At 41.3% G+C, this 262276-nt stretch overlaps 5 protein-coding genes, 3 long non-coding RNA genes and 1 other non-coding gene across 17 annotated transcripts; 5 read left to right on the forward strand and 4 right to left on the reverse strand.

Moving 5' to 3' along the window:
* Positions 1-24400: 24400 nt before the first annotated feature.
* Positions 24401-39843, reverse strand: LOC124135767 (leucine-rich repeat-containing protein 28-like). Of its 4 annotated transcripts, none has more exons than XM_046501314.2 (9): positions 39688-39843; positions 38367-38555; positions 37810-37847; positions 36821-36858; positions 35185-35322; positions 34266-34472; positions 32377-32479; positions 30404-30534; positions 24401-25663 (listed from the first exon to the last, which is right to left on the reverse strand). In XM_046501314.2, the coding sequence occupies exons 1-9, from the start codon at positions 39823-39825 to the stop codon at positions 25404-25406; spliced, it is 1242 nt and encodes a 413-aa protein (XP_046357270.2). In that variant the 5' UTR covers positions 39826-39843; the 3' UTR covers positions 24401-25403. The 4 variants fall into 4 exon arrangements, with proteins under 4 accessions (XP_046357270.2, XP_046357268.2, XP_046357272.2 ...); XM_046501312.2 differs by having other exon boundaries at positions 30404-30609; XM_046501316.2 differs by lacking the exon at positions 39688-39843 and adding an exon at positions 39540-39678 and having other exon boundaries at positions 30404-30609.
* Positions 39829-111465, forward strand: LOC124135764 (elongator complex protein 1-like). 5 transcript variants are annotated; one of them, XM_048396416.1, is made up of 34 exons: positions 39829-39948; positions 44540-44708; positions 46770-46922; positions 48210-48291; positions 48643-48723; positions 56053-56138; positions 56755-56854; positions 58153-58243; positions 58756-58879; positions 59023-59134; positions 64545-64769; positions 68437-68613; positions 70491-70587; positions 73657-73812; positions 73910-74016; positions 77111-77208; positions 80141-80194; positions 81242-81344; positions 83823-84012; positions 88260-88418; positions 89854-89988; positions 94622-94707; positions 95614-95759; positions 96522-96645; positions 98461-98558; positions 98944-99145; positions 100606-100667; positions 102059-102121; positions 102508-102682; positions 107517-107649; positions 108818-108945; positions 109218-109369; positions 110369-110450; positions 110590-111465. In XM_048396416.1, the coding sequence occupies exons 2-34, from the start codon at positions 44559-44561 to the stop codon at positions 110667-110669; spliced, it is 4011 nt and encodes a 1336-aa protein (XP_048252373.1). In that variant the 5' UTR covers positions 39829-39948; positions 44540-44558; the 3' UTR covers positions 110670-111465. The 5 variants fall into 5 exon arrangements, with proteins under 5 accessions (XP_048252373.1, XP_048252369.1, XP_048252370.1 ...); XM_048396412.1 differs by lacking the exon at positions 39829-39948 and adding an exon at positions 39980-40150; XM_048396413.1 differs by lacking the exon at positions 39829-39948 and adding an exon at positions 39980-40150 and having other exon boundaries at positions 44543-44708.
* LOC124135769 lies at positions 101738-121677 on the reverse strand. The gene is made up of 2 exons (XR_006861262.2): positions 121506-121677; positions 101738-101905 (listed from the first exon to the last, which is right to left on the reverse strand). It is a non-coding gene; the product is annotated as an uncharacterized LOC124135769 (long non-coding RNA).
* Positions 121678-123048: 1371 nt separating this feature from the next.
* On the forward strand, positions 123049-123121 carry Trnar-ucu. The gene has a single exon. It is a non-coding gene; the product is annotated as a tRNA-Arg (tRNA).
* A 2154-nt stretch (positions 123122-125275) lies between these two features.
* On the reverse strand, positions 125276-131106 carry LOC125380116. Its single transcript, XR_007221068.1, has 2 exons — positions 130982-131106; positions 125276-125780 (listed from the first exon to the last, which is right to left on the reverse strand). It is a non-coding gene; the product is annotated as an uncharacterized LOC125380116 (long non-coding RNA).
* LOC124135766 lies at positions 131084-149038 on the forward strand. 2 transcript variants are annotated; one of them, XM_046501311.2, is made up of 5 exons: positions 131084-131306; positions 142095-144849; positions 147560-147682; positions 147912-148068; positions 148287-149038. In XM_046501311.2, exons 2-5 carry the CDS (start codon positions 142132-142134, stop codon positions 148478-148480), a joined length of 3192 nt encoding a protein of 1063 aa, XP_046357267.2. In that variant the 5' UTR covers positions 131084-131306; positions 142095-142131; the 3' UTR covers positions 148481-149038. The 2 variants fall into 2 exon arrangements, with proteins under 2 accessions (XP_046357267.2, XP_048252393.1); XM_048396436.1 differs by having other exon boundaries at positions 142095-143775.
* Positions 149039-161892: 12854 nt separating this feature from the next.
* LOC124135768 (sacsin-like) lies at positions 161893-224536 on the forward strand. Its single transcript, XM_046501317.2, has 9 exons — positions 161893-162027; positions 171636-171685; positions 182444-182550; positions 183239-183352; positions 185562-185709; positions 202054-203574; positions 206796-217756; positions 219496-219784; positions 223996-224536. Exons 2-8 carry the CDS (start codon positions 171676-171678, stop codon positions 219781-219783), a joined length of 13149 nt encoding a protein of 4382 aa, XP_046357273.1. The 5' UTR covers positions 161893-162027; positions 171636-171675; the 3' UTR covers position 219784; positions 223996-224536.
* Positions 224537-247687: 23151 nt separating this feature from the next.
* Positions 247688-248038, reverse strand: LOC124135789. Its single transcript, XM_046501338.1, has one exon. It carries the CDS (start codon positions 248036-248038, stop codon positions 247688-247690), a length of 351 nt encoding a protein of 116 aa, XP_046357294.1.
* A 6668-nt stretch (positions 248039-254706) lies between these two features.
* Positions 254707-255307, forward strand: LOC125380120. Its single transcript, XR_007221070.1, has 2 exons — positions 254707-255174; positions 255222-255307. It is a non-coding gene; the product is annotated as an uncharacterized LOC125380120 (long non-coding RNA).
* The last annotated feature ends 6969 nt before the right edge of the window (positions 255308-262276 follow it).

A 262276-nucleotide genomic window follows, 5' to 3' on the forward strand; every position in this document is an offset into this window, starting at 1 on the left:
AATAAAAGGCAAAGGTACAAAATCATCTGTTCACCATCTTAAGGAAGGTGACACGTAATTAACGGATAAAAGTGATATTGCAAATAAGCTGGGAGAAACGTTAGCAAAACATTCTTCAACATCTAATTATGTCCCGGAGTTTCAAAAAATTAAGAAACAACAGGAAAAGATAAAAGTCAATTTCACTTCTGATAATGGTGAAGACTATAATGAAGTCTTCTCATTACATGAGCTACACACCGCCCTTGGGCAAGCTCATGACACAGCAACGGGAGCTGATAACATTCACTACCAGCTTTTAAAACATTTCCCTGAATCATGCCTCTAGACACTTTTAGATATATTTGATCAAATATGGATATCTGGGAATTTTCCTCCTTCATGGCATAATGCCATTGTAGTCCCAATACCAAAGCCTGGCCGGGATCATACAGATCCCTCTAACTATAGACCTATATCCTTAACAAGTTGCGTGTGTAAAACCATGGAACGAATGGTGAATAATAGATTAATTTGGTTTCTGGAAACCAACAATCTAATTACCAATATCCAATGTGGTTTCCGAAAAAATCGAAGAGCTATCGACCATTTAGTACGATTAGAATCCTTTGTGAAAAATGCTATTGTAAACAAACAACATGTAGTGTCAGTCTTTTTCGATCTTGAGAAGGCCTATGATACTACTTGGAAGCACGGCATTCTAAAGGATTTACATGATTTTGGTTTGAGAGGCCGTTTGCCTCATTTTATATCACAATTTTTAACAGACAGACAATTTCAAGTCCGAGTTGGTTCAACCTTGTCTGATCATTATAATAAGGATCAGGGTGTCCCTCAATGCAGTATTTTGTCTGTAACATTATTTAGTATCAAGATAAACAGTCTGTCAAAAGTTTTGAATGATTCCGTTGATGGGTCGCTATTTGTGGAAGATTTTAACATTTCTTGTCGCGGGAAAAACATGAACACTATTGAGAGACAACTGCAGTTGTGTCTCAATAAAATCCAGAAATGGTCGCTTGCTAACGGCTTTTAATTTTCTAAAACAAAAACTAATTGTATACACTTCTGCAGGAAATATAGACAGCACAAAGACCCCAAACTATTTCTATCTGATACACCCAAAAAGGTAGTTGAGGAGACCAAGTTCTTGGGGCTTATTTTTGACCGCCACCTGACATTCTTGCCACATATAAAATATCTCAAAACAAAATGCCTAAAAGCATTAGACTTATTGAAAGTCGTCTCAAACTCTAAGTGGGGCGGGGATCAGACAACCCTTCTCCATTTATACAGATCTTTGATCCGCTCAAAATTAGACTACGGTTCCATCATTTATGGTGGAGCCTGTAAAAGTAACTTACAAAAGCTGGACTCAATTCATCACCAGGGCTGGAGGCTCTGTCTTGGAGCTTTCAGGACCTCTCCTGTTGACAGTCTCTATGTGGAGGCTGATGAGCCTTCATTAAAACAACGCCGTTTAAAACTTGCTTTACAATATATCACAAAATTAAAATCAAATCCGTCTAATCCAGCCTATGATTGCATATTTAATCCTCCCTATGAGGACTTATTCCATACAAAACCGAAGCTTGTTCCTCCACTAGGGATTAGAATAAAATATTGACCTTGATTTTGTTGCACCGTACCGTTTACTGTCTACACCTCCTTGGCAACTAGTCCACCCCGTTGTAGACCTCACACTTACTATTTTTTAAAAATCAGACACAAATCTGTTAGTCTTTCAGCAAGAATATATCCAGTTGAGATCAAAGTACGAATCTCACTGCTCCATTTTCACTGATGGATCCAAGGATGGTGGCAAAGTTGCCAGTGCTACCATCGTTGGATCAAAAACTTTTTCTTCCAGATTACCAAACAATTGTTCTATCTTTACTGCTGAGGCCAACAGCTTTGGAATATATTCAGACACAAAATATCTGCAACTTCATCATCCTCTCTGATTCTTTGTCTTGCCTACAGGCATTAAAAAATGTCCGCTCAAATCATCCACTCACTCTTGATATTTTAGAATTACACAATACTCTTGCCACTGGCCAATACGACATCGTCTATTGCTGGTTACCCAGTCATGTTGGAATCACGGGTAACACTATGGCTGATGCTGCAGCAAAAGCAGCTCTCAACAAATCTGTGACCCCACTTCTTATACCATACAGCGACTACAAACCTTTAATTAGATGCTATATCAAAGTCCTTATGCAAAAGAAGTGGGACACCCAAGTAGGTACAAATAAATTACATGCAATAAAACCAACTATCTGTTACACCTACTTGGGTTGACAGTCCAGATTTGAGGAGGTCATTTTACGACGATGTCGTATTGGCCATAGCAGATACACTAACGAATATTTGTTGAAAGGTGAAGATCCTCCATTTTGTATCCCTTGTGATGAGAGAATCACGGTCAAGCATGTCCTGCTTGACTGCATTGATTTTTCCATCACAAGGGATAAATATTTCAAAATTACATCCATAAAGGATCTTTTTAATCAAATCAGTGCTCCTTTAATCATCGTTTTTTTTAAAGAAATAGAATTAATAGATAAATTTTGATTATAATATGTACAGTATAAAGTAAATGATTTTTAATTTGGTGGAATGAAATCATAACTGAGATTGTTAGTGGCTGTATCTTCACAGGGGGTTGAAGTATCGTAAAACAATTGTCCCCCTGGGAAGGTACGTGAGTCCGGTATCCTTCAAAGTATAATTTCATTTCTCTGTGATTTTAATCGTAGTATTTTTGTTGATTTTACCTCTTTGGCTAATCTTTCTGATCATCGCCAGTGGCCAGAGGGATGGTGTAAATCCTGCTGGGGTACCATGTAGGTAGCAGAAGTCCCGTAAGTCCCCATGGTCCCTAGTATGGTGGCCTAATTTTGGTTGCTGGCGATCTATAGCCCCTTTTTTCTATTGTGTCGTCTGTTATAATCTGATTATTTTATTATTCTATAACTAGTTTTACAATTATGATCTGTGATATTTTGCTAGTTGTTGTACTGTCCTTCGACGACAGGTCTTAATATATTATATAAAAACATGACTCGCTCAAGTCACGATATGGCTGAAATAATGCCGCTGTGACTTTAAATTTTAACTCACTTACTCACTCACTCTTGCCACATATAAAATATCTCAAGGCAAAGTGTCTGAAAGCACTAGACCTGCTGAAAGTCGTATCACACTCTAAATGGGGTGGGGATCAGACAACCCTCCTCCATTTGTACCGATCTTTGATCCGCTCAAAATTAGACTACGGTTCCATCATTTATGGCGGAGCCTGTAAAAGTAATTTACAGAAACTAGATACAATTCGTCACCAGGGCTTGAGACTCTGTCTTGGAGCTTTCAGGACTTCTCCTGTCGATAGTCTGTATGTAGAGGTTGATGAGCCTCTGTTGAAACAACGTCGTTTAAAACTTGCATAACAGTATATCACAAAACTAAAATCGAACCTGTCCAATCCAGCTTATGATTGTGTTTTTAATCCTCTCTACGAGGAGTTATTCCAAACTAAACAAAAACTGGTTCCACCTCTGGGGATCAGATTACGACCCCATGTAACAGCAGCTCATATAGACCTTGATATTATTGCACCCTACCGCTTAGTGTCCACGCCTTCTTGGCAATTAGTCAAACCAGAAGTAGATCTTACACTACCAATTTTAAGAAATCTGATACAAACCAGTTAATCTTTCAGCAAGAATATGTCCAGTTACGCTCTAAATATAATTCTCACCGCTCCATCTACACAGATGGATCCAAGGATGACGGCAAAGTTGCCAGTGCCACCATCATTGGTTCAAAAACTGTTTCCTCCCGATTACCGGATAACAGCTCAATATTTACTGCTGAAGCTAAGGCTATTCACAGCCTTGAGTGAGTGAGTGAGTGAGTGAGTTATGATTTTACATCGCATCGGCAATATTGCAGCCATATCGCGATGAGAACAAGTTTATTATTATAAAAATACCTGTCGACAAAGGACAGTAAAACAGTAAGGTAATTATCACAGTGTAGACATAAAACTTACCTGAGCAATATTAAAACAAAGAAGTTTTCAGTGTATTAGTTATTAGAAAGTAAAACCACACAGCCTTGACATATATTCAAAAACAAACTGTACACTTCATCATTTTCTCCAATTCTTTATCATGCCTACAGGCACTTAAGACTGTCAACTCGAACCACCCGTTAATTCTTGATATTTTAGAACTTTATAATAACCTTGCTACTGGCCAATACGACATCGTCCTTTGTTGGTTGCCTAGTCATGTTGGTATTGCTGGTAACACAAGAGCTGATGCTGCAGCTAAAGCAGCTCTTGATAAACCAATGTCCAATCTTACCATTCCCTACAGTGATTTTAAACAAGGCATCAAGGAATATATTCGTAGTTTGATGCAGAAAAGATGGGACACCCAAGTAGGTACAAATAAACTTCATGAATTTAAACCCAAATTAGGCTATACCTACTTGGGTTGCCAGTCCAGACACGACGAAGTTGTCCTGAGACGATGTCCCATTGGTCACAGTCGCTACACCCACGAATATTTATTGAAAGGTGAGGATCCTCCGTTTTGTGTCCCTTGTGATGACAGAATTACAGGCAAGCATATTTTGCTTGACTGTATAGACTTTTCTCTCATAAGGGATACCTATTATCATTCAACTTCTTTAAAGGATCTTTTTACAAATATAAATGCTCGTTTAATTCTCAATTTTTTAAAGAAATAGAATTATTTGATAAATTTTGAATTTTGAATTGTTTTAAATTAGTGTGATATTATTTACAACTGAGATTATTGAAGGCTGTGCCACTCAGGGGGTTAAAGTAGTGTAAAATTATTGTCCCCCTGACAGTGGCACGTAAGTCTATCTTTGTTGAAGTGTTTAATATCAACTAGTGTTTTAATTTTTTGATTGTGCATATATTTTTTAATATTGGTTAGCAATTCCTTCAACCACTTGTGACCAAAGTGATGGCATAAATTCTGCCGGGAATCATGCAGGAAGCAAAAGCACTGTAAGTCCCCATGATTCCCAGTTAGGTGGTCTAGCTTTGGTTGCTAGTGGTCTATAGCCTGGTTTTAATTTATAGGAATAATCTGCTAAAAAATTCTTTGTTTTATTATTGCTTAGGTTTGTTTTATGTCTAAACTGTGATATTTACCTTACTGTTTTACTGTCCTTTGTCGACAGGTCTATAATTGTAGAAACTACCTTGTTCTCATCGCGATATGGCTGCAATACTGCCGATGCGATGTAAAATTTTAACTCACTCACTCACTCATTAAAGGAAACTTGTTCACCGTAAGTCATAATTTTCATTCATTGTCGCTGATGAGCGAATATCGCCTAAACAGTCTCATGAAGTTAATATAAAAACATTCTGGAACAGAGTGCGATCATCAACGAGTACATCAAAATCAAAACTCAGCCCCATTATATCAAACGGATATGTACAATGTGAACCTGAATCAATACTAGACCCTTGGGCAAATCACTTTAGACACGTATACTCTTCTGTTGGCAATGAAAACTACAATGCATCATTCTGTGAGAAAATAGAGTCTATTGTGAATGAGGTCAGGAATCAGTGAAAAACAGAATTCGAGATATCGCCACCGACGATAACCTTATCAGAAGTTACAACGTGCTGTGCGAAGTTGAAAAACAATCAAGCTGGTAGAGCCAACTCTATTGTGTAAGAACATATCAAATATGGTGGGAAGACCCTGATGTTTCATTTATCATCCTTGTTCAACATCATCCTAGAAACTGGATATATCCTGCAGCCTGGTGGAAAGCATATATAATCGTCCCTCTGTTCAAGGGTGGGAATAAATCAAGGAAGGATCGGAACTCCTATCGGGGTATATCCCTGAAAGGTTTAGATCAGTCAGACAAATTTCCCAACCCTCAACAAATGGCATACCAGATCGGATTGTCTGCCCTTCACACATCATTCAACTTACAAGAGACCATCCACCACTATCATGAGCAGAATGAAGATGTCCATGTTGCCTTCTTAGATACGTGTAAGGCATTTGACACGGTGTGGCATGGTGGTCTTAAGTACAAGCTATTTGAGTTCAGAATCAAGGGGTCTCTAAGGCTAGTGCTTGACAACATGTACACAGAGATGGTTAGCCATGTGTGTTTGGACTCAATGTGCTCCAGACCCGTATCCATGAAACAGGGAATAAGACAAGGTGGTGTGTTGCCGGGGAAGTTGTACCTCTTGTACATTGACGCCCTCCTCCAGAAACTATCGAAGTCGAGACTTGGTGCTGTGGTTATGGATTTGAATACCTGTTCTCCGACGCAAGCCGATGATGTATCCCTTGTTTCATCAAGAGTGTCAGCATTGAAATTAATGTTGATAACAGCTGAGGACTACAGCTGTGACTGGCGATACATATTGTCATCTGCCAAAAGTGAGATTGTATCATTCCCTTGTTGCAAGGGGACTCAACAGATCTGAACTGAAGCTGTACAGTGAACCCATTCCATGGACGAACACCATCAGACATGTTGGTTTGGTACTCTCTGGCAACATGTCATCCCTTGAACATGTTACTCAAGCTTCAGTCAACCTGAGGTCAGGGGTAAGAACGCTGATTTCATGAGGTTTTCATCCTAGGTTCCTGAATCCTATAACCAGCTTGATTGTGGTAAATAATATGTACCTCCCAAGGACTATGTATGGATCAGAACTGTGGTCTAATTTATCAAAGGTAGAGTTGCTGATGCTGGAGAGGTCGTTCAGATATGTCATAAAATCTATCCAAGACATGCCGCGACTGACCCGTACTGATGTCTGCTTGAGTCTTCTTGGTATTCTACCCATTGAATACCATATAGATCAAAGAAAGTTGTATTTCCTGGAGCACATCATCAACATGAACCCGAAGTTCCTGCCTCACCCGCTGTTCATGACCAGACTGATGTGTTACATTCACCAACTGACAACCACATCATCAGGATTTGTTCCAGACGTCATCAGACTGTTATCCAAATACAATCTCATGGATCCTCTGCTGTCGTTCCTGCGGAATGGTATCTTCATATGGAAACAGAGATGGAAACAATTAGTGAGTAAAGCTCTAAAATCTTACCATGTCTCTGCCTGGAGTCAGAGACTCTCTGCTGATCCAGAACTCCGGATGTTTAGTCGAATCCATCGACTATATGATGTCCATCCAGCCTGGCACATCTCCTTAGACGACCCAACTCTGAGACTGAACTCTAACTTTGTGATAAGGACGTGTGCCACCACAAAGGACATGTGTGATACAGGACTGTGCCACAAATGTGGTCTTGTGTATCGTGATCCAGTGACACATGCAGTTGTTGAGTGTGAATGTACGTGTGACATTCGGGATCAGCTCTGGATGGAGTTGATCAATATCGGTGATGTTGACTTTAGCTGCTATCTGCATGGTATGGACTCAGCAAAGCTCACTGAATGCCTGTTGTCTCACAGAACAGATTACAGACTATGTGATAAAGATGTTAATGACTTTGCAAGAGTGTGTGTTAAATATGTCAAGCCCATGTTTAAAATGGTGTTCAACTAACTCTCAATATATCAGCATTACCATTCTGCATATTTAATGCAAAATAATATGTTGTTCTGATAAATATTCATCTATTATTTTCTGCTTTTTTTGTACTCTTCTTTATGGAGGAATAAAATGTTATATATCTACACCTGACAAACACTTGGTTCGAGTCGTAGGTAGAGAACTGTCTACTGTGTCATCAACACACGCCAAGGTTAGTATGCCACCGGGTATTCACCATCCGCTACTATATCAACTGGGATGGATAATCAACGAGGCGAAGTCGGAGTTAACTCCTTCCTATCGGCTTAAGTTTATAAGAGGCCTGTTCCAGACAGGCCAGGATCTCCTATCAGTACCGAGGGACAGATAGCACAAGAGTCTACACCTCTTGTCACCCACCGAGGGGAAACTTCACACAAAAGCATTACAGTTACTACTTCAGAAGTTTGGGCAACCAATTATTGACTTGTCTGCTACTTGCCTGAATCACCGGCCAACTCATGATGTATGTCTCCCCGTTATCGAATCCGCAGGTTTGGGCGGTGGACACGTTCAGCATCCCTTTGGAAGGGCTAAAGGCGTACGCTTTTCTGCCACCAATCTTACTTCCCAAGGTGATACTTTGGAGAGGGTGGTTTGTTGAGCTAAGAAAAATATAGCAGAAGACAATCCACTACCCCTCCCACAATGGTCCAACCTACTCATCCACCCTCACAGCAATTTGTCTCACCCAACGTCAGACAGGTTGCACGCTTGGTTCGTCTTTAAAAGGCGTTAAGTGCGAAGGGATATTCAACGCGGGCAGTAAAAGATATAGCTTTAGCTCATCATTCCTCTACCAGAGGACTATACGATGACAAGTGCAAGGCAAAAGAATCAAGACCCTAGATTGAGTCACAACAATTCCTAGCGGAATACCTCATACATATGCGTACCCAAAGACTTTTGAAAGGTGGCACCATTACTACATATTTGGTTGCACTTAACGCAGTGTTTGCCGTTCCGGAAAATCGCAAGATGACTAAGATCACGGAACTACAAGCCCTACTACACTCATTCAGATTTTAGGATGAGTAGGCCAAGTTTCGCCCACCTGCTTGGGACTTGAACGTAGTACTTCACGGTTTGCGAGCCCCCCCCCCCATTTGATTATCACGTCATGGTAACCAATGACGTCACAATGGTCTGCAAAGCATTGTGATGCAATTTTATTGCAGCGATAACTACAGTGTAGATATCGCTTGATCTCACCCAAGCGATATCTCCTGTGGGAGCCAGTTTTGGATGATAAATAATGCTTCATAATATTGATACAATGTCTTGATGCATTGATACAAAGCCGTGTCCTTCCTCTTGCAACTATAAATGTATGTTATTTTACTGTACAGGGTAATGCAAATACCAAGAACAACAAATTTCTCAACTGTGTTATCCCGAGAAATGTTTTAGCTTGTTCAGATGTCATATTTCTGCTGTGGAAATTCAAGCTATATCATGTTCATGAATGGTGTAATAACAAAAGTAGTGTTATATCTCTTAGTTTTGTGATTGGGCCAGACCAGTTATAAGGCACTTGTATAACAGATTATCAAGCTAAACGAATATGCATGTAGGAAGGAAAATAGTAAATAATAAGTGGCTGTATGTGTTACTGTATTGTGCCTTGTACCATATTTGTGTGTATATTATACACAGCCACCTTTTGAGAGGGTTTTGGTTGTTAAAAATGCTGTTTTCACATGTGAAGTCTTGCTGGAATAAGGAGAGATTAAACCTTGTCAAAATGTTAATGTAACTGTAAATTTAACTTGAATGCCTAACAAATGACATAGGCATTTAAAAATATGTTATTTCATTGGTTTTACCTTTCCATAAGTGCCAAAGGTAAACTAAGCGGCAAAAGAAAGTATAGGTTGGCAATTTGTAATTTTCCTAAAAACAGCGATTACTGGTGGAAGGTGGGTATTGGGAATATGGCTGCCCAGGAACAGGTACCAAAAAACAGGTTTCCCGCCTATGGCATAAACTGCACGTGCATGTTAGCTGTATAAATGCGTTCGTCTGCAGGGGATAACCACACGTGATGAAAGCACACAAAAGAAATGCTACGACTGTCACAGGAGCAGAGAGAGAGAGAGCCATCGTTATGGCCGAAATGGTGGCAACACAGGTCCAAATTGCCAGAAGGTTTGGTTGTACACCATTGACATTAGCCAGGCTGATTCAACGGTACAGGCAGACAGGGAGGACACAGGACAGGCCAAGAACCGGACGATCCCGAGTGACAACACCACTGGAAGACGGTCAGATACGGCTCATTCACATGCGAAACTGATTCGTGACGGCGACGGCGACGGCAGCAACAGCGTTGGACCATCCCATTAGCCAACATACAGTACTACGACGACTTCGTGCTGCTGTAAACCGAGCGTATCGTCCTTTCCGAGGAATGGTACTGACTGCTCAAGATCGACGCCTGAGACTGCGATGGGCGAGGCAGGTTCGACGCTGGCAAGTGAGAAATTGGCATTGAGTGCTGTTTACTGATGAAAGTCGGTTTAACTTGTTTCGAAATGACGGCAGAGATCGGGTTTATCGACGCAGAGGGGAACGTTTGGCTCTGGCGTGTATTCGAGAGGTCTATCCATTCGGCGGGGGAGGTGTCATGGTGTGGGGCGGTATTTGTGGAGATCAGAAGACTGATTTGGTGATTATACAGGGAAACCTGAACGCTGTGCAGTACAGAGACCAACTGTTGCAGCCAGGTGTGCTTCAATTCTTACAAAACCAACAGCAGTGCCAGGCCCCATACTGCAAGACTGACTCGGAACTTTCTAAACCCGCAGAACATTGACGTTTTGCCCTGGCCTGCCCACTCACCCGATATGAATCCTATTTAACATCTGGGGGACCATCTTGACAGACAGATTAGAGCACGCCATCAGCCTCCCGTCAACAGACAAGAATCACAGAAGGCCCTGAGAGACGAGTGGCAACGGATTCCAGTCCACGTCATCAGAAGACTGACGTCGTTGATGAGGCGGCGTCTCACAGCATGCATTGAGGCAGCTGGAGGTCATACACGCTGTTGAAGGCAACTGTGTCGACAATTTTTTGGTGACATTTCAGACAACTTTTGAAAATGAAATTTCTTACCCCACCATTGTTTACCTTGAGCTTACATTACCTGTGATTGCACAATTTCATTCAAACTGTGGTTAATCAATCATTTGTTACCCCTCCCTAGATTATATTATAATTCACAACAAAAGCTCTTCTTGTTTTTTTTGTATCGATCATGGAACTCGACCTATACTTTCTTTTGCCGCCCAGTTTATTTACAATACACACATGATAAAGAGATTATATTGTTTTGCTATTGATAAGATGTAAGGGCATGTCCACTGTTGGGAGCCAATTTAGAACACAACCCTGATGACATAAATCTATCGGTCCCAAGCACTGGAAGGTGAGGATTCACAGTCATATTGGGAACTCGTGAAGAGCAACCTCCTCGTGGTGAGTGCTGAGTAGCGCTAATAGCTCTTCCCCCCGTGTGGAACCGGGGTAGAATATTTCCACAGCACCCCATTGCTGGTCGTAAGAGGTGGCCAAAGTGGGCAGCCCGTTTGCCGTGGGTTTGCGTCCCTGTGTCGGCGGAGGACGGGAGTCTTGTAGTTGAGGGCACTGATTCCTGGAACTGTGTTCCTTTGCCCAACACACTACTTCGACCCTTACTTCGCCTAGACGGGTGGTAAGATGGGCCCGGTCTTATCAATCGGCTGGTCATGCCAGGCCCTGTGCGTATTATTGTATCTGCACAACTGTGTTGTATTTTAATGTTTATTTTGGTCTTGGTCATGTTAATCTTGTATGTACTCACAATTTGTGATGGAATAAACTGCCTAGAGTCTTACGCCAGAAGGCGGTGGCTCATGGGCCAATCTGGTGATGTTGACCTCTGTATTCTGTATGTCTCCAGTTTCTTGTCATGGACTGAACCTGCCTGGCACTACATCTGGTAGATAAATATAGCTATTCAAGTCATATTTGCTGGAGTATAACATCCCTGTATCCCTGGTGTTTGCATCCTGGATATCTGGTGTAATATAACACTGTCCTTGTTGACACTCGATGGTGGGTGGGGAACAGGGGTGCTGAATTATATTCTTTTCATCATGGCTCAACAACAATCTGGTTCTACTCGAAATGAAAAAAAGAGACGTCTAGAGGAAATTGAAATTACAACTGGAATTGTTTCTCAAAATATTGATTCCTGGGCTCGATTCCTGGTTATTGAGGCTGCTGACAAACTACCCATCAAATTGAATCCTTTTGCCATATCTAAGGCTGTGTCTGGCATTTGCGGTGAGGTCAAGAACGCCACCCGTCTCCGTAGTGGTTCGCTTCTGGTGGAGTGTGCTCGGAGACAGCAATCTCTCAATCTTTTATCTATCTCTACATTTGCAAATATTGAGGTTGCTGTGTCTGAGCACAGAACATTAAATTCTTGTCGAGGCATTGTTCGTGACAGGGCTCGTTGTCTGTCCGACATGTCTGAGGAAGAAATCACTGCGGAGTTGGGAGACAAGGCTGTAACTGCAGTTAAGACGTTTCACTTTCAAGAAGGACGGTGTCATCACGAACACAAATACGTATCTTCTGACGTTTGCCCGTACAACCCTCCCGCAGTCAATAAAAGCAGGGTATTTCAGTATCGGAGTGGATGTGTATGTCCCCAATCCGCTCCGATGCTACAAGTGTCAACGTTTTGGTCATGGATCAAAGTCCTGTCATACCTCTGTGGCATGTCATCGGTGTGGTGACAGCCATGATAGCACTGACTGTGAGAAGGATTTGAAGTGCGCTAACTGTTCTGGGCCACATGCTGCTTCCTCCAAATCATGCCCTGTGTGGCAAATGGAATCTAAAATAATGAAACTCAAATGTGAAAGAAACATATCCTACCTGGATGCCAAAAAACAATTTAAAGATCAGACCACGACTCCATCTACCATTTCTTACTCTGCTGCAGTCTCCCGCTCTGTAGCAACATCCTCTATTTCGTGCCAGACTGACTTGACATGGGTCAAGTCAGAAGACCCTGTTATTACTGTTCAAATCCATCGACCTCTTCCTGCCACTCAATCTAGTTCAGGATCTCAGACTGAGATTCAGCTTGAGAACCATTCTCAAACGTCTAAGACAGAACCAGTAAATCAGTCAAAAAAAGGAAAAAAGAAATTGAATAGAAAACAAGCACCGATTGTCCCTTCACCTTCAGAGGTTCCTTTACAGAACCCATTTGGGCCTCTGGATATGGAGGTTACTCTGTCCTCACCGGACAGGCGGAGGAGTAGTTCCTCCTCACATTCACGCGAGCGATCTCCAATTGAGACACCATGACTCAATTCTCCAACATAATACAGTGGAATTGCAGAGGACTTAGGCATAATTTTAATGAGATACAATTATTAATACAGGATTTTCAACCGTCAGCATTGTGTCTTCAAGAAACATACCTGAAAACTACAGATCAGTTCAACTTACGACAGTACAATGATTATCATTCATTTTTTCCTCCAGGAGATAAAGCAACGGGAGGCTCTACTATCTTGGTGCGACAGGGGATAATACATAGTCCTGTCCCTCTTAATACCAATCTTCAAACTGTTGCTGTTCGTCTGACTCTACACATTGCTTTTACGCTGTGCTCTTTGTATATCCCTCCTTCTTCTGATCTTCGACAGTCTGATCTTCAAAATCTATATGAACAGCTCCCAAAGCCCTGTATCATCATGGGTGATCTGAACAGACACAACCCGCTTTGGGGAAGTGCAAATACAAGTCCTAAAGGAAAAATCATTGAGGAATTTATTTCTGACAACAACCTGTGTATATTTAATGATGATTCTGCCACATATTTACATCCAGCCACTGGCTCATATTCTGTCCTCGATCTGTCACTCATAGACTCAAACTTGTATAATGAATTTGCATGGTCAGTCCATGATGACCTCTGCGGGAGTGATCATTTTCCCACTATACTTAAAACTGTTAATCCTACTGATGAGCCACCATCATGTAGGTGGAACTTTACCAAGGCTAATTGGTCCTTATATGAGGAACTGTGTACTGACAAAATAAAACATGATATTTTCCAGAATATTCCAGATCCGATACAGTTGTTTTCGGATTTACTGAATGACATTGCTGACCAAACTATTCCTAAGTCCTCTGCGAATCCCCATATTCGTAAACCATGGTTTCCTAATGACTGCAAACAGGCCAGAAAGTGTAGGACGAAAGCAGAAAAATATTTTCGCCGACATCCTACAGTCCATAATTTGGATAGGGTTAAAATTACAAATGCCAAGGCACGACGTTCTTTTAAACAAAATAAGCGACAATCTTGGAGGAACTATGTCTCCAAGATAAATTCCCGTACTCCCATGTCCAAGGTGTGGAACATGGTTCAGAAAATAAAAGGCAAAGGTTCAAAATCTTCTGTTCATCATCTTAAGGATGTTGACACGTTATTAACAGATAAAACTGACATTGCAAATAAGCTTGGAGAAACGTTAGCAAAACATTCTTCAACATCTAATTATGTCCCGGAGTTTCAAAAAATTAAGAAACAACAGGAAAAGATAAAAGTCAATTTCACTTCTGATAATGGTGAAGACTATAATGAAGTCTTCTCATTACATGAGCTACACACCGCCCTTGGGCAAGCTCATGACACAGCAACGGGAGCTGACAACATACATTATCAGCTTTTAAAACATTTACCTGATTCCTGTCTGGAGACACTTTTAGATATATTTGATCAAATATGGATATCTGGGGATTTTCCTCCTTCATGGCATAATGCCATTGTCGTTCCAATACCAAAGCCTGGCCAGGATCATACAGATCCCTCTAACTATAGACCTATATCCTTAACAAGTTGCGTGTGTAAAACCATGGAACGAATGGTGAATAATAGATTAATTTGGTATCTGGAAACCAATAATCTAATTACCAATATCCAATGTGGTTTCAGAAAAAATCGCAGTACTATCGACCATTTAGTACGTTTAGATTCCTTTGTGAAAAATGCTATTGTAAACAAACAACATGTAGTGTCAGTCTTTTTCGATCTTGAAAAGGCCTATGATACTACTTGGAAGCACGGCATTCTGAAGGATTTACATGATTTTGGTTTGAGAGGCCGTTTGCCTCATTTTATATCACAGTTTTTAACAGACAGACAATTTCAAGTCCGAGTGGGTTCAACCCTGTCTGACCATTATACTCAGGATCAGGGTGTCCCACAAGGCAGCATTTTGTCTGTAACATTATTTAGTATCAAGATAAACAGTCTGTCAAAAGTTTTGAAAGATTCCGTTGATGGGTCGCTATTTGTTACACGACTTTAACATTTCTTGTCGCGGGAAAAACATGAACACTATTGAGAGACAACTGCAGTTGTGTCTGAATAAAATCCAGAAATGGTCGCTTGCTAACAGCTTTAAATTTTCTAAAACAAAAACTAATTGTATACACTTCTGCAGGAAATATAGACAGCACAAGGACACAGAACTATTTCTATCTGATACACCAATAAAGGGAGTTGAGGAGACCAAGTTCTTGGGGCTTAATTTTGACCGCCACCTAACATTCTTGCCACATATAAAATATCTCAAGGCTAAGTGTCTGAAAGCACTCGACCTGCTGAAAGTCGTATCACACTCTAAATGGGGTGGGGATCAGACAACCCTCCTCCATTTGTACCGATCTTTGATCCGCTCAAAATTAGACTACGGTTCCATCATTTATGGCGGAGCCTGTAAAAGTAATTTACAGAAACTAGATACAATTCATCACCAGGGCTTGAGACTCTGTCTTGGAGCTTTCAGGACCTCTCCTGTCGATAGTCTGTATGTAGAGGCTGATGAGCCTCTGTTGAAACAGCGTCGGTTAAAACTTGCATTACAGTATTTAACAAAACTAAAATCAAACCCGTCCAATCCAGCATATGATTGTGTTTTTAATCCTCTCTACAAGGAGTTATTCCAAACTAAACCAAAACTGGTTCCACCTCTGGGGATCAGATTACAACCCCATGTAACAGCAGCTCATATAGACCTTGATATTATTGCACCCTACCGTTTACTGTCCACGCCTTCTTGGCAATTGGTCAAACCAGAAGTAGATCTTACACTTACCAATTTTAAGAAATCTGATACAAACCAGTTAATCTTTCAGCAAGAATATGTCCAGTTATGCTCTAAATATAATTCTCACCGCTCCATCTTCACAGATGGATCCAAGGATGATGGCAAAGTTGCCAGTGCCACCATCAGACCTTGATATTATTGCACCCTACCGTTTACTGTCCACGCCTTCTTGGCAATTGGTCAAACCAGAAGTAGATCTTACACTACCAATTTTAAGAAATCTGATACAAACCAGTTAATCTTTCAGCAAGAATATGTCCAGTTATGCTCTAAATATAATTCTCACCGCTCCGACTTCACAGATGGATCCAAGGATGACGGCAAAGTTGCCAGTGCCACCATCATTGGTTCAAAAACCGTTTCCTCCAGATTACCGGATAACAGCTCAATCTTTACTGCTGAAGATAAGGCTATTCACACAGCCTTGACATATATTCAAAAACAAACTGTATGTAAACACTTCATCATTTTCTCCGATTCTTTATCATGCATACAAGCACTTAAGACTGTCAACTCGAACCACCCGTTAATTCTTGATATTTTAGAACTTTATAATCACCTTGCTACTGGTCAATACGACATCGTACTTTGTTGGTTGCCTAGTCATGTTGGTATTGCTGGTAACACACGAGCTGATGCTGCAGCTAAAGCAGCTCTTGATAAACCAATGTCCCATCTCACCATTCCCTACAGTGATTTTAAACAAGGCATCAAGGAATATATTCGTAGTTTGATGCAGAAAAGATGGGACACCCAAGTAGGTATAAATAAACTTCATGAATTTAAATCTAAATTAGGCTATACCTACTTGGGTTGCCAGTCCAGACACGACGAAGTTGTCCTGAGACGATGTCGCATTGGTCACAGTCGCTACACCCACGAGTATTTATTGAAAGGTGAGGATCCTCCGTTTTGTGTCCCTTGTGATCAGAGAATCACGGTCAAGCATGTCCTGCTTGACTGTGTTGATTTTTCCATCACAAGGGATCAATATTTCAAAACATCATCTATTAAGGATCTTTTTACTAGTATCAACTCTCGTTTAATTATAGATTTTTTAAAACATATTGAATTGTTTTCAAAATTTTGATTTATAATATTGTATAAACACTATGTTTTAAACTTGGTAGAATAAATTAAAAAATGTGATTGTAATTGGCTGTATGCTCGAAGGGGGTTGAAGTATCGTAAAACTATTGTCCCCTGGAGAGGATACATAACTTCCATTTCTTTCAAAGTAAATTTATAGCTATCACATTTTTAATCGTAGTATATTTGTTCGTTTTAATTGGTGGTTACTATTGCCTACAGTCGCCAGCGACTGAAGGGATGGTGTAAATCCTGCTGGGGAGCCGTGCAGGTAGCAAAAGCATCGTAAGTCCCCTCGGTCCCTAGTGTGGTGACCTAACTTTGGTTGCTGGCGATCTATAACCCGTTTTTATATTGTGTTGTTGAATTGTACCATTGTTCTTTTATATACTCTCAAACTAGTTTGAACTAAAATCTGTGATACTCTAGTTATTGTACTGTCCTTTGTCGACAGGTTTTATAGTTCAGTTTTGTGTTTCATGACTATATAACTTGATTTAGTCAGGATATGGCTGAAATATTGCCGATGTGACTATAAACCATAACTCACTCACTCACTCACAGTCATATTGGTCCTGTACAATTAGGTTGGAATATGACATGAATTCCATGTCATGTTGGTTTGTACCAGATTTTTGGACTTTAAATTCCATCTATACACAAACAGATTTTGGCATAGCTTTTTCATTTGTCGTTAAAAATTCTAACAACTTATTAAGAAACTGTATACAAGTAGTTTGTAACATTCAATGAATTCACAATTGGCTAATCTGCTTAATTTCAATGGTGATCAAATTGAAAGATGTCAAGATAATGTATACTCATTTCAATTTTATGAACTGGGTCTCTGAATGGTGTCCAACCGAGTTAAAACAATTCATAATTGTTTTAAAAAACTCTTCTTGCAGCGAAAATATAAGGAATTGACCAATGATGTTATTGCTCTTTAATGCAGTGACCTTGAATTGAGCAAGATGTCCTAATAATGGTGAGGGAGGAAGTTTCACTCTATTTATTTTGTTTTATTCATGGATGTACAGTCATCATGCCAATAATTCCAGTTGAGGTAATGAATGTGTCACCGTCAGTGTTCCTCAACAGTCCAACATCTCACTGAGGAAGAGTTCACTGATGGAAGTACCATGCCCCACCTTGGACTGATAATACAACATTGGATTGATCTAAGAGAGATCCGTGTTTCACCAAGACACCACAGACATATTTGTGTGCATTGTTGTGTGTCAACACTTATTGTGTATATCGTTTGGAGACACTCCCCATCATGCTAAGGTGAAGCGAGGTGAAATGGGGTTTAACGTCGCGTCGAACCCGGACCTTCCGCTCTCCGAGCGGACGCTCTACCACTAGACCACGGAGGCGGCCCATCATGCTAAGATTGACTGACTGAGTATGGTTTACGCCGCTTTTAGCAATATTCCAGCAATATCACGGCGGGGGACACTAGAAATGGGCTTCACACATTGTACCCATGTCGGGAATCGAACCCGGGTCTTCGGCGTGACGAGCGAACGCTTTAACCACTAGGCTACCCGACCGCCCCATCATGCTAAGAAGTCTAGCTAGACTATTGTAGATATTGTGAGACTTGTACCCTTGAATAAATCAGTTGTGAAGTAATAATTATTATCATGTTGTTAGTAAGTTTTGGTTCCATATTTTACTTTCATTTTTCTTTTTAATTCATTAAACATGCGAAACTATGGCCATGCAGATAACACCACCAACTGTAATCATCAAAGTAACTTTTTAAACGCTATTCAAAGCATACAAGACATTCATTCTAAATTAACAGATGGTTCATTTATTGCATTGATTTTATTTGTGTAATAGAGACGATGCAACATGATTTTGAAAAATATCAAGTACTGGTATATTTTCAATGATTTTGTCTGTTTCACATTATCATGAAGACGTATGGAGAACTTTGAAAGATATTTTATATACAGGTGTTTGTATCTTAAGGTTGTGTTATTAAGATTTACCTATGCAAACAGAATCTGATCATCCAGCTTCCTGCTGTGAGAGAAACAGCTATAACTGAGAATATGATTCATGTACAGTGTATAGCCAATAGCATTTCAATGTGTAAATAGAGTTCTTTGATATAGGTGGAAAGATGAGGAGAAGAGATCTGATAAATCTTTTATTCTGTGAATGTAGTAAATATTATAATAGTCATTTAACTATTCTGTGCATACTGGTGTCAGTAGTGCTGTAGATAATCTGTGTGACGTCTTGTAGTATTGTTTTTTGTTTAAACATATTTTATTCAGATTGAAATGTATTGGGAACAAGTTATCCAACTTAGGACTCCCTCTCCATGGTATTAACAAAAGCTTGTACAGTAAATCATATACAGGGAAAACAGAAAAGAAGAGGAGTGTATAGCTAACAAAAGAAATGTACAAGAGAGAGACTAGTATATGTACATTAAAGTGTTACCCAAATCTCTTTTTATGACTTATAAACATTTGCACTGCCTTAAAGATATTTTGATTTTCGATAATGGACAAACATTCATTTCCGTTTAACATCAAACTTAAATCTAATTTAACATTCACGGCGTTCTGTAAAATGTCCCGAATTATTATTAACATAGATTTTCTTTGGTGAACATACAATGTACACTCTAATAAATAATGAAATGCGTTTTCACATGGATTACCACATTGACATATTGGATGACATTTTAACTCTATTCTGTACAAATCATAATTTAACTGGCTTTTCATGTATCTTAATCGAGTATGATAAATATTCAACTTTCTAACACCATAGGAAAAATATGGAGGTGCATTAACTTGCTCTTTTTGTATGTATGTCTTGAAATGGGATGTAGATGTACAATTTCTACCTGCTGCAGGAATAGTGTTCCATAACCTTACAGCTGATGGAATAAAAGAACACGTTGAGTGTTTTAATCTAGTATATGGAATCACAATATTGTCTGAATTTCTGAAATTATGATACATTTGAACCTACAGTGGTTGGTACAATGTCTTTAAGATAGGTTGGGGCAATATCACTATGTATTTTGTAGAACAAACATAGCTTACGTTTCCTCCTTTGTTCTATTAACGTTTCCCATCATGTTTCATAATACAGATGTCTGTGCGAAGTATACTTTGGGAGCCCAGTAACTATTCTGGCAGCTTTTAGTTGGAGATTTTCTAAGTGAGTTTATAATTCTACATTACACCTATCCCACACTTCACACGCATATTCAAAATGGGGTCTTATGAAAATTGTAAACGTACTTTATTTAATGTATTTCTGTTCAATGTGAATTTTAATTTTCTCATTGAATTTATCATTTTTGATGCTGATTTAATTATGTTATCTACGTGAGATGACCACTTTCCGTTTGATGCAAACGTTATACCCAAATGTATGACTTTGAACATTCTTAACTTTACATTCATCAAAGTACAAGGTAATAAGGTCTGATTCATCTTTTTATGAAAATATAACCGCTTCTGTTTTATATGGGTTGTATTTAATTAACCAGCGTTTTGCCCACTTACACAGCTTGCTTAGGTTTAAATTTAGGGTTGATTCAACTAGTTGATTGCCTGGTGAAGAAAAGCTGAGTGCTGTATCGTCAGCAAAGAGTCTTGTTATGCAATCTAATTCATCAGCAATGTCGTTAACAAATACAATGAATAAAAAGGGACCTAACACCAACCCCTGTGGAACGCCAGCCCGCTTACAAACACTTATTGAGTATGATTGCTTATGTAACTAGACAGCCATTCAAGTAAAATTCCCTTTTATACCATACATTTCTAATTTGTACATAAGCCCTTTATGCCAGACACGATCAAATGCTTCTGACACATCTAAAAAAATGCAAGATTTTTCTCTATTATCTAACAATATACAAATTTGATTATACAATTCAATTAATTGATGGACAGTGGAATGGCCTTTTTGAAAGCCCGACTGGTATTTATATAACAATTTATTTTCATGAAAATAGTTATAAAGATGCTTAAATACAACTTTCTCAAACACTTTACCAATACAACTAATGAGTGATATTGGTCTGTAATTTGTCACAACTGAATGTCGCCTTTCTTATATAATTGCATAACATGCGCTCTTTTACATTCTGTTGGATATGCATTTAAAGCCAATGAATGATTGAACAACATACATAGAACAATGCTAATGCTGTTTACTGTTTTCTTTAATAGGTTATGACTTATTCTGTCTGGACCAGATGCCTTATTAATTTGAAGACATTTTATAATGTCAGACATTTCATTTTCCGAGACAGTTAATTTGTCAAAAATACTCTTAGTGCGTTAGTGGATTGGAAATATTCATTTAATCTCTCTGATTTTTCTAAATCTGAAAATATTGTGGGACAGTCATCCGTATCTTGTTTCCTTAACGAGGGAATGCTCGAAGATGTCAAAAGACGACATATCTTAGTAACTTCCAATATGATTGTTTATTTACTATATATAGTTCCGAAAGAAATTCATATCGATGTTAGAATAGAACATTTCTTTCGCATAACATTTCATGTTGTTGACTTGATTGCGTTGTTTTTTGTATGCAATGATATCTGTCTCCTTATTACTCCTTTTTTATTTCTTTCGTAACCTATTACGTTTCCTACGCTCCTTTCTTAAATTGAATCAAACCATGGTTTGTCATTAGGTCGAATAGTGACAATTTTAGATGGAATACATTGTGTTATACATTACATTGTATACAAAATCAATCAATCTTTCATACAACACTTCACACATATCAACAACATTTGTACATTCATTAAATAATACAGACCAATTAATAATGTATATTAGATCATTCAATTTAACAAAGTCTCCTTTGTTATAACATAAAACCTTGCATTTATAAGCTATCTTGGTGCATATGTGTGTGTCCATTTCCATATAGGTACCTCTGTGATCAGATATTGTACTATCGAAGTCGATCACACCACTGACCTTTACATCAACATCTTCACTAACAATGACTGGATCTAAAAGTGTGCTAGATTTAGAAGTGACTCTGGTGGGCTCAACAATTACATTCCTTAATTTTTTCTGTGTAAAATTTTGTTTATATGATTTTTTCTGTTAGACAGTAAGTTTTCATTTAAATCACCGACAATCACCATTTTGCTAGAAATATCCAATGCAACTTCGATAGAATTATCTAAACGACTCCAAAACTGTATAGAATTGTGTTCTGGTCTGTAAATAACACAGAGTAAGAAAATCCCTTGAGGAAGAAATGTTTTTATCCATATACTTTCATCAGTAATATTTTCTAGTTCGTTTATTCTCTTGTATGTTAAACACTTAGTGATATATATCATAACCCCTCCCCCAAAAGCATTTCTATCTTTCCGTACTGGATCATTAAATGATTGCCACAGTAAAGTTTCATTATCTACAGATTCATCCAGATGTGTTTCAGTGAAACAAATTACATCATATTCAGACAAATATTCTGTAAGATACGTTTGCTTATTACGGACACTCCTGGTATTTAAATGGAAGATCGACAATGAGTGGTCACGATTAGTATATATCACCGGTCTGTGGGCCAGGATTAAGTTCAACGTCTCCTGCAAGCTGTATTAACAATAGGAGTACGAGAATTACATTTACATTGCCGAGATAAGCCTGCAGAACACAAAGGCACAGTTGAGTGTTACAAGATTTCACTTCCAGTGATAAAATATAATGCATTATGTCCTGCTCGTTCAAAAGAAACTTTGTGATAGAAGATTGGTAGATAAACAATGGACACAACCTGTTAGAAGACTTTACAACACAGTTGAACACCCCGATCGCAACGCGATACTGAGATATATCATTACCCATATGTCAGTTTTAGTCTGGGAACAGTCATACTTTTTTTGCGGGTTAACGATCGGGGAATATCAGGACGCTGTGACAATATGCTGAGTGAGGAATCAGTATGTACATAGCATGGCAATACAAGAATGGATTGTATATTTATTGGAGTTTTTGTTTTCTGGGAGATGGATGTAGTATGCAGGTCGTAATTTTATTGTTATGTCAAATTATGGTACATCTTATGAGAAGCAGCCTTGGTGGTTTGATAATGATTGTCTGCTAGCTAAGAAGAGAAAATATCACATGGTGAATTTATTGAAGAGATGTCGATCCACTGATACTATTATAAAATTTCTAACTGGACTTGGAAGATGTCCCAACAGTTGTTACGTCACTTTGAGCACAAGCGTCATAGAGAAGATATCAGAACAGCTGTTCAGAAGGCAATTGAAGATAAACATGGGAAGACATTTTGGAGGAAACTCAAATCATGATTATATTGTGGAGGTTCTTAGTCTAGTACTTTTATTGGCACATCCTTGTTTACTGAGTGGAAGTTGGAAGAGATTGTGTAATGTATGTGTACATTATTTCACATGTTGTTTCAAGTATTGGTGCAGGCTGTTGTCACTGGATCATAATAGGTACCCAAGGGCAAGTTATGACATGTTAAAGGTGTATGATGATAGCGGTAAAGTTAATTGGCTATCTCAGATTAGAATATTACCTTTTGAAACATGTTTCTCCTGTGTTTGGATTTCCAAAAGCTGTGGAAATGTAGATATGTTTATTAAAAATTTCTACAGTGTTGTTATGATAGGCAATTACAGAAATGGCATGCACAAATGACAAGTTCTTCATTTTAAATTAATTATGCATGTTTTTAAACAATTTTAGAACACACAAAATGTTATATGGAGTTCAGACATGAAAGATACCATGTCCAAATTATTTACAAATTTCGGTGCTTAGGTCCTTAGCTGAACATGCAATGAAATTATGACAATCCAACAGTTGAAGAACTTGTCATTTTTTATAATAAATGTAATCAACATCACATTGAGAAAAAGTATCACTTCCGCCAGGCTTGTCAGAATTATATTAATAATCGTAAGAAGTTTATTGACCATATTATTACCTTTATCTTACCAGAGATAATTTTTATCGATCATTTTCTTCACAGTATATCAGACATATTGAAGGTCTTGGTGTGTATTGGAAAAGAAAATTACCAATGTATACATCATGTTGGACATCTTACCAAATTTGCCATTCTGCTGCAATTCGGTACACACTTTATAATATCTTTGTATTTAGTACTATTGGTCATGAGGCCAGAAATACTGTATAATATTTGTCATTTGTCAACTGTATGAAATGTTATGGAAATTAATTATCTGTTCTTTAGATCTCATCTTATGTTGCTTATTGACATGCCCTCTTCTTAGAAACTGCACAATGGGTACTAAGTCAGGATTTGGGAAAGTCAGATGCACGGATACCAACAAGACTGGAAGATGCTCAACACACAAGAGGCTGGAGAAGGAGGACTATGTTACTGGGGTTTCAACACTGCCTTGTGTAGCCGGGGTCTCGAGCTGACCACACACGTTGGAGACATCAAAAGTTGAGCAGATGCTGCCCTGTGTAGCTGTGGTCTCGGGGTGACCACACACTTTGGAGACATCAACAGCTGAGCAGATGCTGCCTTGTGTAGCTGGGGTCTCAAGGTGACCACACACGTTGGAGACATCAACAGTTGAGCAGATGCTGCCTTGTGTAGCTGGGGTCTCAAGGTGACCACACACTTTGGAGACATCAACAGTTGAGCAGATGCTGCCGTGTGTAGCTGGGGTCTCGAGGTGACCACACACGTTGGAGAGATCAACAGCTGAGCAGATGCTGCCTTGTGTAGCCGGGGTCTCGAGGTGACCACACACGTTGGAGACATCAACAGTTGAGCAGATGCTGCCTTGTGTAGCTGGTGTCTCAAGGTGACCACACACTTTGGAGACATCAACAGTTGAGCAGATGCTGCCGTGTGTAGCTGGGGTCTCGAGGTGACCACACACTTTGGAGACTTCAACAGTTGAGCAGATGCTGCCGTGTGTAGCTGGGGTCTCGAGGTGACCACACACTTTGGAGACTTCAACAGTTGAGCAGATGCTGCCTTGTGTAGCTGGGGTCTCGAGGTGACCACACACGTTGGAGGCATCAACAGTTGAGCAGATGCTGCCCTGTGTAGCTGGGGTCTCGAGGTGACCACACATGTTGGAGACATCAACAGCTGAGCAGATGCTGCCTTGTGTAGCTGGGGTCTCGAGGTGACCCCACACGTTGGAGACATCAACAGTTGAGCAGATGCTGCCTTGTGTAGCTGGGGTCTCGAGGTGACCACACACGTTGGAGGCATCAACAGTTGAGCAGATGCTGCCTTGTGTAGCTGGGGTCTCGAGGTGACCACACATGTTGGAGACATCAACAGCTGAGCAGATGCTGCCCTGTGTAGCTGGGGTCTCGAGGTGACCACACACGTTGGAGAGATCAACAGCTGAGCAGATGCTGCCTTGTGTAGCTGGGGTCTAGAGGTGACCACACACTTTGGAGACTTCAACAGTTGAGCAGATGCTGCCTTGTGTAGCTGGGGTCTCAAATCAGATAATGGCAACAGCTAGACATAGATTCTCCAATGTTGGGTAGACAAGAGGGAGGTTGATGATGAACATACACTGACGAAGGCACTTAACAGAACAACACAGTCCAAGGAGGTAGACACTGTTTCCCTGCAGCTGAGACTGAAACACCATGGGAAACGCCATAGTGAACACTGAGCACTGACACTTGTAGCACTTGGCAGTCGGTGTTGACAGCAGCGGAACCAACATCTGGGGCAGTTCCTCCAGGTAATGGACATCTGCAGAAAGACATCACATGTTCACCGAGTGTCTGTGTTACACTCTTCTTAATTATTACATCAAGGACACAGAATTGTTAATCTTTTGACTCCAGTTTTGTAAAACAATGTATTACAAAGTATATGTCCAAAGTCCTGCGATATCCACGCATAACCAAAACCAGATTCAAACAAAAGCATTCTCACATGAGATGCCCAATTAACACTACCATTATCATCTTGTACTTTCAGCATTTTATAACAAGCATGTGGAAGTCTATTTGAATTCACGCGTATCAATCTACACCAATATCTTATTCATCGGCTGATTACATAACACTTAGATGATAACGGCCAACTTCAAGAACCGCATTAGATTATGCTTTATTACTGTTTGACAAAATTGACAAAGAACTTTGGACTTTTTCTATGCTCTCTCTAAATGTAAATCCCCAAATTTCACTTCCATAACAAGCAATCAGAGCTATTTTGCTATCAAATATAGAAACAATTACCTTAAATGTCAAGTAAGGATTGAGCTTAATCAACTTAAAAATAGGAAAACATGCTTTCCTGGCCTGTGTGGCTAGGGTTGCACAGGCCTCAGACCACAGAAGACGTGATGAGAACACAATGCCAAAGTATTTATAATATGTTACTATTTTCATTTCTGTATTTTTATAGTAGCATTTTTCAACTCGTTTAATAATACCACCATTTCTGAATACTATTAAACCCGTGAAGATTCCCGGGTAGAATAGGTCTTCAGCAACCCATGCTTGCCGTAAAAGGCGCCTATGCTTGTCGTAAAAGGCGACTAATGGGATCGGGTGGTCAGGCTCGCTGACTTGGTTGATGCATGTCATCGATCCCAATTGCGTGGATCGATGCTCATGATATTAATCACTGGATTGTCTGGTCCAGACTCGATTATTTACAGACTATATAGCTAGAATATTGCTGAGTGCGGCGCTAAACAACAAACCAGCCAACAACCAACTGAATACAATTATATTTGATTTATCCATATTGACTTCAAGACCCCAAGTATCACCAAAAAATTCCAATTTATCTAATTTTCTCTGTAACTCAATAATAGGGTCTCCTACTAAGACAATGTCATCCGCAAACAGACACCTGTAGTGTGTCAGTACTGTTGTGCAGCACTCACCTGTAGTGTGTCAGTACTGTTGTGCAGCACTCATCTGTAGTGTGTCAGTACTGTTGTGCAGCACTCACCTACAGTGTGTGTCAGAACTGTTGTGCAGCACTCACCTGTAGTGTGTGTCAGTACTGTTGTGCAGCACTGACTTGTAGTGTGTTTCCGTACTGTTGTGTAACACTCACCTGTAGTGTGTCAGTACTGTTGTGCAGCACTCACCTGTAGTGTGTGTCAGTACTATTGTGCAGGACTCACCTGTAGTGTGTCAGTACTGTACAATCATACTGTTGTGCAGCACTCACTTGTAGTGTGTTTCAGTATTGTTGTGCAGCACTCACCTGTAGTGTGTCAGTACTGTACAATCATACTGTTGTGCAGCACTCACCTGAAGTATGTCAGTACTGTACAATCATACTGTTGTGCAGCACTCAACTATAGTGTGTGTCAGTTTTGTTGTGAAGCACTCACATGAAGTGTATCAGTACTGTACAATCATACTGTTGTGCAGCACTCACTTGTAGTGTGTTTCAGTACTGTTGTGCAGCACTCACCTGTAGTGTGTCAGTACTGTACAATCATACTGTTGTGCAGCACTCACCTGTAGTGTGTGTCAGTATTGTTGTGCAGCACTCACCTGTAGTGTGTTTCAGTACTGTTGTGCAGCACTCACTTGTAGTGTGTTTCAGTACTGTTGTGCAGCCCTCGTCTGTGGTGTGTGTCAGTATTGTTGTGCAGCCGTCACCTGAAGTATGTCAGTACTGTACAATCATACTGTTGTGCAGCCCTCACCTGTAGTGTGTGTCAGTACTGTTGTGTAACACTCATCTGTAGTGTGTCAGTGTCGTACAATCATACTATTGTGCAGCCCTCACCTGTGGTGTGTGTCAGTACTGTTGTGCAGCACTCACCTGTAGTGTGTCAGTACTGTACAATCATACTGTTGTGCAGCACTCACCAGTAGGGTTTCAGTACTGTTGTGCAGCACTCACCTGTAGTGTGTCAGTACTGTACAATCATACTGCTGTGCAGCACTCAACTGTAGTGTGTGTCAGTATTGTTGTGCAGCACTCACCTGTAGTCTGTGTCAGTACAGCTGTGCAGCCCTCACCTGTAGTGTTTGTCAGTACTGTTGTGCAGCACTCACCTGTAGTGTGTGTCAATACTGTTGTGTAACACTCATCTGTAGTGTGTCAGTACCGTAAAATCATACTGTTGTGCAACACTCACTTGTAGTGTGTGTCAGTACTGTTGTGGAGCAATCACCTGTAGTGTGTGTCAGTATTGTTGTGCAGCACTCATGTGAAGTGTGTCAGTACTGTACAATCATACTGATGTGCAGCAATCACCTGTAGTGTGTGTCAGTATTGTTGTGCAGCACTCACATGAAGTGTGTCAGTACTGTACAATCATACTGTTGTGCAGCACTCAACTGTAGTGTGTGTCAGTATTGTTGTGCAGCCGTCACCTGAAGTATGTCAGTACTGTACAATCATACTGTTGTGCAGCCCTCACCTGTAGTGTGTGTCAGTACTGTTGTGTAACACTCATCTGTAGTGTGTCAGTGCCGTACAATCATACTATTGTGCAGCCCTCACCTGTGGTGTGTGTCAGTACTGTTGTGCAGCACTCACCTGTAGTGTGTCAGTACTGTACAATCATACTGTTGTGCAGCACTCACCAGTAGGGTTTCAGTACTGTTGTGCAGCACTCACCTGTAGTGTGTCAGTACTGTACAATCATACTGCTGTGCAGCACTCAACTGTAGTGTGTGTCAGTATTGTTGTGCAGCACTCACCTGTAGTCTGTGTCAGTACAGCTGTGCAGCCCTCACCTGTAGTGTTTGTCAGTACTGTTGTGCAGCACTCACCTGTAGTGTGTGTCAATACTGTTGTGTAACACTCATCTGTAGTGTGTCAGTACCGTAAAATCATACTGTTGTGCAACACTCACCTGTAGTGTGTGTCAGTACTGTTGTGGAGCAATCACCTGTAGTGTGTGTCAGTATTGTTGTGCAGCACTCATGTGAAGTGTGTCAGTACTGTACAATCATACTGATGTGCAGCAATCACCTGTAGTGTGTGTCAGTATTGTTGTGCAGCACTCACATGAAGTGTGTCAGTACTGTACAATCATACTGTTGTGCAGCACTCAACTGTAGTGTGTGTCGGTATTGTTGTGCAGCACTCACCTGAAGTATGTCAGTACTGTACAATCATACTGTTGTGCAGCACTCAACTGTAGTGTGTGTCAGTTTTGTTGTGAAGCACTCACATGAAGTGTATCAGTACTGTACAATCATACTGTTGTGCAGCACTCACTTGTAGTGTGTTTCAGTACTGTTGTGCAGGACTCACCTGAAGTATGTCAGGACTGTACAATCATACTGTTGTGCAGCACTCACCTGTAGTGTGTGTCAGTATTGTTGTGCAGCACTCACCTGTAGTGTGTTTCAGTACTGTTGTGCAGCCCTCGTCTGTGGTGTGTGTCAGTACTGTTGTGCAGCCGTCACCTGAAGTATGTCAGTACTGTACAATCATACTGTTGTGCAGCCCTCACCTGTAGTGTGTGTCAGTACTGTTGTGTAACACTCATCTGTAGTGTGTCAGTACTGTACAATCATACTTATGTGCAGCCCTCACCTGTGGTGTGTGTCAGTACTGTTGTGCAGCACTCACCTGTAGTGTGTCAGTACTGTCCAATCATACTGTTGTGCAGCACTCACCAGTAGGGTTTCAGTACTGTTGTGCAGCACTCACCTGTAGTGTGTCAGTACTGTACAATCATACTGCTGTGCAGCACTCAACTGTAGTGTGTGTCAGTATTGTTGTGCAGCACTCACCTGTAGTCTGTGTCAGTACAGCTGTGCAGCCCTCACCTGTAGTGTTTGTCAGTACTGTTGTGCAGCACTCACCTTGTAGTGTGTGTCAATACTGTTGTGTAACACTCATCTGTAGTGTGTCAGTACCGTACAATCATACTGTTGTGCAACACTCACCTGTAGTGTGTGTCAGTACTGTTGTGGAGCAATCACCTGTAGTGTGTGTCAGTATTGTTGTGCAGCACTCATGTGAAGTGTGTCAGTACTGTACAATCATACTGATGTGCAGCAATCACCTGTAGTGTGTGTCAGTATTGTTGTGCAGCACTCACATGAAGTGTGTCAGTACTGTACAATCATACTGTTGTGCAGCACTCAACTGTAGTGTGTGTCAGTATTGTTGTGCAGCACTCACCTGAAGTATGTCAGTACTGTACAATCATACTGTTGTGCAGCACTCAACTGTAGTGTGTGTCAGTTTTGATGTGAAGCACTCACATGAAGTGTATCAGTACTGTACAATCATACTGTTGTGCAGCACTCACTTGTAGTGTGTTTCAGTACTGTTGTGTAACACTCACCTGTAGTGTGTCAGTACTGTTGTGCAGCACTCACCTGTAGTGTGTGTCAGTACTGTTGTGCAGGACTCACCTGAAGTATGTCAGGACTGTACAATCATACTGTTGTGCAGCACTCACCTGTAGTGTGTTTCAGTATTGTTGTGCAACACTCACCTGAAGTATGTCAGTACTGTACAATCATACTGTTGTGCAGCACTCACCTGCAGTTTGTGTCAGTACTCTGTGTGTACACCTCATAGCCAGCTCCAGCAGTGTCGGGACACAGGCATCTGTGAGGTTGCCCACCAGTCGGATCTCCCATGGCAACGGCAGGGACTTGTTGCTTGTCTCACTATGTTTCACGGTTACATAGCAGATGTTAGACTGAATGTCATCAGACAGCTTGGAGAGTGGTAGTGAGCCACACCTACAGAGACATACCCGGACACACTGAATGTCTGGATAGTATGTGAAACCAATACTTCTGCTGTTATCATGTTTTGACATGAGTTTGACTTTAAGAATAAATGTTGAATATACATAATAATAAGCATACTATTATACCAGAATTATACAGTTGATAAGCCTACTTTATACAAATCCTGATTCATTTCTAGGTCTATCAGCACAATACCCGTGCTCATGGGTTTCACTGAAGTGGTAAATGTTTGAGACCTGCATCACTTTGGGCTTTCCTCCCACATTAAGCAGACACGCCGTAATATAACTGGAATACTGTTAAAAGCGGTGTTAAACCCAACTCACTCACTCACTTTATGCAAAGTCCCTCATTAGATGATAAATTGTGGCCGTCATGAAGTGAGTAACTTCATTAACCTACAGAGGCATTGTGTAAACAAACAGTTTAAGTGTGACCAATAGCATAACCTCTGCCCCTTGACATAATAAACATATCCACTAATACACAAGGGCCTGTTTAGTTACTATCAAGTGCATCATAAACATATCCACTAATACACAAGGGCTTGTTAAGTTACTATAAAGTGCAGTATAAACATATCCACTAATACACGAGGGCCTGTTTAGTTACTATAAAGTGCAGTATAAACACATCCACTAATACACATGGGGCTGTTTAGTTACTATAAAGTGCATCATAAACATACCACTAATACACAAGGGCTTGTTTAGTTACTATAAAGTGCTGTATAAACACATCCACTAATAGACAAGGGGCTGTTTAGTTACTATAAAGTGCATCATAAACATATCCACTAATACACAAGGGCCTTTTTAGTTACTATAAAGTGCAGTATAAACACATCCATTAATACACAAGGGCCTGTTTAGTTACTATAAAGTGCAGTATAAACACATCCACTAATACACAAGGTGCTGTTTAGTTACTATAAAGTGCAGTATAAACACATCCACTAATACACAAGGGGCTGTTTAGTTACTATAAAGTGCAGTATAAACATATCCACTAATACACAAGGGCCTGTTTAGTTACTATAAAGTGCAGTATAAACACATCCACTAATACACAAGGGGCTGTTTAGTTACTATAAAGTGCAGTATAAACATATCCACTAATACACAAGGGCCTGTTTAGTTACTATTAAGTGCAGTATAAACACATCCACTAATACACAAGGGGCTGTTTAGTTACTATTAAGTGCAGTATAAACATATCCACTAATACACAAGGGGCTGTTTAGTTACTATAAAGTGCAGTATAAACACATCCACTAATACACAAGGGGCTGTTTAGTTACTATAAAGTGCAGTATAAACACACCCACTAATACACAAGGGGCTGTTTAGTTACTATAAAGTGCAGTATAAACACATTCACTAATACACAAAGGGCTGTTTAGTTGCTATAAAGTGCAGTATAAACACATCCACTAATACACAAGGGGCTGTTTAGTTACTATAAAGTGCAGTATAAACACATTCACTAATACACAAAGGGCTGTTTAGTTGCTATAAAGTGCAGTATAAACACATCCACTAATACACAAGGGGCTGTTTAGTTACTATAAAGTGCAGTATAAACACATCCACTAATACACAAGGGGCTGTTTAGTTACTATAAAGTGCAGTATAAACACATCCACTAATACACAAGGGGCTGTTTAGTTACTATAAAGTGCAGTATAAACACATCCACTTATACACAAGGGCCTGTTTAGTTACTATAAAGTGCAGTATAAACATATTCCCATACCTGTAGAATCCAATGTGTCGTTTTAGAAGATCTATGGGCAAGACCGACAAATAACAGTTACAATCCACAAAGATGGATTTCAGATTCTCACTTGCACCCATACCTGTAACACATGACATCAATTTAGAGGTGGGAGACTTTTCCTCACACCCTATTCCCTCCATTAGGGAATGGAATAACGACTAGACATTGTACTGAAAACCTTCTGGTGTTTAATAGGCAGCTTTGGTTCTATAAAGGACACACATTTTATATTCTTTGTCTCCTGCCACCTCTACTGAAAAGAAGCCAGTCTACGAAATAAATTAAACATAAAATTATTTATTTTTATTATGTCTCCCAATAGTAAATAACAAGTATTTGTCACATAGTGACGAAATATCCCCCGCCATATACACCATAGTACCAAATATGAAGACAATCCAGCGATTAGTTCTTGAGATATTGTGGCAACACCGTTTTCCAACTCCAAAAACAGATTTGCCTGCTGTGACCTTGAAAATGGGGTCAAGGTCACCAAAACCGACTGGTGTCTGTGGTGTCTGTATATACACCATAGTTCCAAATATGAAGACAATCGAGAGGTTTAGTTCTTGAGATATCGCGGCAACACCGTTTTCCAACTCTAAAAGCAGATTTGTCTGCTGTGACCTTGAAAATGGGATCAAGGTCACCAAAACCGACTGGTGTCTGCGGAGTCTGTATATACACTATAGTTCCAAATATGAAGACAATCCAGTGTTTAGTTCTTGAGATATCGCGGCAACACCGTTTTCCAACTCTAAAAGCAGATTTGTCTGCTGTGACCTTGAAAATGGGATCAAGGTCACCAAAACCGACTGGTGTCTGCGGAGTCTGTATATACACCATAGTTCCAAATATGAAGACAATCCAGTGTTTAGTTCTTGAGATATCGCGGCAACACCGTTTTCCAACTCTAAAAGCAGATTTGCCTGCTGTGACCTTGAAAATGGGATCAAGGTCACCAAAACCGACTGGTGTCTGCGGAGTCTGTATATACACTATAGTTCCAAATATGAAGACTATCCAGTGTTTAGTTCTTGAGATATCGCGGCAACACCGTTTTCCAACTCCAAAAGCAGATTTGCCTGCTGTGACCTTGAAAATGGGGTCAAGGTCACCAAAACCGACTGGTGTCTGCGGTGTCTGTATATACACCATAGTTCCAAATATGAAGACAATCCAGTGTTTAGTTCTTGAGATATCGCGGCAACACCGTTTTCCAACTCTAAAAGCAGATTTGTCTGCTGTGACCTTGAAAATGGGATCAAGGTCACCAAAACCGACTGGTGTCTGCGGAGTCTGTATATACACCATAGTTCCAAATATGAAGACAATCCAGTGTTTAGTTCTTGAGATATCGCGGCAACAAACAGGTGGGATGTACGGACGGACGGACGGACGTACGGACGGTCGTGAATACTATATCCCCCGCTTCGCGCTTTCGCGCGGCGGGGGATAATAATAGACCCTTATACAATAAAAAATGTTATATATCATAAATATTCCATGTCTTCATCACTATCGGTGTTTCAAGAAACCAGCTGCAGTTTTAGCTCCATGGGAGAATGACTCCATATAAATAAATAAATAATTGACATAGCTATTTATTTTTATTTTGACCGATCTTGTGGAAATAGCTAGAATAAATCTGCAGATCAAATAATTGAAAAAGTGTGGCCTGAGGGGAACTATAAGGCTGCAATTCAAATGCACATACTGTGTTAATAGTATGTCATGCACTGTGAATGTAAACCTCTGCAATGCGGTTGTCACTCATTGTTATTATCATTATCACCATTGCTTTTATCAACAATAACAAAACAAGCAGGTAAACTGTAACTGTCTACATCTAAAAACCCACAGACCTTGAGGGAGCATAACAATGTTATTTCCTGTGGCACTAATCTCCTTGAGACGGGAGAGTTTGCAGATCTGGCGTGGAATGGCGTGGAGTTGATTGGAGTCTACAGACAGCATCTCCAAGTTCATGCAGTCAAACAGTTCAAGTGGAAGTGATCTCAGTCGGTTGTTCATTGCCTCCAGATTCACAAGCTGGTGTAGATTGCCTATAGCTGAGTGTCAATCAAACATCACTGGTGTAATAGATATTTGAGAGCAATTACACTCAGCTAAAGACAAAGTGCTGTAGCACTGTTGTTCTCCTGCTTAATATGAAGACAGACACTTTTTTGAAGTGTTGAAGACTGTGTCACAAATATATGAAACAAGGGCTAACACGTACTGAACTATGTTTTCGTTATGCCTCTAGCTCAGTGCAACATCCCACCATATGCCTCTAGCTCAGTGTAACATCCAACCATATGCCTCTAGCTCAGTGTAACATCCCACCATATGCCTCTAGCTCAGTGCAACATCCCACCATATGCCTCTAGCTCAGTGTAACATCCCACCATATGCCTCTAGCTCAGTGTAACATCCAACCATATGCCTCTAGCTCAGTGCAACATCCCACCATATGCCTCTAGCTCAGTGTAACATCCCACCATATGCCTCTAGCTCTGTGCAACATCCCACCATATGCCTCTAGCTCAGTGTAACATCCCAACATATGCCTCTAGCTCAGTGTAACATCCCACCATATGCCTCTAGCTCAGTGTAACATCCCACCATATGCCTCTAGCTCAGTGTAACATCCCACCATATGCCTCCACAAAGCTATCTTAGAGAGTTATGAACGTCACAACTCCAATATATTAACATAGGCTTATGACTGTCATAGGGCTAAGAAAAGTAGAAAATGTGAATGTAAATTCATCTACCAACATTTGGGCAAGTGTGTGACCATGTTATACGCCAGCTTTAAGGATGTGAGTTTGGCCAGTCTGCCAATGGATGCTGGGAGACATGTAAGACAGTTGGCTCCAACATCCAGACACTCAAGGTTTGAAAGATCTCCGATAGCTGGAAACAAACAGATGAAATTACCATCCTCACAGAATAGTAAAAGTCAGTTACACATTTACCAACCTATCTATTATCGATGTGTGAAATGATTCCCATATCATTGGTCATTAGCAATCAACAAGTATTGATCCTGCATCCTAAATCCAAAAGTTAATGAGAGCGCCAACTCCACGCCTAAACTGCATCAAGAAATCAATGCGAGCAGCCGTAGATTTTCAGTTATAAAACACTATCTCATTATTCTGCAAACAGCAACACAAAGAAAGTAAACTGAGAATACAATGATATAGTACAGGGTTGTAGCAGATTGACTCAGTAGTATCATCTACTCTTCTTACAAAGTTCTGCTTGACAAGTGACCTAACTTACTGAAAATCATTAGCAGAATTGCCAACTTAGGTATATCCACATGATATAGGTCAGGTCAACCAACAAAGATTGTAAAGGTTCCATGTTTTGTTACATGATTTTTTGAACATACATAAGCAGTTCTGTGTATGAATGATTTGTTTCTTTGTAGATTAACACTGCACTCAGGAATATTTCAGCTATATGACAGCGGTCAGTAAATAACTGTGTCTGGACCAGACAATCAAGTGATTGATTTCACGAGCATCAATCCACGCAATTGGGATACAACGACATGCATCAACCAATTCAGCGAGCCTGACCACCTGATCTTGTTAATCGTCTCTTATGACAAGCATGGGTTGCTGAAGACCTATTCTAACCCAGATCTTCACAGGTCATGTATCAATGAAGCATTACGTGACATACAGGATGATGCATAACAACTCCACACTTGTCATATCTGGGAGTTGCAGTCATCACCACTGGGTATGACTGGAACCCAAACAAAACAGAAACTTTGTAAATAGAAGTCCATTCAGCTAGTCCAGAGGAAGAGGTCCTTTATACTCAATAATATTTCTTTTGCAAATTTACTCTATACAACAATAATTATTTTGTGTGGGTACATTGTAATTCCTTCAGTCAGATTGCTGAAGTGATCAATTAAATAATTTTGCACTGATTTCTCAATAAACATTACAAAATATGCCATTCCCACCGAGCTGGACTAGTTCTAACTCAATGGAAAGTAGGGGAATCACAAAGATTGTAATACCATTGAAAAATAGCATTTTACAATACAACATTCTCTCCTTGTATATGCAGGTGCAAACACATGGAATTTTCTAGACCTTCTCCGTCTACAGCAAATGAGAGTAAAAGTTCCCAAATTGAGTTACAAGTTTCCCAATTCCTCAGATTTTATATTTTGAGAATATATTAAAAAATCGATTTTTGAAAAATATCATGATATTTTCCGAATTTGCCTGGCAAGGGCACTTAGTTTGGAATCATAGATAACTCCCTGATACATCAGTTGCACTGATACCTGACCTAGCAGTACAATACTCCTAAAGTCATGATGAATCTATGTTTGTGTGACACAATACATACACTGCCGTATTATTAATTTAAGTTTACTTACTATTGGGTAAAGCTGCCAGTTTGTTACTATGCAAATATCTGTTGGAAAAAAAAATACCTTATTTGTCAAATTTGATCCAAATTTATATGCAGTATAATCAATCTTTTTTGCCATCTGTTATACAAGCTTGGAATGCACTTGATATTAATATTAGAAATGTAGATTCCTTATCTCGGTTTAAGCAATTAATTTCTAGAGAAACTAAGCTTACTTCAAATTTTACATCTTTTGCTAGTTATGGCAAGCGGCAATATCAGGTGATTTTATCTAGACTTAGGCTAAGTTGTAGTGATTTAAAATCACATTTATTTGACAGATTTCTGATTGATAATCCCATCTGTCCATGTGGCCTAAATAGAGAAGATGCTTTCCACTTTTTTCTATCTTGTCCACGCTATGCCAAGTTTAGAATTGATAAATACTTTTTTGTTAACCAGCTCAGCATACATACTATACTCCACGGCAATGAAGATTCATCTTCCTCAGACAATGAATACATTATAAAATCAGTTGAAACAAACCGCTTTACGTAAGTTATGTGTCAACTTAAGAATATAAAATGCATTTGGTATCTTGCTTTCCATTTTATTTCATTTTCTGTTACTCATTATATAATGTCTGCTCTATAGACTTCATTACAATATACATGTATAATGTACAATATTAGGAGAAGCATTAATATAGGCCTTTTTGGCCTGTTTGCTAATCCTTTTTTTCATTTTGTAATGCTATGTAATGTAAAATCTGAACATTAATGGAAATAAAATTCTGTTTAAATCATATGCAATTACAATGCTAAATAACCCTAAAAGGATAATGATAGCCAAAACACCTGAAAATGATTGCTTTGATTAATGATTGAGGATTTGTTACTTATTCAGTGAATAAGAATAGCAATGATTTAATTCAAGTGAAATATGGGCTGTATTCCACTACTTTACTTGTACTGGAAACAAATTGAACATATTGCCATACAAATAAATACTTACAGCACAACCAAATTCTGCAATAAGCTGATCCCTTGAGGCTACAACGGGAGAAATTAATTTATCACATTTCTAAGCACAAAAAGAAACTTCTTGAAACAATATTCCACCACAGTTTTATGATATTCAAAACTTATAGCTAAATATAGGTGAGGTAAAATGGGGTTGAATGTCGCGTTCAAGATTATTGCATTTTCATAGCGATGTGTATGTCTGTGTGTGTGCATGTGCACTTGTACTACTCCAGAATAATGCCAATTTTATAGAGATAACATGCTGCAGTTTTAACATGAATACCCCACTCAGACACAGTATACTCACTCCAAGCTGACCAGTCCTTGTTTTAGCCCCTAATGCCGAGCGCAAGGCATGCAGGTACCACAAGTACCACCTTTTTACGTCTTTTGTTCTGATGCGGCCAGGGATCAAACCCATGACCTACACTCCAGAGAGACACTCTATCCACTAGTCCACGGATGCAGCCTGTAGCTAGATGTAACCTTATTTAAAGCCAATAGCGTCTTTATGACTGTCTGCGACTGGGTTCATGTTGTACGTACCAGAGTAGTCAGGCAGTTCCTCTTGAGGTAGAGGTTAGTAATGTGTGTGAAGTCTTCAGTCTCTGTGAGTACTGTGGGCAGGTTTTTCAGCCCCTTGTAGTTGAGCTGCAGGACTTTGTCCCCTTTGTAGGGGCTGAGGTCAATGGTGTCATCTGGATTGCCATCGACGGCGGCCGTGTCTGAAATCATCTGGTAACAAATCAAATTTACATAAACAAAAACATTTTGTGAAACAAATTGAAGAAAATATTTCTGAAAAGATTGCAACTTTCCAACATCTTGATACACATGTAGCTATTCTGAGGTACATGAAGTTTAGCGTTTGCAAATGGTATGGTAACAAATGATGGAATAGTAACTGAAAGTCTGAGGTTGTAGAGAGAATTTACCAAATTGACCACAGTACAATCAGTAACCAGAGGGACTATCAGTTATTCATTAGTGGGTACTAGTATTCAGAACAGAACAGAATTTATTTCGTGTAATCTGGCCTTGAGGCCAATATTATTTTATTATTTATTCAGTATAAATATCAGTATATGTGAGGAATGTCTTGCTGTCTGAATGAAATGAATGGTCATGTGTAGTCCTTTCAAGTACTCCATAAAACGTGCCCCGATAAGATGCAAGGAAAGACTTCTTTCCAAGTCCAAATTGATGACCTTGCAAACAACAAATGCATATTGCAGCTATCATATTTTCTAAATCTATTGCCACTTCACTGGTCTATTACTTCACTGATAGTGATGCTTGATAGCAACATCAGTAGACTGCTGGTTACTGGCGAGTTGCCTCTTCATCATTCACACACTCCCATCCACCTCAACTTGTTCATTTGTCGTTTAACATGACATTAAGAAATATTCTAACTATATGACCAATATCAACTGTGGACCAGACAATCCGGTGATTGATATCATAAGCATTTATGTACGCAATAGGGATACGATGGCATGCATCAATCAAGCTGACGATCACGAAAATCAGTTAGCTGATAGTAATTTAGATTAATCTGTTTTAAAAATGAAAAACTTTACTAACTTTAACACAAATGAATGAATACAACTTATGCAGTCATTAAGAAGAAGCAACTCCACTTAAGATAAGCTGCATTATTACAAAAAAAAGCACATATATCTACATACATGTGGCTCTGAAAGTAAAACTTCCTACACTAGATTGAGGCTGAGGATACTCAGCTGACTTTAGGGTCAGCACCGGTTAGCGAAACTTCGACTTCTGCAAATAGGTCAAATGCACTTGTATCATTTATATCAAAACAGTGGGATGGAGACCGCTTAATATTTGTGAAACTAGTTACATGAGTTCGTAACGAAAAGAGTCTGTCGCTGCTCCCTACAGCGACACCAGGTTCCGTGAGCAGTTCATGGTATATCCACAAGGAGGGTAGCATGCAATGCAATAAACTTTCATTTTCGGTAGCAAGGATCCCAGTCATGGGCTATGCACTACTATTGGTGTCTTGGAAGTAATTATTACAGAGACAGTGCGATATTCACCGTTTTCTAACATTGTCCTATAAGCACAAGCTTCTGAGCTCAAGATATCAACATTATCATATGTTAGTATTGTAAGCACAAAAAAATGAAGAAACATATTTAGTGCGGCATTGCAATATGGCCGCGCCCATGGAGCATGCAACCAGATGTAAATCTTGAACACGTTGACTAGCTATTACAAATTAGAAATAGGCTTTCCATCATCGTTGAATTTGCTTCCCCACCTACTGACAACACTTTTTGTCACCGTTAATCGTGTTGAAGGTAAATTAGCTTAGAAATATATCACAACGTGTATGTAAACATAGGCTATCCTCTATCGAGTCCAATGATTAATATACTCCAGTCGTTTGCCAGTTTGTTGTAGGATTCATTCTTTCTGACAACTATTTCCGCCGTTTCTGTCGTATCATCTGGTTATTAAAAGATGTATCCTCGTTTGTATATTGTGCAACCCAAACCATTTTGTTATTTTTTATTTTACCAATCTCGTTAAAATAATATTTTTATATTTTATTTCTAAACTGTATCTTTCTGCATGAAGTTCTAAGCGGATTTCACCACCCTTAGACACATAGATTTCTATATTGAGAATGTCACCTGAGTGTCTTTGAATATCAAATATGTCAACGAGATTTATTTATCACCCAAAATCATTCTTCCATCTTTTTCAGTTTGTAGAAAGTAATATAAGCAGTGTCTAAGTGTAAAAAGTACTACCTTATTAGCTTCAGTTACAGAGCCATTGGTAATGTCATTTGATTTTAACGTCATGGTAACTGCAGTGATGTCACAATGGTCTGCAAAGAATTGTGATGCAATTTTTATTGTAGCAATATCTACAATATACATGATATAGATATCGCTTGATCTCACCCAAGCCATTTCTCCTGTGGGAGCCAGTTTTGGATGATAAAGATCTTTATAGCTAAAATGGATAGAATTATCATTAAACCGCCCGCATATTATCAAAAATGAGCGGGCCACAGTAACTTGATAATGCCCTCATATTGCTTGACCATAGGTCATTATCACGCCAGTCATTAGGTGACGTCATAGGAAAGTGATGTCACGTTCAATAGTGTCGTCATCTGGTTTGTTCTATGTGGTTTCCATATTTGTAAAGGTGGGTCAGTGACATTCGTGTTGATTGCTGTAAATGTTTCAAAACCCATATTGGTGTTTCTTTTTATTTGATAACAAATTCCATTTAGCTATAATAACGGTAACGCTATTTTTCAGTGCATTATCATTTGCAGAAGCCCTCGATCTTTTCAACTGCCCTCCTTTGTCGGGCAGTTAATGGAACACCTCAGGCTTCTGCAAATGATAATGCCCTGAAAAATAGCGTTACCCTTATAATATATGTCTTTGGACCACCTAATCTAAATAAAGATCACTGCATGGGCTCCAGTGGTTCTTTCTTGAACAATTCAGCTTCATTTCGATTGTAGTCCAATTTGGGTGGCCTTAATTATTTAATGCAGCATTGATTTCTGACATTTCACCAGGACAGGTTGTTGCCTTTGTTATTGTATTTTCCCATGAATACCTGAATGATATCTTTCAGTCACTGAAGATGATAGGATTAAATGAAAATGAAAGTCAACGTACATTTCTGTAATTTTTGGGCTTTAAATCCAAGCATAAAGTTAGTCTATTGTGATGTTTGTCTTTTGAACTTCTACGGTGACAACTATTTTCATGATCTCCATGTTTCTTTAAAAAATTTCATCGAGTCAATGAGGCAACAATCAACATATTATCATGATTATCGGCTAATCTTTTGATGAAAGTATGTTGTATATATATTTTGGTAATCCTATGATCATATTAATGGATGGGTATTTTTGTAACTCAACTGATCATCCTTTGCTGCTCTGTCATGTGCATAACCAAAAGAAATGCCAACTGGGAACCTTTGTCAGGTAATCTGAGTGGTGCTTCCACTAATTGTACCTGTAATAAATTCATTAACTGAGTATCAAGGGAATGATTGGTTGGTTGGTTTGTTGTTTAACGCCGCACTCAGCAATATTCCAGCTATGAGACTGCGGTCTGTAAATAATCGAGTCTGGACCAGACAATCCAGTGATTAATATCATGAGCATCGATCCACGCAATTGGGATTGATGACATGCATCAACCAAGTCAGCCAGCCTGACCACCCAATCCCGTTAGTCGCCTTTTACGACAAGCATAGTCACCTTTTACGGCAAGCATAGGTTGCTGAAGACCTATTCTACCCTGGAATCTTCACGGGTCTCAAGGGAATGATGACAAATACACAGGTATAGGGTTATACCATGAAACATGGATGACGAGAAGAGAGAAATAAAATTGTAGTGTTATATGCAGTGTAGTTGCCTGAAAAATAAGGGTGGTTGCTGTTTTGAGTATATAAACTGTGGCAAAAATAGTGTCTACATGTCGAAGGGGGATTATGTCGTGGCGCAGTCCGTCCGTCCGTCTGTCCGTCCCACAGAGGGTACTAAGCTTGTGAAATCAACTCCTCCTACAGTTTCCAGAGAATATCCCTGACACTCTATACACAAGATGTCGACATGTTGATGATACGCATATTGCAGTCCCGTTTCATTTCGACTAATTGTGACAGAGTTACTGCCCCTGTTTTAAGGAGATTCATGAAATCTACTCCTCCTCCAGTTTCCAGAGTATATCACAATATCTAACTATAACTATAACTATAGTTAGTTTCCTTGTTTAAGGCTTTTGTGGGTGAGCTACATCCAAATGGGTTTAGCATTCAGACTGGATTACTCCCAACAAAATGTTCTGCACAATTTGTTTCAAATGCAGTGCCATCTACTGTTGTTATTTCATAAAATACAAAGAAAATATAAACTCGTTAAAAAAATTCATGCGGGGGATGTTGTGCTCTCAGAGCGCTCTTGTTGCTTTATACTAAAGTACATGCACATTTACTTTATTGGTTTGTGTTATTATGCCTCGCCCAAATGAACATGGCCCGTCCGTCACATTTTGTTTCCGGAACATAATTCATACATCATTCAATATTTGTTCATGCTACTTTGTATACCCATCAGGCATACACTGAACTGGAATTGTTTTGTGCATTTCTAAGGCAATAAGTTAGACTTAAATCGAGGGTATGGTTTGTTTCCAGAGAAAAACTCATAATACGTTTCTCATTTCTTTGTATAATGCAAGTCCTGAACTAATGGGTTTTGCTATTGAGGTGTTTGTTTTAGATTTTGCATTAACAAATGGAACTTGTACATTGTTTGCTTTATGCCATATATTTAAAAGGGCAGGGGATATTGATGACTTTATCTTCTTGTTCAGTTTACATCTGATAGTATACAATAACAATATGCAATGGCATTATGGGGTTTTATTTACGGCCTCAAATAAATCAAATGTGTATCTTAATATCATAGTTGTATTTCATGGCATGATTAAATATCAAGCTATGGAACACAGAAATAGGATGCAAATCAACCTCTGTCATGGTATTATCCAAATCCAAAAATGCTTTCACTGCTGGTATACTTTTCTTTATTAAACTATAACCATTAGGGGTATTTCCAAATAATATCTGATGAGCATCAACTGTTCTTTTTGTCTGTTTGTTTAGGTTGAAGTCATTAATAAACATGCGCCCTTTGTAATATCGATATCTTTATAGATCACCGGTAACTGATCAGTGTTCACAAATGCGTATAGATATTGCCTCAAAGTTTGTTTATGCTGTCCCTACAGACGGTAGCCCAGTCTCTTGTCATGCTCAGCATTAGCCAGGCAAATGACTCACAGCAGCTAGTGAGCTGTAGTGGGCAGTGTTAGACAGCGGGGTAGAAGCAAGAAATTAGTGCCCCTTATAATTAGGAAATGGTCATTATAAGTTTTGGGATATTTTCTCGATGGAAGTTAAACACTGGACGCTATGTTTATCTAAATGTATAGACTCCTCCAAAATGAAAAGGCTGAAAAATACATGAATGGAGTGTGTAAGATTTGTGGATGTGACAGAGGTACTAGGCAACCAAAAGGTGTAGTTTATAAACTTAACTGTAACTGTGGACAATCCTACGTAGGTGAAACATCCCACCCCATCAACACCACAGTCAAAGAGCACAAAACTTCAACCATCAAATCAGACAGTAAATCAGCCATCTCTGACCATATCAGCAACTTCCCCAATGACAAAATCAAGAATTGGATTTGGCCTGGATTGTGGACTTTGCTGTGCGGAACTCTATTGTTTGGGTTAGAGAATTGGATAGGGACTGAACTGAAGGTGTGACGTCACACTCGGAACGTATTTCATGCATGATTTATAACAACCTTGATGCTGATTGGTTCTAACAATCATATTCTCAAACCACTAAAATCAACCTTGTAAGATATGAACCCAGACTTACAGCATTTCCAGTACTGTGCAGACAATAGAGACTTTAATAGTGCCTCATTAGCATAGCATATCAGAACATCACATCTTGGTAAAATATAGTAAATTTAAAATGCATGATATAGCATGCACAGGACTAATTCCTTGGTGGGCTGTTGGGGAAAAAAATAATTTTGGTTTGTGTGTTTCTCATTTGGATATCTAATCATTTTTATGTTTATATATGTTCGCAATATATGCTGCATGTTTATTTGTTGCAGTAGAACCAGCTAAAGCAAAATGAGAAACCTACAGTTACTGGAGGTGAAGAGAGTGGTTGACAACACAAGTATGAATAGATGTCAGCACATCACAATGGACACAGACACAGACACACTGTATGCTGCAGGGCCAGCCTGTCTGTGTGCTATAGATGTCCAGTCAGGACAGGTAGGTGCACCAGTGAGTGGACACAGACACACTGTATGCTGCAGGGCCAGCCTGTCTGTGTGCTATAGATGTCCAGTCAGGACAGGTAGGTTTACCAGTGAGTGGACACAGACACACTGTGTGCTGCAGGGCCAGCCTGTCTGTGTGCTATAGATGTCCAGTCAGGACAGGTAGGTTCACCAGTGAGTGGACACAGACACACTGTGTGCTGCAGGGCCAGCCTGTCTGTGTGCTATAGATGTCCAGTCAGGACAGGTAGGTTCACCAGTGAGTGGACACAGACACACTGTGTGCTGCAGGGCCAGCCTGTCTGTGTGCTATAGATGTCCAGTCAGAACAGGTAGGTGCACCAGTGAGTGGACACAGACACACTGTATGCTGCAGGGCCAGCCTGTCTGTGTGCTATAGATGTCCAGTCAGGACAGGTAGGTTCACCAGTGAGTGGACACAGACACACTGTGTGCTGCAGGGCCAGCCTGTCTGTGTGCTATAGATGTCCAGTCAGGACAGGTAGGTTCACCAGTGAGTGGACACAGACACACTGTGTGCTGCAGGGCCAGCCTGTCTGTGTGCTATAGATGTCCAGTCAGGACAGGTAGGTGCACCAGTGAGTGGACACAGACACACTGTGTGCTGCAGGGCCAGCCTGTCTGTGTGCTATAGATGTCCAGTCAGGACAGGTAAGTGCACCAGTGAGTGGACACAGACACACTGTGTGCTGCAGGGCCAGCCTGTCTGTGTGCTATAGATGTCCAGTCAGGACAGGTAGGTGCACCAGTGAGTGGACACAGACACACTGTATGCTGCAGGGCCAGCCTGTCTGTGTGCTATAGGTGTCCAGTCAGGACAGGTAAGTGCACCAGTGAGTGGACACAGACACACTGTATGCTGCAGGGCCAGCCTGTCTGTGTGCTATAGATGTCCAGTCAGGACAGGTAAGTGCACCAGTGAGTGGACACAGACACACTGTGTGCTGCAGGGCCAGCCTGTCTGTGTGCTATAGATGTCCAGTCAGAACAGGTAGGTTCACCAGTGAGTGGACACAGACACACTGTGTGCTGCAGGGCCAGCCTGTCTGTGTGCTATAGATGTCCAGTCAGGACAGGTAGGTGCACCAGTGAGTGGACACAGACACACTGTATGCTGCAGGGCCAGCCTGTCTGTGTGCTATAGGTGTCCAGTCAGGACAGGTAAGTGCACCAGTGAGTGGACACAGACACACTGTGTGCTGCAGGGCCAGCCTGTCTGTGTGCTATAGATGTCCAGTCAGGACAGGTAGGTGCACCAGTGAGTGGACACAGACACACTGTATGCTGCAGGGCCAGCCTGTCTGTGTGCTATAGATGTCCAGTCAGGACAGGTAGGTGCACCAGTGAGTGGACACAGACACACTGTATGCTGCAGGGCCAGCCTGTCTGTGTGCTATAGATGTCCAGTCAGGACAGGTAGGTTTACCAGTGAGTGGACACAGACACACTGTGTGCTGCAGGGACAGCCTGTCTGTGTGCTATAGATGTCCAGTCAGGACAGGTAAGTGCACCAGTGAGTGGACACAGACACACTGTATGCTGCAGGAGCAGCCTGTCTGTGTGCTATAGATGTCCAGTCAGGACAGGTAGGTTAACCTGTGAGTGGACACAGGTCAGTCTGTCAGTGTGGTGCGTGGGTGCCCTGTTGTCTAGGGCACTGCAATATACTGTGCAGTTGCCTCCCTGAGACTCTCAGAATCATCATCATGGCTTCGCTTCCCGGATTTGCCCTGGTTATGTTTCTAGCTTTGTCATCACCAAACAAGTGCTTGTGGGTTTCACCAAAGCGGTAAGGGTCTAAGGCCTGTATCACTTCAGGCTCTCCACCCTCATCTAGCTGACACATCATGATATAACTGGAATACTGTTCAAAGTGGTATAATCTGTATGCTGTCTCCAGTTGCATTCTATTATTGATGTCTACCAACAAATGAAAACCTGAAATATCTTCAAACAAATATTTTGTACTTTTTGTTGTGAAGTTTATACAAGCATGATTGATTGCTGTAAACACTGTAACTGTTGTTTACAGGTGGGCAGTTCAGTCAGTCTGACCAAGGAAGACTTCCTCCCCTCAGATGGGACAGGGTGCATTGTGGGTATGCAGTATCTGGCAGACCAACAGGGCGTATGTGTTGCCGTTGGCAACGGCAACCTGCTTGTCTGGAGTGTTTGTACAGGGCAGGTGAGAAAACTGCCTTCATCTAAATCTTGTCTCAGTATCACAGATATCTGCCCTTGTTTTGTTTACATCCACAAACTATCGTACTCAGGTTTGTGTTTGATTTGGCATGTTTCGAAAATTAAAGATTGATCCTGTTGGCAGTTGGCACAGAAATTTTTTACAAATCATTGGTAACTATTATTTTGTTTGTTGACATATTCATTTGATAAGATGTTAATTTAATCACTTTTGTCCAAAGTTTTGACCAAAATAACCAGATGATGGACTTCATCCTTTTTTCTTGTTACTTTTTAGCAGGGTAAAAAGACATGTACAAAGTGACCCGTGAAGATCAGGGGTAGAATAGCTCTTCAGCAACCCATGCTTGCTGTAACAGGCGACTAACGGGATCGGGTAGCCAGACTCACTGACTTGGTTGATGCATGTCATCAATCCTAATTGCGTGGATCGATGCTCATCACATCAATCACTGGATTGTCTGGCCCCGACTCGATTATTTACAGACCGCCATTATATACATGTAGCTGGAATATTGCTGAGTATGGCATTAAACAACAAAACAACCAACAACATGTACACAGTAATAACTGAAACAGTTGAACTCTAGATTTTTTGCTTGGCGTCAAGACTTAACTTTTAGATCTTGGCTTTTGACACTCCTCGGTGTGGCCATTAAAACTTGAAATGGTGACAGTCAGTGTAGGAATTAGTTCTCCTGGTTCACAGACCAGGATTGCTTGTCAACTAAAATTGCTGCTGGCCCTCATCATAGTTTACAGCTTACATATGTTGTCTGAACCTAAATGTATTTTGTGTGATTTGAGACCTTCATGCTAAACAACGCGAAGCTGAATGGCTGCTTGGTACAATACGTTTGCCTGACATTTTCGGTGGTTCTTACACTTTCACTTGCATCACTAATACCGCATGTACATGTTTATCAGTCATAACCAGTGTACAGCCCAAACCCAGTTTACTACTTCGCTTAGGTTTCTGATAAACTAGGAAATGAAAACAAAATTGCTACAGATTTTGACATTAAATTACAACTTAACTGAAGTCTCAACTGACTTGATTATTCATACCCCAAATTCAAAGTCACTGGCATTTAGCTAGCAGGCAGGCAGTTATTTCGAACACTGGTGTCAATCATTGATAGTTTGATACTGCATTAATGAACCATAACGAAACTATGTACACAACACTTTGCAGTTAACATTTTGCTTCTTACATGATACTGTGAAACATGTCATGATAATTGTTGAACACTGATATAATTTGGTTCAGATTGAGTGTGTCGGCTGTGTGGAGAGTGGGTTCACAGCCATGGCCTGGAGTCCAGACCTGGAGGTCCTTGTCCTTGCGACAGGTAGGTCACACGATGACAGCAACTGTCAAGTGTTTGGCCTCGCAACAGTAAGGTCCTGGAAAACCATTCATGGAGAGCTATCTATTCCCTCTTAACACTAAAAATGTTCAAAGAAGGATCAAAAATTAATATTTAATTTGCAACGTCCCTCCACCCTCCAAATTGTATTTGTGATAATGTTGATATCCAGCAAAGATATACTTTTGAAATGCTCCAAAGAGTACCACAATCAATAAAGTTAGTGGTTAAACTTTATTTTAGAGGAAACGAAATGTATGCAATAAGCAGAGGTCACATTAACTTTTCCTGTTAGTATCTTGAACTATGTTGAAGGATAAGTTCCTATTTCAGGCGATGAGACCCTGATCATGATGACAAGAGAGTTTGACCCCATCACAGAGATCTCCCAGCACCCTCAAGACACAGGGGATGGTGAGTTGCTGATACAGGGATGGTTGGTGTCCATGTTGGTAGTTATCCCCCGCCCCAACGAAGTTGGTGGAAATGGGTTCTGTCTGTGTGTGTCTGTGTCTGCGTGTGTGCGTGTGCGTGTGCGTGTGCGTGTGCGCGTGTGCGTGTGCGTGTGTGCGTGTGTGCGTGCGTGCGTGTGTGTGTGCGTGCGTGTGTGCGTCCCGAAATCGTTTCCGGAGCATAACTCAGAAGCTGTTAAATATTTCTCTACGAAACTTTATCAGACTCATGCTGAACTGGTGCCTTTTGCTATGTAGGACTTTTTTATTAATTTTTATTTTTTACGTTTCCATGGCAACAAGTTGGACTTAGGTTCTATAAGGGTGCTGTTCGTTTCCGGAGCGTAACTCAAAAACCGTTAAAAAATTTCTCACAAAACTTTGCATGTTTACCAGACACATACTGAACAGGTGCCTTTTGCTATTTAGGAGTTTTATAAATTTTTATTTTTTACGTTTCCGTTGCAACAAGTTGGACTTAGGTTCTATAAGGGTGGTGTTCGTTTCCGGAGCGTAACTCAAAAACCATTAAATACTTTCTTACAAAACTTTGCATGTCTACCACATGTTGTACTAGGCACATACTGAACTGGTGCCTTTTGCTATTTAGAATTTTATACATTTTTATTTTTTACGTTTCCATTGCAACAAGTTGGACTTAGGCTCTATAAGGGTGCTGTTCGTTTCCGGAGCGTAACTCAAAAAACGTTAAATAATTTCTTACAAAACTTTTCATGTTTACCAGACACATACTGAACTGATGCCTTTTGCTATTTAGGAGTTTTATCAATTTTTATGTTTTATGTTTCCATGGCAACAAGTTGGACTTAGGTTCTATAAGGGTGGTGTTCGTTTCGGAGCATAACTCAAAAACTGTTAAATCCTTTCTTACAAAACTTTGCATGTCTACTAGGCACATACTGAACTGGTGCCTTTTGCTATTTAGGAATTTTATAAATTTTTATTTTTTTACGTTTCTATTGCAACAAGTTGGACTTAGGTTCTATAGGGTAGAGTTTGTTTCCGGAGCATAACTCCAAACCCATTCAATACTTTCCAACAAAAACTGTGCATGTTTACCAGACACATACTGGACTGGTGCCTCCTGCTATTTAGGAATTTTAGACATTTTTATTTTTCACGTTTCCATGGCAATAAGTTGGACTTAGGTTCTACAGGGGTGGTGTTCGTTTCCAGAGTGTAACTCAAAAAACGTTCAATACTTTCTTACAAAACTTTGCATGTCTACCAGGCACAAACTGAACTGGTGCCTTTTGATATATAGCACTTTGAGAAATTTTTATTGTTTATGTTTCCATGACAACAAGTTGGATTTAAGTTTTAATATAGGATTGGTTTACTTAAGTAGTATAACAAATAAACTGTTAAATATTTACTTGCCAAACATTGCATGTCTATATATAAAGCGCATACTGAACTAGTGCCATTTGATATTAAGGAGTTTTAGAAATGTTTATTTTAGAATTTCCATTGCAGCTATTTTGACATGGGCTAAGAGAAATGTTGGGTCAGTTACCTGGTTTGGGACCATAACGTGTTAAAATGGGCAGGGGATATAGATGACTTTGTCAACTATACGCTTGTTGTCATTACAAGGATGGTGGGTGTCCATGTTGGTAGTTGATACAGGGATGGTGGGTGTCCATGTTGGTAGTTGACGGGGATGGTGGGTGTCCATGTTGGTAGTTGTTGATACAGGGATGGTGGGTGATCATGTTGGTAGTTGTTGATACAGGGGTGGTGGGTGTCCATGTTGGTAGTTGTTGACACAGGGATGGTGGGTGTCCATGTTGGTAGTTGATACAGGGATGGTGGGTGTCCATGTTGGTAGTTGTCAATACAGGGATGGTGGGTGTCCATGTTGGTAGTTGTTGATACAGGGATGGTGGGTGTCCATGTTGGTAGTTGTTGATACAGGGATGGTGGGTGTCCATGTTGGTAGTTGTTGATACAGGGATGGTGGGCGTCCATGTTGGTAGTTGTCAATACAGGGATGGTGGGTGTCCATGTTGGTAGTTGTCAATACAGGGATGGTGGGTGTCCATATTGGTAGTTGTTGATACAGGGATGGTGGGTGTCCATGTTGGTAGTTGTTGATACCAGGATGGTGGGTGTCCATGTTGGTAGTTGTTGATACAGGAATGGTTGGTGTCCATGTTGGAAGTTGTTGATCCAAGGATGGTGGATATCCATGTTGCTAGTTGTTGATACAAGGTTGGTGGGTGTCCATGTTGGTAGTTGTCAATACAGGGATGGTGGGTGTCCATGTTGGTAGTGGATACAGGGATGGTGGGTGTCCATGTTGGTTGTTGTTGATACAGGGATGGTGGGTGTCCATGTTGGTAGTTGTTGATACAGGGGTGGTGGGTGTCCATATTGGTAGTTGATACAGGGATGGTGGGTGTCCATGTTGGTAGTTGTTGATACAGTGATGGTGGGTGTCCATGTTGGTAGTTGATACAGGGATCGTGAGTGTCCATATTGGTAGTTGATACAGGGATGGTTGGTGTCCATGTTGGTAGTTGTTGATACAGGGATGGTGGGTGTCCATATTGGTACTTGATACAGGAATGGTTGATGTCCATATTGGTAGTTGATACAGGGATGGTTGATGTCCATGTTGGTAGTTGTTGATACAGGGATGGTGGGTGTCCATGTTACCAGTTGTCATTACAAGGATTGTGGGTGTCCATGTTGGTAGTTGTTGATACAGGGATGGTGGGTGTCCATGTTGGAAGTTGTTGATACAGGGATGGTGGGTGTCCATGTTGGTAGTAGTTGATACAGGGATGGTGGGTGTCCATGTTAGTAGTTGTTGATACAGGGATGGTGGGTGTCCATGTTGGTAGTTGTTGACACAGGGATGGTGGGTGTCCATGTTGGTAGTTGATACAGGTATGGTGGGTGTCCATGTTTTAGTTGTCAATACAGGGATGGTTGGTGTCCATGTTGGTAGTTGTTGATACAGGGATGGTGGGCGTCCATGTTGGTAGTTGTCAATACAGGGATGGTGGGTGTCCATGTTGGTAGTTGTCAATACAGGGATGGTGGGTGTCCATGTTGGTAGTTGATACAGGGATCGTGGGTGTCCATATTGGTAGTTGTTGATACAGGGATGGTGGGTGTCCATGTTGGTTGTTGTTGATACCAGGATGGTGGGTGTCCATGTTGGTAGTTGTTGATACAGTGATGGTTGGTGTCCATGTTGGAAGTTGTTGATACAAGGATGGTGGATGTCCATGTTGCTAGTTGTTGATACAAGGTTGGTGGGTGTCCATGTTGGTAGTTATCAATACAGGGATGGTGAGTGTCAATGTTGGTAGTTGATACAGCGATGGTTGTTGTCCATGTTGGTAGTTGTTGATACAGGGATGGTGGGTGTCCATGTTGGTAGTTGATGATACAGTGATGGTGGGTGTCCATGTTGGTAGTTGTTGATACAAGGATGGTGGGTGTCCATGTTGGTAGTTGATACAGGGATGATGGGTGTCCATGTTGGTAGTTGATACAGGGATGGTTGGTGTCCATGTTGGTAGTTGTTGATACAGGGATGGTGGGTGTCCATGTTGGTAGTTGATGATACAGGGATGGTGGGTGTCCATGTTGGTAGTTGATACAGGGATGGTGGGTGTCCATGTTGGGAGTTGTTGATACAGGGATGGTGGGTGTCCATGTTGGTAGTTGTTGATACAGGGATGGTGGGTGTCCATGTTGGTAGTTGATACAGGGATGGTGGGTGTCCATGTTGGTAGTTGTTGATACAGTGATGGTGGGTGTCCATGTTGGTAGAAGTTGATACAGGTGTGGTGGGTGTCCATGTTGGTAGTTGTCAATACAGTGATGGTTTGTGTCTATGTTGGTAGTAGTTGATACAGGGATGGTCGGTGTCCATGTTGGTAGTTGTTGATACAGGGATGGTGGGTGTCCATATTGGTAGTTGTTGATACAGGGATGGTGGGTGTCCATGTTGGTAGTTTTGATACAGGGATGGTGGGTGTCCATGTTGGTAGTTGTTGATACCAGGATGATGGGTGTCCATGTTGGTAGTTGTTGATACAGTGATGGTGGGTGTCCATGTTGGTAGTTGTTGATACAGTGATGGTGGGTGTCCATGTTGGTAGTTGTTGATACCAGGATGGTTGGTGTCCATGTTGGTAGTTGTCAATACAGGGATGGTGGGTGTCCATGTTGGTAGTTGTCAATACAGGGATGCTAGGTGTCCATGTTGGTAGTTGTTGATACAGGGGTGGTTGGTGTCCATGTTGGTAGTTGATGATACAGGGATGGTGGGTGTTCATGTTGGTAGTTGATACAGGGATGGTGGGTGTCCATGTTGGGAGTTGTTGATACAGGGATGGTGGGTGTCCATGTTGGTAGTTGTTGATACAGGGATGGTGGGTGTCCATGTTGGTAGTTGATACAGGGATGGTGGGTGTCCATGTTGGTAGTTGTTGATACAGGGATGGTGGGTGTCCATGTTGGTAGAAGTTGATACAGGTGTGGTGGGTGTCCATGTTGGTAGTTGTCAATACAGTGATGGTTTGTGTCTATGTTGGTAGTAGTTGATACAGGGATGGTCGGTGTCCATGTTGGTAGTTGTTGATACAGGGATGGTGGGTGTCCATATTGGTAGTTGTTGATACAGGGATGGTGGGTGTCCATGTTGGTAGTTTTGATACAGGGATGGTGGGTGTCCATGTTGGTAGTTGACAGGGATGGTGGGTGTCCATGTTGGTAGTTGTCAATACAGGGATGGTTGGTTTCCATGTTGGTAGTTGTTGATACAGGGATTGTGGGTGTCCATGTTGGTAGTAGTTGATACAGGGATGGTGGGTGTCCATGTTGTTGTTTGTTGATACAGGGATGGTGGGTGTCCATGTTGGTAGTTGTTGATACAGTGATGGTTGGTGTCCATGTTGGAAGTTGTTGATACAAGGATGGTGGATGTCCATGTTGCTAGTTGTTGATACAAGGTTGGTGGGTGTCCATGTTGGTAGTTATCAATACAGGGATGGTGAGTGTCAATGTTGGTAGTTGATACAGCGATGGTTGTTGTCCATGTTGGTAGTTGTTGATACAGGGATGGTGGGTGTCCATGTTGGTAGTTGATGATACAGTGATGGTGGGTGTCCATGTTGGTAGTTGTTGATACAAGGATGGTGGGTGTCCATGTTGGTAGTTGATACAGGGATGATGGGTGTCCATGTTGGTAGTTGATACAGGGATGGTTGGTGTCCATGTCGGTAGTTGTTGATACAGGGATGGTGGGTGTCCATGTTGGTAGTTGATGATACAGGGATGGTGGGTGTCCATGTTGGTAGTTGATACAGGGATGGTGGGTGTCCATGTTGGGAGTTGTTGATACAGGGATGGTGGGTGTCCATGTTGGGAGTTGTTGATACAGGGATGGTGGGTGTCCATGTTGGTAGTTGATACAGGGATGGTGGGTGTCCATGTTGGTAGTTGTTGATACAGTGATGGTGGGTGTCCATGTTGGTAGAAGTTGATACAGGTGTGGTGGGTGTCCATGTTGGTAGTTGTCAATACAGTGATGGTTTGTGTCTATGTTGGTAGTAGTTGATACAGGGATGGTCGGTGTCCATGTTGGTAGTTGTTGATACAGGGATGGTGGGTGTCCATATTGGTAGTTGTTGATACAGGGATGGTGGGTGTCCATGTTGGTAGTTTTGATACAGGGATGGTGGGTGTCCATGTTGGTAGTTGTTGATACCAGGATGATGGGTGTCCATGTTGGTAGTTGTTGATACAGTGATGGTTGGTGTCCATGTTGGTAGTTGTTGATACAGTGATGGTGGGTGTCCATGTTGGTAGTTGTTGATACCAGGATGGTTGGTGTCCATGTTGGTAGTTGTCAATACAGGGATGGTGGGTGTCCATGTTGGTAGTTGTCAATACAGGGATGCTAGGTGTCCATGTTGGTAGTTGTTGATACAGGGGTGGTTGGTGTCCATGTTGGTAGTTGATGATACAGGGATGGTGGGTGTTCATGTTGGTAGTTGATACAGGGATGGTGGGTGTCCATGTTGGGAGTTGTTGATACAGGGATGGTGGGTGTCCATGTTGGTAGTTGTTGATACAGGGATGGTGGGTGTCCATGTTGGTAGTTGATACAGGGATGGTGGGTGTCCATGTTGGTAGTTGTTGATACAGGGATGGTGGGTGTCCATGTTGGTAGAAGTTGATACAGGTGTGGTGGGTGTCCATGTTGGTAGTTGTCAATACAGTGATGGTTTGTGTCTATGTTGGTAGTAGCTGATACAGGGATGGTCGGTGTCCATGTTGGTAGTTGTTGATACAGGGATGGTGGGTGTCCATATTGGTAGTTGTTGATACAGGGATGGTGGGTGTCCATGTTGGTAGTTTTGATACAGGGATGGTGGGTGTCCATGTTGGTAGTTGACAGGGATGGTGGGTGTCCATGTTGGTAGTTGTCAATACAGGGATGGTTGGTTTCCATGTTGGTAGTTGTTGATACAGGGATGGTGGGTGTCCATGTTGGTAGTAGTTGATACAGGGATGGTGGGTGTCCATGTTGTTGTTTGTTGATACAGGGATGGTGGGTGTCCATATTGGTAGTTGTTGATACAGGGATGGTGGGTGTCCATTTTGGTAGTTGATACAGGGATGGCGGGTGTCCATGTTGGTAGTTGTTGATACTGGGATGGTTGGTGTCCATATTGGTAGTTGTTGATACAGGGATGGTGGGTGTCCATGTTGGTAGTTTTTGATACAGGGATGGTGGGTGTCCATGTTGGTAGTTGACGGGGATGGTGGGTGTCCATATTGGTAGTTGTTGATACAGGGATTTTTTATGTCCATGTTGGTAGTTGTTGATACAGGGATGGTGGGTGTCCATGTTGGTGTTTGTTGATACAGGGATGGTGGGTGTCCAAATTGGTAGTTGTTGATACAGTGATGGTGGGTGTCCATGTTGGTAGTAGTTGGTACAGGGATGGTGGGTGTCCATGTTGGTAGTAGTTGATACAGGGATGGTGGGTGTCCATGTTGGTAGTTGTCAATACAGGGATGGTTGGTGTCCATGTTGGTAGTTGTTGATACAGTGATGGTGGGTGTCCATGTTGGTAGTAGTTGATACAGGGATGGTGGGTGTCCATGTTGGTAGTAGTTGATACAGGGATGGTGGGTGTCCATGTTGGTAGTTGTTGATACAGGGATGGTGGGTGTCCATGTTGACATATTGTTGTGATAAAGGTATGTATATCCGAACTTCTTTTGCATTGTTTTTCAGCTGCCTTTGTGACTGTTGGATGGGGTAAGAAAGAGACCCAGTTCCATGGGTCTGAGGGCAAGGCTGCTGCACAGAAGAAAGACAAGGTAGGGTAGAGACAGATGCTGTAGAACATACATATTTCCCCCATAACATGATCAAGAAGACCTTGAGTTGTACATGAATAAGGGACACTTTGAATCCCAGGTAAGGTGGGTGGGTCTCTCAAGAAACTTTCTTGCATTCCAGGAATAAATGACTCATTGAAACTATTTATAACTGTCCTTGAAGAATGTTTAATGTTGGTGAGATAAAGTTGTGTTCTTACTATACTCAGCATTTCTTCAATGATCTTGTTTCGTCACATGATTTCATGCAGAGCGTAGTACCAGCATGCTCTGCTAACAGGGTTAAACATGGCAGGTGGGAGACACCATGTCACATGGTCTAGTGGTAGAGCGCCCGTCCGGAGATCGCCGGCTTGTCACACCAAAAGATGTTAAAGACGGTACTTGTTGTTACCCTCCCTCGCATTAAGGGGAGTCAGTATATTGTTTCTGAGTGGGTTATTCATTTTCAACTGCGGCATGGTATCTTAGTGGGCAAGCGCTATAAAATCGGCTTCCACTATAAACAACGCGCACACACACACGCGCACGCACGCGCACCTGTAATGAAGAGTGTCTCACATGTCTCTCGTACATGTACCTCTCTCTACTACAGTCTTGCCGCTCTGCCACGCCTTGGGATGACTGCCGTCCAAGGATCAGCTGGCGAGGGGATGGTCAGTTCTTTGTTGTGAGCAGCATCAGCCCAGACACAGGTACATCATTCTCAGTAGTCTGTTTCACTGTACTCTTATAAAAACTTTCATGACAGGACATCAGTCATAACCACAAATATTTTCATTGATTCTTTACATGTATAGGCTAGTGTTTAATGAAATCATTATTGTCCATCATCAATATTGCTTTATGTGAGAAAGGATGTATCTTTCAACTTGTGTAAATAATTAGTCCTCCCCACCAAGTATTGCTGACAATGTCAGTTGTGTTTACAGGAAGATGATACATGTATTTAGCTCATCTGACAGAAAGTCAAGTAAGCTTGTGTCATGGCCAGTTTGTCCATGGTCTGTCAGTCGTCCAAGTTAAACATCTTCTCCGCAGAAACTACTTGCCCATTGTCACCAATGAAGCTGAAACTTCACATGCTTGTTCCCACGAGTTCAAGATGTTTGAATCCAATTTTCAAGATGTTTACACAGCCTTTGCCTTTTCAGCATGCTGAAAACTGAAACTTCTGTTGGACGTTACTCAGCCATTTTTGTTCCTAAAGTAACCAGATTTGGTGAAGTGAGTAGTGAGGCCCATCGCATAAATTGTGATTTTCTTGATATTTTCATCTCCTACCTCGCAAAGATTATTGCTAATACAGATATTTATCAAGACATGCTGCTATGTTCTCTCAACAAGTGAAGCTGAAACTTCACATGCTTGTTCCCTCCAATGATGACATCCAAATTTGATGAATCGGTTTGAATCCAGTTTTCAATATGGTCACCACGGCAACCATATTGCACATGTTTGTTCTGTTAGTTGTGGGACTCATGTTCCACACAATATTTAAACCTTTGACCTTTTGACCCTGCTTTTGGATTCATATGCATATTTGGCTGTGTAAACTTCCCCCTCAACATGCTGACAGTGCCAGACTGGGGGAGCTGAACTTTGTCATGTATGTGTTTCATATCATTAGAGTTTAGTATTTATGCAGAAAATATTTGAATATCATTGCTGACAGAAACTTTTATTATGTGTCTATCTTCATTGACATTTCAAACTGTTGAGTACATATCCAAGTGAACTACATTGCAGTGGTACTATTTGTGTTGTTTTTCTGTATTTTTCCCCCCAAATACTGAAATTTGAGTTTTATCCAGTTTAATAAGAGTTTTGTTTTTCAGTTTATTTGTAAATCTACCCAGGTATATGCCTGTGGAATGTTGGTTACAGGTGCAGACAAAGATGTACCTGCAAAGACCCACCTCCCCAGCCCCTTTCTAACACTGCTTGGACTTCAACATTATTAACCCAATAATATACAGCATGTTAATTAAAGGTGGCCGGCAGCTCCATGTGTGGACAAGGGATTGCTCACACCACTCCAGTAGTGAGCCTGTGGATGGCCTGGAGCAGCCCCTTGCATGGAGGTAAGTCATCCTATTTTAATGATATAATGTCTGTAACACAATTTGAATCAGTCTAATCTTGTATGTTAAAGTCCAAATGATCACCTGACATGCATGTGACTTATGTGGTGGCTTATTTGTTCAAGAATAGAAGACTGAATGTGTTGAACTTTTTATCTACCCCGTTTGAAAAATGAGGGAACTCCAAAGTCGTTGCATATTTCTAGATGAAACCTACTATACGGATAAGTCTAGTGGTGAACTGGTGCCTCTTGATGATTTGGAATTTTGAAGAATAATGAACAACATTATTGTTTTCTTCACTTAACTGACGGTATCCAATGGCAGTGAACCAAAAGTGGGGTATAAGTAACCAAACTCCATTTCTGATTTGCACCAGACTGAGGGGATATGTGATCAGCTAATGACTCTTGTTTCTGAGAGCTTTGCATAACTGTCCGACTGTCTGGTGTGAGGAACCCATCAGCAGTATTAGTGTGATGGTAAAGGACATGTACATTGCTGTGTTTCAGACCGTCTGGAGGTCTTGTTGCCTGCTCCCACATGCGACCAAACAAACATGATGTGGTGTTCTTTGAAAAGAATGGTCTTCGGCATGGGGAGTTCACTCTGCCATTTCCTGTAAATACGGTGAAGGTATGTAACAAAACCCATAGTATTGTTTGAATGCTTGTAAGAGGAAACCACCACTACTGCACAAGTAACTACTCTGGATACAAACAGCATGTTTCTTGAACTTTCATGACCATGATTTCATCTGTGTATCGGTGTTACTGCAGGTTCGGGAGGTGTTGTGGAACATGGAGTCAACTGTCCTGGCTGTGTGGTGTGAAGAGATGGGTCCAGATCATACCAACCAGCATCCTGAACAACATATCCCAGTGTCATATGGTTAGTTGCTAGACTGATCATGTCAGGCTGTAAGTTGTGGCAAGTGGCTGGGTCAAACTGTATGCTCTGGCCATTAGCCATATTCCTGAGGCAAGGGAGTTAACTGACTTTAATAGTCCAGTTTCCACCCTTGGTGAACTAGGTTGGTATTATGGAGTTACATTTTGGCTGGACTAACTAGTCTATGCATAGTCCAATCAAATTCGAGAAACGAAATCGGAATCCTGTTAGTAAACTGTAGTGCAGATTTCAGTCGGTTGCATGATTTGCAGAGCATGTGCACCGCCAACTCATTGTCAACAGATATTTTCCAAGTCTTTTTATGTTTTTGATTAAGGTGCTCATGTGATTCGATGCACTTCGCAATGTAATTTGATTATCGATCATCTTGACAGGGCACCGCCATTTTCTTTGGTCAAATGCAAGTGATACGAGAGGTGGAATCTGATTGGTCCATAGGAGAGGCTTAGAAGGGACATAACTTGTAATATCCACTTGTGGCGCTACGATCGAGCCCAGGAATTCCAGCCTAGTTCGGCAAGGGTGGAAACTGGTCTTTAAAAGTCAGTTAACTCTCTTACATCGGGAAGATGGCCATTAGCTGGGTCAGATTGTAAGATGTGGCTAGTAGCTGTGTCAGGCTGGAAGCTGTGGTGAGTAGCTGGATCAGACTGTAAGATGCGGCAAGTAGCTAGGTCAGACTATAAGCTGTGGCAAGTAGCTGTTTCAGACTGGAAGATGTGGCAAGTATCTAGGTAGGACTGTAAGCTGTGGCAAGTAGCTGGGTCAGACTATAAGCTGTGGCAAGTAGCTGGGTCAGACTGTAAGCTGTGGCAAGTAGCTGTGTCAGACTGGAAGATGTGGCAAGTAGCTGGGTCAGACTGTAAGATGTGGCAAGTAGTTGGGTCAGACTATAAGCTGTGGCAAGTAGCTGGGTCAGACTATAAGCTGTGGCAAGAAGCTGGGTCAGACTGTAAGCTGTGGCAATTAGCTGGGTCAGACTGGAAGCTGTGGCAAGTAGCTGGGTCAGACTGGAAGATGTGGCAAATATCTAGGTAGGACTGTAAGCTGTGGCAAGCAGCTGGGTCAGACTATAAGCTGTGGCAAGTAGCTTGGTCAGACTGTAAGCTGTGGCAAGTAGCTGTGTCAGAATGGAAGATGTGGCAAGTAGCTGGGTCAGACTGTAAGATGTGGCAAGTAGCTGGGTCAGACTGTAAGATGTGGCAAGTAGCTGGGTCAGACTATAAGCTGTGGCAAGTAGCTGTTTCAGACTATAAGCTGTGGCAAGTAGCTGGGTCAGACTATAAGCTGTGGCAAGTAGCTGGGTCAGACTGGAAGCTGTGGCAAGTAGCTGGGTCAGACTATAAGCTGTGGCAAGTAGCTGGGTCAGACTGTAAGATGTGGCAAGTAGCTAGGTCAGACTATAAGCTGTGGCAAGTAGCTGTTTCAGACTATAAGCTGTGGCAAGTATCTAGGTAGGACTGTAAGCTGTGGCAAGTAGCTGGGTCAGACTGTAATATGTTGCAAGTAGCTGGGTCAGACTATATGCTGTGGCAAGTAGCTGTTTCAGACTGGAAGCTGTGGCAAGTAGCTGGGTCAGACTGTAATATGTTGCAAGTAGCTGGGTCAGACTATATGCTGTGGCCATTAAGTAGCTGTTTCAGACTATAAGCTGTGGCAAGTAGCTGTTTCAGACTGGATGATGTGGCAAGTATCTAGGTAGGACTGTAAGCTGTGGCAAGTAGCTGGGTCAGACTATAAGCTGTGGCAAGTAGCTGGGTCAGACTGTAAGCTGTGGCAAGTAGCTGTGTCAGACTGGAAGATGTGGCAAGTAGCTGGGTCAGACTGTAAGATGTGGCAAGTAGTTGGGTCAGACTATAAGCTGTGGCAAGTAGCTGGGTCAGACTGTAAAATGTGGCAAGTAGTTGGGTCAGACTATAAGCTGTGGCAAGTAGCTGGGTCAGACTATAAGCTGTGGCAAGTAGCTGTGTCAGACTGTAAGATGTGGCAATTTGCTGGGTCAGACTGGAAGCTGTGGCAAGTAGCTGGGTCAGACTGGAAGATGTGGCAAGTATCTAGGTGGATGTAAGCTGTGGCAAGCAGCTGGGTCAGACTATAAGCTGTGGCAAGTAGCTGGGTCAGACTGTAAGCTGTGGCAAGTAGCTGTGTCAGACTGGAAGATGTGGCAAGTAGCTGGGTCAGACTGTAAGATGTGGCAAGTAGCTGGGTCAGACTGTAAGATGTGGCAAGTAGCTGGGTCAGACTGGAAGCTGTGGCAAGTAGCTTGGTCAGACTGGAAGATGTGGCAAGTAGCTGGGTCAGACTATAAGCTGTGGCAAGTAGCTGTTTCAGACTGGAAGGTGTGGTAAGTATCTAGGTAGGACTTAAGCTGTGGCATGTAGCTGGGTCAGACTATAAGATGTGGCAAGAAGCTGTTTCAGACTAGAAGCTGTCGCAAGTAGCTGGGTCAGACTGTAAGATGTGGCAAGTAGCTGGGTCAGACTGGAAGCTGTGGCAAGTAGTTGGGTCAGACTATAAGCTGTGGCAAGTAGCTGTGTCAGACTATAAGCTGTGGCAAGTAGCTGTTTCAGACTGGAAGCTGTGGCAAGTAGCTGTTTCAGACTGGAAGCTGTGGCAAGTAGCTGGGTCAGACTGTAATATGTGGCAAGTAGCTAGGTCAGACTGTAAGCTGTGACAAGTAGCTGGGTCAGACTATAAGCTGTGGCAAGTAGCTGTTTCAGACTGGAAGCTGTGGCAAGAAGCTGTTTCAGACTGGAAGCTGTGGCAAGTAGCTGGGTCAGACTGTAATATGTGGCCAGTAGCTGGGTCAGACTGTAAGATGTGGCAAGTAGCTGGGTCAGACTGTAAGCTGTGACAAGTAGCTTGGTCAGACTATAAGCTGTGGCAATAGCTGGGTCAGACTGGAAGCTGTGACAAGTAGCTGGGTTAGACTGTAAGATGTGGCAAGTAGCTGGGTTAGACTGTAAGGTGTGGCAAGTAGCTTGGTCAGACTGTAAGATGTGGCAAGTTGCTGGGTCAGACTATAAGCTGTGGCAAGTAGCTGGGTCAGACTGGAAGCTGTGACAAGTAGCTGGGTCAGACTGTAAGATGTGGCAAGTAGCTAGTTCAGACTGGAAGATGTGGCAAGTAGCTGGGTCAGACTGGAAGCTGTGGCAAGTAGCTAGGTCAGATTGGAAGATGTGGCAAGTAGCTGGGTCAGATTGGAAGATGTGGCAAGTAGCTGGGTCAGATTGGAAGCTGTGGCAAGTGGCTGGGTCAGACTATAAGCTGTGGCAAGCAGCTGTTTCAGACTATAAGCTGTGGCAAGTAGCTGTTTCAGACTGGAAGCTGTGGCAAGTAGCTGGGTTAGACTGTAATATGTGGCCAGTAGCTGGGTCAGACTGTAAGATGTGGCAAGTAGCTGGGTCAGACTGGAAGCTGTGACAAGTAGCTGGGTCAGACTGGAAGCTGTGGCAAGTAGCTGTGTCAGACTGGAAGATGTGGTAAGTAGCTGTTTCAGATTGTAAACTGTGGCAAGTAGCTGGGTCAGACTGGAAGCTGTGGCAAGTATCTAGGTCAGACTGTAAGTTCTGACAAGTAGCTGTTTCAGATTGTAAACTGTGGCAAGTAGCTGGGTCAGACTGGAAGCTGTGGCAAGTATCTAGGTCAGACTGTAAGCTGTGGCAAGTAGCTGGGTCTGATTGTAAGCTGTGGCAAGTAGCTGGGTCAGACTGTAAGATGTGGCAAGTAGCTGGGTCAGACTGGAAGCTGTAGCAAGTAGCTGTTTCAGACTGGAAGCTGTGGCAAGTAGCTGTGTCAGACTGGAAGATGTGGTAAGTAGCTGTTTCAGATTGTAAACTGTGGCAAGTAGCTGGGTCAGACTGGAAGCTGTGGCAAGTATCTAGGTCAGACTGTAAGCTGTGACAAGTAGCTGTTTCAGATTGTAAACTGTGGCAAGTAGCTGGGTCAGACTGGAAGCTGTGGCAAGTATCTAGGTCAGACTGTAAGCTGTGGCAAGTAGCTGGGTCTGATTGTAAGCTGTGGCAAGTAGCTGGGTCAGACTGTAAGATGTGGCAAGTAGCTGTGTCAGACTGGAAGCTGTAGCAAGTAGCTGTTTCAGACTGGAAGATGTGGCAAGTAGCTGGGTCAAACTGGAAGATGTGGCAAGTAGCTGGGTCAGACTGGAAGCTGTGGCAAGTATCTAGGTCAGACTTTAAGATGTGGCAAGTAGCTGGGTCTGATTGTAAGCTGTGGCAAGTAGCTGGGTCAGACTGGAAGCTGTGGCAAGTATCTAGGTCAGACTTTAAGATGTGGCAAGTAGCTGGGTCTGATTGTAAGATGTGGCAAGTAGCTGGGTCTGATTGTAAGCTGTGGCAAGTAGCTGGGTCAGACTGTAAGATGTGGCAAGTAGCTGGGTCAGACTATAAGCTGTGGCAAGTAGCTGGGTCAGACTGTAAGATGTGGCAAGTAGCTGGGTCAGACTGTAAGATGTGGCAAGTATCTAGGTAGGACTCTAAGCTGCTGCAAGTAGCTGGGTCAGACTGTAAGATGTGGCAAGTAGCTAGGTCAGACTGGAAGATGTGGCAAGTAGCTGGGTCAGACTGAAAGCTGTGGCAAGTAGCTGGGTCAGACTGTAAACTGTGGCAAGTAGCTTGGTCAGACTGGAAGATGTGGAAATTTCTTAACATTTCCGCCAGACTCAGTTTCAGCTTGACATTGAATTAATTTGAGTAAAGGTAATTAAAACTCCAAAGCATGTGATGTTTTCACAATAAGTTTATTTGCACCTCCCAATCAGAGTCGGCAAGAATATTGGAATAGAGGCTAATTTCTGATGTAAACTTGTTGTAAGGCGATTAACATTTCTCAATTAATTGTGTTTGCAAGTGACCATGTGATCTTAATTTCATTTATTTTCAATATTTACTAAACAAATTTGATGAGACAGTGAACATTGAAATATTCCACTTTCTAGTTTATGATGAAACATATCACTGAACAATTTTCAAGAAATTCACATATGATGCACTTCATAATGTCACACATCACTAAATATGAATACTCTGTTTTTTACTAAACAAATTTGATTAGACAATGAGTGACAGAGTATTCATATTAACTGATGTGTGACATAATGTGAATGTTTTAAAATAGTTCTGTGGTATGTTTCATCATAAGCTAGTAAGTGGAATATTTCAATGTTTAATCAAATGTTTTATGACCTTTTTGTTATTGTTCATGATTCATTGGTAATCATACTGCGAGGTAATTATTGAACATTGAGATAGTGTGAATGTTGTCCAAACTGCACAAAATTGCTTAAAATCCTCTCCCTAGATTTTTCCTCTCTTATTTGGAAAACCTGCTCACATCCCGGAAATTGTCAAAATTGCATTTCACATTTTCCCAGTTCAACTTTGGACTGTGAACAACTATCACTGGTACTTGAAGCAAAGTCTACAATTCTCACCTGAAGAAAGGGTGATGGATGTGCAGTGGAACCCTGAACATGGATACAGAATGCACATTATGTGTTCTGGGGCCCAGTATCTGCAGTATACATGGTCCTGGTCAACATGCCACAGCTTGGGGAAGTCAGCAGATGATATGGCTACAGTGACAGTGATTGATGGAGGTGAGAGTAGAAATCAGTTTGCAGAATGTCATTTATTACTCGCCCGGGATGAGATCACCTGTTTTATAAACATCCAGCTGTATAAACATACACATCTTGTAGTGACAAAGCGCTTGCTTCTGAGACGAGCTTATGAGCACTCGATGACGTCACATGGCATTGTGTTGCCAGTGGATCTTGCAACAAAATTCCAAAAATTATGTCATAGCATATTGTTACTTGATTGTAAACTTTGTATTTTGTAACCTATCTCTCCATAACAGTATGCAATATTCCTTCTTGCTTCGATCATATAATCAGTGTAGAACATTGTGAAAACTATCCTCGTTGGAACACACCCTCCGACAACCTTGCTCCCACCATGCTCCAGCACTACTTATCACTTTTTCCTTCATCGTCCGTAGTGTACGGCTGCGTTTTGTCTAATGTTCGTGCTGTTGTCCATGTTATATTCTCTTTTTCTGTTGAAGATTTTGAGATATTATGGATGATGTGATTATTTCAGAGACGGTGTCGGATCGGAACCTGTGGATCATTGATTTCTATAAAATAGAGGGACTTATCCCACTGCCCTCTGTGAAATGCTCCTTCAACCCCAAAAATACTACACCATCTTACACGGTCCCTGTTCATCATTTGGATAAGGTAGCCCTTAAGGGTTAGCTTCCCAAACCTGCCATTACGTTGTCTCACTTTCAACTGCATGGGTAATCCTTTGGCGCCTCCCTTGAATGCAGACGTTACTTAAACTTTGGGTGGTTCCATGTCTTCACGGCTCAAGATCAATGATAGATCTCTTATGTCTGTTGATTCTGACATTCGCCTGTCACTCCTACTGTTGTCACTTATTACTACCTTCGTCCAGGCTTTGGTTACGAGGAATGGGCTGCCAAACACAGATTTTTTTTAGAGAATTGCTTTTAGCTCTGAATGAAATCATTCGTCTCTTAGAGTACTTAGCTCAGCTCCTTATGCATGCCACGGGCTCCCTCCTCCTTATGCATCGCCAGGCCTATATTGAGGAAGTCTCTTCTGTTCTTGAGGATGTCAAGGGAGTCCACCAGCTTGGTCCTCTCGTCTTTGTGCAGCAACTTGTCGCCCCTTCCCATGGACATTGTCCATTGGACCGGAGCACATGCCATTTTGAACGCACAAACTGGTTACCCTGCATGTTTATTTTTTCTTCTACGGAATGATTGCATTAAACTCTGTACCGAGAGTACTACATAACGTGAGGGTAACTACAGTTCCCGATCTTTCAGGTACCTCCAGACCCAGCCTTATCTGTAATCAGGCATGGTGGTGATGTATTAAACAACACATCCATGGCTTGAAGACAAAGTGGCAGTCTAGTCTTGTCTGTGCTCTCAATCACAAATGGGGATATGCAGTTGGTTCAACCCGTTGTCCTCCCGTGGTATAATTGCAAACTGTTGTGGAGGGATAAATTAAAAAATATAGGGAATCAGAGTATTCCCCTTATTTATATACTTATCCTGACACAACAGGTCATGACTACCAGCCCATCCACCCCCTCAATGTTGGATGCACTTGTCACCTGTCTACAGGCGATTGTGGGAAAAGTGATGAGTGGTATAGGAGCATGCCAGGAGCGAGGTGGTCAGAGGGTTTGTTCCGGTGAGGATTGTTTTCACAATGTTCTACACTGTAATATAATCACAGCAAAAAGGAATATTGCATACTATTGTCAGGATATGTGTATAAATAAGGGGAATACTCTTAATTCCATATGTTGTGGGGCTCAGTTCCACAAGGCAATTGTACTGCATGACAGTCATACGTCTATGTAAAAGAATGGAAGTTACGATTACCTTACTGCTACGATAGCTTTGTTGAACAGACCCCTGAATTCTAAAGGTGGGCTGTTGTATGCTATTAAATTAATTCATGTTAACTTTTGAAGTGTTTGAAGTATTATTCTGTTAAACTCAATTAGCTTATGCTGTTTATCACGTAAATGTCTGCCTATTCACACACGACACTGATCTCTTTTTTAAATTTATAAACGGCAAGTAATAAATAGAATACTAAACTGGCTCTCATGTAATACCAATCCTATGAAACTCTTGTTGAATAGTTCTGACTCGCTTTCGTAATTGGTATTACATGGGAGCTTGTTTAGTATTCTATATGTAGTGCTCATGTAATGTACACGTAATGCTCATATTTGCTTACTTTATGTTAATACATATGACAGCTTTGCGATAAATCACAAAGAGCAATGAAGAATGAAGCATGGCTTATTTCACAATGAAACATTGTTCTATCATGTTGTCATTTCTGAAGATTCAAATATGCCCTCGCAACTTGATGACATATATTGGACGACGTTATTTTTTAGAGGTCAGTGTCAAGTGAGTTGTTCCCCTTAGATGTAGTTGGGGTATGCAAATAGACACAGTGGCTGGACGCATGCGTCCAAATGTGGGAGAGATAGGACAGTCTGTATTTGGAGAAAATCTACAGATAATCCATGTGAGGATTGTGAGAATATGAGGGAAATACCAAACTTAACCCTCCTGTTCATAAAATGGACTTTGCTGAGGTCGAATTCTATTCAGGGAGTCATCATTATTAAAATGAAGGAAACTATTTTTGAAGCTTGTACATTTTGTCAACATCCTTAAAGAGGCTGTACATAATGTTGATATATATAAGAAATAAACGACTCATGGATGTTTGTTTATCGAACAATAAAACACTGCAGGGAGATTAAACCACTTGGAGCTGTGCCCATCATGGCTTATTCTCCCTGCAGTATTTCATTGTATGATAAGCAACACCCACCATCGTTTATTACTTAAATGTTATTAGAAAACTTGTGTGATGGTCATACAATGCTCATGTTATGCACAAGTCACATAAAAATAAAAAATGTCTAGATTCCACCCTTTCCAAACAAGACTGGAATTCCAGTGTTGCATTTTGGCTGGACTAACAAGACTATACATAGTCCAGTCACAGTCACGCAACCAACTAGACATCCAGTTTTTGTTTACAACATGGTTTCAACGTGCAGATTTCGGTTGCCTGCAGGATTTGCAAAACATGTGTACAGTCAACCAGACGTTGACAGATATTTTGCATATTTTGAATCAAGATGTTTAAGTGATTTGATGCACTTCACAGGGTAAGACACGTTTTATTACAATATTTATCTTGATTATCGACCAGATCGTCTTGACTTTGCGCCATCATTTGGTTGAAGCAATTGCAAGTGATATGAGAGATGGAGTCTGATCCGTCAATAGGAGGGACATAGAAGGGACATAACTGATAGTAACCCCCTGGTGGCACTACGATTGAGCCTGGAAATACTTTATAGTCTGTTAACGCCTTTGCCTCAGGAAGATGATCAAAAGACCAAACCAAAACAATGAAGAAAACTTTAAAAAGAAGAATAATCTGAAAACACTTTTAGAACAAAAAAAATCTGAAATGTCATTTCATTTTTTATTCCTTCCACCCACTTACCAGAAGATTTCACAAAAATATCTTTAAGCAATGACTTGAAGGAAAGGTTGGCCTTGAGACTTCCATGCCGGGCTTAGTGTATTCAGTCTAATACCATTGAAGATGGTTTTGTAATGGTCTAAATCATCTTCACTGGCTGGTGAATAAATGTTGAATTCTCTTGTGTTTGTAGAAAAAGTTCTTGTGACACCAATGAGACAGATGGTTGTACCGCCTCCATTGTCTGCCTTCCAGCTGGAGTTGCCTGCCCCTGTCAGTCAGGTGACATTTGGTCCAGCAGGCTTGAGTAATGACATTGCAGTGATGTTGTCTGATCAGAGGCTGGCTGTGTATCATCTCGCAGCAGAAGGTGCCTTTGTTTTAAAAAATCTGTCTGATTAGTAGATAAACACTATATTTTTTCAGATTTTGTCTATGATTGAACACTTGAAATGTTAAGTTTCATGCATTGAATACTGCAAGGTTTTTGTAACTGCAATTTGGACCTGAGAAAGGTTGACTGAAGAAAGGTCATGGTATGTGTCAATGACCTTGGGGTAATACACTGTGACATAACTGGAATACTGTTCAGAGTCAACTCACTCACTCACTCTTCACTCTGCCTTGTTTCTTCTTTTGATGGGGGCAGTGAGGTAGCCTAGTGGTTTAAGCATTCGCTCTCCACACCGAAAGGACCTGGGTTCGATTCCTCAAATGGAACAGATATTTTGCATATTTTGAATCAAGATGTTTAAGTGATTTGATGCACTTCACAGGGTAAGACACGTTTTATTACAATATTTATCTTGATTATCGACCAGATCGTCTTGACTTTGCGCCATCATTTGGTTGAAGCAATTGCAAGTGATATGAGAGATGGAGTCTGATCCGTCAATAGGAGGGACATAGAAGGGACATAACTGATAGTAACCCCCTGGTGGCACTACGATTGAGCCTGGAAATACTTTATAGTCTGTTAACGCCTTTGCCTCAGGAAGGTTGACTGAAGAAAGGTCATGGTATGTGTCAATGACCTTGGGGTAATACACTGTGACATAACTGGAATACTGTTCAGAGTCAACTCACTCACTCACTCTTCACACTGCCTTGTTTCTTCTTTTGATGGGGGCAGTGAGGTAGCCTAGTGGTTTAAGCATTCGCTCTCCACACCGAAAGGACCTGGGTTCGATTCCTCACATGGGTACAATGAGTGAAGTTTTTTTCTGGGGTCCCCCACCATGATGTTGCTTGAATATTGTTAAAAGTAGTGTAAAACCATACTCATTCACCCACTCACTCTTTATGTGATAAAATACCACGATATATAGGCTAGTTTTTGCAATGTTTCACAAGTAAGAACGGGTCATTTATTACCTTTGGCGAGAGGGAATAAGGGCATCTCACCATAAAACATTGGTAATGAAAATAGGCAGTTCCAGGAAAGGTCAGATTTTAACCTTATTATACATTACATATTGCATTCCCGTCTGTTTCCTGCGAAAACATGACTGGAAACTTGTTCCTGTCAAGCCTGTCAGGCGTAGCACTAGGCAATTCCTCCGAGCACCTCTCATCAGGTGCCATACACCTCTAAAGTGGGTGTTGCTCTGGCACAGAGTAGCTGTTTTGTGCCAAGCACCTATCTGGCGCCAAGTGCCTGTCCTGCAGGCAACAGAAGGGAATGCAATGGGTAATGCAGGATAAGTATTAGATAAAACATATATTAGATATTAATAATAGTGTTTGTTAATGGCGCACTCAGCAATATGATGGTTGTTGGTAAATAATTGAGTCTGGACCAGACAATCCAGTGATTGACATCATGAGCATGGATCCACGCAATTGGGATCGATGACATGCATCAACCAAGTCAGCGACCTGACCACGCGATCACATTGGTCGCCTCTTACGACAAGTGTAGTCGCCTTTTATGGCAAGCATGGGTTGCTGAAGACCTATTCTACCCCAGATCAGCACGGGTCCATAATAATAATTGGATACCTGTAGTTATTTTGTGGCTAAAGATCGGTAATGGAATTATGGTTATTTGATTTTCATGATAACAGGCTTGGAAATCTTCTTGGAGGGACATGGTAATAATATATGATCAATTGGGGAGGGTTGTGAAATACATGACATTTATTGACGAGGGTTATCTTTCTCTGAAAACTATATAGATGAATAGCTCCAGCCCATGGCCCTTATGTCAGTTGTGTAACATTCTCTCTGACACATTGCTTCCTGCAGCCAAGAATGGATCTGATGAAAGTGTAAAGCTTGGAGCAGCAGGAGGAACAGGCTTCAGTGTGCAGTGCAGGAGACATTCACTGAAGTGTGTGTACAGGTGAGGGACAGATCCAGTGTGTGTACAGGTGAGTGTGTACAGGTGAGGGACAGATCCAGAATGTGTACAGGTCAAGGACAGATTCAGTGTGTGTACAGGTGAAGGACAGATCCAGTGTCTGTACAGCTGAGTGTGTACATATGAGTGTGTACAGGTGAGGGACAGATCCAGTGTGTGTACAGGTGAAGGACAGATTCAGTGTGTGTACAGGTGAGTGTGTACAGGTGAGGGACAGATCCAGTGTGTGTACAGGTGAAGGACAGATTCAGTGTGTGTACAGGTGAGGGACAGATCCAGTGTGTGTACAGGTGAAGGACAGATTCAGTGTGTGTACAGGTGAAGGACAGATTCAGTGTGTGTACAGGTGAGGGACAGATCCAGTGTGTGTACAGGTGAGGGGCAGATCCAGTGTGTGTACAGGTGAAGGACAGATTCAGTGTGTGTACACATGAGGGACAGATCCAGTGTGTGTACAGGTGAAGGACAGATTCAGTGTGTGTACAGGTGAGGGGCAGATCCAGTGTGTGTACAGGTGAGGGGCAGATCCAGTGTGTGTACAGGTGAAGGACAGATTCAGTGTGTGTAGAGGTGAGGGACAGATCCAGTGTGTGTACAGGTGAAGGACAGATTCAGTGTGTGTACAGGTGAGTGTGTACAGGTGAGGGACAGATCCAGTGTGTGTACAGGTGAAGGACAGATTCAGTGTGTGTACAGGTGAGGGACAGATCCAGTGTGTGTACAGGTCAAGGACAGATTCAGTGTGTGTACAGGTGAAGGACAGATTCAGTGTGTGTACAGGTGAGGGACAGATCCAGTGTGTGTACAGGTGAGGGGCAGATCCAGTGTGTGTACAGGTGAAGGACAGATTCAGTGTGTGTACACATGAGGGACAGATTCAGTGTGTGTACAGGTGAAGGACAGATTCAGTGTGTGTACAGGTGAGGGGCAGATCCAGTGTGTGTACAGGTGAGGGGCAGATCCAGTATGTGTACAGGTGAAGGACACATTCAGTGTGTGTACAGGTGAAGGACAGAACCAGTGTGTGTACAGGTGAAGGACAGATTCAGTGTGTGTACAGGTGAGGGACAGATCCAGTGTGTGTACAGGTGAGGGGCAGATCCAGTGTGTGTACAGGTGAGGGGCAGATCCAGTGTGTGTACAGGTGAAGGACAGATTCAGTGTGTGTATAGGTGAGGGGCAGATCCAGTGTGTGTACAGATGAAGGACAGATCCAGTGTGTGTACAGGTGAGGGGCAGATCCAGTGTGTGTACAGGTGAAGGACAGATCCAGTGTGTGTACAGGTGAGGGACAGATCCAGTGTGTGTACAGGTGAAGGACAGATCCAGTGTGTGTACAGGTGAAGGACAGATCCAGTGTGTGTACAGGTGAGGGGCAGCTTCAGTGTGTGTACAGGTGAGGGACAGATCCAGTGTGTGTACAGGTGAAGGACAGATTCAGTGTGTGTACAGGTGAGGGACAGATCCAGTGTGTGTACAGGTGAAGGACAGATCCAGTGTGTGTACAGGTGAAGGACAGATCCAGTGTGTGTACAGGTGAGGGGCAGCTTCAGTGTGTGTACAGGTGAGTGTGTTCAGGTGAGGGACAGATTCAGTGTGTGTACAGGTGAAGGACAGATCCAGTGTGTGTACAGGTGAAGGACAGATTCAGTGTGTGTACAGGTGAGGGACAGATCCAGTGTGTGTACAGGTGAAGGACAGATCCAGTGTGTGTACAGGTGAAGGACAGATCCAGTGTGTGTACAGGTGAGGGGCAGCTTCAGTGTGTGTACAGGTGAGTGTGTTCAGGTGAGGGACAGATTCAGTGTGTGTACAGGTGAAGGACAGATTCAGTGTGTATACAGGTGAAGGACAGATTCAGTGTGTGGACAGGTGAGGGACACATCCAGTGTGTGTACAGGTGAAGGACAGATTCAGTGTGTATACAGGTGAAGGACAGATTCAGTGTGTGTACAGATGAGGGACAGATCCAGTGTGTATACAGGTGAAGGATAGATTCAGTGTGTGTACAGATGAGGGACAGATTCAGTGTGTGTACAGGTGAAGGACAGATTCAGTGTGTATACAGGTGAAGGACAGATTCAGTGTGTGTACAGGTGAGGGGCAGATCCAGTGTGTGTACAGGTGAAGGACAGATTCAGTGTGTGTACAGGTGAGTGTGTACATATGAGTGTGTACAGGTGAGGGACTGATTCAGTGTGTGTACAGCTGAGGGACAGATCCAGTGTGTGTACAGGTGAGGGACAGATTCAGTGTGTGTACAGGTGAGGGACAGATCCAGTGTGTGTACAGGTGAAGGACAGATCCAGTGTGTGTACAGGTGAGGGACAGATTCAGTGTGTGTACAGGTGAGGGACAGATCCAGTGTGTGTACAGGTGAGGGACAGATCCAGTGTGTGTACAGGTGAGGGGCAGCTTCAGTGTGTGTACAGGTGAGTGTGTACATATGAGTGTGTACAGGTGAGGGACAGATTCAGTGTGTGTACATGTGGAGGACAGATTCAGTGTGTGGACAGGTGAGGGACACATCCAGTGTGTATACAGGTGAGGGACAGATCCAGTGTGTATACAGGTGAGGGACAGATTCAGTGTGTGTACAGGTGAGGGACAGATCCAGTGTGTACAGGTGAAGGACAGATTCAGTGTGTGTACAGATGAGGGACAGATCCAGTGTGTATACAGGTGAGGGACAGATTCAGTGTGTGTACAGGTGAGGGACAGATCCAGTGTGTACAGGTGAAGGACAGATCCAGTGTGTACAGGTGAGGGACAGATCCAGTGTGTGTACAGGTGAGGGACAGATCCAGTGTGTACAGGTGAAGGACAGATCCAGTGTGTACAGGTGAGGGACAGATCCAGTGAGTGTACAGGTGAAGGATAGATTGAGTGTGTGTACAGGTGAGGGACAGATTCAGTGTGTGTACAGGTGAGGGACAGATTCAGTGTGTGTACAGGTGAGGGACAGATTCAGTGTGTGTACAGGTGAGGGACAGATTCAGTGTGTACAGGTGTAAAGAGAGGAACAAATTGTCATATAATGTTTTCTTGCAGTGTCAAGTTTACGTCTGTGATTGTGAATTTTCCCCTTCACATCCAACACCTTACCTGGTTAACTCCGGATTGCTTCATCTTCTGTGGACTGGATGCTGGTAACACCCACTCTGTACTGTACAAAGCTGAGCTGGCTGGGGACACACTAGCTGTCAGGTAATACAGACTTTAGTTGACATACTAACTTGTTCTCATATGATTTTACCTGTGAAATAATGGTGCATGTTGTCATGCCTTGGAGTGTATCTTTCAGATCAAGTCTGGATGTAGAGAACCTCGTGCACTGCATAGCTGTCAGTGTGGACACTCCGTCAGTGGCAATCCAGTTGTGTGATGGAACTGTACTCCGATACCTGTCAGGTAAGGTGAACACCACTTACTTACATCACTGTGACCCGAAACGTGTCAGGTAAGGTGAACACCACTTACTTACATCACTGTGTCCTGAAACGTGTCAGGTAAGGTGAACACCACTTACTTACATCACTGTGACCCCAAAAAGTGTCAGGTAAGGTGAACACCACTTACTTACATCACTGTGACCCGAAACGTGTCAGGTAAGGTGAACACCACTTACTTACATCACTGTGACCCCGAAACGTGTCAGGTAAGGTGAACACCACTTACTTACATCACTGTGACCCAAAACGTGTCAGGTAAGGTGAACACCTCTTACTTACATCACTGTGACCCAAAACGTGTCAGGTAAGGTGAACACCCCTTACTTACATCACTGTGACCCAAAACGTGTCAGGTAAGGTGAACACCACTTACTTACATCACTGTGACCCAAAACGTGTCAGGTAAGGTGAACACCACTTACTTACATCACTGTGACCCAAAACGTGTCAGGTAAGGTGAACACCACTTGTAAACCTATTCATTGGGATCTCTATTAAGTAAGAGAGTTCTTTCTATAGGCATTAAAACCTATTGTGAGGTTTTATTTTCGTTCTGGAGGTTTTACTTTTAATGTAAAACCTCAAATCCCAGGTTTAACCAAGTAACTGAAAAAATGACTACAAGTAGCAATTCAAAATTTTAATTCAGTTAAAATTGAATGTCATGTGTACAGTGAATGAAGACTGGGTAACAAAATGAAAGTCGTCGTCGCTCATCTTTCCACTTCAGAGTCTCTGGTGAAAGGACAGCGAGGTTTCAAAACACATGCTTTTAAACAAGTGCTTATCAATGCTGCACAATTTGCACGTGAAGTAACTGCTAGCCGTTACAACACAACTTCCTCTGCGTAACAGTTGGATTGTTTAAAGTCGTAAATCTTGTAAAGCAAAATTTGCGAATTTTCGTTTTGAAAAGTTTAAAAGATTTCACTTTCATTTAAAAGTAAGTATTTTAGTTGTGTTTTGTTGTTGACACATCCAAGTGCTCTTGACCGCCTGGCAAGTCAGCGAATTTCACGTGCAAGTTGTGATATCACGTCTTCAAGGAACCGCTATAATGAAGCGCCTCATTTATAGATGCTCGTTATAACATTTAATCAATTTAGACGGTTTATAAGTATGGAAAAACACTTTCCCTCGGTTTTGGTAGACAGAGCATGCCCTGGGGGTCGGGAAAAACCACGGGGGCTTCGCCCCCTTGGCTTTTCCTTCTCCCCAGGCCATGCTCTGTCTACCAAAACCTCGTGAGCGTGTTTTCTCCAATCCTTAATTGCATCACTGTAGGCCGATACCTGTCAGGTAAGGTGAACACCACTTAATTGCATCACTTTGCTCCGATACCTGTCAGGTAAGGTGAACACCACTTAATTACATCACTGTGGGCCGATACCTGTCAGGTAAGGTGAACACCACTTAATTGCATCACTGTTCCGATACCTGTCAGGTAAGGTGAACACCACTTAATTACATCACTGTGGGCCGATACCTGTCAGGTAAGGTGAACACCACTTAATTGCATCACTGTGGGCCGATACCTGTGAGGTAAGGTGAACACCACTTAATTGCATCACTGTGGGCCGATACCTGTCAGGTAAGGTGAACACCACTTAATTACATCACTATGGGCCGATACCTGCCAGGTAAGGTGAACAACACTTAATTACATCACTGTGGGCCGATCCCTGCCAGGTAAGGTGAACACCAGTTATTTGCATCACTTTGCTCCGATACCTGTCAGGTAAGGTGAACACCACTTAATTGCATCACTGTGGGCCGATACCTGTCAGGTAAGGTGAACACCACTTAATTGCATCACTGTGGGCCGATACCTGTCAGGTAAGGTGAACACCACTTAATTACATCACTATGGGCCGATACCTGCCAGGTAAGGTGAACGCCACTTAATTACATCACTGTGGGCCGATACCTGCCAGGTAAGGTGAACACCAGTTATTTGCATCACTTTGCTCTGATACCTGTCAGGTAAGGTGAACACCACTTAATTGCATCACTGTTGGCCGATACCTGTCAGGTAAGGTGAACACCACTTAATTGCATCACTGTGGGCCGATACCTGTGAGGTAAGGTGAACACCACTTAATTGCATCACTGTGGGCCGATACCTGTCAGGTAAGGTGAACACCACTTAATTACATCACTATGGGCCGATACCTGCCAGGTAAGGTGAACGCCACTTAATTACATCACTGTGGGCCGATTCCTGCCAGGAAAGGTGAACACCAGTTATTTGCATCACTTTGCTCCGATACCTGTCAGGTAAGGTGAACACTAAATTGCATCACTGTGGGCCGATACCTGTCAGGTAAGGTGAACACCACTTAATTGCATCACTGTGGGCCGATACCTGTCAGGTAAGGTGAACACCACTTAATTGCATCACTGTGGGCCGATACCTGCCAGGTAAGGTGAACGCCACTTAATTACATCACTGTGGGCCGATACCTGCCAGGTAAGGTGAACACCAGTTATTTGCATCACTTTGCTCCGATACCTGTCAGGTAAGGTGAACACTTAATTGCATCACTTTGCTCCGATACCTGTGAGGTAAGGTGAACACTTACTTACATCACTTTGCTCCGATACCTGTCAGGTGAGGTGAACACCACTTAATTGCATCACTTTGCTCTGATATCTTTGTCAGGTGAGGTGAACACCACTTAATAAGATCACTGTGGGCCGATACCTGCCAGGTAAGGTGAATACCACTTATTTGCATCACTTTGCTCCGATACCTGTCAGGTGAGGTGAACGCCACTTAATTGCATCACTTTGCTCTGATACCTGTCAGGTGGGGTGGACACCACTTAATAAGATCACTGTGCTCCGATACCTGCCAGGTATGGTGAACACCACTTGCTTACATCACTGTGCCCCGATACCTGTCGGGTGAGGTGAACACCACTTAATGAGATCACTGTGCCCTGAACACCACACAGCATTTCTATTCATGGAAATTTTGTCCCCAGAAACTAAACATAGAAGGCCCTACAAGTTACATTAAACTGCTGATTCTAAATTGATCTGCTTTTCAGATGATGACAGTCTGTCGCCATGGAACACTGAGTGTGGACAGGACCTCCAACTGCCACATGCCTGCAGCCAGATGTCTGTGTGTCTGATAGGGGGAGAGGTGGGTTGACAGTGACTCAGATGTCTGTGTGTCTGATAGGGGGAGAGGTGGGTTGACAGTGACTCAGATGTCTGTGTGTCTGATAGGGGGAGAGGTGGGTTGACAGTGACTCAGATGTCTGGTAGGGGGAGAGGTGGGTTGACAGTGACTCAGATGTCTGTGTGTCTGATAGGGGGAGAGGTGGGTTGACAGTGACTCAGATGTCTGTGTGTCTGATAGGGGGAGAGGTGGGTTGACAGTGACTCAGATGTCTGTGTGTCTGATAGGGGGAGAGGTGGGTTGACAGTGACTCAGATGTCTGGTAGGGGGAGAGGTGGGTTGACAGTGACTCAGATGTCTGATAGGGGGAGAGCTGGGTTGACAGTGACTCAGATGTCTGTGTGTCTGATAGGGGGAGAGGTGGGTTGACAGTGACTCAGATGTCTGGTAGGGGGAGAGGTGGGTTGACAGTGACTCAGATGTCTGGTAGGGGAGAGGTGGGTTGACAGTGACTCAGATGTCTGTGTGTCTCGTGGGGGGAGAGGTGGGTTGACAGTGACTCAGATGTCTGGTAGGGGGAGAGGTGGGTTGACAGTGACTCAGATGTCTGGTAGAGGGAGAGGTGGGCTGACAGTGACTCAGATGTCTGGTAGGGGGAGAGGTGGGTTGACAGTGACTCAGATGTCTGGTAGGGGGAGAGGTGGGCTGACAGTGACTCAGATGTCTGGTAGGGGGAGAGGTGGGTTGACAGTGACTCAGATGTCTGGTAGGGGGAGAGGTGGGTTGACAGTGACTCACATGTCTGGTAGGGGGAGAGGTGGGTTGACAGTGACTCAGATGTCTGTGTGTCTGGTAGGGGGAGAGGTGGGCTGACAGTGACTCAGATGTCTGGTAGGGGGAGAGGTGGGTTGACAGTGACTCAGATGTCTGTGTGTCTGGTAGGGGAGAGGTGGGTTGACAGTGACTCAGATGTCTGTGTGTCTGATAGGGGGAGAGGTGGGCTGACAGTGACACAGATGTCTGTGTGTCTGGTAGGGGAGAGGTGGGTTGACAGTGACTCAGATGTCTGGTAGGGGGAGAGGTGGGCTGACAGTGACTCAGATGTCTGTGTGTCTGATAGGGGGAGAGGTGGGCTGACAGTGACACAGATGTCTGTGTGTCTGGTATGGGGAGAGGTGGGTTGATGGTGACTCAGATGTCTGTGTGTCTGGTAGGGGGAGAGGTGGGCTGACAGTGACTCAGATGTCTGGTAGGGGGAGAGGTGGGTTGACAGTGACTCAGATGTCTGGTAGGGGGAGAGGTGGGCTGACAGTGACTCAGATGTCTGGTAGGGGGAGAGGTGGGTTGACAGTGACTCAGATGTCTGTGTGTCTGGTAGGGGGAGAGGTGGGCTGACAGTGACTCAGATGTCTGGTAGGGGGAGAGGTGGGTTGACAGTGACTCAGATGTCTGTGTGTCTGGTAGGGGAGAGGTGGGTTGACAGTGACTCAGATGTCTGTGTATCTGGTAGGGGGAGAGGTGGGTTGACAGTGACTCAGATGTCTGTGTGTCTGATAGGGGGAGAGGTGGGCTGACAGTGACACAGATGTCTGTGTGTCTGGTATGGGGAGAGGTGGGTTGATGGTGACTCAGATGTCTGTGTGTCTGGTAGGGGGAGAGGTGGGTTGATGGTGACTCAGATGTCTGGTAGGGGGAGAGGTGGGCTGACAGTGACTCAGATGTCTGTGTGTCTCATGGGGGGAGAGGTGGGTTGACAGTGACTCAGATGTCTGTGTGTCTGGTAGGGGGAGAGGTGGGTTGATGGTGACTCAGATGTCTGGTAGGGGGAGAGGTGGGCTGACAGTGACTCAGATGTCTGTGTGTCTCATGGGGGGAGAGGTGGGTTGACAGTGACTCAGATGTCTGGTAGGGGGAGAGGTGGGCTGACAGTGACTCAGATGTCTGGTAGGGGGAGAGGTGGGTTGACAGTGACTCAGATGTCTGTGTGTCTGGTAGGGGGAGAGGTGGGCTGACAGTGACTCAGATGTCTGGTAGGGGGAGAGGTGGGTTGACAGTGACTCAGATGTCTGTGTGTCTGGTAGGGGAGAGGTGGGTTGACAGTGACTCAGATGTCTGGTAGGGGGAGAGGTGGGTTGACAGTGACTCAGATGTCTGTGTGTCTGGTAGGGGGAGAGGTGGGCTGACAGTGACTCAGATGTCTGTGTGTCTGGTAGGGGGAGAGGTGGGTTGACAGTGACTCAGATGTCTGGTAGGGGGAGAGGTGGGTTGACAGTGACTCAGATGTCTGGTAGGGGGAGAGGTGGGTTGACAGTGACTCAGATGTCTGTGTGTCTGATAGGGGGAGAGGTGGGCTGACAGTGACTCAGATGTCTGTGTGTCTGATAGGGGGAGAGGTGGGTTGACAGTGACTCAGATGTCTGTGTGTCTGGTAGGGGAGAGGTGGGTTGACAGTGACTCAGATGTCTGTGTGTCTGGTAGGGGGAGAGGTGGGTTGACAGTGACTCAGATGTCTGGTAGGGGGAGAGGTGGGTTGACAGTGACTCAGATGTCTGTGTGTCTGGTAGGGGAGAGGTGGGTTGACAGTGACTCAGATGTCTGGTAGGGGGAGAGGTGGGTTGACAGTGACTCAGATGTCTGGTAGGGGGAGAGGTGGGTTGACAGTGACTCAGATGTCTGTGTGTCTGGTAGGGGAGAGGTGGGTTGACAGTGACTCAGATGTCTGGTAGGGGGAGAGGTGGGTTGACAGTGACTCAGATGTCTATGTGTCTGGTAGGGGGAGAGGTGGGCTGACAGTGACTCAGATGTCTGTGTGTCTGATGGGTTTTGGGTTGTAGCTAAAGAAGGTTGCATCAGTATTAAAGCATTCATTATAAATAAAGCAGTTTGAAATCGCTACTACTTCACTTGATGTTCACCTTGGTATCATTGTATATGGGTTGTGTGTATGTTGCAGGAGGTTGTTTTGGGACTGACTGACCGATACAGGTTCTATGTCAATGACAAGGAGGTGAGTGACAGGTACAGATTCTATGTCAATGACATGGAGGTGAGTGACAGGTACAGATTCTATGTCAATGACATGGAGGTGAGAGACAGGTACAGATTCTATGTCAATGACATGGAGGTGAGAGACAGGTACAGATTATATGTCAATGACATGGAGGTGAGAGACAGGTACAGATTCTATGTCAATGACCATGAGGTGAGTGACAGGTACAGATTCTATGTCAATGACATGGAGGTGAGTGACTGGTACAGATTCTATGTCAACGAGATGGAGGTGAGTGACTGGTACAGATTCTATGTCAATCACATGGAGGTGAGTGACAGGTACAGATTCTATGTCAATGACAAGGAGGTGAGAGACAGGTACAGATTCTATGTCAATGACATGGAGGTGAGTGACAGGTACAGATTCTATGTCAATGACATGGAGGTGAGAGACAGGTACAGATTCTATGTCAATGACATGGAGGTGAGTGACAGGTACAGATTCTATGTCAATGACATGGAGATGAGTGACTTGTACAGATTCTATGTCAATGACATTGAGGTGAGAGAAAGGTACAGATTCTATGTCAATGACATGGAGGTTAGAGACAGGTACAGATTCTATGTCAATGACAAGGAGGTGAGAGACAGGTACAGATTCTATGTCAATGACATGGGGGCGAGTGACAGGTACAGATTCTATGTCAATGACATGGAGGTGAGAGACAGGTACAGATTCTATGTCAATGACATGGAGGTGAGTGACTGGTACAGATTCTATGTCAATGACATGGAGGTGAGTGACTGGTACAGATTCTATGTCAATGACATGGAGGTGAGAGACAGGTACAGATTCTATGTCAACGAGATGGATCAAGTTGCCTCTAACTGTACATTGATGTTTCCAGATTGCCTCTAACTGTACATTGATGTTTCCAGATTGCCTCCAACTGTACATTGATGTTTCCAGATTGCCTCTAACTGTACATCGATGTTCCCAAATTGCCTCCAACTGTACATCGATGTTCCCAGATTGCCTCTAACTGTACATCTATGTTCCCAGATTGCCTCTAACTGTACATCTTATGCTGTCCATGATGAGTTCCTGCTTCTGACGACACTGAGTCATACATGTCGATGTATTTCACGACATACCAGGGTCAGAGGTTAGCTTATATTTATTATTTTCAACTAATCCTTGTTGCATAATATGAGGGTATATACATTTGATATGTTCATGCTTAAGGTGATATGTACCGTTAATAATGGCAACAACTGTATTATGATGTCATGTTTCACCATATATGTCGGTTAACAGTCACAGTATTACTTGCTCACCGCGTAAATATCCAAGTACAGGCCCTATAGGCCTCTTCTTACATGTACCTAACACGGTATTCTGTAGCCATAAACGTGGCATTTCTTCAGATAACACTGGTTATGGTAATTTTGACAAGGCAGTATAACATATTCCAAACCTACATGTACGGATGTTGTTAAACCATTGAGCCTGTAATATTGTGTTTCTTGATTGTCGTGATTGAGGTGATTGTGTTATGTTGATGTGTGTGTGTATGTGTTTGTGTTATGGTGATGTGTGAGTGTATATGTAATGGTGATGTGTGAGTGTATGTGTTATGGTGATGTGTGAGTGTATATGTTTGTGTTATGGTGATGTGTGAGTTTATGTGTATGTGTTATGGTGATGTGTGAGTGTATGTGTTATGGTGATGTGTGAGTGTATATGTAATGGTGATGTGTGAGTGTATATGTAATGGTGATGTGTGAGTGTATGTGTTATGGTGATGTGTGAGTGTATGTGTTATGTTGATGTGGGTGGGTATGTGTTTGTGGTATGTGATGTGTGAGTGTATATGTTTGTGTCATGGTGATGTGTGAGTGTTTGTGTTATGTGATGTGTGAGTTTATGTGTTTGTGTTATGTGATGTGTGAGTGTATACATGTGTTATGGTGATGTGTGAGTGTATGTGTTATGGTGATGTGTGAGTGTATATGTTTGTGTTATGGTGATGTGTGAGTGTATGTGTTTGTGGTATGTGATGTGTGAGTGTATGTGTTATGGTGATGTGTGAGTGTATATGTTTGTGTTATGGTGATGTGTGAGTGTATGTGTTTGTGGTATGTGATGTGTGAGTGTATGTGTTATGGTGATATGTGAGTGTATATGTAATGGTGATGTGTGAGTGTATGTGTTATGGTTGCGTGTGACTGTATGTGTTTTGGTGATGTGTGAGTGTATGTGTTATGTTGATGTGGGTGGGTATGTGTTTGTGGTATGTGATGTGTGAGTGTATGTGTTATGGTTGCGTGTGACTGTATGTGTTTTGGTGATGTGTGAGTGTATGTGTTATGGTGATGTGTGAGTGTATGTGTTATGTTAATGTGGGTGGGTATGTGTTTGTGGTATGTGATGTGTGAGTGTATATGTTTGTGTCATGGTGATGTGTGAGTGTATGTGTTATGGTGATGTGTGAGTGTATGTGTTATGGTGATGTGTGAGTGTATATGTTGGTGTTATGGTGATGTGTGAGTGTATATGTTTGTGTTATGGTGATGTGTGAGTGTATATGTTTGTGTTATGGTGATGTGTGAGTGTATATGTTTGTGTTATGGTGATGTGTGAGTGTATATGTAATGGTGATGTGTGAGTGTATGTGTTATGGTTGCGTGTGACTGTATGTGTTATGGTGATGTGTGAGTGTATGTGTTATGGTGATGTGTGAGTGTATGTGTTATGGTTGCGTGTGACTGTATGTGTAATGGTGATGTGTGAGTGTATGTGTTATGGTGATGTGTGAGTGTATGTGTTATGTTGATGTGGGTGGGTATGTGTTTGTGGTATGTGATGTGTGAGTGTATGTGTTATGGTGATGTGTGAGTTTATGTGTTTGTGTTATGGTGATGTGTGAGTGTATATGTTATGGTGATGTGTGAGTGTATGTGTTATGGTGATGTGTGAGTTTATGTGTTTGTGTTATGTGATGTGTGAGTGTATATGTTATGGTGATGTGTGAGTGTATATGTTTGTGTCATGGTGATGTGTGAGTGTTTGTGTTATGGTGATGTGTGAGTTTATGTGTTTGTGTTATGGTGATGTGTGAGTGTATGTGTTATGGTGATGTGTGAGTGTATGTGTTATGGTGATGTGTGAGTGTATATGTTTGTGTTATGGTGATGTGTGAGTGTATGTGTTATGGTGATGTGTGAGTGTATGTGTTATGGTGATGTGTGAGTGTATATGTTTGTGTTATGGTGATGTGTGAGTGTATGTGTTTGTGCTATGGTGATGAGAGTGGGTATGCGTTTGTGTTATGGTGATGTGTGAGTGTATGTGTTATGGTGATGTGTGAGTGTATATGTTTGTGTTATGGTGATGTGTGAGTGTATGTGTTTGTGCTATGGTGATGAGAGTGGGTATGCGTTTGTGTTATGGTGATGTGTGAGTGTATGTGTTTGTGCTTTGGTGATGAGAGTGGGTATGCGTTATGTGTATGCGTTATATGTTATATGTTGATTTGGGTGGCTGTATATTCAGAGACTGAAATCTTTGACTGTGGAAAGATATCAAATTGCTATAAACATCATGTGCCAGAGTATAAGTATGAGAATGTGTCGAATTGCAGATTTACCTAGCCTGTCTGATGGCAAGGCCCACCCTTTTGATGAGTGTGTCCGCCGCGTGGAGAGAGGGTCACGCATCGTGACTGTGGTCCCTGAGGCCACCAAGCTGGTGCTGCAGATGCCGAGGGGTAACCTGGAGGTCATACACCCCAGAGCTCTTGTACTGTCAGCTGTCCGCAAGTATCTTGATAGGTACACACATTCCTGAGAAGTCATTATCTCAAACAGTGTCTGTGGACGTCGTTTTTCATGATGTGAAAATGTGGATTGTCATTTTGAGTATGATTGTAATTATTTGGTGATTCAGTCTAATCAGACTGTTCCCTATCACATTGAATTTCCTGGGCCCCTTTCTACAAAGCAACCTCATATAATATTTACAGGTTGCAGTGAAATACCATTAGGATATTGCTGTATGAAGCAACGCTCTCACTCACTCGCTCACAAATGGGTGAAGGCTCTTCTGATTTACAACTGATTTGATATGTTTCAATGAAAATATTTGTTGTTATCTTATCCTTCAATACATGTAGAAAACATGACTGGAAAGTCATACATTAGGGAAACTGTTCCCGAACAAGGTCTAAACTGTTCGACTGAACACAAACGTCCACATTTCACATGATCACCCAGTCCATACGCCTGTCTTCTGTTTTTCACAATTTTTGCCAAAGTCAACTTGGACAGTTGTGGGCTCATTATTCTGTATAGGGTTGTTGGTTTGTTCACTGATCTTGGTATGTCTTTCTATTGTTATGTGATAAAGTATTTTTTCACATGCTGGTGTACTTTGAACACTAATGTGAAGCATGTGGCTGGATTTCCAACCATTTTGGCCTGAACGTTGCTGGTCCAACCTTGTTCGTGATGGCTCTAGACATAGCAGGAGGTAAGCACTTGCTTCTCACACATACTTCAGGGCATTATTATGTACTGTGAATGTCGTGCTGATCAGGTTCATGTTTCCATGCCTTATTTCAGCCTGGTTTCCAACACAACATTTTAACATTGTTAATGTTATTCTTTTGTGTACGTATTCCTTTGTGCGGCCATTTGGTAAAAAAGTACAAAGTTGAAAAATAGTACAAAAGTAGGCAATAAAGGTCAAATGTTACAAATAAAGAACTAAATGTTACTAATAAAGGTCAAAATACAAAACAAACAGACGCCAGTTGAAATAAAGGTCAAAAGTACATAATATTAATTGTCCAATTTTACGAAAAGATATCATAAGAAAAAAAAGAACAATGTGTACGAAAGAACGTCGGTGAGCACGAAAGGACGTTAAAGGGGAAGTGTACACGCAAAAATTACTTTCTTTCTTTTTCTAAACAAAACGCAATTTTAGAATTAGTTAGTATCTGTGTTTGAAAATATACAATCATTTTTTTCACAGTGAAAGTAGGAAGCTCACAATAGTGTGAAAATGATATGCCGTTATGAGGCCTTCGTTTTTCGAGCTAAACAGGCCTGAGTTATCTCCCTTAGATTATGACGTAATTGGTGCCAATTCAACTGGGTCCCTGTCTATTCTGAACGCAAAAGATATCAAGTACAAGTTTTCGGTAAAACAACATGGCCTACGACACACTCCGGCGAAGTGGTGACTCAGCATAACACTATGCTGGCTGGCATCTGAGACGCTAGAATCACACACCTGTACCTACACCACGTGAAGCGGCTCTAACAAAGCATGATGACGTCATAATGTTTATCAATTGGCACCAATGACGTCATATTGCAAGGGGCATAAGCCATGGTGTTTTTGTTATGGAAATAGAACACTTGGTAAATGTGAAAAATATAAATCGTTTTAATGCAAAACATATGTTGATTAATTGTGATATTTTTATTTTTTTGTCTATGACACTTCTAGGTTAACACTTTTATTGTGGAAAAAGTACAAGAAAATTAGGTTCATTTCCGTGTGAACTTGCCCTTTAACAATAAAGAACGTCAGTGAGCTCAAAAGGATATTGACAATATAGAACACAGATGTCCCTGCAATTTGTAAAAAAATCAGAGTTTAATTGGCTTGTTCCACCATGTATATGATAACTGCATGCCCAGGTGCACAATGTATTACATCATTCCTCGTGCACTCACCGTCTGACGTCACATATATACCTATATCTACATGTATGTATAATGTATAATGTACACATTGTGTATATACATGTTGCGTTGTAGCATCATCACCGGTCAAGGGCCTTTTCATAAATACAGTAAACTGTTCGCTTCGGCATTCATGTTTGCTTATTTTCTTAAACATTTTAAAACGATTCTAAATCCATTTGATATATATTTTTGATGTTCAGATATTAGGCAGCATTTTGATTATATTCAGTTTGTGAAAAGCTGTTATATAAAACAAATTCTTGCACAATGTTTACTTTTCAGATGTTATGACAATGTGTCTCTGAAACAAGACTCGGCATCATAGCACCCTCATGTTGCACCAAGCATGAACAGTTATTAGATCATTGTAGATTAATCCTAGTTTAGCGTTAAATGAATGTTTATTGAAGATTGTATACAAAATGCGAGTACTACTTAGGCAGATGTTGATTACACAGTATACTGGCGTTCTTTATTGTCAACGTCCTTTCGTGCTCACTGACGTTCTTTATTGTAAACATACTTTTGTGCTCACCGACATTCTTTCGTACACATTGTTCTTTCTTTTCTTATGACGTCTTTTCGTAACATTTGATATATTGATATTTATATTGCATACTTTTGACCTTCATTTCAACTTTGTATTTGTTTAACCGGTGTCTGTTCGTTTTGTATTTTGACCTGTATCAGTAACATTTAGTTCTTTAATTGTAATATTTGACCTTTATTGCGTACTTTTGTCCTTTTTTTCAACTTTGAATTCTTTTATCGAATGGCTGCCCAGATATTTCTACTTTTGTCAGCTATGTTGGCATTCTAAAATCTTATTGAAAAGGGTGTGCTTTGTGAATTCTGTGACACCCACAACGACACCCACAGCCTCGGTGTTGGACTCTTGGTTTCATGGTCTATAAGCCATATTTGATGGAGGGTTTGGAAATCTTGCAAGATCAGAAGTATGATTATTCTCTCCACTCAATACCCCAGCATTCTTGATGCTGTTGGATCTCAATACAAATTATGAGACTTAGCAGGTAAAAGCCTTGACAGATATACAAGCACTTAATAATAATAATAATAATTGATTTGTAAAGCGCCTAATATCCATCGACAGTTGCTCACTGGCGCTGTGACAAAGTTAAAATGTAATGTCTATGTACATATGCCAACAATCAGGAGATCTATTGAAAAGCTGAAGTGAAGAAGTGGGTTTTGAGGAGAGACTTAAACGTTTCCTTAGAAGCAGAGTTTCTCAGATTCAAAGGCAAAGAGTTCCATAACTGTGGACTGCAAAAGGAGAAGGCACGGTCAGAACTTGAGGGTTCTGTCCCTTTCTCCATCAGCATACAGTTTGCAGTAGCTGCTGGCGTGCAAAGGATCTCACCTCACGTTACTTCGAGCACCCACACACAATGCTTGGATGAATCAGTCAACACTTAAAGTATGACCCTCCTCCAATCATCAGATAAAATTCAGGAAGAAATAATACACATGAGTGGCTCCAAATATTTTTCAAAACAATTGAGAGATGTGTGGACTGGCTTATCACTTGATGTGTGTGCCGGTTCTGTTTGGACAAACAATTTATACCTTGTTTGGGACCCATGAAGATCCCGGGGTAGAATAGGTCTTCAGCAACCCATGCTTGCCGTAAAAGGTGACTCTGCTTGTCGTAAAAGGTGACTAACGGGATCGGGTGGTCTGGCTCGCTGACTTGGTTGATGCATGTCATCGATCCCTATTGCGTGGATCGATGCTCATGATATTAATCACTAGATTGTCTGGTCCAGGCTCCGTTATTTACACAGACCGCTGTCATATAGCTGGAATATTGCTGAGTGCGGCGTAAAACAACAAACCAACCAACCAACCAACCAATTGTTCGGGAACAATGGATGGCTTTTTCAGTCTTTTTTTGTATGGCAATAGAAAAATTATTCTCCATGGAAGATGTAAACTTTGTGTAAAGTAGTTTTAACTGTTCCATATTGTAACAATGTTATACAAAATACTGCATTCATTCTTGCAGATTTAGAAATGTGGAAATTTAGTTTCTTGTTTCAAATTTGGTGACAGTTCTCTCCTCAGTATTTAAGCAGATAAATTTTGAAAAGCAATTGAAACTCTTGACTATGTTAGGTTTAGCTACAGTGCTGTGGTACTAACTATATTCCATTAAATTTAATCATAAAGAAAGAACATGGTTTGGTAGGGGTAAAAAAAAACAAAGTTTTGTAGGGATCTTTATATTGTATATTATAATAGTATTGTCTTTCATTGGCTCAAATTTGCCTGGAATGTAAGTCTCTGTTGTTGACCAGGCAGCAGTACAAGGAAGCATTCCTGGCTATGAGGAAACATCGGATCAACATGAACCTGATGTATGACCATGACCCCCAGATGTTCTGTGACCACATCCAGCAGTTCATATCTCAAGTGGAGGCAGTCAACCATCTGAACCTCTTCCTCACGGACCTGCAGTCAGTTCATACTGTTCATACATCTTCAGTCAATCCTGCCATGAATTTGACCTAAGTTCTGCTTTCACTTACTTCCTTTATCTTTGCAGTCTCGTTTGTGGAAACTGATATCTGTCCTTTAATATACTTCCATGATTTTCTTGTAGTTTCTTTCTGTCAATCCATGGCTAAGTCTTTCCTCAATACCTGAATCCAAGTCTAGTCTGCATTCCTATATCCAAGTCTAGTCTGCATACCTTTATGCAAGTCTAGTCTGCATACCTGAATCCTAGTCTAGTCTGCATACCTGAATCCTAGTCTAGTCTGCATACCTTTATCCTAGTCTAGTCTGCATACCTTTATCCAAGTCTAGTCTGCATACCTTTATCCAAGTCTAGTCTGCATACCTTTATCCTAGTCTAGTCTGCATACCTATATCCAAGTCTAGTCTGCATACCTTTATCCAAGTCTAGTCTGCATACCTTTATCCTAGTCTAGTCTGTATACCTATATCCAAGTCTTGTCTGCATACCTTTATCCTAGTCTAGTCTGCATACCTTTATCCTAGTCTAGTCTGCATACCTATATCCAAGTCTAGTCTGCATACCTTTATCCAAGTCTAGTCTGCATACCTTTATGCAAGTCTAGTCTGCATACCTGAATCCTAGTCTAGTCTGTATACCTATATCCAAGTCTTGTCTGCATACCTTTATCCAAGTCTAGTCTGCATACCTTTATCCTAGTCTAGTCTGCATACCTTTATCCAAGTCTAGTCTGTATACCTATATCCAAGTCTTGTCTGCATACCTTTATCCAAGTCTAGTCTGCATACCTTTATCCAAGTCTAGTCTGCATACCTTTATCCAAGTCTAGTCTGCATACCTTTATCCTAGTCTAGTCTGTATACCTTTATCCTAGTCTAGTCTGCATACCTTTATCCAAGTCTAGTCTGCATACCTGAATCCTAGTCTAGTCTGCATACCTTTATCCAAGTCTAGTCTGCATACCTTTATCCAAGTCTAGTCTGCATACCTTTATCCTAGTCTAGTCTGCATACCTTTATCCAAGTCTAGTCTGCATACCTTTATCCAAGTCTAGTCTGCATACCTTTATCCAAGTCTAGTCTGATTACTCAAATCCCAGTCTAGTCTGATTACCTGAATCGTAGTCTAGTCTGCATACCTTACCCAAATCTTGTCTGCATATCTGAATCGTAGTCTAGTCTGCATACCTTTATCCTAGTCTAGTCTGATTACCTGAATTGTAGTCTAGTCTGCATACCTTTGTTCTAGTCTTGTCTGCATACCTTTATCCAAGACTAGTCTGATTACCTGAATTAATGTCTAGTCTGCAAACCTGGATCCAAGTCTAGTCTGCAAGCACGAATGGCAGTATCCAAGTCAGCCAGTCTCAAGTTAATCTTGAGGTCCGCACTAAAGTTCTTTTTATTTTGCAGAGAGGATGATGTGACAGTGACCATGTACACTGCGGCATACAACAGACACTCACAGCCACACAGCCAGGGGACATCCAAGGTGGACAGAGTGTGTGACTGTGTGAGAGAAGCAGTCTCACACCTAGACAGGGACAAGTGAGTTGATTCACTCTGTGTGACTGTGTGAGAGAAGCAGTCTAGACAGGGACAAGTGACTTGATTCACTGTGTGTATGACTGTGAGTGTGGCTGTGTTACTGCGAAGCAATCACACATCTAGACAAAGACAAGTGACATGATGTGTGTATGGCTGTGTTTCTGTGAAGCAATCACACATCTAGACAAAGACAAGTGACATGATGTGTGTATGGCTGTGTTACTGTGAAGCAATCACACATCTAAACAAGGAGGACCAGTGACTTGATGTGTATATGGCTGTGTTACTGTGAAGCAATCACACACCTAGACAAAGACAAGTGACATGATGTGTGTATGGCTGTGTTACTGCGAAGCAATCACACATCTAGACAAAGACAAGTGACATGATGTGTGTATGGCTGTGTTTCTGTGAAGCAATCACACATCTAGACAAAGACAAGTGACATGATGTGTGTATGGCTGTGTTACTGTGAAGCAATCACACATCTAAACAAGGAGGACCAGTGACTTGATGTGTATATGGCTGTGTTACTGTGAAGCAATCACACACCTAGACAAGTGACATGATGTGTGTATGGCTGTGTTACTGTGAAGCAATCACACATCTAGACAAAGACAAGTGACATGATGTGTGTATGGCTGTGTTACTGTGAAGCAATCACACATCTAGACATGGACAAGTGACTTGATGTGTATATGGCTGTGTTACTGTGAAGCAATCACACATCTAGACATGGACAAGTGACTTGATGTGTATATGGCTGTGTTACTGTGAAGCAATCACACATCTAGACATGGACAAGTGACTTGATGTGTGTGTGTGTGTGGCTGGGTGGCTGGGTGAGGGAACCAGTCTGACACCTAGACAAGACAAGTGACTCGATGTGTGTGTGAGGGAACCAGTCTGACACCTAGACAAGGACAAGTGACTTGATGCATGTGTGTCTGGCTGTGTTACTGCGAAGCAGTCTCACACCTAGACAGGGACAAGTGACTTGATTCACTGTGTGTGTGACTGTGTGAGAGAAGCAGTCTAGACAGGGACAAGTGACTTGATTCACTGTGTGTGACTGTGTGAGGGAAGCATTCTTACACCTAGACAGGGACAAGTGACGTGTGTGTGTGTGTGTGTGGCTGTGTGAGGGAAGCAGTCTCACACCTAGACAGGGACAAGTGACTTGATGTGTGTGTGTCTGGCTGTGTTACTGCAAAGCAATCACACATCTAAACAAGGACAAGTGACTTGATGTGTATATGGCTGTGTTACTGGAAAGCAATCACACACCTAAACAAGGAGGACCAGTAACTTGATATGTATATGGCTGTGTTACTGTGAAGCAATCACACACCTAGACAGGGAGAAGTGACTTGATGTGTGTGTGTGTGTGTGTGTGTGTGTGTGTATGGCTGTGTGAGGGAAGCAGTCTGACACCTAGACAGGGACAAGTGACTTGATGTTTGTGTGTGGCTGTGTTACTGTGAAGCAATCACACACCTAGACAGGGAGAAGTGACTTGATGTGTGTGTGTGTGTGTGTGTGTGTGTGTGTATGGCTGTGTGAGGGAAGCAGTCTGACACCTAGACAGGGACAAGTGACTTGATGTGTATATGGCTGTGTTACTGTGAAGCAATCACACACCTAAACAGGGACAAGTGACTTGATGTGTATATGGCTGTGTTACTGTGAAGCAATCACACATCTAGACAGGGAGAAGTGACTTGATGTGTGTGTGTGTGTGGCTTTGTGAGGGAAGCATTCTCACACCTAGACAGGGACAAGTGACTTGATGTGTGTGTGTGGCTGTGTTACTGTGAAGCAATCACACACCTAAACAGGGACAAGTGACTTGATGTGTGTGTGTGTGTGTGTGTGTGTGTATGGCTGTGTGAGGGAAGCAGTCTGACACCTAGACAGGGACAAGTGACTTGATGTGTGTGTGTGTGTGTGTGTGTGAGGGAAGCATTCTCACACCTAGACAGGGACAAGTGACTTGATGTGTGTGTGTGGCTGTGTTACTGCAAAGCAATCACACATCTAGACAAGGACAAGTGACTTGATGTGTGTGTGTGGCTGTGTTACTGTGAAGCAATCACACACCTAAACAAGGAGGACCAGTGACTTGATGTGTATATGGCTGTGTTACTGTGAAGCAATCACACATCTAGACAGGGAGAAGTGACTTGATGTGTGTGTGTGTGTGGCTTTGTGAGGGAAGCATTCTCACACCTAGACAGGGACAAGTGACTTGATGTGTGTGTGTGGCTGTGTTACTGTGAAGCAATCACACACCTAAACAGGGACAAGTGACTTGATGTGTGTGTGTGTGTGTGTGTGTGTGTATGGCTGTGTGAGGGAAGCAGTCTGACACCTAGACAGGGACAAGTGACTTGATGTGTGTGTGTGTGTGTGTGTGTGAGGGAAGCATTCTCACACCTAGACAGGGACAAGTGACTTGATGTGTGTGTGTGGCTGTGTTACTGCAAAGCAATCACACATCTAGACAAGGACAAGTGACTTGATGTGTGTGTGTGGCTGTGTTACTGTGAAGCAATCACACACCTAAACAAGGAGGACCAGTGACTTGATGTGTATATGGCTGTGTTACTGTGAAGCAATCACACACCTAGACAGGGAGAAGTGACTTGATGTATGTGTGTGGCTGTGTGAGAGAAGCAGTCTCACACCTAGACAGGGACAAGTGACTTGATGTGTGTGTCTGGCTGTGTTACTGTAAAGCCCATCACACACCTAGACAACGACAAGTGACTTGATGTGTGTGTGTGTGTGTGTGTGTGTGTGTGTGTGTGTGTGTGTGTGTGTGTGTGTGTGTGTGTGTGTGTGTGTGTGTGTGTGTGTGTGAGTGAGGGAAGCATTCTCACACCTAGACAGGGACAAGTGACTTGATGTGTGTGTGTGGCTGTGTGAGGGAAGCAGTCTCACACCTAGACAGGGACAAGTGACTTGATGTGTGTGTGTCTGGCTGTGTTACTGCAAAGCAATCACACATCTAGACAAGGACAAGTGACTTGATGTGTGTGTGTGTGTGAATGTGTGAGGGAAACAGTCTGACACCTAGACAAGGACAAGCGACTTGATGCGTGTGTGTCTGGCTGTGTTACTGCAAAGCAATCACACATCTAGACCAGGAGGACCAGTGACTTGATGTGTATATGGCTGTGTTACTGTGAAGCAATAACACCTAGACAGGGACAAGTGACTTGATGTGTGTGTGTGTGGCTGTGTTACTGTAAAGCAATCACACACCTAGACAGGGACAAGTGACTTGATGTGTATATGGCTGTGTTACTGTGAAGCAATCACACACCTAAACAAGGAGGACCAGTGACTTGATGTGTATATGGCTGTGTTACTGTGAAGCAATCACACACCTAGACAGGGAGAAGTGACTTGATGTGTGAGTGTGTGTATGGCTGTGTGTGGGAAGCAGTCTCACACCTAGACAGGGACAAGTGACTTGATGTGTGTGTGTGGCTGTGTTACTGTGAAGCAATCACACACCTAGACAAGACAAGTGACTTGATGTATGTTGCTGGCTGTGTGAGGGAAGCCATCTGACAACTGCACAAGGACAAGTTACAAGAATAAGTGACTTGATGTGTGTGTGTGTCTGTGTGAGAGAAGCCATCTGACACCTAGACAAGGAGATGTGACTTGATGTGTGTGTGTGGCTGTGTTACTGTGAAGCAATCACACACCTAAACAAGGTCAAGTGACTTGATGTGTGTTGCTGGCTGTGTGAGAGAAGCCATCTGACAACTGCACAAGGACAAGTTGCTTGTTACTTCATATGTCTTGAACAAACCGCTTTGGAACTGGAAGCTTGTTCATTTATCAAATCACGACTGGTTTAATATGTCAGATCTTGCAAAAAAACAATAGACTATCCATCGAAATAAAGACAGTGAAATGTCCCAAAAAAATATGAACCACCTCTCGAAACTGATTATCACACATATAAGTATTTACTTGTGTGCAAAAGCAAGCCATGATCAATGGCCATACATCTTCCCGAGGCAAGTGAGTTAACTGACTATAAAAGTTCAGTTTCAACCCTTGGTATTATGGAGTTACATTTTGGCTGGACTAACGAGTCTATGCAAAGTCCAATCAAAATCGCGCACCGAAATCGTATCCGGTTCGTAAAGTGTCATGCAGATTTCAGTCGACTGCAGGATTTGCAAAGCATGTGCACCGCTATCTCGTTGTCAACAGATATTTTCTTAATCTTTTCCTGTTTTTAATCAAGGCGCTCACGTGATTTGAAGCACTTCGCGATGTAAGACTTGTTTTATCATAATATAGATCTTGATTATCGATCAGATCGTCTTGACTGGGCGCCACCGTTTTGTTTGAAGCAAATGCAAGTGATACGAGAGGTTGAATCTGATTGGTCAATAGGAGAAGCATAGAAAGGACATAACTCGTAATAGTCACTGGTGGCGCTATGATCGAGCCCAGGAATTCCAGCCTAGTTCGACAAGGGTGGAAACTGGACTTTTAAAGTCAGTTAACTCTCTTGCCTCGGGAAGATGTGGCCATATGACTAAGGTTCAAACTTATTTGCGTTTGTTATACATAATACTGGCATATGACAGATGTTTGTTTTCAGATATTTGCTGACGATCCTGACTTCCTATGTGAGGAAGAGTAAGCCTGACCTGGAGGCTGCCCTCAGTCTTGTGAAGAGTCTCCGAGGTTAGAGGCTTTTCCACTCAGTGGCACAGCCACCTTTGCAATTAGATCTCACAAGTCTTGCCTCATGAAACAGCACTGCAGACATGGTAATGTTTTGTTGGAATGTGCCAGCCACCACTTCATTTCATGTTCTCACTCACTCACTCACTCACTCACTCACTCACTCACTCACTCACTCACTCACTCACTCACTCACTCACTCACTCACTCACTCACTCACTCACTCACTCACTCACTCACTCACTCACTCACTCACTCACTCACTCACTCACTCACTCACTCACTCACTCACTCACTCACTCACTCACTCACTCACTCACTCACTCACTCACTCACTCACTCACTCACTCACTCACTCACTCACTCACTCACTCACTCACTCACTCACTCACTCACTCACTCACTCACTCACTCACTCACTCACTCACTCACTCACTCACTCACTCACTCACTCACTCACTCACTCACTCACTCACTCACTCACTCACTCACTCACTCACTCACTCACTCACTCACTCACTCACTCACTCACTCACTCACTCACTCACTCACTCACTCACTCACTCACTCACTCACTCACTCACTCACTCACTCACTCACTCCGTGAACACCCTGGTAAGAAGAGGTCTTCAGCAATCAATGCTTGCCGTAAAAGGCAACTATGCTTGTCATAAGAGGCGACTTTTGGGATCCGGTGGTCAGGCTCACTGACTTGGTTGATGCATGTCATCGTATCCCAATTGTGTGGATTGATGCTTATGATGTTAATCACTGGATTGTCTGGCCCTGACTTGATTATTTACAAACCGCTATCATATTGCTGAATGCGGCATTAAACAACAAACAAACAACCAAACCCTCGCTCATCGTTGTTGTGTTATTCATTTTATATACAATACCCTTCAGAGACAAGAAAGGAGGGAGTCAGTGTGACAGCCGAGGAGACACTCAAGTACCTGCTCTTCCTTGTTGATGTCAATGAACTGTATGATGTGGCCCTTGGATCTTATGACTTTGACCTTGTGTTGATGGTCGCAGAGAAATCTCACAAGGTGAAATCCTTTACCAGTTTTAGTCTTTCCATTCCTAAGTGTGGACATATCTGAACAATTTTGTCCAGCTCCCCATCAGGATCAAAGTTACAGGTGTTCAGAACTCAGTGACTTGTTGTAAGAAGCGAGTCAATTGAATGGGATTCAAGGCTTAGTGACTGTGTTGTTTTACCCCTACAGCATAGGATCTTGTTAATAATATCAACCACTAGTTTGTCTGGCCCAGACTCGTATATTTAAAGGTTTCTGTGATATAAGTGGACTAAAACATTTAACAAACAAAGCAACATCCATTTTGTCTTGGTATATCATTACATTAGTTTTTATTATACAAAAATATATACTCTGTTTGACTGAACAAGAAAGGAATTTTGGCCTAATGCGCTACTGAGTGGAACTCTAGATTTAAAGATTATTTTTAAATAATGTGACTTTTTACTGATATGTTGTTCTTGATTTGATAGAATTGAATAAACATGTGTGGATATAAAGAAATAGGATTGAACATTATGTTATTTGCACCCAATTAGGATTCTGGGTGAGAATTGGTCCCCAGGATCAGATGGTGATCAGATCTGTGTCTTGACTTTTTCTATGCCATCATACCCCCAAGGCATGGGTCGTTGCTCATGATTTAGTGACTGGATTGTCTGGTCCAGACTCAATTATTTCCCACTTCCCTCGTGTTATAGCTGAATATTGCTGTCTTTAGTATTAAATAACAATTACTTACTCACCTATGTTGTGTTTTGATGACCTCAGGACCCAAAGGAGTATATCCCATTCCTTAACAAATTGCGTAGAATGGAGGAGAACTACCGCAGGTTTGCCATCGATCAACATCTCCGCCGCTTCAGAAAAGCTCTACATCACATTGCTGGCTGTGGTGAGTCTAATGCAAGAGAGTCATCCTACATTTAACTCCTAACCCATGTCCAGGTGTTGTATGTGGTGAGACTAGCATATGTAGCACACAGAGAATCATCCTATAGGGGACCTCCTGACCCATCAGTGATGTGGTGAGTCTGGCTCCTGTAGCACATGGAGAACTATCCTACAGGGGACCTCCTGACCCATCAGTGATGTGGTGAGTCTGGCTCCTGTAGCACATGGCAAGTCTTCCTACAGGGGACTTCCTGACCCATCAGTGATGTGGTGAGTCTGGCTCCTGTAGCACACGGCAAGTCTTCCTTCATAGGACCTCCTGACCCATCAGTGATGTGGTGAGTCTGGCTCCTGTAGCACACGGCAAGTCTTCCTACAGAGGACCTCCTGACCCATCATTGATGTGGTGAGTCTGGCTCCTGTAGCACACGGCAAGTCTTCCTACAGAGGACCTCCTGACCCATCATTGATGTGGTGAGTCTGGCTCCTGTAGCACACGGCAAGTCTTCCTACAGAGGACCTCCTGACCCATCATTGATGTGGTGAGTCTGGCTCCTGTAGCACACAGCAAGTCTTCATACAGAGGTCCTCCTGACCCATCATTGATGTGGTGAGTCTGGCTCCTGTAGCACACGGCAAGTCTTCCTACAGAGGTCCTCCTGACCCATCATTGATGTGGTGAGTCTGGCTCCTGTAGCACATGGCAAGTCTTCCTACAGAGGACCTCCTGACCCATCATTGATGTGGTGAGTCTGGCTCCTGTAGCACACGGCAAGTCTTCCTACAGAGGACCTCCTGACCCATCATTGATGTGGTGAGTCTGGCTCCTGTAGCACATGGCAAGTCTTCCTACAGGGGACCTCCTGACCCATCATTGATGTGGTGAGTCTGGCTCCTCTAGCACACAGCAAGTCTTCCTACAGAGGACCTCCTGACCCATCATTGATGTGGTGAGTCTGGCTCCTGTAGCACACAGCAAGTCTTCATACAGGGGACTTCCTGACCCATCATTGATGTGGTGAGTCTGGCTCCTGTAGCACACGGCAAGTCTTCCTACAGAGGATCTCCTGACCCATCATTGATGTGGTGAGTCTGGCTCCTGTAGCACATGGCAAGTCTTCCTACAGAGGACCTCCTGACCCATCATTGATGTGGTGAGTCTGGCTCCTGTAGCACACGGCAAGTCTTCCTACAGAGGATCTCCTGACCCATCATTGATGTGGTGAGTCTGGCTCCTGTAGCACACGGCAAGTCTTCCTACAGAGGTCCTCCTGACCCATCATTGATGTGGTGAGTCTGGCTCCTGTAGCACATGGCAAGTCTTCCTACAGAGGACCTCCTGACCCATCATTGATGTGGTGAGTCTGGCTCCTGTAGCACACGGCAAGTCTTCCTACAGAGGACCTCCTGACCCATCATTGATGTGGTGAGTCTGGCTCCTCTAGCACATTGCAAGTCTTCCTACAGGGGACTTCCTGACCCATCAGTGATGTGGTGAGTCTGGCTCCTCTAGCACATTGCAAGTCTTCCTACAGGGGACCTCCTGACCCATCAGTGATGTGGTGAGTCTGGCTCCTCTAGCACACGGCAAGTCTTCCTACAGAGGACCTCCTGACCCATCAGTGATGTGGTGAGTCTGGCTCCTGTAGCACATTGCAAGTCTTCCTACAGGGGACTTCCTGACCCATCAGTGATGTGGTGAGTCTGGCTCCTGTAGCACACAAAAAATCACCCTACAGGGAACCTTCTAAATCTTAACATAAGTGGAAATCAGATATTTTGTTGTAAACATTTTCCACCTTGGTTTCTCCTGCAGGTGAAGATAGGTTCCAGGAATGTCTGTCCTATGTAGAGGAGCACAAGTTATATGGGGATGCTCTAAGGCTATTTCCCCCAAGGACTTCACAGTACAAGGTATGGCTCGGACCTACTTCTCACACACAAAGTTGCCAGTCCTTGTTTATGGCCTGTTTATGTTATGGTTAGTGTTAGAATACATCATAGACTTCTACTGTCAAGTGTTATCTGCAGAAATACAACCATAATCAACAAGAATTATACACACCAACAATTATACACAACAGAATTCTTTGGGCTGTGGAGCTAAGTATGCTTTGTGGAATGAAGCTCAGAGGTCTTTTACCAGTGATGCTTTGTGCATCATTTTCTCATACATCTTAAAATTTCATCAAAGGTCTTTAAGCTGAAATCCAATATGACTCCTATAATCTGAGAGTTGTATGTGTTGTATATGTTATGTGTATGGAGATTCTTGAAGCATGTGTTATCTTTATTACAGCAATTGGCAACATCGTATGGGAACTATTTGTGTGTGAAGAACCGTTCGGACGAAGCAGGGGTGATGTACATCAAGTCTGAGGAGTGGGAGCTAGCACTGGAGGCCTTCACAGCATGCAACAACTGGAGACAGATGTTCTGCCTGACTGTCAAACTTGGTTACTCTTCAGAACAGGAAGCAGAGATAGCCAGGCAATGTGCACGTAAGTTGGATGCTTTGTATTTTCTAAATTAATTATGGCAGTAAGGTGTTATTTTGTCATAACACCACAAGATTGTCACACAGTACAGTGAGATTGTCACATTGATAGCTATGTAAAGTTAGGTGGCACAGTGAGGTCACACAGTACAGTGAGATTGTCTCAAAGGTGGCACACTAGAGTCACACAGGTGTCACAGTGAGGTCACCGAGGTGGGACAGTAACACAGGTGGCCCAGTCCGGTCACACAGGTAGCACAGTGAGGTTGTCACACAGGTGTCACAGTGAAGTTGTCACAAAGGTGTCACAGTGAGATTGTCACAGGTGGCAAAGTGAGGTTGTCACGAAGGCGTCACAGGGAGATTGTCACACAGGTGTCACAGTGAGGTTGTCACACAGGGAGCACAGTGAGGTGGTCACACAGGGAGCACAGTGAGGTTGTCACACAGGTGGCACAGTGAGATTGTCACACAGGTGGCACAGTGAGATTGTCACGAAGGTGTCACAGGGAGATTGTCACGCAGGTGTCACAGTGAGGTTGTCACACAGGTGTCACAGGGAGATTGTCACACAGGTGGCACAGTGAGATTGTCACAGGTGGCACAGTGAGATTGTCACAGGTGGCACAGTGAGATTGTCACAGTGAGGTCACACAGGTGTCACAGTGAGATTGTCACACAGGTGTCACAGTGAGGTTGTCACACAGGGAGCACAGTGAGGTTGACACACAGGTATCACAGTGAGGTTGTCACACAGGTGGCACAGTGAGGTTGTCACACAGGTGTCACAGTGAGGTTGTCACACAGGTGGCACAGTGAGGTCACACAGGTGTCACAGTGAGGTTGTGACACAGGTGTCACAGTGAGGTCACACAGGTGGCACAGTGAGGTCACACAGGTGGCACAGTGAGGTTGTCACACAGGGAGCACAGTGAGGTTGTCACACAGGTGGCACAGTGAGGTTGTCACACAGGTGTCAGTGAGGTTGTCACACAGGTGTCACAGTGAGGTTGTCACACAGTGGGCACAGTGAGGTTGTCACACAGGTGTCACAGTGAGGTTGTCACACAGGTGTCACGGTGAGGTTGTCACACAGTTGACACAGTGAGGTTGTCACACAGGTGGCACAGCGAGGTTGTCACACAGTTGACACAGTGAGGTTGTCACACAGGTGTCACAGTGAGGTTGTCACACAGGTGTCACAGTGAGGTTGTCACACAGGTGTCACAGTGAGATTGCCACAGGTGGCACAGTGAGGTCACACAGGTGGCACAGTGAGGTCACACAGGTGGCACAGTGAGGTTGTCATACAGGTGGCACAGTGAGGTTTTCACACATGCTCAGCTAGCTCCAAAGACACCCAGTGTAGATATTTGGTGACAGAGCTACTTTGTTAAAATAAAATCATAGTTTATGCATATATGCTTAGTTGAAATATAAATTTGTGTTTATTGCACAAACCAGGCCAGCTGCAAAGCATGAAGAAGTTCTCGGATGCTGCAGTGGTGTTTGAGACATATGCTAAGGTATGTTACTTCTGTGAATGTTTGGCATAAGATAGATTTGATGTGTGAGTGTGTTGTGAAGGTTTGTCATTGGTACAGGTAGAAAGTCTGTGTATATTAAACAGTAAATAAATTGCAAGTGATTTAGTGGCATTGATTGGCAAACCAAGCAATTATTTTTTAATTTATGTTTCCACAAAACAAAAGCATTAGGCCACGCCCACTGACAGACTACTCTTTCTTGAATGGGCACAGCTTGGTTGCATTTCGGTGCTGAATAACGTCACTGATTTGGTATTGTTGTCTACTGTTTGTGTTGATGATTAAATAACTGACTAAGTTATTATTGTTGATGTATTTATTTATAAAAATTGCCTTCAATAAATGTCAGTGTGAACTTTGCGTAAATCTGCATAATAATATAATTACAAGCTATCGCTATCGCTAAACAAAGATCTGAGGACATCTCATTCCAGGTCACATCTGAATGACCTTTCATCTGACCAATCAAAGCTTCGCTTACCAGATCATGAAAGTGACAGTTGGAATGTGTTTTTTAATCATGCAACCTCGAAAAAGTCAACATGGGGTATTCTGAATGACAGTTAAAGACCGTACAACTGATTCCGTCAAAATTATCGTCCATATCTTGCTTCCGTGGGATAAATTTTTGAACGGAGGAGGCGTTACACAGTACGTGGGAAGCACTGCCATAGAATCTCAACCATTTATTAGACATTCCGGAATGTTCGGGTTTTTTTTCAGTTTTCAAAATTTTAATCAAGAACTGAGTCAACATACTTTTCAAGTGTAGTCTGAAATGGAAGTTGCCAGGTTGAAACGAGTGTCGTAAAGCTATAGAAAGATGCTTTCTAATTGACTGATGTCAACTTCTTGTTAGTCATTTCAGTGGTCGGTCAAAGTTCGTGAAAGGTCGTTCTGACGTGACCCGTAATGGGATGTCCTCAGATCTTTGTTAAGGGGCAGCGAGAACCTAGATCTGATATTAATGAGATTTTGACTTTTTTATCTTTATCTTTGACCCTGAGTGGACATCATTATCAGAATACTCCAACAACAGTTCAAAATCATACCAGCAAATATCTTTATTCGTAATGTTGGAAATATTCTAGACATTCTCAGGTGACCTACAGAGTGAATTTGGCTGTTCCTTGTTGTCAGTGATGCTGGTCCTCTTGCTGTCAGCTTCATACTTGACTACTGATGTTGTTGTGACATCTGCAGTCAGTACAAAAGGTCTACAACATGACAAAGAAATACTGCAGTGCTGCTGCTGGAGTCCCCAGGCTGGCTGACCCAGTGACAAAGACGTTGACAGAGAGACCCTGAATGGACTGAGCTACGTTAATAAAGCTGTTTACATGGAACAAATGTGTTGCTTTCTGTTACAGGATGTTGAGGAAGCCATTGTCTGCCTGATAGAAGGTGCATTATGGGAAGAAGCTATGAGAATGGTGAGTCAGTGACATCTCCATGGGCTTCACTCATTGTACCAATGTTGTGAATGAAATCTGAGTCTTTGTCATACTGAAATAACACATTATCTGCTTGAATAACTCGACCACTGGCCACATTTACTTAGTTACTAGCATTTTCATAACGCTTTATTAAAGTTAGCTAATGTTAATGTATTATTAATATTCTTACTTCATCATTGTACTAGATGGTATATGTTGGCCCAGTAGTGATAAATACTGGCCATTAAAACGGACAATATAAAAATATGAAAAAATATTCTCCATCACTGTGCAAGTGTTCTTCCATATGTTACAAGGTTTACAAGGGACACGTACAGAGTAATGGATATAACATACTATATAAGCAATGGTTTGTTTTAAAGATGCACCAACATAGAAGAACTGATTTCATTGAAACAAATCTGAAGACTGCTCTGCTAGAATGTCATGAACAACACTTGGAGACTCTGGAGGAGTACAGGGACAATTTCGAGAGACACAAGAACAGGCTTAGTGTTGTTCGGGAACAAAATGAGAGACAGAAACTGGAGATTATGGGTGAGTTGGTTGATCCGCGACACAACAAGAGTCAAAAGGTAAGACAAACAAAAATTGATTGATTAGTTCTGAACCTCACACAGAAGGAATTGCACAAGTGTGAAATCTTTTGTTGTTGACATCACATGATGTTATAGAGGTATAGCCACAAAAACTTGAGTCAGTTGAGCAAATTGTTTCACTGTTACAAGTCCGTAAAATATGCAAGGGTCTGTGACCTTTGGAAAATGGACAAACTTGAGTAACGTGTAGTTTAAGGACTTGCATTAAAAAGGCTTAACACCAAAAGCCATGCACCGATGAAGACAGACAACACCAGGGGAGGATGCCCCTTCCTATGTCACTGTAAAGAGATGGGCAGCATGAAGCATGGCAGGGAGGACATACAAGACAGTACCACACCAGGGGAGGATGCCCCTTCCTATGTCACTGTAAAGAGATGGGCAGCATGAAGCATGGCAGGGAGGACATACAAGACAGTACAACACCAGGGGAGGATGCCCCTTCCTATGTCACTGTAAAGAGATGGGCAGCATGAAGCATGGCAGGGAGGACATACAAGACAGTACCACACCAGGGGAGGATACCCCTTCCTATGTCACTGTAAAGAGATGGGCAGCATGAAGCGTGGCAGGGAGGACATACAAGACAGACAACACCAGGGGAGGATGCCCCTTCCTATGTCACTGTAAAGAGATGGGCAGCATGAAGCATGGCAGGGAGGACATACAAGACAGTACCACACCAGGGGAGGATGCCCCTTCCTATGTCACTGTAAAGAGATGGGCAGCATGAAGCGTGGCAGGGAGGACATACAAGACAGTACCACACCAGGGGAGGATGCCCCTTCCTATGTCACTGTAAAGAGATGGGCAGCATGAAGCATGGCAGGGAGGACATACAAGACAGACAACACCAGGGGAGGATGCCCCTTCCTATGTCACTGTAAAGAGATGGGCAGCATGAAGCATGGCAGGGAGGACATACAAGACAGTACCACACCAGGGGAGGATGCCCCTTCCTATGTCACTGTAAAGAGATGGGCAGCATGAAGCGTGGCAGGGAGGACATACAAGACAGACAACACCAGGGGAGGATGCCCCTTCCTTTGTCACTGTAAAGAGATGGGCAGCATGAAGCATGGCAGGGAGGACATACAAGACAGTACCACACCAGGGGAGGATGCCCCTTCCTATGTCACTGTAAAGAGATGGGCAGCATGAAGCATGGCAGGGAGGACATACAAGACAGTACAACACCAGGGGAGGATGCCCCTTCCTATGTCACTGTAAAGAGATGGGCAGCATGAAGCATGGCAGGGAGGACATACAAGACAGACAACACCAGGGGAGGATGCCCCTTCCTATGTCACTGTAAATAGATGGGAAGCATGGCAGGGAGGACATACAAGACAGTACCACAACAGGGGAGGATGCCCCTTCCTATGTCACTGTAAAGAGATGGGCAGCATGAAGCGTGGCAGGGAGGACATACAAGACAGTACAACACCAGGGGAGGATGCCCCTTCCTATGTCACTGTAAAGAGATGGGCAGCATGAAGCGTGGCAGGGAGGACAAACAAGACAGTACAACACCAGGGGAGGATGCCCCTTCCTATGTCACTGTAAAGAGATGGGCAGCATGAAGCATGGCAGGGAGGACATACAAGACAGTACCACACCAGGGGAGGATGCCCCTTCCTATGTCACTGTAAAGAGATGGGAAGCATGAAGCGTGGCAGGGAGGACATACAAGACAGTACCACACCAGGGGAGGATACCCCTTCCTATGTCACTGTAAACAGATGGGCAGCATGAAGCGTGGCAGGGAGGACATACAAGACAGTACCACACCAGGGGAGGATGCCCCTTCCTTTGTCACTGTAAAGAGATGGGCAGCATGAAGCATGGCAGGGAGGACATACAAGACAGTACCACACCAGGGGAGGATGCCCCTTCCTATGTCACTGTAAAGAGATGGGCAGCATGAAGCATGGCAGGGAGGACATACAAGACAGTACAACACCAGGGGAGGATGCCCCTTCCTATGTCACTGTAAAGAGATGGGCAGCATGAAGCATGGCAGGGAGGACATACAAGACAGACAACACCAGGGGAGGATGCCCCTTCCTATGTCACTGTAAATAGATGGGAAGCATGGCAGGGAGGACATACAAGACAGTACCACAACAGGGGAGGATGCCCCTTCCTATGTCACTGTAAAGAGATGGGCAGCATGAAGCGTGGCAGGGAGGACATACAAGACAGTACAACACCAGGGGAGGATGCCCCTTCCTATGTCACTGTAAATAGATGGGAAGCATGAAGCGTGGCAGGGAGGACATACAAGACAGTACCACACCAGGGGAGGATACCCCTTCCTATGTCACTGTAAAGAGATGGGCAGCATGAAGCGTGGCAGGGAGGACATACAAGACAGTACCACACCAGGGGAGGATACCCCTTCCTATGTCACTGTAAAGAGATGGGCAGCATGAAGCGTGGCAGGGAGGACATACAAGACAGTACCACACCAGGGGAGGATGCCCCTTCCTATGTCACTGTAAAGAGATGGGCAGCATGAAGCATGGCAGGGAGGACATACAAGACAGTACCACACCAGGGGAGGATGCCCCTTCCTATGTCACTGTAAATAGATGGGCAGCATGAAGCATGGCAGGGAGGACATACAAGACAGACAACACCAGGGGAGGATGCCCCTTCCTATGTCACTGTAAAGAGATGGGCAGCATGAAGCATGGCAGGGAGGACATACAAGACAGACAACACCAGGGGAGGATGCCCCTTCCTTTGTCACTGTAAAGAGATGGGCAGCATGAAGCATGGCAGGGAGGACATACAAGACAGTACAACACCAGGGGAGGATGCCCCTTCCTATGTCACTGTAAAGAGATGGGCAGCATGAAGCATGGCAGGGAGGACATACAAGACAGACAACACCAGGGGAGGATGCCCCTTCCTATGTTACTGTAAAGAGATGGGCAGCATGAAGCATGGCAGGGAGGACATACAAGACAGTACCACACCAGGGGAGGATGCCCCTTCCTATGTCACTGTAAAGAGATGGGCAGCATGAAGCATGGCAGGGAGGGCGTACAAGACAGTACCACACCAGGGGAGGATGCCCCTTCCTATGTTACTGTAAAGAGATGGGCAGCATGAAGCATGGCAGGGAGGGCGTACAAGACAGACCTGTCCTTGTAGGCATGTCATGTCAGAAACACCAGAAAAATCTGGGGAATCCTTGATATGGTGATGACCACCCGTTGAATGAGTGTCATATTGCTAGTTTTGTAGGCATTTCCCAGCTCTGTTTAAAACTGATACAGACATAGGTTGTAGAATGTTAGCGACAGGAGATAGGAGGAGATGGGATGTGTGGGAGTTGACAAGTGACTCAAGTCAAGAGGAAGAGAGATAACTCTAACCAACATTTGGTGACATTTGTTTCTTAAATATCAGTAAATAGAACAGTATTTCTCTTCAAGAATAGGAACTGTTATTTGTTTCATGTGGTCGTTGTGATGATATTTTAATTAACTCATCCTTGAGTCACCCTTACAGTATAAGAAAACAGAAATTATTTGGAGAGCTTAAATATTTGATAACCGAACTTTGTAAAAATTGTGTTTAGCAATTTAATTTGCAACTTGTATGTTTTATTAACTAAACTGAAGATCAGATTTGATGTTTTACAGTGCATGTTCAATTTAAAGATAAGTCCCCAGGAATGGGAAAGCGACATCTATACTAACCATTTGAGTTTATATTTCACATTCACTGAAATGCAGCCAACAAAAACAATGTATATTTCATCTGTGTACTTTACTTCCAGTGTATGAACTGTTTCCTGGTTTGCCTCCCTCATGTGTGCTAATAATCAACAGACAAGCCATGACTTGATAAGCAGTGTTATCATGTGCGTTGCTAGTTTGGTGTTCTGTTAGCGTAAGCAAAAAGCAGATGTGTATAAGATGAAGGTAATTAATTGATGACAAACAGGTACTCAAGTCCGAGTCAGGTAACAACAAATGGGAACTCAATTTCAAACGGGTACTTGAGTCCAAGTCAGGTAATGACAAACGGGTACTTGAGTCCAAGTCAGGTAATGACAAACGGGTAGTTGAGCCCAAGTCAGGTAATGACAAACGGGTTGTTGAGTCCAAGTTGGATAATTATAAACGGGTACTTGAGTCCAAGTTGGATAATATCAAACGGGTACTTGAGTCCAAGTCAGGTAATGACAAACGGGAACTTGAGTCCAAGTCAGGTAATGACAAATGGGTACTTGAGTCCAAGTTGGATAATAAAAAAACGGGTACTTGAGTCCAAGTTGGATAATGACAAACGGGTACTTGAGTCCAAGTTGGATAATGACAAACAGGTACTTGAGTCCAAGTTGGATAATGACAAACGGGTACTTGAGTCCAAGTCCGATAATGACAAACAGGAATTGAGTCCAAGTCAGGTAATGACAAACAGGTAGTTGAGTCCAAGTCGGATAATGACAAACGGGTACTTGAGTCCAAGTTGGATAATGACAAACGGGTACTTGAGTCCAAGTCAGGTAATGACAAACGGGTACTTGAGTCCAGTTTTTTTCTACCTGTCACAACCCGAAACAGGAGATTGGATAAGGAGGAGTCAACAAGTGAAACATAGGTTGAAGAGGAGAGTGAAACACTTGGACACTTTTAATATTATATTATCATTAATTGTATCTGAAAACATGGAGAAGATAACCAAATTGTGAGATGACTCAAATGTACTGTTACTTCATTTTGTTTGCTAAAAGCTGACAACTTTCTGTTTAGATGGCGATGTACCGTGCAACAATGCGGACTCTGACTTGTTCTCTGACACCAGCAGTGCTACAGGCGTCAGTGTTCAGTCCTCTCACTACTCCTACAACAGCCAGAGATCAACAGTCATCAGCCGAGGCACTGGGTAGGGTGTATGTTACAGACATGAGTGTGACAGTACGGGTATAGGTAATGTTATATATATTCATTGCAGAGACATGTGGTATTTAGACTGCAATGAAAAAATTATATTTAGTTTTCTTTGACTATTAACAGGAACTCATTTACTCGGCAGTCTTAAAGATCTAACAGAGCATAATTCGCTATGCAGAGTTTTTCTGCTCAAATTGGTCAGTGAAATACATGTCACTTCTACAGAGCCATAACATTAAATTCGTAATTCAAATATGAGAAAATGTACTGAAATTTGCTGCAGGTTTGGGGTTGGTTGCCGGTCTCAGAGCAGGTCTGGATAAATCCCTGACTATGATCATTGCTTTTAGTCCAAGATTCATCCTGATTAGGTTTCTAGGTTTGTTAGTACCTGTGTTCATGGGTTTCACCAACATGGTAAACATCTAAGACCTGCCTCAGTTTGGGCTCTCCTGCCACAAGCAGACCCAATGTGATGTAACTGAAATAATGTTCAATGTGGCTTCAACGAAACCCACTCACTCACTCATCAGCTGAAGAGTCCCCAGTCTATCCCCCATGATGGGGTGATCTCACTTTCAAACACTAACATTGTGTGTTTTTGTAAAAACATGGAGTGGTTAGATTTCCTTTTAAAAGTGACCACAGTCTTATGTTTTACGTTAGGTCACTTTCTCTATTTTGTAAACTGTCTGTCAGAATGATTTGAAGACCATGGTGGTTCTGTGCTACAGTACACCCATAACATATTGACAGCCATGCAACAGCATGTCCTATTGAAGAAACATTAATGGTCATGTTTGAGTGAGCCTGTAGCATAGGTGCTGCCAGTATGACTGGTCAAGGGATACCAGTCCTCTTTTTCCAGGAATTCAGGTTTGTTTGTAAGGTAACCAAAACATGATAATATAGGCAGGATTTACCTTTTGGATCATAAACAATGAATTCTACATACAGCACTTGGTTTTGTACATATACTTGTGAATAAATTCCACCTGTGCATGCTTAACTTTTGGTCATGAGTAGCTGACCCTTGTCATTTAAACAAATCAGTTTGGAAGTTATTTGAATTTGTACCTTTAGTTTTGGTTCAGCTGGAAGTGTTCTGTTTGAATATCCAAGTGGTGTTGGTGGAATGAGATGTGTTTGTTGTCCTGTAGGCGCTCCTCCAAGAGCAGAAAGAAGGGGGACAGCCAGAGGTGGAGTCTGAAGGAGGGCAGTCAGTATGAAGACTGTGCACTCATAGATGCTCTGGCAAAGATCATCACCGCTGTGGACAGCTTGAAGGGTGGGTCATCTCCACTGGGTGACCACATGCACCATGTGATATTAGCAGGCTTCAAATTTGATATTGTTACAAGTTAGAATGAAATATTTTTGTTTTTGAAAGTGATGGCATTCTCCATTTTCATCTTAACAATACGCTGTCTTGCACATGCCACCTCTAAACTTTTAACTTTTCCATCTAATTTATGCGATGCTTTATTATTATGTGTTGACGTAACACTCTTGATGCCTTTAAAAGGCATTGTAAATGCATTATTAGAATCTATGTTTCAGAGGAAGTGAACTCTCTGATGAGGGCACTAGTGCAGTTTTACTATGATGCCTTAGCTTTGTCCCTACACCAGCAGTTGGACTCCTTCCTCACACTGATTGACAGGTCCATCCCCTGCATCTGGCTGGATGAAGGCCCGCAAGATGCTAACCCAGTGAGTCATACCGTCATCACATCAGCCTACAACAAATCATGAACCACGTCTACAGAACCCACCTGCAGAGGGGTTTCTTGTCTCTCACTAGTCTCACATTATGTTTGGTATCTGTGGAGGATGTCGTCCACCTGGCATAGAATGGAGGGATGTAATATTGTGCATGTCTGCCTGTGTCATTTCTTCTCCAAGTTTTGTAATCAGTTGACAAAATATGCTGGTGTGTGGTGTAGTGGTGCCTTTTGCAAATTAGAAACTATTCTTTTCGATTAGGGGCATATTCTGAAAGCAAGTTAGACATAGCTTCAATTGATGTTAGGATGAGGAGTGTTAGAGATGTACACAGTTTATGCTAGTCACTAAAACATACTGTGGGTAAACATGGTAAAGTTGATGTTGTAGTTGAAGGTGTTATGGTGGCTCAACAGGCAAATAATGAGTTATTTGCCATGTGATCAAGGTATATCAGGGCATGGCCACTTTGTCACTTGCCAAATCCATTCACCTACTTTGTACTTTGGACACAAATACAAGTACAAAATGTGTGAAGAGATTAGGTGGGGACTTGCCTTGTGATTATACATAGTGAGAAAACAAACAGAGGCAAATGTTGCACCATGTCTATGTTGGATTAGTGGGAGCTGACAGAACCTTTTTATTGTTTAGACATTTTAGCTCAACTGACTAAAGTCAAGTTAGCTTATTTCAAGATGTGTTCTCCCACCTGGTTGTCCATCTTTAACTTGTGCATTTCCTCATCTCCTCTGAAACTACAAGGCTTGTGGGACTGAAAGTTGGTTTGAATGATTCCAGCTATGGTGTTCTAAAACTTGTTCACAGAATTCTGATCCGATTATGAACAAAGCTGCTGTTATTTCTTCATAACTCAGGTGAGAAACAGAGCCTTTTGGCTCTATTTTTTTATTAATCTTTCTTTTAATCTAGTGCTGAGTGCATGTAAATCTGTTGTCCATGTATTCAGTACATGTCCTGTTTCAGGTGCTGGGTCCTAACATGACGTCAAACGCCATAGCACAGGCCATGCAACAAGGCAGCAGTATTAACGCTAGTGAAAAGAAAGGTATGTTCGTGGATAGTAGAGATGGTAATGTGCGTGACTTAGTGTAATTCCAGTATGATACACATTTAACCTATCAATAGAAAACTAGTAGTGTTCCAACTGTGTTGTCTTTGTGTGACAATTTGTTGACATATTTCAGATCCAGTGCTGATTGCCCCACCCAAGCGTAGGAAGGATGTTCGCTGGAGACTACACATGGTGCACACTGGAGGAGACTGATGGCCCCACTGGTGATGAAGCACGGTCTGCATCCAGAGCCCTGGTTCTATTGCATGACCATGGACCTGTGTTTGAGATGGGATCTGTACACAAGACTTTGAACAGACATTGTCTTGTGTAGGAAGGGGAACATGTACAGAATACTTGAACAGGGTTGTGTACAGAATACATGAAAAGTAGGGCTGGGGTGAGAATTTACTACCTGTGTACCCAACCTTCTATTACCCTAACCCTTCCCGGAGAGTTGAATACAAAGTGTCCCATTGGGAAATGTGTTACTGGAGCCCTGGCAAAAACTATTTAGATATACGTATAAAATAATCTGATCATGCATACACTGGAGCTAACTGAAGCTTTATCGTTACTAAAACATAAACCTGATCCAACACTTGCATAGTCAGAAATGCAAACATTAGCGATAAATAGTGCAACCATGGAGTTTTAATGTTTTTGTCATGAAACATGCGACTAACAACGGTTCCTACTCAGGAGTTACCTGTCTTAACCCTATAAAGAAAAGGCATCCCCCTGTGTTTGAAGTGCAATATGTACACAATACTTCAACAGACGATGACCTGTGTTTGAAGTGGAATATGTGCACAGCACTTGAACAATGACCTGTGTTTGAATTGGAATATGTTCACAGTACTTGAACAGACGATGACCTGTGTTTGAAGCGGAATATATACACAGTATTTGAACAGACGATGACCTGTGTAGGAAGTGGTATATGTGTACAATAATATCCAATCTTTTCTTTCATGTGAAATGTGCACCATACATATATTTGTTGATATTAAGTGTTTATTTGATCTTTAGAAAGAAAATGGTATGTAATTGTACAATGACTGAAAGAACAAAGCCATATGGTTTTCAAGAAAAATATGTTCAAGTAGGTGACTTATTTTGTCTTTTGACAGAAGCTAGGTTGGTTCGTTGTTTAACGCCGCCATCAGAAATATTCCAGGTATATGACGGCAGTCTGTAAATAATAGAGTCTGGATCAGAAAATCCAGTGATTGACATCATGAGCATCAATCCACGCAATTGGGATACGATGACATGCATCAACCAGGTCAGTGAGTCTTACCACCCTATCCCATTAGTCGCCTTTTACAGAAGCTAGGGGTACTACCAAGTGTGAAGCTTCAGGATAAATATTGACGACCAAGATGAATGCGATGGGAACATTAATCCGATGGTGGGTCATCGTAGTGACACCTCACACACTGTCCTGCTGTCTATCTGTTTAACGTATGACATCATGCATTCATAACTTGTTTAATGATTTTTATCTTACTACTTTATGCATCTACTGCTGCTCTTGACAGAAAGCGCTGTGTGAGGTCTTGTTGAAGAAGAAGTTGTTTCAACTTGTTGTGTGGCTGATCCCATCACATAGCTCCCATGTGACCACAGAAGTGATGACATCGCGTATCATCACATTTTTGCTGTCATTCAGAGAGAACAGTGCCCTGTTTTGAGCTCTCAGCTTTATCCATTACAATCCTCTGCGTGTTATTATAAAACTAGTGTTTTATGTGAATGGTATCCTTCCTTTGGTTTGTGTCATCATATATTACATATGATTTTTACCATAGCATTAATATTTAACACTTGATGGTGACTTGTTGTGCCAATTAGCCATTTTGAATTCACTTCAAGGTCACGTTTTGTATTCTTTGTGTTGCTTGTTAATATTGTATTTTGTTGTATCTATGCTTCCCTACGGTTATTAAAGTGTTTTATTTACCTTTTTTGTGTTACATACATACATACATACATACATACATACATACATACATACATACATACATACATACATACATACATACATACATACATACATACATACATACATACATACATACATGGTGGGTACACATTCTCATTACACCTTCTGCTTCATTTCAGATTAATGTCCTCGTGTCACGGTAACAAGTCTGGTTGGGACCCCTACCCTTAGTGTCTGCACTGCTCAGATATAATATTAAGTTCAAGAACTTGGACTACTACATCTCCACTAGTCACGGCTGTTCCATCTTCTTCGGGCTGGAAACGCCCACCAGCATCTACCCATCTAAGATCGGCCTTCCCTGTGCCTCTTATATCTACGTTGATATATACTCCGGAGATGACAGAACTCCAATTGTCATTGATCAAACAGATGACTACGCCTATCTACACGTCGATGACCACCCTGACTCTGTGGCCAAGGAGTGCCAACGACCCAGAGATTGGCTTTGCCACAAGTGTACCACCTGAGGGATTCGCACTTGAGCAGCTACACGACGCCCAGGCGATTTAGGTGCCTCAGGGATGCTACAACCACCCTTGGTGCCAACAACCCAGGGACCCTTCCCGCAACCGAAACACACCTCATCAGGGCCAGTGCCACCGCTCTTGAGCAGCTACACGGAGTCACCGAGGCTCATGGCACCTCCGGGATGCAGACCTTCCATCTGATACAGATAAACAGTACATCCAGGCTCCCCTATCTGGATCCCTCCTTGATGCAGTCCATGTTCCAGCAAACCCCGGCCCAGGCGTGTATCAACGAGACACCATTGTTCCAAGCCTGCCCAAACCCCTGATGCTGAAGGATCTGGTCCCAGCATTGAACGAAGAATTTGCGATTTTATCGCTATCGTCAGTGTTCAAGGTTCCTCGGTGGAGGAAGAACACCTGTCCTATAGGTAAGGGTTCTGGAAATGTTCCCGCCAATTCTCCCTCCCTGATCAATGTTGGCTGAACGATGCCATGGAGAGGGCTATACTCAGTAAGGGTAAGATTTATGGATGAATTACAACTTCTATATTACAATTAGGAGTGACGTTTCTGTGTAGGTTCTTACACTGTTCACCGAAATGTCGCTCCAAATTGTAATAAAGAAGTTGTTCATCCATATATCTTATCCTTACTTAGTACTTCAACTTATCAATGCCTCTCGAAGAAGGCTACAGTACTTTCGAAGAATATCTTACCTGTGGCTTACAGTAGACATGATCTGCACCAAAAGATCACAACTTCATGACTGATTTGACATTTGACAGATTCGTCATATGGGTCCAGGTATCACCTTGGGATCATCATTCACAACACAGGATCAGATGAAACACTTGTCTGTCAACCGCACAGAGGATTGTCTGTGAGTGGAGCTTTAATCTCATCTTTGATTCTATGCGGGATTCCAGTTTACTGAGCAGGGTGATATGATGTCACGTGTCAAGAACTCTCTGACTGTAAACATCTCCGACCAGCATTAGGTCAGCTGACCTAATGGGAGCCGTGTAGTGCATTTGTACAGATTGGTTTGCATGCTTACTTGTACATAATGCTGCAACTACTTGTTCAAACGCCTGTCGCTGTACATCAATGTGGCCGAGTCACCAACTACAGTAGACATCTGATACCAAGACACCACGCCTCATCGTCCCACAATGCATGAACGGAAGCGCTTATACAACGCCAGGGGATTGAAATGATCACCTTACTACATACAGTACGATCTTTCAGACCAAGGAATTTTATACATTCAGCCTGATCTACGAGATACATGACCACAACCCGTCCGTCGCCCTCCAATGACTACACAGCGCAGTAACGAGGCGCCTCCCTTCATTATCACCTCGACATAAGAACGGGATTGCATATATGACTACCAGGGGATAGAAAGTATCACCTATACAGTGCAATTTTTCAGACCAACTTATAGTCAAAGCATAATTTTATCTAAGACTCTCCTGAAGTGGACGAGCTGAGGTCGACTACACTTGCGTCTGATCCAACAGCTCCTGGGAGTTGAAGGCTCTCAGAAGACATCACACTGGTGGGAGCACCTCCGGTACACTTAACCTGCAATCTCCTCGGACAACCTCACGGTGGTCTGGCGCCTGCGCCATCAAGGGCGACTCACTTCCTCCTTCAACAGTCATTCCGGTTCTTACATCAGATAGATTGGTGGGGTCTACGTGTTCTGTTCCAGCACACTCCCAGATGTCGCAATGTTCTGGCAGACAATAAAGACCAGACAAGAGAGCTCCCACTGAATGGAAACTCCTTCCAGACGCCTCGTTCTTATCTGTCGACACCTAGGCTTTCCCAACATCGACATGTTTGCAACCAGCCAAAATGTTCAGGCCCAGACCTTCATGTCTCCACTGCTGGATCCTCAGGGGCAGGGCTAAAAGCGTATGCTTTTTCTCTTCCAGTACCCTTTCCCCGGGTCCTTCAAAAGATCAGGTTGACCAAGAGCCTCGCTCTGACTTTGATAGTGCCTTGTGGCCTGTTGATCTCAAGGAGATGTCCGCCATCGACCCCCCTCAAACTCCCAGATTGGCCAAACCCGCTGATCCACCCTCACAGCAAATGGCCCCGACTGACTCCAGACTTGTTACATTTTTACGCCTAGTCCATCTTCAAAGAGCTCGAAGCACCAAGGGTCACTTAGCACAAGCAGTGAACGTAATCCCCTTGGTGCACAGATCTTCTACTTGGGGTCTTTATGATGACAAGTGGCACTCCCTCGAGAGTCTCAGCAAGGAGAAACCCCAAGACCCTGCCTAATTCTTTGCTGAATTTTGACTGTTATTGCACCACAAGCATCATCTGAAGGGCAGCACCATCACGACCTACCTTGTGGCCCTTAACTCTGTCTTGGCTCTTTCGGAAGATCGAAAGATGACCAAGATCCCAGAACTCCAAGCGTTGTTACACGCCTTTCATCTGGTAGACCAGATAGCCATGTTCAGCATTTGAGCCACTCCACTCAGCTTCTTACTACAACCTCACCAAGATGACGGTCTCCCTTTTGGCTCTGACAACAACAGCACCTGTGAGCAAACTACATCACCTGTCTTAGATTTGAGCACCGGAATCAACTCCCAGGACAGCTTGATAGAGCCTTCACCATCCCGCCCCTATCTTCGATAGTGGGGGTTGAAGATGGACAGGAACTTTGATGTCCGGTGTGGGCGCTGCAATGCTTCATTCGTTGCTCCTAGAATCGTTGAGGACAACATCGCCGGCTTTTCATCCCGGTATCTACAACATCACAGATGGAAGTCAGTCGCAACACGATCGCCCTATAGCTTCGCCAACAACCCGCACAAGATATGGGCGGTCGCCTCTACCATGGTGCTTCACAACTGCTCCAACCAACGCCATTATGAAAGGCTGCCTCTGGCGTTCAGACACACTCTTCACCAGCCACTACATGCAAGATATCGCCCTAGAAGACGTAGAAGGCGTTCACAGCTTTGACCCTTTGGTGGTTGCCCAGCAGGTCATTGCTGCAAGACGCCACTGACGCTTCCACATGTCCAGATAGGAGGTTAGATGCTGCACAAATTGGCTGTGTATGTCAGTTCTTGACTTTAAACGCTGTATAATTTCTATTACTGCAATGATACATGGACATCACGCATACCCGACTCTCTCCATCCCCGCCGACAGGATGGACACTCGATGCCGGACATCGCTGTTGCTGTTTGGTTGGAGTCTATGGAGAGTTTATTGAAGATCACATCTGAAAGTATGCCCTCCTCCGTGTCGTCCGATGCAGGTGCATAAAGGAGTAATGCAGGATAAGTTTTCAAAATTTTGTAAAATCCAAGATATTTTTTTATATTTGTATACTTTATTACTTCGTCTAAAGTGACCCACCCGTTGCAGAGCTGCCTCCCCACGATGTCTTCAGATGTTACGTGTGGCGTCATCACTTCCGTAGTCACTTTGGAGCGTTTTAATGGGATTAGCCACTCAACCAGATGTCAGCTTCTACAGCAAGATCTCAAAACAGCTCTACTTTCTGTCAAGAACAAGCAGTAGATGCATTAAGGAGTAATACAGGATACATATTCAAATATAAAAAGTATCTAGGATTTTACTACTTCGTCAAAATATTTTATGATATTTTATGACAGTTTTGATCAATTTTGATCCTAGTTCTTGCTACCGCTAAACAAAGATCTAGGATTAGGGGTCACGTCAGAACGCATTCGTGACCAACTCGTGTTATTCCGGGACAAGCCGAATAGCGACTCGTGTCCCTCTCATGGCCATTTTTGCGACCGGGTTCCGTCTTAGCGCAAACGGACATACCTAAAACAATTGTCAACTCGTTGCGTAATGGTTCACATATATTTCCCCATATATTATATATATTTCAGAAGTAATTTAAAGCACATCTGGACGTGCGGAATTATACAGTATGATTGAACACATTTAACTGTGTCTTTGGTATATTTTTAGAAGCAAGACATATGCAAAATCAAAAATTATTTCTGAAGGATACTTTGACGAAGAACTTGAAATCATACGCGCATTCTGATTGGTTTGTCGTATTTTCGCACATACCATTCATCGATAGGGGGACGAGTCTTCTTGCAGGTTACGGAAAGGGGCGAGTGGTGACGAATGGTCAGAACGACCTTTCATTCGACCAATCAGAGCGTCATTTACCAGATCATGAAAGTGACAGACGGAATCATGCAACCTCGAAAACCCTTAACATGGGCTATTCCGAACGAAAGTTGAGGACTTAACGACTGAATCCATACAATCTAGACCATCTATTAGCCATTCCAGAATGTTCTTTTGTTTAGGTTTCAAATTTGTAATCGAGAATTTGTCAAAATATCGTCGCCAATTTGAAATTAGTCCCGTAAAGCACGAGAAGGCTGCCTTCTGATTGGCTTATGTCGAATTCTTGTCAGTCATTCCATTGGTCGGTCAAAGTTCGCGCAAGGTCGGTCTGACGCGACCCGAAATGGGTGTCGTCAGATCTTTGTTCTGCGGTAGCGAGAACTAAGATCTGATTTTAATGAGATTGGAACCTAGATCAATCACTTGCTTTTCTGGTCCAGTTATTTACAGGATGCCGTCGCACAGAGAGATTTTTGCAGAATGCTGCATTAAACAACAATCAAAACATAACACTTATAGTTAGCATATGGCTTTGAAGTATAAATGACATTTTATCCATTTATCTGCATAAAGGATAAAACAAATTATTAGAGTTTATAGTGAGTGAGAAGTGAGTTGGATTTAACACCGCTTTCAACAGTATTCCAGTTACATCATGGAATGCTGGAGGAAAGCCCGAACTGATGCAGGTCTCAGACATTTACCACTTTGTTGAAACCCATGAACACAGGTATGGTGCAGACAAACCTAGAAACATAATCGTGGACAAACCGGGATTCGAACCCACAATCGTGGGTTTCTGGAGTTTAGTGACTCCAAATTACATATAAGCTCGACTGTATATCAATATCAGCAGTAGGCCAAGTGCTTCATGTGGCCTACCTTTAATTTACAGTGTCAACATTTATAAAGGTAAGACAATAAAGAAATATTCTTATCTGAAAATTGTCATCACATTCGTGACTGTTTCGACAACGTGTTTTTCTTAGTCTTAGTAACAAACAGAAAAGTTCACATTTTCCAGTGGACTGCCTTCATCGTCAAACAGCGGAGTCAGTGCACAAATCTTTTGATGAAGAAAATCTTGTCTTGCGCTTGTTCATATACAAGTCTTCTTTGTAACAAAAAAAAAAGAAAGTACAGTATTCTGTTTCACAGTAAATCATGAAATCATCGGAAACTACCATACAGAATATACCTTACAATACCTTACAAAATTGTTAACTCTGATTATAATATCCCCAAGCAACCTATACCCACGGTATATTCACACCACATCACTTCTGGAGCCCCAACGTAAAAGTTGCATTGGTTGATGAATTGAATGTTTTCCTGCTAAAACTCAGTAGTGGGACGGTAAAGGCTGGATTTTGTCCAAATTGTACTCTTTGAGTTACTAGCACCAAACTTGGCACAACTAGTAACTTATACAGGATTAATTGCAACAATGCTGTATATAATTCAGATTTAGTATGCAACGCCCACTGGTTACACATGATGAAATCCAAGATGGACACCAAAATCAAAATCAGTTCATGCAGTCTAATAGATTTCCCAGATATGACTCACAGAATACAGACCTAGCTTCAAATGAATGAAGTTTAGTATCAGAAACTAATATATTCAGTAAAACATGACTTGGAATTGTTTTAAAGGCAAAACAAATTGAATAATTGAAATGAACAAATTATACTAATATTGTGAACAAACACAAGTCCAGTTACCACCTTTGCCGAACTAGGCTGGAATTCTGGAGTTACATTCTAGCTGGACTAACGAGTCCATGCATAGTCCAATCAAAATCGCGTAACTAACTATAGACATCCGGTTCGTAAACAACATCAATTTCAAGTACAGATTTCGGTCGACTGCAGAGTTTGCAAAGCATGTGCACAGCCAACTGGACGTCGTCAAATATTTTGTTTCAAGTTTTTTAATCCAGATGCTCAAGTGATTTGATGTACTTCGCGGGGTAAGACACGTTTTATTACAATATTGATCTTGATTATGGATCACATCGTCTTGACTGGGCGTCGCCATGTTGTTTGAAGCAAATTCAAGTCATACGAGAGATGGAATCTGGTTGTTCAATGGGAGGGATACAGAAGGGATATAACTCATTAGTGGCGCTGTGATCGACCCTGGAAATTCCTGCCTATTTCGGCAAGGGTGGAAACTGGACTTTTAAAGTCAGTTAACTAGTCAGAAGCTGGTGTTCACCAAAGTCGACTGCTCATCCCAAGTTTCACCCCCTGGTCCCTTGTTCCTTGAACAAGAACTTTGCATATTGTACCTGGAGGGTCCAATTAAAAAAAACCAGATTTCCCAAAGAATACCGCATCACTTGTCAGATTAATGTTCCCAGATATGTCGTGTGATGGAGTAGTAATGTTACAGCGGTATAACGTCTATGTAATAACGACGAGTACTTGTTTTGGGGTTCATGGGATTTATTCCGTCTGTTCATATCAGGGATATGGAGATCCCACCATGCACAATATGGCTATGGATGATAATTCCCTAAACCATAATATAATAAGATTGAGTTAGTAACATACAATTACAAGCATCTATAACATGTATAATTAAACAAACATATTACATTTACTTGTTATCATGAACATAAATTTAAGCATAAATTATCAGAACAACCATCAGCTGTATATATATTACAGCTACAAATCCAATTTATATGATACAATACTCATCAAAATATAACAATATATACATACAACTATAAGCACATAAATCTCTCTCTCTCTCTCTCTCTCTCTCTCTCTATCTCTCTCTCTCTCTCTCTCACACACACACACACACACACACACAGTAATATAAACCTAATATGCACTAAATCAGTACATATTTACTAACACTTTCAAAGAACTATGTACATAATCGTCAACCAACTCATGCATACAAGACTTAGTGTACTAAAATACTGTACAATATATTATTACATTTATAGCTGTCAGCTATAAATTATTGCTAATGATAAATCCATTCTAATAGATCAAGCTATAAACTATATAAATTACCGAGAGCACCTTATAACAATATGGTTGCTTAAATTAACACTAATTACACTATATTCTAATTTGTTACTCTAGCAATGACTTAGTGTCACAATACACACTAATGTATCATGACTTTGAAGAACAAGTAATAAATATATTTACAACATTGCATATCACGTGGATCAGACTGAAAATTATACTATATAAGAAATATGCAATTAAAATTATAAACGTGTACTCAACAAGACTAAAATATCAGATCCTAACCTCCTAATGATGAATATAAATACTAAAGAAGTCTAAAATAACTTACCCCAATCACTGGCCAAGCTGTGGCTGGACCAGATCACTAAAGACCTTACATAACTATACCCCGTACTTTACCTGAGGATTAGTAGAGAGCGCTCAGGTTAGTTTAAGGCGCTATTACCATACTTAACTCAATTATTTACCTAAGTTTAAAATACGTTAGTTAAAATACTTACTATTTTACATTCTGCTACATTAACACACAAAACGAAACGGACATGCTCTGCTATGTCACTAAATCCGACCCATGAACAAGTGAATGACCTGGTAAAAGGAGTTGGAGGTGCAGCTGGATTGACCGAAACTGTCAAGAGAAGACTTCCAGATGCCCTCGGGAATCAAAGACATAGTCACTGTTTCATACCTTAGCGGGTTCATTTGCTTGGGACACGTGTCAAGTATTTCCTGAAGTCATCAATGTATTCCCGTCATCGACAGATACCTCTGACAACACAATGCAGCTTCTTGTGTGGGTTGGCGTTCTCATGTATGACAGAACTGGTTGATTTTTGAAGGTTCATATGAAGCAAGGCAAAATATCTTTTCATAAAGATCTCAGACAATTGAAAATATTCCACCCATACAGGCAGCTCTAAAACAGCACACACTGCGTGCAAACTATGATCGATGGGAAACATGTGCTTGATAACGCCCCACACTACTGCATCCTGCAGACAGCGAGTGAGTGAGTATGGTTTTACGCTGCTTTTAGCAATATATTCCAGCAATATCACGACGGGGGAAACAGAAATGAGCTTCACACATATTGTACTCATGTCGGGAATCGAACCCGGGTCTTCTGCGTGACGAGCGAATGCTTTAACCACTTGGCGACCCGCCGGTGCTCGATATTTCTTTTCGCATCTTTCACAAACATTACCTAAACATTGCAAGTTTTCCTGGAATGTGCGCATTAATATATATTACGTCAGAAGGTATTTTTTTAAGTGACGTGTCCGTCGGATAGTGACAACAGTCAATATAGTTGCATCTGAAACCTCTTTCGTATACAGTTACGTAACTGTATATTGGCATAGATCTAGCAATAATTGCCCCTACACAAATTGTTTAAATTGTTTCTACTTACCCGAACCAATCCATCGGTCTGTCCGCTTGAGTAACTGTACGTCCTTTATCCAAGGGAAGCTACTCGATCTAACCCTATGGTCAATGAGACGTCACGTTTGTTGTGTTTGAGTCTGCATGCTTGTCCTTTCATAACGTTACGAAGTGCAGCCAGATGTACAGACGAGTTCCGGAACACTTAGATATGATCGAGAAAGATTACAGTAAAACATCAAACATATCAAATAAAGTTCATCTCGTGATACACGTAGTGTACAGTTTCCAAATGTGTAGCCTAGCTAGTTCATTTAGCCTATATATATGCATGGGCGGATACAGAGGGGTGGGGGGGGGGGGGGGGGGGGCACACAAACCCTTTTTTTATTTCGAAAAAAATCTTTATTTCTGTATAAATTACCACCAAAGACAATAAATAGATCTTAGTTGTGCACCCCCCCCCCCCCCCCCCCCCCCCCCTTTTCAAAAAAGCTGTAGGCCTATATCCGCCTCTGATATGTATAACTATACATATTTGTTTATTTATTTAAGTATTTATAAGTGTAATACTTAGATCAACCTAGATCTAGATCTATATCATTATTTTAAAGACATAGATCTTAAATCTAAACAACATTAACAGAGGGTATACGTGCATGATTCTGGGCTTGAAAACATGATCCCGATTTTGCATGTTATTAATTATAGCTAAAATGGATAGAATTATCATTAAACCGCCCGCACGTTATCAGAAATGAGCGGGCCACTGTAACTTGATAATGCCCTCATATTGCTTGACGACGGGCCATTGTCAAGCCCGTTGTGAGGTGACGTCATAGGGTAGAGAAAGTGACGTCACGTATTATAGTGACGTCATCTGGTTTGTTCTATGACGTTTCCATGTTTGTAAAATGGGGTCAGTGACATTCGTGTTGATTGCAGTAAATGTTTCAAAACCGATATTGTTGTTTCTTTTTATTAGATAACAAATTCCATCCATTTTAGCTATAATAACGGTAACGCTATTTTTCAGGGCATTATCATATGCAGAAGCCCTCGGTCTTTTCAACTGCCCTCCTTCGTCGGGCAGTTAATGGAAGTCCTCAGGCTTCTGCAAATGATAATGCCCTGAAAAATAGCGTTATCCTTATATTATGAAGTATCCAGCAAAACGTTTATAAGAAATGTTTTGTTTGTTGGTTTGTTTGCATTCAGCAATATTCCAGCTATGACGGTCTGTAAATAATCGAGTCTGGACCATGAGCATTGATCCACGTAACTGGGATCCGATATGACATGCATCAACCAAGTCAGCGAGCCTTATCACCCGATCCCGGGCCGTTAGTCGCCTCTTACGACAATCATGGGCCGCTGATGGACGGATACCACGGATCTTTACGGGTCAATAAGAAATGTAAAGGAAACTTGCCTGGTGCCTCAAACGGTGCAAATACCACAACTGTAATCACTGAGTGTACGTCGTTTATCAAATGAGTGAAGTCCGGGTACTGATGCGAGATGATGGCTGCCACAACGATAACATGCTAAAGTTCCAGCGTGCTATCGAAGTCCCCGTAGCGCAGGGGATAGCGCGCTGGACTTCTAATCCAGAGGTCGCGGGTTCGAATCCCGCCGGGGATGCATTTTTTTAAATATTTTTTTATTGTTATACACATTTGATATCTCGGGGGAAATGTCCTCGTGGCGTTGCCGGCACCAGCAAGGGTTAAGACTAGGTTCATTGACACGGGACTTGGAACTCCCGATAATCTCGTGATTTGTTTGAATTAATTGTATTTTTGATTTATGCATTTTATGTAGTTGTACTCTTCCTGAAAAACTTGTTTATATCATAAAGCGTATTTCTTCTAAAGTATTTCTACATGCCTCTTTTATGTCATAAAACGGTATGTTTTCACGGCTCATCGCATTCAAGCCTTATATCCATCGATTTGGCGCTGGCAGTACCAATAGCAGAATCCTTCGAATAATGAGTTCGGCTTTGCCGGGACTGTCTGACATTCAAGTGGTGTTCCCGGCCCAAAAACGGCTTGTCATGTTTACAAAGTGGTAAATGTGACAAGACGGGTTGTATCTGCAACACAGCTTGGTCGGAGAATGGATTGTCGTGATAAGGGTGTTATCTGACCTTCAGTATACAAACAGTATTCCCGGAGATGGGAATGACATCACTGACCTATATAAGTGATGACATCAAGGGCAGTTTTCTCCTGGGCATACTGTAAGACCTGGGGTGGGGTGGGGTCTTGGGTCTTTGGCTTGGGTCTCTTGTATTATCAGATGAAGAGCGTAAACAATACCGAAACTGTGTTTGGGATCTGTCACAAGTGATAACGTTAGCCCAGCTGCCTGAGAATCCGCAGTCGGAACCCATTGTGGCAGCAATATATATTGCTTGATTTTTCTAGCAGACGACAATTTCATTAACAGCTTTTAAATAAGTATAAGGTAGCAAATACGAAAGAATTTGAATTCTTTATTTTCACAAACGTTCAATGAAGTTATTCATGCAGTAGTGGCATATAGCTATGAAGTGTACTGTATCTGAAGGTAATCTACTTTACATGTAATCATGGCCACGTATTACGATCTATATTTAGAGTCCATGATATAATGAAGATAAACATTGGTATTTTGTGATATATTTATAACAATAATAAGCTAGAAAACGTATTTTGTTGCTGTCTTCAGTGTTTATGATGATAGGAAATAATGAGCTATTTAATAAAACCAGGTATATATACTCTTCAAAAAAAGAAACGCAAAGCCAGATTTGTGTGAGGTTGGAAAATACATTTATACGAGGAACCGTACACTGTTCGATTGACGCAGATGCCAGGTAATCAAAAACCCTGCACTTTAATACCGTTCATATAGTGCTGCTGCATGTGCAGTACATGCAGGTCCATGGCCCTATTGTTAAGGCACTGGCTGCATTTTTCCGAATCGTAGGTGTTTCCCAACTTATGTCCTTGTTGTGATCATTTTGATCCCAGAAATTTGTCACTGACGCTATAACACGTTAAGCATCTTCATTTTGCACCTCCAGGACCGCCAATTTTGCTTTTGGGTCAAAGCTATCCGTATATAATATCAAACAATTTCAAGTAACGTGTGTGAATTATCCGTTAATTGATGAATTAACGGATCAAGTGATTTTGGCACGAGGAGCTTTCGGACAAGTGCGATTTTGCCTAAACACATTGCTACTGGGCAATGAAAACGTGTGTCTGACACTGATGAACACAATTTAGTGCAACCATATTGACTTGATGCAGAGATAGAAACAATTGCACCTATTTTTCATATATTTGTATATTTCAAATATTCTGCCAATAAATCCAAGTCAAGCAAATGAGGTAACTGTCATTTCACATTTTCCGCTATCCATTTGGACCAATCTGTTTTAAGATTACTGGTCAAGAAATGTTAATGTTTATTGGCTATTGTTCTATGAATCAGTGTAATTTGTATGCTGGACCCTAAAACAGCGATGCAAAAACAAGACATGTTGATATTTCAACAAAGAATTCATTTCACAAAGCAACAACTGCTATGCCATTGGTTAAGTTAAATTTTCATTGGTAAGCATCTGTTGTATTTTCTTGGAAAATTTTGACCCGTAAACTGGAAATTCATTATCACACATTCCATGTACATTGTTATGATATTATATTCAATATCAATTCAGTATCATGGCTGATACCAGAAATATTAAAAAAACTTCTTTTGTATGGCATTATCTCAGACAAAAAACAATAAATAAGCTTCAGATCTATTCAGTAATTTTATTCCAAGGTCATGAGTATTAAACATTCATGGCAAATATTCCCAAATGCCAAGCCTGAACAAATAAATGTGCCAGCATGCACTGTTACTGGTGTCAGTATCTAGATTCACACTGGACGTTATGAGAGAGTCCCAAGATGTTCTGCAACACCATGTTGATGACAAGTAGGTCCTGTTCCAGCAAGTGTCCAGTGTATATGGTGTATTCTGATGGTCACAGACATCATTTACAGAACCAGTACTTCAGCAAAATGTTCAGATAGAACTTTAATATGTTTACACCTGTATACACAACAAGAATTGTTCTTTCATAGGCAATGTAATGCTTGACCACAAAATATTCCAAGAAATCTGAAGATATGTTATAGTCCGAGATGCTCTTGAGGTGCAGTTATGCTTGGCATCAAGGGAATTCTGGTGATCCATATGCATGTACTCGTGAGTAAGATGAGGAAATCTTTCTCCCCTCAAACATGGAAATATGGTCCAACTGCAAAAGATAAATAACACTTATGAGATCATATAATATATACTTCTAAAATACCAACCATTTCTTACAATGCCTACATCAAGATATAATTAATAAATTAAGCATGTACATTCTACCTTCAACTGAATATAAACAAATGCTAAATGGGGTTGTAATGATCAAGTCTATTCACATCATACAGAATACATTTAAGTGAGGTCACTTTTCAGAGATCTTAAAAACAAACACCGCAAGGATTTAATCATCATTATTTACAAATTAGATTAATATTTTTTGGTGTGAATCAAAGCTGATTTTACAGTGCACATAACATTATCATCGTGATATTGGCACATATCCTTATTTATTAACACAGGCACCCCCATAAGTCTACTTGCACAACATTAAGTATTGACAAATTTTTTGTGTCATCTCCCCTGGATCTACAAATATAATTCTGTGACGTTCCCTATCAGAGCTGAACATTTATTATTGGAAAAGGCTCAGGATAGATGTAATGGAAATTTGCCATAACATTGGATGGTGCATCGAACCGATGAATTTTGTCCATTCTCATGATGGCAGTAGCGCATTAATATACATAACACCACTGTCATAAGTGACGTCATCCTATGTGCTGCTTACTTCTCATAAATAATGTGACCCTACACAAAAGGTTTCCGTCATATCTGTGGATTATCAAGGTGATGGTGAAAATGCAAACTAGACAAAAACAAAGAACACGCTGGGTGCTAAGTTGAAAGTTTACGCCTCAAAGAAATTACCAAATATGTACAACAATGTTTACTTCCGTATGACATCACTACCGGTGACCAACTTTTACAAAATGGCGTGTTCACTGACAACAGTACGCGGGATTTCCAGAAGAGGATTTTCGTTGATTGAGGGATCGTTTTCCAACGTAACAAAGACAATTAGTCAGAAATGCAGATAACTACCGTCATCGTTGTGCGTGATTTAGCGTCAGTCATGGCGTCACACAGGACGGAAACTTTTACGGCTTCTGTTGAATTTACCACATAATTGTAATGTATATATGTGTATTTCCATAATTAGTGCAACGATACTCTTCCAATGAATATTCTCAAACGCGTGATCGAGCCAATGTATGCAACAATTAGACGAAAGTACCTAAAAGTGCTACACAGTGTAAAATCTGAATTTTGCTTTGTTTACATTTCAGCAAGTACAGTTTTCCGAGCACAGTTTTCGTTTCCATACCTAATTTTTTTCGCATAATTTCATCTAGATAATTTGCATTGGCGACAAAGACCATTTATCCATTGTTTCGAAAATGTATGAGGAATTCAGGGATGCATGTATAGCAGCTGAGTTTGAAATATACCTGATCGAATAGGCGACTCATAACCGGCATTTTGTAAACACAATCCAATCCAATATGTCGGAACGTACACTTCGGCGTTCGTGTATGCGTATTTTCCAAAATATTCTAAACGATTCTCGGCTTATCAGCGACGTTTCAGAATTATCATTAGTGATTTGATACCCGTGATCGTTAATATGCTATTTTTCTACTTTAATTATTCGAGTAAATATCCGATATTTAGATTTCTAAACACACAATAAGTATTAATATAACGCCGTGAATTGTGATTTGGCGAGGTTAACAATGTATCTAATTTTCAGAAGTCACTTTCAGAAATTTGGAATTGCCTAAAATGACAGTAAATGATGATTTTCAGAACTTTGACTGTGGCCTGAATATCAGAATATACGGTAACGTCACTATCCCCAAACCAGCATTTTCCAATGCGTGACTGCTTTGCTAAGAATGTCCAATGTTCTTCTCTTTGTCGATGATAACCTTGGCCTATGGAGATTGGGTCGTTCAAACTATGGAACATATGTGGAGAAAAATAGTTTGTTTTTGACATATTACTTTCTTGACGATGTCGTCCATTTCAGTGGGTCTTTCCAATGGATCCCTACCGGTAAGAGATACATACAAAACCTCCGGTAAAATGACAACAGCCCGACCAGCTACTGAGGTAGTGGTCCGGTCCAATGGTATCCGACGGATGACGATTCCAGGTCAGGGTTAACATTTACCACATGGAACGTTAACGGACTGAAAAATACACTGGATGACATAGATTTGATAAGTTTTTTGTATGAAATGTGACGTTATAGGATTTGTGGTAATTTGAGAGTAATGTCAAAATGGAGGATGTACTTCCTCATTGATGCATTACGGTGTTTATCACTCAAAGGGTTAATAACAGAGGCAGTGTGGTGGGTTAATCATAAAAGTAAGAAACCAAATTCTGAAAATTTGAAATAAATTTTCTGATTGTATTTTTATACTTTTTTATAAAACCATTTTATGGTTTATAACATTACACTTTGTTTGGGTGTGTCTTTATATATCCAACTAACTCGTCAGTCAAGAGTGATTCCAGACTGTTGAAAGGAACAGACTATTTAGAACATTGTTTTATATCTTGCATCTCAGATATTGAACATTCCAACACCCAATATTTTGGAATTACCTGCTTTTAAAGGGGATTACATATTAATCTTGATTCAAAATTATACAAAACTTTCGTTTTACTTAATAGCGAGAGACTTAGAAGCACTGAAAAATGGATGTATGGAAATGTTCATGTAAACATATCTACATATTATAATATTTTGGGTTGCTGTTCTCAAATACATTCACGGACGACTTTATGTTAATTAAGAATTGGTGAATTGCCTTTAATGTGTTGGAAGACGATGTGGCATTGTTCCCTGTAATTGTGTTTGCTAGGAGAAATGGAAGATGAGTACCATTTTAAATTCGTATGCCGATATTTCACTGCCTTAATGTCAGTATGTTATTATCTTTGAATAGAAAGCATATTTTTATATATCGCCGAGTACCCTATTTTCGAACAGCAGTGTTTGATATTTATTTGTCGCATTATAGGGAGAGGTGTGACGTCATCAAAGCTGCCGACTTGAGAATGCATGCGTTGAAGCCTGTCAACAAATTGTGAGATTCAACATACTCAATAATATCAACAAACGAAACGTTTTTTGGCATAAATTCTTATATGTCTGAATGTTTTGGTGTTTTTTCATAGATTAATTCTTGTGTCGTTAACACGCTGCGAACATGTATAAACACCGACCTTTGAACACAATCATCAATGCATCCCTTGCAAACCACAACAACACAGGTATTATCAGCACGGGCAATAGTTCCTGTCAGTCGGGCCTTTGACTCTTTGCAAATTTATAAAACTGTCCATGTTTGGTCCAGGAAAGGCGGAAGTATCAAGCGCCTATCGATTTCTCGGTTATCTACTGACGAAGATAAATAGAAATGTCCCCAGAAATACACTCGGAGAACAGTTATTCCTAATAGTAAGCATTCTGTCACACATGTAGTATGACGTCATGCATTTTGTGTAATAGTTCCTATAATATCATGTTATATTGTTACATGTCATACCATGGATACCTTTCAATGCCCTCGCTACTATACACGGTTGTATCAGACGGTAATGTGAATGCAAAATCTTCTTGCGCCTCACAGACTGCTTGGGTCGTGTACTCCCCAGGGAGTTGAGTAGGTAATTGGCATGCTCACTGATGCACTGTTTAATAGAGGAGAACTGTAGAACATAAACAGTTTTAGAGTGCGGATAGGGCGTAATATAAATATGCATACTTCTGTTCAATACGTTTGCTATTTCTTTTCAGTGACATTGCTACTTCTATTCATTGGTATTGCTGCTTCTGCTCGGTGCCATTTCCCCTTCTCTCCAACGCCTTTGCTTTTTCACTTCTATTCAAAGCCTCTTCCACTTCTGTTCAAAGCCTCTTCCACTTCTGTTCAAAGCCTTTTCCCCTTCTATTTAACGTCTTTGCTACTTCTATTCAACTCCTTTTCCACTTCTATTTAACGTCTTTGCGACTTCTATTCAACTCCTTTTCCACTTCTATTTAACGTCTTTGCTACTTCTATTCAACTCCTTTTCCACTTCTATTTAACGTCTTTGCTACTTCTATTCAACTCCTTTTCCACTTCTATTTAACGTCTTTGCTACTTCTATTCAACTCCTTTTCCACTTCTATTTAACGTCTTTGCTACTTCTATTCAACTCCTTTTCCACTTCTATTTAACGTCTTTGCTACTTCTATTCAACTCCTTTTCCACTTCTATTCACCGTCTTTGCTACTTCTATTCAACTCCTTTTCCACTTCTATCTACTTCTATTCAATGTCTTTGCTACTTCTATTTAACGTCTTTGCTACTTCTATTCAACTCCTTTTCCACTTCTATTTAACGTCTTTGCTACTTCTATTCAACTCCTTTTCCACTTCTATTCACCGTCTTTGCTACTTCTATTCAACTCCTTTTCCACTTCTATTTAACGTCTTTGCAACTTCTATTCAATGTCTTTGCTACTTCTATTTAACGTCTTTGCTACTTCTATTCAATGTCTTTGCTACTTCTATTTAACGTCTTTGCTACTTCTATTCAACTCCTTTTCCACTTCTATTTAACGTCTTTGCTACTTCTATTCAACTCCTTTTCCACTTCTATTCACCGTCTTTGCTACTTCTATTCAACTCCTTTTCCACTTCTATTTAACGTCTGTGCTACTTCTATTCAATGTCTTTGCTACTTCTATTTAACGTCTTTGCTACTTCTATTCAACTCCTTTTCCACTTCTATTTAACGTCTTTGCTACTTCTATTCAACTCCTTTTCCACTTCTATTCACCGTCTTTGCTACTTCTATTCAATGTCTTTGCTACTTCTATTCAACTTCTTTCTACTTCTATTCAACGCCTTTTCCACTTTTGTTTCTTCTATTTTTACTGTACATTTACGTAACGTAATTATGTTTGTCCACGCTACTGATATTTAGTACTCAACCATACATACCTTCAGGTGTAATGAGGAGTTGATGTGTCCAGCGGACATCAAAATATATCATCATGCACCACGATTCTTGGGAGAAGGTCCCCTAAGGTGAAGAACGTGTGCCCAATCCAATTCACTCTTTGTGAATAAAATATGTTTAAACTAAACCATCGTTTGTGAAATGTTATCCTCATAATTATCAGATAGTTGTGATAGACACGCTCAGTTTACAGACATGACATAAGATGAAACACACCATCTAAAAACAGTTAATTAACATAATTTGAAGCCAAGACAAACAATCACTGCATGAAGTAACTTACATGTTTACAGCCACATACGTGACCTCTTCATTCATGACGTCACAACATAGATCCAATCAAAACTACCCACACCGTGTCCTCACAAAAGTAGGTTAAACGTATCCGGTCGGTTTCCTTGAAACGTCTTTCATGACGACTCCGGCACATCACCTCCCGCTTCGTTGAGTAGTCTACAGTGACGGGGCGGACTTTCAACTAGTTGCTGTCAAAATTGTGGTGTGAAAATTATTTTCGCTGTGGAATTTCTTAATATTTACTTAAGAGGATTTCGGAATTATCTTCTCTGTGGATGAATGTGGATGGACAACTAACAATAATGATCACAGTAAGTACATCAATAAGTCTGCACCCATGCCGACATGCTAGAAATCATAAAAAGACAATGTATAAGCTGTATAGAATATATAGAGAAACGTATTACAGTGACCGCATTCCATTGTATATAGCGAAAAGGTTCAGCTTGAGATTTCACACGTGTGACGAGGTCAGGATGCTGATAAACACACCAATTGCAACAGGCGAATCTTGAATGAAATGGACGAATTAAGTTGTAAGTCATGTGCAGACCCAAATGCACATAGAGCCAGCACTCAACACATGACATATTCATCTGTTATTGCGAGATGATAGTAACACTAGTATCATGTAACAGTGGGTGCATGTGTTTACGGGAGAGGGGTGTACACGGTTACCAGTAAGAAAGGAGTGTAAAAAAAGTAGAGTAAATCGACACGGACGCACTGACACAATAAACAGCTCACTTGAGATGGGAATACCGAAGGAGACTCCTCATTATAGCCGACATTGGAGTGAGAGAGTGAGTGAGTATGGCTTTACGCCGCTTTGAGCAATATTCCAACACTATATCACGGCGGGGGACATCAGAAATGGGCTTCACACGCCGACATTGGATTTCATGTGAGATAAAAACATCTAAATGTCATAACGGAGAGTATAAAGATGAAAAAGCGCTACTGATTGTATTTATGTGGCGTAGGCTGATATACCATAATTGCTCCTTTGCTATTCTGGCATGACAACCTGCAGTTTTACGGTCACCACGATTTCCTTATCATCGATGTTATCAATATTTTTTCGCGAGAATTTCGTCTCATAAAATTTACTCCAACCTTTCCCCCGCGACATATGAGGCACTGGTTTGCTACAACTGTATATATACTGAACCGCAAAAGAAACGTCACTCCAAGTAACATTGCATGAAAAGTTGTTATTGAAATGTATATGTTTATATGAATAAAGAGATGTTGATTTAGATGTCTTGATAACCTAACGTCGACGTTTCCATCAATAATACACAACGGCGAGATAGCACAGGAAAGACGCGAACGGGTTGGGCAAGTTGAAACACATGTTTCATTTGATATTATAAATCCTTATTTCTCACATCAGTTAAAAGACAGTATTTGTAAAACAAGCTAAATATTGGAGATTAGAAGATGGCATGTAGAAACCTCGGTGAACGATGGCAATGCTTTAATTAACACCCTTCTCTGAGAGAGAGAGAGTAATGTTTATTATAATGTCACATGTTATATACACTTCATACTAAAACACGTACACAAACAATAAAATATGACATCCGACCAGGTATGGCCTACGAGACACTAGACATAAAAGCAAATGTATAACGTCATGATCTGGATAAGGTAAATTAAGACATATACTAACACAATGTTTAAAGTTAAGATTGGTTGAGGAACACGCACGCACACACAACGTCGTGGCGTCCTGGTGGCCGGGGATAACACGGACAATAACATGAATAGACATCACCTGAAGGGAAAACTCACAGAATCAGTTATGTAACAATTAAATAGTATTAGGAGCTCAGTGAATGTGTTGTGATTTTATCCCGGGCAAGTCATCACACACCCAATGACGATACATCTCATTGCCCTGCCTTTTCATATACATTTCCGACTATATTTATTTTTCATTCATGCCTCCTAACAGATAACGAGAAATCCTACGCGGTTGAAATAATCACCAGGGTTTGAGTTTCTAGTGGCTCTTCAGGTGACTGCAACACACATGGGTGTGACTGAGATATCTCTTCTTCCTGTATGGTTGTATATTGGTAGCAAAATAATGGATGTGTCTTTGTCACTGCTTTCTGATACTGACGTCCGCCACTGTTGACATACTTCCTTTGCGGAGTAAGACATTTGACCCCCCATACAAACACAATCTCCACACGGCTAATACCAGGAAGTATGCCGCGGTTTTATCCTACCCAACGTATTCTTGTCACAATACCAGCCAAATGCCCCCATTGTACACGTGACACCGCTGAAATTGTTATGTCAGAGAAACAACATATACTAACTATGCTTTATAAAAATTTCAATAAATAAATATTCTGAATTAAATAATACATCTTCCAATACATATTCATGAAGACATCTCGAATTTAAGGTCGTGAATCACAATTTTCTCGGGCATGAGTTAGGCACGCTCAGTTGGACCAATCTTTGGTTTGCACTTGGAGCAATATCTCCCAGGCTGTTTTCAATCACCTGGTGTCTTTAATACGCCGCCGCTGTCTCGCCTGATAGTGACATTGTAAATTGAGTTGTTACATCACACCTCGTTAAAGGGTGTCGCTCTGTCCACTGTTATCAGGTTTGTTTTTTGGCAATGAATTTGTTACGATCAGACGAATCACCAAATATTATGTTGTTATTTGTACATAACACTTACACCACTTAATATGAAACATAGTTACTTTTTTCCGTAAGTATATGTGGCGTGGTCAGTAAGGCAAAGACACGCTAATCCTGACACTGGGCCTCGGTTTGACTGTAGCGGGCTTCTTACAAGAACGACTGTACTTCGAGGTTTGACTGCAACTTTAGCGGGCTTCTTACAAGAACAAGGTTTGACTGCTCCTAACAAGGCTTGACTGCACCTCAAGCGAGCTCCGTACAAGAACGAGGTTTGACTGCACCTCAAGCGGGCTTCGTACAAGAACAAGGTTTGACTGCACCTCAAGCGGGCTTCGTACAAGAACAAGGTTTGACTGCACCTCAAGCGAGCTCCGTACAAGAACGAGGTTTGACTGCACCTCAAGCGGGCTTCGTACAAGAACAAGGTTTGACTGCACCTCAAGCGGGCTTCGTACAAGAACGAGGTTTGACTGCACCTCAAGCGAGCTCCGTACAAGAACAAGGTTTGACTGCACCTCAAGCGGGCTTCGTACAAGAACAAGGTTTGACTGCACCTCAAGCGGGCTTCTTACAAGAATGAGGTTTGACTACTTCTTGAGCGGGACTTTGTACAAGAACGAGGTTTGACTGCACCCAACAAGGTTTGACTGCACCTCAAGCAGGCTTTTTACAAGAACAAGGTTTGACTGCCCCTCAAGCAGGCTTCGTACAAGAACAAGGTTTGACTGCACTTTGAGCGGGCTTCTTACAAGAACAAGGTTTGACTGCACCTTGAGCGGGCTTCTTACAAGAACAAGGTTTGACTGTACCTCGAGCGGGCTTCTTACAAGAACGAAGTTTGACTGCGCCTCGAGCGGGACTTCGTACAAGAATGAGGTTTGACTGCACCTAACAAGGTTTGACTGGACTTCAAGCAGGCATCTTACAAGAACAAGGTTTGACTGCACCTCAAGCTGGCTTCTTACAAGTACAAGGTTTGAGTGCATCTTGAGCGGGCTTCTTACAAGAATGAGGTTTGACGGCGCCTTGAGCGGGACTTCTTACAAGAACAAGGTTTGACTGCACTTTGAGCGGGCTTCTTACAAGAACAAGGTTTGACTGCACCTTGAGCGGGCTTCTTACAAGAACAAGGTTTGACTGTACCTCGAGCGGGCTTCTTACAAGAACGAAGTTTGATTGCGCCTCGAGCGGGACTTCGTACAAGAACAAGGTTTGACTGCACCTAACAAGGTTTGACTGCACTTCAAGCGGGCATCTTACAAGAACAAGGTTTGACTGCGCCTTGAGCGGGACTTCGTACAAGAACGAGGATTGACTGCACCTTACAATGTTTCACTGCACCTAACAAGGTTTGACTGCGCCTTGAGCGGGCTTCTTACAAGAACAAGGTTTGACTGTACCTCGAGCGGGCTTCTTACAAGAACGAAGTTTGATTGCGCCTCGAGCGGGACTTCGTACAAGAACAAGGTTTGACTGCACCTAACAAGGTTTGACTGCACTTCAAGCGGGCATCTTACAAGAACAAGGTTTGACTGCGCCTTGAGCGGGACTTCGTACAAGAACGAGGATTGACTGCACCTTACAATGTTTCACTGCACCTAACAAGGTTTGACTGCGCCTTGAGCGGGCTTCTTACAAGAACAAGGTTTGACTGCACCTCAAGCGGGCATCTTACAAGAACAAGGTTTGAGTGCACCTAACAAGGTTTTATTGCACCTAAAAAGGTTTGACTGCGCCTTGGGCGGGCTTCTTACAAGAACAAGGTTTGACTGCACCTCAAGCTGGCTTCTTACAAGTACAAGGTTTGAGTGCATCTTGAGCGGGCTTCTTACAAGAATGAGGATTGACTGCACCTTACAATGTTTCACTGCACCTAACAAGGTTTGACTGCGCCTTGAGCGGGCTTCTTAGAAGAACAAGGTTTGACTGCACCTCAAGCGGGCATCTTACAAGAACAAGGTTTGACTGCACCTTGAGCGGGCTTCTTACAAGAACGAGGATTGACTGCACCTTACAATGTTTCACTGCACCTAACAAGGTTTGACTGCGCCTTGAGCGGGCTTCTTACAAGAACAAGGTTTGACTGCACCTCAAGCGGGCATCTTACAAGAACAAGGTTTGACTGCACCTCGAACGGGCTTCTTACAAGAACGAGGATTGACTGCACCTTACAATGTTTCACTGCACCTAACAAGGTTTGACTGCGCCTTGAGCGGGCTTCTTACAAGAACAAGGTTTGACTGCACTTCAAGCGGGCATCTTACAAGAACAAGGTTTGACTGCACCTCGAACGGGCTTCTTACAAGAACGAGGTTTGAGTGCACCTAACAAGGTTTTATTGCACCTAATAAGGTTTGACTGCGCCTTGGGCGGGCTTCTTACAAGAACAAGGTTTGACTGCACCTCAAGCGGGCTTCTTACAAGAACAAGGTTTGACTGCACCTTGAGCGGGCTTCTTAAAAGAACAAAGTTTGACTGCACCTCAAGCGGGATTCTTACAAGAACAAGGTTTTATGGGTGTCAGATTCTTTACTGGGGACAGGCACACATGGTTTGGGAGTGAGTTTTCACTCTATCATTGTAACTGCGATCGGACATCCCTGAAATCAAGATAATTTGACTCGTAATTGAACATTTTATTATTGTGTTAATATGTACAGTATGGATGACTTTTGTGTTGAAACTTTAATTTGGATCATATTGTGCTTTGATGTTTTACGCTGACACAGAGTATTATATTTACTTAGAGAACATTGTCTCCACTATAACCACAGCACAGTTCAGGTCGACTGTGTGGTCCCAGCAATGGTGTCAAGGATTTGTTCACAGAATACTGAATAGAATTATAATGATTGCGGTCTAACCAGTTATCGATGTGTCGATGTGTTATTTAACGTGTAGGGAGTTAAATAAAAAATGAGTTTTGTATGTTTTGATTTAGGGCCCTTAATAATTAATTATGTAAAATAATATGATGGTCTATACATGCTTGTGATTCTACTTTGAATGGATGTCAGTGATTTACTGGCATTCAACAGAAATAAACATAAACATCAGGGTATGGTATATACAGTGAAGACTTAATTGTCGGTGTTTACAATTTCTATTCTTCATTCTTGTGGAACCAGCCACGACGTTAGAAAAGCGTATTTTACGAACAAATATATGTTCAACAAAAGTTATCATTCACAGAAAAAGTATACTCAAGTATTATTTCTAAAGTATTTGTAGCCATTGGAAATAAACTTTGACAAATTCTTTATTTCTGCTATTTTCGTTGTACAAAGTAGTCGTTTGAGTTTATAAAGATAAGGCGAAAAATAATATTCCCCTGGTATATATCTACTAAGGGTTGTATCAAAAGCTTGACATTTAAATAAATAGTGGAGCTCGTCAGCAACACCAGACGAGGTTCAGGTTCTTTCTTCTCTGGGGATACCAAGCCAGCGGCCAGCCTCAACGGGTACATTATGGTTACAGGTTCTGAAAGTTAGAAGCGGGAAAGATATTGTCTCTTGGGAGGAGGAGATAATCTTTTCAAAGGATGGGACAGATTTAAGTAATCTGTAGTAAGTTTAAACTATTGCACATAGTATTCCATCATGATTATTTTCGACCTGCTATTATCTCTTGGATTTAGAGAGTTATTTATTTTGATAAAGCTAGTAACATACTGGGATAAATTAACAGGGTTATCATGAATTTCCAGTTTGTGCCAACAAAATAATTATTCTTTCTTTGGGGTTGATGCCATTTTAATTTTTTTAGATGTATCTTTTCAATGGGTTCCACTCCTTCGTAACCCAAAACTTCAGAGCCATACAGAAGAATTGGTGATATCATAACATCAAACGCTTTTAAAACCCAGTCTCAAGGAAAAATAAGAACATACATTGCTTTTGTTGCACTAGTAATTAGATTTTTAATTGAAAGCTTGTCTTCTGTTTCTGCGGAGTATAATACCGAGATAAGTATATCTATCTACGATTTCAATAGTCTGTTGACCAGACGAGTTAGACTTACTACTTGGGCCGCTACCAAAGATGACAATTTTAGTTTTCGCTATATTAACATCCAGTTTCCAGACTGAACAATAATCATGAATAGCATCTTAAACTGATTGCAACTTCTATGGATCATCACCCGTTAAAACTGTATCATCTGCGTATAAGAGAATTATGAACAGTGAGCACAGCGCAATGAATTCATGTTCTGTACATGTAATATTGACACCGTCACAACCTTTGTTTAAAGATGACATTCTAAGTAACTAAGAAATGTTGAAAATGAAGAGATTTTCACCCTGTCTTACACCAGAGTAACTAGAGAAGAATTCAGATACAAAATTGTTATGTATAACATATTGTTTGATAGTATCATACACATCAGTAGCTAAATTAAAGAATTTATCATTAATACTATACTTCAGTATTTTTTGCCAAATGCCTACCCTCAAGACATTATCAAAAGCTTTTGAGAAATCAATAAAGGCACAATAGAATTTACGATTAGAGCATTTTAGTATTTTACAAAAGCATATGTAAGACAAAAATATTATTAAAATCAGTGAATAATTTGCCAAAGCAGATTAATATTGTAATAGTCATAAATGAATTGGGATCAGTAGAGTGACCTTTTTTCGTTTAAATGGGTCTTATACCGGTCAACCATGATTCGGGGATTATTCCTGTGGAATAAACAAGATTGAAATGTGAAACATAAAGTGGTGCAGAGATTTCAAAGGAATCAATAAGATTATCATTTTCTATCATTTTCTATTTAATCAGTGCTGTTGATTTGTTACGTTTCAGTCGCTTTGTGGCATTACATGCTTCTTCTGATGTTATATCTTTACTAAGTGCATTAGTATCATAATAATCATAAATGACATCGGGGGAACCATCGTCGGGGTGCTAACATTCTTTTAAGTTTTTGAAAAGAATTACAAAAAAATCAATTCTTGGTCAGGATTTCGTATGATTTTCATTTTCACAATTCAAAACTTTCCAAAACTCTTTTGGCGAGTATTTATATTGTTGCCTTAAGATATTACTAGTTCAGTTTTGTTGCATTCTGGAATGTTTAGCAAGACATTTTTAATATAATATTGCTTGATGGTAGTAGTAAGTGTGATTAACTGGAATCTTATGTTTGTTGTATCGCTTTTTGGCTCCACAATAATGTTTTCTCATGGCTACGTGTTACGTCTAGTACGTCCAGCATGACATAATCCCGTGGAGTTACCTTTTCTTACAGCAAACGTTTTGCATGCTGCATCACGTGCGCGATACCGGGAGCAATATTGTTGACTTCCCGTGCGAGGTCATCACCAGCTTCAATTTCACTGACCACGTCAGATCTGTGACACAGCTTTCCAACACATTCAGTATCAATATTATTGGAAATGTTTTACCCATATCAAGTTTACAATGCTTAGCTTTTGGGTGCATTTCCTCTTTGTTCACATTACTTACAGCATTGTTTCCTGGGTGAGAGTTGGAAATATCCACCTCTCTATTATTTAACAATGAAAGTGATATCGGGCAATGAACGTCTGAATATAGTGGTGACAAATCACGCACTTCATATTCAAAGAACATGTGTAAACACTTAGGAGCGGCAATAACATAATCAATAAGGCCTTTATTATCTTTACGTGTAACTTTTCCAACATGTTTACCTTTCCCATTCGCTCGTGTTTACGTTCTTACACAGATTAATAAATATTTCGCCATGATCATTCGTTCTACCTTTATCCATTATGCAGCTTTCTTATCGTAGACTAAGATGGTAGACTGTCTAATACAGTTTCAGGGTCAGCTTCTGTTTTCAAATCATCATAGTCTAAACCAAATTCTTCCTTAAAATGTTTGTCAATATAATTTGACAGTCGAGCAATCCACTCGAACGGGCATTGAAATCACCTAATATGATTCTGATTGGGACAATGTGCTTAAAACTGCTGACTCCTCTGTGGTGAATATTTTTACCCATATAGGGGATATAGACACCACCAATAATAAGGTCCTCATCAGATTTTACAAATATTTGGATAATTTAAACAATAATACAAAATCGTTGCCAAATTCTAAAATTGATTAATAATCAGCATACATGTCTCTTACAGCAACTGCAAGCACCACCTCATCTCCTTCGGGCATTTGATCTATGTTGCATGGATACCTTGTATCCATTAATATGCAAATTTGTCTCTTGAAAGCAGACACTATCTCCTTGTTGTATTAGGCTAACAAAATCAGGATAATTAAGACGATTGCGCAACCCACACACATTTAGATTTAATATTAGAATACCCAGTGGATTTGGTTTTTCCACATCATGAATGGTATGACTGCTGGAAGATGTATTACTTACATTACCACCAGTTCCAAGTATATCTATTTGGTTTTCTAACGCATTTGGGTGGTCAGTGGTATCAGTTGTTTCGTAACGCCATGCTTGCGTCTTGCCAAAAATCGAAACTTCTTTTGTAGTAGCCTCTGACAGCTGACTATCAATGTATACTGAACCGCAAAAGAAACGTGAGAAACCTTATTTGTCCAAACACTGTAAACAAACTTTGAGACACGTTAAAAAGATGAAACTTGGCAAAACTGATCATCAAGGTTGAAATTAAAGTGTCAAATGTTCTTAAGGTGAAACACAACACTAGTCTCTGCGAAAATGGCATCACAAGTCAGTATCTCGTGTGTCCGACACGTGCATTGATGACTGCCGTGCAACGTCGATACATGGAATGGATGAGGCGGTTGATGAAGGCCATAGGCACTTGAGCCCACACTCTGAGGAACGCGGGGGGCACGGATGGCCCAGTCGTCTAAGGCGCCGTGATTCGCTGTGCAGAGTTGCGTCCCTTGGGCACGCCAGAAACCTATGTTTGTGGGTTCGAATCCCAGTTCGCCCCAATTATGTTTCTAGGTTTGTCAGCACCATGCCCGTGCTCGTGGGTTTCACCGAAGTGGTAAACGCCTGTGACCTGCATGACTTCGGGCTTTCCTCCCACATTAAGCTGACACGCCGTGATATAACTGGAATAACGTTAAAAGCGGCGTTAAACCCAACTCACTCACTCACTCACTGGGGAACGCCTGATGCAGTTCAGCTCACGTCATTCAGCCGTCTTTGAATCTCCTCCCACAGGTGCTCAATGGGATTTAAAACGGGACTGAGGCAGGCCACTGCACGGTTCTGATGCCATTCTGCTGGGGGAAGTCTCTTATTGCTCTCGCAGTGTGGGCACGGGCGTTATCATGCTGAAACTGTGGTTGCGGCGACGTGCCAAATGAGGTATGGCGTGTGTTCCCAAGACTTGATCAATGTACCGAGCTGCTGTGACACTATTGCCTCTCCCTGGACCGATGTTCTGGAAGACCACGTGGCCGACCCTCTGTGCAAGACCAATTATATCCCACACCATGATGCTCGGACCGACCCACGAGTCTCTCTCAACAACACAAGCATCCGAATAACGTTCTCCACGGCGTCGCGAGACACTCTCTCTCTGCCATCTAGTGTTGAGATACAGTAACGGCTCTCGTCTGAGAAGAGGGATCTTCTCCACTGCTGGTGGTGCCAATGCTGGTGCTGTGTTGCCCACTGACGACGGTCCCAGTGATGACGTGGTGTCAGAATAGGTTTTCGGTGTGGCCTGTGACAGTGGAGGTGTCTGCTCGTCAATCGTCGATGCACGGTGTCCGCACTAAAGTGTCGCTGGTGTGTCCCCATGGTCTGTCGAGCAGTTTCCGCAGCAGTAACAAAGTGATCTTGAAGATGCTGTCGCACAATCTGACGATCATGACGTCGGGTCATGACCCTTGGTCTTCCATCACGTGGTTGGTCATCTGTAGTGTTGGTGGTCTGGTACCGTTGCTGAAGCCTGTATATGGTCCTTACCTGGACTTGAAATGCATTGGCTACTTGACGGGCGGTTTGTCCAGCTTGCAATCGTCCAAGGCTGTGGTGTCGCTGATTTCTTGTCAATCTTTGCATGTGGTAGCAATTCAATAACGAATTAACTTTATCCGATCTGGGTGGATTTTAATAGGGCAAGAAATGGGGGAACGCGTGTGCATTTCAATTTGCACGGAACTCACGTGCATCGGGTTACTATGGCCGTTGCCGTGATGCGTTTGGGCGATCAGTTTTATTGTCATCTGCTTTGTTTTTTATAATCAAATTTCATTCTTCCGGACAAGGTAATGTAAAATTTTAGAAACTTTGACAAAAATTACCGAGATATTTAAATGACAACTTTTCATGCAATGTTTCTTTTGCGGTTCAGTATATATGAGTAACTAAAACACAATATGGATTCACAATCCATGAACAATTTTATCAATACATTCATTTTGCAGCTAATTTTACTTAGATTATCATTACGTCTCTACTACTATTATGTATTTCAGGTTACCTTACAAGACTAGCTTGGGACGTTTACAATGAATGATGGCAGAGAATCAAGCCATCTACCAGATGGGCATCACCCCAGGCATGGAGTACATCATGGGGCCAGAGGGCAGCCAGGCAGAGCAGGAGGCTCTCCGAGAGGACAAGGACCAGTCCTACAGAGTCATCCTCAACATCGTGGGCAGGGAGAGGCAGGGCAAAACCAGCCTCAGGAAGATGTTGGCATGGCAGGAGTTCAGTGAGAATGAGGAAAGCACAGTTGGCATTGATCATGAGCTGGTGGAAACTTGTGGGGTACAACCGGAGTCATCCTGGTCTCAGCTGGATATGCACATGGCAAACGAGAAAGAGTTTGATGTTATCATCGGGAAACATGTGCTTAAAAGATTAAAGAAAAAGGCTTCAAGAATCAGCATTGAAAAGGTTGTAGCACCAGTAGTGTGCTTTGCTAAAATTGCGGCTGTGACTTATCTTATTCTTGGTTTGTACCTCTCTGCTGTCTCACTGGAAGGCTTGAAGGGATATCCCTGGGTTGGAATCGTTGTGATTGGACTGTTTTGTGCTTCCGGACTTGCCTTTGGGACACGAGAAGGATTTGGAATTGCAGTAGGAATATTCCACCAAGTCCTTCTATGTGAGGCACTGTTAAGATGGGATGTTGGCGGGACGGTCTTCAAAAAGTTGAAATCCGAATTTGGTTCAACGTGTGCAATTTTCATGGGATTTTTATGTTACGGTATTGGCGAAACATGTGTAGCATTTTCTTTTGGAATGTCACTTGGAGTAGGTATTGTCTGCACCTTCTGCCTGGCTCACCCACCTCAAACTACAGGTGAAAACCCATCTCAATTATTCCTGTCTCCACATCTCCACATGTTCATCTTTGGGTGTTACGTAGGACTTGGATCTGTCAACTACAGGTCTGTGTTGTTATATGTTATAGCTCCACTTTTAGCCATAGCAATACATGCCCTACCTGAAGACTATGCCTTTCTCTTAATGTGTGGATTAGGTACGGGGCATTTCCATGGAGTTGGGCTCTCAGCTGGACAAAATACCTACTATATCTTAAACACAAATATCAAAAGAATCACAGACAGTCCCAGATGTCGTCGATTTATTCGTCACTTCCTTGGAGCCACACCAGGATTGTTTATGATCTATCTATTCAATTGGAACCTGTCAGTCATCTCATGGGATTATGTTTTCATGTCCTTGTCCGTTGTAGCAACTATTGAAATATTAAATAGCTTGGCAACACGGACTAAAGCTTTGTGTCCTGTTAAGAATCCAAGTAAGGTTATTGGGGCTCGAGTATTTAATACTAGTCTAAAACTGGTGCTGCGTGACTTCGCTGGTCATCCCCTCTACTACACAGCTCATCACCTTTACATGACTGGGCAGTGCATGTACCTTCTCGTCTTCAATATGCTGGATGCCACTAAAGACTTTGACTTAGCTTTTGCATACCTTCTCCAATGGCTTTATTCTATCTATGTCCATCATGATTACCCAGACATCAGAGTCTTCATTATTGGTACTCACAGAAATGACCCATCCCTCAACCAATCTGTGATCATGAAACTAGGCCACAGACTGAAGGAAGCATTGCCTAGGCAGTTTCACAACATTGTGGTGTGGAATGAAGATGACACTCCTCTCTTCCCTGTGGAAAATTCTGTAAGAAATGATAAAGATAGCGATCATTTGAATCTTAGAAGCAGAATATTGAGAGAAGTAAGATATATTAATGTTACGAAATATCCTTTAAAATACTTCTACTTCTTCAAGTTAATAGAGAATTTTCGAAAGGAACAGATACTTATCAAGAAATATGAAGATGTTTATAGGATTTGTAAAGAAAATGATTGTCTTATTGAGTCGGAAGAAGATTTTGAGGAGCTACTGAAGTTCTTCTCAAATACAGGAGAAATACTCTACATTTCAAAAGACAATATCCTGCGTGAGTTCATCATATTCAATCCCCATGTGATTGTGAAAATCTTAAGTCAATTAATAACAGTGCCAAAGATGTCTCATCGTGAAAGACACATACTTGAGGACTGGGAACGTTTGGAAACATTTGGGATATGTACCGAGAAACTATTCAGAGAAAATATGCCATCTGCCAATATCTTTGGGGGATTTGAGAAAGCAGTGTATTTGTTAGAAAGCTTCAATCTCTTGTGCAAGATACAAACAAAACCAGGTCAGGCGATGCAAGATCGGCTTTTTCTCATTCCAGCGTTGCTTCCTAAGGTTCTTCCTTTCCCAGATAATTACTGGCCTGATACAAGCAAAGATCACATCTTTTTTGTTCAGTGTGTGCCTGCTCTTCCACGCTCAGCATTTCTCAGACTTGTATGCAGATGTGCTGCATTTGATGACAGTATTATATCCGACGACCAGATCATAGTCCTTAACGCGTGTCAGACGAAGGCACTCTTTTCTTACAGGGACATGTTCAGCTATAAGTTGGAGATGCTAGATTCTAGTACTCCAAAATATCAAGACGAATCTCCTCAAGCCAAATGTAGCATGTCCAGTGGCTTTGATGCTGGGTCTCTGCCAACACCCGACAAGCAGTTCCTCAGGATTGTTATACGTTGTGAGACTGGAGTTGATTATACCAAAATGTTAAATCTTCTCTGGGAGCTTTTAACAAGAATCGTGAAAAGAGATTTTGCCAAATGCAAACTGAAGCTAGGGGTTGAATGTCCATGCGAACCACCTCATCAGGACATGAAACATCAGGTACCTCAAGTTATGTAGCATATATGTTTATTCCTAATACAGGATATTTACCATCCCCAAACACACAAGCTTGATAACCTCTTTATCATTTGATGTCATTCTTTAATTCTGTGCTTGAAATCGCTTTCCCTTTCTCACAAACATTACCGAAACATTGCGAGTTTTCCTGGAATGTGCGCATTAATATTTATTACTCACAGGGTAAGTGATGTGTCAGTCGGACAGTGGCCAATATAGTTCCAACTGAAATCTGTTTCTCATACAGTGTCGAAGCAATATATATGCAAAACAACAATTGTTTTTACTTGTCTTTCGCGGCAATCCATTGGTCTGTCCGCAAGAGTAACTGCCCTTTGTCAAAGGGAAGGTACTCTATCCCTAGTCTATGAGACGTCACGGCCACGTTCAGACGTTGTTGTCGAAATCTCCAAAGTTGCCAAAACTTATATAATGCCTTAGCTACGTCACAGTTAGACACGGATTGTCCATATATTGAATGTTCTTTTGATAATGATAGCAATTATCCCTGTAGTTTATCCAAATCCCCGATGGTTAATTCTGACTCGATCGCCGGATGACAAGGGCGACGCCGTGTTTGTTTATAAACACTGAAAGTAGTCCCTACTTGACCTTTGATATTTGCATCTCTATCTGCATATGACCCCAATGAATATCGTTTTTATTCGCTGGCTTTATCCTGCCGAGAAACCTACCCATTATATGATAAATATATTTATCATCCAAAACTGGCTCCCATGGGAGATATCGCTTGGGTGAGATCAAGTGATATCTACATTGTAGATATCGCTGCAATGAAATTGCATCACAACCATGACGTCACAATCAAATGACATCACTAATGGCTCTGCTACTGAGTGAGTTAGCAGTACTTTGTACACTTAAGACACTGCTTATTACTGTCTACAAACTGAAAAAGTTGGAAGAATGATGTCTGATGATAAATAAAATCTCACGCATGTGTCTTTTGATATCAAATATATCAACATTAGTTGATAAAAGTGGAAAAATACTCCTCTGCAAACTTCGGATTTTTTCCACTTTTATCAACTCATGTTGATATATACTGAACCAAATTAAAAACTTCACAATCCTAAAATTTTAACATTTTGACCAGTTATCATTGTGGGCCCTTATTGTGTATTTAAACAATAATGGCCACGTATTGTCTTCACATAACACCCGTTTTTGTGCAGGTGAATCGATCAAAATCATATGCACAGCACTATAGTTGCAAAAGCGGGTTTTCACGTGCAACTGGTCACGTGGCCATAATAATTTACAAAAAAAGAAAAACACAAGAAAACAAAAGTCTTTACGGCCATTTGTCATGCCACGCCTTTCAAATGTGCAACGTGAACGTGCCATCGGCATGTTGCAGACGGGAACGTCCGTAGCTGAAGTCGCAAGGACGATGGGTTGTAGTCGACGGACTGTTTATGATTTACAGACGCGTCTACAGCAAACGGGTACCACCGCTGATCGCCCTCGGCCAGGTCGACCACGTGTGACGTCACATGCAGAGGATCGTCAGATTGTCTTACGTCACCTCCGTAACCGATTTTTGACGGCAACATCAACCAGAAATGAACTGTTTAGGGGTAGACTGAGTGCGCAAACTGTTCGAAACCGTCTGAGAACTGCTCACCTTCAAGCACGACGGCCATACTGCGGGCCGATTCTGACTCAATTACACAGACGTCAAAGTCAATTGTGGGCACAGCGACACTTACGATGGACACAGAGGAATTGGAATCAAGTCGTCTTCAGTGATGAATCCCGATTTAATCTTCGATTTGCTGATGGTAGGGCGAGAGTGTGGAGGCGCCGTCATGAACGTTACGCCCAGGAAGTTGACAGATTTCGAGGCGGAAGTGTCATGGTTTGGGGTGCTTTCTGTTGCAATGCACGTTCCAGGCTTCTTGTCATCCGTGGCAACCTCAACGCTGCTGCTTACCGCGACCAGGTACTGGCACCAGAACTTCTGCCTTTTATGGCAGCACATGGACTCGGTTTGATCTTCCAACACGACAATGCCAGACCCTACACAGCAATTTTGACAAGGATTTCCCTTCAGAATGCGGGAGTCAACGTCATGGACTGGCCGTCAAGGTCTCCCAATCTCAATCCCATCGAACACATCTGGGATGCTCTTGGCAGAAGTCTGCGCACTCTCCAGAACCAACCATTGAATTTGCAAGATCTTGGCACCATTTTGCAGCAACAATGGCGTCGTCATGTGTTCACAAGCATCACAAGGTCCATGCGGAGGCGTTCTGTGGCAGTTGTCAACGCACATGGTGACCATACACGCTACTAGACTTGTGTGCCATCAGATTCTCGTGCTCGGGACTTATGATTTAAACTGTTGATGTTATTACCGAATGCCGTAGGTGCTTGGAACAAATTATGGTTACTACCGTTAATTAAAATCCTTCTTTGGACATCAATTATTAAAAATTACCTTCTCTGATACATTTGTCCGTTGTATATCATATATGGGATTACTTTTAAAATGTGAAGTTTTTAATTTGACTCACGATATTTAATATCAAAAGACACATGCGCGAGATTCTCTATATGTTATGTGATGTCAATTGACTTCTTATGTGGGCATATCATCATGTACATTTTTCTTTACATATGAGTAAACATTCGAAGAATATTGACAAATATGACATGTCTATTGCAGACAGGCTTTCACATCCTGTCACTTGGAGACGATGACTTTCACGATGAAGACACGAACAACCAGAGGCTCATGACAAAACACTATTGGTGTCGCGGTAGAAAGGTGGCTATCAGAAATGGCAAGGTAACAGCTCCTCAGCCAAAACTCCAAGCATGTGATAGCTTATTAGTCTTACTTATAATCCAATCCTTTGTGACATTTGTCCTGCTTCCAATGAATTTATATCCTTATGCACACTTTTATTTCAAGTACTGTAGTTTTTTATAAGAGCTTTTTTTCACGTTCAGAATAAGTAACTAACAATGAGAAATTGATAAGTTTACTTATGGTTTAATACTTAATGTTATTGTAGGCATCACTTCTGCTCGGGCAAGAGCGGCAAGTATTTTCTCCTGACGGCTGCAAAATGACAACACAACTGAGCGATCTCCCCTACACTGTGACAGGACGGGTATGCGACTACCTCAATATTCCTAATGCCCTGGGTAAAGACTGGCGATACCTGGCAGGTAGAAATTTCCTTTTAACATTGTTAGCTATCATGTTGGTATAACTGATTTCCGATAGGCAATTTTCGTAATTACATGGGCGCAGTTGCCCCGTTACCCAGATAACCATAAGACAACATGATAACAATTAACGATATATCGCTGATTTGTACGATAACATATGTGTATGTGTGTGGATACATAAATATATGCATAAATATGTATTTCTCTTGTGTTAGGAATGCTTGGAAAGACATCACACGAGGTTGATCTGATCACATTCCGTTGCCCCCGAGACCCATGCGGGGCTCTGCTGAACGAATGGGTCTCAACTCATCCTCGGACCAGTGTTGCCGACCTGGTCATCAAACTGAAGGACATGGAGCGGCTGGACGTCATCAGCATCCTGGGCTTCGACTGGGAGAACGTATGACGGTCATCCTCGGACCACAGTGGCCGACCTGGTCAAGGAAGGTCATAGACCTTCATATATCCCCTCATGGGCTTCAATTAGGAGAGAGTGTGACGGTCATCCTCACATGTCAAGGGATAAACACTGGGTTCCACACACTACACCGTCCTTTCACCACAGTGATATTTAGCCATTGGCATCATGGGTCCAGATAATGTACAAGTCAGGATCTACCTCGCAGTCTCATCACAATTTTCACACTTATAATGCACGTACAGGCATGTTTTCCTGTCTCAATTATCATATTTGTTGTGTCCGTGTAGCTGGGAGACGTTGTACCCTGTCTGATAACGTCACCATGCCTGGTTGGTGTACAAGCAGGGCAACCGATGCCCCACAGCATGAGCACCAAGCAGGGGGTATGGAGAGGGATGCTCAGGGTTTTCGAAACACCCGGTGATATTTATAGAAACAGTATATTATTTAAAAACAAAAGGTTTCTCTACCGTCATTTTTTGTAATCTTTTATACTCTTTATTCCAATAAATATTTGGCTAAAACTTTCAGTTCGTGTTATCTGCGAATAGAGACGAAAGATGACACATTTACACAAGTGAGTGAGTGAGAGAATACATGTAGGTATACCATGGCGTCCAGTGGGCAATCGAATATGGACCGGCTAAACCAGTGACTGCTATCAGGAGCCCCTCTCACGGCCGTCTGACTAGGATAGGACCCATTTGTATCAAACTTTAATGATCTATTAACGTGTCATTAAACCTCAATTAACTAAGGGACCGCCGATTTGATATTCTGAGAGGGGGTCGGGGTGGGCTGGGATTTTATCGAAAAAAAGAAATTGTCCCCAAACATTCTTGAAAAAAAAATTATGCTTTATAAAAAAAGGAGAAATTGACCGTCACAGAAATTACGTTGTTGCAAGGTATTTTTCTTGTATAAAACAGGCTTAAAATGATTCTATATCTGGTTTAGTAGCTAAAACATTAGGTTTTAATGACGTTCTGCTGTTATCAGCGAGTTATTAACTTGGCAGCAAACAATGGTTGAACGCTTCATATCACATTAAGGCATCCTCAGTTAATGATGAGATAATGAAAGTTCCATTCAGTCGATTGACATAATTCCATTAGCTCACTATACAGTAAGAAATTATATATCAGATAGTGTTTATTGTAGCCATTAATTCGCACAGTTTCCCTACAACCGGGTCCTAATCTATATCCCAATCCCCACAGGAATGTGGATCAGCGTCAGAAGGTTGGGGTTGTGTCAGGGTTCAGATATTTGATCCATGCAATTGATCTATGCATGGTGTCTGTGTTATGAAACCAAGTACCTGGGCAGCGTTTTATCTGTTGCAACAGAGGCCTATGGTTGGCTCACGTTCTGGATCACGTTGGCTGTGTGACGTGTTTCAACTGCCGATAATGCAATCGACCAGAACAACAGGCCACGTCAGGTCCAACTTTTATCTGCCGTAAAGCCTTGGAAAAACCGCATGTCTTTAAACGACCAAACATTTCACGTGAGTAAACGCCAGATCACAGGTATCTACTTCTAGCAGTTCACATTCAACTGACAGGAATCCAGCCACTTCGGGTTCATTCTCATGCCGTTCATTCCGCTCTCACTTAATTCTCTGAGACTTCACGTAATATTGGGGTGGGACCGTGAATAAGTGAGTTTCACACCACGTTAATCATATTCCAGCCCTACTGTAGAAGGGTTAGCAAGTTGGACCTTCACGCACTGTACCGATGAAAGTACGCAGTAATAGTCAAATGTTCATTAGCGATATGCTAGCTAACGTCTTGCGAATTGAAGGTAGTATGCCTGCAAGTGAGTCTTAGCAGGGTAGTTGACAAGGTCACGGTTCTTCAGTTGGGGAAAGTCCACATTTTCATTTTTTTCTTTAACTTGCTTAGATCTTTTGAAAATTATGTTGTAGCATAACTGACAGGCATACTTTCTTCAGTACTTTAGGCCCGAGGCCCATAATACAGACAAGATGTAAAAATAATTAAATGAACATGCTGAATAAACGGCTGGACTTTATTTTACAGGGATAGGTGATTTTCTTCTTGTCTTTCGTACTTGACACAGGAATTTACTCAAATATATAATGTTATGGATATTGTCGGTTGACATAAGTCTTACGAAGGTTGCAGTTATTTGTGGATTTATGAGATAATTAGCGAAACACTATCTTCTCGGTTGGGAATATAGCTGACACGTATCAACAGTACCTGCCTCCAGCATGGCAGAATAAACAGAAGCGTCCCCTATAAGGAGTCTTGGTATGGCGGCCGCATTGAGCAGCAAGTGTGAAGTTTTACACCGAAACATGGTTAATATTTTCCGTTGATAAGAGACAAAGTCACAAGTTAAATAGCTGTTTACATTTAGTAAAGATTTAAACGGGGAATAATAATTACGTTCAGATGAGGCGTCGAGAGATGATGATAGTAAAAAGGGCGTTCTGGACCGGAAGTCGGGGGAGTTGAGGGATTTTCATTATTTATAGTAACAGGGGAATGCCCTCGTGCTAAAAATAGATGTGTGACGTGTCGATCGTGTATCAGCATTATCTTGAACTGTTTTTGCTTGAGTCAATATATCAAATGTATATGTGTAAGGGAAAACAATAATAAGCGTGGAAATGATCATGAATTTAACGAAAGATATAGTTAAACGAGGCTAACCATATAACTCTAAACAAGGGAACCTCGCTATGTGTATAAAACGAGTTAGTCCTAGCCGTGCGTGTCTCAACATGTCACGCCTCCAGCCAATGAAAGCGCGCTTGAATGGACTGGTTTATCGCGTAGGGGGTAATTCACTATAATCGCGGCACTAGCTATAGGACACTGTATGTCATTCAACAACCTGTCACCCCTTTCTATGGGGATCAGTGCAAAGCAGTGTTATTATACGCGTTGTAAGTGGAGACGGTTAGAATGAACTCTTCCAGATAGATAGCCGGGAGTATGTACCAGTTGTTTTAACTTCGCTTATCCTCTGAATGCGAGACATAAGTTGACTTTACATAAGTGGTGTGTGCATTGAATTGGGTTCAGTACAACTGAACCATGCCAGCAGACGGTTGGAAAGTGTATTTGTCTAACATCTATTATGACCCGAAACACCCAGGCTCCTTTTCCGGACCAACTAAGCTTTATCATATTGTCAAGAAAGAGGGAAAATTTGATATCAGCTTACATCACATTAAGAAGTATCTTGCTTCTCAAGACGCTTACACGTTACAGCGACCATTGAGGTATAAATTCAAAAGGAATAGCGTCGTGGCTACTGGAATGAATGACAGATGGGATATAGACTTAGCAGATGTATCTAATATCGCTGCAGACAATGATGGGTTTAAATATTTACTCATTGTACGTAATTAACATTTTTACTCGGTATTTGTGGGTTGAACCATTGAAAAATAAAACCCCTGATAGTGTCATCAAAGCTTTGAAAAAGATATTTGTTCAGGCAGATTTACCTAATATTATTCGATCAGATAAAGGGGGTGAGTTTAACAACAGGAAAGTGAAATCCTTTTTTAAACAAAAGGCATCGCTTATTATGTGACACAGAATGAAACCAAAGCTTCTTATGCGAACTCTTAAGACAACCATGTATAGGTATTTTACTTACCAACAGACCTATCATTATTTAAACATTTTACAAGATTTGGTAAACGACTACAACAATAGACCTCACAGATCATTGAGAGAGCGTGCGCCTACTGAAATAACACCAGAGAATGAGGCTAAGGTATGGACAGAACAATATATTGACCCATTGAAAAAATCTGTAAAACCTAAATATCACCCAAGGCAAAGAAAGAAACCATCCAAGTTCAAACTAGGTGATCAAGTGAGACTGTCTCATTTGAAACATGTATTTCAAAGGGATTATGAAGAGAAATGGACAGAGGAGATTTTTATTATTTACAGACACTATTATAGAGGGGGTATACCTGTATATCGTGTGAAAGATATGGCAGATGACCCTGTGACAGGGAGTTTCAATGGGAATGAGTTACGAAAGTGCATAAACCTGAAGATGCTATGTGGCGGGTAGAGAAAGTATTGAAAAAGAGGAAGAGAACGGGCAGAAAGGAGGTATTAGTCAAATGGATGGGCTACTCAAAACAGTTTAACAGCTGGATCCAAGAGGCTGACCTGCAAGCTATATAAGGAACAGACAATGCCATACGTCACTCATTTGGAGCAAGACCATCATTCCGTCAATGAGCTGGAGATTCAGCTGCCCCCAATATTAATGTGGATAACGGTCCCATCTTGTAAAAAAAAAAAGAAGAACTACAATGATAGTGTACATATTCTCTGCAGCAGATTAACCTGTTATATAAAACAAAACTTTGTATAATAACAGTGTCAGTTGGATATAGACTGTCATGGAGTCAACATCATGTTCAGAATGTGACAAGACATTTTCAAGAAGAGATGTCTTACTTCGTCATAAAAGACATATTCATGGTTTGTCACCTGTGACACCGCCGCCGCAGCAGCAGCGAAGTTCAAATGAAGCGTTCACGTTTACAATCCCGTCTAATGCAGTGATCGTTGGTCCAAGTGGGAGTGGCAAGAGTGTATTTGTATATAAGACGTTATTGCAAGGGTTAATTCAACCTAAGCTTACCATATATCATGAAGGGAATTCCATACAATATTACCGACGATGACTTCTTGGATGCTAGAAACAACAATATGATTGTTTTGGATGACCAAATGGCCAAGGCTAAAGATGACAACCGTATCTCACAGCTGTTCACACGAAACTCTCATCACAAGAATGTTATTATCTTCTTGTTATTACAAAATTTGTTTCCTAGAGGGAAGGAATCACGTGACATTGCTCTAAATTCTTATTACGTGACTTTATTTAACTCTCCTGTGGATCGATATCAAGTTCACTTGTTTGCCAGACTCATCTATCCTAATAATTCTGATAGGTTCATGTCAGCATATGAATCAGCTGTCCAAAAGCCATATGGAAATCTAACCATTGACTTACGTCCTATCACGCTGGAAGCAAACAGGTTACAGTCAAATATATTAGCCAGGTTAGATCAAGAGAAGCCTATACCAACAATGAGCTGGAATGAGAACAAGCCTGTAGTCGAGAGGTCGCCTAACACAAGCCAACAGTTCATACCACAGACTGAACCTATAAGTCAGAGAACACCACATAGCACAGCTATAAAAGGGAAGCAGCCTGAACCCCCGCACCATTTCACACCAGAAACTCAAACGGAGAACATCTCCGAACTAGCTGAGAACACTGTGGAGTCGGAAGACGAGACCATGCCTTCCTGTGACGAGTGTGGTATTATGTTTGAAAACAATCATGACCTTCAACGTCATGTGAGAACCTGGTGCCCAGAGATTGAAGGGCAATCCTTGAAGAAACGAGCTAAAGTGGATAACGCAAATAATGCAAATCACCATGATGATATTATGAATCCAGTTGACGCACATAAATCTAATGAAGCTGATAAAGAGAGGGAAGCCAAAGGACCTGAATATATGTGGGAACAAACACTAAAAACGTGCAGGGAAGAAATGTGTAAGAAGAAAGAAGAGTATGAAGATGAAGGAAAGAGTGAGAGATGGATTGAAAAGAAATTGACGAAGATGGATTGAAAAGAAATTGACGAAGTGCTGGAAAGCTACTCGTGAAAGCTATCAGATATATTAGCTACTTTGGAAATGGACCCCTCTTCAAACCAATTCTAGAGAAAGTGAGGACACAGCTGGATCCTGACATAGAAACAGAAGAATTGGATCGTAAAATCTCTCTGTGGATGAAACCAGTGGTCAAAGATATCCTCTCACATGTGGACTTGTCACTGGCCGAAAATTTAGAACTGGTCAACCAATCTGATGATGACCAAGATAATGATAATGAGGATGAGGATATTTAATAATAATTAAGCTCTTGTACATTAAAACACTGTTCTGTAATTATGCGACTCTACATATCAAATTGTTATATGTATTGTACATATGTAATAAAGTCATGTATATAAAAAAAAAATACTACATGTAGTTGAGTTATGATTTGAATGATACAATCTTTTAGTATTTTATTTGAATTTACCTATCAGTTGAAATGTTAAGTCACCGAATCATATCATATTCTATTAGCATATGGGTCGAATCATCACATCACACTATTATCAACTGTGTACTCTAAATATTGATAAAACACACAAACGCACCAGATACAGTTCAAACATTTATTCCACGATCATATTTTGATAGCAGTACATTTTATATCCATTGATTACAGCACAATATATTCCAACACAATGCATTTTATATATCATTTTCAATGCAATAAGACATATATAGCAGTATAATACATAATGAACAAACATAAATCATTGAGATGATATATTTGGGTATTTTCATGAGTCATGTAGCATCATATTCAAACAGAAGCTTTTACATCATAACATGGACATGGCTGTGTCGATTTATCTTAATACATCATACACACAAGGAACGAAATGGTTTCTAAGACTTGATTCTATAGTGTCCATGAGCTAATGTGTTTAACCCATCTTCCAAGGGGGAAAGGCTAATTTTATTGATTTGAACAGTATAAAGCTGATGGTTACGACTTTGAATTTGGGTCATCTGGTGTCTAAATTGAGTATGCTTCATGAAACAATGTTTGTACAGTTCATGTCTTAATTGTCTCTTAATCACAGTTTTAGAAATTCCCTTGGCTCTTTGTTCCTCATTGATGACATAATCTATTATGTCGTAGTCTGTTAACAATTCCAACTCGACATTTCCCATTTTAAGCATAGCATCCCATCCCATTCCGGGTAAAGTGTAATAATGAAGTAGAAGTTCAAATTGTCCATTATCAGATGTTTCCTGTTTTAGATGTTTGAATTTAGATTTGGTCTTCACCATGTCGACAATTCCAGACTCATCCCTGCAATCATTGTTCATGTTTTTGACTAGTTTGTCTAAGGGAGGTAAATAGAGCTTAAATATTTATCAACTACATAGCCTATCATAACTACAGAGACGGGCCTGGGTTAACTTCAATAACAAACGTGCTTGTGTGTTTATGTTAACCCGTGGATACAGCTGACTGCCTTCATTGTATACCGTCTGGCGACGTGACCTCGTTTCACACTCACTGTATATGATAGAGGCTGTTTCACAAATACATTGCTTCACTGAAAACATAATTGGGACTCAAAGCCCTAACTAGACTAAAACGCAAATCAGCTTTCAACAGAGCTAAACGAGACCCCTCTCATCTCAAAACAGCCCATGAACTTAACCACCAAGTACAAAACCTAGTTAAAACTGCTAAAACCCAAAACTGGAAAAAATTCTGTGAGGAGTTAAACCACCACACCGACGCTAGGAAGGTGTGGCGCAAAATTCACGCCATCAGAGGCATCAAACGGCACAAAAAAAAGCCCCCATATAAACAATTCAACTAACCCCACCCAAAAGGCCAACAACCTAGCCAAACACTTCTCTAAAGTTAGTAGCAACAGTAACTTCAGTAAGAAATTCCAAGATAAACTAAAAAGAGAAACCAAATTCTCCAAAGAAAACAGACAAGACGACCTAGAAATAAACCAACCTTACACCATAGAAGAACTAAATCACGTACTAAACAATAGAAAAAAAGGAACAGCCCCTGGCCTAGACCTCACCTCTTACCAAATAATCAAACACTTACCTACCAAACTACTCCAAACTTTACTTAAACTATACAACCTAGTCTACCTAAACGGACTGGTCCCATCCTCATGGAAGGAAGCTCTAGTAATCCCAATACCTAAACCAAATAAACCAGCAGATCAGGCTAACTCCTATAGGCCCATCTCCCTAACCTCAAATCTCTGCAAAATAATGGAACTTATGACTAAAAATAGGCTACAGCACTACCTAGACCAAAACAACATCATCAACCCCGACCAAAGCGGCTTCACTCCTGGCCGATCATCTCTCGATAACCTCGCCCTACTAGAACAGGATATAAAAACAGGACAACTAAACAAGCAATACACCATAGGCATATTCCTCGACTTCTCTAAAGCTTTCGACATGGTATGGCACCACGAGCTAATACAAAAACTAAATAAATAGGACTAAAGGGCCAAATAATAAACTTCATCCAAGATTTCCTAAACAATCGCAAAATAACCGTGGGTATAGACCATACGCTATCGGACCAGTGTCCCCTAGAAAATGGCACTCCCCTGGGCAGCATCCTCAGCCCAACCCTCTTCAATATAATGATAAATGATCTATTCGAGGGCTTATCCCCTAAACTAAACACTTCAAAATTCGCGGATGACGGACCCCTATGGATCCGCACTAAAAGCATTAAAATGGCAGAAAACTTAATCCAAAAATCTCTAAATAAAATACAACAATGGGCAGACAAATGGATCCTGCTCCCTTAACTCAGATAAAACAACAGGAGTAGTCTTCAAACATAAAAACATGAAACCTGCCTACCCAATCCTCCAGCTAAACAACCAAACAATCAAATTCCATAAACAAACCAAATTCTTAGGACTCATTTTCGATCAACACCTCACCTGGGAGGCTCACGTCCAAAACCTAAAAACTAGATGCAGCAAAGACCTTAACACACTAAGATGTCTCACCGGCTCTAACTGGGGAGCCTCCAAAGATACACTCCTCTCACGCTCTACAGCACTAGTTAGATCAAAACTAGACTACGCCTGCGCCATATACAATACCCTAAACAACTCTCTATCTAAAAAAACTTGACTCAATACAATACCAAGCCCTTAAACTAATTACACGCACCCAACATGGCACCTCCTACACCTCACTTCAGGCCCTTACTGGGGAAATGCCACTAAAACTACGCAGGGAACATCTAAGCCTTAATTTCTGGTCCGCGTCCCAAACAAACCCTCTCATCCAAAACTTAATTAACCAAAACATTAGCCCAAGAAACCAAGCTCTAGCTCGCAAACACCCCTTACCCACCCCAATATCCCAAAGAATAACTAACTACCTCAGTGAACACCAAACTCAAAATCTAAAACAAAACTGCAAAAAATCAAATATCTTCACCCCTAAACTCAAAATACCCAAAATAGACACAACGCTAGCTAACCAAATAAATAAACAAACCGACTCAAACATAGCTAAAACCACCACACTTGCATACATACACGAAAATTGGCCAAATTGGTGTCACATATACACTGACGGATCTTCAGACCCGATCTCCAACCACACAGGCTTCGGAGTCCATACCACACAACCAGTTAAATCCACACAATCTTACCGACTCCCTAACAACCAATCTATATTCACGGCCGAACTTATGGGCATGGCCTCAGCCCTGCATAGCCAACAATCTAAAAACAACAATCAAATCCTAATTCTCACCGACTCCCTTAGTGAACTACAAGCCCTCCAAAACAAAAATACCAAAAAACGCCCTAAATTAATAAACCAAATACTTAAAAGCTCCAACGATCTAACAAAAGCAGGCAAACAAATAACCTTCTTGTGGATCCCCGCCCACGTAGGAATTTACGGCAAAGCAGCTAAATATCTCTTAAAATACTAGAAATAAGCCTAAACCTACCCATCTCAAAATCAGAAATTAAAAGTGTAAACAAACTAAAAATAACCAAAAAATGGCATAATCAATATCAAAACTCAAATAGCCAAATCAAAAAAGTGCTCAGAAAACCACTAGCCAAACCTAAAATCCTACACCCCTCTAAAAAAATTGACAGATTAATTACAAAACTCCAAACAGGACACACGAACCTAAATAACCACCTAAAAAAACTTAAAAGACACACCACAGGCAACTGCCCCCACTGCAAACAACCCGAAACCACAGAACACGCACTCATCCACTGCACCCACTACCAAACACACAGAACCACACTACAAACCATCCTCAATCTAAATAAGGTTCCTACTCTAGATGAAATACTAAACCCTCAAAATAAACTAGAAAACTTCAAGGCCCTAGGCGTATTCCTAATCAAAACAGATCTAATTAAGCGCATCTAAAAACTCATTAATCTACCAATCCAAAATCCAATTAACATACAAACACCCACCCCACCCGGCTCCCTTAGTTCCCTCCTCCACCCACCTCTGCATTTATTCCAAATTTAAAAATTCCAAAAATTCAATATAAGCAACCCCTAAAAGCCCCCTCTTGGGTTGCACACACCACTTTCACCCTTTTCGGAATACACTAAATGGTCCGGCCAGGCCCGTGTGCGAAATACGCTACAGTCGGAAAGCGCACGTTAAATCTCCTATATCAGTCAGTCAGCCCTACGCGATAAACCAGTCCATTCAAGCACGCTTTCATTGGCTGCAGGCGTGACATGTTGAGACACGCACGGCTAGGACTAACTCGTTTTATACACATAGCGAGGTTCCCTTGTTTAGAGTTAAATGGTTAGCCTCGTTTAACTATATCTTTCGTTAAATTCATGATCATTTCCACGCTTATTATTGTTTTCCCTTACACATATACATTTGATATATTGACTCAACCCAAAACAGTTCAAGATAATGCTGATACACGATCGACACGTCACACATCTTTTTTTTAGCACGAGGGCATTCACCTGTTACTATAAATAATGAAAATCCCCCAACTCCCGGTCCAGAACGCCCTTTTTACTATCATCAGAGAGAGTGATGCCAATATTGAAAGAAGCAGTCATAAAATCATTGTTTGAAGATTACCAAAAATAATTAGATGCAACCAATGTCTTGAGACAGCCATATAAATCCAAAACCATATCTAAATAAAATATTTCTCATATGAGATGCCCAAATTTTAATCATTTTATAAGCTTGGAGGGGAAGCCTATGCTGTGGTTACTGGATCAGTCTGCACCAGTACTTGACTGCTCTGGATGTATAGTTCTATAGGCATCAGTTGAAGGCCCAATAGGATTACAAGTATGAGACATTAAAACCTCAAGTAATCGCTCTTCAAAATTCAATTTCTTTTGTCTACACATATTTCGATACGCATTTCTTAACTGTCTAAACTGTTGTAAATAGTTCAGATCACCAGTTATTCTAAACATATTAAGAATACGATATTTCTCATGTTTCAGCTCTTTACATTCGCTATCATGCCATCTTGCTCCTGAAAATGTACAAGTTGTCAACGCGCATGTAGTTGACGGGGAATTAGCTCTTGTGGGAATAAAGGACAAAATCGACATCACTGTCCCGGAACGCTTTATGCACAACATGTAAGTTTTACAATAAACAACAATTGCACAATGAGCGGAATACCTGCTCTGACAACACAAACACAGCGATGAGCGGACCTTCCAGCTCAGGCGTACAAGAGGTGAGCGGAGCTCCAGCTCACCTCAGGGCGTTTCCTACGAGCGGCACATCCTGCTCGAGGACGTCCCTATGCCAGCACTCGGAATACCAAGCCTGACTAACACCGTAGTAACTGTGTAATGGTAGCACATATATAGTAATGAACAACAATGGACAGACAAAGAGACAACGACGTTGCTTTGGACATTGGACATGTGGGCGTGATTAACCAACACAGTTCATGGGATGATCAATTAGGGCAATAAATGCCATACTATAAAAAGCAGTATTTAAAGGGAAGTGACATGGTAGTCCAGGCTGACTGACAGTCAAAATACAATGAAATGTTGGTGAGGATTAACAACGGGGATTAGTGTCTTATAAATAATGACAATTAAGTTACGGAGACATATAGAGAATCTCACCCGAGTGTCTTTTGATATCAAATATATCAACACGAGTTGATAAAAGTTGGAAAACTCCGAGGTTTGCCGAGGATTTTTTTCCACTTTTATCAACGAGTGTTGATATATTTGATATCAAAAGACACATGCGTGAGATTTTATTTATCATCCAACATCATTCTTCCAACTTTTTCAGTTTGTAGAAAGTAATAAGCAGTGTCTTAAGTGTACTTAGTACTGCTAACAGCTTCAGTAGCAGAGCCATTAGTGATGTCATTTGATTGTGACGTCATGGTAACCAATGACGTCACAATGGTCTGCAAAGCATTGTGATGCAATTTCATTGCAGCGATATCTACAGTATAGGGGCGCGTTGCAAGCCACGAATCGCTTAGAGAAAGCAAATTCATCGCTCAACCCGGGGTCTGCAACAGTTCGAAGCGCTTGCGCACTCTTCCAAAATGGCGGTACAACTATACCGCTTGGTTGCCTTGACGTTTGTGTGTTTGTTGTTTAACGCCGCACTCAGCAATCTTCCAGCTATATGACGGCGGTTTGTAAATAATCGAGTATGGACCAGACAATCCAGTGGTTGACATCATGAGCATCTATCCACGTAATTGGGATACGATGACATGCATCAACCATGTCAGCGAGCCTGACCATCTGCGTAATGAAGAACGTAATAGAAGAGGCTCGATGACGAGCTGATGAAATTTATGACTACTTTGAAGATGTGGAGCAGACTGAGGATGATGGGGTGTTAGCTACCTTTGCTCATTTTCTAGTTGATCCAGTCAAGAATTCCTTGTTCCGCTGTCAAAGTAAGCCGCCATTTTGGTTTGAGAACGAAGCGACCTCAGTCAGCGATTGTTTCGCTTGCAAGCGGCTGAAAGTTAGCGCACTGTTGTAAGGCGAATCGCTGTACATCGCTTACAAGCGATTGGCGCTTTGCAACGCGCCCTAGATATTGCTTGATCTCACCCAAGCGATATCTCCTGTGGGAGCCAGTTTTGGATGATAAATACATGTCATGGCTACAGGGTAATTAGCCTTTGCAATCAAATGTACTTCAGACAATGGTAGTCGTAAATCAGTCGCTATGACAATATGTTTGAACTTGTAATTACCTTCATATCACTGACAGAAACACAAGTAATGATCAATGATGTCAATTTTGTAACTGCACAATTAACACCGCTAGAAATATCACTGTGCCATTAGTGTCAATAATGACCAGTAATAAAAGTAATGTTGATTATTTATTTCATTTTCACGTTGTATGTTCGTCGGCACGGTGTTCGATAGACCCCCACCCCACCTTCCACACACCACACACGTGGTTCGGAGTAGCCTACATAGCTAGGGCCTAGACAGATTGAAATGTATATAACCAGCTAGCTCTTCATGTATGAATACATATCGGCCTCCACATAGGCACACTAAAGGAATGCATCAATCCACGGACTTGTATATAGGTCCGTGATCACAGCGTAAATATGATTGACGTACGTCCCCGATTTCAGACTTAATGATAGCGTATGCCCGTATAAGGTATTTGCAACCCACTCCCCGTACCTAGTACAATTAAACTGTACCTTCCATGCTTGGCAACTGTTCCAGGAAATGCATTGCGTGAGGTTGTCACGTGATCGTAGTCAATATAGCGGAATACGTTCTCCCCTTCAGAAGCTGTTATGTAAGACTCAGGTCGACGTCATGCAGTTGGTTTAAAACGGACAGTGTCTATAGACGGTAGACGGTGAGTATTATATGCCTATCTATTCATTGATTAGCAAGATTCATGGATTATTAGTATTTGATTCGAATGGCTCTTCTAGTGTAGCATGTATAGCAGGCGCTATGATCATGATGATCTTTTCATCAGGCCCGGGCGTTTTTTCTCCCCCCCCCCCCCCCCCTCACCGCCACCCCCACACCCCCACCCCACAAGCGTGAAAAGAGCGGTAACTCTTCAGTCGTAGACCTCATACTTTGTCGGCAAATTTGCCTTGAGTTTTAATGATGATTCAGATGACAAGGTATGTCATTACCACATTCACATCACAGCCTAACTTTAGAATTCAGCGTCCAGATTTTCGAAATGATCTTTGGGCTAAGATTGTCGTAAAGCTATCGTAAGGAAATCGTACACTGACACAGTCTTTTTCTAGACTGGTTCCCGGGTCTACCGCTTGGAGTCGCTGCTGTCCCTTACAAGAGGAGGACCTGTGTCACCAACCATTAACCCTCTGGGTGATTGGTTATTTTTATGACGCAAATTCTCACAAGATCTGAAAAAGTTATGTGCGGCAATTGCGTTGTCGAGGCTCTGGGTCTACCTCCGACTGTAAAATTAAGCAATTATGTAAAATATTACATTTCCTATTTCATTGTATACTCTAATTATGAAAAACAAACATTGCTATTAAGTTTTGTTCGAGATTTTGTTGTGCCAAAGAAGTATATATACAAAGGGGCTTGTAATGCAAAAATTATTCGAAAGATACATATGGTCATAAAAATCATATGTGCCCTAGGGTCACACCCGCACAGGATATTTTTTTTCTGGAAGTGGATATTTCCAAATGTCATGACACCTGTTAAAGGGGCACTGATCTAAAGCAATTGCCCGGGACTGGTTGTTGCCTTTGTTATTGTTTTTTCCCCGTGAGTACCCAGATGATACGCAATGCAACTGGGTGTGACAAGAGACTGGGCAACTGTCTGCAAGGACAGCTTAATCTAAATCTAAATCCAGGTTTGAAGTGAGGTAATATGCACGTGGCAGCCCAGCAAGAGATGAATGATCAGTTGATTTACTTTTTTGTAAATCAACGGATTGTTCCTAGTCATCAAAGGATTAACAGAAAATATGTTGATTGATTAATCACTGTTATCTTGCACAGTGGATATGTCAAAAGTGAGTGTTTACATGTCAAGGTTTACTAAAACAAAGGGAATACACTCATATCATGGCGTGAAGTGCAGATGTAAAAACAACATACTTTGTTCAAATAATAGGTTGATTGATTGCTTATTGTTATCTATCTCAATGGATTTTTAGGATCTGTGGATGTTGTGAAAATAGTTGTCACGTGGGCTTTCTCAGCCGACCTTTCAGACTTGACACCTATGTGAAACAACTGAAACAATCTAAGTGATCAGTTGAGAAATGAACACGGGTTACAATATCCCGAAACGATATATATTTTAAAATATTTGATTTTTACAGAGACACGTGACATCGAATAAATTTCTTTGTACAGCTTTGTATTGTTCCTTTGTGTGGATATTCAAGGATACATTCCTCGAAAAAGGAAGCTGCCAAAAATTATACACATAAATTTGGTAGGTTGTAATTATGATATTTGCATTTTGTTTTACTTCATTTGCTGTAGCATTGAACAGATTCATTCTTGTTCCTCTACGTCTTGGTTGGGAAATTCTTCAATGCGCGATAGACGTTGTTTTCACAAGTCTTTTCCTTTGTAAGCATATATATATTACAGTCAGTTTATAGAATGTGATTTTCTCGGGCAATTTATAAATTTGTAAATATTTCGGTCATTTTGACTGTAAAAACTGTCCATTTCTTTAACAGATTGACTAAAATTGATTAAGACAATCAAAAGAGCCTAAAAACATCACAATAGATTATTATGTATGATGGATTAGAAGCCAAACAGTACAGAAATGTACTTTTCATCGTAACATTTACATTCTCTTGGTGATGATATTAAACATAAAGATCTTTGGAATTTGTTTTATAATAATACAGATGGACATATTTTTCAGTCAATTTGTAAAATAACTGAATATTTAAGCATTTAATATATAAAAAAATTTTGCACATTTCTTACTGTAAAAATATAAACAAGATAAAATAAGCAATACTCAGGTGAAATATTTACTTTGTGTTGCAAGTCAAAATAGTGTAAACGAAAATCGCACAATTACCAAGCAAGTGACTTATCAAAACTTCGTCACCATTACCGATGCTTCTTACAAAGATACCTGCATTTCCTTATTATTTCCAAACCTGATTCTCATTTTGTTGATCAATGGGACCATACACCCTTATACTATCAATAAAAGTGACAAATGTGCTTACGAATTACGCAGCACAGGTCGTGAACTAGTCTAGATTTCTGCTTTATCATCTGGGTACTCACGGGAAAAAACAATAACAAAGGCAACAACCAGTCCTGGGAAATTGCTTTAGATCAGTGCCCCTTTAACAACTCAAGCACCTCCAGCACTGTTAAAGTTACTAAAAATACAAATAAAAAGAAATGTGCATTCTTAGAAGTGTCTATATACATAATAAATTTTCACCATAAAACTCAAGTGTCTACAAACTCACAATTCAAGCATGTATTTTAAGATAATCAACTAATGAGTTTTACATGCTTCAACAAATGTGTCACTATGATGCTATATTCTTTATAATGTTACAATCAATACTTTTGACAATGCATCCATTAAAGTGAAGCTTTTCATGTTTGCAAAACACTAAACACTGTATAATCAGAAATATGTTTGTACAGGATTGAACCAACAAGCAAAACAAACTAAAACATCACAGGTGTATCCGAATGCGTTTAGATTGATAGAATAGTGTTATATGTACCTACCTACCACTTCACGTCACATCACATTGTAAATTAAAAATATGTTACACTAGAGACATTTTCCACCCTATCCTAAGCTTTTGGTTGGGCTTGACCTGGGTTTTCAAAAGAACAGGGCACACTCCATACATCCTTCACCTGCAGCATACAGAGGGCACACTCCATACATCCTTCACCTGCAGCATACAGAGGGCACACTCCATACATCCTACACTTGCAGACCTCAGGGGACATCCTACAGCTGCAGGCTACAGAGGGCACACATCATACATCTTACACCTGCAGCATACAGAGGGCACACTCCATACAACCTACACCTGCAGACTACAGAGGGCACACTCCATACATCTTACACTTGCAGACCTCAGAGGAAATCCTTCACCTGCAGCATACAAACGGCACACTCCATACATCCTACACCTGCAGACTACAGAGGGCACACTCCATACATCTTACACTTGCAGACCTCAGAGGACATCCTTCACCTGCAGCATACAGAGGGCACACTCCATACATCCTACACCTGCAGATCTCAGGGGCCATCCTTCACCTGCAGCATACAGAGGGCACACTCCATACATCCTACACCTGCAGGCTACAGAGGGTACACATCATACATCTTACACCTGCAGCATACAGAGGGCACACTCCATACATCCTACACCTGCAGACTACAGGGGGCACACTCCATACATCTTACACTTGCAGACCTCAGAGGACATCCTTCACCTGCAGCATACAAACAGCACACTCCATACATCCTACACCTGCAGACTACAGAGGGCACACTCCATACATCTTACACTTGCAGACCTCAGAGGACATCCTTCACCTGCAGCATACAGAGGGCACACTCCATACATCCTACACCTGCAGACTACAGAGGGCACACTCCATACATCTTACACTTGCAGACTACAGAGGACATCCTTCACCTGCAGCATACAGAGGGCACACTCCATACATCCAACACTTGCAGACCACAGGGGCCATCCTTCACCTGCAGCATACAGAGGGCACACTCCATACATCCTACACCTGCAGACTACAGGGGACACTCCATACATCCTACACTTGCAGACCTCAGGGGACATCCTTCACCTGCAGCATACAGAGGGCACACTCCGTACATCCTACACCTGCAGACTACAGAGGGCACACATCATACATCTTACACCTGCAGCATACAGAGGGCACACATCATACATCTTACACTTGCAGACCTCAGGACATCCTTCACCTGCAGCATACAGAGAGCACACTCCATACATCCTACACCTGCAGACTACAGAGGGCACACTCCATACATCCTTCACCTGCAGCATACAGAGGACACACTCCATACATCCTACACCTGCAGACTACAGAGGGCACACTCCATACATCTTACACTTGCAGACCTCAGAGGACATCCTTCACCTGCAGCATACAGAGGGCACACTCCATACATCCTACACTTCCAGACCTCAGGGGACATCCTTCACCTGCAGCATACAAAGGGCACTCTCCATACATCCTACACTTGCAGACTACAGGGGACATTCTTCACCTGCAGCATACAGAGGACACACTCCATACATCCAACACTTGCAGACCACAGGGGCCATCCTTCACCTGCAGCATACAGAGGGCACACATCATACATCTTACACTTGCAGACCTCAGGACATCCTTCACCTGCAGCATACAGAGGGCACACTCCATACATCCTACACCTGCAGACTACAGGGGACACTCCATACATCCTACACTTGCAGACCTCAGGGGACATCCTTCACCTGCAGCATACAGAGGGCACACTCCGTACATCCTACACCTGCAGACTACAGAGGGCACACATCATACATCTTACACCTGCAGCATACAGAGGGCACACTCCATACATCCTACACTTGCAGACCTCAGAGGACACCCTTCACCTGCAGACTACAGAGGGCACGCTCTATACATCTTCCAGTTGCAGACCTCAGGGGACATCCTTCACCTACAGACGACAGAGGGCACACTCCATACATCCTAACCTGCAGATCACAGGGGACATCCTTCACCTGCAGCATACAGAGGGCACACTCCATACATCCTACACCTGCAGACTACAGGGGCCATCCTTCACCTGCAGCATACAGAGGGCACACTCCATACATCCTACACCTGCAGGCTACAGAGGGCACACATCATACATCTTACACCTGCAGCATACAGAGGGCACACTCCATACATCCTACACCTGCAGACTACAGAGGGCACACTCCATACATCTTACACTTGCAGACCTCAGAGGACATCCTTCACCTGCAGCATACAAATGGCACACTCCATACATCCTACACCTGCAGACTACAGAGGGCACACTCCATACATCTTACACTTGCAGACCTCAGAGGACATCCTTCACCTGCAGCATACAGAGGGCACACTCCATACATCCTACACTTGCAGACCTCAAGAGACATCCTTCACCTGCAGCATACAAAGGGCACACTCCATACATCCTACACTTGCAGACATCAGGGGACATTCTTCACCTGCAGCATACAGAGGACACACTCCATACATCCAACACTTGCAGACCACAGGGGCCATCAATCACCTGCAGCATACAGAGGGCACACATCATACATCTTACACTTGCAGACCTCAGGACATCCTTCACCTGCAGCATACAGAGAGCACCCTCCATACATCCTACACCTGCAGACTACAGAGGGCACACTCCATACATCCTTCACCTGCAGCATACAGAGGACACACTCCATACATCCAACACTTGCAGATCACATGGGCCATCCTTCACCTGCAGCATACAGAGGGCACACATCATACATCTTACACTTGCAGACCTCAGGACATCCTTCACATGCAGCATACAGAGAGCACACTCCATACATCCTACACCTGCAGACTACAGAGGGCACACTCCATACATCCTTCACCTGCAGCATACAGAGGGCACACTCCATCCATCCTACACCTGCAGACTACAGGGGACACTCCATACATCCTACACTTGCAGACCTCAGGGGACATCCTTCACCTGCAGCATACAGAGGGCACACTCCATACATCCTACACTTGCAGACCTCAGGGGACATCCTTCACCTGCAGCATACAGAGGGCACACTCCATACATCCTAAACTTGCAGACTACAGAGGGCACACATCATACATCTTACACTTACAGACATCAGGACATCCTTCACCTGCAGCATACAGAGGACACACTCCATACATCCTACACCTGCAGCATACAGAGGGCACACTCCATACATCCTACACCTGCAGACTACAGAGGGCACACATCATACATCTTACACCTGCAGCATACAGAGGGCACTCTCCATACATCCTACACCTGCAGACTACAGGGGACACTCCATACATCCTACACTTGCAGACCTCAGGGGACATCCTTCACCTGCAGCATACAGAGGGCACACTCCATACATCCTACACTTCCAGACCTCAGGGGCCATCCTTCACCTGCAGCATACAGAGGGCACACTCCATACATCCTAAACTTGCAGACTACAGAGGGCACACATCATACATCTTACACTTACAGACCTCAGGACATCCTTCACCTGCAGCATACAGAGAGCACACATCATACATCCTACACCTGCAGACTACAGAGGGCACACTCCATACATCTTACACTTACAGACCTCAGGGGACATCCTTCACCTGCAGCATACAGAGGGCATACTCCATACATCCTAGACCTGCAGACCTTAGGGGCCATCCTTCACCTGCAGCATACAAAGGGCACACTCCATACATCCTACACCTGCAGACTACAGAGGACACACATCCTACATCCTACATCCTACACCTGCAGCATACAGAGGGCACACTCCATACATCCTACTCCTGCAGACTACAGAGGGCACACTCCATACATCCTACACTTACAGACCTCAGGGGACATCCTTCACCTGCAGCATACAGAGTGCACACTCCATACATCCTACACCTGCAGAATACAGAGGGCACACTCCATTCATCCTACACTTGCAGACCTCAGGGGCCATCCTTCACCTGCAGCATACAGAGGGCACACTCCATACATCCTACACCTGCAGACTACAGAGGCCACACTCCATACATCCTACACCTGCAGACTACAGAGGGCACACTCCATATATCCTACACCTGCGCACATCCTTCACCTGCAGCATACAGAGCGCACACTCGAAACATCCTACACCTGCAGAATACAGAGGGCACACTCCATACATCTTACACTTGCAGACCTCTGAGGACACACTTCACTTGCAGCATACAGAGAGCACACTCCATACATCCTACACTTGCAGACCTCAGGGGCAATCCTTCACCTGCAGCATACAGAGGGCACACTCCATACATCTTTCACCTGCAGCATAGAGAGGGCACACTCCAGACATCTTACACTTGCAGACTACAAAGGGTACACTCCATACATCCTATAGCTGCAGCATACAGAGGGCACGCTCCATACATCCTATAGCTGCAGCATACAGAGGTCACACTCCATACATTCTACACCTGCAGACTACAAAGGGCACACTCCATACATCTTACACTTGCAGACTACAGAGGGCACACTCCATACATGCTACACCTGCAGACTACAGAGGGCACACTCCATACATCCTACACCTGCAGCATAGAGAGGGCACACTCCATACATCCTACACTTGCAGACCTCAGGCACCATCCTTCACCTACAGCATACAGAGAGCACACTCCATACATCTTACACTTGCAGACTACAGAGGGCACACTCCATACATGCTACACCTGCAGACTATAGAGGGCACACTCCATACATCCTACACCTGCAGCATAGAGAGGGCACAGTCCATACATCCTACACTTGCAGACCTCAGGGGACATCCTTCACCTGCAGCATACAGAGGGCACACTCCATACATCCTACACCTGCAGAATACAGAGGGCACACTCCATTCATCCTACACTTGCAGACCTCAGGGGCCATCCTTCACCTGCAGCATACAGAGGGCACACTCCATACATCCTTCACCTGCAGACTACAGGGGACACTCCATACATCCTACACTTGCTGACCTCAGGCACCATCCTTCACCTGCAGCATACAGAGAGCACACTCCATACATCCTACACCTGCAGACTACAGAGGGCACACTCCATACACCTACACCTCCAGACTACAGGGCACACTCCGTACATCCTACACTTGCAGACCTCAGGCACCATCCTTCACCTACAGCATACAGAGGGCACACTCCATACATCTTACACTTGCAGACTTCAGAGGACATCCTTCACCTGCACCATGCAGAGGGCACACTCCATATATGCTACACCTGCAGACTACAGAGGGCACACACCATACATCTTACACTTGCAGACCACAGGAGACATTCTTCACTTGAAGAATAGAGAGGGCACACTCCATACATCCTACACCTGCAGGCTACAGAGGGCACACTCCATACATCCTACACCTGCAGACTACAGAGGGCACACTCCATACATCCTACACCTGCAGGCTACAGAGGGCACACTCCATACATCCTACACCTGCAGACTACAGAGGGCACACTCCGTACATCCTACACCTGCAGGCTACAGAGGGCACACTCCATACATCCTACACCTGCAGGCTACAGAGGGCACACTCCATACATCCTACACCTGCAGGCTACAGAGGGCACACTCCATACATCCTACACCTGCAGACTACAGAGGGCACAATCCATACATCCTACACCTGCAGAATACAGAGGGCACAATCCATACATCCTACACTTGCAGACCTTAGGGGACATTCTTCACCTGCAGCATACAGAGGGCACACTCCATACATCCTACACCTGCAGAATACAGAGGGCACAATCCATACATCCTACACTTGCAGACCTTAGGGGACATTCTTCACCTGCAGGCTACAGAGGGCACACTCCATACATCCTACACCTGCAGAATACAGAGGGCACAATCCATACATCCTACACTTGCAGACCTTAGGGGACATTCTTCACCTGCAGCATACAGAGGGCACACTCCATACATCCTACACCTGCAGGCTACAGAGGGCACACTCCATACATCCTACACCTGCAGACTATAGAGGGGACACTCCATACATCCTACACTTGCAGACTACAGAGGGCACACTCCATACATCCTACACCTGCAGACTACAGAGGGCACACTCAATACATCTTACACTTGCAGACCTCAGAGGACATCCTTCACCTGCAGCATACAGAGAGCACACTCCATACATCCTACACTTGCAGACCTCAGGGGACATCCTTCACCTGCAGCATAAAGAGGGCACACTCCATACATCCTACACCTGCGCAGATCCTTCACCTGCAGCATACAGAGGGCACACTCCATACACCCTACACCTGCAGACTACAGAGGGCACACTCCATACATCCTACACTTGCAGACCTCAGAGGACATCCTTCACCTGCAGCATACAGAGGGCACATTCCATAGCCACAGGACATTCATAAGATGGTTAGATGTGCCCTTTGCAGTTAGAGTGTGCCAACTTGAAGGATAATCACAGAACTCAGTGAATGTCACAAAGGCTGATAATGAGCAGATGTAATTTAGAAAGTTTGCCCGTTACCTTTTCATTGATATTGACAATTGTCTTTTATTCTTTTAGAAATACCAAAATCTGTTTTGTGAATGAATCAAACCGTGCATTATGCATGTTGCCATGTTCTTCATACTTACTTCAATATTTCAGTGGTGAGAAGTGAACCAGTCTGAGGGAGTCAAACATCGACATGAGTCAGGGTAAGTAGACAGATACCAAGTGGTATACATGTTCATCTAGGCTGTGCACATATTCCAGAAGGTATACATGTTCATCTAGGTTGTGCACATATTCCAGAAGGTATACATGTTCATCTAGACAGTGCACATATTCAAGAAGGTATACATGTTCATCTAGGTTGTGCACATATTCCAGAAGGTATACATGTTCATCTAGACTGTGCACATATTCCAGAAGGTATACATGTTCATCTAGGCTGTGCACATATTCCAGAAGGTATACATGTTCATCTAGGCTGTGCACATATTCCAAAAGGTATACATGTTCATCTAGGCTGTGCATATATCCCAAAAGGTATACATGTTCATCTGGGCTGTGTTCATATTCCGAAAGGTATACATGTTCATGTAGGCTGTGCACAGATTCCAGAAGGTATACATGTTCATCTGGGCTGTGCACAGATTCCAAAAGGTAAACATGTTCATCTGGGCTGTGCACATATTCCAGAAGGTATACATGTTCATCTGGGCTGTGCACAGATTCCAAAAGGTATACATGTTCATCTAGGCTGTGCACAGATACCAGAAGGTATACATGTTCATCTGGGCTGTGCACATATTCCAAAAGGTATACATGTTCATCTAGGCTGTGCACAGATACCAGAAGGTATACATGTTCATCTGGGCTGTGCACATATTCCAAAAGGTATACATGTTCATCTAGGCTGTGCACAGATACCAAGTGGTATAAATGTTCATCTAGGCTGTGCACATATTCCAAAAGGTATACATGTTCATCTAGGCTGTGCACAGATTCCAAAAGGTATACATGTTCATCTAGGCTGTGCACATATTCCAAAAGGTATACATGTTCATCTAGGCTGTGCACAGATACCAGAAGGTATACATGTTCATCTGGGCTGTGCACATATTCCAAAAGGTATACATGTTCATCTAGGCTGTGCACAGATTCCAAAAGGTACACATGTTCATCTGGGCTGTGCACATATTCCAAAAGGTATACATGTTCATCTAGGCTGTGCATAGGATACCAAGTGGTATAAATGTTCATCTAGGCTGTGCACATATTCCAAAAGGTATACATGTTCATCTAGGCTGTGCACAGATTCCAAAAGGTATACATGTTCATCTGACTGTGCACATATTCCAAAAGGTATACATGTTCATCTGGGCTGTGCACAGATACCAGAAGGTATACATGTTCATCTGGGCTGTGCACATATTCCAAAAGGTATACATGTTCATCTAGGCTGTGCACAGATACCAGAAGGTATACATGTTCATCTAGGCTGTGCACATATTCCAAAAGGTATACATGTTCATCTAGGCTGTGCACAGATACCAAGTGGTATAAATGTTCATCTAGGCTGTGCACATATTCCAAAAGGTATACATGTTCATCTAGGCTGTGCACAGATTCCAAAAGGTATACATGTTCATCTAGGCTGTGCTCATATTCCCAAAGGTATACATGTTCATCTAGGCTGTGCACAGATACCAGAAGGTATACATGTTCATCTGGGCTGTGCACATATTCCAAAAGGTATACATGTTCATCTAGGCTGTGCACAGATTCCAAAAGGTACACATGTTCATGTAGGCTGTGCACATATTCCAGAAGGTATACATGTTCATCTAGGCTGTGCACAGATACCAGAAGGTATACATGTTCATCTGGGCTGTGCACATATTCCAGAAGGTATACATGTTCATCTGGGCTGTGCACAGATACCAAGTGGTATACATGTTCATCTAGGCTGTGCACAGATATCAGAAGGTATACATGCTCATCTGGGCTGTGCACATATTCCAGAAGGTATACATGTTCATCTAGGCTGTACACAGATACCAGAAGGTATACATGTTCATCTAGGCTGTGAAAATATTCCAAAAGGTATACATGTTCATCTAGGCTGTGCACATATTCCAAAAGGTATACATGTTCATCTGACTGTGCACATATTCCAGAAGGTATACATGTTCATGTAGGCTGTGCTTAGATACCAGAAGGTTTACATGTTCATCTACGCTGTGCACATATACCAGAATACCAGATCTGGTTATGATGATGTAAGTTCTGGTTATAATGATGTCATTTCTGGTTGTGATGATGTAGGTTCTGGTTATGATGACGTCATTTCTGGTTGTGATGATGTAAGTTCTGGTCTTATGACGTCACTTCCAGTTGTGATGATGTAAGTTTTGGGCTATGATGATCACTTCCGGTTGTGATGATGTAAGTTCTGGTTATGATGATCACTTCCGGTTGTGATGATGTTAGTTCTGGTTATGATGACGTCACTCACAGTTGTGATTATGTAAGTTCTGGTTGTGATGACTTCACTTCTGGTTATGATGGCGTCACTCATGGTTGTGATGATGTGAGATCTCGTTGTGATAACGTCACTTCTGGCTGTGATGATGTAAGTTCTGGTTGTGATGACTTCACTTCTGGTTATGATGGCTTCACTCATGGTTGTGATGATGTGAGATCTCGTTGTGATGACGTCGCTTCCGGTTGTGATGATGTAAGTTCTGGTTATGGTAACGTCACTTCCGGTTGTGATGATGTAAGTTCTGGTTGTGATAACGTCACCTCTGGCTGTGATGATGTAAGTTCTGGTTGTGATAACGTCACTTCCGGTTGTGATGATGTAAGTTCTGGTTATGGCGACGTCACTTCCGGTTGTGATGATGTAAGTTCTGGTTATGGTGACCTCACTTCCGGTTGTGATGATGTAAGTTTTGGTTATGGTGACGTCACTTCCTTGTCTATCAGTGTTCTCCATCCGGTTGCATTGATGTCACTTCTGGAGCCAGTGCACCATGCTGGATATAGATCCTCTGATGAGCGCCCGGTCCTGCAGTGTAGGGTGGCTCCTCTGGGCTGGAAAGAAGCCTCTGAGTCGAATCTGAATTAAATCCCCTTAAAATAGTGGTGAATTCTCTCAAATCAATGGAGCGTGTCAGCCAACTCTCATGACCAAAGAATATTAACAGGATACTAATTCTCATATCTCACCCTCAGTCCATGTATCTCGAGAAAAAGCTCATGCCCCACGGACATCTCAATGTAATGGGAGGGGAAATTAACATCATAATCTCCAGACCTATCAATCTGGGACTTGAGACTTCTTAAGGAATCCCATGCTGCAGTGCTGTTGCAAGGCATAGGTGGCGTGTCCATTTAGCCAAGACAGCATTTCCTGAAGAGACAACTCTGACGACCTACATTCTTTGGCTAGTCACTGCTATCCTGCGTGCAGCATGTGCAATCTGAGCCTTAAGTAGGCCGGCAGGCATAAAACATGCCCCGCGGGATCATGGCTCTACCCAGTGCAAGTTGCCAAGGGGGTATATCTCGGATAGTAATACCACTTCCCATTGTGGATATGACACCTGTGGATGTTTACAAACGTAACAATAAGTCAAGAACATGTCACCTAGGTAGAAGAATTATCCACTATACCACTTCCCTCCTTTACAGAAACACTTATTAAAAGGCTAAAGAAGTCACTAAAAAGCACTAAAGCGCCCAACACCTGACTAGCTATCACTCAAGTTAAATAGCAAGATACATGACTGTCCTTTTCCACCATACTTAACATTGATAAGGAATATTATGAGTTCATAAAATCTCCTTCAACGAAAATGCATATTGACAGGAACAGTTTCAAGGATTTAGAGGCACTAAACAAGCAGACGATTAGCATTAGCATGGACATTATGAAACTGGACCAGGTGGACCACAGTTCCTTAATCACTTTGGATGTCTTCCAAAATCCTGCTCACCCAATCTCCTGCAACAAGTTCATCACAGGATATCAGAGCCATTTATATGAGTATGCTATCACAATCTGTCATGGCACTGAGTCATTTAACAGAAAGCTACATTCCATGATCGACTATTAACATGGCGATAAGAACACAGAAACATCCAGCCAAAACTCCTTTCATGCCCCTGCATGGAAGGATTAATCAACAGGCCCCAGTTCTAACTTCAATAGAAATGAGCCTGCCTTTCCCCGGGACCAGTTGGAGGTTGTCTAGCTCAGTGCTTAAATATAACGCCAACCCAGGGACCAGTTGGAGGTTTTCTAGCTCCGGGCTTCAACATAATGCCAATCCGGGGACCAGTTTGGGGTTGTCTAGCTCGGGGCTTCAATAAAACGCCAACCCGGGGACCAGTTGGAGGTTGTCTAGCTCCGGGCTTCAATATAATGCCAACCCAGGGACCAGTTGGAGGTTGTCTAGCACCGGGCTTCAATATAACGCCAACCCTGGGACCAGTTGGAGGTTGTCTAGCTCGGGGCTTCAATATAACACCAACCCGGGGACCAGTTGGAGGTTATCTAGCTCTGGGCTTCAATATAACACCAAACTGGGTACCAGTTAGGGGTTGTCTAGCTCCGGACTTCAATATAACGCCAACCCGGGGACCAATTGGGGTTGTTTTATGCATTATGCCAATCTTCTTAGTACCTCGGACATAAGCATGATTATCGTTCTGAAATTGCTCAACACTCATTACTAGTACGTCCACACTCATTACTAGTACGTCCACACACATTCCAGATGGAACCGATCAAGAACATACAGAACTCTCTCAGACTAGAACATTGGTTAATCAGTCTGGGCCTACAAGACGCCTATTTGCATGTCCCATTCCCCCTTGTTGTTGACATTACCTATATTTTGCAGTCAACGAGCAAAGGTTCAAGTTCAATGTACTAGCATTCGGCATATCAATGACTCCAGGTGTATACACGGATTACCATCCCCTTTATCAGGCTTGATCACCTAAGTCTTGTAAGACTTCACTGCTACATTGAAGACGTCCTATCAGCCAATCAGGTCAAGTTGCAAATATAACACAACACAGTATTTCTGATTCAGCAACTCTCCAATCAGGGTTTTCTTGTTACATCCCCACAAGTTATAAATAGAACCAGCTAAAGACACAGGAACAAGGCTTCAGCTTCTCAAAGGTATCTCAGCACCTCCAGAAGACAGATTTCAAAGAGCAAGGCTTATTATCTAAAATATCTTTATAGACTATATAAATGCTACACAACAATGTCAACAGGTCACGCCGTTGGTGGATGTCTTGTCTAGGTATGCTTACATCTCTCCAAGATCTTACCTTAGCCAGTTACACCATTTACAAGCTTGTTTGAACACAACAAGAAAAAGGGCGAATGAGGTCAAAACAATTTGGTTGATGAGACTTTTTTGCCTTGGCAGACTTGGTGAATTGATGAATGGAAGCATGTCGCATACTATTCAAACAACACAGACTAGCAGACTATGTCTCCAAGGAATTCAAATGGATCACCACCACACTCCACATCTCGATCTCTTCACCACCTGCCTCGGGTGAGCCAAGAACTAGACCTAGTTGCTCTACAGGTGGATGCCTTATGCATGAGTTGTGAAGGAATTTTTGGCCCAACAGTGGTTTCCAAGATTGTTACCGCAGGGAAGAACCTCTCAACGTAACTGAGCCTCCCGATCTATTGTGCCAGTGGTAGCACTTTCATGGAGACCCCCTTTGTAAACCATCCACGACAACCGATAGAACAAATTCTGTCAGTGGTGAAGAGGAAGAGGTTTACAAGATGTGGCTATAAATATACCTATAGATGCAGATTTCTGACTCCATCTTTGAGAGGAGAAGAACTTCTGGCATGTCACTATTGACAGGTACAGGTTAGTATTGACCTCTGTACTCACCCGATAAGACTTCTACCCATATCTCCCCATAAAAAATAATATAATCATAAGGATGAAATGGCAATGCATACATACAGTTCTTCCTGGTAATAATGTCATGTTTATCTCAGGACGCATTTCTGCTATACAAAATTCTCTGGTTATAATGCCATCCAGGTTATGATACCACCCAGGTTATGATGCCACCCAGGTTATGATGCCACCCAGGTTATGATGCCACCCAGGTTATAATGCCACCCAGATTATGATGCCACCCAGGTTATGATGCCACCCAGCTTCAATGCCATCCAGATTATAATGCCACCCAGGTTATGATGCCACCCAGGTTATAATGCCACCCAGGTTATGATGCCACCCAGGTTATGATGCCACCCTGGTTATGATGCCACCCACGTTATGATGCCACCCAGGTTATGATGACACCAAGGTTATGATGCCAACCAGGTTATGATGCCACCCAGGTTATGATGACACCAAGGTTATGATGCCACCCAGGTTATGATGCCACCCAGGTTATGATGCCACCAAGGTTATGATGCCAACCAGGTTATGATGCCACCCAGGTTATGATGCCACCCAGCTTTAATGCCACCCAGGTTATGATGCCACCCAGGTTATAATGCCACCCAGGTTAGGATGCCTCCCAGGTTAGGATGCCACCCAGGTTAGGATGCCACCAAGCTTATGATGCCACCCACTCTTTAGTTTTGACAACAAATTGGTAATGTAGTTGATCTTTTAGGAGATAATTCCCTTTTCTAAATCAAGACACTAATTGCATTGATCTGAGTTGTTTTCACCGATAATCCTCACACAGAGAGTCTTATCCCTGAATAGTTGTCACATGTTAAGATTCATGTCCTGCCTCCTACAACCCTTGATGCTTTTATCACCTAGTCATTTAAGTCCCAATACCCTGAACTCCAGCTTAATCATTTGATAGACTGTCTTGACAATAAACTACCCCCAATGTAGATGTTGTATTGCCTACACTCTACACAGAGACCATATACCAAAAGACTGGTCTCATCAACCCCCTAATCTTTATAGGGAATGCAGTCAGGTGTACTGATTGGATAGACAATAGACAAGGTGGCGTGGGTCATGTCAAAACTTTTATTTCCATTGTACATTTTAGACATTTCATTTTTATATAAATTGTCATATAGATATTTGTATCTTATATTAGATAACTTCTTGTACATCTCCTGGACATCATATAGATTTCTACACAATAAATCATTCATATGTACATCACACAACAAATTACAGTCCAACTAGATGGGAAATAAAGTCAGCACACTGGATGGCAGTCTTCGTTCCAGTCATCAGGTCTTCCTTCTCTCCGTGGCTGATCACAATTTTGCTGTCCATCTGCTCTTCTTTCAAAATGTCCACAAACCTACATAAGTTTGAGTGAGAATGTCCAATTTTATTCGACCTTCCGTGCCACCTTTCAACATGGTTTGTGGTTCGAGAGCCTGCTGTTTCAAAATGGTTCCACACATTTCTTCTGGGCCTGTCAACCCACTGCTCAGTAACGTAGTCAGTGAAAGCCAGCACTGCAACAACGGTATAGTCCGTTTCTTCAAGGGCATGAACCCAAGCATTGTCAATATCAGTAGGCCAAATGTTCTAAGTTACTACTGATTGCAAATATCAACATCTAGTCATCGGAATGCTGGAGGAAATCATCATCACTTGAAGTCTGTGAAGGACAGGGAAGATGGGTCTCAGATCGGTGACGTAGTAAGGGCAGCAGGCTCTGGAACGGTAGAGGCTGGCCTGGATACTGTCTCTGCAACTTCGAAAACTTCACTTGCTCAAAGGCCTACAAAATTCAAGACACCCTCAATATAAAACATAGTTTGATATTGTAATTCCATTGTCACGCATACATATTTATAATTACAAAAGATTTCATTTCCCAAGCAAAATATCAAACCAGTTATCCAAACTGTACATCATAATTACATTGTTCTAATTTATCTGACAACTCTTCATCATATAGTGTTGTGATAGGTCTGCTGTCACTCTTCACTTTATCCTTCACACCCACCAGGAAAATCATTGGTTAACGTCTGGAGTCATAATTCTAAAGGTGATGTATGGTCCTACATTGTTAGTCAAGGGTGCAACATGTACGGCTAACCAGAAGTGATGTCACAGGAGACCTCAGAACCGGAGGTTACGTCAAAAGTAACTTCACCAAAAGCAGAGGTGAATGACAGCATCATATGAACTGATGTCAAGATTTAAGATGATATTGAATTCTTTTTATTGTTGGAATGAGCCCAACATGTACAATCAACCAAAAGTGGTATCAAAAAGGACCTCAGATCCAGAAGTTAAATCAGAAGTAACATCATCAGAAAGGTAGTGACGTCATCAGTTAATGAGGTCATAGAACCAAAAATGACGTCATAAATGTCCCAAACCGGGAATGAGTATGAGGAGAAATCAGAACATGAGGCATTATACTTCTGACTATCCTACATTCCTACTTTACACCTGCCATTAACTGTCTGGGATTAGAAGATGTCTGAGTCCCCGGTCCCTCTGGTGAATACGTCCATGATGAAGTAGAGATAGGGTATACGATGGAATACAATAGTTATATCATTGTGTATAATTCCCTCCCACCTCCCCAATTTATCTGCCTCTAGGACGAAGAAGGTTATCGGAAAGAGAGGAGATTTTCCACCTCATGCATGCACAGTTACAAGAAGCCTGAGGATAGGGTTTACCTCAAATGAGTCAGGGATAGCTGGCAGTGAAGAGGACGTCTGTTGATAATCTAAAAGCTTTCATAGTGTGATTTCAGCCAACATGGAAATTTATGGCTATGACATAACAGAAGTAGTATTCTTAGAATTATACACCATGATAGCTATTGTTTGATTTCTCACAGGTTACTGAGATCATGGCTGATGATGATTTTTGCAGTAGATCAGGCAGTTACAAAAGTTGCCATAGTTGCAACTGCTTGTGATAACATCTTTGTTCTTGGCAATCTAAGACCACCATGTAATCAACAACAGTCCCAACACTGCTCATCCAGCAACAGCAGATGTGGTGTTGCATAATGGATATAGAACATTGCTTAGTTACATAAAAAGGAACATTCTAATGTGTGTATTTACACACAGGAAATTTTTATTTTCATTCTGTGAGCTGACTATGTTGTCTATTTCATGGAAGTTAGATCACACTCAAGTGAGATATGTTTGTGAGAAAACAAGAGTCTATAATTCAGTTGAACTGCTAATACCCTTGTTAAGTCATGGTATTCTAAGTTTTCATTCCTGGTGTTGTCTGTTTCTGATAATTACTATACTGAGAGGCACAAATAACGCATACTCAAATTTAAGTTTCAATAATTTTTTACTGAAATGAAATATACAAATGACAATCAATACAAATGACTAATTAAAGATTACACTGATGAATTTCATGAACAGTTACTGTGTGACAAAGAATTAAAGTCTATGAAAATGACGTCAAAGGCGAGTGGTGTCAATAACGAGTGTGTCCTCCTTGTGCAGCAATGCACGCTTGAAGTCGGCGAGGCATTGAGAGACACAGTCGACGAATTGCAGCCTGAGGATAACGTCTCCAATGATGCAGAAGAGCTTGAGTCAGTTGTGGAACCGTCTGTGGAGGATTTTGTTGACGTCGGACACGGCGGCCAAGTTCATCCCTAAAATGTTCTATAGGGTTCAAATCTGGGGACCTTGAAGGCCCGTCCAACACATTAACGTTGTTCTGTTGCAAGAAGGCATCTGTTATCCTGGCAGTGTGAGGCCTTGCATTGTCATGTTGAAAGACATGGCGACGTAAACCACGTCAGTAATGGCAGCAGAACAGGCTGAAGAACGTTGTCGATGTAACATCTGGCATTAAGGTTCCCCTGAATAACAACAAGATCCGAGCGGAAATTTGCATTGATTGCTACCCAAACCATAACACCTCCACCTCCAAACCGATCACGTTCAATAAGACATGGTTGTGTAAATCGTTCATGTTGGCGTCGGTATACACGTAAACGTCCATCAGGCTAGCTGACTGTGAAACGTGATTCATCAAAAAAAAAAACTTGTCTCCAATCTCTACCACCGAGATTACCTCCACCAGCTGCACATCGCTGCCGTGCTAGCCTGTGTGCCTGAGTCAAGATTTGTCCACGGTAGTGTCGTCGACACCTCAAATTTCTGGCAGCAAGACGACAACGCACTGTACGGTCACTGATGTGTCTTCCACGGAGACCAATGGTTGCATTTGCCGTTGACCTGGCAGACGTTAAGCAATTTCTGAGGTGGCTGTTAACGATTTGACGATCTTGTCTCTGTGACATCACAGGCGGTGCACCTGGTCGAGGACGGTCCCTTACGCTGCCTGTGGTTCTCAACCGCTCATGTAATCTCGATATTGTCGTTTGATGGCAATGGAAATGAGCAGCAACTTGTTCTTGGGTACGACCAGCATTCAACATCCCCATTGCTTCATTACACTGATCTTGCGTTAACCGTGGCATTGTGTAGGCAAGTGATGGCAAAATGTCATGGTGTGCATTTATAGGCCTCCCTTTGAGGTTTGCACGTGCATCATGCCTTTCACAAAATGTGCATCGATAGCAGCATTCCCAGTGGTGTGTTGCGTTTTGCTGACTGGCTTCGTTTCCAGAAACAGTTTTTGTTTGCAACCCATATGACATGTTTACAGTAATAACCAACAATGGACAGTGTCAACAAGGTCAAAATGTAAACGGACCTCATATGATCTTAACAAATTATTCTTAAAATTGAGTATGCGTTTCTAATGCCTCTCAGTATATATTGTTTTTAAATGTCAAAGCTAGTTGCATTAATTTAATGATGCATTGTAGGCAATGGACTGACACTTCCATGAATTTAGTGACACAGTAATGTCATTAATGATTAACAGTGTGTTATTGGTTGTCCTTTGACAAGCTTCCATGTCCTACCACTCTCCTGCTGCTCATCATGATGCCATTGTACTGTTCAGACTCTGACTTGGAGGATGATGGCTACACCTGCATGGAGCTGCCCACCCTCATCAAGCAGCTCAAATCTGTGCTGGACCAGTATCCTGATGATGGGCAGATACTTAAGGTGAGTCCGTGCTGGACCAGTACCCGATGATGGGCAGATACTTAAGGTGAGTCCGTGCTGGACCAGTACCCGATGATGGGCAGATACTTAAGGTGAGTCCGCGCTGGACCAGTACCCCGATGATGGGCAGATACTTAAGGTGAGTCCGTGCTGGACCAGTACCCCGATGATGGGCAGATACTTAAGGTGAGTCCGTGCTGGACCAGTACCCCGATGATTGGCAGAAACTTAAGGTGAGTCCGTGCTGGACCAGTACCCGATGATGGGCAAATACTTAAGGTGAGTCCGTGCTGGACCAGTACCCCGATGATTGGCAGAAACTTAAGGTGAGTCTGTGCAGGACCAGTACCCCGATGATTGGCAGATACTTAAGGTGAGTCCATGCTGGACCAGTACCCCGATGATGAGTCCATGATTGTATTGAGATGTTGGCAATTCTTGACACATTTAGCCTAATATTAAACATATTCTAAAACATGGTTGTAATAAAAATACTTTGAATGATGTGGTCTTACATACCCTTTGTTAAGGATGTGACAATGGTGATATGATAACTACAAATAAACTGGAACAGGTTGATGGACAAATTTTAATGGAATCATCTCAAATATACAGACATGTCTACTGACAGTTCCAATGTTATGGCCAGTGTTTAAATTCACATGCCTTTAGCTTTTCTATTCACCAGGAGCTGATCCAGAATGCTGAAGATGCCGATGCCAGTGAGATGCGAATCCTGTATGATGCACGAGATATCAAGCCTCAAGTTGATCCAAAGAGGCAGTACCTGGCATCTTTACAGGTTCCTATTTACCTTTTTCTAAACCCACATGTGTCACCCAGTTGCCTGCACACCTGAACTGAATGATCAAGTGATCTTATGTTGTTAATGGCTTGTGTTTATATATCAGAACAACAGCTTTTAAAACACACACATTGACATAAAACACATGCTAACACACTGTGTCATGGCCATGTTACGTATTGATGGCTTGAGAGTTACCTCCCTTACTGTACGCATATAGGCATGACATCACTGTGAGCGTCGTCTGATGGCGTTCTAGAAGCTGAGAAGTAAATTCAATGACCAACCACTTCTAGTTGTCATAAGTTTGTAGTGATGAAGTCAAGTAGCATCAAACACTTAACAGGCCACACAGATATCAGTCACAAAAATGGGCAATCTGTCTCCTATCGCGCAATGCCGACTTGTCTGCACCTCAAAACGGAGGTTGACAATGAGGTTGTGCCAGCAGGCTCATTTCCACCAGTATATCATCATGTTAATGTGAACATAATTACAAATGTTCTAGGTACATGCAATTTGTAAATAGTACTGTCATAGTAAACTACTTTGGCAGCCTTAGACAGTGAAGAGAACGGAAGTAGGCCATGTCAAAGTTCAGGGTGGAGACATAGTTATTCTGAATATATTTTACTGTGACTGGCGAGTTATTTCAAACCAACTGGTACATAATTACAACTTCAAAATAACTACAACATTGTGATTTAATAAGTTATTTGAGAAATGAATTAGTTCAGTGTTTTTTGTCACTATTGCTATAACCTCTCACCACTACAATGGAAGATGTCTTGTTGATTTCAAAGAAATGACTGTTGAGACTAAGCAGTGCAAGTATGCAACAACATGTGATTAAATTCAATATATATCTATTGAGGGATATTTCATCAATTCTGTTTGAAAAAGTTAGATTACTTCAAATTTGAAAACACAGAATGTTTATCTCCTAACTCAAAGCATTTACAGGAACCCAGATGTATCTATTGTGGATGTGGACCTAATGTCGCAAACATACATGTCACCTAAAATTGTTCTCCTCTGCATTTTAGATTGAGGGACATGTTTCCTCACTCATAAGTGTCAAGTATCACTTTGCAATAGTCACACACACTACCCAGTATCAAATGCTTTGCCCTGTGTGTACAACAATGCCTTGTTCACAAGTAATGTACTGAGCTATGTTTCAGGCCCCAGCCCTCTGTTTGTACAACAATGCCTTGTTCACAAGTAATGTACTGAGCTATGTTTCAGGCCCCAGCCCTGTGTGTGTACAACAATGCCTTGTTCACAAGTAATGTACTGAGCTATGTTTCAGGCCCCAGCCCTGTGTGTGTACAACAATGCCTTGTTCACAAGTGATGTACTGAGCTATGTTTCAGGCCCCAGCCCTCTGTTTGTACAACAATGCCTTGTTCACAAGTGATGTACTGAGCTATGTTTCAGGCCCCAGCCCTGTGTGTGTACAACAATGCCTTGTTCACAAGTAATGTACTGAGCTATGTTTCAGGCCCCAGCCCTCTGTTTGTACAACAATGCCTTGTTCACAAGTAATGTACTGAGCTATGTTTCAGGCCCCAGCCCTCTGTTTGTACAACAATGCCTTGTTCACAAGTAATGTACTGAGCTATGTTTCAGGCCCCAGCCCTGTGTGTGTACAACAATGCCTTGTTCACAAGTGATGTACTGAGCTATGTTTCAGGCCCCAGCCCTGTGTGTACAACAATGCCTTGTTCACAAGTAATGTACTGAGCTATGTTTCAGGCCCAAGCCCTGTGTGTGTACAACAATGCCTTGTTCACAAGTGATGTACTGAGCTATGTTTCAGGCCCCAGCCCTGTGTGTGTACAACAATGCCTTGTTCACAAGTGATGTACTGAGCTATGTTTCAGGCCCCAGCCCTGTGTGTGTACAACAATGCCTTGTTCACAAGTAATGTACTGAGCTATGTTTCAGGCCCCAGCCCTCTGTTTGTACAACAATGCCTTGTTCACAAGTAATGTACTGAGCTATGTTTCAGGCCCCAGCGCTCTGTTTGTACAACAATGCCTTGTTCACAAGTAATGTACTGAGCTATGTTTCAGGCCCCAGCCCTGTGTGTGTACAACAATGCCTTGTTCACAAGTAATGTACTGAGCTATGTTTCAGGCCCCAGCCCTGTGTGTGTACAACAATGCCTTGTTCACAAGTAATGTACTGAGCTATGTTTCAGGCCCCAGCCCTGTGTGTGTACAACAATGCCTTGTTCACAGAAAAGGACTGGGTTGGAATCAAGATGCTACACAAGAGCATAAAGGAGGAGGACCCACTCAAAGTTGGTCGCTTCGGTCTGGGGTTTAAGTCAGTGTTCCATATAACAGGTGAATCTGAAAAAGCTTATTGTATTGTTGTAATATATACAGGGGACTATTCCTTGTAACTTTGCACAGATGATAAGGATGATGAGTATTTTCAGAGAACATATTGACAAGGGAATGGTAACTTTGCACAGATGATAAGGATGATGAGTATTTTCAGAGAACATATTGACAAGGGAATGGTAACTTTGCACAGATGATAAGGATGATGAGTATTTTCAGAGAACATATTGACAAGGGAATGGTAACTTTGCACAGATGATAAGGATGATGAGTATTTTCAGAGAACATATTGACAAGGGAATGGTAACTTTGCACAGATGATAAGGTTGATGAGTATTTTCAGAGAACATATTGACAAGGGAATGGTAACTTTGCACAGATGATAAGGATGATGAGTATTTTCAGAGAACATATTGACAAGGGAATGGTAACTTTGCACAGATGATAAGGATGATGAGTATTTTCAGAGAACATATTGACAAGGGAATGGTAACTTTGCACAGATGATAAGGATGATGAGTATTTTCAGAGAACATATTGACAAGGGAATGGTTACTTTGCACAGATGATAAGGATAATGAGTATTTTCAGAGAACATATTGACAAGGGAATGGTAACTTTGCACAGATGATAAGGATGATGAGTATTTTCAGAGAACATATTGACAAGGGAATGGTAACTTTGCACAGATGATAAGGATGATGAGTATTTTCAGAGAACATATTGACAAGGGAATGGTAACTTTGCACAGATGATAAGGATGATGAGTATTTTCAGAGAACATATTGACAAGGGAATGGTAACTTTGCACAGATGATAAGGATGATGAGTATTTTCAGAGAACATATTGACAAGGGAATGATAACTTTGCACAGATGATAAGGATGATGAGTATTTTCAGAGAACATATTGACAAGGGAATGGTTACTTTGCTCAGATGATAAGGATAATGAGTATTTTCAAGCATGTTTGAGGCACTATGATTAGCATTCAGTCTTCAGCCACAGTTAGCAATTTTACTATTGTTGCACAGGGAGCAGGAAAATTACATACCCACCTTCAGCAGGGGGCTGTCCTTTACCATAGGATCTGAAGTCCCAACAAAAGACATATTCTGATTGAAAGCATCACATGCTTTACATTATTGTTTTACATAAATTGGATGGTTATTACTCTGAGGTATCACTGATTGAAAATTACTGTTTCTTATGAAAGTACGGCTTATTGAAAATGTCGTCAGCTTTGTGCAACATGCAGAGGTCAGGCCAAAGCTATAAGACTGTGGATGTAGTTATGTAAAAAGCATGTTGAAAATATGGTTAACCAAGACAATATGCTGAAGTTTGCATATATAGAGCACAAACCTGGATTTTGAGAGAATTTGATATTTTAACTTTCAAAGAATTCAAAGAATTGGCTATGATCCAACCCATCACAAAACATACTTCCAACTTTCAGTCAAGCAAATAGTGCTGCAAAGTCATCTGGACAGAAATGAAAAGTAGCATGGGTTCTTCCAGAATTGATCTTTGAGTGTTTTTTCATAATTTCATTATTAATAACAGCTTACTCCTCAATAACTATGAGGACAGCCTTTGATCCTTAGAACTCTGAGTTAGTTGCAAAATGTGAACAAACTGTTTGGTCACATAATTTTTAAGATGTTCAAAGAAAACCGATTGCTGAAACTGCCATCCCGATCTTGGTCAAAATTGCAGCGCAGATAGGTCTATACTAGGTCATGCTAGTTGCGTTATAATCCCCCCCAAAAGGTAATGAAACCCTGGATTATAACATCAATAAATAGGGTTATAGCTTAAAAGGCACATCAGCAAAATGGCACATCAGCAAAACGGCACCGAGCGAAAATGGCACCGATTGGTGAAAACGTCACCTCGCTTAAAGTGATAACAGCTACTATTGCCTGGCGAAAATGGCACCTTATTATTTTTTTTACCTTGGTACTGAAATACATGAAATTAAACTCACATGGTCACTTGCAAACACAAATAATGGTTAAAAAAAGTTTACATTAGAAACTAGCCTCTACTTGCCGACTCTGATTTGGAGGAGCAACTAAACTTATTGTGACAACATTACTTGCTTTGAAGTAAAATAAATGAAATCAAACTCACGTGGTCAATTGCAAACGCAAATAATTGTGAAATGTTAATTGCCTTAAAACAAGTTAGACTTAGAAATTAGCCTCTACTCAAATTTACTTACCGACTCTGATTGGGAGGCGCAACTAAACTTATGGATTAAACATCACATGCTTTGAAGTTTAAGTACCTTTACCCAAATTAACTCAATGTCAAGCTGAAACTGAGTCTGGCGGATATGTCATGACATTGGGCTACAGGTATACTATATATTTAATATTTATTTTAGTAAGTAGGAAATAAAATGAAATTTTATAGATATTTCATATATCATTAAAAGGTTCCTTGCTGAAACTACGATTCCAATCGTGGTCAAAACTAATCTGTATATGGACCTGCCCAAGGTCGTGCCAATAATAATGTAAGCCCTAATTATTGCATCACTAAAGTACAGTGATGAGTTAGACATTGTAACATGTATATTGTTTAAAGTGACATTTCTTGCTGAAACTTCCATTCCGATCATGGTCAAAATTACAATGTACATGGTACTGCCCAAGGTCGTGCTTCGTCTTAAATTGTGTTATAGTTCCTCAAAAAAAGATAATGTAACCCTCGATTATAGCATCACTAAATTACAGAGACGATTTAGACATTGTAACGTGTATATTGTTTAAAGTGACATTTCTTGCTGAAACTTCCATTCCAATCATGGTCAAAATTAAAATGTCTATGGACCTGCCCAAGGTTGTGCCAATAATAATGTAAGCCCTAATTATTGCATCACTAAAGTACAGAGACGATTTAGACATTGTCACATGTATATTGTTTAAAGTGACATTTTTTGCTGAAACTTCCATGATTTTATCCCCAAAAATATGTTGAGCCGAAAATGTTTGAAAAGAATTATGCTTCAGTTTGTTACAAGAAAGAAATTGTCTGATCGTTCTAAGATGCTTTAAAAGAAAAAATATATAGGTGAGCTTGGCAAAGCAAAATCCTTCATTTTGAGTACGCATTTAGAAATCTTTTGAAACATTATTAAAGTAAGATCATTTGATTATTAAGATCTTGATTTGATTAATTAATGACATCTCAGTGAAAGCTTTTATCTCAGTATAAGTTAACCCTGTATAACAATTAATTTTGTAATTATAATGATTGTTATTCATTTTTTGTGCTTTTATCGAAGGATAACAGTTATAAATATGGTATAAAATCATTACACTAAACAATTTTATGCAATTTGTGACTGTTATCCTTCAATAAGTATACAAATTTACGAGGGTTGGTAAAAAAGTTAGAATGTGAGTGAGTGAGTATGGTTTTACGCCGTTTTTAGCAATATTCCAGCAATATCACGACGGGGGACACCAGAAACGGGCTTCACACATTGTACCCATGTCGGGAATCGAACCCGGGTCTTCGGCCTGACGAGCGAACGCTTTAACCACTAGGCTACCCGACCGCCCCTAAAAAAGTTAGAAGCCTGACTAACTTTAAACTATTGATGATACCAAAGTGAACCGGTAAATGTAGTACATTGTTTGAGGAGTTCATAGAAAGTGTATTTTTCTTCTGTTGAGGCCGTTTGTATGTTAGTGACAGCCAGTTGAACATGATAGGGGTCTAAATGGACACAGGAAAAGAGCAAGTACTGAGCCGTCATCAAGTTTTTAACTTAAGAGAAAAGTACTCCCCCAGAAATCCATGACACAAGTGTATTTGGATAAGTGCCCTAGCTATTCCACTGTTAAACATTGGGGCAGCTATGTTTAAGGCTGGGAGAACAAGCCAACTTCATTCAAAGAAGATTCAATCAAGGAGATAGAAAACTTTATCTTGTAAGATAGACGTATTACCATTGCTGAACTTAAGGAAGACACAGGTCTAAGCCAAGGATACACTGAAATTATTATTCATGAACATTTACAGATGAATAAGATATCTGCTCATTGGGTGCCAAAGTTTCTAAATTTGGATCTTAAGGAAAAAAGAACTGACATTGCCAGAGAAAACCGAGAGCTAATTGAGGAGGATTTCGTCATATTCAAAAAGGGATGATGAAACATAGGGCTACCACTATGATCCCCAGTCAAAATGACAATCCATGGAATGGCACCATTCCACTTCTCCAGCACCAAAGAAATTCAAGTCTTCAAATAAGTGAAGAAAGTTATGGCCACTGTATTTAGGGCTGCAAAGAATGTGATCCTTGTTGATTACCTAGAATGTCAAAAGACGATTACCAGTGCCATCTATACTGATTTGCTTCATCACCTGAGAGATTCTATCAAAGAAAAGTGGCAAGGAATGCTGACTCCTGGAGTTCTTCTGCCTCTTCTCAAACCTCTCGACTTGCAAAGGCTGCTGTTTGACAATGTGGGTTTGAAGAGCTTCCTCACCCTCCATACTCGCCAGACCTGCCACCAAGTGATTTCCACCTGTTTCCTAAACTGAAAGAACACCTTCGTGGAAAGCGCTATGACGACGACAACAATGACATCAAAGCTGCTGTAAATGGGTTTTTCATGGTGGCTTCAGAGACTTCATCCTGACTGAAATTGAAAAGCTTCACTATCAATATGAGAAGTGTATTGAAAAGCAGGGAGATTATGTTGAAAATTAAATTTAAAACATTTTCACAATTGTTGGTTTTGTTTGTAAGGCTTAGTACTCTTTGACCAGCCCTCGTAAAAAGACAAAAGCATTCCTTTCATCAATCCTGACACCACAATTTGTAAACATTTTATCTACATGGGCTACAGAGTTAGGGGACAATTTTTACAACCATATATCACAAACGTTCACATTCATATTGACGATGAAGTGTATATCCTCACTCTCAGGTTAGGAATCAGACTAATATGTTAATACAGCAACAATACGTTTCTTCTTTACTCTTGCGTCAAAAGGCATCTGTTTTTGTCAACCAACCAATCAGATCTGAGTATTCGCTAAATGTGGGTAGAGCAGGGGGTCTTACAAGGGGTGATTGATAAACTCTGAGCTTCACAAAGAAAGACCTGACCTAAACAAATCCCCTTCCATATGAAGAGGCTGCCAACCCCCTTCTGGTACAAGGGTTTTGGAGTCAGTTTAGAGGGTATTTGGGACCCAGCAGTGTGGTACGCTGAACGCAAATAAAATTGTATTTGTTACGGAGATTCAACAATAATGGTGTTAAGATTTTCTTTATATATTTGGGTAGTTTTTTTAAATATTTATTTCGGTAATTTTACTTCAAAGCATACCCTTTTCTCAATGCTTTTGAAATTTGTGTTAAATAGGATTCAGAATTCAGGGGTTGAGAGAGTTGGCACTCTCATTGATGTTGGAGGGATGATATCTCAAGCTTCTTAGAAGTACTCCTCTTGACTGTCCAAAATGTTCTCTGTAGTTTGAGTTGAAATAGGTTTCAGCTTGAGCTTTCTACATGTATGGAAACAGATGGAAATCTGACCCAGTTCAAGAGAATAAGGAGTTCAAAGACACAATCACTAATTTGTGCCTTGGCAAATAGTCCTGATGGAACTGGAAGCGCACACCTTTTCTCATCTTCCCACATCTCTTCGACTTAATTTTGTCCCAAAATTGCCTCAAAGGTGCAACATAATAAGCTCTGTTGATTGTCTGGCCTTTGGAAGAGAGTCCACCATGATGACACCCTCAGCATCCCACGACACGAAGGTCATAAGCTTTCAAGTTGATGGGACAGTCTTTGCCATCTTTTGTGCTGCTCATGTCCAATGCTTTGACTGTTTTCATTGTTGTTTGAACTCAGGCTGGAAGTGCTGTGCACAGGTTTCATCCTCAGTCACAAATCTTTGCAAGAAACTTTCTGGATCAGCTTTAAACAGAGTTCTATCATTACAAGACTTTTGTGCCTGCTGCGTTTTTTATCGGATGTGTTCCATGTTCCCATTTCACGAATAATTCTTTGTTTTTTTATTTATGCAGCTGCAAAGACCGGCGATCAAAGTCTAAAGACATGGAGCTTGGCCCTTCCATTGTTAAGATGCCCAAGACCAAGCCGGCTGCCCTCAACCATTCCCATTGTAAAGTCATCTACAGCTTCTACTTTACTTTACCCTTACTTATGGGGGGATGGAGACATAGTCTCTGACAACTTCCTCACTGATGACGTTCCCACAGTATCAGTCCAGCCATCTGTCTCCAGTACATCCATATCGACGCTTCTGTTGGAGCAACCAGCAGCCTTAGTTGTTCGCATGGTTCTCTCCAAAGACGTTTCATCCACACCAGCCTCGACAGTGCAGACCCTACTAGTGCTCCCAGATCATCAGCCGAATCCCCGCTCCTTCACCTGATGTTCCTGTCATCGTTGATTCTTTATCTTTGGCTTAGGACACAGTCGCTCCATTTCGACTTGACATCTATGCATGCGCCCCAGATCAATTGTCTGCTTTCATCCGCTACTGCAGATACAGATCCATAGAGCTTAGTATCGTGCTCACGCGCACCCTTTTGACTAGAATCGCCATTCTTCATCCAAAAATCGCCGTTCCTAGGATTGATTTTTCTCGCGATGGATGCCTGAAGGATCAACCATCTGAGGACGATTACTATACAGATTTGGCTGATTGATAGTCTACCTAAATGTTCCCTTTCAACAAGGTACACGGATTGTCAGCGTTGTCGGGATCAATCCCGCTCTAATGACTCATCCCTCATCAACAAGTTTTTGTCTGTCAGCCAGGGATTTCCTTGATACAGCAACCTTAGGGATCATCAACGCAGCTGGTTTCAATTCCCTCCACATTGTGTCCGTATCAGCACAGAATACTTCATCGCACCTTAGTTGAGATTATTGTTGCTCTCAAGTCGACATTGGTGATTTCAACTTCTGATTGCTCACACAAGTTCGTTATCGATTTCTCTAAATAACAACGGAGCAAGACTCGATCTCGAACCTCTACATCGACTCTACCGGCTTTTACAGACGTGCAGAAGTGCTCTCTCTTTCTCTAGAATAGGCCATTCCTACCTTCCCTTCACTGTCGTTTGTGCCCTTTCTCGCTCCATGGTGGCGATCCTTTTAAAGATCGGCGAACCTTTCAATTGGCATTTCTCCTAGGCTTTCCAAGAATCGGCTTTTTTACGGTTCAGCGTATTCCACGATCGACAAACCTCTCCAGATTGGTGCACCTCGGAGGTTTCGGCGAACTTATCAGGTTTGACGCACCTCCACGAATCGGCGAGCCTCTCAAGATTGGTGCACCTTCTAGGTTCGGCGAACCTCCCAGGATTGGCAAACCTCAGGTTTGGCGCACCTCCATGGATAGGTACACATCCCACGGTCAGCCAAACCTCTCAGGATCAGTGCACATCCACGGCTGAATGAGCCTCATGTATCGACGATCAAGGGATCGGTTTTTTACACATCATCAACTTCTTTGCGTAATGTTTCTGAGGATGACTTACTTACTGAAACGAAGGGACATTTGTCAAACTTAGATTGCTCCTCGTCCTCTAGTTATTTGGAACAGCGCCAACAAGATTGGTCTTGCTCTTATGACTACTATCATCAACACCAAGATTTCCCTTGGAACCATTAGTGCTTACACGAACCCTCCTCATAATTTGGAATGCTACACCTAGCGCATGGAGTACCCTCTTTTGTGTGGATACTCTTATGATTTTCTTTATCTGGATTCCCGCTCTGGGCTTGGATTATCTCACTCTCCTCACAGAGATTTATCTGATCATTGTCGCTGGGCTAACCCTCGCTGTGTTACAACATCGTGTTAGTCACCTGCTGGCACCTACTTGTGACACTTTGACCCACTTGTCGGTTCCTGCACAGGTCATTCCTCCCAGATCGGCAGCTCCTGTTTAATCTGACAAGCATTCATGCATCTTTGAAAATTTTTGTAATATCTTCAACCTTGAAACCTAAGTGGACAGGTTCTCCCTCATTATTGTCCCTCCCTCCATCATCAACCATCACTTCTCTTTGATAAAGGAGGACGCACAATCAGTTTCATTCTTCACAGCCAATATTTCCCACCTGTACGATGATCCACCCGTACCATATAATCCTGTTGCCTATTATCAGCCGCCCAACAAAGTTGGCGGGTGATATAGAAACGGGCTCCGTCCGTCTGTACGTCCGTCCTCCGCCACGTTTCGTTTCCAGAGCATAACTCATAAACCCTTCAATATTTTTTCATCAATCTTTGCAGGTCTGTCAGGTACATGCTGAACTGGTGCCTTTTGCTATTTAGAAATTTTAGAAATTTTTATTTTTTACGTTTCCATGGCAACAAGATGGACTTAGGTTCTGTGAGGGTAGGGTTCGTTTCCGGAGCATAACTCATAAACCGTTCAATATTTTTCATCAAACTTTGCAGGTTTGTCAGGTACATGCTGAACTGGTGCCTTTTGCTATTTATTTCTATTGCATTGACAAAATCAATGTGTTCCTGTTGTAATATTGCTACAAGCAATGTATCCCCATTATATAAATCACTCACTCATTTACCCAAGCATTGCTTGGATTTGATAAATTATGTGGGTTTGGAGGCATTTTGACAGTCTACATTGGCATAACCCTCCCTTACCTACTTCACAGTTTCACCGGACTCTGTGTTTTCCTTCCATCTGCTGCTCAGGAAGATTGACTACTTATTAATGATCAACATCGGTAATTTTACCCCTTTTAAGATAGACCTTATCAAGGGAATGCTGATAATTTGGGTTTTGTGTCGCATTGACAGAGATTTCCCATTTCCAAATTATTTACATTCGTCTGAATTATTTAGATGTATCAGATATCACAGCGATATCTTTGCTAGTGCACCGGTTGTTGATCATTCGACCGGGGAATTATATGATCAGCTATGGCTACATGCAAATTCTATGTTTACAGTGTTTTCTGCGACTGTTCGCAGAAATTACAAGACCAAGGAGTGATGTGAGATTGTTCCAACCATTGCATGACCCAACCAAATACCTTTTTGTTGATGCCTCAACTGTGGGTTGGGGAGTTCATTATCAGGATCTACAAGTGGCAGGGCCGTGGTCCCCCGAAGACAGCCATCTTCACATCAACAACTTAGAGTTCAAAGCAGTGATCTTGGCTGTGTCTCATTGGGCGACACGTCTTCGCGACTCCAATCTGATGATTCAGTCAACCTATCCGTTATCTGGTACATACACAAGATTTTTTTTCAACTAATTGATTCGCTTAACATTCCAGTTCAAGGGAGATGCATCCCCAACGTCTTCAACGTCATAGCCGACTCCCTGTCCTGGCCCAACAAACCTCTGATGGAATGGTGCCTACATCCAATGATTTTCAAGTGGATTTGCCAATTATTTCTGTGCCCAGACGTCGATCTCTTCACAACCTGTTTCAACATTCTATCCCAGCTCGTATCTCCCATTCTCAACCCTCAGGTTTGGGACCACAATGCGTTGTGGGAGGGCCTACACGCTTACCCTTTTCCCTCAAACGGTGTTCTATCTCGACGATAGCATCTACAAGTCACCTCACACTGTTTGGGGTTGCGCCTTATTGGCCAGCTCGGAGTTGGTTCACCACGCTCATCCAACTTGCAGACAGAAGATTTTAGTGTCTACCTCTAAGGATCGACCTTCTCCTTCAACCTCACTCTCAGTTGCTTCACCCGTCACTTGACACCCTCGCTCTGTGTGTTTGGCACATTTACAGGAATGCCTTGTTGCGAAGGGTTACTCTAGATGGGTAGCCAAATCCATCTCTGAGGCGCACTGTTCCTCAACCATGTCATTATATGACCATAAGTGGAAGGCTTTTGAGGCCTACTGTCACACGAGTTGTATTTCTGCACCTGCTACTGCTTCTCAGACAACAGATTGCTGAATATCACTTCAGCTGATTACGAACCACTTGCCGAGAATGAGTTTGAGCATTTCATATTGAAAACAGTCTTTCTCCTGGTCCTGCGACGCCTGCTCGAGTGAGCGAGATATTTATGCGTCAGTTGTCAACAGAATTTATTTTGAACGTATTCTGCATGGGAAAGTTTCCCTTGGCTTAAGATGGGATTTCATCGCTAAAATCAACTTCACAGACAACCTGATTGGTTATTTACTATTCTGCCTTTGACGGAGGATAAGGAAGACGTATCTTTGTGTCCTGTACATGCTCTTCAGATCTATCTTGATGCGACGAAACCTCTTCAGCGTTTCCAGGAAGAGGCTTTTTATCCCGCTCTCAGCAGTAACGGAGAGGTCCCATACTACCATTTTGTTTTGGATTCGTTTGGTCTTTCTCTGAGCAAATACCTTTGTTGGCCTCCCTGCTCCAGTTGCTTCCAACCCGCAGTAAACTCATGCTGTTGCCTCTATTATGGCTTTTCACAGTAATTGTACTTTGGCTGCAATTATGAAAGGACATCTCTGTGACTGACATCTCTGTGACTGACGTCCAAGGTCTGCACAAATTTGGGCCTTTGGTTCTTGCACAACAGACCTCCAGGACACATCTGTGCAGATAGGGTGAAATGTGTACACGATCCCGTTCCTTCTCTCTCTAGATGTAATAAAATGTGACACGAGTGTTTGAGTTTATCATAATTTTTTTGCCAATACAGTGATTGAGGGTTTCAGCAAAGCATAAAAATAGATGTAAAAAGTTGGTTGTCCTATCGTCCATGAGAGATAGTGACACTCCTATCTTGTAGAATCGATTGGCTATAAACATTCCGAACCAGTTATAAGTCGTACACTGTATTGTTCAGCTTTACAATTATGCTCATTCACATATGAACATGTTTATACACGTATTCTACCCGACTTCATGTGTTTTCCTCAGTTCAGTATCCACGTCACAACACTCTTTTGGAGTGTTTCATCTCTATTCACGAGGATGGTCTTATGACACAAGACAGTGTTATTTATATAGAATACTAAATGAGCTCCCGTGTATTACCAATTTTATGAAACGAGTGAATAGTTCTGGTATCTGATGAGTGAAAGCGAGTCAGACACCACAACTATTCACGAGTTTCATAAAATTGGTTTTACACGGGAGTGAGTTTAGTATTTTATTTATTACTTGCCATTTACTTGCCATTTTTTTAATTATACTGTTGAGTATGAAAAAGGCTGAAACCTACACGATCCACGGCATAGTCCAATTGAGTTTAACAGAATAATACTTCAAACACGTCAAAAGTTGAAACGTATGAATTTAATACCATACAACGGTCCACCTTTAGAATTCACAAAATTATCGTAGGGGCTAAGACTTTCGCAACTCACATACTGTACTAAGACTAACGACTGTCCTTTCGCTACAATACGATCGCGCTGTGGAACGGGCCTTGCATCTCCAAGTTTACAATAACGTCACAATACCCGGTGAAGTAATTTGTGGAATTTTGTCGCAAGATCCATCGGCGAAACAATGCCATGTGACGTCAGCCTAGCAACAAGGTTGCTGGGGTCACCGAGTGTGCATAAGCTCCTCTCAGTGATCTATCAATTCCACACGCAATGTCGTTGGATAAGCCAAGGGATGTTGAGAGCTTTCAATATTTGTTTGTGAAACGTTTTCCGAGAGTACATGAGCACGCGTTTTGGTATTACACAATGTGTAATACAGCTGTATGTTAATTAAACGGGTGATCTCTTCACGGGCAAGTAATAAAACATGGTTTTATATCCCTGATGAGCTCCAGCTTCCTTGTGTATATCCTTTGGTTGTTGTCTTTCTAGACTAGGGAGTTGCGGCTCATCTTCCAGCTGTGGGATAATGCATAGTGGGAGATAGGATAAGTTTTAAAATGTGTCAATTTTACAATAAATTGTATATGTTTTATACTTATCCTATCTCACACGCTATATGCCTACCCGTCCATCCCCACATTACAATTCCTCTAGCCTATAAGCTCTAGAAAGAGAATGAGTTGGCTGTGGAAACCACATGTTCAGCATGTGTAGGTCAACCGATATTAAGAGCGTGCATGACCCAGTCTGTTGTGTTCGGGTGAATTGTTTTTCAGAAGCTGGAAACCTTTGTTTTAGCACTTTTCCTATTAATATAAAAAAGGAGAAATGTATAGTGTGAGATAGGATAAGTATTATTAATATACAATTTATTGTAAAATTTACAGTTTTCTGCAAGTACTTTATCACCTTATATATGTTCCCAAAGTTTGTCCATTTTTCCAAAGGTCACAGACCCTTGCTGATTTTTCAGATTTGTTATCCCTAGACAACATTTGATCAAGTTACTCAAGTATTTATGGACATACTTCGGTGACATCATGTTATGTCCACAACAGCAGGTTTCTGTGTGAGGCTCACAACGGATTAGTCTACCCTCGTATTTTGATTTCCTTGTTCTTGTCATGTCAAGCTGAAACCCCAAATAGATATTGTGGAATACATAAGGATTTTTAATGAGATGTTATTATCGATTTGCGCCCTTGATGTTATTTGAATAGCTCACAGTAGAGCCAATGCTATGTTTTACATTGATGAAGGTGTTTGTAGCATCACTTATTTTTGGAAACTTTTGTTCTATTAGACACTGTCATCACCAAGATAAAAAAAAGTTGATATTCAGATTGACATTATTTTGTGTTTGTGTTTGTGTTTGTTGAGTAGTTGGGTTTAAGGTTGATTCCATTGTATACCTATAATGTATTTCATTGTAAACGTATAATTAAAGGGACAATATGTCACTGGTTCTGTGTGTTTTTAAATCATGCATGAAATAATTTCCAAGTGTGATGTCACATGCCCAATTCAATTCTCAAACCAAAACAAGCGAGCTATGCGCAGTGAAGCCGACAACGCAAGCGCTGGGTGCAGTAAACTGGCTTCATGTATTTTATTAGAGGCAAATTGAAGAGAAAGCATGTATGATTTTCTTATGGATGAGCTACAAAATACTAATTGCTAGCTAGATTATATTAGAAGTCAGTGTTTATCAAAGCCTAGATTACAATATAAATATGCCTCGGCCGTATGAAGCCAATCACTCTACTACCCAGAGTTCCTTGCGGCCAACCACATCGTCACATCTTACACAGTCCAAGCATTTTGTACGAATCTATACATTTAGATAAACATAACTTCTATTGAGAAAATATCCTAAAACATAAAAAAAAATATGTCCAGTTGCATATTTATCCTCCATGTACAGTTGCTTTGATGCGTAAAGCTATATTGTCGTGCACTTCACTGTCGCAGTTGTAGTACTATGTCTAAATGATAATGCAAAACAATATGTAAAGGGCACCAAAATGCTTTCATTAGGCCTGCCTGTTCTGTTTTCAGAATAAGCGTTGGCCATATTCAGAATACCATGTTAATACAGATCGAGATGCTGCCCTTAACTTTATTGGTCAGGGGTTATACTTATGATGAGTTCATCTGAATGTTGCTGCAGTTGTCATCACATTCTTACATTCCATTAAGAATAAATGAGATGGGTTATTGTAAAACATACAAATAAATGGAAGCAATTTGTAAAATATTAGGTTTTGTTTGATTCTACATGTGTGGTACCAAGAAGACCAATCTGTAAGTTGGTGACGAACATTCGCTCTGTGTTAATGGGACTGATAGCGCTTGTTGTAGTGTGCGCTGTGCTGTTTAAAATGGTGTCCTCAACATATGGTCGAATGGAGGAATTTTCAGTGTCTGAAAATGCAGACTGGATTGAGTATATTGAAAGACTTAATCAGTATTTCGTCGCTAATGATGTTGAAGATGCCGGGAAGAGGAAAGCGATATTGCTTACCGTAGTAGGTAAGGAAACCTACTCCCTCATGAGGACTTTAGTCTCACCGGCAAAACCCGCTGACAAGTCATATGCAGAATTGGTTGATGTCGTTTAAAGCCATGTGAATCCCAAACCATTAGTTATCGCTGAAAGATTCAAGTTTTATCAATGAAAACAATGTGGTGGCCTAATTTGGATACAGACATAGAGCAGCTGGTTAGAAACTGTGCATCTTGTCAAAGTGTACAACCGGTCCCACCTACAACCCGACAGAATCCCTGGATCTGGCCTTCCCGTCCTTATCAACGGATTCACGTATACTTTGCTGGCCCCTTTATGGGTGAGACCTTTCTTATTGTGGTGGATGCTATGTCCAAATGGCCTGAAGTAGTTCAGATGAAATCAACAACAACAATAAGTACCATAAATGTTTTGAGAAAGCTCTTTTCTTCTTATGGCCTTCCCGATCAGCTAATCTCTGACAATTGACCACAGTTTACCTCTCACGAGTTCAAGACATTTCTGAAGAAAAATGGAGTTAAACATATTCTGTCCTCGACGTACCACCCAAGCTCTAATGGTGAGGCAGAACGATTCGTCAGAACGTTTAAGACTACTATGAATGATTGTGCAGATTTCTGCTGTCCTACCGAACCACACCTCACAGTACAACGAAAACCACCCCTGCAGAAAACTGTTCATGGGGAGGCGTATTCGTACTCGACTCGACTTACTGAGACCAGATCTTGCTTCTTCAGTTTAAAGAAAAGTGTCTCCGAAAGCGAAGTTGGCGACCCAGTCCTTGTGAGGGACTACAGGGGTCGTACCGAACAATGGCTCCAGGGTTTTTTACTAAAAGCATTAGGTCCTGTGACTTACAAGGTTCAGGTAGAGAACTTTGAGTGGAAGCGCCATGTTGATCAGCTAATAACTATGCCAGGTACGCCTGATCTATCAGTAACATCCACTACTGAGGACATAACAATCCCTGATAGGTCTGAAAGTGCGCCAATGTCTGGGGTAGAGAAGATTCCAGTTGAAAGTACCAAGGGGTCATTACCTGGGGAAATCGGGGTTGAGAGTGTTCCACCTGGGACAAGGCCCCCAGAGACTGAAATTGTACCTGTGACAGAAACAGCAACTCGAAGATATCCAGTTAGGGAGAGGAAGAAACCAGATAGACTGTCTTATTGAACTGTAGTGTCACATTAACACTGCTGGGATCTTAAATACCTGGGTCACAGACCTTGTAACATTCCTGTCATAGTGACCTCGTTAAGTGTATTCGTGTGTTGACACTGGATTGAGGTATTGACCTACTGACCACATTTTAGGTCAGTGTGACATTTGTGTTTCAACGATAAACATTGATTTGGATACTTTGCTTATTAAAAGGCAGTAAGATCGTACTATTATTTCAGGTTACGTTTTTTTTGTACATTTTTAAGGGGGAAAAGTGTAAAATATTAGGTTTTGTTTGATAAATTCTGATGGTAAACAGAAGTTGTTCATGTAATGTTATCAGTGGTTCGGAAAACGTTGTTACGTAACGCACGTGCAATGTGTGCTCGGGCTTGGCTACAGATTGTCACTTGTCGTCTGATGAATAAACGAAGTGGGAAGTTGGCAGGTTGTCTCTTGGTTATTGAAAGAACACTGCAATTTTATACAGATGGACTTCCATAACAGCAGAAATATCTTGTCCCATGATAACATTGTTGATCCCAAACTTGCTCAACTCTGTTGCTTGTTCTTTCATGTCAGAGAAAAAGTGCCTGCCCTAATTGTTACATTAATTGCTACGTTGCTATACAACAAACCAGATCAATGATGAGAGAGTTTGATGTCACAAACTAAGAGCTCCAGAACAATGCCATGTTTGTGCACATTAGCTATTGCAGAGATAAGGAGTTTTTACTCATATGTACTTCAAAAACATTTTTTGAAATATGGTTAACGTTCTTCTGGAAACATGAAGCTTTTTGGACTTGTATCATGTTTGGGCATTGTCAGTATCTACTGACCGGTCGTGTAGCATAGTGGTTAAAGCATTCACTTATCATGCCAAAGACCCGGGTTTGATTCCCGACATGGGTACAATGTGTGAAGCTTTTTTTTGGTGTCCCCAGCCATGATATTGCTGGAATATTGCTAAAAGCTGCGTAAAACCTCACTCACTCACAGTATCTACTGCTCTCGTTAAAGTTTTGTACAGGTGGACAGCCCCATCATCCAGTTGTACAGGTATATTCTATTCGATATTTTCATGTACCTTAACTAACGTTTGGTGGCAGTGATTAAAGCAGTCACTTCTTTTATAGAATCACTCACATATTGCCTAGCATCCCAAAATCAATTATTTATTGTGCCTGTTATGGTAAATAAGATAAAATTGTCATTCCCTGATGTGCCAGTGTTAGTTGACTACAAATATGGGTGAATATCAACACCATGGCGACACTGAATTCTACAATTATTGTTATTGTCATCTATTTTCAGATTTCCCCTGTATCCTAAGTGGGGACACTGTGTTATTCATCAACCCCCATGTGAAGAATCTGGACAGAGTCTGCTACATGAAGAAACTCTGCAGTCTTCCTAGAGAGACCACGCAGACCATCCTACAGATCCTAAGTGGGACGTTCGGCTTCACAGCTGATGTAGCTGAAAGAGGTTATTACAAAGGAACTATCTTTTGGTTCCCCCTCAGAGTTAAGACGTCAGATCTGTCAGACAACTGTTACAATGAGAAGAAGGTGACAGATCTCTTTCAGGCCTTCAAAACAGAAGCTTCCATTACCCTCTTGTTTCTGAAGACCATGGAGAAGATACAGTTGTACCAGAGACTGTCAGAAACTGTGAACATTGACTTCACTCTTCAACTGTCTCCTGCCTGTCTCCAGCTGGTCAGGCAACAGAAACTCCGGTTCATCAGTGAAGTGAAGCAGTTAAATGGAAGAATACCACCATCATCAATAGAGAGGAAGCTTAACTTGACTGTGGAAATGCAGGATGTTGCAAGGGATAAATCGGCCCAGGATTGGATTGTGATAAACTTTTACAAAGGAGGAGACATGAGTGATCAGTTCAGACAACTGTGCAGTGATTCCAGTCTTTCCTACTCCCCCTATGTGGGTCTGGCTGTTCCTGTAGGTAAAACATGTGAAGGTCATGTGTTCTGTTTCCTCCCTCTTCCCCTGGAGAGTCACAGTCCCACAGGGCTGCAAGCTCATGTGAATGGCTTCTTTGCCTTGAGTCAGAACCGGAGACATGTCAAGTGGCCAACAGCAGATCAACTGCAGAATCAGTCCCACACAGACAAGGCTATTGAGTGGAACAAGTGTCTTGTGAGTGAAGTGCTGCCAGAGGTGTATTGTAACTTACTGAGACATGTTATTAAATACTCTACTGAACATGGAAATTCAGACAAAATGAGGCAGGATGTTTATAGAATGATACCAGCAGTTGTTGATGTTGATGTTAACTGGAGGCCACTTCTCTCCCTGTTCCATGACCAGCTGTACCACAGTATACCATTCCTGTTTACTCCTATCAACAATGGGATGTGGATAAAGCTGCAGCAAGGCTTCCTGGTGGATGAGGACAGTGAGATTAGGTCATTGATTGCTGATATATTTACTTTGTACAACAGGAACTTTGTACCAGTACCATCAGCACTATCGAGGGCTTTACAAACACATTTTAGCAGAGAGACAAACTTTGTCACAGCTAAAACTATCTGCGAAACACTGAGATCAGATGATAATTATACATCCCTTCCAAGACAGAAGAAGCTCGCTCTTGTACAACATCTCCTCGAGTCAGATCAGTATGAGCTTCTGAATGGCCTTTATCTGCTACCAGTTGCTGATGGAAACTTTGCACAATTTGGGACATGTGATACAGTGTTTTGTGACAACCCAGCTGAAGTTGAACTCTTTCCATGTCTTAATCATCAGTTCGCTTCAACATGCCTCCCTAGCGATTTACACCAACTCCTGAAGAGGCGAGCATCTGATGGTAGGTGTAGCTGAGTACATGTATATATTTAAGCCTATTATTATCTCCCGCCACAAAGTGGAAGGGGGATATAGAAATGGGTGCCGTCCGTCCGTCCTTTCGTCCTTCCGTCTGGCCATCACATTTCGTTTCCGGAGCAGATCTTGAAAACCGTACCATATTTCTTCACCAAACTTGGCACATAGATAGATCTAGTGGTGAACTGGTGCCTTTTGATAGTTTGGGATACACACATGTATAATTTCACCTCACCTACATTAATGATACTTAAACTGGAAAGATGTCTTGAAATTTTCTCTTTAGGCTAAAAAAAATAATAGTCTTGGTTCTCAGGCACCGCCCGCATCATCATAAAGTTCGCTGCATGTTTCGTTTTTATTTCCATTTTTAGAAAAAAATAAAAATCCAACGGTAGTCAAATACTGTATTCAAATATTTTACTCATCAAGGAATACATTTATGTAGGGAGGCCCTTTCCCAGGTTGATCATACACAATTGTTTATTGATTTCACAACTGTTTATTAGTTACATATTAATTTAAACACACACACAACCCCCTCCCCCCCCACAAAAAAACCCAAAAAACCAAAGCAAAAAAAACCAAAACACCGCCCACCCACACTATATTTTCAAAAAACATTGCCTGAGAACCAATTCTTTTATATTTTTTTTAAGCATAAGAGTGCTCTGACTTGAATTAGAAAATGGTCGTCACTGCAGCCACGTTGAAAATGTCAGTGTAACCCATTATAGTGACTTGGGCATATTTTGCATGTATCATTATGGAATTGGCTATGGAGTAATTAGGTTGCCTGCACACTAACATGTGTTTCATCTTTACATATATAGAGGTTATCACGCGAGTGTGTTTGGGGATGGTAAATATCCTGCATTAGGAATAAACATTGTATTTAGTGAGCCTTGGCGAGCTAAATACATAGTGTTTATTCTTATACAGGATATTTACCATCCCCAAACACACAAGCCTGATAACCTCTTTATCATATAATGTCATTCTTTAATTCTGTGCTTCAAAATCGCTTTCCCTCTCTCACAAACATTACCGAAACATTGCGAGTTTTCCTGGAATGCGCGCATTAATATTTATTACGTCACAGGGTAAGTGATGTGTCAGTCGGACAGTGACAGTAGCCAATATAGTTCCAACTGAAATCTGTTTCTGAAACAGTGGCGAAGCAACATATACGCAAAACAACAATTGTTTTTAATTGCCTTTCGCGGCAATCCACCGGTCTGTCCGCTAGAGTAACTGCCCTTTGTCAAAGGGAAGCTACTCTAACCCTAGTTTATGAGACGTCACGGCCACGGTCAGACGTTGTTGACAGTCGGTCTGTCCTGTCATTACAATAAGAAGTGTAGTCAGATGTACACACAGCGACAAAACGAAACAAGGTAACAATTCAAACATATTTCCGCCAAATCCAACTATTTTAATTTGTGGAGGAGGTTTCAAGCCGCAGAGGTCTACAAGCACAGATATGGCTACTGATCCCGCTTGGCTAGGCCTCGTGCCCTCGCCAAATTGTTTTGAAATTTATATCTCCAAAGTTGACAAAACTTATAAAATGCCTTAGCTACGTCACAGTTAGACACAGATTTTCAGTATATTAGACTGTTCTTTTGATAATGATAGCAATTATCCCTGTAGTTTATCCAGATTCCCGATGGTTAATTCTGACTCGATCGCCGAATGACAAGGGCGACGCCATGTTTGTTTATAAACAGTGAAAGTAGTCCCTACTTGACCTTTGATATTTGCATCTTTATCCGCATATGACCCCAACGGATATCGTTTTTATCCGTTGGCTTTATCCTGCCGAGAAACCTACCCATTATATGATAAACCCTCATATCTGGTTTATCTGGATTTTCAGCATCTTTGAAATTTGAATCCATTGATCAATATTGTGGCTGTGATGTAACAAGGATGCACAGCCATTGTTTCCAAACTGAAAACTATAAAAAGTTCCTCTGACTTTGATAACATGAAATGTTAACTTGTTCTTCAGACTGCACAAGCTATTAAACTGAAATTATTCAAAACGTCATCATCATGATTATTGGCAAATAAAACATTTATATTCAGCGATAGTAGATGTATTTCAGCTGATCAATTTACTTTCAGTATATTGCATGATATATTATGGTAAGATCCCAACATAAAGATGTCATGATATATTATGGCAAGACCCCAACATAAAGATGTCATGATATATTATGGCAAGACCCCAACATAAAGATGTCATGATATATTATGGCAAGACCCCAACATAACGATGTCATGATATATTATGGCAAGACCCCAACATAACGATGGCATGATATATTATGGCAAGATGTAAAATTATATTGTTAATACAGCATTGTGACCAAATCAAAGGTAGATTGAACCTGAAACTTAAGAGTGATGTCTTGAATTATGATAGCACTCAGATTTGTTCATCGTGTTCAAATCAAAATCTCAATTGAGTTTGGTCTATTTGTTCATTGTCATATTTGGCTGATAGTCAAGTTAACCTTGTTAACATGAAGTATATTGGCATCACGAGTGCAGACAGTCACAAAGTCAAATTACATAACTTTGAATAAACATTAAATAAGTAATGAGCTAATTGGGTATAATGCACAGACAAATTTGAGACTTGAGTTCTGGTATCAATGTGATGGACTCACTAATAGTGTTCTCAAGAGAACTTTTTCCAAACAAATTGCCACTATTTCCTCAGCATGTTCAGAAAAGAGTTAGCATGAAAGCTGTATTTTTTTTTAAAATATGCTGCTTCAGTGGCCGTTTTGAATTAGCTTTAAACAAACATCTTTCTATTTTGTAGGGATATATGATATATGCTGTGTGAATATAGATATGTTAATAACAGAAGTTAACATACATTGCTTCTGAACATTGACAGACAGCTAATGACATGAGCTCACTTTGATTATGTCAATGTGAGACAGAAAAACAGTCAGCTATTACTTTTCACTGGTTTCCAGATTGTGCAGATCCTGAATGAATAGTTTCAAAATAATGAATCTGTCAATAATAATTGTATTAATTTTGAATGTAAATAATACCAAAACAACTTAATTGACAGTGAATATTTCTGAGAGATAAATAATTAATTTGTCATGATGAACTTAAATGGAAAAATAACATTTGTGAATAGAATATTTACCACTAATCTGTTATGCTTTCTTATAGGGGTGCTTGGGCTGTCACTGATGACTCCAGGCATGTTTCCAGAGGTACTACGCAAATGTCTACTCCTGCATTTTCCTGGAGGTAATGCTGAGCTTCCTTCACAGTATTTGAACCTCAGCTGGTTGAAACAAGTGTGGAACTATATTACAGGGCATGGGCTCAATGTTCAGTCCACACTCAGAGAACTCCAGATCTTGCCTGATGTTGACATCTGTGGGAGAGGAAAACTACACTGCTTTGATAATGTGTTCATAGCTCAGTCCATCAGCAACATGGAATCACTGCCATCAAATGTCGGTAGTGCACTGCAGAAGTTAGATATTATCTATCTAAAGCATGTGCCTGACTTTGTTCTTCAGAATCCACATGTCCTTGGGAAGGTGATCCAATACCCAACACAAGCTGGTGTTATGAGAGCCTTTGAGAAAGTTTGTGAACACACTAGCCTACACACAGCTGTACAGAGATTCAACGCCAGGGCCCAGAGACAGGAAAGAAAGGCCTTGGTGGACTACATGGGCCACTGTCAGATATCACACAAGACCATGGTGGTGTTGAAGAAGTTGGCAATATTTCCTGCTACAGACAACAGTGACTGTGCTGTGGAATCTCAGTTGACTCTTGCACCGGATGAAAACATACCAGTACCATATCCAGTGAGATACATGCAGTGTTCATCTCGTACAGTGAAGAGCCTTGCACAGAAGCTAGGTGTATCACAAGAACCTCTTCTTAATGTCTGTCAGCAGATTCTTAGCATGATGTTGCAAAGAAATTATTTATATACAGATAATCAAATCACAGATTTTATAGAGTTTCTTATGGAAAGTCGTCCAACCATCTTAGAAAACACAAAAGAGGTTGTTTCAGAGATTGATTTTTTGTCATCTAGAGGTGGGTGTGTTGGCTTGAGAGCGTGTGATCTCTTTAGCCATGAAAATGATTTCCTTAGAAAGCTGTTTTCTAAAGAGGACAAATTCCCACACCAGCGACATACAAGGACAGAAACACTGAAGAAAGGTCTCAAGATTATTGGTCTTAAAACAGAGAAAGAAATTTCAGAAAGTGACATTGTGACATCTGCAAAGAAAATAGAAGAATTGGTTCATACTGGTATGAATTCTGATGCAAAGTTGAAAGCATCAGCACTGATTGACTGCCTAGAATGGAACTTGAAGCGATTCTCTAAAGTGTTGCTTTCTGACCTTAAAGTGCGAAAGTGCATTCCATGTATGCAGCGAAAACCAGCCACATATCCACCTTCTTTGACATGGAAAGGAGATTCAAGTGGTGCCCTTTTGTGTTCATATGATGTGTACAGTTCCAAATATTCATCTGTTATTGGATCTGTTAGTCCTGTTGCAAGTGCCATGCCTGAAACTGTTCAGCATTTTTGGGGACTGAGCAGACATCCTGAACCATATGAAGTAATACAGCATCTGAAAAATATGGGAAGCGTCTACACAAGTAGAGAACATAACCACTTCATAGACTTGTTGAACAGCATTTACATCTTCCTACACTCCCAGAGTTTGTCAAACACAGACCAGGAGATGATGGCATCTACACGATCTGTCTGGGTAGGAATAGAAGAAGGATTCCAGTATCCTAAGTCAGTCTACATACCGGGGTTCACTGACTTGGATCTGAAACCATACAGATATCCTCTGCCATCTCTGCTGAGTGACTGGAGTTCATTATTTCAAGACTGTGGGTGCCACCCGAGTCAGACACCTCACATGTTAACTGGTGTCCTGGAAGAAATAAAAGAAAAGCATGATGGCTTTAAAACTTCTAGCACAAAGAGACCAATTGATGTACAGAATGACTTGAAACTTATTCTGCAGATACTAAATGAAGTGAAAAAGTTCCAACCACTGCCTGACACAGTATACCTTCCAGTCCATCAGAAAAGTGATGAGTTCCTCTGCCTGCTTCCAGTAGGACAGTGTACCTACTGCAATGCAGATTGGCTCAAGGATCAGACTTCTGATGAAACAGAGGATGATGATGATGGAATATTCTTTGTCCATCCCAACATATCTGAGAATACAGCACAACAGCTTAGTGTTTGTTCCTTGACTGAGCGTGTAATGGACGACACTGATGACTTTGATATGGAGTATCATCAGTCAGAACCCTTGCCTCGCAGACTTAAGAATTTGCTTCGGGAATACACTGATGGGTTTTCAGTCCCAAAGGAATTGATACAGAATGCAGATGATGCTGGGGCTACAGAAGTTTGCTTCATGCATGATGAGAGACAGAATCAAGATTCAAGAACATCTCTTATGAATGAGAATATGGCTGCACTTCAGGGCCCTGCATTTTGGGCCTATAATAATTCAAGCTTCAAAGAGAGTGACTTTAATAACATAAAGAAACTCAGTGGAGCAACAAAAGAAGAGGACACAACCAAAGTAGGCAAGTTTGGATTAGGATTCAACTCTGTTTACAATCTAACAGATGTCCCAAGTTTCATCAGCGAGAACAATATGGTGATTTTTGACCCACAAAAGAAGCATTTGGGGAAACCTGGATTGAGAGCCAACTTGAAGAGTGTCAAAAACCGTAGAATGTTAAGAAAAATGAGTGGCCAGTTCAAGCCATTCGAGGGGATATTTGGTTGCCAGTTCAGAAGACAAACACCCGGTGAGGCAATATGTAATGGCACACTATTTAGGTTCCCTTTGAGAACACAAGATCAAGCATTAGTAAGTGAAATAAAGGACTTGTCATATTCAGCACCTGAGATGGGGGAATTTTTCAAAAAGTTTGCAGAAAGTTCTGGAAATCTTCTTCTTTTCACACAGAATGTCTCATCTGTCAAGTTTTATCATCTACCAACCAATGGAGACCCAAAGCATCCTGAACTACTTCTCCATGTGAAGAGAGCAGTTCAAAACCAAACAGTCCTGTCCCCTTTTGGCTCATCATTGACTGGACACAGTGTCCTATCATATGCAGCAGAGGAGTGGAAAAAACAAACTGGTGTGAGTCTCAAGATCAGAGAGAGAACTGACATCCATCTCCAAACATTGGATGCTGGTATGACAAGGAAGCTCAAGTGTGTGGCCAGTGTGAACATTATTCCATGGCTCATTATGTGGGTTACAGGTCAGAGAGAGTCTGAAAGCTTTGCTCGGTCTGGAAAACTGAAAGGATTGCTCCCATTAGCAGCTGTTGCCCTGCCACTGAAGGTGGAAGATGGGAGAAATGGAGTTTATGAGATGAATGAATGCCCAGCAGGATTCTACAGACAAGGACATTATTTCTGTTTTTTGCCATTACCAGTGCATATTCCATTTCCAGTCCACATCAATGCAACATTTGCTCTAACATCAGACAGAAGACAGCTATGTACTAAGACTGATGACGACAAGGTGCTCCATGAAGCTGATTGGAACCATGCATTGAATCAGGATGCAGTTTGCAGATCGTATGTGTCTGCACTTGTTGAGATTCCAGTTGACCTCACATCTCATATATCATCTTTCTATCAGCTATGGCCACATACATTTCAAACTGAAGAGCCCATGGTGAGAAGTTTCTACAAAGTAGTTGCTCAGGAAGATGAGCAGGTGTTTCTTTTCTCTCATAATGACATAGTCAAGAGAACAAGTTTTCACAGCATCAGATTTCTTGACCCCAAGCTTCACTCTGATGCAGTTACAGGGAACATAGCATTCAAAGCAGCTGTGCACTTCTGGAATAGTTCAGATGAAGATGTAGTTGATATCCCAAGCAGAATTTTAGAAAGCTTCAAAGCTTCGAATCTCTCGAATATTTTAGGATCCAGATGTATATCAACTTTTGATTTTTTTTCAACTGTTTTCTTCCCAAACATTAGTGATGTGTATTGGACAACAGAAGACAGGGATAAACTAACAAAATTTGCTTTGAACTCAGAAGATTCTAACATCTATGACCTGATCAAATCAACAATGTGTATTCCATCACGGCCGCATGGTGTGCTTAAACTACCGAGGCAACTTGTGCACCCACATGGACAGTGTGCTGTCATGTTTTTGGATGGAGATGGATGTTTTCCAACAGGAACTAGTTTGCAAGGTTTCGCGGAGCCATGTCTATTAGTAAAACTCTGTGAACTAGGAATGGTAAGGGATGATCTCCCAGGTGAGTCTCTGCTTGAGAGAGCTCAGTCAGTGGCTAGTCTTCACCAGATACAACCACAAGATGCAGTGAAAAGATGCTGGAAGATAGTTGACTACATTTCATGGACTGAATATTCCAGTAGAGAGTTATCAATCAAGCAGCGTATCACCAAGTACCCGGATGAAACAATACAAAAGCTGAAAGAAATTCCCTTCTTGCCTATTATGCAGCACCCTGAAACATGGCCATTGTCATGGAAAGCAGATGAAATTCCAAACCAGGTCTTTGCTAAAGCAAGTGAAATGTTTGTCAGCAAGGTTTTGAATTTGGTGGGCTGTTCAGAACTTGTCATTGATTGCAGTTACAGTGACTCCTTGAAACATGAAAAGGATGTGTTAGCTCTGCTTGGACTCCGGCACAAAGATAAAATTGATAGTGATGTAGCAGCAAGACAACTGTTAAATGTTGCTGAGAAGTTCAACAGTACAATAAGCCCATCATTGCTCAAGAAATTAAGTGACATGTGTTTTGACATATATGCTTACTTGAAACGTTGCTGTGAAGAAACAGAAAGTGCAGATAATATCAAACACAGAGACACAACACTGGAAACACTGAGAAAGGAGTGTGTCATATTGGTTGGAGAACAAATGGTGAGACCTCATCAGGTTGCCTTTCAGTTGTCCCAGGATCTGTCCCCTCATCTGTATCAAGTTAACCCAACTCATAAGATATTTAGACAGTTATTTGAAGTTTTAGGAGTGAAAGAGAACTTTGATGTGCAGGACATTTTACATGTTGTTCGATCTATCTCTGATGATACTGTCCAGGAGAAGCTGTCAAATGAAAATCTGACATGTATTGAGAGACTGATGAATGTTTTGATTGACATCTTACCAGATTGCTGTGACCAAAGTGACATACCAGACATAATGCTTCCAGACAGACATGGTTTTCTATGCAAGGCATCATCACTTTGCTTTGATGACTGTGATTGGGTTGATGAAGATGATTCCATGAAGTTTCTTAACCCTAAAATACATCCAATGGCAGCAAAATGGTTTGGAGTGAAGGGTAAAAGAGAGGCTGACCTCAGTGACCATATTTCGTCAATTGAATCTTTTGGGCAAAGTGAAAAACTTACTTCAAGAATAAGGCGAATCCTATCTGGCTACCCCTGTGACAATTCTATAATGAAGGAGTTGCTACAAAATGCTGATGATGCTGATGCCACAGTACTGATGTTCATCAAAGATTTTAGATCTCTCCCAACAATGCAGGTATTTGGTGAAAATTGGCCATCTCTACAGGGTCCTGCACTGTGTGTCTACAATGACAGCTTCTTTACAGATAAAGATTTTGCTGGCATTAAGCATCTTGGAGAAGGTAGTAAAGGGGACGACCCATTGAAAACAGGGCAGTATGGGGTTGGTTTCAATGCAGTTTACCACCTGACTGATGTACCTTCCTTCATGACAGTTGGTCCTGAAACAGGCAAAACTATCTGCGCTCTGGATCCACATGTCAAGTATGTTCCATGGGCCACATCCAAAAAGCCAGGTGTGAAAATAAAAGATCTAGATAAATTAAGAGTGAAGTATAAAGATGTTTTTGAAGGATATCTTGAAGGATGTGTCCCACTACAAGAAAAAGGGACAATCTTCCGCTTTCCCCTGAGAACTGAAGCTATGGCTGAGGATTCCTTAATTTCAAAGAAGGAAATAACAACAGACATGATAACAAATCTTCTAGAGGAGTTCAAAAAAGATATGTTTCATTCACTTCTATTTCTTCACAATGTGAAAAAAATAGTGATTGCAAGCATATTAGCAGATGGAGAATTGTCAAGTGAATATTCAGTTCAAATGAAAATGACAGAAACAGATGCAAAAAAACAAAAGAAATTTATGGAAGACATAAAAAGTCAAGCTGAAGAAAACAAAAAGGATGGTCAAATTTGGCTTCCTGGATTATCACCCAAGGAAGTGAAGCTTTCACTCCAGGTAGAAGATTCTGTAGGCAAGGAGCAGCAATGGCTAGTTGTTCATCAAAGTGGATTCATCAGTGACAAAGATATTCCTGTCTCTGTCTCTTCATCCTGGGCAAGAGGTGACATTGGTCTTCTTCCAAGAGGAGGCATTGCAGTGCCGATACCACCTAAATCAGCCCATTCCAGATCAACTATTGAAGGAAAAGCATTTTGTATTCTACCTCTACCAGTGTCAACTGGCTTACCTGTACATGTGAATGGGCACTTTGCTCTGGACCATGAAGCAAGAAGGAACCTGTGGAATGGAGCACAAGACTATAGGTCTGACTGGAACAAACACATCGTGGAGGCTATAGTCATTCCAGCATATCTATCAGCAATGGAAACAATGAAAACCAAGATGTACTGCACACAAGAACTTAAAGTAAAGGATCTTCAACAAAATCTGAATGATTATTATCTGTTTTTACCAGATATCTCAGAAGCAACAGATATTTTCTGGAAGTCTATGTCCATGAGTTTCTACACAAACATTGTAGAAAGACAGAGTGATTTATTTGGTGTTATAAAACCAGTAGATGGGAAATTCTGTGATCATCATAAAGGCAGAACAGGTGAAATTAAAGCTAGTGTGATGTGGGTACCGGTAACTAAACATGTGGGGTTTGCAGGATATTTTAATAACTTGGAGTCTTACTACGAGATTGACAGGTCACATATCTTTAGACAGTCACATTCTCCAGCAGCATCCCAGGAGAAATATGAAAGAGAAAAGGCAGCAGCAAGGAGAAACACCCAACAACTAAGTGAAATTTTGCGGGATCTCAACATGAAGGTCATTGAAGCCCCATATCGAATCTATGTTCATTTTCAAGAAGCTGAACAGTCAGACAAAGTTAGCTGTGTAACACCCGAGCAAGCGCTGCACTTTTTGAAATCACATGCTGATGAAAGCCATGATAAATGCACACTCGGAATTTTGCCAAGAAGGGTAGATGAAACACCATATAAATCAGTATCAACTGTGAAACTGCTAACTGGGTTCATCGAAAGAGCAGATTCTTTTGCCTCAGAAATCAGTGGTCTTCCTCTAGCAATGACAATCTCAACGAAGGTGGGAGTGTTCTGTAGCAGTGAACCACTGATTGTGACACATTTTGCTGACTTACTAACATCTATACCCGATGTTGCACTTCATCCTGAAATAACAAAATTCTATTTGAAACATGCCACACAATCATCTTCTCTGAAGGAAATGCAGATTGGAACATTTGCCTCAATGCTTCCAGACATCCTGGTTCCCGAAATATTTTCTTGCAAATCGTGGATACCATGGGAACAGAATCCTGATTTTCCCTCACGTCACTGGATAGCTCAATTATGGAAATACCTAAAAGAAGAGGTCAGTAAAAGTTCAGAAAACAAACAAAGTGAAGGATGGTTAAGAAATCAGTTGGAACCAATATCACTGTGGTGTTTATTGCCTGCAACAAGTGAGAACTTGAGGTTCTTTCTCTACACCATCAAAGATTCCTCTAAACTTATTGACCTGAACAGTATCACAGATAGGACATGCGCTAAAGCATTGCGAAAAATGAAAATTAATCATTTTGATCAATTGATGTTTTATGGTGAGAAGTTGTTTGAAGCTGCTGAACTTTGTCAAAAATTGGTGGCAAACTGGAAAAATCCTGATGCAGTTCTCTTTGCTCTCTCCACAGTGCACTTTTCAGAATGTGAATCAGTTTCAGAAATGGAAGCAGAGTCATTCTTGTACTATTTTTGTAAGAATTTAGACAGTTTGAACCAATCACAAAACTTTCCCAACCCAATGGCAAGGTTAAAGAGTCTGCCATTTTTCCCTACAGTGACAAGTAAACTGGTTCCAGTAGTGGTGGATGTGTATGTAGTGAAATCCTCATCCATGCTACCTAAGGATGGCCTGGACCACTGGAGTGCACTAACTGGGAGAACTCTCATCAAGTACAATGAAATGCTAAATGAGCTGTTCAAGTACATGAGTGTACCGACACTGACACTGACACAAGTGTACTCTGATTTATTGATACCAGGCTTCCATCACTTTCCAAGCAGTGTTAAACCTGTCCATCTCAAATTCATCAAAGAAAACCTGCTTATGAAATCTGAAAACTACAGTGATGAGCAACAGCAGTTGATAAAACAGTTGAAAGATTTGCCGTTCATTGAAACAAGTGATGGAAAGCTTCACAGAGCTATAGAATTTTACAGTAGAAAAGAGGTTGTATTTGCCACAATGTGTCCTGATTCTGCCTTCCCGCCTCATCCATACGACAAAGATAACTGGCATAATTTTCTTGTCCTCATCGGGCTTCAAGCAGTTGTCAGTGTTGAACACTTTGTAACATTTGCAGAACAAGTGGAGAGATTAGGGTTAGAAGGAATTTCTAAAGATGTTGCAAAAAAATCTCAAATTCTTGTGAAGCATCTTTGTAGGAGACAACACAAGATAAACGAAGGTATCCTTTATAGAGTGCTGGCCATCAAATTTCTTCTGCCATATACAGTAGACAAAGAGCATGAAACTGGAATTGTCTTGACAAAACTCCACCCCCAATTTCAAGCCGCAAACTCCCTAGTGTGCTATTCTGAATCACTTGGACCACAGCACTGCTATTGTGTCTGGACCAGTTGCACAATGTTCCGCACGGAAGATGATCCATCTCAATTCGAACATGGAGACCAAAAGAAGATTGTACTTTCACAGCTTGGGATACCAGATACACCTCCAGCAAACACAGTTGTTCAACATGTACTAAATATCTGCACCTCGGTGACAAAGATGCAGAAAAAACTACCAATCCAAAGTGAAAATATTGTGGAATCATTGAAAAAAGTGATGAAAGCTGTGTATGAATATTTACAAAAGCATGGAATTTCAGATATAATGAAGGGAAGACTGACTGCAAGCTGCACAGTATTTTTACCAGAAGAAAAAATCTTTGTAGCTGCAGATACAGTAGTTACGTGCCTTAGCAAGGATGAAGTTATAGATGGTTATGTCTACTCAGGTCCACTTTGTTTTGGTGAGTTTTTCCCTGTGTTTCAAGAATTGGGAGCTGCAGAAACTGCTTCAGCAAAAACATTTGCCTGTGCGTTGCAGAAACTCAAAGGCCATGTTGGAAACAAGGAATTAAACCCAAATGAGTTACATGTTGCCAAAACTGCAATGGACTTGTTATTCAGGTATCTTCGTAATAACACTCGAACTAGTCTTGATCTCTGTTCACTATTTTTGCCAAATTATGACAAAATCATGACTCTGTCAACAAAACTAGTATTTTCTGACAATAGATTGTTGAGGCAAAGGGTGAAAAAGTTAAAACTGAACTTCTTTGTAGGATTTAAAGACATGGAAATTAATGTGGTAAATCCTTTGCAAACCATTTCACTACTTCCACCAGAACATAGACCTAAAATACTAAGTGAAATCATGAAAGAAAATCTGACAGATGCATGTATTGGATCAGCATGTGAAGGATATATTTCATCTAAGGTTCTGAATGTGCTTCAGACACCAGAATTCATATCAGGACTTGTACGTCTTGTCAACCATGAGACAACCCTGCGGGAATTGAGACCACTGGCAAAAGCAGACTGTGAGACACTTGAACAGAGTTTGTCAAATATTGAGCTGTTTGAAGTTGAGGATCTTGAAACCATGATCATCTACAACGGAAGTATTGTTGAAGGCAGTGAATGTTCCCAGACATGTGTACCTGATAAGAGGGAAAATCAAGTGTCCCTATACATTTCTACAGAAGCTCTGATTACAGATGAAGATTCTGTTTATTCCAATTTGGCCTTTGAAATCAATGCCCTAACAGGGTACCTTCTTCGACAAGGTGTTGCAACACTTGTGAGAATGCTGAAATGTGAGCCACAGATGATACATGAATTATTAGATAAGTGCAAAATCCTTGCTTTTGATTATTCCTCTTCTCAGCTGTACAGAACTGTATTTCCACCACCAGGTACAATCGTCCCTGAGAAATTCCACTTCATGTTAGACAACAGTTTTTCCTATTTCAAGGAAAGCGAGTATGCAGGATATGAAGTGTATGACCCTCTGATCGATGATGATGTAGATGACCTTCCTGGAGATGTGGCAGCTGGCGTTGGAGATGTCTTCATGGTGTATGTGATTATAAGGAAAGTTGTGACATTGGGAGATGCTCCTTTCCTAGCGAGATACATTATTGAAGGAAAAGATAGGACTACAGAGGAGGTATGTGCCACTCAGCTCTACAAGTTTTTCAGAGATAAAGAGGATATGCAAATTGAAAAGAGCAATGCATCACCAGACTCACCCCCTGAAGCTCCAGTGGCCTTGGAGGTTGTTTTGAGAGAGATTCGAAACACTTTAAGAGAAGCCTGGGCTATGCTTGGTGAGAGAGATAGGAACAGGGTGAAGAAAAGATTGTATATCAAATGGCATCCTGACAAGAATCCAGATCGAAGTGATTTCTGCAACGAGGTCTGCAAGTATATTGGTATTTATGTTGTAAGACTGGAGAAGGGACTAAGCATTGACGATATTCATGATGAAACTGATGGAGGTACTTCTACAGATTATTCCTGGTTCCACCAGTTTCATGCCAGAACTACAAGAGATAGATCATATCAGGAGCAATATCAACATTCTCACCAACATCACTCTGGAGGAGGCAGCTATCGATACCATCAGTCTACAGGAGATTCTCATCCAACAGAAGCTAGGAGGTGGCTGCGTCAGGCCAAGGCAGATCTGGACGCTGGGAGAGAAGCCTTGGGTTTGTCAAGGGCATACAACTGGATCTGTTTCATGGGTCAACAGGTAGGTTAAACATTGTCTAGATTATAATTCTATGCATTTATGACACAATTCTTCAAGCATTCTGCAACAGTAAGCTCCGAACAAGGACTTCGGTGATGAGACTCACTTACTCGGTCAGTTGAGTGTCCTCATACCCTGATAATATAGATGGTTGCTCATAATATATCCATTGCTTATTTGTCTTGCCCAGACCTAATTATTTACAGCTTATACTGTCACATAGCTGGAATATTAAGGAAGAGAATTCATGGATGTAAACTTCTTTATCATGAGGAACACAACATTTCAGAGTATATACATGTACTTACTCCTTCATCAAGTGAATGAATGCTGTGAGGCAGAGAACATATATATGTACCTGTAATAAGATAACAAAAGGTGGAAACTTAACTAGGGAAGTCAGCAGATAATTGGAGCTGTTATGTGATAAGCAATAGATAATTAGCATTAGACTGTTGAAGCCAACACTTAACATTAATTAGCATTGATAGTTGACAGTTATGAAGACCAGGACTTATATTATCACTGAGTGGTAATTGGCAAAGGACAATGGGCAAACAGGAGGCTGGGGGTAATTAGCACTGATAGGTAAAAATAGCAACAAACACACAATGTGGCTTCCCCTGTGACACTCGCAGAGACATTTTTACTCTGCATTGAAATTTTCCTTTTACAAACCCAGTAGCGTCACTAGCCTTGTAAGATACATGCATGTAGCAGATACCATCCATGCTTTGTGGTTCGATCAGAACCATACTGTCACTATGACGACATTTGCCTTGCAGCAAGACTGCCAACACCTGACAACAGAAAATGATCATAACCATAATGCACAGGACATAAACATAAGATACACAGACCACACTGTAACTGCGACGCCACACGAGAGATTGGCTTTACAATTCCTATATATACCCCTTACGGCTGCCTGGTGTCTCCTGACGTCAGGGGTTTCTTGTAGTGTTCTTTTTCGCCTGTTGTTGGTAGGCAGGACTTCGGTGGCTTCCCACATGATGTTATGGCCTTGGTTCTTGAGGATATGTGTTCAGAAATAGCGGATGGTGTGTTGTTTGTGAGACATATAAAAAACATTATATAAGATCAGAACCCCCCTCGGACAACTGGCAACTATTTACAAAACTATGCAAGCAAACAGATACAGACCAAATCTACGACACAAACATAGACACATTCAATATTCAAAATTTTTAATGCTAAAGTCACTAACAGATTTTAGAACCTCCTAAACAAACTCTGCTTCAAAATCTATATGTAAACAAACATTTTCCCATTTCCGATCGGGTTCGAAATATCCAGCGCGGAATGTCTTCTACAACGTCCGCACACAAAATCTCTCGTATCCATACTACTAAAAGAGAACATTGTTTATATAGCCAACTGCAAACATCAAGGTCACATCAACACATCACTGCCACTGCCAACCTGCACCTCCCCACCCCAGCCATTACAGACTTAATGATTTATTACTATCCTTAAGATGATATGACACCTACATCAATGTCAGTTCAATTCATTTTTATTGCTCAGATTCTACTTGAAATAAACATAACTGCTATTTCATGTATTGTTTCATGGCCCAACAATTGAGCTCATCTCATGTCATGACACGTGTATCATAACAAACTTAATGACCAAACAGTTCTCAATATGGGAATTACATGACACTGTGGTATTCTTTTACAAAACACTTTCCAACACATCTACTTCTTTATCTGCAGGCTGCTGAAAAGGCCATCAAGTCCCTGTTGTACAATAAGGACTCGAGGCAAGCTGATGCGATTAGAACTCATGACATATCCAGCCTGTCTGGATACTTAGGTAATCCTTCCCTGACATCCCTTGCCTCCCGGCTGCAGAGTGTTATACAGGACTTCAACCGCCTGCGCTACCCAGACAGACTTGCATACCCCCGGATCCCGGCTGACGTATACACTCACGCTGATGCTACACAAGCATGTGAGTTGGCTGGCCAGATTGTGTCTCTGGTGGAACAGCAGCTTCACTAAGGTGAGCATTGGAAGCTGTACATCTACGTGACAATGTCATCTCTCTGTCACTTCTTTAAGTGGCATTTAGAAGTTGGTATGATGAACAAGGGAGATAGTTCTATGAATGCGATGTTTTGGTGTAGATAGTAACATTGTTATCAAGAAAGTGATGTGTTGTGGGATATTGTGTTAGTATCTACACCAAACGTCGCATTCATTATAATTACTATCTCCTTTGTTTGTCTCTTTGTCAGTTTGATAACCAGGAAGACATACAAATACACACTGATATTGTTCATGCTAATCATGTATAACAGAAATACTTATACCTATATCTGATTTGACGCATATACGGTCATATGTTAGATAGTGTATTTACAGTACATGTGACAGTTAGTTTTAGTAGTTGGGACAATGCATGGTAGTAATACACAAGACACTCAGACATCAAACAATAGTTATCATTGTTAGTAATTCTAAGAATACTACCTCTGATATATCATTGTCATAATCCTGTGTTTTGGCTGTCATCAGACTATAAAAACATTTTAGCTTTTCGACATAAGTCCTCTTCACTGTCAGCTGACCCTAATTAGTTGTGTAGATATTATCCCGCGATATGCCAAGTAGAGGCACGGGCCACCGCGCTATGGATGTCCGTGCCTATAATAAAACGCAAGATGAGATTGGATTAAATGGCCGAGGGTGTGCAGGTACTAGGGGGCTACTAAGCTGCTAGTTAGGTATACCCAAATGCTACCGTTGCTATGGCCATTAGTGTGGCCAACAGCGATTCGCAGCTAACTCTGCTGGCCTGAGACCGCTACTACTGTCTGGCCCCCGTGGTAGCATATTTAAATGCTACCATTGCTTGGCAACTACCACGCTGCCAAAAGCAGCTCCATGCTGCTGGCCTAAGTCAGACTACCGCTGCCCGGCCCCAGGTAGCCGGCCAAAGCAGATCCCACTGCCCGGCCCCATTAGCAAAACCATTGTGCGGCTACCGCCGCGGACCCAACTGTCAGCTACCGCTTGACAAGACGACTTCCGCCGCCGGGCCAATATACGTGGCAATTGTTTACCCCCAACGTATGTTATTTTACGATTCCCTGGCTGAAAAGTCAGGAAAGACAAGGTTCCCACTGAGAAGCAGGTAACCCCGGAAAGGTTCCCGCTGAAAAGCAGGTAGCCTTAAGCACGAGTATTAATTTGTAAGCAAGTTAATTTGTTACTAGCAGTGTAGCCCACAAGAACCCCGCACACCTCGACACAGTATATTGTTGAAACAGGTATTCACATATATACATATATACATATATAAGCGATTAGATACAGCGAAACACGTGTGTACTTGAAGAGAGACGGTGTGCGAATGGTGGACTATAGGATGTAACAAAGGAGGGTTGGCGCTTGCACAGGATCTATTGCCCCGGGCACGGTGCAGGGTGTCATTGTCATAATCCTGTGTTTTGGCTGTCATCAGACTATAAAAATATTTTAGCTTTTCGACATAAGTCCTCTTCGCTGTCAGCTGACCCTAATTAGTTGTGTAGATAATAGTTTTCCTCCACCATCGGCCTGCAAACATGGCCAGGCAGGAAAACCTCATTTCTTTCCAAAACTCCTGTATCCAACTTGATGCAGATAATTGGGGAAGGTGGGTGGGATTACTCTAGGGCTGCAACAATACAGATACTGGTAGGTCACGATATGATACATATCTCAATATTTTGGGCATGATTCCATACGTATCTCGATATGCAACGATAAAAATACAAACAGATAACAGTACTCCAGTACTCAAGCATATATTAAGTTGCAAGACTTCAAGCATGTAAAGACTGGACCTTCATGATATTGGCACAGTCAAAATTATTTTTCAAAGTGGAACGTTCTCTAACTGTCCCTCCCATACACTTCAAATTTCAAAACTGCAGAAAACTTCAAAGTTCAAACAGTAGCAAATATTCAATGTATTTCACAGTCTGAATAATTCAACTTCAGTTCTTTTTCAGAAAAATTAAAGTGTCAACATTGTCTGGGGACAGTGATGCCCTCTGGGTACTGACAATGTCTCAGGCTGTTGAGTCTTAACAGAGGTGGAGTCATAGGGGGTAGATGACCAACACAACAGTACATGCTCTAACTACCTAACATGATCTATGATGTATGTTTCAGAGTTTGGAAAAAGACTGTAATAGTAATTGTTTATGATTCATAGTGTAAAGAAATATTTATTGATTGTTATGCGCTTTAAAAAACCCCACATCATATCCCTTCATCTTTTTCAGGTGAACAAACAGGCTTAACAAACTGGGACAATAAAAATAAGTCATTACATATAAAACATCACGAGACATGATGATTTACCATTAAAATTGTATTCCTTGCTCTCATAGGCATTGCTGTTTATGCAGAGATTAAGATACTGTGTGTATTTTCTTGTAAACTCAGCCAGAAGTAACATTCAGCTGTACACACTTTTTCTCCCGATCTACCCGTGATTCAGTTAAAAAATATGCAATGATACCACTTCAAATAATTTTGATGCAATGGTCGGAAGAAATTGTATCTGAAATTATTGTTTTATCAGGAATAATATATTACGTTAGTTGTAGCCTTTACTATATATATTTAAACTTATAACAACTATAAGCATAGCTCTTTGGTACAGGTGATTGCTATTGCGGGATATTTTAACGTATTGAACAATTTGACCAGTCACCGTAGGGACTTCCCTCGCTACATGTATTTCGATTGTGAAAACATTATGTTGACAAATTATAGTCAAATTGCCACAAATATGACTTATAACGAGTAATTCTAGCTGCTGACAGTAATTACGTCATTTCCATTGTTAATCACATCATTCTGGTTCTGATGGCATCATTTCCTATTCTAAATGAAGTCACTTCTGGTTATGACTTTACTTCTGGTGGACTTGATAATCATTCAGCATCTTATAATGTTATTCCGGCTGTTAACCAAAAACAAAGATGGTAGACTACTGGGCAGCCACTGTAGGCCCCAGGGAGTATATATCTGGCTGAACATCACGGGACGTCACTGGAAACTAGAGACCACTTGGATACAGAGTTCCAAGATTCTAAGCTGGTTGACAAGGCTCTGATCTCATGAGCTGTCACTGCTTCGACTACTGTAGTTGGAAGTTGTACATGATGGAAACTATCAATTATAGCAGTCTTTATAGCCATCCTGCAACTATTGCTTTAGTCATGTCTTTTGTCCAGAACATTTTTGTCCAACAGGATATGTAGAGACATTTTTTTTGTCTGCTAAGTGGCTCTGTTGCCTCCAGATAAAAATTTAATGTGTGTACAGGACATAGAAGTCTAGCAGAATGATATACCATTTTCTTCAGAGCAGGGATGGAATAGTGTCTGTGTCTGATATGTCCTGGAGTCGTTGATTGGTTCTTGGCCACTTACTCTGATTTTGTCAGAAAAGAACGTGTGTCTCAATATTACTCGAAGACAAGTTTTCACAAACACTGTGTGGACTCTTGACTTCGACTGTGCGGCACTGGAAAAGGAACGACTAGAAGATACATACCTAACTGCATGTGCCATACATGCCAACCTGTCACATCACTGGTCTTGGTCTTGAATAAGGTTAGAATCAAACAGTTACCAACTGTTTAACCATACACGGATCGTCAGTGATCAGGATAGTCAGATAGAGAGAGTAACAGATTTGGACGTCTCTTTTGAGCATGCAAAGAGCATCTGACCTCAGAGATCTTGTACTTGCAGCATTTAATTAAAAAATATACGCCAGTGGAGAGGGAGACTCCATCGTCCCAACCACACGTAACTAAATACTAAGTTCAACTTAACAAACGGAAAAAGAGATTCTTAAGAATCACTCAGAATCAATTTTGTTTCAGATGTTGTCTTAGATTTTCCTGTGTGGTCCATGTACAGAACAATGGTGGAAGAAAACTATATATTATCCACACAACTAATTAATGTCAGCTGACGGTGAAGAGGATATTGAAAATCTAAAGGAATTTTTGTGTAAATGATACAAAAATACTGGATTATGGCAATGATGTAATCGCAGGAAATTCTGCTTGTATGGTTAAAATACACACACACTGAGACGCTGGTTGTGTTTGTACAGTACATGTGACAGTATGTTTCACCAGCAGCATGATGGCTAGTAGTAATACACAGACATTCAGACAGGGGTTGTGTTTCTTATTCACAGGTAGGATCTGTTGACAGAGTGACTGGATGGTACACTGATGATCCAGTCGTTTCAGACAGCAGAACAGTGTCGACTTTGTATAGGGTGGCAGTTTTCTTCAGACAGCAGGACACCTTACAGCCGATCTTCATACACTCTACTGAATATAACATTGTCAATTCACACACTGTAGTTTGTTGTTTTATATATATTGCTATGTTCAGTGACACCTTAACGCTCTCCCTGCAAATTCAAAGGAAATGTTTGATCCTTTAATTTTTGTAAAGCTTGCTAAAGATATGGCTGTTTTTTACCGATTTCAAAGAATGGATACTTTGTATTGCTATTTTGTTGATGATACATGTATTATTATATTCATTTTTAGTACAGGAATATTGTATTTTACAGGAGGAAATAGTAATGTTGTGCTATGTGGTTTCTGTCCATCGTGTTGTGATAGCATCATCCTTGTTGTCACACCTACCTATGTTATCCCACTCATGTATGCCCTTGTTGTTACTGTTAATCCTCTACTGTTAATCCTCCACTTGCTATATATATTCTGCACTATGTCCCTCATTCAGTCTTGCTTGACAACGGTATATGGATCTATACCGAAACGTCGCTTTTTACAGTATTAAAGAAGTTGTTATCCATAAAATTGTGTCTATCTTGTCATCCGCCAACTTCAAACAAGTTGCCTATCAAACAAGTAATGTTGTGGTTCAATTTAATTTGTTAATCAGATTTTAGACAGTATTTATGTACCTTTCCCCTTTACAGAATATTCATGGGAAAACTATATGTACAACAGTGTCTTTGCGTGCGTGCGTGCGTGGGTGCGTGGTCTGATTAATGCCAATTTCAAAATACATGTACCCCAATTTTAGTCCCTTAATGCCGAGTGACAGGCAGGGTATCAAGAAGTGTGTTGGGGGGACTAGGTAGCCTTGTGGTTAAAACATTTGCTCAACCGGGCTTGGATTCGAGACATGGGTAAAAAGTCTGATGCCCATTTCTGGTGTCCCCCACCCCTTGTGATATTGCTAGAATATTGCTAAAGTGGTGTAAAACCATACTCACTCATTCTCCTTTTAAATATGGTATCATTTGTTCTTCTTCAAATTGTCTCTACAAATAGATATGATTTGATTGATTGGATCTATTATTAACTTAAAATCTTTATCATAAGCTTTTAGTATCATTACAGATTGTAATTTGCATCACTGTTTTGCTGAAAAATCTTTATCATAAGCTTTTAGTATCATTTACAGATTGTAATTTGCATCACTGTTTTGCTGAATCCTGATATTGTTAAAGTGTCATAAATTTATTTTTCTTTTCTAAAACCTGTGTAGTTCAAAGTATCAAAATACCTTGTAAATGTAGTATTTTATTTCTTCTCGAAATTGTGTAGTTCTAGTGTCAAAATAGCTTCTAAATAAATATTACTTGTTTTTTGTTTATCTTATACCTTTGTAGTTCTAGAATCATAATATCTTCTAGATATGGTTGCATTGTTTCTTTTCACACTACAACGTGCTGTGTAGTAATAGTTTTATTATGGCTTGTAAATATGGCCTCTTGGTATTTATGATTATAAAAACCTACCGGTATATAGTTCTTGTGTTATAATGACTTGTTAATATGGCCTCTTGGGATTTATGAGGACAAAACCTACCTGTATATAGTTCTTGTGCTATTATGGATTGTAAATATGGCCTCTTGGGATTTATGATTATAAAAACCTACCGGTGTATAGTTCTTGTGTTATTATGACTTGAAAATATGGCCTCTTGGAATTTATGATTATTAAAACCTACCGGTATATAGTTCTTGTGTTATTATGACTTGTAAATATGGCCTCTTGGGATTGATGAGGACAAAACCTACCTGTATATAGTTCTTGTGCTATTATGGATTGTAAATATGGCCTCTTGGGATTAAGGTTAATAAAACCTATATATTTCTTGTGTTATAATAGCTTGTAATTAGGGCCTTTTGGGATTTAGAATGATAAAACCTATAGATTCTTGTGTTATAATGGCTTGTTCATATAGGCTTACAGGATTTGGGATGATAAAACATCCACAATTCTTTTGTTATAATGGCTTGTAAATATGGCCATTTGGGATGAAAAAACCTATACCATATTTGATGTAATAAGCACCCCGCTCTAATAAGCGCCCACGGCGATATTTGCTGATATATTGGCTAGTGAACAATCCCAATCGGCACCCCTTCCGATTGATCACTGTACACAAAACTTATTTATTCGTGTATAATACGCACTTGTGTTTTATATCACCCTTACTTATGGGCAATTAAATTCTTGAAAAATATATCTGTCGTATGTAAACACTTCACGCTGTTAGCATAAATCACGAAATTTACGATCTTTCAACTCAAAATATTATTCTAATAAGCGCTCCCTTTTTCTAATTTTGAGAGCGCCCTGGGCGCTTATTGCATTGATTACGGTATAAAGATCTCGTATTATAATCGCTTATATATAAGGCCTCTGGGATTTTAGGACAAAAGAGCTATATAATTCATGTGTTTTATGGCTTGTAAAAATGGCCTCTTGGGATTTATGATGACAAGAACTATATAGTTCTTGTGTTATAATGGCTTATAAATATGGCCTCTTAGGATTTAGGATGAAAAAACCTGTATAATTCTTGTTATAATGGCTTGTAAATAGGGCCTTTTGGGATTTTGGATGATAAAACCTCTGCAATTCTTGTGATATAACGTCTTGTTCATAGGAACTCTTTGATAAAACCTATATAGTTATTGTGTTATAATGGCTTTTAGGGATTATAATGGCTTTAATATGGCTTTTAGGGATTTAGGATGATAAAATTGTGTATAGTTATAGAGTATAATGGCTTTTAGGGATTTTGGATGATAAAACCTGTATAGTTCTTGTGTTACAATGGCTTCTTCATATGGCCTTATTGGATTTAGGATGATAAAACCTCTACAATTCTTGTGTTCTAATGGCTTGTTAATATGGCCCTTGGGGATTTAGGATGATAAAACCTATGTAGTTCTTGTGCTAAAATGGCATTTGTAAATATGTCTTTTGGGGATTAAGGATGATGGAATCCATATATACTTGTGTTAGAATGTGTTTTAGATATGGCCTTTTTGGATTCAGGATGATGAACCATTAGATTCTTGTGTCATACTGGCTTGTAACTGTGGTCTTTTGGGATTGGGATGATACAACCAAATAGTTCTTGTGTTATAATGGCTTGTAAATATGGCCTTTTGAGATTGGGATGATGAAACCTATAGATTCTTGTGATAAAAGGCTTGTTCATAGGGACTTTTGGAATTTAGGATGATAAAACCTATATAGTTCTTGTGTTATAATGGCTTGTAAATATGGCCTTTTGGAATTTAGGATGATAAAACCTTTATAGTTCTTGTGTAATAATGACTTGTAAATATGGCCTCTTGGGATTTATGATAATAAAAACCGACCGGTATACAGTTCTTGTGTTATTATGACTTGTAAATATGGCCTCTTGGGATTTATGATTATTAAAACCTACCGGTATATAGTTCTTGTGTTATTATGACTTGTTAATATGGCCACTTGGGATTTATGAGGACAAAACCTACCTGTATATAGTTCTTGTGCTATTATGGATTGTAAATATGGCCTCTTGGGATTTATGAGGACAAAACCTACCTGTATATAGTTCTTGTGTTATTATGACTTGTAAATATGGCCTCTTGGAATTTATGATTATTAAAACCTACCGGTATATAGTTCTTGTGTTATTATGACTTGTTAATATGGCCTCTTGGGATTTATGAGGACAAAACCTACCTGTATATAGTTCTTGTGCTATTATGGATTGTAAATATGGCCTCTTGGGATTTATGATTATAAAAACCTACCGGTATATAGTTCTTGTGTTATTATGACTTGTAAATATGGCCACTTGGAATTTATGATTATTAAAACCTACCGGTATATAGTTCTTGTGTTATTACGACTTGTAAATATGGCCTCTTGGGATTGATGAGGACAAAACCTACCTGTATATAGTTCTTGTGCTATTATGGATTGTAAATATGGCCTCTTGGGATTTATGATTATTAAAACCTACCGGTATATAGTTCTTGTGTTATTATGACTTGTAAATATGGCCTCTTGGGATTTATGATTATAAAAACCTACCGGTATTTAGTTCTTGTGTTATTATGACTTGTAAATATGGCCTCTTGGGATTTATGAGGACAAAACCTACCTGTATATAGTTCTTGGTTATTATGGATTGTAAATATGGCCTCTTGGAATTTATGATTATTAAAACCTACCGGTATATAGTTCTTGTGTTATTATGACTTGTAAATATGGCCTCTTGGGATTTAAGAGGACAAAACCTACCTGTATATAGTTCTTGTGCTATTATGGATTTTAAATATGGCCTCTTGGGATTTATGATTATAAAAACCTACCGGTAAATAGTTCTTGTGTTATTATGACTTGTAAATATGGCCTCTTGGAATTTATGATTATTAAAACCTACAGGTATATAGTTCTTTTGTTATTGTGACTTGTAAATATGGCCCTTTGGGATTGATGAGGACAAAACCTACCTGTTATTTAGTTCTTGTGCTATTATGGATTGTAAATATTGACTCTTGGGATTAAGGTTAATAAAACCTATATATTTCTTGTGTTATAATGGCTTGTAATTAGGGCCTTTGGGGATTTAGGATGATAAAACCTATAGATTCTTGTGTTATAATGGCTTGTTCATATAGGCTTACAGGATTTGGGATGATAAAACATCCACAATTCTTTTGTTATAATGGCTTGTAAATATGACCTTTTGGGATGATAAAACCTATACCGTATTCGATGTAATAAGCACCCCGCTCTAATAAGTGCCCACGGCGATATTTGCTGATATATTGGCTAGTCATCAATCCCAATCGGCACCCCTTCCGATTGATCACTGTACACAAAACTTATTTATTCGTGTATAATACGCACTTGTGTTTTATATCACCCTTGCTTATGGGCAATTAAATTCTTGAAAAATATATCTGTCGTATGTAAACACTTCACGCTGTTAGCATAAATCACGAAATTTACGATCTTTCAACTCAAAATATAATTCTAATAAGCGCTCCCTTTTTCTAATTTTGAGAGCGCCCTGGGCGCTTATTGCGTTGATTACGGTATAAAGATCTCGTATTATAATCGCTTATATATAAGGCCTCTGGGATTTTAGGACAAAAGAGCTATATAATTCATGTGTTTTATGGCTTGTAAAAATGGCCTCTTGGGATTTATGATGACAAGAACTATATAGTTCTTGTGTTATAATGGCTTATAAATATGGCCTCTTAGGATTTAGGATGAAAAAACCTGTATAATTCTTGTTATAATGGCTTGTAAATAGGGCCTTTTGGGATTTTGGATGATAAAACCTCTGCAATTCTTGTGATATAACGTCTTGTTCATAGGAACTCTTTGATAAAACCTATATAGTTATTGTGTTATAATGGCTTTTAGGGATTATAATGGCTTTAATATGGCTTTTAGGGATTTAGGATGATAAAATTGTGTATAGTTATAGAGTATAATGGCTTTTAGGGATTTTGGATGATAAAACCTGTATAGTTCTTGTGTTACAATGGCTTCTTCATATGGCCTTATTGGATTTAGGATGATAAAACCTCTACAATTCTTGTGTTCTAATGGCTTGTTAATATGGCCCTTGGGGATTTAGGATGATAAAACCTATGTAGTTCTTGTGCTAAAATGGCTTGTTAATATGGCCTCTTGGGATTGGGATGATAAAACCTTTAGTTCTTGTGTTAAAATGACATTTGTAAATATGTCTTTTGGGGATTAAGGATGATGGAATCTATATATACTTGTGTTATAATGTGTTTTAGATATGGCCTTTTTGGATTCAGGATGATGAACCATTAGATTCTTGTGTCATACTGGCTTGTAACTGTGGTCTTTTGGGATTGGGATGATACAACCAAATAGTTCTTGTGTTATAATGGCTTGTAAATATGGCCTTTTGAGATTGGGATGATGAAACCTATAGATTCTTGTGATAAAAGGCTTGTTCATAGGGACTTTTGGAATTTAGGATGATAAAACCTTTATAGTTCTTGTGTAATAATGACTTGTAAATATGGCCTCTTGGGATTTATGATAATAAAAACCTACCGGTATATAGTTCTTGTGTTATTATGACTTGTAAATATGGCCTCTTGGAATTTATGATTATTAAAACCTACCGGTATATAGTTCTTGTGTTATTATGACTTGTTAATATGGCCTCTTGGGATTTATGAGGACAAAACCTACCTGTATATAGTTCTTGTGCTATTATGGATTGTAAATATGGCCTCTTGGAATTTATGATTATTAAAACCTACCGGTATATAGTTTTTGTGTTATTATGACTTGTAAATATGGCCTCTTGGGATTGATGAGGACAAAACCTACCTGTTATTTAGTTCTTGTGCTATTATGGATTGTAAATATGGCCTCTTGGGATTAAGGTTAATAAATCCTATATATTTCTTGTGTTATAATGGCTTGTAAATAGGGCCTTTTGGGATTTAGGATGATAAAACCTATAGATTCTTGTGTTATAATGGCTTGTTCATATAGGCTTACAGGATTTGGGATGATAAAACATCCACAAATCTTGTGTTATAATGGCTTGTAAATGTGGGATTTGGGATGATAAAACTTGTATAGTTTTTGTGTTATAATGTCTTGTATATATGGCCTTGGGATTCAGGATAATGAAACCTGTTGGGATTTGGGATGATAAAACCTACATTGTTCTTGTATTATAATGGCTTATATATAAGGCTTCTTTGGTTTTAGGAGAAAAGAACTACAGGATTTGGGATGATAAAACCTTTACAATTCTTGTGTTATAATGACCTCAAAATATGGCTTTTGGGTGTCTAGGATGATGAAACCTATATAGTTCTTGTGTTTAAATTGCTTGTAAATATGGGCTTTTGGGGATTTAGGATGATGGAACCATTAGATTCTTGTGTCATGATGGCTTGTAAATGTGGTCTTTTGGGATTGGAATGATAAAACCTATATAGTTCTTGTGTTTAAATTGCTTGTAAATATGGGCTTTTGGGGATTTAGGATGATGGAACCATTAGATTTTTGTGTCATAATGGCTTGTAAATATGACCTTTTGGTATTTAGAATTTAAGATGATAAAACCCATGTAGTTCTTGTGTTATAATGGCTTGTAAATATGGCCTTTTGAGATTGGGATGATGAAACCTATAGATTCTTGTGATATAGTGGCATGTTCATAGGGACTCTTGGAATTTAGGATGATAAAACCTGTATAATTCTTGTGTTATAATGACTTGTAAATATGGCCTTTGGGTATTTAGGATGAAAAAAACCTTTACAATTCTTGCATTTTATGGTTTGTAAATATGGCTTTTAGGGATTTAGGATGATTAAACCTGTATAGTTCTTATGTTGTAATGGCTTCTTCATATGGCTTTTGGGGATTTGGGATGATACAACCTCTACAATTCTTGTGTAATTATGGCTTGTAAATATGGCCTTTGGGGATTTGGGATGATAAAATCTATATAGTTCTTGAGTTTTAATTGCTTGTAGATATGGCCTTTCGTGGATTTAGGATGATAAAAGCTATATAGTTCTTGTGTTATAATGGCTTGAAAATGTGGCCTTTTGGAATTGGGATATTAAAACCTATATAGTTTTTCTGTTATGATGTCATGTAAATTTGGCCTCTTGGGATTTAGGATGAGGACACCTATAGATTCTTGGGTTGGGTTGATAAAACCTCTACAATTCTTGTGTTATAATGGCTTGTAAATATGGCTCTTTGGGATTTGGGATGATAAAACTTGTATCGCTCTTGTGTTATATTGGCTTGTATGTATGGCCTTGGGATTCAGGATGATAAAACCTATAAAGTTCTTGTGTTAAAATGGCTTGTAAATATGGACTTTTTCGGATTTGGGATGATAAAACTTGTATAGTTCTTGTGTTATAATGGCTTATATATAAGGCCTCTTGGGATTATTGATAACAAAACCTACATACATTGTAATTATTGTGTTATAATGGCATGTAAATTTAGCCTTTGGGGATTCAGGATGATAAAACCTATGTAGTTCTTGTGTTATAATGGCTTGTAAATATGGCATCAATGGGTTTTGTCTGAAGTGTTGTAATAGCTTGTAAATCTTGAAAAGAGGGTAAGTTTAAAATGCATCCTCTAGTGAACGCAAGGAAAAGTCTCAATTGTATTCTGTGTGTGTATTGGGGAAACGGGTGGCCCAGTCGTCGCGATTGGCTGTGCAGAGTTGCGTCCCGTGGGCACGCTAGAAACCTATAATTGTGGGTACGAATCCCGGTTCTCCCCGATTATGTTTCTAGGTTTGTCAGCACCATACCCCTACTCGTTGGTTTCACTGAACTGGTAAACGTCTAAGACTTGGATCACTTCGAACTTTCCCCCCACATTAAGCTGACACGCTGCAATATAACTGGAATACTGTTAAAAGCGGTGTTAAACCCAACTCACTCACTCACTGTGTGTGTATTGATGTATAACCATTGCACAAAAAACTCATGACCAACACAATATGAAGTGTATAGCATCATGTGATTATTGGGCTGTTGCAAAATAGATTGTTAGATTAAAGAAAATACCTATTATTAAACATAACTGTGTAGTGTATCTGATCCTATTAATACATCATCAAAAGTATGGTTTGCTGTGACAAAATGCAATTTGAATTTTGGCATTCACATACGACAGTGATATTGTCATGATGCCACCTTTGTCATGGTGTTGTGTAAATAGATACTGCTTTTTCAATGTAATGCTAGATTACCTGTAGATTTATGCATGCTAAATTGAATTTTAAAGTTCGAAAAATTAAATTTAGCATGGTTTAATCTAGTTAACCTGGCCCTACATTGAAAAGACAGTGTGGTTATCTCCATCACTATGATGGGATGAAAAGCTAATCCTTTATGTTAGCGAATTTACTGTTGAGTGAAACGGCATGAGTTTCGTCCACTGCTATTGATCTGAATTAAGGAAACACTGATGGTAGCCTTTCAACAAAGTCTGGTGCTGTATATGCTTAAAACAGTGTCATTTCACATCATCATACACTTTACTTGTACTTTACTTACATGTATGACAGGCAATGATCATTTCAGCTACTTCATAAAGCCAACATGATGGGGACACCCAAGAGAAAATTAAGCAAGCCCTGACACTTATTGTGACAAAGATGACATCAAGTCTCAGATATAGAAAAGCGTCAAGTCTAGAGCTCTGTGTATTCCCTAAAACTTAAAATATGTTTGCTTAGTCAATTTCTACCAAACTTTCTGCTGAAAATGTATTGCCACAGCAACTGTTAAATCAGCAGTCAGAGGTGGTTATTTTGATTTGGAACCTCTGATTTCCCATTCAGAAAAAAATGTTTCCCAAATTTGTAGTAGAATAGGTCATTTGTTAATTGGTGTTCAAGTTTATCTTTATAATGTAAGAATGTCCATCATATTCATAAAAGATACACATCCTTCCTTTAAACTCAAACCGAGCAGCTAATATGATTAAAACTTGTTTTAATAAAATTGGTATTAAACGGAAGCTTGTTTAATATTAAATACATATTACAGTGAATATCATTTGTCTATGTCTATATTACAGTGAATACCATTTGTCTATATTACACTGAATACCATCTGTCTATATTACACCGAATACCATTTATCTATATTACACTGAATACCATTTATCTATATTACAGTGGATACCATCTGTCTATATTACACCGAATACCATTGGTCTATATTACACTGAATACCATTTATCTATATTACAGTGGATACCAACTGTCTATATTACAGTGGATACCATTTGTCTATATTACAGTGGATACCAACTGTATATTACACCGAATACCATTGGTCTATATTACACTGAATACCCTCTGTCTATATTACACTGAATACCCTGTCTATATTACACTGAATCCCATTTATCTATATTACAGTGGATACCAACTGTATATTACACCGAATACCATTGGTCTATATTACACTGAATACCATTTATCTATATTACAGTGGATACCATTTGTCTATATTACACCGAATACCATTGGTCTATATTACACTGAATACCATTTATCTATATTACAGTGGACACCAACTGTATATTACACCGAATACCATTGGTCTATATTACAATGAATACCCTCTGTCTATATTACACTGAATACCATTTATCTATATTACAGTGGATACCAACTGTCTATATTACACCAAATACCATTGGTCTATATTACACTGAATACCCTCTGTCTATATTACACTGAATACCATTTATCTATATTACAGTGGATACCAACTGTATATTACACCGAATACCATTGGTCTATATTACACTGAATACCCTCTGTCTATATTACACTGAATACCCTCTGTCTATATTACACTGAATACCATTTATCTATATTACAGTGGATACCAACTGTCTATATTACACCAAATACCATTGGTCTATATTACACTGAATACCCTCTGTCTATATTACACTGAATACCATTTATCTATATTACAGTGGATACCAACTGTCTATATTACACCAAATACCATTGGTCTATATTACACTGAATACCCTCTGTCTATATTACACTGAATACCATTTATCTATATTACAGTGGATACCAACTGTATATTACACCGAATACCATTGGTCTATATTACACTGAATACCCTCTGTCTATATTACACTGAATACCATTTATCTATATTACAGTGGATACCAACTGTCTATATTACACCAAATACCATTGGTCTATATTACACTGAATACCCTCTGTCTATATTACACTGAATCCCATTTATCTATATTACAGTGGATACCAACTGTCTATATTACAGTGGATACCATTTGTCTATATTACACTGAATACCCTCTGTCTATATTACACTGAATAACAGTTGACCAGGTTACAGTGAACATTTGTCAAGATTATAATTAACACTGCTAATCTATATTAAAATTGAATATCACTGGTCTGTATTAATATAAAGACTAATACAAATGTTGTGTGAGACACACTGGGTGTAGAAGACTTGAATTGTGATGTTTGATCATCACTTGACCTGTGACCCTGTAGTTAACCATGATGGACAAGTCCACACTATCAATTGTGATGAGAAATATGTTGCCCATTGGTTTAGTGATAGATATACTTAGAACAAACTACGGTTATAACGAACTCAAAGGGACTTGTAATAACCATAGTTTTTTCTAAGTATATATACAGCATATATACAACAAATGGCTGAGACTAAAAAATAACTTGTTATATCGGTCAGTTCGTTATAAGCATGTTTGTTATAAATGTAGTTTACTGTAGATATGCATTGACAATATGTTATGTTGATATTTGACATCACATGAGAAGGATGTAATGTGAATTTAAGATTACTGTACACCTTGATTCAAGCTAAGCACATCCCCGCTATGTTCATATGTACCCACCTTCAGAAATTGCTACATATGGCATTGATCTCATCTTACTAAGTGCCCAGGACCAATACCTCAGTGAGTGAGTGAGTGAGTGAGTATGGTTTTACGCCGCTTTTAGCAATATTCCAGCAATATCACGGCGGAGGACACCAGAAATGGGCTTCACACATTGTACCCATGTCGGGAATCGAACCCGGGTCTTCGGCGTGACGAGCGAACGCTTTAACCACTAGGCTACCCGACCGCCCCACCAATACCTCAGGCAGTTGGTACCGACCACAGTCCTCCACCAAGTCCTATTTTCCGATGCCAAGAAGCACAGACAGCAACTGAAAGGCAAGTCATACAACTAATGCTTTGGAGCAGCTACAAAAAGTGTCATTAGGTGATCAGTTTCAGTTATTGGTTTTCAATATGACTGTGTCGCTTTGTAATAAAAAAAAATACTGGATAAGATTTTATTTAAATTACTATTTTATATGGGATATACAGTAAAGAGTGCTGAATTGGTTTCTAGGTGTATAGTGTCATGGCAGTGCACAGTGCACAGTGTACCATCTCCCTCTTTCATACAGAACATGCATCGGAGATGTGACCATGGCAGGCCTGATGGATAATTGGATATAGATATTTTAGTGTTAATCACATGACATACCGGGTAGTCACCAATTTCCAAATTGGTGTGTGTAGTACATCTGTAGGACTGACATTGTGTGAGTGATTTATCCACAACCAACATGACGGTGAAAGGGACAGCTGCCTCCCTAGTTTCCTGTAGATATGAGATGTTAGTGAGTGAGTGAGTGAGTATGGTTTTACGCCGCTTTTAGCAATATTCCAGCAACATCACGGCGGGGAACATCAGAAATGGGCTTCACACATTGTACCTATGTCGGGAATCAACTCGGGTCTTCGGCGTGACGAGCGAAGGCTTTAACCACTAAGCTACCCGATCGCCCCTGTGATGTTAGTAAGAATACCCATCTGTGTCATCAAATAATGGTGCAAGCTGTGCACATTGTCGCATGAGTGAACGTTTTATGCCGCATGAAAGTAATAAAACTGTGGTTGATATTTTAACAAAGAATGAAAAATAAATCTGACGGCATACAATTTTCATAATTTTCCATTATTAGCTCAGTTTGTCATGTGCCAGTATCTTGTAAGATTAGAAACAATTTTTATTTTAGAGTTGCCTGTTATGTATGTAAGTTATTTCCGGAGAGTGAAGAAGCAGCCAGTTTCTTGTCACATCTTGTAAAATTGAGCCAAGTTACAATGCTTAGCCAGTTCGCATATTCATGGAAATTGGCACCAAAGTAAACACAAGTGCATATACATTTGAAAACATCTGTTGGATGTTACATTAAGAAGGTTAATATATTATACAATATATGAATATCTTCAGAAACAGTCATTCAAAATGCTGAAAAACATTGCATCTTACTTAAAACGTTTTATTGTTCGCAAAAATGTTACCGGCAATAGCTGTTTTTAGGAATGTGTACTTATGTAGGACTCTGATCTGTGGTGGTTACTCAGATCTTTAGCAGATTATCATATAATATTATAATTGGCAATTTCTATAGCACTTAAGTCGTATAGATTCATATATAGCAGCAGACTTTCGATGATCAATGTTGTGATTTCTCTGGATTATTTTAATCATTTCCACTTTGGAACAGCTTTGGTGGTGCTGGGATTTCATATCTGCACTTTTCTAAAAGGTTTCACTATAGAAATAATTTTCTAAGAGTGAGTGAGTATGGTTTTAGGCTGCTTTTAGCAATATTCCAGCAACAACCACTAGCGAATGCTTAAACCACTAGGCTACCCAACTGCACTAATTGCTACGACCTTCCGTATCATTTCCTTATTTGCCGGAGCTGATAAAATCCTGAGTTTTGTCACTCTTCCCCACTTCGGATTCAGAGCCTTAACACAAAGAACTTCTTGGATTTTTAAAAACCATTTAAAAATACCTGTAGTTCGGTATTAAGGTCTATTTGCCTTGAATCGTGAAGTCATCTCAAGCATGACGTCGTATAACAATTGAACTGATTGTCCGTTCACAGATAAAACACCACAATCTGACAATGTGAGATTGAATACATCATTGACTACATCATTGCAAGCATGACATCATATAACAATGAGCATCTGCCAGGTATCTGAGAATCCTCCATAGACTGGATTCCATCCATAGATCAGAGTCCTACATAATATAGAAAATAATATTTTACAGAAAGAGGAGCATCAGATGCTGAGAGATGTGTTTATTGGTTAGCACAGGAAGGGGCAGCAGTTGGGAAATGTAAGTCGCTTGCATCATTCTGTGTCATCATTTAGATATCCCACTTTTCAAACAGTAATGTGTCAGTTGATGCTTTCTGGTGATCTCGTGACAGAAGCATTGCTAGTTACTCGTTGCTGCCAGTCAGTGTCTGTCTGCAGATTATAGTTGTTCATGCATCACTTACATTATCCTTGATAAATGTGTAAAATTATATAAATGCCCCCAACTTTGTCATATCATTACTGAAGTTGCCTTTTGAGTAGGGTTGGAAAAAGGAATTGTTTCCATTCAACAAGGAAGTTGTTATTTTATTTTAATTTCTTTAAATTTACTGTTCAGTTTTGTTCTATAACGATAGAGATTTATTCTTTTACTTTTTGATGATGTGATGGTAAATTTAGTACCAGAATTGTTTGATCAGAAATGTCCATTCCTGTTTTTGCTGTGAGTATACATTAAGTGTATATATAGTCTATTCTACCAATGTAATTTCAGCGATTTGTGATTCATTTTGAAAATGTCAAATACCTAACAGTTTGTACAAATGATTCTGTAATTTGTAACTATTATTTGAAAGAAAATCAGTATTTTTAGCTCACCTGGCCCGAAAGGACATGAGAGCTTATGGTGTTGGCCGTCAACGTCTATTAACCTTTCAGATTTTTACCCCCGGGCATATAATGTGGGGGGATATAGTCGTCACCTTGTCTGTCTGTCTGTCTGTCTGTCCGTCCATCTGTAATCATTTTGTTCCTGGAGCACGACTTGAAAACCCTTCAGTATTTTTCTACAAAAATTGACAGATGTATTTACAGATTTGGGGCATTTTTCTTTTTCTTGATTTTTTTGGAAATAATTTGAACTAATTCTTCAAAATATGATTTTCCCCAGTTTACCTGGAAACAAGTTAGACTTAGCTGATGAAATGGAGCAGAACTAAAAAAGTATTCAACATTTTTCATCTAAACTTGGTGTATGTACTAATCAGGGGTTTAAGTGGTGCCTTTTGCTATTGAGGAATGTTAAAAAATAAATTTTGTCCTTTTGTCCAGTTTGACTGACTCATAGTGGTGTGGTTGCTGGGCCATATATCTAAAACTAGTTCAGTAAGTACCCTTGTATACGGACAGACAGATGAAATATAAATTCTCTAATCAAGTTGGACTTAAAGTAACAGTCAGATGAATTGTTCTTTCGAAAACCGTTCAAAAAATTTCAACAGAAATTGGTAGATATATCAATTTTTTTCTTGATTTCCATGGAAATTATTTGGACTTAAATCCCAAAAGGGGATGGTTGATATTGTTTCCGGTGCACCACTTGAAAACTGTGAAAGACTTTCAATCCAAACTTGGTACATGTATTAATCAAGGACCAGGTTGTCAAATGGTGCCTTTTGTGACTTAGTGGTTTTTTGAATACATGTATATATTTTTTTCTGTTTGCATGACAACACGTTTAATTTTGACTCTGTTCATAGTGATGTGTACCTGACATAGAAATACAAAGTTCTGAATCCCAATTCCATGGTATTGTGTTGATACCTCAATAACTACTCTTGTATACAGACAGACAGATTAGATAGAAATCCTCTCATCAAGTTGGGACTTAAAGTAAGTCAGATGAATTGTTCTTTTGAATTTGTAGAGGCTGGGGGATTTGTCATCTTCTGATGACTTGTTTCCTATAGTTTAAACTTGTACTTTGTTTGACCTTTGCACTTCAACCACACTATAAACTGAAGCTGAAGCTCTTTAATTACTGTGTAGATTTATGGGATTCAACATGTTTTGCAAAATTTTATAATTTGATGTTTATTTTTACCATGTTTCTAAATTTTCTCTTAATTTTTTTGCAGTAAACTTCTCTGAAATTGTTAGAATGCGGGAGCTGAACTTTGTTTATGATGACATTTTTGTTGTTGAAATCATTATATTTTTATGCAAGTTTTAGTCCTTTAGTATTAAGGCACAAAATATTTGAATACCAAAGCTCACAGCAACTTTTGTTAAGTGGTTGTCATTGATGACATAAATTGTTGACTACATATTCAGGTGCAATACTGTGCCCTGGCACAATTAATAAAAAACATTTGTCTGATACAAGTATAGGAAAATTACGGATGTCAATAAATACTTGTTAAAAATGAGGTCTTGTCATGTTTTCATTTTACAACTATGAATGTTTAATTCTTTCATTATCAGCTTAAGACATGAATGTGCAGTGGTTCAGTCAAATTTATTATGACGGATAAACTATCTCAATGACACAACTGTACAAAAGAGCAACAAGGCTCTAAAACTCAACCTGAATCTTTAGTTGACTTGACTTGTCTTTTACATTTTTGACATCTCCTCTAATACTCCTGTGAAAGCTGCAACAATAATCTTAGCTGATGTCCCTGAAAACTGCTCACGTATTTGCATACTTTGATTTTTATCTGCGTAATGGCGGGAAACCTCACTTCTTTCCAACATGTATTACATCTTTGCCAGAATGTGCCAGAGGGATCCGGTGGGACCTGCCTCTAGTAACTCCCTGTGTAATTGACAGTAATCCTCTTCTTGAAATCTGACTTGAGTTAATTAATCCTGAGGACTTGAAAATCAGAATGCATCAAGAATCAGTCAAATATGTGTTACCTTCACTAGAATTACCTTTATATTTGCTGATCTTGTTAGTAATAATGATGTCATTTCTGGTCTATTTCTACCCAATGACATCATTCTTGTTCAAAATAGATTTGTGACACTATTTCCGGTGCTGACATCACTTCCGGTTCTGTCATTTCTTCCGGTTCTGACGTCACTTCCGGTTTGTTACTTTCCTTTTATTGGATAATGACGCCTCTTATGGTCAGGGACACGTAAAATGGGTTTTTCAGAATATAAACGATGTTTTATTGGTCTGTTTTCAGTCATACAAATGGGTATCTCTCATACCCTCACTTCTAGTCGCACGTTTAAAAGGACGCCAGAAGCTGGAATGTAAACATTAAACTTGTTTCCGTCAGGTTGCGCACGCACCTCCCTATGACATGTCACAAATCTCGAAGAATAAGCCATCATTCAGGACTGGACTGGATTACTTCCCTGTGGGGATGGCTGGGTGGGAACATATGACTGAAAACAGACCAATAAAACATCGTTTTTATTCTGAAAACCCCATGTTATAGTCTGTTTTCAGTCGTACAAATGGGTAGAATTCGACGGAACACTGGAAGGAGGGTCGGGAAAGTAATCAGGAAGTGACCTCTTTCACGTCGAATGTACCAAGTTCCTCACCCCTGTGGTAACAATAGAACATTCGACCAGATGCAAGGACGAGACAAGTTGTTTATCACGAATGCACAGCATGGTTAATGCTCTTCGACACACAACTAATTATCGATGCGACAGGACAACTGCACACATCAGTTGAACTGCGATTGAAGTGTGGTTGACGTATAGTTTAGTTACAGAGCAACTCGCTGTAGGCAAGGTAACTAAAAATAGCATGGTTAATGCTCTTCGACCCACAAGTAACTATCGATGCGACAAGACAACTGCACACGTCAGTTGAATTGCAATCGAAGTGTGGTCGGCGTATAATTTAGTTACAGAACAACTCGCCATAGGCAAGGTAACTAAATATAGCATGGTTAATGCTCTTCGACACACAACTAATTATCGATGAGACAGGACAACTGCACACATCAGTTGAACTACGATCGAAGTGTGGTCGGTGCATAATTTAGTTACAGAGCAACTCGCAGTATACAAGGTAACTAAAAAATACGAGCAGTACTAGAAAGTATGGGAAGGCGATGCACCGAATAACCATAATAAAAAAGCCAAGTACTGCAGGCAACAAAAAAACACAAGAATGTGTACATTCACCAACAGCTTTTATTGTACATGTTATCTGGCACGAAGTGTCGAGCAAAAAGTCCAAAGTGAATAAAGCACAAATTCAGTCTTTTCTGGGAGATCTGTTGTGCCACCACGAGTGGACCAAACTGTTTGAGTCCTTCAACATCTTCTGTTGAGATATATCTGAGATAATGCAAAGCAAACGCTGAAGTAGATCTCCAAAAGCAGCCCTCCATAATAGCTTGCAGCAAACAATTACTGTGGAGTGCTAATGTTGAAGCTATGGCTCGAACTTCGTGCGGATGAGAGGAGGTGGGAGGTGTGAGTCCTTGCACCTCGTAAGCTCTGAGAATGACCGCTCTCAACCAAAAGGAGAGAGTATTATGTGTAATCTCTTTCTTTGCATTGGTTGAGAGCATTATCAACAGCCATCGAAAATGTTGTCGTCGCTGTTCAGATCGCTGCAGGTAAATACGAAGGGCACAAACTGGGCACAGGGTGAGATCAGCGTAATCATGAGGGCCCATAATGGCAGACAAGGAAGGAATGTGGAATATTCTTGAATCTTGGCCAGGAAGTTGCTTTTTCGCTAAAAAATCCCATCTGAGACCAAGATGGACGTTGCCATGGTTACGCTGATTGAACGTAATCCGACCAATCTCATTAAAATCAGACCTTATTTCTCGCTACCACGAAACAAAGATCTGAAAACATCCCAGTAGGGGTCACGATAGAACGATCTTTCATCCGACCAATGAGAGCGTCCCTTACCAGATCATGAAAGTGACAGTCGGAATGTGATTTCTAATCATACAACCTCGAAAACTTTAACACGGGGTATTCCAAACGATAGTTACAGGTTTAATGAGTGAATCCATACAATCTAGACTATCTATTAGCCATTCCAGAATGTTCTTTTGTTTAGGTTTCAAATTTGTAATCGAGAATTTGTCAAAATATGTTTCGAAGCGTTGTCGCCAATTTGAAATTAGTGCCATAAAGCACGAGAAAGCTGCCTTTTGATTGGTCATTCTATTGGTCGGTCAAAGTTCGCGGAAGGTCGGTCTGACGTGACCCGTAATGGGATGTCCTCAGATCTTTGTTTAGCGGTAGCGAGAACCAAGGTCTGATTTTAATGAGATTGTAATCCGACCGACGTCAATGGCATGTATTTCCGATACTCTCGCTGCCATAGCCAGTGAGAGAAGGAAAGCCGTTTTCTGAGACAATAAGTCAAACGCGACCTGATCTAGAGGCTCGTAAGTCTGACTAGACAGGTTGCGCAGAACGACATCGAGGTCCCAGTCCGGCGGTCAGAATTTACGTGACTGATCTTCAACCATGAAGGCACGTGGAATCTTCTGCAACTCCGGTATTTTAGTGAGCTTGTCGCCCGTAGGAGACAGCACCACTGCAGCCAAAGCTGCCAGAAAAGCCGAGATGACCGGAGATAGACTAGGAACTCCCCCACCTGTGGTGGGGTTGCTACCGCTGGGTAGAAGACATGAGACCTGGCGAAAATGGAGAAAGTGGTCCACTTGTCATCATACAACTTACGAGTCGTAACTCGATGTGCCGACGAGACAAGCGCTGCCGCTTTAGCCGAATATCCTTTCTTCATTAACGAGGTCTTAAGCAAACCCAGGCATGAAGCTGGAATTTCTTTATCCCCGGATGCAAGTCGTCGTTGTGAGGATGAAGAAGGAGGTCGTCTTGATCTGGCAACGGGAACGGTGGCTGATCGATGATCTGAAGAAGTTCCGGGAACCACATTCTGGCCGGCCAATAAGGCGCCACCAAAAGCAGACGTAGGTTAGCCGTTTGACGAACTTTCTCCAGTATCGATGGTTACAGCACCGTTGACGGAAACGCGTAAGCGTCTAGACCCCCCCACGATATCGCTAGAGTGTCGTGGTCCCATGCCCGTGAGTCTGGAACCGGCGACACAAATCGAGGGAGGCGGTTGTTGTACCGGGTTGCGAAGAGATCTACTTGGGGCAACCAGAGTCAATCTGACAGCAGATGAAAGACTGTCGGATGGATCATCCACTCCGTGGGAGACGGCCTCGATGGTCTCGACAGGGCGTCGGCTATCACATTCTTGGCCCCGGGGATGTGACGGGCTCTTACGCCCATGTCCAAGTCGTTGACGAGGGCGAAGAACCTGAATGTCCGGTCCAGAAGGGCCGCCGACCGAGTCGTTCCCTGTTTGTTGATGCATTGGACGACTGTGGAGTTGTCCGACTGTATCATCAGCAGTTTGCGACTTGACCGCCCGAATCTCTGCTTCCATCTCGAGGCAGTTGATGTGGAGGACCTTTTCTTCTGGCACCCACAGCCCGGCCGCTTGGTCATCCCTGAAGTGCCCTCCCCAGCCTTCCAATGACGCGTCTACGAATAGGTGTAGTATAAACAGAGGCTCGCTCATAAAGACGCCTTCGAAAACGTTCAACGGCTGGAGCAACCACTCCAGATGACAACGTAGCTGCGCCGGAAGTGGAACCAGGAGATTGGGAAACTCCAGGTGGGGGTACAGCAATCTCTGCAGCGGACGAAGTTGAAGACGACCTCGGTGAGTCAGGTCTTAGGCCGATGTCAACAGACCGAGGACTTCCTGCCACGTGTGCACCGACGCCAGGGCATGTAGAAGAAGTGAGGACCCTTCCCCCGCCGGCTCTTTATCCCTCTGGGATACTTGGAAAAGGAGACCTGGCAACCCTTCCTGTCCGAAGCCCTCTTGCGGGACGGCTGTCGAGGCATGTCCCTACGAAAAGGCCCGTTGCACATTCACGTTTCTGTAACGTTGTCGTGGGGCGTTCGAAACCGGTGGCCGTCTGGACAGGTTGTGTGAAGCCGAAATGATAATGTCACGCTCGGCTTCCCTTGAGTACTTGTCCAGAACTTCGTTGGTACAACCGTCAAACAACTGTTGTGATGACCACGGGGCCCGTAAGAGTGTCCTGCCATGACGATCAGGTAGTTCAGTGCAGTTGATGTAACTAACCATGGCGACATGCCGTAGTAATCTGGCCCGATACATATCGGGACTGGGCGATCTCACGATCTCACACTGTAGAAGTACTACGATCCCCATCGTAGTTATCGTCCGAATTGTACTCCAGACGACCACGAACGCAATGAATGTCCTCGTGTCATTTACTGTCTCTCGACGAGACACTCGTCCTGTCGTCCCGGGAACGGGAACGACTTCTAGAGAGGGGTCTGTGTTCACTGTCGTCCCGCACGACGTTCCTATCGTCGTTGGTAGAACGAGATACTGACCGACTGGGGACCGTAGTCCCCACAAGGTCCTCGTCACCACCCGGTCCCGTCGTAACGGGGGTGGCTGAGTGAGGCTCTCGATCAACCGATTGACGAAGATCAGTCATGCGGGTAGTATCATCAGCAGGCGAACTGCCACGTGTCTTGTCGAAAACAGAAGTTGACTGAGGCGGGTCTTTATCAACTGATTTCTTGGGTGTAGCTGACTCGCCACCCCCAGGGCCGGATGTGGAGGGTGCAGAGTCCAAGGATCCACCCGATGACCTTCTCTGCTTGTAGCGCTGGTCAGTAGCCCGCTTCGCCAACGCACGAAGATACAAGTTAAAGTTTATAGAAGACAAGTGCTCACATTCTTTACAACGTTTATCCCACAAACACGTTGAAAACCTGTCCTTAATGATGCAGGAAGGACAATACTTGTGAGGATCTACTTTAGACAGTTTTCTTTGACACGAGGCACAAATGCCCGACATGTTGCCACGTGTATAATCAAGTCAAACAGCGAAACACGTGTTGAACACAAACAATTACATTCCAGGAGTCTACAGGTAAGACATATTCTTATTTCTTTATTAGAACAACAACTGTAGACAAACGATAAGTACTAGTAGAATACAAACTAGCAGTCTACTGTGAATCTTTCTCGAGCGACCAGTCTCAGAGGCGCGCTGAGAGATTTGTGACATGTCATAGGGAGGTGCGTGCGCAACCTGACGGAAACAAGTTTAATGTTTACATTCCAGCTTCTGGCTTCCTTTTAAACGTGCGACTAGAAGTGAGGGTATGAGAGATACCAATTTGTACGACTGAAAACAGACTAAAACAATCGCGGATTGTCCTGTTTTCGATCAGAGCTTTCAGCAGCATAGATTTTTTTGACATCATACGTTTTCTATCACGAATACTTGCATTAAAACGTGGGGTGTGGCATCACACAGAAACTGTAAATACTCAGAGTCAGATGATGGCTTGTTTTTAAGATAAAGTTTTTTAGCCTATAAGTAGTTTTACGGTTGTTCATGTGATTAGCGAGAAAACTATGAATGTTTCTTCAGCGTCCGAAAAGCCATAACATGGGGATATATGTTGTATCAATGTGTTATGTTTGCAATGGAGTTTGTTTTTTTTTCAACAAAAGGTAAGTAAGTACAAGTTAAGTTTTTTTCAATATGCTTCAACATGGTGAAAGGGTCAGACATTGCACACTTATGTCAGTTGTCCTTTTGTCTGGGGGATGGGGGTTGAAGTATTGCTCCCAGGCCTGGCAGGTAGCCAGGTGAGCGGAAGTTATGCCCGATTTTTTAAAAGTACTGATTTAACTTCGAAATTTTACTTGATTTATTACATTTCTTGGGGTGAATGCACGAAACTGCATGAAATTGTGTAAAATGCACATCTATCCTATGCCTAATAGACAGGATAATCTAGGGTGGATGATAGTTTGTGCCGTAACAATGGGCCCAAGGGATTATATGCCCTCTAGGTCCGGCTGTATGTCATGCAAGTAAAAACTGGTTAAGTGTTCTGTGAGGCCCACTGACAGCTAGACACTACTTGTTCCACCAAAACGGATGTCCATGAAGAGAGACTCATGGCTATAAGGCTCTGATTTCGTGAGCTGAGCAGGATCCAAGACAGGGAGTGGAATTATGTGCCTGCGTATAACTTGCTGCAACGGTAGCCTTAAGCCAGCCTGTTATCGTAGCCTTGGTGATGTCCTTGTTGGAATGAGGCATGCAGGATATGATTAGTCTCCTTCGATGGCGTCTATGTGCGTCTGTAGAAGAGAGATAGAATTTGAGAGCTCTGATGGGTGATCCACTGTCAACCCCAAGGCAGGAATAGTATAGTGTCTATGGCCCAACTATGGTGGTAGATTGATTCTTGGCTACAAAATCTAAGAGCGATCTTAGAGTGACTGAGGTCCAATGTTGATCATGGGTGAGACTAGAACAGTCCAGAGCATGGAGTTCTGAATTTTTTTAGTAAGGTGGCCTTAGCCAGGGGCTCGTAAGGTTCTGTTAAAAGTGCTGAAAACACAACTGATAGGTTTCACTTAGGGAAGATATGAGGTGTGCGAACATCTTCTAGTAGGAAGTATCCCATTAGCCTTATCGTCCTGACATGGATGTAGTAGAAAGTCCGCTACCATAGGGATGGATATTGTATTAGTTATAATCCCTTGTCGTCTTCTCCACTGGACTAACTTACCCCATCTATTGTCATATATAAGGGAGGTTGAAGGATTCAATGATCTTGCCACAGCTTCTGAGGCAAGTTCAGAGTACCAGGATGTCTGCATCTTTTGCATGATAACTTCCAGGCGGTTAGATGTAGGCTGGGCAGATTGTCGTGGAAAATGATTGGCTTAGGCTGTCGTGACAGATCTCGACAGAGAGGTAACTAGAGAGGTTCTTCCATTAATAGACTTATTAATCTGGGGAACCACACTGTGTGGCCAAATTGGTGCTGTCAAGATTATCATGCAATCCATCTCCTCCACCTTGTGGATGACCTTGTCTAGGAGAGACCATGGTGGGAATGCGTATGCAAATAGATCCGTCCCAATACATGGATAGCACATTGGTCTGGTGAGCCATTGGATCGGGAACTGCACTGACATAAACCAGAAGTTGATGGTTCTGGCAGGTAGCAAAGAGATCTAGGTTCAGTGTGTCCCATAACATGGTTATCCAAGCAAAGATCTAGAGATGTAAGGTCCATTCTGTTGCCACTATTCTCCCCTGTCGGGAAAGGCTGTCAGCAAAGATGTTCAGCTTCCCGGGAATATGTCTTGCTTCCATCCGGCAACTGATGGAGCCTGCCAAGGCAAACAATCGTGTAGTCTCCATCATCAGAGAACTGGATCTGGTTCCTCCTTGTTTCTGAATGTATGCCAATACTATGGTGTTGTCCGTGGCTATGAGGATGGACGATTGGGAGAGACATATCTTCGATGCCAGGATGGCATAATAGATGGCCTTCATTTCCTTGCAGTTGATATGTAGGATCCTCTCTCTGGTGTTCCAAGATCCTTGTACCGTGAGATCATCCATATGGGCTCCCCATCCCGAATCTTACGTGACTGTAAATAGATGGTGTTCGGGCGTCAGTGAAGTCAGAGGAATGCCGTTCATCACATGCTCTCTGTGAGTCCCTCAACGCAGGTCCTGTAATAAGTTGGGAGGTAATTGAGTCTTGAATTCTGAGGTGTGAGATTGTAGTGAGTTGATCCATGCCTGTAGAGGACCTAACGTCAACCTTCCTCTAAAGGTCATATCCAGTAGAGACATCAGGCTGCCTAGAAGAGACCATCTTCCCGAGGCAAGTGAGTTAACCGACTATAAAAGTCCAGTTTCCACCCTTGCCGAACTAGGCTGGTATTATGGAGTTACATTTTGGCTGGACTAACGAGTCTATGCATAGTCCAATCAAAATCGCGCACCAAAATCGAAATCCGGTTCGTAAAGTGTCATGCAGATTTCGGTCGACTGCAGGATTTGCAAAGCATGTGCACCACTAACTCGTTGTCAACAGATATTTTCTAAATCTTTTCATGTTTTTAATCAAGGTGCTCACGTGATTTGATGCAATTCGCGAAGTAAGACTCGTTTTATCACAATATAGATCTTGATTATCGATCAGATTGTCTTGACTGGGTGCCACCGTTTTGTTTGAAGCAAATGCAAGTGATACGAGAGGTTAAATCTGATTGGTCAATAGGAGAGGCATAGAAAGGACATCGATCCTCTGGTGGACATAGATATCCCTTGTGGAGTTGGAAACGTGCTCCGACATATATGATGTCTTGAACCGGACTGGTCTCGGACTTTGAGGGATTAACTAGGAAGCCTAGGGACCAGAAATAGCATGTTCTGGTGTAACTGAGCTTCTTCTTGGTCTGCTGCCAGGAATTCGTCCAGGGCCTAGAATTTCTAAATGATCATAGCCCAAAAGTTGTTATAAAGTTATCGTAAGGAAATTGTAGTCTATCAAAGCCTATTTTCGAAACTATCGTAGCCCTGAGATTTCTTAAGTTTGTCGTAAATCTAAGATAGCCCCATTCTTGTTGTAAGTTTATTTTATCTTCATCCAAGATAATTTGCCATAGATATTTTGCCAAACAAATAGACTGCTTTACCTTTAAAGATTAACATTTCATTTTGTTAAACTGTGTGATTCAAATTGACACTTCAAAAACACGAAGAACGCATCAATGATTTCACATCAGAAATGTTCTTGATCGCAACAGCGATCCACATAACTATGGAGTCGATAGCTTAAAATATATTTCTATCTAAGTCCATACTGAAGAAGTGTGAAACAACGTACCTTTTTCAATAATTTGGGAAGGATAAAAATGGAAGGTGTCGGCAGGTTATAGTAATGACCATATTGATAACTCAGGGGCAGCTAATCTTAGTTCATACTCTAGTTGAGAGTGGTTTCCCTTTGTATTCGCCCGGCTCAATGTTAGTTTTCATGAAGCGCTGAGTTACCATGTTATATTTTCTAGATCGCATCCGTGTCAATGCTTCAGTCTTTATTTTTGCAATTTATAAAATTATGTCAATCTACATATGTAAAAAAAACATCGAATCAGTTTTTATATCTAAAATCGTGTGGGACGAGCTGTTTTAACAATTCAATTTTAACTATACAGTCTAGTATTTATTGACTTAACAAGGAAATACATGTGATCAAATATTTGTATGGTATATTTAATATTTTTCTAGCAAAAGTAATTGTATTTTGTTTTGTTATAAATATAATACCTAGGTTATCTATTCTATTGAAAGACAAATATTTGATGAGTGATTGTCTGTTGAACAATTGCATTTTTTAAAAACAGGTGATTAACGGCATATAGATGTATTCCATTAATTATACCAATTTATAAAAAAATCAAGTAAAACATTGGTTCCCATGCTCGTTCGGGTTTAAAATGTCATCAAAAAGTAACATCATCCAAAATTCACTTTCTAATATATGTGCGCAGAAAACGTTTATTGAATTAAGTTTACTGATCAATAAAAAATAGACATTTTCAACACAACAATCTTTGAATTTTGCATTCAATAAACTGATTTTAAAATAATAATTGATTTTGGTCTTTTTAATATTTAAGTATACATCTACCCGTTTTGTGTTAAAAAATTTCTATATACATGTACTTGAGACCATTCAGACAATAAAATTGTTGTAAAGTATAGGGTCAACGGACAATTACTAGTAAATGATACTCAGCAATGCTGTCAGACAAGCCAAACATAATTGAAGGTCGTTCTGGAATAGATTTGACACATTTACAAAGTATTTCGCTCCTCAGCCAGATTTAAATGAAATCAGACAAGTCAGTTTATTAGCTCTACTTAATTTAAAAGGATAGAAAAGGACTATGTTATATGTATGTTCACGTTAACTTGTGGTGTGTTCCATGATACAACATAACTTGACAATTCCTAAATCTCTCTTTGCAAACAAAAATTAGTGTCACTTTTAAATTTTGAAAAGAATTATGGATCTAGATAGACCCAGCATACTTCACGTAACATCAGACTTGAACGCGCATCTTAAATGCTGAACGCCTGCTGTTCGATCAAAGGTCTCATCTTGTCATTGGCATTTAGAATAATGTCCCTTACTTTCGTCCTTGACATTGTATGCAACGTGTCCACATAAAGTTCTGCTCGCTCGCAAGAGGACCATTTGAAGGACTATTTGAAATAGTGAAGTTACTTTAGGTACATTATTTCAATTCTAATAGCTATGGTGGTAACACTACACTTATTGATTATAACATTTATTGGGTTTGAAAAATGGCTTTGCATGGCACACGAGTGCTATTTGTGTTCGGGTAGTCATCTCTTATCATAAGAACAAATGTCTACATGTAGGACATATATGGGATTGTACGGAATGTCATTCAAATATTTGTGTGTTAAACAGTGTGACCTGACAATGTGATCATGAATTCCGTGTCACTTCCCCATGTTGTTATTGCTATAGCGGCTGGGAAATCCCTTTGACGTCATTGAGAAACACCACGCTTTTCAATCTCTAACACAAATGAGTTCCCTGTCAGAGTTATGATAAGTAACATAGTTCTGTACGATCTGCTACAGGTTTATGACAGTTTCGAAAATCTATCTTATCTTAAACTTAAGATATCTTATCTTTGAACGTAAGTAGTTAAGATTCATCTTAGCTAAGATCGTTTCGAAGATCTAGGCCCAGGTTCCCATGCATTCGTTCTAGGTGGAGGTGGGCAAACCTGATGACTGGCGCTGTAATCCTTGTAAACTGCCAAGGGGCTATTGATATCCCGAATGGTAAGACTTGGAACTTGTAACGTTGACCATTGATTGCAAAGCGCAGGTATTTCCATGACGATGGGTGTATCAGGATGTGGAGATAGGGATCTTGTAGGTCAGGCCGATGAGCCAATCTCCTGTCCTCAAAGTCAACCGCAACTTCAGTACGGATTTCATCTGGAACTTTGGCTGAGGTACCAGGAATTTTTTTTGGTTGAGGATCTTTTAAGTTCATTATCATCCTCATGTTGGGCGAATTCTTTTTCTGAACTAAAAATACCGGAGAATAAAAGCCTTTGGTCTTGTTGGTCTCCAATAGTTTCCGAATGGCTCACTTCTTTATTAGCTCCCTGATGGCCAGATCTGATGTCGCAAGCTAGGCTCCATCTAGACGAAATCTGTGTCCAACGGCTTGAGATTTCAGGATTGGATGCTTCTTGAAATGCAGTTTGTATCCATGACCCACGATGTCTAGGACCCAGCAGTCGGGCGTAATCTGCTTCCGATTATTGGTGTATGACAGAAGACGCCCTCCCACTGGCCCCGTAGTCAGCATTATGTTGAAAGGCGGTAGGCCCCCGGATCTGCCCCGGCAATAGGATACTCGTTTTTTGTAGTCAGACTGACAAAACAACTCCTGAGAAGACTGACGCTTGTTGTACCCCCAAATCGGTTTGAACGAATTCTTCCCGGAGAATGACTCAAAAATCAACTCTCATTCGTGCATTTGGCCTCTCTGCACTTCCAGCAGTTGTTATGAGGATCTCGCATGATCACAAAATGGTCATACGACTTGCAAGTAGGCGGAGTGGGAGACTCCATGACGACATCACAAACACCTCACACAAGACTTATACTTACGTGAGTATGATCGTCACAACAATTAGCAGCTATTAATATTGACTTAAAATGTCTGTTTCAAGAAAACTATAGAACAATCTTTGATTAATGTGACCAGTACCAAGTGCTAGATTGTTACAACTATACAATAGGTGTTGACTCTAGCACACACAGGAAAGAAGTGAGCTTTCCCGCCATTACGCACGTCATAGCTTGGGTTGCTATAGTGCTATTAGGGAACAACTAATCTTGTGCAATTGACAGTGAAGAGGAAAATTAAGTCAGTGTGAATGAAGCCAAAATACAGGATTTATGGCAAAAATGTAATAGAGGTAGAGGATTCACAAAAATTATATTTTTTTCCAGTTTCCATGGCAACAAAATTGACTTTGACTCTGTATATAGTGGTGTATTTGTCTTGACCATATCTCTAAAACTAATAGGTCCTCTTCCATGACACTTTGCACACACAGAGACCAGGTTGTCCACTGGTCCCTTTTGGCTATTTAGGGATTTATAGAATTTAGATTTTCAACATCTCTGAAACCTCTGGGTTATGAAGGTGAAATTCTTTGTGATCGAAGAAATGTCTCTAAAACTTGTTCAAATAATTCTGATCCAACCTCATAAATATCACGATACAAAAAATATATTGTGTTATTGTTAGTCATATCTCATAATCATTTTGCAATGATACAGAAATAACAGCATTAGGGGACAATTACATTTTAATATTTTTAATGATCATTTCCCAATGATACAGAAATGACAGCAATAGGGGAAAATTACATTTTTATATTAAAAAATATTAAAATGTCATTTTCCCCTATTGCTGTCATTTCTGTATCATTGAGTGAGTGAGTGAGTATGGTTTTACGCCGCTTTTAGCAATATTCCAGCAACATCACGGCTGGGGTCACCAGAAATGGGCTTAACACATTGTACCCATGTCGGGAATCGAACCCGGGTCTTCGGCGTGACGAGCGAACGCTTTAACCACTAGGCTACCTGGCCCCCCCTCTGTATCATTGCAAAATGATTATGAGATATGACTAACAATAACACAATATATTTTTTGTATCGTGATATTTGTCACAGCTTTATAGACTGCAATTGCAGCCAATATTACCATGACAGACATGATGAAAAAACATCAAACAATTGTTATCATTTCATTTTTTTTCATTTCTTGTTTGTTTCCAGCCAAAACTATCGCTAATGAGTATAATTCTTACGAAACTTCTGCCTCTATTACAAATCTGCCATAAATCTGGTATTTTGGCTTCAATCACACAAACTAAATTTTTCAGATTTTCAACGAACTGACAATTACACACAACTAGTTGCCGTCAAGTACTCTCGTAACAACCCAAGCCATGATGTCATAATGGTGGCAACCTCACTTTTTTCCTGTTTGTGCTCATAGTCCAGGCAATCTAGGCAATTTTTTCACTCAAGTTGGAACAAATTGCAACAGCATTTATTTTACCAAAATGCATTTCTACAAGATCCCCAAAACAACATACTAAATGTCCATAGCAATCCTAGTTTGGGAAATATGTCTAATTTGCATAATCCAATATGGCCACCAATTATCTTCCATATTTCTGAGGAGGTTCAATGTTTTGATGAAAAAAAGCATATTATGTTTCTAAAAAGATATTCACAACTACTGAACGTTTTCGACTATTGACAGATCTACAAACATTCAAGATGGCTGCCAATTTCCAATTTGAGTGAAAAATTTAGTTAGTGTGATTGAAGCCAAAATACAGGATTTATGGCAGATTTGAAATAGAGGTAGTAGTTTCATAAGAATTATACTCATTAGCTGTAGAGTTTTGGCTGGAAACAAACAAGAAAAATATATTGAAAAATATGAAAAGACAGTCATTGCTCATGTATAGTTTCATGCAAAAATATTCATAAGTTTGAGAGTTATGGCTCAGAAACCAAGCCTTGAGTTGTTTGAGAACAAATTGTTTCCATGTAAATGTAACAAAATAATATTCAGAAAGATTTCAAAATAACAAAAGGCACCAATAAGCTGAAAGATACATTTTACAGTTCATATGGGGGGTGATCAATCGGCAGTCGTTTTTAATAAATTGACTTGGAGAGGCTATCGATGTATTCATACTCACAATTTTGGTGAGGTGAAATGGGGCTTAATATCGCTTTGAAGATCACATTCATATAGCGATGTGTGTGTGTGTGTCTGTCTGTCTGTCTGTCTGAGTGTCTGAGCCTGTACACTGGCTGCATTAGGACACAGCTATTGAAAATATCATGTTCAACCATTTCTGCACAGACAGTGATATGAAATGGGGTTAAACATCGCGTTATATAGGACTTATATAGCAACGTGCATGCATGCATGTGTGTGTGTGTGTGGCTGCATGCTTGTACTAGTCAGGACTAATGCCGATTTTATATTGCAAGGCCACTGAGATACCATGCCACAGTTTAATATGAATACCCCACTCAGCCACAGTATACTGACTCCTAGCCGACCAGACCTTTTTTTCCTTAATGCTGAACAGGCAGGATAACAACAAGTATCATCTTTCAACGTCTTTTGGTATGATGAGGCAGACGCTCTACCACTAGACCATGAGAGCGGTCAGACACCACAGTGGAACATACCTGACAATAATGTAAACAATTGTAATGCAAAACGAAGCACTTTATTTACCATTGGAAACATTTGCCCAACAAAAGGCACATGCTAGCTTTCTTGATGAAATGTTGATAAATACTGCATACATACACATGGGCACACAAGTTGTGTGGTCAATGGTGCCAGGGAAAGACTATTATTGGTATACTATTATACACTGTACAGACAGGTGTAGCTGTCTACACACGCCTGAGCTCAGTAGACTGTACAGACAGGTGTAGCTGTCTACACACGCCTGGAGCTCAGTACACAGTACAGACAGGTGTAGCTGTCTACACACACACCTGGAGCTCAGTACACAGTACAGACAGGTGTAGCTGTCTACACACACCTGGAGCTCAGTACACGGTACAGACAGGTGTAACTGTCTACACATGCCTGGAGCTCAGTACATTGTACAGACAGGTGTAGCTGTCTACACACACACCTGGAGCTCAGTACACGGTACAGACAGGTGTAACTGTCTACACACGCCTGGAGCTCAGTACATTGTACAGACAGGTGTAGCTGTCTACACACACACCTGGAGCTCAGTACACGGTACTGACAGGTGTAGCTGTCTACACACGTCTGAAGCTCAGTACAGGGTACAGACAGGTGTAACTGTCTACACACGCCTGGAGCTCAGTACACTGTACAGACAGGTGTAGCTGTCTACACACACACCTGGAGCTCAGTACACGGTACAGACAGGTGTAACTGTATCCACCCACCTGGAGCTCAGTACACACACCTTGAGCTTAGTACACTGTACAGACAGGTGTAACTGTCTACACACGCCTGGAGCTCAGTACACTGTACAGACAGGTGTAACTGTCTACACACACCTGGAGCTCAGTACAGGGTACAGACAGGTGTAGCTGTCTACACACGCCTGGAGCTCAGTACACGGTACAGACAGATGTAGCTGTCTACACATGCCTGGAGCTCAGTACCAGTACAGACAGGTGTAGCTGTCTACACACACCTGGAGCTCAGTACAGGGTACAGACAGGTGTAGCTGTCTACACACACCTGGAGCTCAGTACACGGTACAGACAGGTGTAGCTGTCTACACACGCCTGGAGCTCAGTACACGGTACAGACAGATGTAGCTGTCTACACATGCCTGGAGCTCAGTACACGGTACAGACAGGTGTAGCTGTCTACAAACACCTGGAGTTCAGTACACGGTACAGACAGGTGTAGCTGTCTACACACACCTGGAGCTCAGTACACGGTACAGACAGGTGTAGCTGTCTACACACACACCTGGAGCTCAGTACACGGTACAGACAGGTGTAGCTGTCTACACATGCCTGGAGCTCAGTGCACGGTACAGACAGGTGTAGCTGCCTACACACACCTGGAGCTCAGTACCAGTACAGACAGGTGTAGCTGTCTACACACACCTGGAGCTCAGTACACCGTACAGACAGGTGTAGCTGTCTACACACGCCTGGAGCTCAGTACACGGTACAGACAGGTGTAGCTGTCTACACATGCCTGGAGCTCAGTACACGGTACAGACAGATGTAGCTGTCTACACATGCCTGGAGCTCAGTACACGGTACAGACAGGTGTAGCTGTCTACAAACACCTGGAGCTCAGTACACGGTACAGACAGGTGTAGCTGTCTACACACACCTGGAGCTCAGTACACGGTACAGACAGGTGTAGCTGTCTACACACACACCTGGAGCTCAGTACACGGTACAGACAGGTGTAGCTGTCTACACATGCCTGGAGCTCAGTGCACGGTACAGACAGGTGTAGCTGCCTACACACACCTGGAGCTCAGTACCAGTACAGACAGGTGTAGCTGTCTACACACACCTGGAGCTCAGTACAGGGTACAGACAGGTGTAGCTGTCTACACACACCTGGAGCTCAGTACACGGTACAGACAGGTGTAGCTGTTTACACACGCCTGGAGCTCAGTACACGGTACAGACAGATGTAGCTGTCTACACATGCCTGGAGCTCAGTACACGGTACAGACAGGTGTAGCTGTCTACAAACACCTGGAGCTCAGTACACGGTACAGACAGGTGTAGCTGTCTACACACACCTGGAGCTCAGTACACGGTACAGACAGGTGTAGCTGTCTACACACACACCTGGAGCTCAGTACACGGTACAGACAGGTGTAGCTGTCTACACACACCTGGAGCTCAGTACACGGTACAGACAGGTGTAGCTGTCTACACACACCTGGAGCTCAGTACATGGTACAGACAGGTGTAGCTGTCTACACACACACCTGGAGCTCAGTACACAGTACAGACAGGTGTAGCTGTCTACACATGCCTGGAGCTCAGTACATGGTACAGACAGGTGTAGCTGTCTACACACACACCTGGAGCTCAGTACACAGTACAGACAGGTGTAGCTGTCTACACACACCTGAAGCTCTGTATACACCATACACCATAATTCCGATTAATTAACTATTAGCAATCATAAACTGTGCAATTTGGATACATAGATACAGGATCTAATATCTGGTTACATGTTACCGGTAACATCTCTGATTATCAATGCACAATGACAATGCTGTAGAAACTACAGGATAAATATAGTGCCACGGATTTGTAGCTCACCTGGAAATGTGAGACAGACTCTGTAAAAACATTTCAAACAGTTGTCAGGCTTGCTTCTTAAATATTTTCTGCATAAATACCGAAGACAAAAGTATTATCAAATATGAAACAGGTAACTATTACTATCCACAATGTTTCTTTTCTGCAAGAATCATTGAACTATTGTAGAACATTCTTGTAATACCAAACAGTTAAATTTACTTTACACAAATTTTCAACTCTGAGCCTCATTGTTTGTTTGGGGTTTGAGAAAGTAACATCATAAATATTTTCAAAAAACATTCCTGTCAATTATTAGTCTAAACATCTTTGTATTCAGCACAATCATAAGAGGGAAACACGCTCTGTCCTATGACTGATTTAACTGCAATAGAGTGCTTGTGCTCCTCGCCTGCAGCCGCCTAGTTTATGGAGGCGACCAGTCTAACTCTATCCGACCTATTTTCCCATACAGCATTTCACTGCGGTGAAATGTTGACCCTTTCCTTGTAGCTGGTCTGTCTGTCGAGAGGGAGAGGGACAGGCCTACAGCATATCGCCATGTGGGAAACGTTAAACCAGTTTGTGTATCGAGGTATTAGCACTTTTGGACAGTGTGAATATCTGACGTGTCAGACTACAGGAGTAAACATATTAGCAAAAGGGAAGTAATTGTAATTCTCGAAGAGAGAGATGGTTCATTGTAAAACAAAATATGCACTGTGGTTTTTAATATTAACAATATGTATGTCTGCATTACCGTATATGACCGCGTATAAGCCGAATTTTGAGGACCAGAAAAAAGATTCTGTAGAAAGGGGTCGGCTTATCCACGGGATACACTTTCATGATAGTATTTTTCAGATCGTGATCTGTCAGAAACATCGCCTGAATGACGGTCCGATAGATTACAACTTCCCAAAAGTTTGGAAGTTGCCACGACTAGAGCCATTTTTGTTATAAATTATCAATAAAGTTATTATTATACACCAATACACCGGTATACAGCAGATACAAATCGTAGGAACAGAAATCAGTGCAAACAGTTGCTGTACTGGTGGGGTACACCTGGATTTGAACTTTTTAACAGCCGGGCCCTGACAAATGAGGAAGGGAAATTACTAGACAGGTACAGGAATAAATTCAAGGAATTGTGAAACCACAGTTAAAGGAACTGATGGCACTTTGGGAACTTTATCACCTGAAGCAAGGTGGCATATCTTATAGTCAAACTGAGATTTCTTTTGAAAGAAGGAAACTATCCTCAAAGGCAACATGAGAGATTTGCGTTTTTTCAACCTGAACTTTGACTGTGCAAGGAAATTGTCTAAACTTAGGCAATGCACTCGCTCTCTATGCTGCCAGAGATATGGCTAAAACTGAAGAAAAGGAGAACAGCAACTAAGGTACAGAGCCACCACAAGTACATAAGATGTATATGCTACCAAGAGGTTGAACTTCAAAGGCAAGCACAAGGGACAATCACATGGAAAATCTGATAACCATCATCAGCTGGCAAATTCAGGGAAGATGTTAACAGAGAAAAACCCCGCATTTTGAGATAATTTAAGAGCATTACAGTATCTTTTAAGCAGAAATGGCTGAGCAGCAGCCATAGTTTTTTTTCTCAATACAAATGCTGTGGCAAATCTAATTCAAACTACTTGACCAAAGGGGCGGTCGGGTAGCCTAGTGTTTAGAGCGTTGACTCATCAAGCCTAAGACCCGGGTTTGATTCCCGACATGGGTACAAATGTGTGAAGCCCATTTCTGGTATCGCCCACTGTGATCTTGCAGGAATATTGCTAAAAGCAGCGTAAAACCATACTAACTCACTACTTGACCAAAATTCATGTCATCAGAGGTGGGAACAAGGTCCTTTTTGTGGGTTCTGGGACTTCGGAGGAGATTATATGGTTACAGTGAAATGAAATGCAATTTGAGAGAATTTAGGGGCATAGTCCAACGGCAAAGTCCAAATAAAGGTCAAAATTTTAAATATTGCAAAAACAGAACATGTGTTGAACCACACTAGTAACCGACACATATACCAAAATAATTACACTTTGAAAGGAAATAGCTGAGTAATGGCCATAAGAAGTTTCCGATTTCAGTATGGCCAAAGTGCAAAGGGAAAACAGAGGTCGAAATTAAAAATATACTAAAAAAGACATTAACAGGAATGATGAACTTCTAAATAAACACACATGTACCAAATTCTATTACATGTTGCACAAAAATGGCTGAGAAATGTTTCATTTGTCCAGTGGTTTACAACGGGCAACGACATAAGCTCACTTGACTTTCAGTAAAGGTGAGCTAATAAAAATTTATCTGTTTGTCGCTATCATGATGCAGTCAATGCAGTATTTCAAAGGCAGCAACATACATACTCATATTGTTCACTAAACTTGTCTGTACTCAAGACTGGAACATGTAGTCAGCAGTTAAAATAAAATGGATGTTTAGAATGTCCACAAACTTCTAATCCAAATCTACTTTTTTTATAAAGTTTTAAGAAGTGTTTGGCATGATCAGCAAACACAACAGTCAAGCCTCTGTCGAAACAATATGATGGGAAGACTGAAAACACACCCATGTATAAGTAATGCATCTGTAACAGGATCCCCTGAAGGATGTATGCCACAACTTACGTGGAGAAAGTAGGTTGTTAGATTCTGTTATTGCAATGAAATAATGTAAGGTAGTGGAATCATATGATTTGATGAAGTATATAATATTTCAAATAAAAAATGTCTCATGTAAATATAAACACATCTGACATATTTACTGGGAAAAACAACCTAATTCATTTGGTTTTTTTTGTTAGGTTCAAGAAGAATTCTATGTCAGAACTGCAGAAAATAAATATCCATGTCATAAATATCTATGTAGCCATTGTGTTTGATATTGGGGAAGAGAGCAAGAAAATGAGTATTAAATGGTGCAGACAAAACCTTTTAAAGTGCAACAAAATAAATCAATGAAACAAAACTCAAATACAATAACTATATCAAAATTCATTTTATTTTTAACATGCTTTTTGCCATTAATGCACAAGCACTGCAGTCATTCTAATTTCACCACCTCTTCAAACATAACAATCGGCACATAGATGTATGATGTAGCATGGAACAATACCCTCCACGCATCATGATGACACCATGTAAAACATGCACAAAATATACCCAACATATCACCCTGCAAGGTGCCATGGTAAGCTAATCATTAGATCACTAGATACAGAGACAAAATGACCCACCTAGACTGTCAAAACCTGTCAACATACCTATGTGGTCACTGTTCATGATTATGTAACCTTAAAGGGAAACAACACTCAAATTTTAAAAAGTATTGAAATATGGATTGGCCTTTTCTTCACTGATTCAAAATCTGCTTATCATGGACTATAATTTTGACTGGTTTGAATTGTGTTTGGCACTATTCTCGCTGCATGAAGCGACACCTATCAAACAATCGAAGAATGAGAGCCGTATATCATAACACAGGTATACAATAAATAGGTACAGCCAAACTGACGTGTTTTTGTTGATGATTAATGCATACACAACTTGAAATGGTGAAGCTATCTATCAATATCATATTATGAACAATAAAAAACTACATAGTATCCTTTAGAGATTTAAGGTAAAGGAACAGGTGATAACAAACTTGGTCGATAAAAATGTGACGATTGAAATAAATTATGACTAAAAATGATTATTTACCATCTAAATTGTATCTTCTGTTCTGCTACTCTTTGTTTTATATGTAGAAATATTGATTGCATTGAGTATTTTCTTATAAACGAGGCTGAAAATAGAAATCAGCTGTACATTTTCTAGCAATCTATCTGTGACTCGATCATAAAATACCAAATAAACATAACTTCAAAGAATTTTGATCGGATGAATTGTATCTGAAACTATTATTTTATCAGATTAATATATTCTAATATCGAGTTATTTTAGTTGCAACCTTTAATATATATTTTTAAAAATAATAATAAGTATAGCACTTATTATAGCCTGTAGGATATTATAACCTGTCTTCGTCTCTCAACTGTTCACGTTAGTTTGTTTCAGGTGTTTCACATAGGTGTCATTCGTCAGCTGAGATAGTACACCTGACAACTTTGTTCATGAAGTCCACGGTTCTTTAAAAAAATCCTTCAGTTAGATAATACTGAGCAATCAATCAACATATTATCGGCTAATCCTTTGAACAAAGTATGTTGTTTTTTCATAGACACTTCACGTCCAGATATACCGGTAGGTGTATTCCATCTGCTTTAGTAAACCTGCATAAACACTTACTTTTGACAAATCCTTTGTTAATCCTTTGATCATTCCGCTCTTGCTGCACTGCCACTGCATATTACATGTGATACATTCACAACATGGATTTATAACTGAATAATTACCCCAGATACAAGAAATGCCAAATGCGAACCACTGACTGCTTTATATCCTTGACACCCTCAGAGGCAGGGGTGAATGGTACTGAGTTATTTTGCATAGTCTTTGTCAGGTAATCTGAGTGGTTCTACCACTAGTTATACCTGTAATAAATTCATTAACTGAGCATCAAGTGAATGACAACTACACAGGCGTATGGTTATATCATGAAACATAGAGGACAAGAAGGGAGTAGTAGTTATTAGTGGTATTATATGCAATTTGCCTAAAAAATATGGGTCGTGGCTGTATATGAGTATATGAAGTTAACTTCATTGTTGTATTTGCTATATACTAAACTACATAACTGTACATACACATTTATAAACACTGACAGATTTTGCAAGATGAAAAGTTATAGTTAGCATCTTCCAATCAAATGAGAAGATTCAAGGGGATGTCATTGAGGTGGTACGAAGCACAGTTTGTTGGGTTGCTGACC

This window comes from Haliotis rufescens, unplaced genomic scaffold (genome assembly GCF_023055435.1).
Source record: "Haliotis rufescens isolate VD_foot unplaced genomic scaffold, xgHalRufe1.0.p SCAF_1, whole genome shotgun sequence".
In the NCBI taxonomy this organism is placed as follows: Eukaryota; Metazoa; Mollusca; class Gastropoda; order Lepetellida; family Haliotidae; genus Haliotis; species Haliotis rufescens.

Coding starts and splice junctions, on each gene's coding strand:
- LOC124135789 (XM_046501338.1), bottom strand. CDS start 248,038: ATGGATGATCTCACGGTACAAGGATCTTGGAACACCAGAGAGAGGATC.
- LOC124135767 (XM_046501312.2), bottom strand. CDS start 39,825: ATGACTGGGATCCTTGCTACCGAAAATGAAAGTTTATTGCATTGCATG. Junction 37,848..38,366: donor GGAACTGCCTGACTACTCTG/GTACGTACAACA, acceptor CTCCCGTTGTAG/CCTCAAGGGATCAGCTTATT. Junction 36,859..37,809: donor TTGCAGAATTTGGTTGTGCT/GTAAGTATTTAT, acceptor TTTTTCCAACAG/ATATTTGCATAGTAACAAAC.
- LOC124135766 (XM_046501311.2), top strand. CDS start 142,132: ATGATGGCAGAGAATCAAGCCATCTACCAGATGGGCATCACCCCAGGC. Junction 147,683..147,911: donor TGGCTATCAGAAATGGCAAG/GTAACAGCTCCT, acceptor ATGTTATTGTAG/GCATCACTTCTGCTCGGGCA. Junction 148,069..148,286: donor AGACTGGCGATACCTGGCAG/GTAGAAATTTCC, acceptor CTCTTGTGTTAG/GAATGCTTGGAAAGACATCA.
- LOC124135768 (XM_046501317.2), top strand. Junction 183,353..185,561: donor AGTACCTGGCATCTTTACAG/GTTCCTATTTAC, acceptor GCTATGTTTCAG/GCCCCAGCCCTGTGTGTGTA. Junction 217,757..219,495: donor TCTGTTTCATGGGTCAACAG/GTAGGTTAAACA, acceptor CTTTATCTGCAG/GCTGCTGAAAAGGCCATCAA.
- LOC124135764 (XM_048396416.1), top strand. CDS start 44,559: ATGAGAAACCTACAGTTACTGGAGGTGAAGAGAGTGGTTGACAACACA. Junction 46,923..48,209: donor GGAGTGTTTGTACAGGGCAG/GTGAGAAAACTG, acceptor AATTTGGTTCAG/ATTGAGTGTGTCGGCTGTGT. Junction 77,209..80,140: donor TGTGTCTGATAGGGGGAGAG/GTGGGTTGACAG, acceptor TGTATGTTGCAG/GAGGTTGTTTTGGGACTGAC.